A 288,358-nucleotide genomic window follows, 5' to 3' on the forward strand; every position below is an offset into this window, starting at 1 on the left:
ATATTTAGAGACAATGTTCATGTAAAGCTAAAATATGATAAATAAAAGTCAGATATTAAGCAATATTCAGTGTTTTGCAAGGAACAATTTTAACATTTTAGTCACCTTAACATTACACAGCTTCTGTAAATGAGAGGGGGGAAAACAGTAGATAAAATAATAAAATTTTTACTGAATTTCTGAATTGATTTCAGTTAACCCTTTGTTTTTAATACAAGTCTTTCTAGCATATTAGTGCCTCTCTTTTTCCTTCTATCAATGCCTTGTCTCCCCCCAGCAGCATGGAACTATTGAAAGAAAAGTTGCTGTTCTGTGATTGGTTGGATTTCAGGCCTGGTGCTCTGCCATTGGCTGGTTATGTCTTTGAGTATTTGCATACTGCAGGGAGGCCCTCTCCTGATGTACGGCAGGGGGAAGGAGTGAGTGCAAAGAAAGGAAAAAGGGAGGGACCGAGGGAAAAGAATAGAGGGAGAAGAGTTTTCATATTCGTGGGAGAAGCCGTGTCAGTTAATGGACTGGGAGTCTCAGAACTTGTTCCTTCACCAAAAGAAAACATTTGAAATCAGCTCTTCACAGCTGCCGTACTTTTTGAGGAAGATACAGTGGTGTCATCAATTGTAGATTCACAGATGGCTGCACTGCGCAAAGATGGGAGCAGACATGACAATGGATTTATATTGATAGCTTGTGATCAATAAGGACAATATCAGAGGGGTGACATTTAAGGGACGTAAAGCCAAGCTTGTGAGTAAGTCTTTCTTTGGACAAAGAGCTTGTATTGTTTTACATATGAAAATCTGACAGTGCAACATAAGCTCACTGGGGGGAAGTGAGTGGTGAAGCTGTGGATGAAATCAAAAATCATCCAGACTATCAGATGAAACAACGATTGTGCGTAATAATACGTCCACATTATGCCATCTGATTTAGTTACTGCTTCATACGAAAGAATTGTTTTGTTCTTTTGTCATTCTGTGATCATTATTTGATACTAATATGATTGATATGAATATAAATCTAGCTTCTAATTAATCAAAAACAGCATTTTTTCCATGAAAGATAAACAGATGGACATAAATAGATTGACCCGAGAAGCCTGGTAGACAATAACAATCGATCAAAGCTGTATTTCACCTGACAGCAATAGTGAATGGCTTTTACTATAGTATAAGTGTGACATTTAAAGGATAATCTGACATTCATATATCAGTTTAGTGCTAAAGCTAATCTGAGAGCAGATTCATGCTCTGTCCTTCATCCTTACCTCCCAGTGGTTTGATATGAGCTGACTCACGTGGGATGACCATTTTGAATCAAAGCTTTCCTGTTGGGCATTTTTTAACCTCAAGGCTATGTGTTTTACCAGAAAAGCTCGTTCTTTATCAGATCTGCTGTCTAATGCATTGATTAAATGTAGGAAGTGGAGAAGGATCTCATTGTACAAAGTGTCTGCGAAAAGAGCGGCCATGGAGAGTTAATATGTGTGGAGGTCCAGATGCCTCTGTCTTTGTGGCTGTGTCCAAGGTGATGCCTATGTTATTTATTTGAAAAGAGTCGCTGGGCCATTCATTGGGCCTGTGGTTCTTACCATGTGCTTTACTTTCGACCATTCAACATTGCTGCTTCTGTCGAAATGGGAGAGATGCTATTTGCCTTTGTCTATTCACTGGCTTCAGCCTGGTCTTGCCCCTGCCCTTCTTTCTAGTGAATAATTCAGGCAGATTGACCCGCAGCGGTAGGGTTATCTATCAGGAAACAAGATGGACAGAAACTCTTTACAAGTACTTTGTGAAGTTTTTAGTAGTAGTGCATCCAAAGTCAGTATTTGTTTCCTGGGATTCAAACTCCATGACCTTGGCATTATTAGTGCCAGACGTTATGGGAAGGAAGAGATCTGATGTGGTTAACAAATTGATGTATAATTTTATTATAAATACTGATTTATGTGACCAAACCTGTCCTGAGGTTTCTTTGTATCGCCCTCCAGTCATGCCTCTCGGTTGAGTTGTGTTGTTCTGACACATGCTGAGAGTCTTTCCCAGTAAATGTGGGAGGAGATTTTGTGCAAGGATTCAGCTGGTAAGGCAAGCCTGGATCTGCTACGCACTGTTGAGGAATTTAACATTTTCACCCTCTCTCCATTAGTAACCTGTCTATGAACAATATAAGAAAAACTTTAATTTCAGTGAAAGTCATATTTCATTGATATCCAGAGGTGTGGTGTTAGTTACGCTGAACTTTCAGGGCGTTTGTGTTTCACTAAAATATTTCAGGTGAAATATGTGTTCAGGGACATTGAATTGTTCATTTTAGAGTAAATGTGTTGACACAAAGGTCTTCTCTTTTACAGGAGTGCAGTTATGACTACATATTAACTTCATGGCATCTCCACAGTCTCTAAACCCTCCTGAAAAAGGTTAGTACATGGATCATGCTGCTCGTTGTTTTCTGGATGTATTAGATGATTAAAATAGAATTCATTTCTATTAATTCATTAAAAGAGAGTTATTCTTATATTATTTATATACTATTGTAGAATTTATGAATATTTTTGAAATAGCTTTTATTTGATATTTGTAGGTTTAATAACTTTCATAACTTTTTTAAGTTAATAACTAAATATTTTTAGATTTAAATATAATTGTTGTTTATTTTAGAAATTTTATTTTATTATTCAGTTACCAAAATACTTTATTAGTTTTAGTTAACAATTCAGCTGCAGGACTTTATGACCTTTTGTTACCGTTAATAACTCTTTTGGAATATGAGATTTCCAGATTTAATTCAAATTTTCGTTTGTTTTATTAATTTGTCATTTTTAGTTCTAGTAATTATTTTATTTTATTCAGTTACCAAAACACTTTATTAGTCTTAGGTAACAGTAACAGCTCAGCTGCAGGACTTTTTGACTTTTTGTTACCGTTAATAACTCTCTTGAAATATGAGATTTTTAGGTTCAATTATAATTTGCTTGTTTTAGGAATGTATCATTTTTAGTTCTAGTACATTTTATTGGTTTAACTTTACCAATTTTAGGGCCTTAATGTAAGATTATTTTATTTTATTTTATTTTACTTTACTTTACTTTATTTTATTTTTTAGCTACCAAAACACTATTAGTTTTAGTTAACAATTCAGCTGCAGGACTTTATGAATTTTTGTTACCGTTAATAACTCTCTTGAAATATGAGATTTTTAGATTTAATTTAAATTTTATGCTTGTTTTATTTTATTTTTAGTTCCAGTAATTTGATTGGTTTAACATTAAAAATGCCATGTGTTTTACATTTTTATTAATTATTAATTAATTATTATTAATTTTTATAAATATGTGTAAATTAACAAAATTGGACAAAATTTAAACACATTAAACATGTAAAAATACTTTTCTTTTCTTAAAAATGGCATATACATTTTTTTTTTTAAACCATAAGAAATCAACATGAATATACAAAAAAAATGCTGGGTTAAAAATCTGGACAAACCCAGTGATTAAGTTGTTTTCGTTTTATTTAACTCAACTATAGCTAAAAATTGCTATATAAAAAAATATATATTAATAAATAATATTTAATATAATACCACAAAATACTTTGGAAATTAATACATATTAATATGTTCAATAATAAACATTTATTAAGAAGTTGAATAAATAATAATTAAATAATAAACATTTTTAAAAATTGCTACATTTAAAAAAAAAAACTACTTTTGGTTCATTTTAAGCAAGCCATATAGTCATTTTTTAATGAATAGTTAAATAAAATAAAACTACCTATATGGTTGGGTTAAACATTTAACCCAACCGCTGGGTTTCTCCATATTTGACTCAGCGCTGGGTTGTATTTAACCCAGCAGTGTACATTAGGATACATTAGGAAGTTGACACATGTGTTTTAAACTAATTTGAGCAGATTTTCTTGATCACTGACACTCGTCATTAAACCCCACACTATGATTCAAATTGAGTTCTTCCGAGCCCAGTGGTGCTTAGTCATGATTTGCTAGTCCTGCCAAGATGTTTTAAGGAGGCACGTCATGTGACATCACACTGTTCACTGCACTCTCTGCTATAAACAAGGCCCAAACAAAGGGTATCTGTGCATGACACATTAGGGTGCGCACTTTTCAAACAAAGAGAAACCAAAATGACAGCATAAGAGCTGTTAATGACCCGTGCATGTCACCTGTACTGGTATAATATTACAAAACAGTACACTTTGTAAAACTCCGAATAAGTTACCTAGTTGAGGGAATACGGCATTACCCTCTTAATCTCCAGAGAGCTTGTGAAACCACTTGAGGGCTCGGCAGCGCTCAAGGTAACTGACCATATGCTCTGCAAAGCAATTCTTCCACCATATGCCACCTGCTCTTGACACACAACTATCCTGCAGCCATGGAGACTGCTTGCATGAGACAATCGCTTAAATTTCTAGCTTCACCCAAAATTCACCTGGCCGGGGCTAAGAGGTTCTCGTACTTTTGCTGGAGCGAGGGGGATGAGGACAAGAGGCACGGTAAACAAATGTTTTGTTGGTTTAGTCATTGTTGAAGGGAATATAGCCCCTGAGTGCTGCATGATTACCGACCTTTAGAGCCATTTTCAAGCCATGTGAGCTTATATTGACTTGAGTAACTGGTTTTATGAGATAAGGTATGCCTTGGAAAGATTGAAGGGAACTTTTTTTTTATTTTTCATTTGTTGTAACTGGTTGCTAAACTGCTGATTCAGTGCACATCCCACTTTCTTAGAGCAAGTGAAAACTTTTAGTAGTAACTAGTATGAAGTACTTTCAGTTGAGTATTCTCTATAGAGACCATATGGTCACATGTGTAATCCTGCTTGTCACATGGTCTGTTTTTCTCCGTCCAGTGCAGAAAAGTCTGTAATCTCTATTCCTGTTCTTTGGCTTCTTTGCTAAACATAACGTTCCAACAACCGCTCAGAAATTGCCAAAAAGTGATGTCATGTTTTGTTGCTTAACTTGACTTACAAGTAAAGTTATATGCTGTCATTACTCTCTTACTGCTAGATTCAGCTCACACTTTTGGTGCATGTAACAGATTGTTTTCATCTGTATTATTTTGTCCATCTGTTCAACGTTTTTTGGTATTTGTTATCAGAGGGAGGGAGTTTTGGCTTATAGCTTGTGAGTTTTGGGTGTTTTTCCGAACAAATCTGATGACTCATAAGGGTTTTGACTCCAGTGTTATGGTCAAAACATATTTTTGAGCCCCTTCTTTGACTGAGTCTGGCATCATAATGCAATACAAATGTAGCTGCTTAGATACAGAATGTGCACTGAATAATGAAGTCCTAATGTGTTTTTTTTGTTGTGTTTATGCTTTAATGTAAAATTGCATTATGCATACTAATTCAGAATGTTTCACTGTAATTAGTCCATAGCAGGCAGGTTCTAGGGCTTACACTGTGGCTTAGTGGTGGTTATGCTGATAAACACAATGCTCATAAAATAAAATTGATATACAGGATTTTTTTTTATTCTTACAAATCTATTTGAATAATATTTCCAAATCCAAATTTGTAATGTACAATGAGGCTTAGGGTTTGGCTTTTTGATAAACACCCAGAACAACCTAGGAACCACAGAGCAATGCTCAAACGATGACGTTGGTGACAGTTTGCCCGATTCATCATGTTGAATCAGCATTGGTGAGAGTGAGAACTCTGACTAGATGTTCGGTTTAGCAAACGAGTGCACAGGAAACAAAGCAAAAGTAATGAAAATGAGCAACTGAGTCAAGATGGCACATACAAGGCTAGTCTAATGTTACATAATCTTATCTGAGTATTCCATTACGTGAATATTGGCTTAAAAACATGAGCCACTCAAAATGTAGGAAGTTATCAGCATAACTATTCAAAATGCTAAGCAAGCACTGCTTGTTTGTTTTGTATATCTGCATATCCACAAGATAAAAATAAACGCTTCCTATAATTGCTGACCAGCTTTTTGCATGTCTTCACTGGTATTTTTGCCCACTCCTCTTTAGCGATGAGCTCCAACTCTGTCAGGTTGGAGGGTCTCCTTGCCATCACCCTTAATTGGATTTAGGTCAGGACTCTGGCTGGGCCACTGCAAAACGTTAATGTTTATGTCTGCTAACAATTTCTTCACCACTTTTGCTGTGTGTTTTGGGTCATTGTCGCGCTGAAATGTCCACTATTGCCCAAGGCCAAGTTTCTCTGCCGACTGCCTGATGTTGTTGTTGATGAGAATATTGATCACCCCCAAAACATTAGGTTACTAAACACTGGGTTTTCAAAAGTATGTCTGTTATTGTGGGGACATTCAAAGCGTTCAAGGCCTTCTGCTGTCAGTCTCTGAAGGTCTGGCTATGTAAGACTATTCTCACTACTCAGAAACCTTAGAATTGCTCAAACAACTACTCAAAACCGCGACTTCTTTGAATATTCATATTTTGGCATTGCACACAGTGAAATTATTGTGAATGAAAAATGACACAGAATAATGACTAACATTTAATACAGATAAATAAGGGTTAATTCTGATCTTATTCATCTGATCATCACCCAGTGGTAAAACAATTATATATGTTTAAAAGCTAATGTTCATCATTTTACATTGGATTAAAAGTAGGGGTGTGCGATCATCTGCAATAATATCATAATTTTAGTTTTAAGGAAAGGACGTGACGTGTGGCCAAGTATGGTGACCCATACTCAGAATTTGTGCTCTGCATTTAACCCATCCAAGTGCAAACACACAGTACTGAACACACCCCCGGAGCAGTGGGCAGCCATATTGCTATTGCTGCGGCACCCAGGGAGCAGTTGGGTGGTCTGTGCCTTGCTCAAGGGTTATTCACTCCCCCCACCGGCAATCCCTGAAGGACCTGAGACTCAAACCCACAACCTTTGGATTATAAATCGTGTCTCTAAATATTAGGTCATGACTGCCCCTGATGTGTGATTTTACTTTATTGAGTATGCAAACATAAAATACCTACAGAGTGCGTGCATACATTACATGATTAAGTCTATAAGTGAGGTGAAACTAGTGTATGTATGCTTTAGAGTCCGTTTTTTGACTGCATGATTCAGTCTATTAAAATGCATTTAGAATGATCACATAATTCAAAATATATATATATATAACTTTATATAGTTAAAAAACTTTTTAGTTTAGTTTAAAAAAAAAAACAGCATGGTTACAAATGTAATCAATCAGCTCAATAAACAAAAAGTTAATTAAGAGGCACACCATATTGCTTGTTTTTGCTTTATTTCCCCAACATAAATCTTTCCAAATGCAGACACTGCACTGTTTTGCGTCTTTGAGCAACATGACAGTGTTTCGTTTTGTCACAACAATGAATCAGTTCAGTTGCTCACTTGCTGTCACCTACTGGTGGTATTAATTTTATATTTAAAGTATGTTTTAAGTGTTAAATAATTTAAAATATCATTATTAAGCGTTTTATGTTTAAAATATCAAAACTGTGCATAACTACTTATGCATTTGTAACTGCAGTTTAAAGATGTCCTTCTAAATGCCACTTTAAATGCAACTTTGTCAAATATAAATTTTGTTTATACTGATTTTATTGGTATTATGACTGATTACATGTAAGAATTTGACTCAAAAGATGATGCACACTAAAAAAATTGCTTTATCAAGGTAAAATGCCCATAAAAAGGCAAAAATCTATTTAAACTTATTTGAAAATAATCATTTCTATCACTACAATTATGAATTTCTAGTATGAAGAATATCAAAAACCTTAGGAGTCAGCTGTCCACGTCCTCAAAATATCTGCACAATAACACACTTAGTACAATATAGTCTAATTATCGTTATTGATAAAATCCCAGAAAATATCAAGATATAATTTTTTGCCAATATCACAAACCCCTAATTAAAAGTTTTGTAGAGTTTGGAAAATTCTGCACACAGTAATTATCAGAATATCCCTTCTCCTATCTCTAAAAATGTCTGGATTTTTGAAATCATCCTGCGGACTCTCATTTTAATAGGCGTTTAAGGCAACTAGTTCACTGCACAAAATGTGTCATTCCCAGAGTTCAAATAACCAGCCGGCGAGTGACTGACCGTCAAGACTGAAACTTGGTCGAAATAATGCATATACTGAAGTTCATACTTCAATGTTAAAAATGTAAAAATGCTGAAAAAAGTTGTTGAAAATATTTAAACAACATTGAAACAACTTTTAATGATTGCTGTAAAAAGGTTAACAGAATACTTATAAATCAATGAAGTTTTATCCTTATAAATGTAAGATGTTAATACAAAGTTGCAATAACGCTGATTCCCTTTGCAAAGCAGAAATTCCACTGCACACTAATGCTCAAACACCCAGAACATCCTAGCAACTACCTAGCAACATAAAAAAAATAAAAAATCACAACACCCTTTTAATCCAACAAACACTTGTAAGCTCTAAATAAAACTGCACAATAGCACTGAAATAACCACCCTAAAACACCCAACTACCTCCTACCTAGCAACACTCAAACAACCACCCAAAGCAACTATAAATCTACTGTATATACACACATCCGCCATTTTGAACCAGTCAAATCTGGTCCTTGAACACTCCCTTTGGACTATGCATATGCAATTGAAGTTATAGACGTATGCAATCAGTTCATAGCTTTTATAGTTCATAGGTTTTTAAAGCCACAGGCGGTGCAATTTTGTGGCATCTTGAAAAACTTGATTTTTACTGTAAGACATGTTGACTTTGCCAAGAGAGCTTATGTGTCAACATGTCTGGACCAGTCAAATGTGGCATCTACGTATACATATACGCGTATAGAAATGCCATGGCCTCCACTTACAACATCCTAGCTTTATGTTGATGAGTTTTTTTTTTCCAGAAAATGTCAAAAATGTGTTTTTTTATCCTATTTTTATCAGTTAAAATGAACCTTTATGTGTTATTTCAGAGTCCGTGGTCACTTCTGTGACTCGGAAGGCCCAGGAGGAGGAAGAAGAGGATGATGAAGATGAGGAAACCGGTGAGATGTTTGAGTTTGATGACAGCGACGACGAGCAGAATACAGTGGAGAACTCTGTTGAGCATAAAGAGTCAGGAACTCTGCATGTGGAAGCTGAGCATTCAGAGAACACTGATGGTAGCACTGCCACAAATGCACTTTATTGTCAAGCTATGAAGCGTGTCACACACCAGAATCAGCAGGCGGTAAACGGAGGGACCCCTGCTGGCTTGGAGGACCAAAACATTCCCACACATCCTTGCAGAGCATACCAAGGTTAGTCTGCATTTTTTTTAACGTATGTTGTATATTAAATCACCTCACTGATTCTTGAAGCATGAGATAAATCTCATTTTTGTAACTTATTTTCTTCCAACACCTAAGAATCAGTGATCTGTGTGTTGAAAAATGAAACATACTTTCTGTTCTCTCCACAGAGATGGTGGCCAGAAAGTCTCCTGACGGGTGAGGATGTTTGTGTTAACACACACAGTTGATTTTTTGACAGATTTATGCCTCAAACATTTTCCACTTGAACATCTTGATCCTCATTATTCCCACAGGATGTCGTTCATAAAGACTATAAATCTTTTACTGTTTGAAGTGTTTGTCCCCCATAGGACTGTCTATTATCCATTGTGTCTTAGCTATATAGTTATATGTGGGCCCGCAAATAGCAGGGGCGGATTTAGCCATTTTGGGGCCCAAGGCAAACACAGACATGGGGCCCTCTACATCTTTTGTTCCTCCTTGTAAAACTGTAAAATCTTATTCTCATAATATATTACCTGTGCAATGATATTTATTGTCAAGCAGAATCTCCTAACTGTATCTGTTTGCTGCTGCCTAAATTGGAATAGTTGTTTATTGTCTTCTATGTTGTTTTACTAAAGCGAGAAGAAAGTTTCTTCAAGATAGAAGACAAGAAACACACGCCATAAATCATGTAAATGATCAATATGGACACATAAATGTAAAATGCTGTACTACAATCTTTGTCAAAAAAAATTTAGGAGCACCCAAATTCTTTTTAGTAATGCACCGATCTTGATTATTCATGGCTGATTCTGATTGCCGATGTTTTACAAGCAAATGGGCTAATTCTGAAAGCCTTTTTATATATATTTATTTTTTATGCCTTAAGCAAGGGACAAGAATGAATGAAAACATGAGTACATGAACAAGATGGTTATTTTCTCTATTATTGGTAGAGCCATTTAAATGAGAGGCAACCACTGCATTTTTAAACAATCTACAGTAGAAATGACAAAAAATAAACGACACAGTTCGTTCTTAGTTGTGTTGACAAATGCAGCCATAATCTGTTAATATTCAAAGTGCAAATAGAGACCGAATTTTTCAAGCATGACAGAGCTATAGACAACACAACTTATTATCTGCTGCTCACATACTAATAACAGCCTAGATATTTTATGTAGCCTAATTTGCGCGCATTGGGAAGTCGCTCTCTAAACGTGAGATATTAAAATTGCTTTTGAATGTGCGTGAGCGTTTTACTTGTTTTGGTTTCGTTTTAACAATCACGCGAAACACTTGTCATTTGATGTGGATGTATGCCACGTTTAACAGTATATTGAGACGGAGGCGCAAGAATGTATAGTATATTTCTTCAATAACTCCCGCAGTTCTGCAGCAGATGCACAGTGACGTGAAATAATGGAATAGTCCAACAGTGTGGTGTTCGAGGGAGGCGCCCGTGGCCGTAAAATATATTCTATATAAAAATATTCTGATGACTTTTCAGAGAATCTTTGACATTTGCCATAAAGTAAAAAAAAAAAAAAATGACCTCGACCAAATTTTTTTGAGGGGGCCCCCTTGCAGCTCGGGGCCCAAGGCAACTGCCTACCTTTGCCTAATGGCAAAGTCCGCCCCTGGCAAATAGGCATGGGCAAGGTGGGGCAATGCCCCCCTAAATGCTGTGACTGCCCCCCCCAAACGTGAAGGCATGCAAAATTCCGAATTTCATAAAAATTTAAAGTAAAATGGTCAGAGCACTCTCTGCTCGCTTTCAAACTAGCTACTGATTGGTAGATGCGTAGGGAGGGAGTGGCTACTCGCCGTCTCACTCGCACACACAGTCACGGCACGGCAGAGCTCAAAACTCAGACATCGTTCTTCTAAGTAACTTTTCTTTCGCAGTCTCTCACCGGAATTATTTGATTACTATAACTCTGTTCTTGTTCTCTCTCTCTTCTCTCTCTCTCTCTCTCTCTCTCTCTCTCTCTCTCTTTCTCTCTCTTTCTCCTCACTCATTTACAATTTGTTGAAGTGAATCAAGTAACGAGTCGAGAATGCGTAGATTTCTGGTTGCTAAAGCTAAACCTAGCAGTAGCAGCAGTGCACCGGCTCATCGGGTGGTAGTACAGAACTACACAAAAAAGAAATAAAAAAATATATAAATTAAATAAAAGACAAAAAAGAGAAAGGATAGACAGATTTGTGCCAGTCCCAAGCCCAGGTAAATGCAGAGAGTAGGTCATCAAACATAAAACCTATAAGACAAATCAAATGGATCAAAGGAGAAGATAGAGATATGGATAGGTGGACTGATATGATGACAGCATAGTTAGTATAGTTTTCTTTGCATAGATGATTAGAGAAGCTCACCCACACTCGCCCCCCAATATTCTACATGCACCCCCTACTGGGGCTGGCTAAATCCGGCCCTGGTTATATGGTTGAAGATTTACCGTTTATGTGACACATTTCTTACTGTATTAGTTATAAAGCAACTTGCTCTGACTCTAGTGACATCTAGTGGTAATGTGATGTGACCATTAGCACACAGTGACTGAGAAGAATAAACATGAAGAGACAGTGTTTCAGTACTTCTGCATTCTTGTTTTGTTTTAGGAGTTCTGCCTCAGCCGAGCTTCCAGTAGCCGAAGAACAAACAAGCTTTTGGAAAAGAAATAACATTTATGAAGGTATTATACTTAGAGGATATCTGTAGTGTTTGTGGTTATAAATGTTGTGAGATGAATCTATTTAAAGCAGTCTACTCGGACTGGACGTCCCAAAATGTGTCACTCCTAGAGTCTAAATACCCATCTGGCTAGTGACAGACCGTCAACACTGAAAAGTGTTGAAATAATGCAAGTTCTTGTTTCAATGTTGAAAATGTAGAAAGAAATATATTAGTGATGAAATTGTATGAAATTGATGTAATGTTGCAATATCAATGCTGATTTGGTTCATAAAACAGAAACAAAGTTCAGCAATGATCCAGCCTTTATCTACGGCATTGATTCTCTTGAGAATAAGCAACGTTGAGAATAAATGCTGGCTGGGAAAGCATTTCAGTGCTTAAATCTGACAAATTTGTTTGAAAATGTATCTTCAGGTTCATATTTTGGGCCAGAGGGCCTCTATACAGCTATCCAGAAGTCTCCCCACAAACATGCTCAGACAGGTTGGTGGCTCTGAGAAGGGGCTGTGCCTTGTCTGCATGTAAAGCCATATTAATGCACAAATCAGCATGGAAATCTGAAAAAATAGCAATGACTAATCCGATCCAGACCCACAGAAATCTCATGCGAAAGAAAACAACACACCCATGCCAAATGGCCACACTCCAGCCTAACATATCAGATTCTTTGGAGATTTTTCTTGCAATCTGATCAAACACAACAAACAAGTAATCGTGCCAACATGATCATACAATGAATGAATATTAAATCCTTTGTCAATATAATTAAGTTGCCTAAATTGTGAAATCTGCATTAGAAAAGAAAGTTTATGCATGTTTCAAATACTTCATGTAAACTAACAATATTACTAGGCATTATTTTGAGAAGTCAAAACAGTTCTACGGCCACATTCAAAGCTGTGTCCCTTGGCTGTTAAACAGTCTCTGCTATGTGTGTGCAGCCCCAGTTCACTCTCGGGAATGGTTCAGTGTGGTTTCAGAGCTCACTCTGTGACTGCATAAAGGTACAATCCCCACTCCCCAGGACGGTTGGAATAGCTGTGTGGTTTTTGTATTTGACTGTAATCATACATAGATCTCCTTTTTCTATTACACGGCTCTCTGGAATACTTGATTCTGATTGGTCAGTCCCCACCTTCAGTCGTCTGATATTTCCTAATATTCTGTGTTGCCCATGGCATACTGTATAATCTTTCTGCTCATACTGGTAACTTAAACCGCCGTGACTTTCATGTCTCTCGTATTACGGCAGATTTTTTCTCTTTTGCAAGATGCAACTGGCACCTTTTTCTCGGTTTTTGATTGCATTGATGATTACACTGCCATTCAACAATGCTGTTTGGGATCAGTAAGATTTTAATGTTTTTAAATTAGTTTCTTATGCTCATCACGACTGCGTTTATTTGATATAAAATACAAAAAATAAAATATTGTGTGAAATATTGTTACAATATAAAATAACTAGTTTCTATTTTTTTTAAATATACATTAAAATATAATTTATTCCTGTGATGCAAAGCTAAATTTACAGCATCATTACTCTGGTCTTCAGTGTCACATGATCCTTCAGAAATCATTATAATATGCTGATTTATTAATGTTGAAAACAGTTGTGCTGCTTAATATTTTTTTGAAACCTGTGATACTGTGATGCTGTGAGGATTATTTGATGAATAAAAAGTTAAAAATACCAGTACATTTTTATTCTTTCTTTTTTTGAAAGAGATGAATAATTTTATTCCACAAGGATGTGTTAAATTGATAAAAGGTGATAGTAAAAAAACTACTTTGAATAAATGCTGTTTATTAAATGCTTTATTACTTTTTATTCATCAAAGAGTCCTAAAAAATAATCACAGGTTACAAAATATTAAGCAGCATAACTGTTTCAATAATAGATCAGGATATCAGTATGATTTCTGAAAGATCTTGTGACACTGAAGAATGGAGTAATGATGCAGTTTTTTCTGGATTTTGATCAAATAAATGCAGCTTTGATGAGCCTAAGAGATTTCTCAAGAGTCTAAAAAGCATTTTAAAAAGCATAAAAAATCATACTGATCCCAAACTTTTATAAGGCAGTGTACCCCAGAGGATTTATGTTTTTATATTACTGAAATATTGTTGCAGTGTTCCTCTTGCTGCAAACAACTTAAATAAGAATTCCATGTCAAAGTACACTACCATTCAAAAGTTTGGGGGTTAATGGTTTTAAAAGAAGTCCCCATTTATTTAATAAAAATACAGTACAAGCCGTAATATTGTGAAATTTTATTACAATTTAACATAACTGCTTAATACTTTTTTAGAGTTCATTGATGAATAGAAAGTTTAAATATTTGAAATAGAACTATTTTTAACATTATAAATGTCTTTACTGTTACTTTTGACCAATTTAATGCATTCCTGATGAATAAAAGTATTAATTTCTTTAAAAAAAAATCGTACTGACCTCAGACTTTTGAATGGTACTATATTTATTTATTTGGTGAGTAGCCGTGTAATAATAAGCAGTCTATTTTGCTTGACTGTACATTATCCCTTACATAGAGCATAGTTATATCTTTCTGGATTCCTTTGAACCCTTTGTTTACATCATTCGGGAATAATTAGCCACCATGTCAAGTCTTTTTTGTTTCAGACTTTTGGAGTATTTTGACATTATAGTAACTAAGTTTTAGGCTATAGATAGATGTATTGTAGTGCACGGTATTAATACTGAAATACAGGCTCTTGCTGTGTTTGACTAATAGCGAGAACTGGCTTCGATATCCACTCCCTTCTGCTGTCATTTCTTTACACTTTTAGGTCTTTGTGTCTTTTCCTCAGTGCATAAACATTTACATATGTGCATCACACTGACAATTATTGCCATTTACACAGCCACATAAAAACATCCCGGTTTCAATACAAGTAAAGCTATATCAACAACATCTGTGACCTGATGTCAGTTACTGCAGAAAATCATTTTGAGCCGCAAATGTTGAGAGTAATGCACTTATGCAAGTGCGATGCCAGAAATGCAACTGTTTCCAAATAGATTTCACACATTTTTTTTCTGCGGTGAATAACATCATGTCATAGTTGGGTTAAACCTAGAATATTCCCAGGAAAGATATTTATATTGTACTCCTACACCTAATTAATGTGTTCTCAGAATTTTAAATGATCTCCCTCTGACATCGCAGACAGTAGTCTCGATATATCCTTCAGATATTCAGAGGCCTAAACAGTTTAAAGAACCTTTCACTTTGAGATATTTTGAGTTCCCGTGGGGGAGACTCAGCGGGCGACTTCATTAGGTAAAAAGAGGTTGTCAACAAATCTGCACACACTGTCACAGTACAGACAAGTGTATGTATTGTCGATCTGCTATTCGTGTAGGAGTATGTTTGTTATTTTGTAGTGCTGTTGTCAGAATGCAAGCTCAAATCTAAGTCAAAAGGATTGTTAATGTGCTTTTCTGTGCTAATCAGGGCTGAATGTCATTTGCACTATGTTTCTCAAACTGCACTGAGCTTAATACCTCGCTAAAGTTCGCATGAATGATTATCAAATGATGTTTGCAGTTACTTGTGCTTCAATGTCCAGACCACTTAAAGTAGTATCCTATCCTTTTTTGCTATTTGTGCTTAGAATATGCTCAAACAGTTCTGTTAGGAGTTTGTATTAGGAGTTTATGAAGTGTTCTTGTTGTAACTATATGAATGACATTCTAGGTCTCACTTCTCAAGGGAAAGCTGTTTCTGAATCAGCTGAAAATTCACCCTCTGAACAACTGAAGGAGAACTCAGTGCCTCCCGCTCACTCAGAAGTCATCTACGATGATGTGCCTTGTGAGAACATCATGCCACCAGATGCAGGTCAGTGTTTGACAGGGTTTCAATGGGCCCTCAAAAAGTCTTAGATTTAGTTGTATTAAATTTGAGGCCATAAAGAGTCTTAAGTGGTACAAGAAAATCTTATTTATGATTTCAAGAGGTCTTAAATTTGGGGATGGAAAAACAAGAATTGCGATATAGCTTAATTTGACGATTAAACTTTAAAAGATGACTATGATAACATTAAATAAATATGAGCGCTGCACGTTTTAAAGCCAGATGCATTATGTACTATACTGCAATAAATGGGGAAAACGCTATTTCTGCTGTTCTGAAAGTGCCACCTGCTGGCAGATGATGAATGTGCATTTCCAATTAGCCCGTCTGCTGTTTTTGTTTTTAAATTAATTTGATATTTGATACTTTTGAATTTATTTTTTAATCCCTTTTAAAAACTAAAGTGTGAAGTTTATCATTTTCTAAAAGTTTTGTGTGTGTGTGTGTGTGTGTGTGCGCGTGCGTGTGTGGAAACCTGTATCTGAACTGTAAATCATTTTTACAGTCATTTTACGGCTTAATATATTACCCCGCTCATATGGTATTAATTTTATTAGTGTAAATCTTAAAAAAAGTCTTAAAAGCCTTACATTTGATTTTTAAAAATCCTGCAGATAGGTCTGACTACGGGCATCATCTGTCCAGATTAGTAATTTCATCACCCATAGAAAAATTTCACTTGAAAGCTATTTAATGTCTCAAATGTTTCTTTAAGATAGCAATGAGGTGAAATAGAGAGCAGGCATGTATTTGTTTTAGGGCTGTCAGTTTAACGCGATAACTAGTTATGAAAAAATAACAAGATAGTGTTAGGAATAGTTTACCCCCCAAAAATTTTATTCTGTCATCATTTATTCATCCTCATGTCGTTTCAAACCTTTCTTTTGTGGAACATAAAAGAAAGTATTTTAAAGACTGTTGGTAACAAAGCTGGTTTGGTTACCACGACTTTCATTATATTAACAAAAAATACTAAGATGTTTCTCAAATAATCTTCTTTTATGTACCATAGTAGGCCGTTGCAGCCTAAATGTTTATGTGTAATAACTTTTATGCTGAAATAAATATTTATTTATTAAGCTACAGTTTGTATTGTCTACTTTCTACTTTCTCATTTAACACAAAAATAGCTTTAAATAATCTTTTGTGGGTATTTTCACAGTCAAATTTATTTTTCAATTAATATGCAATTAATTAGATTAATTAATCAGCACATCATATAATTAATTAGATTAAAAATTAGACTGACAGCCCTTATTTATTTATTTTCAGTTTTTCTCATAATCTCACATGTTTCTACTCTCTACTCTACCACTGTACTGTGGTAAAATGAATGAATTTTATTCATTGGTTTTTCTTTTGTAATAACTTAATAAGAAAAGGTACTGGTAATTTTCTGCCAGGACATTATCTGCTTTTCCACCGATTAGATGGATGATGTACAGTTTCAAAAGAGATCTTAAAAATGTTATCAACAGTGCACAGATTTACCAAGATATCAGTGTTTACAATCAAAAATCAGATTTCCTTAACAAAATGTCTAAAGTCAAACTATCTGGCCTGTTATATCTGCATTAAGGACTTCTAGAAGAAACATCTGACACATTCATATCCATGAATTCTTTAAAGGGATAGTTCACCCAAAAATGAAAATTTGATGTTTATCTGCTTACCCCCAATGCATCCAAGATGTAGGTGACTTAGTTTCCTCAGAAGAATACAAACGAAGATTTTTAATGAAAACCGGTGCTGTCTGCCAGCCTTATCATGGGTGTGGATGGGCACCAGACCTTTAAAAGTAAACAAAAACATGCACAGACAAATCCAAATTACACCCTGCGACTCGTGACGATACATTGATGTCTTAAGACACGAAACGATCGGTTTTTGAGAGAAACTGAACAGTATTTATATCATTTTTTACCTTTGATACACAGCCACGTCCATCTGTAATGTGCACGAGTTTGGCATTAGTCACGTCACATGAGCACGCAAAAAATCAGTGAAAAGTCCCGGATGAGTTTGCGCAAACTAATGTAATCTTTTAGCTTTAAATCGGTTTAAACAATCAGGATAAGCGCAAGTATTTACCATTTTGAATAGCCGCTATACCCACAATCTCTGTGCTCTGTGTAAACAATGAGTGTCGTATACATGCGACAGATCGCTTCCGGCGTTTGCGTATTCTACCACAGAGCGCGTGCTCATGTGACGTGACTGATGCCGAACGCTTACTCAGGAGAGATGGACGTGGCTGTGTATCAAAGGTAAAAAATGATATAAATACTGTTCAGTTTCTCACAAAAACCGATCGTTTCGTGTCTTAGGACATCAATGTATCATCACGAGCCGCAGGGTGCAATTTGGATTTGTCTGTGCATGTTTTTGTTTACTTTTAAAGGTCTGGTGCCCATTCACGTCCATGATAAGGCTGACAGACTGCACCGGTTTTCGTAAAAAATCTTCGTTTGTGTTTTTCTGAGGAAACAAAGTAACCTACATCTTGGATGCATTGGGGGTAAGCAGATAAACATCAAATTTTCATTTTTGGGTGAACTATCCCTTTAAGGCAACAGATCTTCACTGCAAAAAAAGGGCTTATTTGAGAGTTTTTGTCTTGTTTCTAGTCAAAATATCTAAAAAGATGCTAGATCTTTGCTAGATAAGCAAAATGATGTAAGATATTTAGTCTTGTTTCCTGGGGGGGAAAAAAATCTAAATTAAGTGAATTTTGCTTTAAACAAGTAAAATTATCTGCTAGTGGGGTAATAAAAATAATCTTGTTTTAATAGTATAATAATAGTATTTTCCTTTACCCCACTGGCAGATAATTTTACTTGTTTTAAACAAAATTCACTTAATTTAGTTGTTTTTCCCCCCAGGAAACAAGACAAAATATCTTAATTTTGCTTATTTAGCAAATGCATCTTGATTTAAGAATTTTTTCAATATTTTGACTTAAAACCAGACAAAATACATGAGACCCAACCAAAAAAAGTGCAACTGCTAATAAAGTGCGAACTCGGCAATACAATTTTACCTTAAGCAATAATTCTACAGTGACGGCATTCATATAGCATGGTTTATTTTCAACCTGTAGTATCTTGCCTGTACCAACCAACCCACCTATGTTTCCAGTTTAGATATATCTTATATGTATCTTGACTCAGATCTTACTTCCTCCTACTTCATTTTTTTTTTTTATTATGTTTCAGAGGATGATGTGATCTACGAGGAGGTGCAGAGGTCTGGTGAGTCCGGACTGATAGACAACGGCTGGGGCTCCAGTGAGTTTGAGAGTTACGATGAGCAGTCAGACAGCGAGACCAAGCAGCCCACCCGCAATAAGGTACAAATACACTGCCCATTTATTATCAACACTGTCTGAATAATTAATAAAATGAATGAATTAGTAGGTAGTAGTATACAATGACCAACGAAAGTCAAAAGCAATATCAAACAGTGCTCTGTTCAAGCTGTCCAGCATTAGCTCAGCCAATAGTGTGTGTTTAGGGGCGGGGCTATTGATTTGTGTGACCAGTGGCAAAGAGGAGCTTGTTTGAAATCATTAATTTTGTTGCTAATTCTGTTCAGTGATGCTAGTAGAGCAGAAATGACACACTTCAACTTTAAAAAAGGAAAGGTTTTTTTTCGGCACTCGGTTTGTTTTCAGTTCTCCTTCCTTGCTGGCTTTACCCTGTTCCTGTTCTTAGTTAATGTCTGTTGATGCATGCTGAGAGGATCAGGTCTTAATCCACAGATGTTGCACGTCTTGCATGAAAACAGGTACAGAAAGCCTTAACTAGACTAACCAGACGGCCTTATGCGGTCTGAACTTGGGTACTTCTGTTCAAGGAATAAATTGTGAGTAGTAGAGCTGTTTTAGTACCGTAAACCGAGACAGACACTATCTGAGGCTAATCTCTGGTCTTCTTCACGCTGTTATGTCTGTCTTCAGTTCCCTCTGTTGTTGGCCTTGATGTTATCACTGTCTGCCTTTGTTTGTCACTCCACCAATCTCATTATTTTCCTCCTTCTCCCCTCTATTTCTTCCATCTTTCTTTATGCACTGATTTATTTCAACCCCACACCCCTCTGTACCACCCGTGGACATGGCTTTGCGGTAATGGATATAGATTTCCCCAGATGTACGACGTCTGAAGCAACGCTGCGTCCAGACCAGGCGCGAGCTAGCCATGCGGTTAGGGGCTCGAGATGTCGGCCAACTCAAACAAAACTATGACATTAAGGTACATTTATACAGCGGTGGGTGTGTGGTTATCACTGATTCTTGAGACTTGGGACAAAACGTCAACTTATGAATGACTGCGCTTGTATTTTTTGTCACAACTATGATAAGTTACATTTATGAAGGAATTGTTATGGATTTGTATAGAATTTCCCTTATTTTAAATTTGTGTAATTAATAATTAATAACATGAGACAAACAAAATGGTTCTGGTATTTAATACATGTGTGGCATTAAAAATATATAAGTAATATTTCTTAATATACTGTTTTTTTTTAAGAAATTATTTTATTTAGCAGGGATGCTGCTGATCAAAACTGACAGAAATCTTTTAGTCTTTACATTTTTTAATAAATTACCTTTCTATTTATCAAAGAATCCTAAAATTCATTATGGTTTCTACTAAGATTTTAAGCTGCAAAGTTGTTTTCTATGGTAACCCGTTTCCGACCACTAAATAAAAAAAAAAGGTTATTGCGACTTATCTCACAATTCTGACTTGTTTTCTCAATTGCGAGTTAAGTCAGAATTGCGAGATATAAACTCACAATTCTGTGAACATATCAGTCAGACTTGAAAAAGTCAGAATTGCACATTCATATCCCGTAATTCTGATTTTATATCCAGCAATTCTGATTTTATAACTCACAAGTGTGCGTTTATATCTCACAGTTCTGAGAAAAAAAGTCAGAATTGCAAGTTTATATGATGCAATTCTGAGGAAAAAAGGTAAATTTTTTTATTCAGTGGCAGAAATTAATTAATAATAAAAAGCATTAATAATAAAAAGTATTTTTTGAGCACTTAATCAGCATATTAGAATGATTTCTGAAGGATCATGTGAGACTGAAGACTGGAGTAATGACGCTGAAAATTCAGGTTTGCCATTGCAGTAAAAAATTACATTTTAAAATATATTAAAAGAGAAAATTGTTATCTTAACTAATAAACTGTATTTTTTAACTTTGAGAATTGATGAAAATAGGAGAAAAAAGCACATGGAAGAAGCAGTAGAGCTCTGCAGCATGTTTTGTCTCAGTTTTAAGGGTCAGTGTTATATTACACATTAGACTAAATCTAGATCATGTAGAAGTAGTTGCAATTTCAACTGTTCACCAAAATTTATTTACAGCGATTAGTTATGTAGTCGTCCGCCATGTTAGTCATTGTACAATGGAGAGTCATTTTTTGTACATAGAAAATGAAACTGTGTGAATTCCACAACTGAGCAGAGAGTGACTTTGAGGGTTTGTCCTGGTGCTGCTGAACACACTGATCCACAAACAGGAATTTATCTCTTCTCTTTTATTTCTGCTGATTCATTTTGTTCCTTGCTGTCATCTTATGCACTCAACCGATCTCTCTTTCCTCCCACAGGTTCAACAGCTCATGAAAGCAGCTAGGAATGGCACAAAAGATGGACTGGAAAAGACCAAAATAGCCATGATGCGCAAAGTGTCCTTCCTGAGTAAAAAAGACTGCACAGGTTTGACTTTTTGACTCTCATTTCCTCTTGTTAGTTTCTGGTGTTTTTACTGACACCTGGTAAGTTACAGTACAGAAACAACACTAGAGACTAGATGCCACTTTAAATGTTGTGAGTGTTTGAGTTATTCTGAAATAGCAAGTGGCATGTGTTATTACAGAGATACAAAATAGTATTTACCTAGAGGGAGGAAGTAAGCCAAGATGGAAGGTATTAGAATAGCCAGTGAGAATGAGGCGGTTAAGTGTGGTTTTGACTGTCAATGTGCAGATGACACAGAGGAAGATTCTGGATATATGGATGTGACTGTATCTGAACTCAAACATCCTCCACCTCAACTTTCTCCAATGCCAGAAGGGCTTAGCAGCCAACAGGTATGTGTTTGTATGTACGTATGTGTAAATCGGTCTGCATTACTATCAGCATCATGCTTGCCCTGCTTATTTATGACATATGTACATAGACTACCTACTAAAATATTTGTGGACAGTAAGATTTTTTTATTTTTACTGTTATTATGTTATTCATTAAAATGATCAAAAGTGACATTAAAAACAGTAAAGGTCATTGCACACTCAGTGCAAAATTTTCGTGTGCGTTTTTTGGTTTTCTCTCATTCGTCATCCTATCAAAATGCTTGTTACGAATGCGAAAATGCAAAAAATCAAACCTGATCTGATTTTTTTTATGACGGACGAAAGTTTTGGAGGCAGTGTTAACTCGATTGACATAACATGAGGTTTATTTTTTAATGTGCGAAAATTTCAGACAAAAATTTCGTACTCAGTGTGCAATGGCTTTATTTAAAATAAAAGCTATTTTTATTTAAAAAATGTTTCTATTCATCAAAGAACCATGGGAAAAAAATATTTTTGCACAAATATTAAAGGGATAGTTCACCCAAAAATAAAAAAAAAATAATTACTCACCCTCATGTCGTTTCAAACCCGTAATACATTTGTTCATCTTTGGAACACAAATTAAGATATTTTTGATAAAATCCGAGAGCTTTCTAAGCCTGCATAGACAGCAAGGCAACTGACACGTTCAAGTCCCAGAAAGGTAGTAAGAACATAGTTACACAGAAGAAAAGAAATTGTTGAATAAAGTTATTTTTATTATCTTTGCGCACAAAAAGTATTTTCGTAGCTTCATAAAATTAAAGAAACCGTATGTAGGATTGTGGCCAAAACTGGTACTGCAATCACTTTCAAAATACTGTAGAACGTTCTATCCACTCTCCCTCCCCCCTGACTCGAGGTTGCCAGCTAAGCTGCAGGATCCAGCAGGAAAGTAGGCTGCTACAGGAGCTTCCAATGGCAAGTGACGAGTCCTACACAGTAATTTTTTTTCCTCTGTTAATTATGTTTATGCTTCACGAGAGATGTTTTGCGAAGTAATTATTAATCGCAAAAATTTGCTAATAGCGATTAGCCAAATATTTTGTAAAGATGTACTGTAATACCACATTTCAGTCGGAACATAGATTGTTTTCATACTCTGCTAGTGGTGCGATATAAAGCTTTTTATGAACACATTTAGCACGGGCGACCGTGGGAAATCCACTGTTTACGGAAGCAAAGTTAGCCAAACATAGATGAATCTTACCTGTCCTGTCCAGGAGAAAATCAGCAACGTTGGCGTCTGTCTTCAAATTCTTCTCCGTTTTCAGCCGTCTCCATCTTTCAAAGGCATCTCCTACACAAATACTTGTTTTATTTCGGACTTTGTCACGACGTATTTCGGATTCATAACGAGGTCTTTTAGGTTTCGTAACGTTATACATGTTATATCCGACACGTTCGTAGCTGCAGCTGTAACTAGAACAGAGCTGACCACCCGGATGATGAAACTCTACTGACTTCGTGATTGGTAGATAGCTGGAGGGTGGAGCCTCAGACCAAAACACAAAATGACAACATCAACATCAGTTGTGGGCTGCAACTTTCACTTTTAAATGACAATATCCTGGCCGGACCACTGTTGTCAGTGATATAAGTAATTGAAATGAACATGATTTCTTAATGTCTAGTGACATGTCAGGGCCATTTTATGATTAACTGAAATAAATTTCATACATACGGTTCCTTTAAGGTTGAACCACTGATGTCAAATGGGCTATTTTAAAGATGTCCTTACTACCTTTCTGGGCCTTGAATGTGGTAGTTGCATTGCTGTCTATGCAGGATCAGAAAGCTCTCAGATTTCATCAAAAATATCTTTAATTTGTGTTCTGAAGATGAACGATGAAGAAGGTCTTACAAGTTTAGAATGGCATGAAGGTGAGTATTTAATGACAGAATTTTAATTTTTGGGTGAACTATCATTTTAAGCAGCAAAACATTGATAATAATAACTAATTTTTCCACCAAATCAATGTGTTAGAATGATTTCTGAAGGATCATTAAAGACTGAAATAAGGGCTTTGCCATCCCAGGAATAAATGGCTTTTAAAAATATATTAAAATAGAAAACATATATTTTAAATTATAGTTATAATTGACTATATTACTGTTTTTACTGTATTTGTACTGCTGCCTTGGTAAGCATAGGACCATATTAAGTCTGCTTTGCTGTCAGTTAATCTAACTAAAGTCAAATTTCTATTTTGCATTATTTTGTGTGTCACAGGTTGTCAGGCGTCATATTCTTGGCTCTATCATCCAGAGCGAAAGAAGCTACCTAGACTCACTCAAGAGGATCCTACTGGTCAGTGACACTATCATGACATTATATATGACTGTAATACTAAATCGGGATTCCAAACCATCACTTTTCTAATAATGCAATAAACAGAAATATTTAGTGTAAAAGAGTGCACAGATAGGATTATAGCCAGGGGTACACCTACATTTTTTTTAGCCTGGTTCTCATAAGAGTACCTGGAGATTTGGTTTGGTCCTCACACTGCACATAGTGTGACACATTAAATATAACTCTAAATTTTTTTTATTAATAATCATGATATCATTGGACTTTATTATTATTTTTTTTTTAAATAAAGTAATAAAATAAAAAAGTGTGGTAATACTACTTAAAGATAGTATTAAATATTAAATAAAAATATAATTATTTTATAGTAAATTTAAAAATAAATGATAATATTTACTTTTTTTATATGAATTTTCATAATTTTCAAACCTAAAATCAGCAAGCTTTTATATGCGTCAGTGAATGAAATTGTGCTTTGAAAACGGCAGTAGATAGCCTAGATTTATGCTTTCAGTTTGGAGAGAAATCTTATACAGTATTACAGTTTGTCAATCTAAAAATTTCTTATTTTGGTCGCACATGTCGGACCTGTGTACCACTTATGTGCACCCTTGATTATAGCAAAAGGGAAATTATACCATGTTAAACTTAAACTTAAAATCTTAAGACTTAAAAGGTATTTTGCTGGTCTTACACAGTTTTTAAGCTGGTCTTCCCAGCTTGAGCAGCTGACAGGTGCCCAAAACCTTCTAAAACCATTAAAACTGACCATCCTAACCTTCTTGGGCAGGGTGGCTTAGACTTTTTTTCAGCAGGGTAAAGACAAAAACAAAATATATGAATACACTCTTATTTTATTGTGCTGTTAAAGCTGAGAGATTCATTACTTCTGTTGTGTTATTTTGTGTTAAAACAGATGCAATTTTTTTTTAATCAATAGAGAGATAAAACCCAAGCTGAACAATCTGATCAGATGCACTCATATCTACCATCTGAATTATGTTTTAGGAATATAAGAAGCCTTTGATTGAGGCGGAGCCCCGGATTCTGAGTTTGAAGAAGATCCAGCCTGTTTTTTATAGGCTGAAGGAGATCCTGCAGTGTCACTCCATGTTTCAGATTGCTCTGGCCTCCCGTGTAGCAGAATGGGATAATACTGAGAAAATCGGAGACCTTTTTGTTGCTTCAGTACGTCTCCTGTTGTTCTACTAAAACGTTCAATTTGTGGTGTGTTTCACAGCTTCTGGTTTTTTGTTCTTTTGTTTTTTGCTTTCCTTTTCATTTTCTCTCACACTTGTTTTTGATTTGAAACGCTGCACGGTTACATAGCATTGATCCAGCTGATTTACATCGGCACAAATATAACCTTTTGTATTTCACTTCACGTTAAGATAAACATTTTTGCATGAATAAGGGTTGTCAGATCTGCTTATTAAAGTCAGTTGGACTTTGTAATGCTCTGTATTTATATCCTAACATGACTCACTTTCTTTTGTTTCTGTGATGAGGGATCTTTGCAGATGGAAAAACAGAACATCCTATAGTCAGCAGTTCTATTTAAAGTGTGCTAATTTCCTCTGCATCATGTAGACTGTGCTCTGCAGCTGAGCACATAACATTTAAGACAGTTTGATCAGTAAAATGCGAAATACTCTTGCAAATAGTCTCTCCAAATTGACAGGAAAAGGAATACAAATTCAAGTACAGTACACTCAGAATAAAAATGTACAAGACTGTTACCTGAGTGGTAATAATACCTTTTAAAAGGTAATAATATGCACCTTTAAAGAAACTAATGTGTTCCATTTAGGGATAAATAAGGTGTAAACCTTTTAACTGCCCCAGTGTACAGATTACAGAGCATTAGGGCTTCTGTTTTGTCTGGACTGTGGATTGTTATGTCTGCCACTGAGTTGATTGTTGTTTTCGTGTCCTCTAGTTCTCCAAGTCAATGGTGCTAGATGTGTATAGCGACTATGTCAACAACTTCACCAATGCTATGGCTCTTATCAAGAAAGCTTGTATGTCCAAACCAGCATTCCTGGAGTTTCTCAAGGTGAACTTCTCAACCCGCTTCTAATTGTACACCATGTTGTATGGGCAAGCAGCACTTACATTTACACTTCCGAGTGTAAAAATCTTGTTTCTGTCATTTCTGACCTGTTTGTGTGTTCTTCTGGGTTGCAGAAGAAGCAGGCTTCCAGTACAGACAGAATCACTCTGTATGGCCTGATGGTCAAACCAATTCAGCGCTTTCCTCAGTTCATACTTTTATTGCAGGTTAGTACTCTGAAAACTCCTAACAGAAATAAACACAAAGCTGATGACGAATGACAAATAAGAAGTTTAACAATTTTATAATGGTGGAATTTCCTCAGACTGTTACGCATGGGGAAGTGAAAGACAGAGTGCTAGTGAAGCACATTAAATTTACACACAGCATGTGCTTACTATCAAAACTATGCTATAGTACTGTGCATATAATACCCAAAATAAACCCTGATGAAATCCCTTGTGTATACGTACATTAGACTTTATTATTTTAGTACAGAAGCAAAAGTCAAATTCTGCCAGTACTTCAGACTTAATTTGCATGTAGTCTCTGTGGTGCTGAGTCTTTTACCACAGGCTGTTTTTCAGGGACATTTGAGTTCATATAGAGGGTGTTGTATGACTATGAGTGTACTATAACTTGGTTATTTAAAATGTGTTTAAGACAGTTGAGCTGAAAATGAGCTGAAATAGCTAAACTGGAGGTGTTACAGAAAGGTTACCATGAAATAGCCTTAAAGGGAATGAAAATTACCCTATGATTTACTCACTCTCAAGCCATCCTAGGTGTATATGACTTTCTTCTTTCAGACGAATACAATCTGAGTTATATTACAAAATGTCCTGGATCTTCCAAGCTTTATAATGTCAGTGAATGGCTGTTGATTTTTTGAAGTTCAATAAAGTGCATCCGTCCATCATAAAAAGTGCTTCACACAGCTCCGGGGGGTTAATAAAGCCTTCTGCAGCGAATCCATCCATATTTAAACCTTTATAAATCGTAATTACTAGCTTCTGCTAACTTTTGTACGTGTGTTCACGAGAGAGTGGCGTTCCAGCGGATGACGGACGACGTAGGCGGACATGGTGACGAACGTGGAAGCGCAAAGGAGAGAGCAAAACAAAACACCAGTCATGAATTACAAGTGCAAAACGAGGATTTGTAAAGAAAAATGTCAGAGGATTTCGATATCAGCCTAAAGGAGACTGGTTTTCCAAAAACTTTGCTTTTTTTTGCTCCTGTAAACAAAACTTAGTTCTCAAAAATCTAGCATATTCTCACCAGAGCTTACGCTACGCCTACAACATCTGCTGGAACCGCACTTTCTTGTGTATACATGTACGAGATTTTAAATACAGATATTTTTCTTACAAAAACGCATCGATGCACTTCAGGAGGCCTTTGTTAAACACCTGGAGCCGTGTGGAGTACTTTTTATGATGGATGAATGGACTATTAAATCTCAATAGTCATTCACTGCCATTATAAAGACTGGAAGAGCCAGGACATTTTTTAATATAACTCTGATTGTATTTGTCTGAAAGAAGTCATATAAACCTAGGGTGGCTTGAGGGTGAGTAAATTAATGGGTTAGATTTATTTTTGTGTGCACTATCCCTTTAACAACCCTTTGACATATGACATATATCCAAGCAAAACAGGATACTCATTAAGGGTGGGACTCAATTTTATAAAGTAATTATGGTCGGTTTCCTTTTCATATGCATTCTGGCTGGAAATGTTAACTTCGTAAAGTAAAATTCTAAACCGTTAACTGGATTGTTATGTGTGTATATCCAACAATTCATGGTTTATTGTGGCTTTGAACATGCCACTTAGCATCATTTGCTTGAGAGGGACCGTCCTTGTAATAAGTGTGTTGTAGGTCACTTTGCACAGAAGCTGGCTAAATGACAAATTAGGTTGTAATTACTACATTTATGCAGACTCATCTGTCTGTGTTCTACAGGACATGCTGAAAAACACCCCTGTGGGGCATCAGGACAGGCTGCCACTGCAGCTGGCCCTCACTGAGCTCGAGACTCTCGCCGAGAAGCTGAACGAGCAGAAACGGCTGGCCGAGCAGCTCGCTGAAATCCAACAGCTCGCTCGTAGCGTCAGTGACCGTAACCTCAGTAAGGTCAGAGAGCACTGCACTACAAGCACACACGGGACACTTCAAAGCATTACCACCCCAACAACACAATGGTTTGGCTGTACAAGATAATTTAGCAGGCAGTGTGAAAGGACATGAGCTGTCAGTGTGATCAAACTGCTATTTTCCAAATTTCCTCTTTCTAGAAATAGCTTTGACAAAGATGTTTCCTTGCCAGGGTGGCGGGTTGTCAGCGAAAGTAATTTTAGTAGCAGCTATTAAAGCCCATTATATCAACATTTTTGGTGTTTTGTGGCTTTCAGTTCATGTCTGTTAAATTTAAGGTCATCTGTCTTATATTTTTAATGTATGAAGGCCCTTTTTCTACACTGTGTGAGAATAGCAAGTGTGCAACGGTAAAGACATCACATTGTTTATACTGTCATATACTGTCAAGTTAAAAGAAGTTATTAAATATTATCTGCTAATTATTTACTTTGTATTGAGTTAACAGCATATTTCTACTCAGTAGAAAGTAGAAATGTTGAAACATAAACTGGAAAGCAAACACTTTTCAATTGAAATTTATTTAGATTGTATTAACCTACAGTTGAGGTAAAACGTTTACATACGTCTTGCAGAATCTGCAAAATGTTAATTATTTTAGCAAAATAAGAGGGATCATACAAAATGCATGTTATTTTTTATTTAGTACTGACATGAATAAGATATTTCACATAAAATGTTTACATATAGTCCACAAGAGAAAATAATAGTTGAATTTATAAAAATTACCCCTTCAAAAGTTTACTTTTAATTAATTTTTACCACTGTGTTGTTACCTGAATGATCCACAGCTGTGTTTTTTTGTTTAGTGATAGTTGTTCATGAGTGCCTTGTTTGTCCTGAACAGTTAAACTGCCCGCTGTTCTTAAAGGTTCCTATAAAATCCTACAGGTTCCACAAATTCTTCAGTTTTTCAGCATTTTTGTGTATTTGAACCCTTTACAACAATGACTGTATGATTTTAAGATCCATCTTTTCACACTGAGGACAACTGATGGACTATTACAGAAGCTTCAAACGCCCACTGATGCTTCAGAAGGAAACACAATGCATTAAGAGCAATTTGAAGATCAGGGTAAATGTAACTTATTTTGTCTTCTGGGAAACATGTAACTGTCTTCTGTAGCTTTTGAATGGCAGTACTAAGTAAAAAAAAATATGATATTTAGGCAAAATAAGAAAAAATGTACACATCTTCATTCTGTTCAAAAGTTTTCACCCTCGGGCTCTTCATGCATCGTTTTTCCTTCTGGAGCATCAGTGAGCGTTTTAACCTTTTGTAATAGTTGCTTATGAGTCCTTCAGTTGTCGTCAGTGTGAAAAAAATTACATTCAGTTTATGTTTTTATTTAGCATTTCAATTAAGCAAGACTGATTTTATATATTAATATTAGTTATATTAATAATAACATAATAATTCAGATAATTAGGGCCCGAGCCCAAAAGGGCGAAGGCCCTATTGTTCTTCTAAGGATTCTTATTTGTTTTTTTTTTTTTTTTTTTTTTTTTTTTTTTTCAACCGTTGGGGCACTTTTGGGGGCCTTAACATACTCAAAAACTCTTGAAAATTTGCACACACGTCGGAATCTGCCGTCGTCCGGACGCCACAGAGGCTGGGACCCGGGCGTGGTTCAGGGCCTCTACAGCGCCCCCTGGAACACAGTTTGAAAACTTGATGTACTGCGCACACATACTTGCATATATTGATATGAAACTCGGTACACATATAGAACTCATCGAGCTGAACAACTTTTGTACTCTATGTCATGGGCTCCACGCAACAGGAAGTGAGATATTTAGGGCTGTTTAAAAAGCGCATGCTCTGGAATTTAACGTACTCCTCCCAGGAATTCCATGGGATTGTCACCAAACTCGGTCAGCATGATCTCAAGACATTGGGGACGCTAAATTGCGAGGAGATTTTTGATATCTCGAACGGTTTGGCCGTGGCAAGGCGACAAAGTTATGGCGAGAAATGAGAAACAGGAAGTGTCTAATAACTGTTGCACACATTGCCTGATTCTGATGAAACTTCACCAGTTTGTTTGTTGTATGATGCCGATTCCATAAATGTGACTATTATGAGTCAAAGTTATAGCGCCACCAACTGGCAGCAGGAAGCGTGTCATTTTCAAAATGCTTTGAAATCAGCCTCTTAATTTTACTTGATTTTCTTTAAACTTCATCAAAATCATGACAAAACACGGCCGATAAGAATATGTAAAGGGGTCGATGATAAATCAAATGCTGTTGCCATGGCAACGTCTCAAACTTTACAATTAGATTCCTGTCTTTTCGAGGCAGATAACATGCTTAGAATTTCATGAAACTCAACACACACATCAATATTAATGATAGTTAGACACTGGCAAAAGATCATAAATGGGCGTGGAGCAGGCACTCTATAGCGCCATCTTTTGACAAAAGTTGGGGGGTTAGTTTTTCCTACAGTCACCAAACTCTGTACATATATTGTTCTCATCAATCTGGACAACTTTCTAAATTAAACTAATTAGCTAACACCAACAGGAAGCCGGCTATTTTGATTTGAATGTGGATTTTTGGAAAAATCAGGCTGTAAACAAATTTATACTCCTCCTAAGAAGAACAAGCTGTTCACACCAAACTTTTTTAACATGAAGAGAAGATTCTGAAGATGTTAAATTGCGAGCGGTTTTGGGATATCTTGAACGGTGTTGACGTGGTGATTTTTTAAAGATGTATAACCGTCATTTTCTATATCTTTAAAGTGCAGCATCTTAACTATTTAAAACTTTTTTCACACAGAGATCTTATCATTCTGAGCAAGTGCTGTAAATATCAATTTAATTCAAGCTTCTACGAATTAAAGAAAATTAAAAAAATAAATCAGAAACCTGCTGTCACTCTGCCTTGAGTGTCTGTGTTCAGTCACCATTGAGTGACTGAAGAGAGACTGAAGGGGGAGGGGTGAAAGGGAGAGAGGGAGAGAGAGTAGAACATGCTGTCTTGCTAAAGACCATCTTTGAGGAAAAAATGCACATTGATGTTACATAAATATGTTTGATCTTTGAGAGTCTGATATTTTGAGAAAATATAAAGGGTCACTAAGTCTTTCATTGTTTGTATTTTGCAGTTGTTGTTTTTTTATTTATTTTTTACTGAACTGTACCATGAACTTGTCCTATTCAGTCACATAGCAAAAGATTAAGAAAAATACAACTTTTTAGCATGAGCGGTTTATCTTCATTGATAGACATTTATTTTCATAGTGTTATTTATTGAATATAACATTTTAATTAACAGTTTCAAGACAAACTTTGTCAACAAAACAAACTTTGCTGTTATCTGTTCAAAACATCTGAAAATTTTACCATTTTAAGATCAGTTATATATATATATATCGCCCCATTACAATACTCAACTTGATTTTTAAAGATATTTTCAAAGAATGAAGCGTTTATAGAGCACTTTATTGGGTATTGCTGTACGCCCACATGAACTGTGTTCATGTTCATGTTAATTCACAGTACATAAACTAATGTTAAAAGATACTAATTTACCTTTAAACAATATATGAATACTTTTTTAGCTTAATATTAATTAACATTAATAAATGCTATTTAATTATTGTTCATGTTAACTAATATAGTTAATGTTAACAAATGAAACTGGATGGCAACATTTTATATAGTATGTGTATGTGTCTCTGTGTTGATTTTAAAGTCTAACCCTTTCAATTCTGTAAACTTTAAATCCAAACTGGCTGAGGGTTACTGTGAATGCATGTGCCAACTGGGCACCGTTTTCCTAATTGATTCTTTCTTAGTTATAGCGCTTAAAAGTTATGTCTTATAACAGGAGTCACCTGCAAAGCAATATCCACACACAAAATGAACAGATAGGTAACGATGACATTGAAGCAGAAGTGGTGGACGTAAAGCAAGCAATAATAACATTTTGTTATCATCATGAATTACATGTTCTTATCATCATCATCAGAATATAGGGAAAATGTTCCCTATATTGTGAACGGCTTTGGGATATCTTGAACGGTGTTGATGTGGTGATTTATGAAAGTAACAATAAAAAAGATGGAGAGTTATTTTCATATATCTTTAAATTGCATTATTCTAACTCATCAAAACTTTTTACATATAAAGAACAAGAAATTCTTAGGAAATACGTATAGTTTCAAAATGTTATCATGCTCAGAGGCCCTAAAAACATTAAAGTGTCATTTAAATTTGTCAGATTAAAGCTCTAATACCAGGGATGAACACTAGAGGTCCTCATAAGATAAGGAATCGTTTGACCTCTAATGCTATTTAGCTCATTGTCAGTGTATAAGAATGACAATAATCCATAGAATCAGTTGATATATACTGTACTTTCAGTGTACTTTTACATAATTATTTTGTATAGGTGCTTAAAGAGCATTAAAATCTTTTTTTTATCTTTTAAGGAAAAATTATATGATTTAAATACATATATACACTCTCACTGGTAGAACAAAAAATCTTATAAGTATGACACTATACTGTACTGCTCAGTTCACTTAATTAGAATGAGAAACAAATACAAAAAGGCCAAAAAAAATCAACTAAGTTAATATGTATTTATTTTTAATATATTTGTTTATAATTATTTCACAGATGCTTATAGATTATTAAAATAATATTTAAAAATGCTTGTAGACCATAAAACATGGTAACTATTTAAAATAGTAACTATTTGGTAACAATGGTTAATGAACTTACAAACACGAACAAACAACGAACAATATATTTGTACTCGATTTTCTTCAAACTTCATCAGAATAATGTAAAAACACGGCCGATGAGAGTCTGTAAAGGCGTCCCTGATGCATCAAATGCTGTTGCCATGGCAAATAAATAAAAATAAAAAATAAATTCAAATATTTGTTTCCTGTGTTTTTGAGGCAGATAGCGTGCTTAGAATTTAATTTTCCATTTTCAATTTTCAATGATTTATTATATATTTAAAGTGCAGCATCCTAACTCTTTGAAACTTTTTTCAAACAAATAACTATTCATTCTGATCAAACACAGTTCATTTCATAATTATACAAAACTCCACGAATTAAAGAAAATAAAAAAAACATATCTGATCTCACTCTGCTCTGCACTCAATGTGTGTGTTTGTGTGGTAAGTGGTTGAGTGTAAGGAGGGGGGATGGGTGGTAAGAGAAAGAGTCAGAGAGGAGGAGAGACAGTTAGGGTTAGTCCAAAGGGTTACTGTGAATGCATGTGCCAACTGGGCACCGTTTTCCTGATGCTATCGGGATTGCGAATGCACAGACGGCGAGGGCCCGGTCATCGCTGCTTGCAGCTTTAATTTTAATTGATCCTTTGACCCCTAGTGGGCCCCGGCCCCCTGGTTAAGAACCACTGCACTAGAACGTTCCCACTTCCCCTCAGCAGCTGCAATGCACACATACAGTATATCACATTCATATGCAAATAACCAGTTTTTGATTCCCCAAAGCTTACATCACTCTAACCTCTGCAGATTTGTTCAACCACACAAGTGTTACGTTCAAGGATGTTAGAGTGAGAATAGGAATGAAATTAAGATGATCAAGATGAATAAAAAAAACATTACTTCAAAGTCAAGAGTCTAAACTAAAAAGCACAGACACACAGGTGATGCAAGTGTTCTGTCATGCTTTGGATGTATTCATTTACTTTGTACAACTGTATTTTTTTTTTATAACAGCTACTGAACTCGGATCAGAAGCAGTTGATTCTGTCTGAGACACTGATTGAGACCGTCTATGGCGAGAAGGGTCAAGTCCTCAAGTCTAAGGAACGCAAAGTCTTCCTTCTGAATGACATGCTCGTCTGTGCAAACATCAATATGAAGTAAGCGGTCCTCTTCATATGTGCACATCACAACTCTGATTTAAACAGATAGTTCACCCAAAAATGAAAATTCTGTCATTAATTACTCACCTTCATGTTGTTCCAAACCCATAAGACCTTTGTTCATCTTCAGAACACAAATTTAGATAGTTTTAATGAAATCTGAGAGCTTTCTGCTCTGCAAAAAATGTTTTTATTTAGATTTTTGTCTTGTTTCCAGCCAAAATATCTAAAAATTCTTAAATGAAGAAGGATTTTCTAGACGAGTAAAAAACATTCTTGTTTTCAGAAAAAACAAGTCAAAATTAAGTGAGTTTTTGCTTAGAACAAGCAAAATCAAGATTATTTTTCTTACCCCATTATTGGGGTAATTATTGGCAGATTATTTTGCTTGTTTTAAGCAAAAACGCACTTTATTTTGACTTGTTTTTTCTGAAAACAAGATAATTTTTACTTGTTTAGAATATCCTACTTGATTTAAGATATTTTTGGCTGGAAACAAGACAAAAAAATCTAAGAAAAGCATTTCAAGCAGTGTGATCCTGCATAGACAGCAACACAACTACCACGTTCAAGGCCCAGAGAGGAAATTGTTGAATAAAGTTGTTTTATTTTTTTTCTTTGTGCACAAAAAGTGTTCTCGTAGCTTCATAAAATTACTGTTGAATCACTGATGTCACATTACTATTTTAACAATGTCCTAGGTAGTAAACCTTTCTGGGCCTTAAACGTTTCAGTTGCGTTGCTGTCTATGCAGGGTCAGAAAGCTGTCAGATTTCATCAAAAATATCTTAATTTGTGTTCTAAAGATTGGAACGACACACCTAGAGCTGTCAAGCTTAGAAAATGATGACAAAAGGCACCATAAAAGTAATTCTTATGACTCATATGCTATATTCCAAATCATCTAAAGCCGTCTGATAGCTTTGCGCTGAGGAAAAGACAAATTAAAGTTATTTTTCACTGATAATGTCCTCCTCTGACACATTTTGCAAATTTCAAATCCGGCGTGTCAAAACACATCAGGTTTGGCATAATTTGAAGTCATAGGTCCTTTGCTGGTTACGTAACAGATTTCAAATGGCAGAATGCGTGCTCACATATGTACATGTTTAAATTTCACAAATGAGAATTTTCTGTGAATGATCATAAATTAAAAGCTATCGTCCTGCCTATCCTGCCTAAACTTTCCTTTAATGTTTAACAGAAGAGTGAAAGTCATAAAAAAAGTTTGGAATGACATGAGTGTGATTAAATGATGACAGACCTTTCATTTCTGGTCTAATTAGCGTTAAGTAATAAATGAATACAGTTAATTGCTAGAGAAAATTAGAATTGAGTTACTTGCTCATCATTTATGAATTAAGGCTGTTTCCTTTTTAACTCCCTCTCAACTGACACGTAGATACATTGAAACGGGCATTGATAACGTCGTTGAGGAGCCAAGGTAACGTTCTCCCATCTGCCAGGTTTTTTCATTAATGACCACTGGGTCATGCTGTTTTCAAAGACTTCGGATCAGAATGATTTTACACTGGCTTCAAAGTTCTGCTGCATTCTTCAATCTCATCGAACGGTTCTCAATGCAGATCATGCATAACAGAGGAATACATGAATAATAATCTCCTGAAATCACAGTAGGGGGTGTGAGGCTCTCTGGGAATCTTTCTGATCACAAAGCTCTAATTGCCTGTCTGATTCCTGGATCTTCGTCACTATCGCTCAGACGTCCTCTGATCATGTATTATTTGTAATTGTGAGTCAGACTTTGTTGTGCAGTCTTAAAGTAATGCTTTTGTGTTTAATCAGGGGCCCTCCAGATATCAGCAGCCTAGTCCCGATCGGTCCAAAATACGCAGTTAAGTGGAGTGCCCCCCTGCTGCAAGTGCAAGTGGTGGAGGTGGGCCAGGAGACCCCCCAGCGTAAAGACAGCGTCTACCAGCAGAGTGGAAGCAAGCGGCTGAGCTCCACCAGCTCTCAAGGTTGGTATTTTTAAAAAGTGCTCCTTTCATGTGGTTAGAGGAGCATGGGAAAAATAATGAACTTGGTTTTTTGATGTAGTCTGTAAAGCTGGATCATATAGAATAGAAAAGTTATTTGAAATTCTGGACAAACTTTTAAATATTACAGTTCATCTATCTATCTATGTATCTATGTATCTATGTATCTATGTATCTATCTATCTATCTATCTATCTATCTATCTATCTATCTATCTATCTATCTATCTATCCATCCATCCATCCATCTGCCTATCTATCTATATATATACACACACACACACACACACACACACACGTTTTAATATTTTAAAGATTAAATTCTTAATATTTTATATGTGACCCTGGACCACAAAACCAATCATAAGTAGCATGGGTATATTTGTAGCAATAGCCAAAAATACATTGTATATGTCCAAATAAACTTTTATGCCAAAAATCATTAGGATGTTTAGTAAAGATCATGTTCCATAAAGATGTTTTGTAAATTACCTCTCATAAATATGTCAAAACATAATTTTTGATTAGTAATATGCATTGCTAAGAACTTCATTTGGACTTTAAAGGCAATTTTCTCAGTATTTCGATTTTTTTACACCCTCAGGTACCAGATTTTCAAATAGTTGTATCTCGGCCAAATATTTTCCTATCCTAACAAATTATACATGATTAGATAGGTTCAGGTTATTCAGCTTTCAGGTGCTGTATGAATCTCAATTTAAAAAAAAATTGTTCCTTATGACTGATTTTGGAGTCCAGGGTCACATATAAATAAATTCTAAAATATTTTTTTATTTGTAATTAATTAAAATATCATTATTGCATTATTTGTAAGAAATATTATAAGTACTATAAATATTATAAATATTAAATAAGAATAGTATTATCTTTACCTACATGTTGTAATATAAACAACCTGTGAGAAATGAATGCTTCTTGGTTTGAGTTGAACATTATTGAAAGTAGTGGCTAAAACTAATAACTTTTTTAGTGTTTCACTAAAAGAACTTGCTCATAAGAGTCATTTATGAATTTTAAAGAAATGAAAAATGAGAAACTAGTGCACTAGTTGCATTGTTTGTATTATAGTGGAACAGGAAACATTGCCAAATAGTATTAAAGGAATAGTTCACCAAAAAAATTTAAATTCTGTCATTAATCACTCATCCTCATGTCATTCCAAACCTGTAACCTGGTTCATATAAGTTCATATTCTGGCACAAATTAAGATATTTTTGATAAAATTCAAGTTTTTTTTTAACCCTGCATAGACAGCAATGCAACTGACATGTTCATGGTCCAGACAGGTAGTAAAAACATTTTGTTAAAATAGTCCATCAGTGGTTCAACCGTAATTTTCTGAAGCTACAAGAACACTTTTTGTGCACAAAGGAAACAAAAATAGCAACTTTATTCAACAATTTCTTCTCTTCCGTCTCAGTCTTCAATGCACGTTCATGAGAGTACCACGGCGCATATGTGTGGTCAGTGGCGTAGCGCAAACTGCGTTGGCCCACCCGCAAGAGTGGAGGCGGGGCCCCTCACCGCATAATTAGATGGGGGATTCACCTTTTCATTCAAAATCGTGAATTAGTACTGTGGAATTTAATAGTATGTAATTATTTAGTATTTATTTATTAAGAACTTTTCACAAAAAAAAGGAATAAAAGAAACACCAACAATAAAACAGCAATTACATTAACTTGTTAAATGCAAGGGAGCACGTGACGTCAAAATATTTTTTCTATCTGCAGTACAACAAAGATTCATGACGTTTAACATTCAATGAAGGTAATATATATTACCTTTAAAATCCTCCAAAGCGCCCCTTTCTCCTAGCATTTTTCTGCGCAAAGTCCTTGGCAATGCCTGTTATGTCCATCTGACGCGCGTGCTTGCTTTCAATGCTGAGTATCGCAAGTTCAGAAAGTCTGTCGGTAGGCTGCAATTACGACCAAAATAAAAGTCCTATACGTTCACGTTATAAAAACGCTTTAATTATTTATTCGAGTCAATTTTTTGGGGGCCCCCCACAACGCGGGGCCCCCCCGCAGTGCGTGCCCTGCGGGCCCGTCCCCTACGCCACTGTGTGTGGTGCTGCTGACATAAGAGCCTGGGTTCTGACATCGAAGAAATTGCTGCATGAAGTCATCATTTTTGTTTTCTTTGCACACAAAAAGTCCTTACTACCTTTCTGAGTCTTAAACGTGAGTCTATGTAGGGTCAGAGAGCTCTTGGATTTCATTAAAAATATTTTTTAATCCATTTTAATTTTTTAAGATGAACAGATTTGGAACAACATGAGGGTGAGTAATTGTTAACAGAATTTAAATTTGTGGGTGAACTATGCCTTTAAGAATCAATCTCCTTATAAATTATTATATAGATTTTGACTATTCTCTAACACTGGTAAACACTTTAACAAATCACTGTCTTGGAACTAATATCAGTGCGCAGCCTTCCTGCTGCATTCATCTTGTTCGGAAAAACTTCAGGTTTCCTCAGGGCTCAATGTTAAACCCAGCTCATACTCTCCAGCAGAGGAAATATACACTGACAGTCAGAGGACACAACAGAGGGTCTAATTCCAGGATAAGATGAACCAAAAGTCCTTGGGTGACTTTTTTTTTCTTCTTTTCTTACATCAGAAAGTTCAACCTCTTCTCCACATCTTTCCTGCTGTGTTTGAGCTTTCAGCCTGATGCAAATACTGCACAGAATTACAATGTTAGTTGAGCGAAGCCGTTCCATTGCGAGAGTTTGCTGGGGGCGTATCGTTTCAGACCCAAAAGCCTTGATGTGAATATAATTACTGATTATCATGGAAATGTTATTTGTTCAGGAAAGCTGTTTCTGGGACCACCACGGCTGTACCATGAACTGCAGGAGTTACAGCATGATCTTTCTGTGGTGGAGGAAGTCACGTTGTTGGTGGGCACCCTGCAGGGATCGTACCAGGTAAAATCCTTAATCATCCGCAGCACACCTGATCAATTTCTGACTGCCAGTGAATAATTTCCTTCCTATTATGGATGTGCAAAATGACGTATTTACATAGTCGCCCATGTTATACATTATATAATTTGTGAAATACAAAAAAGAGCAAACAAAACACTTTTTAAAAAAAAAAGTCAATTTAAAAGTAAACAGAGTTTTTAGTTTTGGTTGAACTATCCCTTTAAGGAAGCCCTTAGGCTGCTTTAGAGATGCTGTAAACATTGTTTGAATCATGACATGAAAGTATATTTTATGAATTCAGATTTGTATTTAAACATTTATTTTGTGATATAATTTCTTGACTAGCTTTGCTAGTATACGATCATTCACATCCTTGCTTTATTTGATAAAACATTAAATAATTAACCTTTGATATGATTAAATATACAGTTGAGGCAAAAAGTTTATATTCCGCAAGAGCTGGGGTTTGAAAACTTTTTGAATTTGAAGATCAGGGTAAATTTAACTTATTTTGTCTTCTGGGAAACATGTAACTATCTTTTATAGCCTCTAAAGGGCAGTACTAAATGAAAAAATATGATATTTAGGCAAAATAAGAAAAATGTACACATTCTATTCAAAAGTTTTCACCCCGAGGCTCTTAATGCATTGCTTTTCCTTCTGGATCATTAGTGAGTGTTTAAACCTTCTGTAATAGTTGCATATGAGTCCCTCAGTTGTCTTCGGTGTGAAAAGGTGGATCTCAAAATCATGTTGGAAAGTCATTGCTGGAAAGGGTTCAAATACACAACAATGTTGGAAAACCAACAAATTTGTGGGACCTGAAGGATTTTTCTGAAGAACAGCAGGCAGTTTAACTGTTCAGGACAAACAAGGGTCTCATGAACAACTATCACTAAACAAACAAACAAACAAAAAAACACACAGCTGTGGATCATTCAAGTATCAATTTTTGAACAGGGTCACTATTTTTTTTTCTTGTGGACTATATGTAATCTTCTTTTATGTGAACTGAATCTTATTCAGGTCAGCACTAAATAAACAATAACATGCGTTTTGTAAGATCCCTCTTATTTTGGTAAAATAACATTTTGCAGATTCTAAAAGGGGGATGTAAACTTTTGACCCCCTGACTAAGACCCAAGTGTCACTGACAGCTATTTTAAATATATACACTCTAAACATCTGCAACCTTTTATTGCGCAAATCTTATTCACACAAAACGGATTATGCATACTAACAGAAACATTCCTCACAGCAGGCGATTTGAAGTCCGACAGTAATTGTCTTGAAATGTATTGTTGAAGACGGTGGATTTGTAACAAAAGCTTTGCTGTGATGGTTGTAGCAGCAGTGCTTTCAAGGGGATGAATTTTGAGAAACAAGTTTACCACGCTGACAGTCTAGCAGTACGCTAAGGCACAGCACGCTGTCAGCATGCTAACACTCTCCACGTGAAGTTTCCTCTGTAAATCCATTTCTTTTAAAGCACACCTGCTAAAAATATTGAAACCTATATTTCCAATAGTGTGCAACAAGCAGCGGCATTTATTTTCTCCATAGGGAAATTTTTTAACAACAATAGGTAAACGTGTTGTACTTTTTAGCTTTTTTTTTGTTTTTTTCAAAGTTTGCAATGTTGAGGTTCACCTCATAGCTGGTTGGTTTGTTTAATTACGTATAATGCTTTAACCAGGCCTTTTTAAAATCCCTGTGGGAAACATAAATAGAAAAAAAAAACACTTCCGGAACCAGTGTAGCTGAAAACCTAGGTGGGCACTAATGCACTCTATTGTGTTGCTATCTTGCTCTTTAACCTCTCCTTGCGCTAATTATGTTGCAAATGTCAAAAAGCAGGGTGCTAAGTGTGGTAACCGGTGCTTAGTCAGTCTGACAGCTGTCTCCTGTAAATGTGTCTGTGTACGTGTACAGAATCTCAACACTACGGTGGGGCAGGACTGGTGCATGGCTCTTCAGAGGCTCATCCGCATCAAAGAGGACGAGATCCAGTGTGCCAACAAGTGCCGTCTACGGCTGATGGTTCCTGGGAAGCCTGACAAGTGAGTGCCGACTACCCACTGATGCCAGTGGGCACGGGTTACACAAACTGGAGCTGCGCATTGAATTCCCCTCAAATGTGGGTGGATGTGACAGTTACACTCACTGAAACATATTCATCCATTGCAGCACACTTGTACCAGAAGGATTTGGCTTTCTTCGATTTGTCTTGGACAGGCTTTTTGGAGTTACTCTATCAGTCCACAGTGCCAAAAGACTTTTGCAGATCAGTTGGAAACACAGGCTGAAAAGCTTTTACGATTCAAGCTTTTCTTAAAGGATTAGTTTATTCCAGAATTAAAATCTCCTGATAATGTACTCACCCCCATGTCATCCAAGATGGTAATGTCTTTCTTTGTTCAGTCGAAAAGAAATTAAGGGTTTTGAGGAAAACATTCCAGGATTTTTCTCCATACTGTGGACTTCAATGAGGATCTCAGCCGAGGAATCTATCCTCATTAAAGTCCACTATATGGAGAAAAATCCTGAAATGTTTTCCTCAAAAATCGTAATTTCTTTTCGACTGAAGAAAGAAAGACACGAACATCTTGGATGACATAGGGCTGAGTAAATGATCTAGAAATTTTAATTCAGGAGTTAACTAATCCTTTAAACTCTAATGGAACATTATGGTTTAAGGCAGGGGTCTTTAACATTTTTCAGTCCAAAGATCCCCTTGGTGGATAATATGACGGAGCACGGACACAAAATCAGCACAAAATCAGCATATTAGAGTGATTTCTGAAGGATCATGTGACACTGAAGAGTGGAGTAAAGGCTGATGAAAATTCATCTTTGCCATCATAAGAATAAAGTACATTTAAAAAAAAATATTAAAATAAGAAAGTTATGTAAAAAGTATCATTTTTACTGTATTTTTACTTAAATAAATACATCATATTCACTTTATACACTGTTGCGTGGGAAACACAATAAAAGCTTCAGCTGAAATGAACTCATTATTGTTTAATGCATATTTGCATTTTTTTAAAACAATTATTTTGAGATCAAACAGTAATTGCCGGACCCCCTGCCGTACCGCTGTGGACCCCCTGTTGAAGACCCCTGCATAAAGCTGAATTGTGTTTTTTGTTGTTGCCATGTATTTTTTTTTTCTTTTTAGCAGACACAAATTCTTTTGACTCTTGGCACAAATAGAGCTGTACATACTAATTTTAGTCATGCGTGCAACTGAAAGAGGCTTTGTTTCACTTGGATTTTGATTGTGTTAAATCCCTCTTGGGTTTTCACAGTTTGTGCATATGTGTGTGCGTACATCCTTTGACAGGTCTGGCCGTCCAGTCAGTTTCACAGTGGTTTTCAGTACGCCCAGTCCAATTAGCAAAATCTCCTGGGTCAATCGTCTGCATCTGGCCAAAATCGCCCTCAGTAAGTGTGGCATCTCAAGCATGAGTAACATATTGTTGACATGAATCTTTCACTTATCATTTTCATGGATTCATTTTCTCATGTGTATAAAAGCTTTGAGTTTCAGTGACAGTATTGCGCCTCCGGCTAAGCTTATTACCGTTTGTGTAGGAGAGGAGAACTTGCCTGGCTGGGTGTGCGTAGAGGATGATGAAAAGACTAAGCCTCCATTCTGGTGCCCATTACTGGCCTGCCGGTTGCCTGTGTTTACCCCAAAAATGCAAGATCTGAAAGTAAGTGAGAGACAATCAACCAATTGTGTTTGTGTAAACTTAAGAAAGAACACTATTCACTAAACACAGAAGCCATTTTGTGTTGTTTTTGCCAAAAACAACTGAAAAATGAAAGTTCTGTTATCACTTAAATACCCTTATGTCTTGTAAGTGAAATTTTAATTCTTTTTTTGCATTTAGTTAGGTTTCTTGCATGTCTGACAGCTCACATAAACTGAAAAGAAAACATGCATCTATTTCATTATAGGGTGTCTGAGTCTAAAACCGTGTCATCCAGCGAGCTTTTTCAATTTGCTGCCGGTTTCTACATAGATAGCTAGCTATTTTAAAAATGACCACCTTTGAGCCATGTATGGATATATTCACGTGTCTTGAGTCGACATCTTATGACACTTTGTACTTGAAAATATACCTCTATTTTAAAAAAGGGGATCTCTCTAATAGGGGGGTCATATTTGGTGTCCCTTGACGTCCAAAAGGTTTGAAAAGCTTGAAAATCTCTCTCAGCAATGAGATTAAATGGAAAACAGATAGACTTTTGCTTAAGTCTAATGCTTTTCAAATTTTTCTTGAAATGTAACACTTAACTGTGAACTCTTGAAAGAGCAACCTGTGTGCAATGTTTTTCCTGGAGCTGGAGGAAAAACATTTCCTTTGGGTAGTCAGTGTTTGATCTCAGACAAGGCAGATTGTACTCAGATTTAGATTCAGACATTCATTGGTATGCATGTGGTAGACTATAAATCACTGTTATTGCTTGGCCAACATCCTAAACTTTTATCTGCCCTATCAGTGCTGCACAACATGGTGGATTGCCAATCTTTCTAACATAGTATTTGCAATCAGACATGGTGTCTGAATCAAACACATGTTGCCTTACATTTACATATAGCTTTGATCTTCTATTTTGTATGGCGTTGCTATTCTACACCTCCAGGTCGGTGTGCAGCTTCACAACATCTGGTCAGTACTTTCGATCCACGGGACTTCACATTTTTATTCAAGACCTTCTGCCAGTCCAGTTTTGATTTTATTTATTAGTGATGAGTTCCTGTTCAGCCACTGGATTTCATTGCTTTTATAGTACTGTTACGATTTGCTGTTGAACTACACTTGTTTGTGGATTCTTTGTTTTTGGAAATTCTGCTGATTTGTCACTCAGATGCTGTTATCTAGCTGGTTAACAGATGCGTTTTTGTCAAAAGTGCGATAATTAAAGCTACTAAGTCTGCGCATTTCAAAGCAAAGCGCACACTTAGTTCAGCTTGTGATCCAGACTTTTCCGTGTCTCAGAACGGCTCAGTTCACAGTGAATGCAGTGAACCCGTTTATTGCGTGTACTGTGAGTTTAGCACGCATTTAAGGACACATTGGCCACCAATTATGCTTTATTTTCGCGGGAGATGATTACAGCAGTTTACTAAATTTGTAGTGAGATGCATTTTTGTAAGCCTGTTTTCACTAAAGCTGGAGCTGTTTCCGTCAAAATAAAAGCTTAAAAGTGCAGTATGAATTCCTGACAGCTAGCTGTTTAAATGGGTAATGTTACTGCAGTCCAAATTTAAAACATTTCTTTCAAGTGTATTAGTTAGGAAGGAAGTATTTAATTTCCCTATAGTGTAAAGCAAAAATAATGAAAAAATAAAAATAATGGCTATTACCGTCATTGTTGTTATAATTATTATTATATTCTAATGGCTTGGCTTCCTAAAACACCAGTGTGAATGTAATTTAGACTGAGACAGTATATTGCAAATAAAAAATGGGTTGAGTCCCCTTTAAAGTTCAGGTAAAAGTCAATTCACTGACTTTTTTCTGACTTAGGTTTTCTTATTTAAGATCATGGGTTGAAGCTCTGATTTTTTTAACTCTCAAAGTGCATTAGATGGAATAATTTAACTTTAAAATGTACACATTTTTAGATTTTTTCCAATTCTTCATTGTTTGTATGCAAAACCAATAGCTCAAATGTAATATAGACACACATCAGTACATGTCTAGTCATTGTCCACAAAAAGTTCTAGTTCATTAGTTCATATGTGATATTTTGTGTGGCTCAAATGTCTTCCCAAATCCCTAATGTCCCATAACAAGTGTGTTCCATAGGAAGCAATATAACAAATGTTTCACAGCTCATTTGCTGCTGGTGCGTTCACTTTACTATTCTCAAAATGTGATGCAATCACTCTTTAATGATTGCTTTCCACACCGCTATCAACTCTGGATGAGTGGCTGATGCGTTTTCTGGCTGCTTTGGGTGTCGCTCTTACAGCTACAAACCTCACATGCTTATCTGATCCCGCACCTGATGTTTTTGATGTCTCTTGACGGTGGATGTTCTTTTTGCCTGGGATGTGTAGTACTTTGAAGTCATACGGTTGCAGCCTTAGGACCGATTGTCTAGAGCTGGTAGAAGATTTAGATTAAGGACTAAATATAGTCCCTAGTATTTTGGTCTGTGATCAAATCCAACATTCTCCCAAAAGCTAAGACTTCACTTTCTGTATGCCTATATTTGCATTCAGTCAGCCTGCGATTCACCAAGCGTGTATACATCTTTCCTCTTTGGTACTGAACAAACGCCCGTCTTAACCTACGAAATGTGCATCTGCTTTCATCTGCATTCTGTCATCATCCTGTTTGAAGTACACTTCAGTGCCAGCCTTGCCCAAAATGAGTTTGAATATATCGTTGTACTGTAGCTCACAAGTCCCAGGAAAAAATATCTTCATAGCTCATGTGCTCTTTGCACTTGATTTGATTCCTTACTTTTGCCGCGTTCCAGACAACCCGTAACTCGTGTTTTTCCGACCTTCTACCCGTGAAAGTGCACTGGAACGGCAGTCAAACCCGTGACTTCCCACTCGTGAACTCCTACTAGATCGATGTACTCCCAGTTCCGAGTTCTGACGTGACATAGCCCTAGAAACAACAATATCAGCCCTAATGGGTGCGGTGTTTATGCAAGTAGTACACGGTGGAAAAATAGCGCTTAGGACAATATAACGTTGCAATCAAATTAATAATAATATAAAAATAATAATAATTCATAAATGTGCCCAGGCAATTTGGCGTGACTTGCCTGGAACGCTACAAAGTCATGAATCGTGGTTTGAAGTGGTGATTTACCAGTTAAAAAACCTGCCTGGAACGCAGCATTTGTTAACAAAACTTTCATGAAGTTCAATATATTTGCTTACTTGAACAAAATACTTGGATTTGAAGTTTATTAATGAAACATTCCTAAACCGCAAAAAAATGCTAATGTCTGTTTTCTCATCAAAAATAATACAATTCTTAGATCAAGATGCATTTACTAGATAAGCAAAAAGATGCAAGATATTTAGTCTTGTTTCCTGGGGGGAAAAAAATTCAAAATTAAGTGCATTTTGTCTAAAAATAAAATTAGCTGCCAGTGGTGTAAGAAAAGCAGGGTGTTTTTTATCAATTAAATATACATTTTCACTGGCCCTGCCACAAAAAAATTAAATAGTTATTGTTATCATTGTTTTTGACCCGTATTATTTTGTATTCTAATAAATAAGCTTATATCATATCAAAATTTTAAATACCTGTTAAATTTTACAATTCTCCATTCCAGTTTCGACATCACGGCAAAAACTACTAGCCTAACAAATATAAAGTTCAAACATTATTAAAGACAAGTGAACAGTCGGTAAATAAGAGAAAATGAACAAATTACAAGGAACAGCATGAGTAAATAAACAGAACAAAGATACTAATTAAACAGTGTATTAGGTGTTCAGGTACAAAAATTCATAATCATGCTAGGGGTGGAGCCGAACCCGAATACGGTATTCGGAAAGGCACAAATAGCGTGTTTTTTACGAATATTTATTTCGAACAAATACTTAAAAATATTTGTATTCGGAAACAACAAGAAAAACTTTGTCAAAAAGCTGCGTTTCCTTATGAGACCGCAGTGCATGCCCGCATGAGTGAGTGAGTGAGTGACATTCAGGAGTCGTGGGGGGTAAAAGAGGTGACTGACACAGGCTGCTCCACACACAGCAACAGAGAAGGCTCGGCTGAGTGAAAAAAGACTTCACTGCATCACTATTTTTGTTGAATAGATTTTTGTACATTAACTGGGTTCTGGAGGCAGTTTATAACTTTCGGGAAGCGGAGTTTAATCGGGAGATTATTCCATTAGGGGCCGTTCACATGTAGCGTCTTTTTGCGCGCTCAAGTTCGTTATTTCAAATGTAGACGCGCGGTATGCACGCTCATAATGGAAGCGACGCGGTTGTTCTTTTCCAGGAGCGTCCGCGCCGCATCGAGATAAAAACATCTCAACTTTTCAGAATGCCGCGAGCGCACCGCGGGTCATGTGACAAGAACCAACGTATCAGCTTCTTCCTTTCACGAAAAACATTAAAAGCTTAGCCAAGATGGAGGAACAGCCGGTCATAGCTGTTACAGGGATAACAGTTTTTAGTAGCAGAGCGATTTTTAGTTTTGGAAATCCATTCATCCTTTGCTGAAACTTCCGCGTCTTCATGGAGAGCGCGGGTCATGGTTGCTTAGCAACGGCAGACGCCTGCAGAGCGTTTTGGAAAGAAGGAGAAAGCGGCACGCCTAGCGTTTTCCACGCGTTTTTAGGCGCGACATGTGAACCCTTATATGGTACGTTTAAGTTACACTTTCTTTTGCAGACAGCAAGATGTAGGCTATAGGCTAGTTAACCTTATCATAGCTTCCCGTCACTCATTATTTTTACACTTATTTTGAATTTTACTCGAATACAAATACAAATACTTTCCCCCCTCAACAAATACAAATACAGATACAAATACCGGCTGCTTTGCACACCACTAAATCATACGTAAAATAACATTGCATATTTTTCACTGCATAAATTAAATATAGCTTAAAGTTATTCAGTCAAGAGCAGTAAGTGTTTCTTTTTTTTTTTTACATTAACATCAAGGACACTGACAGCAGTTGGTAAATTAACCGAGGTCAGTTTAAGAGATGATGCATGGATCAAATATAATGATACATATCTGATTTCATTCTCAACTGTTTAAGTTCACTTAAAGACATAACCAGCTGGATAACCAGCAAGATACTCGCCAAGACTGGTATTTTGACATACTTTTGGATGTATTTGTCCAATCAAGCGCAAGAAGACATGAAAAGAAGCGTAATTATGACGCTCGCGGCTTGTGGGTTGACTGACACACAGTTCTTTGTGTGTGCGCTGTTCGTACTGAATAGAGTTGTTATTCGCATGTTCTTGTGCTTGAATGCTTTAAAATCTCTTGAATGTTCAAATTGGCAAGGAGTATTTCTCTGTTAAACAAAGACGGAAAAGAGAATTTGTCTTTTGTGCATTGTCAGAGATGTGGTTCTGTCAGGAAAGCCAGTAAGCTCAAAAATGCACCAATTTTAACACGTAAAGAGTGCATCAAGGATGCGTTGTTTGTGCAGTTTCTGTGTAGAATAGGTGTTGTTTGTGCATGAAAAATCGGTGTGTAATTGACGCACAAACAATGTGTAAACAACTCAATCTACGTGGAAACAATGCATCCTCAATGTGTTGCTTATGTGTTAAAATTTGCACATTTTTTAGCTTATTGGATTTCCATATCAAAGTGCGCACTGCATACACAGAACACAGCATGTGAGTAAACAACATGTCAAGGATGTGTTGTTTGCTTATTTTTTCCACTTAGAATATGTGTTGCTTACATGTGAAAAATCGGTGTGTAATTACTGTGCAAACAATGCGTAAACATATTCTACGTAAAAACACCTCATCCTCAATGTGTTGTTTACCAAGTAAAATTCACACGTTTTTGAGCTTCTTAGCTTTCCATATCAAAGTGCGCACTGTACACACAAAACACAGAACGTGAATACAGAACGTAGTTATATTTTTGTGTCTTCTTGCGCTTGAATGTTTTAAAATCCCTTGAATGTTCAAATTGGCAAGGAGTATTTGTTAAACTAGGATTAGAAACAGAATTCTGGGTTTGTGCGTTGTCAGAGATGTGGTTCTCTATGTATGGAAAGCTTGGAAGCTCAAAAACTTGTGAATTATAACACGTAAATCACACATTAAGGATCCATTGTTTGCACGTTGTTTTCACTTAGAATACGTTTTTTTACGCATGAAAAATTTGTGTGAAATTACAAAGCAAGCAACGTGTTAACAATATATATTATACACGGAAACATTTTATCTTCAACATCCATCCCTGTTAAAATTTGCCGTTTTGTGTGAGCTTATTGGCTTTCCATATTAAAGTGTGCACTGTACACATAGAACACAGCATGTGAGTACAGAATGTAGTTGTCTTTTTGCGCTTTAATGCTTCAAAAAATCGCTTGTATGTTTAAATTGGCAATGCTTAAAAACACATGCAAATGGTAAACTTTCGTGAGGACGCAGCAGTGGCCTGGTTAGGCCCGTGACAAATCCGTCAACTGTCCCGAGCGGTCTTTCACACTGGCCCCCGGATCATTGGGCAGTCTTTATTGTCGAGCCTTGCTGACCCCTTGCTTGCACAGTTTTCTCCTAGTGCGTGACAGACAAAGCTGTGAGCAAGCCAATTAAATCAGTGTTGAATAATGGAAAAGATCCTTCTTTCCAAGAAAAGTCCAAATCGGAACAAAGTGAATTGCTTGTCTTCTTCAAAAAAGGAAGCTTCTAGATGCTATATTAATAGAAGCATGCGTTTATATTTTTGAACATATACAAATGTGTGTTTGTGACAGAGTAGATCTGAAGTTGTTCTTTAATATTACTTACATAACTTAGGTACGAGAAACTCTTTTGTGGGAAATGTTTGATGTTTTAAAGAATGGGGGAAAATACCTTCGTTACTGCAGATTAAAGCGAGGCAGATCTGTGCCTGCTAGAGAATATGCAGGAATAGACAAGCGGTTGCCTATGTGATGTGAAGTATAGTCTGTGTTCAGGAGGAACACCCATGAGACAAATGTGGATGCGTCTTAAATCGGTCTTCTTACAACCCCTCTCCACCCCCATATTATCAGAACGCAAAAAAGTAATAATGAGCTTGAAAAGAATAAAGAACGAATGAGGACACTAAAAATCGTCAAGTCATTAAGATGTCTTAAGATAAATGCTACAGTAAAATACAGCAGCGTAAAAGCAGCACATTCTGAAGAAAATAGCAAGCCTGACACAGAACCTTGTATAAATAATTCCAGTGGGCTAATTCATGTACATATTAAATATTCTACCTGTTTTTTCCATGGAGGGGAAAATGTGAATAAAAGCCATGGCCCCAGTAGATTGCTTAAGATGAAAAGGGGCTTCATTCCCACTGTGCATACCCAGGAAGAGCGAGTTTGCAGCAAGTTTTGCACATCAGAGTGCTGAGAATCAGACTCACAGCAGGAGAAGGACAGCGGCAGCCTGCGATTCCCACGCAAGATCCTCCTCAAACACAATAAGGACTGTTTCATCTAAACAGGTCATCCTCTTGCCATGAAACTGTGCTATAGGCTAATTTGTCATGAAAATGTAATGGGTTCTCATTACATTACAGATAAAAGCAGTCTAGTAGTCCCTCATTTCTATATATTGTGAATTATATTCTGGTCCTATATATAGCCGTGTATACGGCTGTGAGTAATCACAACATTGCCAATATATAGCCATATTGCACGGCTACTCATGTGATATTGCATTTATACAACAGTTCAATGGCACAAGTGTGTAAATACACAAGAAACAACAATGGAGTGTCTTTAAAAACTGTCTTTTGTGCAAACTGCTTCCTTCTGCCATGGATTCAAATTTCAAGTTGACAGTTTAACAGCTGAGCCCAAGCCTCCGTTACTAATTTGAAAATGTCACTTTAGAACTAGCAAGAACTTTAGAACATTGCAAGCGTATTGTGGAGCAATATGACAGAGATGAACTGAGTGAGTGTGATTACCTGCATCTGATACAGGATTCATTCTTCAGCTTAATCTCATATTCACAATAAAACATTAGTTTGAATTTTCGCCGATGAAGCGATATATTTGTCGTACCATCCTTTCATCTGTTAATGGTGATTTCATAGGACAGCGCTGCTCAGTGCATTTGTTGGCTGCATCTTACAAGGTGGTAAAAATAATGTCCTTGTTTACAAAAATGCTTCCTTCTCTTTCAAAATAAGTCTTTACTGCCGACTCACTCATAAAAACAGTCTACAATGTAACTAATCACCATCAAAGACACAAACACAGTTCCCCTGTACTAAATACTATTAAATACTATGAACATTTATAAATATTTTTTTATTGAATAATAGTATTTAATAAACAGCCATCATACAAGTTGCTATGCAATTCAGTTAGAATAACAAAGGCAGCACTCTGATATATAGCACTGAAGTAACATAAAATATAACGTGATTTTGCCCTCAGTCAAAACTATTTGCTCTGGAACAAATAATAGATTAATGAGACCAAAGACTGCCTGTTAGATTTACCCAAAACTAATTATATCTCATGTTTAACCAGTAGAGACATCAGAGCCAGCAGTAAATTCTAGCAAATTTTTAAATATACATTATCTTTATAAACAAACTGCATATTTGAAGTCTAAATAAGTTCTCAACTAAAAAAAACTCTTAACACTACATTCCATGACACAAAAACAATATTATTTATAAAATTATAGTGGATTTGGGCATCCACTGTGACACACGCTGTGAGGAATATCACAAGCAGAGTGATATAAATGATGAATGTTGGAGTTACGATATCACTGGAATATCGCACTCCTTTCAGCCAATCAGATTTGAGGATCAGAGAGAATTTTCTATAAATTTGCATAAAATATAGCTTATATATAAAAAATATAGTTTTGCCCTCAGCCAAATCTATTTGCTCTGGAACAAAAAATAGATTAACGAGACCAAGGCTGCCCATTAGATTTACCCACAACAAATTATATCTCATGTTTAACCACTATAGAGACATCGGAGTCAGCGGTAAATTCCAGAAGATCTGGCCGAGGTGAGCCTGCTTTTGGTGGGTTCATGAGCACATCTCTAAAAGCAAATTTTCAAATAAATGTAATCTTTATTAACTGCATATTTGACGTCTAAACAAGTTCATTCTCGACTAAAAAAATTCTTAAAACTACATTCCCAGACAAAAACAATATTATTTATAAAATTATAGTGCATTTGGACGTCCACTATGACACTTGCTGTGAGAAATATCACAAGCGAAGTAATACAAATGGTGAACGTTGAACGTTGTAGTATCACTAGAATATCACACTCGTCTTAACCGATCAGATTTGAGGACCTGAAAGAACTGTATAAATTTACATAAAATATAGCGTGATGAGATATTGCCCTCAGCCAAATCTGTTTGCTCTGGAACAAACAAGAGATTAATGAGACTGAGACCTGTTAGATTTACCCAAAACAAATTATATCTCATGTTTAACCACTATAGAGACATCGGAGTCAGCGGTAAATTCCAGAAGATCTGGCAGAGGTGAGGCTGCTCTTAGTGGGTTCATGAGCACTGAACGCACACTGATGCCCTGGAGCTCACATCTCTGAAAACATCGTAGCAAATTTTTAAATAAACGTTATAATAATCATTAAATAAACAAGTACATTCTCACCTAAAAACTCTTAAAATTACATTCCGTGACACAAAAACACTATTATTTGTAAACGTAAAGTGGATTTGGGCATCTGCCATGCCACTTGCTGTGAGAAATACTGCAAGAGGAGTGATACAAATTATAAAACAGTTGGAGCTCTGTTATCACTAGAATATCACACTCATCTCAGCCAATCAGATTCAAGAATTGGTGTATAAAAACAGACAATTGTTATCAGTTTAGAAATCAATACTACTACAATAGTAATTTGTTACATTCATAACTTTTTTTAACCCTACATGTAATAAAAAAAGAACAGCTTTATGAAAGTTTTACAGCTTTGTCTGGGCTAAAAGTGGAAAAATTGATGTTGTCTGTGGCTGTACTTTACTGCCATCATTGAGGATAAATCTCTGTATTTTCTAATAGAAAGTTTGAAACGCAATCACAGGAAATGTCTTGAGTGTGTGTGCAAAAGGGTTTACAGAAAAACACTGCAATTACGGTCTTTTTAGGCTGCTAAAAAAGGAAAATTCTGTCATTATTTACTCACCTTAATGCCAGTCCAAACCTGTACAAACATCACAAAAGGAGACCTTTTCATAAGTGTCCTGCTTATTTTTTTTCAATGCGATTAGAAGAAATGGGAACTGGAGCTTTCAAAAAAGTTCAAAAAGCATCATGTACTTGCATCAAGTACCAGTGCCGCAAGTAACTTGGGGTGAAGCATTACTTTAATAGAAAGGCAGAAACAAGTTAGATTTATCTGTATTCTGTCATGTCACACTTAATTTGTTCTAAAAATTTTGACATGACGATACATTAATTATTATGTGCCATTATGTTAAAAAAACAAAACCCTTACAACCTTAGTTGTATACTTTCCACAAGCTGTAATTACAAGGTGCTATAGTTAATATTAAGTTACCACAATATGCGCTAAATGATGTGTTGTCTTGCTGTGGTAAACAGTGTACTCTTAATTAAGATTAACACAGTGTCAGCAGGGGTTGGTTTGTCACCAGACATGTGTGCCCTGATGATTAAACCTGGAATAATAGCTTGTCTGGCTTGTGCATAAATTATATGTGAATGGCAATGGGTGTTTAATAACCTTATGTCTGTCTAATTTGAGCCAAGCAGTCAATTAACTTCTTTTTAACGTCTCTTTCCAAGCCAAGCGTTGGCTGTGGCCACCAGCCTTTTTAGATGTGAACTAACTCAGCATGTATCGGATCCGCCACAGCTGCCAAAACATGGACAACAAAGTGTGTCAAATTAAGAGAGTCAATGTGTGCCATGCCTTTCCCACCCAGAAATGTTATAAACTGTAAAAACCTGAAGTGTAGGTCTGTCTGAAACAGGAAAATCAAAAGATGTGCATCATATTTATCATGCCCCATTTAAAGCCTTCAATCCAAAATAAATAAATAAAAGTGCAATTCTGTCCTCTAGTTTAGATAATCCTTTGGCTCTGAGTTGTGTTTTTGAACATGCAAAAAACTGTTTTTCTTCTTTGATCCCACTGTTGCAGTACTCTAATGATCATCTTTTAGAACAAAATTCATTCAACACAGTTAAAAGTCTCAACATGAGAATGTCCCTTCAAGGCAATTCAGTTCACTTGGCGGCCATCTTGGTGATACCCCGGGCAGCTACGTCTGTAATAAGCATGCAAGTACAGCTACTTCAATGATGAAAAACCAGAGTGTGTCAGGATTATGTTTAAATTACTTTCCCTTAGCATTGAGCAAACTGACATCTCTCTCAGCACAAGCTTAAGGTTTTTGAGTGACACTTTGCCATTTTGATTGATATCAAATATTCCTGTAGTCAAAAGCCGGCAGCTCTTAATGCTTGGCTTCTTGAAATCGAGCCTCAAGATGCTTACTTTGAGGGTAAAGAGAATAATATCCTGCTTTTTTGTTGATCGACATAAAATATTTGCTGACGACTTGTTAGTGTGCAGAATAAAATTGCAGTTGCACCAGAATAGTCCACTATACTTATCTGCATCCCACATTGCAGAAGCAGAATTATAGTGTTAGACATACAAAGTGACTGTAGAATTGCATGTCTGTCAGAAAATAGAAATAACACAAAAAGTGTGTGTGTAATATACAAAAATAAATTGTGAATTGTGTAATTATGTATTGATATATATTTGAAATTATTATTTTTTTCTGTAATGTCAACACTGAACTTTCAGCAACCATTACATTCTAATATGCTGAATTGGTGCTCAAGAATTTCATATTATTAGCACTTTTGAAAAAAAGTTTTTAATGCTTAACAGTTTTGTTGAAACCATGTTAGACTAATATTCATAAGTTTGGGATAAGTAAGATCTGAAAAGAAAAAATAATAATACTTAATACTTTTATTCAGCAATTAAATTGGCCAAAAAGACAGTATTTACAAAAATATTTAACGGCACAGTGGTTTTTAACATTGTTGATAATTAGAAATGTTTCTTGGGAAACAAATCAACATATTTGAACGATTTTTGAAGAATCATGTTCAACACTGAAGGCTGGAGTAATAATGCTGAAAATCCATCACTGGAATAAATTACGTTTTAAGAATTACATTCATATTTTCTTCAAAAACATAAGAAGTCTTAATGTAGTGTGTGTATATAGCAATTTAAATGTTTCTTAGTATTGTATTTTTCAGCTAATTTACAGAGGTGCATCTTTTAATGCTGATTTCCAAAAGTGATATCTTCATCTTTTTTTTTTATTGCAGTTGCAGGCTGCCCTGTATAACCCGGTCCACTGTTCTCTCCTTGGTTTTTCTGCGGCTAGCACATCCTTGCCTCAGGGCTACCTCTGGGTAGGTACACTTCGTACAATAAGAACATCTTTTCTTCTTTAGAAATCATCACCGCATTTGTACAGGAATATCATAATATCTCTGCACATCTGGTACCCTCCCCTCACCTCACCTCTGATGCACCTTAGGGCAAACAAATTACATACAAACATTTGCCCACCTCTAACCAAGTCAGTCATCAGGACAGTACAACTGAGAACATTCTGAGCCCCTTATTTAAACTTACTGACAATATGCCAATTTCCCAAACCACCAGTATCACTTTTTACTGAGTAGTCATTTAGCAGATGTTCTTTTATCCATGTACAGTACACTTGCTCAAAGGCACAATAAAAATAGCTCAATTTATCATTCCTCGCAGGGTTTGAACCTCCAGCCTTTTGAGTTCTGCTCCACATTATTCAGTTTATATTTAAGCAACATTTCATAAGCAAGAGTGCTGTTGTTCTGAAACTCATTACACTTTAAAGTACAAGTAAAATTAATAGGATATCACATATAACTTGAATTTTTACATCACCATGTTTTTTGATTCCCACTGGGTAATCAAAAGTTTTACGCACACTTGGGGTCTTTACGTAAATTTGAATACTTGAGCCAAATACTGGAAATGCTTCATGTAAGTAGAAAAGTGGTCAAGCGCCAGCGAAGACAGTGTTTGAATGAATCAGTTAAATAAATGATTCAGTTACTAATTTAGGGCTGATTCAGTTCGAGTACTCGTTTTAGAAAAATCCTCGATTGCATTTTGCCCGTGTCGAGTAACCGGCAAAATACCGGAAGTATCGTATTTCAAAAGACAAGAATCCTTGAAATGTATTATTAGACCGTCTTCCAGAGCTGCATGATATATTAAAACCATTTAAAAATCATAATAAGGCATTATGCTATTGTGAATGCTTTCATTATTTACATGCGTGTAGGTTACGGGCATCTCAGAGCTGCTCCGTTCACAGTAAATGCTGCTCCACACAAACAGTTAACAGTTACATGTGTGGAATACTTTATTTGAACTAATTATTATTGCCTCATTGCTATTATATATGTATTTTGGGCTGTTGTTCACTTAGGACTATTTTTATTACAAATTTTTTTTTTTTTTTTAATAATTATTCGATTACTCGATCAATAACCTGAATAATCAACCGATTACTTGATTACCAAAATGATCGTTAGTGACAGCCCTAGACTCATTCATAGTATGTTATGTATCTTAACAGTTTTGTTCAAGTAAACCATATGATTACTTGCTTTTGATACTTTATTTGAACTAAATATTATTGCCTCATTGCTATTATATATGTATTTTAAGTAATTTTGAAGGCTGTTGTTCAATTAGGTCTATTTTTATTACTACAAAAAATATATATATATATTTTTTTTTTGTAGTAATAAAAAAAAAATTATATATATATATATTTTTTTTATTATATATATATATTTTTTTTATTACTACAAAAAAAAAAAAAAAATATATATATATATATATATATATATATATATATTTTTTTTTTTTTTTGGTAGTAATAAAAAAAATATATATATATATATATATATATATATATATATATTTTTATTACTACAAAAAAAATAAAAAAAATAAATAAAATATATATATATATATATAATTATTAGATTACTCGATTAATAGTCAAAATAATCAACCGATTACTCGATTACCAAAATAATCGTTAGTGACAGCTCTAGACTCATTCATACCTGTTGCTACTTGGAAACAAACTGTGTTTGTTCCCAGTGGTGTTGGACCAATTTGTTTGGAGGATTGCAACTAACTCGTATAATTTCCAGTCTAAAAGTTTCCAGGTCATGAATCAGTTCACAAATCTTACTGAATCACAACTTGTACACTGAAATGCACTTTTCTGTGATATTTTTCTTTTGACTCACAGAGCTTCACCTGAAGTAAGTGATGGTAGCAGGAGCTCCTCAAAAAAAAAACACTGTTGGAATAGTTTGATCGACATTTAAAAGAAAGAGGGAAGCAGGATTAAAAGTTTCTCGAAAGGCAGCTCTAGAAACAAACATCAAGTATTCCACATCAAAAGACATTCTATAAATCATTTATCTCATGGCTGTGTTTCCACGTCCCCCCCCGGGCCATGTCAGTGAGTTCAAGCACTGGATGTCCTCCTTCTCATGTTTGTTTTCTTTTTGTTGTGTCTTCGGCTGCGCAGGTGGCTAGCGGGGGTGACGACTCCCACGGGCAGGTGGAGATTTTCTCCCTTAACCGACCCACTCCACGCTCAGTTAAGAGTTTCTCTCTAGGTTCTCCAGTACTCTGTCTGGAGTATATCACAGAACCCAGCACTGATGAAGAACTGGAAACACAATCCTCTGAAGTTCTTTCCAAGATCGGCAACACCATCTGTGTAGGATTACTGGATGGCAAGTAAGTCTGAATACATACCTGTATTGGTCTGGAATAATTTGAGTCATTACATTGCTAATTTTATGCAGTCAGCCAGAACTAATTTGCTTCTTGTCTGTGTATGTGTGTGTGTGTGTTTTTCTGAAGCATCCTGGTTTATGGAAGCGTGGACACCGCTGCTCAGTGTCTGCTAACATTTTGTAACCCTGAGGGCTGCCCGGTTCTGTGCCTAAAGCACTCTGCCAGCTTTCTCTTCGCTGGACTGAGTAACGGAAAGGTTGCGGTTTATAACCGAAAAAGTGGAGGTAGAAAAACTGCAGTGCAATTTTCAGTGTAAATATAGATTAAAGGGATAGTGCACTCAAAAATTAAAATTCAGTTACCATTTCACCCTTCTGTCATTACAAAACACAACTTTCTTTTTTCTATGGAAAAGAAACTGTTTGGTTACCATGTCAAAATAACTTCTTTTGTGTTCCACAGAATAAAGTCAAACAGATTTTGACATAAGGGAGAGTAAACAATAACAGAATTTTCATTTTTGAGTAAACTATTCCTTTCATTAAATCTACAATATTATATTTTATAAATTCAGTTGGTTTTTTCCCATTAACTTTGGGTTTACATTTGCAGGAAACAATATGTGAACTCTTGGATTTCTGCATAAATTGGTCATAAAATTTCAACAAAAGACAAACACAATCTGTTTAAACAAATAACACAAAAACAGTGACGCATTTGCATGTCTTTATTGGGCACGCCATGTAAACAGTCACAGGGCAGGGTGGGAAAAAAACTCTTTTTCTCTTTACAAAATCATCTCAGTTCAGCAGTATTCCTGGGATGTCTGCTGTGAATCATTCTTTTGTGGTCAAGCCAATGCATGTCAGTCAGGTTGAGGTCAAGACTGGGCCACATCAGATGGGGTATTTTATTGTTGATTTAGTTCTGGGCTTGGGATCACTGATCCTGTTGAACTGCTCAACTTCTGAGTTGCAGTTGGCAAAACAGTTGAACTTACATCCTGCTGCAAAATGACCTGATAAACCTGGGAAGTGGTTTTTCTGTCAGCGATAGTAAGCTGCCCAGACCCTGAGGCTGCAAAGCCCCATGATGTCCCTCCATCCTAGTTTTTCTAAAGAGCTGCTAACTACTTTCAAACACCTTTGGCTTCATCTATCCACAGAATATTTCGCCAGTAGCACTGGCCAGGTGCTCTTTTGCTAAGGTTTTTTTTTTCATATGCACCTCCAGGCCCATCTAAATGTTAGAATTTCAGTTTAGCCAACTCACTCTCATGTCAATTCAGTACCATTTTACGTTTTAGAAAAGTGAAGGCTAATTCATATGAATTTGTACAATCTGCTTACGCCCTATTTGCAGTTAAGTTTAGGGGTGGACATTCATGCTCACGTTTTTAATATATAAAAAAAAATGTTCAAATCACATCATATGAATTTATACAAAAACAGCACTTTGTTAAATAGTTATGGTATGTAGAATGGGTTGGGTTGGCTGACTCCAGTTAAAAGATGAAAAACATTAAAGGCACAATATGTAGGATTTTTTGATTGAAATATCTAAAAACCGCTAGAACAGTGTTATATATTTTGCTGACTTGTGTACTTACATTATCCCAAATGTTTCGAAGAATGTTTAAATCCAGAAAAATAAGCAGTTTTAACTAGTGTAATGGACAGTGTCATCATACATCCTAAATTTTCTGGTTTTATTTTGTAGAAAAACATGGAAACCCCAAAGACACTTTAATATATTATGCATTTTATTAGGTGACGAACGCACAGAGTAGCATTATAACAGAATTTTCAACATGCTAAAATGCATCTAGTTTGATAAAACAGCACTGCTTTTTCCTACATACGCATGACTGGAAGATGCGGAAGTGGTCGACTGTGGCTCTGCTGCTCTTAAGGTGTGTATCATGTTCATCCTTTATTAGCAATAGCTCCAGCGGCCTCGTTTCGCTTCCACAACTTTCAGCCCCACACTGCTTTATACTACAGAGAAAAAGGTGCGAAACTTTAGTATATTAGCTCATTCATGGACATGAATACAACAACTCCCATGATTTCAAACTCAATCACGGCGTCATCAAACTACGCCTTTGTTTCTTTATTTGTTTTGAATATGCCCTCTTTATTGGCGAAAACGTACATATTACCTTACATATTAAATTTACCTTTAAAGTCCCAATGACATCAAAATTGAAGTTTTTTGGATTTTAGTATGAATTTGTTAGCCTTAAGCTAGTGTGTTTCAAAACATTGGCAAAATTCACATTTACAGGATATTCGCATTCAAACCTCCGCCAATATGGATCAACGAATTTGATGACATCACTCTGCACTTTAGCCTCTCATCAAACTTTCCGTTCACTCAAAAGCTCTTTAGAATCTGAATTGTCCCGCCCTCTTCACTATAAGTAGGTGCAGAAGCTGTCGCTGAAATCGGTCACTGTATGGTAAATGACACGTAGTGCACCATATAGGGAATAGGGAACGATTCAGACAGTGTAAATATGTTTTCCAATAGGCAAAAGAAGTCTGGTTTTGCACCGTTTCACACAAATTGCCAGATTCTGCTCCAGTCCACTCCAGAGACAAAATAGCGAAGAGCAGATCATATGTGCAAGTCGGTGCAGACCATAAATTGTATCGAACTCATTTGAATTCTATAGAGAATGCTATATTTTATAGCGATATAGATCAGATTGTGTCGGTCTTACGCTGTCTAATGCAGCTATCGGCCATTTAAAAAAGGGGTCAGGACTGCATATTTCCGGCCCTGTCTTCCTGTTTCAGTCGAAATTATGTCAACACATAAATCAACACTGCATGTTTCAATGCACTTCAGTTGACCTTTAAAGGCACTGCATATAATATTCACCACTAAAGGGTGCATATTCAAAAGAAACAAATGGGGTAGTAGGTGTTGATGACTTGGTTGATGAAGTGTGGAATCATGGGAGTTGTCATCATCTCCATAGCAGATGCAATCCGATGGGACTTGGGCAGAATCGTGTTCATGGATAAGCTGATGTATAAAAGGTTTTTTAACGTCATTGTAGTATGAAGCAGGGTGAGTCTGAAAGACGTGGAAGATAAACAAGGCCGCTGGAGCGATTGTGAATAAGAGTTGAAAGCGACACATGGCTCGAAAGCAGCTGAGATTTTATTATGCCACATTCGACCGCTTCCATGCTTTCTGGTCAGGCGTATTTGGGGAAAAGCAGTGTTGTTTTATTAAACTAGATTCATTTGAGTGTGCTGAGAATTCTGATATAATGGTTGCGTTGATTACCTGTCTGATAAAACGCATAACATATTAAAGCGTCTTTGGTGTTTCCATGTTTTTACACAGTAAAACTTGAAATCGAGGATGTATGATGTCACTGGCAGAGAAATTCTTTATTTCTCTGAATTTAAACATTCTTGGAAATATTTGGGATAATGTAAGTACACAAGTCATCAAAATATATAACACTGTTCTAGAGTTTTTTAGTTATTTTAAATCAAAAAATCTTACACACTGTGCCTATAAAAGGGATAGTTCATCTAAAAATGAAAATTCAGTTATCATTTACTTGCTTTGTGACTTTCCAAATCAGTATGACTTTATTTCTTCAGTGGAAAACAAAAGATACAATGCAATGAAATTCAATGGGGTTTGTCTAAAACTCCAGGTACATATTTTTCCTGCAACTGTATACACCACAAACACCTCTTTTATGATATTGCTTTGTGCTCATGACAATATAGTATAGTATTTTTTTTCATTTACTTGTTTTATAGGAACACATAATAAATAAATTCTCTTCAATTTGAATTGATCCTCTTTGAACCTCCTGCTACATTGTTAAAGATGTGTAAATATTTGCCATTTCCAGTAGCATCTCTAAATCCATCATGCATTTTGTGGTTACAGAGGGCTTGTGGGATCCAGATTCCTGCAGACATGTGGTTATTGGATGCGCGCCCATCCTCAAACTCCTCCAAATAGACGAGTGTGTGTGGGCCAGCTGTGCCAACCAGGTCTCTGTGATTGAAGGCTCTTCTCTCAGCACTCAGGTAGAGATTTGGATTTCATTGGATATCTGAGAAATGCGTTGGTGAAATTAAAATGTGTTGAATGTGATTCCACCACCTTTACAATGAAGACGCAACGCTCAACTGCTTTTCATAAGACCGTATAAGTCAAAAGAGTGAACCGCCGCATCACCTAACAAAGCTTGAGATCTGTTTGATAACAAAGGTTGGTTTAGGAAAGCTTGAAATTATTCTTTTATTTCAGAGTTTTACATTTTATTCCTCTGTTAAGAAGGCTTCCTGTGCTAGATGCATTATGAGAGAGCATCTTAAGCCACACATAAAAGGTATCCTCCCTGTAGAAGCCCAACAGCATGTTAGGGTGCTAGCCTTTGATCACTTCTGACAGCTGAGCCAACCTCTCTATTTTGCCGCAAGGAGTGCACCCTCCCTCTGCCTTCCTGATGCTTAATATCAGGATTAAATTCAGCTCTGGAAGTTGGAAGTTACGCATATGGACATGTCTTCCTAATTACATTTGAAGGTCAATATTTATCTGTTGTAAAACAGAAGCAAAGTCCAGAAAGTACAACAAGAAGTACAGCCAATTATATGCTGCCATTAGTATGTAACAGGGCAACAGTAATATTGTGAAATGTTATTACAATTTAAAAGAACTATTTTTAATATATTTAAAAATCTAAATTATTCATACAATATATATATATGTTGTAATTGCCTCTTACTGCTATTACAACTATGTTGTTTTCTTTTGACTTTGAAAAAAATAAATATAATTGTATTATAAACCAAATAATATTCCCCAAACATTCTTAGTGGGTTTAAGTGGATTATTTAGTAATTTAATCTTTTATGGTTTTCCTGTACAGTTGGCATTATGGACTGTAATGTAATATGCCTAGCTATATATGCCAAAACAGACTTTTATTAGGCAGTATATACTCTGACATCGAATTATACTTGCTCTTGAGCACTACAGTCCACAATGTTGGCCTAAACTTTGATGTTTAGCTTTGATTTTTTTTGTCTCTTTCCCTCTAAATTTTAGATTCCTCTTGCTCGCTCTTGTTTTTCTGCATTTTCATCATTATTTTGTATCTTTTATGATTCCCAGAGTTTTGAAGTTCATCCTGACCCCATGGTTAGCGTGACCCACATGGTGCGTGCTGGAGGAGGGGTGTGGATGGCATTTTCAGAGGGATCATCCCTACGTCTGTTTCACACAGAAACATTGGAACACCTCCAAGAGATCAACATTTCAACACCCTCTGCATATTTGAGCCCTGGCAAGTCCAACATGTGATTATGGCGCAGGATAATGCTCTAGCATTGAGTGTCAAGTAGATCCATAAAAATGTTTGAAACTGAGCAGGAGTTAATAAACAAAAATATAGCTGCAAGCAGCGATTACCAGGGTTCAAGTGCATTTAAGCATATAAAGAAAAAGACGTTACATATTATTTAGCCAAGCTGTACCCATCTAAATCAATGATTAAACAAAGCGTTTTTGGCAAATCCAGGTAATTTACTATAGAAATATGATGTTTTTCAACATTTATGACTGTTATAGCACCAGCTGTGGTCCGATCCCCTTAAAACTTTGTATGCTTGTTTAGAATCAGCTGTTGCATGTGCTCAGCAGGTTTTGTGAAGTTTTGAGTTTTCCTTTAGGCTTTATAGGATTTTGGGTAAATTTGGACAGACCACTTTTCTAAACAACCCCGTTTTAGCTTCCCAAAGGGTAAATTTCCATTATTTTTTTGATAATTATTGGCCTAGAGAGTCTAGAGAATTGTACTGCAGTGTTGTTTTTTTCGGAATGTGTGAAAAACCTAGAAGAACCTAGTTCGCAAAAGTATTTTATTTTATTTTTTACATCTCGATTTGATTGACAGCAGTGGTTCTAGAGGAAAAGTTGTCTGGAACGAGGAGTACTGTCGTATGATACAAATATCGTGCGTATGTGCGGAAATCCATGTGACGTACAATCATTTACACCCTTGAAAAATGTGATATCACCTGCTGATTTCTTTCAAATTTCTCTCAGACCTTTGGGGCCATGAGTCAAACAGGCCCACGAGTTTGGTTCCGATCGGCCCCTGTTAACCTTGTCTTAACAGGTGCTCAAATTTTGTCGCCCAATGGGATACACAAATTACCTTGTTGCACACTGATTTTCATGTTGATAGGAAAAATAGTTGCACAGTTATAGCCATTTTTATGTTTTCCCCCACTTTTACCAAGTGGCCAAGCTCCATGATTTTTTCCCCCCGATGACCTCAGATTGAGCTCTTACAAAAGTGTTCTGAGCTGGGCAGGAATATTTCATTCTGTTCAGGATTTATATGCATTTTACTAAAAGTGGCTCTGCCCCTTTTGAATGTTTTTGATAATTATTGATATTCACTTTCCAGAGAATCTCTCTGCACTGGTTTGGTTCTGATCAGGGTGAAAAAACTTAAGACTAGTTCACAAAAGTAGGTTTTCCAAAAATGCGAAATACCTGAAAATTTCACTCACAATCGAATCTGATGCATGTTTTGTCTGTCGTGAACCAAGGATTCCAACAACATAAGACACTTTAGTCTACGACTGGTGGTTTAGGAGTTATGAGCGATTTCGTACTTTTTGATCGCTGTAGCGCCCCTGTCAGGCCGATTGGGGCGAGCCTTGGTGACATTGTAGATGGTGTGAGTACAACCATCGCTCCAAGTTTCAAGTCTCTACGACTTACGGTTTGGTCTGCAATCATTTTTGCGTGGAGATTGCTGATTTGTCACCATTCTAACAATTACAATAGGGTTTGAACTTCTACTAAAATAAATAAAAAAAAAAATGACATTTTATTATATTTTCTTCATAGGTCAAAAAACTGTTTGTGTAACCAGCCTGCTTATCTGCCAAGGATTGCTATGGGTGGGCACAGATCAGGGCATTATTGTCACCCTGCCAGTGCCCAGACTGGAGGGCATTCCCAAAATAACAGGTGAAATACAATTTTAACAAACACAGCATTGCATCTAAGCCTTTTTTTGTGTTACCAAACACTAACCCTCTATCTTTCCCATCAGGAAAAGGGATGACGTCACTTAATGCTCACAGCGGCCCTGTTGAATTCTTGGTTGCCACCTCCAGCGTTTTGTCCCAAGATTTTCTGAAGCGAGATTCTGCCACGGAGGGTGCGGATTCAAGCAGTGGGGGTGAAGATAAGGAGGTGACAAATTCCTCTCAGGAGTCCCTCCAGCAGGCGGATGGCTCTCCGCAGGTAGAAGCCAAAGCTAAAGGAGTGCTACTGCAGTACCACCTCCGATCTACCTCTCAGCTCCCAGGAAAGCTCCTGACGGCCCGGTCTGAAGAATCATCCGACTCGGCCCAGAGCTCCCTTGCGCACACCCTAGAGGACGGTTCCATCTATGAGCTGAGCGATGATCCTGAGGTTTGGGTCAAAGGGCCTGGGCCATCTTCTAAGGAAGCACCACGTAGGGAGAAAGTGACTTCAGCTGCCGTTATATCCGGCGGAAAAGGGTTTCGTCAGCTTACTAATTCCTCCAACTCCTCTGACTCCAGTGAGAACACGCTCATGGTCTGGCAGCTGCCCATTACAGTTTGAGGCAGTAATGAAATCTCCTTCCTTTGGCTTTCAGCAGGTGTTTTTTGCAGCGATGGAGGACTGTTGGATCATTGAAGGACAAACAGACTATAAGCCTGTATGGCTTATAAGGATTATTTATTCCACTTCTCCTCCAGAAGGGTTTGAAGGAATATTCCAGGTTCAGTATAAATTAAGCTATGGCAGCATTTGTGGCATAATGTTGATTTGCACGAAAAAATGTCCTTCTTTTTAAAAAAAGGTTACAGTGAGGCCCTTACAATGGAAATGAAAGTGACCAATCTGTAAATAATTTAAAATGCTCACTATTTCAATAGCATAGTCACAGGATGTAAAACAACTTTAAAGGCGATTTTCTCAATGTTTTGATTTTTTTGCACCCTCAGATTCCAGATTTTGAAATAGTTGTATCTCCGCCAAATATTGTCCTACCCTTACAAACCATACATCAATGGAAAGCTTATTTATTCACCTAATGAGTATTTATTGGTCCAGGGTCACATATATGTGTTATCATGATTTTAATGTGAAAAAGTAAAACAATGCAGCGTCATAAACTAAAGTTGGGCTGGCAGACGATGCCACTATCGCCAATGGCTGACAGACATCACAAACTAAAATCCAAATACTGTGTTTGGGAAGAAAATGCCATGTACTAAGGATCCCCTAAAGCAGGGGTTCTCAACCTTTTTTACGCTGGGGCCCCCCTCCTTCTCGGGTCAATTTTGCAAGGCCCCCCTATGCCTGACATTTCCTATAAATGTTTATTTTTAAACCTTTTTTATTAACCAAAACATTTGTTTTGCCTTTTTATTCTTCTGCTGCATGTTATAAAAAACCCACACAATTCAAACAAACTTTAAATTAAAGCTATACTTTTGAATTTAAAAGAAAACCCTCTGCTCAGTTCTTACTTTTTAACATATATATACATATACAGATGTAAAGCTCCTGAATTCTTTAATTCTTTATAACTTCAGAGTACTTTTTCTTAAGTAAGTAAACCTGCCAAACAGGACATCAGGGAGATGCCAAAATAGCACTCACTAAACTTGTCCATTTGAACTGGACTGACGGAATATTAGGGCTGCAGGATATTGGGGAAAATATGGGATATGCGATATTGTTGTTGAATTGCGATAACGATATTTCTTGCGATATAACGTTTCCCTAGAGAAATGCTTTTTATTATCATTATTATTAGCTATTTTTTTTAAATCATTTATATATGTAATGGGGGCGGGCGCGGCACTAAAAAATTCATCCCTTGCAGGTCTAAGATGAAGTTTGCGTGCAGCTGTTGGAAGTTTTGAGCCGCCGTTCAGTCTGTATTTAACAGGGCGATGAGGCTTGCTGCGCCGAGTCCAAAGTAATCAATAACAGAACACGTTATTACAAAAATAAAATTAAACAGAATTTAATTTTATTTTAATATTTAAATTAATTTTAAGCTATCTCGCGGCCCACCGGTTGAGAATCCCTGACCTAAAGGGAATAAATATGAGATGGAAGGAAAAAAAAATTCAATACTTTCTTTCACAATTATATTTTTGGGTAATTACACGGTTTACAAATTGTGGTCAGCAGGGAGCCGCTATTAATATGCAGGGCATTGACATCGCTTCTGAATGCATGCTCGCTTTTTACTTTCACTTTCAAGATTCGCAAGATTCACAAATACTCTGTGTATACTACAGAGCGGCGGTACTTACCACACATTTTAAAAGATCAAGGACCAGTTTTACTAACAGCTTGCACCAGTGCAACCGTCTTTTGGTGTTAAAATTGTACTTTATCAGGTTTTATTAAAGATGCGCAGTGAAGAATTAACGCTAGAGTGGCCAGTTATTTTTGCACCTGACCTCATTGAATATGCATTTGTAGGAGTTTTCCTTTCAGACGCAAAATTTATGGAGAAAGTATTCAAATTAATCAGGCAACGCATTTTACTAATGTTTGCGCTTATCAAATTACTGGCATTTGCGCCATTATTTAATGCCCAAAAAAAGCATGTTTAAACTAACCCGATTTGATTTTTTTTATGACGAATGAAAGTTTTGGAGGCAGTGTGTAAACATGATTAACACAACGTGGGGTCACAGTTATTTTTTAACGTGCAAACATTTCATACTGAGTATGAAATAAGAATTTCATACTCAGTATGCAAGGACCTTAAGCCCCTAATCCACCTACAGTTTCCTATCATATTTAGCTTTTAGATATTGTATAAATGTCAATTTCAAAATTAGGGTAAATTTTGAAATTTAGATTTATACACCATCTAAAAGCTAAATAGACTAGGACAATATTGACTGGTTTTGTGGTCCAGGGTCACAAATCCTAAATTGGCCCTATTCACTTCCATTGTAAATGCCTCAGAGTAACCACCATTTTTGCTTTTTTAAAGAAAACGAGGGACAAGTTAAAATAATTGTTTTACTATTTTGGTGGTAATACCCATAATGTCACAAATGCTTTTAAGGAAGCCAGAATATTCCTTTATGTTAATAAACAGCCGCGCCATTCAATGTTCGTCTGTCGTAATAATAGCATGTGCTCCGTATATAATGCACAACAACTGAATACTAAACAATCTCACCTTTTCAAATTTCACTAAAAGACTGATACCACCAAATGATTGTATTTGATTATATCCCATCTGCATGCGAGGAATCAGGGTAAGTGTTGTTGTTGTTTTTTCCAGATGTAATACAAAAAGTAATCCTTAGTGTGTATCTGAGTATTGGCTGTGACCCAGTTCTTTCTTGTTTAAATGATAAAAGATATTTTTTTATGCAGCACCACCAAAGCGGTGTGCACAGAAACGTAAGGTAGCTGAGTATTCGGAGTCAGTCTATTTAAATGTGTTTTAATGTTATTTTAGTGTGAAATGTGATAAGGAGAAGCAAAGTCTTCGGTGTAGGTACTTGTGTCTGATGGTTCTCGTTGTTCGCAGTGTCACTTTGTTAAAAAAAATTAAATCATATTTACAATGATTGAAGCTTTTGCAATTTTTCCATTACAATTTCATTTCATTTAAACTGATTCAACATTAAATGGTTTTGAAATAAGACCAGCTGTAAATTAATAGTGCAGAGTAATATTTTATGTTGAATCTCAGCATATTTCCAGCCTTTTATCTCTGGGCAGCCACTGCCAGCTCTCACAGTAAACATATCAGCAAACGCAGTATGGCGCAGCTCAGGCAGCGGTTAATATATGCACGTTGTGACACCATTGCTACGTGAAGAGGATGCCAAATCACGTCTCTGACAGACACCGAGTAAAACTGACCTGTCAGGATTCAAGGGAGCCGTCTAACAGTCACTCATTGTTCTGATAGTCGATGTTTTTTGCTAATAATTTAAATCTAATAATTTTATGCTATTCCTGTTGTGCTGTTCAAGTCAATGACATGATGCATTTATTTCATTCTCAAACGCATCACGCCAGGCTGTTATTGAATATAAAAGCCACTGTGTTTGCAGAAGAGAACGTTGGTTTACTTTGACGATGGTGTTTTTCTCTATGACAGTAAGTTTCTTTTGTGTTGTGATTGGAAAGGAGCCTCATTTACTGTAGTTTGAGGAGCTGTTAACTATGCTTACATCAAAGGCTTCTAATTAGAGATGTTTGATTGCTTTGTGTCTAGTGGGAAATCAAGAATCTCATTATTGCTAATTGAAGGACTTGATCAAGATAATGACCCTCCTTTTTAAAACTTAAATAGAAGCACAATGTTCACACCTCTGTGACTATGGAGAATGTGCAAATAACTGTACTTACAATACAACAGTGTGTGTTGATTTGAGATGCTCTGTTAAAAAGAACACCTATGGTAAAAAATAGAAAGTACACTATATTGCCAAAAGTATTGGGACACCCCCTTCTAATGAACAGGTTTGACTAATTTAGTCATTTCCATGAGTACAAATCTTTATGTTTAAGCATATAATGATATTCTAGGCGATTGACAATGCCTTTGTGTATAAGGCAAAGTTCAAAAATAAATGAAGAATTCAGTCAGTGTGGAAAAACTTGACTGGTCTGCAGAAAGCAAAGTCCCAATCTCTGCTGAAAACCTCTGGTGACTTTAAATGTAGACCTTGAGCCAAAAACTCAAATGACTTGTACATACACTATATGGACAAAAGTATTGGGACACCCCTTCTTTAGAACAGAAAAAGGCACTTCCAAAACTGTGGCAACAAAGATGGAAACAATTCCTGTATTTATAAATTTAATTTCCATCTCCGTTGCAACCGTTTTGGAAGTGTCAAAAATGACTGTACCCATAGTTACAAGTCATTGGTGTTTGTTGATGAGTTTTTGGCTCAAAGTCTGCATTTAAAGTCACTCCAGAGATGTTCAGCTGGGATTAGGACTTTGCTTTCTGCAGACCAGTCAAGTTCTTCCACACTGACTGAATCAATCATTTCTTTTTGAAACATTGTCATGCCTCTGTGTATAAAACACAAGCCCCTAGAATATCATCATTACATGCTTAAACATTAGGATTTGTACCCATCTACAGTAGTCAAACCTGTTCATTAGAATAGGGCGTTCCAATACTGTTGGCAATATAGTATATTTACCCATTCATTTTTGATATAATGATAATATATAAACCTGAACTAAACATCATAGAGTGTAACATGTACATAACTAATAAAAATGTTTTTTTTACCCACAAAAAAATATTTCATATAGTTTAAAATTATAGACCTAAGTCGTAAGAGCGGGCTCAGCCATTTGTACATTTTATAGGTCTGGCTTCCAGTCTGTGTCCAACTATTTTTAACTGTACAAAACAGCTGCTTGATATCGCAGATTAGTGTGTTTTACCATATTATTTTAATGTGTTTTACCGTTTACTGCTCGTTGTTATTCTTCTCGTATTTTCCCTATAGCCGCTAATAACCAGGAAGTCTCGCCCATACTTTTGCGTTTAAGAATAAGTAGCATTTTTACATTATAGTGCTAATATAACAAAGAAAAGGAAAGAAACTGCTGAGAGAGCGATGAAACAATAAACCAATTTCGCTGAAAAAACACATGACCTGATCCTCTATGATCACAATACACTAAGGGGAATCTAAATGTCATGTACCCTTTTATGTTGTGTGTTTGTGTGAGTGCCAAAAACTGACAATCCATCCATTTGGCTTTCTATAGTTCTGTGCATTACTAATCCTTATAGGCTACATTAGTAAACCACATCATATTTTTACATTAAAAAAATATGTCTATTAATAAAATACATCAATTACGACAATAAACATACAAGCGTTTCCATACTAACCCTAATACGTAAATAACATCATTAAGCGTTTTTCCCGGCAGTCATTTTGTTAGATTGCTCGAGGTTATAGAGCGAGTAGATGTGTGTAAAAGAGCGAGTGTGAGTATGAGAGTTAATGACTGCGCGCTCCCGGGGCAGGGGGCGCGCGCACGAGAGAATGAATTCATTCAAATCTGTTGCTTTGGTGAATCTCCGCCCGACGGAGCCCACAGAGATGCTGCTGCCGCCGCTGCTGCTGCTCCCTTAGAAGAACACCATGAGAAATCACAGGGAGAATCGCGACGAGTTACTCAGTATTTCAGCTTTGTACGGAGGATGACATTAACATAATATTAAGATGGAATTCTGACACTCTTACGGCACTGACTGATATTGAAACAAGATAAAAGAGATGAGTATAATTACTTTATCTTTGCTCCTGTGTGCTGACCTACTGGATTTCGTTATAGGTAAGTTTTACCTCAATTATGTATGATATAAGCAGTCAGCTGTTTAACAGCTGTAAAAGTCAGCAAATTGATATTTTTCTGCACTTTAAGAGTCTCGCTTTGGACTGACTGAATGTATATCTGTCTTTAACTTTACTGTACAGTTTTAGTAGGCTATCAATACATCAATACTAAACCGCCTAAAGCACATCTGCACTATGTACCGCCTCAAGTTATTCTGTTCCACGCTATATGAATGCTGCACTGATTGAATTGGCTTGTCCTTTAAACTCAGGTGCACTTGTTTAATGATTTTGATGGGTGGTTATTTTGAGAATAAAGCTTAATCTTTTGTCCTGACCCAGTTTTATGCGGTGTTATCTGCACTCTGAAATAATTAAAGGTCATTGATTACAGAACAATAGTGCAGGTATACCTACAGTTAAGAGCAGGCACATATGTAACCCTGGACTGCAAAACCAGCCATAATGGTCAATTGCTTGAAAGATCATCTGAAAGATAAATAATTGAGCTTTCCATTGATGTATGGTTTGTTAGGATAGGACAATATTTGGCTGAGATACAACTATTTGAAAATCTGAGGGTGCAATAAAAATCTAAATATTGACAAATGAAGTTCTTAGCAATGCATATTACTAATCAAAAATTAAGTTTTGATATATTTATAACAGGAAATGTACAAAATATCGTTACTTAATATCCAATGATTTTTCGCATAAAAGAAAAATCTATAATTTTTATCCCATACAATTTATTGTTGGCTACTGATACAAATATACTCGTGCTGCTTAAGACTGGTTTTGTGGTCCAGGGTCACATATATAATATTACGTAATGAACATTTTTCATTTGAAGGCGAGTACAGTTCATTTTTTCCTTCATGCCTATGCATGCATAAGAAAGACACAGAGTGCTTGTTCTTTACACGAATCTGTAATTGCAGCCATCAAACTCTTTACTGTAACTCAATAATGCTGGCTAGCAAAATGTCACGTCTTATTCCCTTCAGTCAGGCACTTAATGTCACTGGTCAGATCATATTAGAGGTACAAAAGCTTTGAGAAGTCTATCATTGGCTGTGTTTCTTTATTTATAATCAGGAATGTGATTTAAGCCTTATGTGTTTAGCTTTGCAACAGATAACATATTTAAGTTTTATGATGCATAGAATAATTTTAGGGCTTAGCTATTGTTCAATAAGGTTTGGAGTGAAAGGTAACAGAATTGCGAGTTACACTGAGGTAAAATTGATTGATACTCACTGCAGTTTAGTAAAGGTTATGACTTTACAGTAAAGATGGGAGCAAACCAAGTGTAAAGGTTTAAGAATAAGTCATTAAAAACCAATATTGACTGGATGTTAATTAGGGTTGGGTATCGTTTGAATTTTATCAATTTCGATTCCGATTCCGATTCCACTTATCGATTCCGATTCTTTTCGATTCCCAGTTTCGATTCCAGTTTAGTTAAAAAAAAACAACAACAAACACAAAAGCCAAACATTAATATATCAAACATGTTTATTTTCAGTGCTAGCTTGCAACATATTATTTTATTACAGGGGTTCTCAACCTTTTTTATATCAGGGCCCCCTTCTTCTTGGGTCAATTTTGCAAGGCCCCCCTATGCCTGACATTTCCTCTAAAGGTGTTTATTTTTGAATATACATATACAGATTTAAAGCACCTAAATTATTTAATTCAGAAATTCTTCACAACTTCAGAGTACTCTTTCTTAAGTGACTGAATATCTACTGTTTGTATTTATTATAAAATAAACATATAAATTAAAAATACAGTAAATACATAGTAAATCTGTTTATGCTGGTGCTCATATGTGCATAAACACCACTTACCCTTACGATCCACCTCTATGGGTAAGCATTCATTATAAAAAACTCACAGGACATTTATTTTGAAAACTATGCAAATATTTCGAAATTTCACGCAAAAATACTATGGATCAGAGTCCCGAAAGCATGAATAGTTTGTGAATCACCAGCGGACTTATGCGTGCCTAATGTACGACTCCGATTTACAAGAATGAATACATTAGGCTCGCGCGACTTCAATCAAATTCGTTACTATTACTCTGGTCATCTTTGCCTTTACATTACCGGGAGGGTTTGTTTCATGCAGCCAAGAGATGAAGTAGATACCTGTCTTCCCACGGGGGTAGAAGTTACTTTTATGTGGGCTTTTGCGGAATGAAATAACATATATTCCTTCTGGAGCGGGCGGGCGCAGGACTAAAATCCGTCCCTTGAAGATCTCTAAGATGAAGTTTGCGTGCAGCGGTAGATTTGTCTTCGGTTTTTACAAAGCGTAGACACACTTTTAAACGCTTACCGCGATCCATCTTATCAACTGATGTTTACATTACCACATAAGGTCCTGGCAGGTTGTACGCGCGGAAGGTCCTGGCAGATCGCTAGATGAAAAAATGCACCCAGGAATCGAAACAAGGAATCGAAATTTTAATTTTATAACAAGTATCCGATTCTTTATCTTAAGTATCCGATTCCAGAATCGGAATCGATTTTCGATTCCCAACCCTAATGTTAATGTGAACCCTGGGTGTAAAAAAGAATATCAGTTATAATATAATAACTGATAACTCCACTGTTTCAGACTGTATAATTAATTTCTGACATTCACAGATAACAAATGCCTTTCTGTGAGCACACTAGACATCTTTAATACACTCCAACCTTTGATATGCTTTTATGCATGTTTACTTAATCAAATAGATTACTAAAATCATCACAGCAGCCCAACTAATCCTTACACATCGCCATTAAAATTTCTAACCAACTCTGACATTTGACCAGAGATTGATTTTCTGTGATTATTTCAGTCTATAAAAGGTGCTTATGTGGTGTGGGACCTTCATAAACCATCGAAATTGACATGGACTTTACTCACTAAGCCTCCTAAAGGACACTGTAGCATTTGCTCAGAAGTGTGTGCCTGAGGGTCACAAGACATTCCCAGTGTCCTGTGCCGCATATGGGACAGCCTACAGAATCACTTGGTTGATGGAGAAAATACCATGGATTAGGAGAAGAAGAAAAAAAACACACATTGAAAAAAAATAATCCATTGGCTGACGTCAAAGTTAAAAAAGCCAATACGGTGGAGCAGTGGGATTTTGTAGGTCAGTGAATTTGTGACAGATTATAGGCCGATTGCCTCCCACTCTGATGCCTGCGCGCCGTACATGGTGACTGTTTCAATGGAACTGCAGCACTCAGCAAGACAGGGCTGCTTTTCACGGTTGTTTGAGATACGAAGGCATTTCTTGCTTTCTGTCTGATGTTGATAAAAATTTGAGTAACAATTGTAAACTAAGCCCTTTTACTTTATTAGGGCAGGGACACGACTCTGGCAGCACTGATGGCTGGAAGACTTTGAAGACAGAGATGAAATATAGCTTTAGATCTTGAAGCATCAAACTACACAAAAGAATCCATCTTTGTGACAGCCATTATGTAATTCTGTAATGCGCTGAACAATGTGCGTGTGTGTGTGTGCATTACATCTTTGCAATCCATTCCAAACAGATGGGTCTTTGATTTGTAGATTTACATTTAAAGTGTATTTAGCTTTGTTTTGTTTTGTGTTTTATTTTACTTCGTTTCTTTTCATTTTACTTTTTGTTTCTTTACATTTTGTTTAATTTTGTGGTGTTTAGTGGATTTTGAATTGCTTTGTTTTTTGTTGTTTAGTTTTTTGTTCAGCTTTGTTTCACTTAGCTTCTTACAATTTATTTTGTTTAGCATTGGTTTTTTTTTTTTATTATTGTGTTTTGATTCATTTTGCTTTATGTTTCTTTACATTTTGTTTAATTTTGTGGTGTTTAGTGGATTTTGAATTGCTTTGTTTTTTGTTGTTTTTTTGGCTTTGTTTCACTTCGCAGCTTTCAATTTGATTTTTTGCTACTTTGTAATTTCTTATATTGCTTAGTTACTGTTTTTATTGTTTAGTTTTGTGTTTTGTTTGACTTTATTTTACCAAGATTTGTTTCTTGTGTAGCATTTTTAGCGTGTATTGCTTTGCTTTTTTGTTTAATTTTGCTTCTTGCTCTTTTTTACTTTTATTTTGTTATTTTTCTTTACTTTGAGTTTTGTTGCGTTTAGTTTTGTTGTTTTGTTTCACTTTGCTTCATTTGATTTTACTTTGTTTCTTTACATTTAGTTTGATTGTATAGTATTTGTAGTGGATTTTGCATTGCTTTGTTTTTTGTTGTGTTTAGTTTTTGCTCAGCTTTGTTTCACTTGCTTCTTTTAATTTTACTTTGTTTTTTGCAATTTATTTGGCTTAAAGCTATGGTCTACAATTTCAAAGATTGTTCATTATTAATAACCTCGTTTAGATGCTGGTTATGGTTCTACAGTACAATCCTAATAATATAAAGAGAAAAAAGAATGAAAAAAATCCATTCACTCTATTGGGTGTACACCCGCAGAGAAATTGACCAATGTAAGGTGTCCGGCCGGACAGCTTACATTGGTTAACTGCTCTCATCCAATCCCCTGCTACACTCGCGTCTCCACCCCGCCCCCTCCTGCGACATGAAATTTCGCGCGAAATTAGGCAGCATCAACTTAGCAATGGAGAAAAACCAACAAACAGACAGCAGCAAGCGGCCCCAGCTCGCCCCAAACGTCAAGGTTGGAAGAGAAAGTCAATTGAGGAAAGAGCAGAGATTTAAAAAAAAAAAAAAAAAAAAGTGAAAAACGCCGGACTCAAAGCCGAATCAATATAGGGTCCACCATTGCCCGTTGGTGGAAGCTTCAGAGAAACCTTGGACTTAAAACCGACGCTGACATGGCTGACTTTTTGTTTAGCAGGTAACTTAAGCATTTATTTATACTTTTATGGTGTGGTGTATTACATAAATAGCTTTTTATCAGTCTGACAACATGATCATGCTACCGGTCTGCATTGGAATGTTAGCCGTTCAGCATCGCCTATCGCGGGTCAAAGTAATTATATTTCTTGAAGTGCTTGACTATTTCAGTATGCCTAACGTCAGCGGTTTTCTGTTCGAGCCGATAGATAGAACATTGCATGTGTTGCTAATCTTGCATGTGCGTGAACTCAAACGTGTACCTCTGAGTTATTTTGTTAGGACAATGGTGACATTGCATTGTTGATGAAGCAACTACGTTCAAGTGTCGAAAGTTAACTTTACATATGATGTGTCATTAGCGAGGTCATTAGATTGAAGCGACTAAGCAATCCGACATCGCACATGGTACATCTCTGTTCCATGTTTACTCCTTCTTGACTGAGTGACGTTGTTCAGGTCGTTTCCCGGTGGGAGGGGGTAGCACAGAGGGGAGGGGTGTGCGTGTGGAGGGGCGGGATGAGTTTTTTAAAAATTCAGGCTTTCTCGACTGATTTTCAACATCGTAGACTACAGCTTTAAGGCTTGTTTTTTGTTGCTGTTTTTTGTGATTTGTTTTGCTTCTCTCCATTTTGTTTAATTGTGTAGCATTTTAGTGGATTTTGCATTGCTTAGTTTTTTTATTGTTTATTTTTTGGCTTGGTTTAACTTTGTTTTACCTTTGTTACTTTATAGTTTATTTTGGTTACTGGTTAGCTTTGTTTTATTGATTGTTTTGTTTCTTTATATTTTCTTTAATTGTGTAGCATTTTAGTGGATTTTGCATTGCTTAGTTTTTTATTTATTTATTTTTGGCTTGGTTTAACTTTGTTTTACTTTTTTGTGGCTTTATAGTTTATTTTGGTTAGCTTTGTTTTTATTGATTGTTTTGTTTCTTTATATTATGTCTTTTTGTTACATCTTTTACTTATTTTTTTTCTTTATATTTTATTTTGCTTTGTGTTTTTTGTTTCGTTTTACTTTCATTTTACTTTGTTTCTTTACATTTAGTTTGATTGTGTAGTATTTAAGTGGATTTTGTGTTTATAGTTTCTTATTTTGCTTAGTTTCTTAATTGTGTTTTTATTGAAAAGTTTTGTGTTTTGTTGCACTTTGCTTCTCTTCATTTTACTTTTTGTTTCTTTATATTTTGTTTAATTGTGTAGTAATAGCGGATTACACTTTGCTTGGTGTTTTGTTTATTTTTTTGCAGTGTTTCACTTGGCTTCTTTCAACTGTACTTTTTGGTTACTTTAGAGTTTCTTATTTTGCTTAGCTTTGGTTTTATTGTTTAGTTTTGTGTTTGTTTCACTTCGTATTTTATTTTACTTTCCTTTTTTTACATTTAGTTTTATTGTGTAGCATTTTTAGCGTGTTTTACTTTACTTTTTGTGTTTAGTTGTTTGCTTGGTTTTAATTTGTTTTACTTTGCTTTGATTCGTTTTTTTTGACATTTTGTTATTTTGCTTTGCATTTCCATTGTGCTTAGTTTTGTGTTGTGTTTCACTTTGCTTCATTTGATTTTGCTTTTTGTTTCTTTACATTGTTTAATTGTGTAGTATTTTGGTGGATTTTGCATTGGTTTTTTGGTTAGGTTTTGTTTTGTTTCACGTTGTTTACTTTTATTTTACTTAGTTTTGGTTCTTTACATTTTGTTTTATTGTGTAGCATTTTTAACGGGTTTTGCTTTGCTTTTTTGCTTCTTTTTTGCTTAGTTGTGTTTTACTTTGCTTCATTTTATTTGACTTTGTTTCTTTAACTTACCTTTTTTATTTAGTTTCTTTACATTTAATTGAATTTTGTTTTGATTTGTTTTCATTTTATCAGAGAGGTACAATACATTACAATATAAGCAAACCAGACTGGCATGCACTGATGAGAGTCTCTTGTTTTAAAGCTATTTTTTATAGTATATTTTGCTTTGCTTAATTTTTTTAATCATAGAAGTGAAAGTAAATCAATGCAAAAACATTATCTGCAATATAGACATTGTTTTTAGGTCATTTTTTTAAAGTCTATAATTTATTTTAAAAGTTTATTTTTAAAGAGTAATTTACTTTAGGTTTGGTTTTTATTTTGCCATAGGTGAGAGCTAAAAATTATTTAATACTAACATGTCTATAATACGGAAAAAATTTTCTGGATCAATGTCATTACAAGCAGTGTTTGTTGAATAATGGATAATCAGGTATACCTGTCAGGTATGTGCTGATGAAAGTCTGTTATTTCTTGCCGGGAGGAGATAAAAAATTAATGAAACATAGCACTGAGATGTCTTTTTGCAGACTTCTCACAACACAAATTAATATTGGTTTTTGCAATCATGCTTTTTGATCTGAAATATTCACACTTGGATCAAGAGCTCATTATATGCTATAATTTTACTGTCATTGCAGTATGACCTCTCTAGGGGGAGGTTTATATTGCGTTCTTCAAAAGCACTCAGTTTTGCTAACTTACGACTTAATGATTTCAGAAATGAGGAGAGCACTGTAATTTTGCCGGGACTCATTGCTGGTAATTTGAATGGGATTTTAAAGGAGGGCTGTGCAATTTGAAGATGTAATAATGCATTCAGTAAAAGTGACACTGCTATCTTTTTCCAGGTTATTTAACAGTCACCATTGAGCCTCTCCCTCCTGTGGTTATGGGGGACACAGTGACTTTGAAGTGCAATTTCAGGACGGATGGCAACTTACGAGAGATTGTATGGTTTCGGGTAAGTGGGGTCCGAGCTTCATCTTTGCATGATACGCTTTTTATTTCAGCATCCTGGAAAAAACATAATCACTTGTTTTTCAGTGTGCTAGTTTTGGTGCCTTTTCAAACTCTTTTAGGTTGTTGTTCTCTTGGCAAACTGACGTGGTGAGAACAGAAGCTGTCAAAAATATGAAAATATATTCAGGATTAAGAGTGAACGCCTCAGTGATTTTAGGACAAGCTGTTTTCATTTTGTCGTCACACAGAGACATAAATGTGGCAGGATTGATGAGCCAATGGATAAAACATTGAATTAAACACATCAGTATGCCAATATATTTCTGTGACATTTTCAAAAAGACTCTGCCACATCATTTGCAATATATCATATGTTTATTTAATTTTTAAGAAGATCGTAAATAATCATCTTTTCTGTATCTCTTCAACTCCACTCCATGTCATTGATTTGATTCCTAGTTAAAGCAAGAACTGATACTGAATCTTAAAAGCAATGGAAGTTGCTTTGAATCAAAATATCTGCCAAGTGCATAAATGTAAATGTGGTTGTCAGATGTTAATGGATCATGCAATTAAGAAAATGGCTCAGAAAAAAAAACTGAAGCTTTTTCTGAACTTACAATAACTTGCACCACAGATGTCAGTTGTTTTAATGCTTGAGTTTATCTTTTACAATGAAATTCACACAGTTTAAAGGACGATTTTAGTCCAGATGACAGCTAGACATTTAAAGTGAATTACTGCTAATAAGAAAGCATTTACTCTAAGTAGGAAACATTTGTAAATGCAAAATTATTTCTCCTAAAGTAGATAGTTCACCTACAAATGAAAATTACCCCATGATTTACTCATCCTCAAGCCATAGGTGTATATGACTTTCTTCTTTCAGACGAATACAATACAAGCTTTTAGTGGCAGTAAATGGCTAGGGGTGTGCGATATATGTGACCCTGGACCACAAAACCAGTCTTAAGTCGCTGGGGTATATTTGTAGCAATAGCCAAAAATACATTGTATGGGTCAAAATTATTGATTTTTCTTTTATGCCAAAAATCATTAGGAAATTAAGTAAAGATCATGTTCCTTGAAGATTTTTTGTAAAATTCCTACTATAAACATATCAAAATGTAATTTTTGATTAGTAATATGCATTGTTAAGAACTTAATTTGGACAACTTTAAAGGTGATTTTCTCAGTGTTTGGATTTTTTTGCACCCTCAGATTCCAGATTTTCAAATAGACATATCTCGGCCAAATATTGTCCTATCCTAACAAACCATATATCAATAGAAAGCTTATTTATTGAGCTTTCATATGATGTATACATCTCAGTTTTGTAAAATTTAACCTTATGACTGGTTTTGTGGTCCAGGGTCACATATGTGGTCTGCGATAATATCATAATTGTTGTTTTAACGATGTGCGATTTGACATTTTGACATATATTGCCAAAAAACAAATCAAAACACACCTACAGAGTGCACACATAACGTTAAATTACGTGATAAAGTCTAGTAAGTACGCAGTTATAGTGCGTACTTACTAGAGTTTATAGTTATTTAGAATAATAACATAATTCAAGATATGGGGGCAGAAAATGTATATATTTATTTTATTTCATATAGCTAATATCACATGACAAAATCAGCATGACTACAAATATGATATTGATTTTACACAACAGTTCAATAAACAAGAAGTTAATATTAAAAGACTTATGTTTTAGACAGCATATTTCCTGTTTTTGCTCAATTTCGCAAACAAAAATCATTCCAAACACAGCCACAGCACTGTTTTGCATCTCTGAGCAACATGACAGATTTCATTCCTGAATGAATCAACTGTTTAAATGATTCGGTTCAAATTGCAATGACTCACTTATTAACAGCGACTTGCTGACACCTACTGGTGGTTTTAATTTCACAAAGTATCTTTTCACTTATAAAATAATATTAAATATAGCTGCATTAACATGTAAATACATCTAGATGCCACTTCATATGCAACTTCTGCAAAGATACATTTTCTTGATACTGATTTAATTGGTTTGGTAACAGCCTAAATGTATTATTATAATTGACTGATTAAATGTAAGAATTTGACTCAAAGGATGATTAGACTTTTAGAAAAAAAATGGCTTTATAAAAGGTAAAAATGACCATAAAGGTAAAAATCAATTTAAACTTACTGGAAAAGAATAATTTCTATCACTGCTGTGAACTGGCCACACAGATTATTAAGAATATCAAAAACTTTAGGAGTCAGCACGGTATTCCTTAAGCACAATAACACACACAGCAAAATATTATCGAATTATAGTTATCGATAAAATCCCAGAAAATATAGAGATACTATTTTTTGTCAATATTGCACACCCCTATGAATGGCTGTTGAGGTTTTGAAGCCCAAAAAGTGCATCCATCCTTCATAAAAAGTGCTCCACACGACTAACAAAGTTAACAAAAGTTAACAAAGGCCTTCTGAAATGAAGTGAAGCATTTGTGTAAAAAAACCCCCATATTTAAACCACAATCTCTAGCTTCTGCTAACTGTCACAGGATAGTGGCATTCCAGTGGACATAGGATGTGGGCGTAGCATAAGCTCTGGTGAGAATCTCTTCTTTACAGCAAAGGAAAACCAGTCTCCTCTTGGCTTATACTGAAATCCTCTGACATTTTTCTTTACAAATCCTTATTTCCTTATTTTAATTCATGACTGGTGTTTTGTTTTGCTCTCCTCTGTGCTCTTGTGTTCGCCTATGTCCTACGTCTCCCACTGGAACGCTACTCTTTTGCGAACCCGAGTACCACAGTTAGCGGAAGCTAGAGATCAGTTTATAAAGTTTTAAATATGGATATTTTTCTTACACAAATGCATTGATTCACTTCAGAAGGCCTTTATTAACCCTCCAGAGCCATATGGAGTACTATTTATGATGGATGGATGCACTTTATTGGACTTCAAATCAATCTTAACAGCTATTCACTGCCATTATAAAGCTTGGAAGAGCCAGGACATTTTTTTTTTTATATATATATATATATAACTCTGATTGTTTTTGTCTGAAAGAAGAAAGCCATATTCACCAAAGATAGCTTGAGGGTAAGTAAATCATAGGGCAATTTTCATTTTTGGGTAAAGTATCCATTTAACTCACCTTTACCCAGTATATGATAGTATATTGTCATTGTTTTCAAAGGTGACGGAAGGTGGAACATCAAAACAGAAAATTTTCACCTACGATGCCATGTACAACACCAATTTTTCTCACATGGAGGACTTTCGCAGACGAGAGGACCTTGTTTACCAGTCAACTGTCAGGTTATAGTTATATCCAGCAGAGCACAGTTTATAGTGGATATTACTTGGCTTTCCTCTCAGCACGTACACTGCTATTTTTATGACTGCCGTTATGTGTTTAGACAGATTGTTCCTCACTGTTCTCAGGCTCCCTGAAGTTCAGATGGAAGATGATGGACCATATGAATGCCATGTGGGGATCTACGACAGGGCGTCTAGAGAGAAGGTGGTCTTGGCATCTGGGAGCATCACACTTAATGTCATGTGTAGGTTCTAGTTATAAACAGTCACGCACAATTTCTAGTTTGCGGCATTGTAGGTTATAGTTTCAAAAACTAAAGTGATGTGCTTCAGTATCTGGTTCATGCAAAAATGAAATGATTCTGTCATTAATTACTCACCCTTATGTCGTTCCAAACCTGTAAGTCCTTCAATCATCTTCGCAACACAAATTAAGATATTTTTGATGAAAGCTTCAAGCTTTCAATGTAATTACCACGTTAAAAGGTCAGATTGGTATTAAGGAAATTCTCATCTGTGCATTCACTAGAGTATTCTGTATAGTATTCTTGTAGCTTCATACAATTACGGTTGAACCACTGATGCCACATGAACTATTTTAATAATGTCTATATCTATAACTTTCTGTGCCTTGACTGTGGTAGTTCCCTTGCTGTCTATAGACGGTCAGAAAGCTCTCAGATTTCATCAAAAAAATATCTTAATTTGTGTTCTGAAAATGAGCGAAGGTCTTACAGGATCAGAACAACATGAGGTTCGGTAATTAATAACTGAATTTAATTTTTTGGGTGAAACATAAAACATAAAATCCATTATAAATGTTAGTAACTGCCTTAGACTTTAAAATGAATAGTTCATCCAAAAATTTAAATTCTGTCATCATTTACTTACCCTCATGTTCTTTCAAACCTGTATGAACCTGTGTTCCTCACAAGAAAGATGTTTAGAACAAAGGAAAGAGAATAAAAGATGACAGAATTCTCATTTTTATGTGAACTACGGTATATCTTTACCCTCAATCATTGAAACAAAAATCCAGTGAGCACTTTTCCCTTATTTGAAAAGATTCTGTAAATGTAATAATGATCATGGAAAATTCACAAGTAACTTCTTAATAGAGATGCTTATTTTAGCTGAACATTGTGTAAATCTTTTTGGTGTCAAAACCAGAACAAGATTTTAAATTCCCAGTCTTTCTTTTTTAATTGCTTGTGCAAGTACCTACATGCCCATAAAATCTGTGAATATTCATAAGGGTATTCATTCAATTTCCCTCTCCATGCACTTGTAAATAAGTTCCGGATGTAATATGCTGTGATGTAAGTGAGATACGAGCTACAGTTCATTCAATCGCAGCTAAGAAATCATCAGAAAGTTTTACCATGAATTACTGACTTAGAACAAGAGATTTTTCTATTTATGATATAAATCTTGCATACTAATGCACTTTGCTTATAAACTGAAAGCTCATTAAATGAGGATCTCCTGGCTTGCGGTCTGAAGCACAAAAGTGCCCTTGAGGGAAAGATACTAATAATTACTTTGAATGCCGCACTGTCATCTCTGCTTATCTCTTTGAATGGCTGTAGTGAAGCTATCGATTTATAATGAGTTTTCAATGTCTCTGTTTTTCTAAGCTCCACCAAAATCAATATCTGTAGAGGCAGCAAATCAGCCAGCTCGATTCAGTCGCTACGAGGCTCAAAACTTCACGCTTGTTTGCATTGTGACTGGAGGAAAACCAGCCCCCGTGGTTCGTAGAAGAAGCTCTAAAATAATTAAAACCTAAATAAAGACGGACATGTACAAAGAAAAGGTTATTTAAATGGAAATGTGTTTCACTGCCATTTAGTTGTAACTTCTTGTAATTATTTCTTCACCAAACTTAGGTGTACTTCAAGAGGGATGGAGAACTTATTGAAGTCCATCCTTTCATGCCCACCGACAAAGTGGAAAACAGAGGCTTGCTCGCCGCCATAGATAACCAGCCGCTTATCAGTCGAGAACTGGATGATACTAAAGTACAGAAGTCTCTTTCTTTCCTGGGCCCTTACAGCGAGCCGGTGCGTCTGGATAAGGACAGGCCCCAGCGCAGCTACACGTCTGGAGCCCCTACTCAGGAGGAGCCAAGTCCCACCACAGAGGTCATCCCAGAGACTGTGATCAGCCGAGAGTTTCCCCGCTGGGTGCTGAGCTCAAGCCCGCTGTACTATTTCAACAGTTCTCAGTCTGAGCTTCATGACGGTACTATGGAAGTCCAAGCTATGCTGACCTGGCACTTGAACCCACAACTGGACAATGAGGCTCTGTTCACCTGTGAAGTCAAGCACCCGGCTCTCTCCATGCCCATGAAGGCAGAGGTTACACTCTGTGAGTGTCATTTTATATACGTCTGTTTATCTATCGATCTATCTATCTGTTGTGTGTGGTGGTGTTCTGTACGACGGCGTTTTAGTGCCACGTTAAAAAAAAAAAAAAAAAAAAAAAAATCAAAGATTACGAGATTCAATTTGTAATATTTCGAGAAAAAAGTAAAAATTCAGAGAATACAGTTTAAATATTACAAGAAAGTTGAATAAAGTTGAATTATTTCGAGAATAAAGTCAAAATTATGACGAGCTGAAATTACGAGATATATTCCAAAATCTCAGCTTTCAAAATCTTTCAGTTTTAAAACAATACAAACCACATGCAGCGTTGCCAACTCAGCGACTTTGTCACTAGATTTAGCAACTTTTCAAAAAAAGCACCTAGCGACAAGCCGAAATCACAGCACAGCCATTGTCTTAATCATATGTGTATTTGCAGTGTATTCGATTTCATTAGACAATGTCGTAATTATGAACAAGGCTTTCAGTGTAGATTAATATCTTTCATTAATTTACTATTGTCTCACTGTAATCGAGAAGACGACTGATTCACATAAATTACCACATTAAAGAGTGTAAAAAACACATTATTGCAAGACACATTGTTTGTATTTCGCTATAAAACTGACAGATTTTAAAATCTGATCTTTGTTTTATATTAAAAGTACCAAAAGCACAAAGCTTATTGCTATTATTGGGTGGCTGGCGTACTACAAATAGGCCTAATGAATGCAATCAAAGCGATGAAATATTATTTCCAAGCACACTGTCCCTGTAAGTATAACACTTGGTATAATTTTGCTAATAATCCCACATATATGCAAATAAATTCCAGTGGCCTGGCAACTTCTCCCGGTGCTTCCATTCTGGGCCATTTGCATGCAGGCATGCATTTGCATTTGCAGGCTATAGTCTCAAAATATTCTAACTTTAATTGCTACGATTTCATTCTCGAAGCATTTCGACTTTATTCTCTAAACATTTCAACTTTAATCTCGTAATTTTAGTTTGTTTGCTTTTTTTTACGTGGCATTAAAACACAGTTGTAGTTCTGAATTTTTTTTTTTTTTTTTTTTAATCAAATGTAAATTCATGTTCCAGTCACATTTTCTTAGTCAAATAAACATTAATTACACTACCAGAAAAAGAAAAAAATTATTTTTTAACTTATGTTTATCTATTCTTTTTAATAGTCAACTTTGAACAATTTTTTAATTTTTCAAATCATCAGTCATGAAAGCTCAGTAAATATTGGTCACAGACAGATTTACTTTAAATTTGGTCAAGATTACTCACCAAAAACTCCCACAGATCATGTTTTCATGCCATTTTAGTCTTATCTAAGTGTGTGAGTTGTTTACTTTCATAAATTAGTCTTCATTAATGCCATTATATTGTTCACTCACACTGATTTGCAAACTCCGAACGCTCACAAGCACAAGAAGCGGGATTTATCACATGAACCAATGACAGCTGAACATAACCAGTCACATCCAATCATATCGCGATGGAGGCATCTCATGTGACTTTCCCCCATTCATTCTCAATTACCCCCCACCAAACTCACTGCATGCTTTAGGGGGTCTGTTAAAACTCAATGGGCTCAGGGGAGGCGAGAGAGACACAGACTCCTGATGTAAATTTACCTGCTTGTGTCACTGTTGGACAGTGTTTCTTTAGAAAAACAAGTGATTTACACACTTTTTAAATGAAGTTTCAAACAGGTTTAGGAGGAGCCTAATTATTGAGGCCAGTAAATCATTATTACAAGCCTATATAAGCAGCACTCTTTGGACTCATCATCTCAGCGTCAATTTTTCCAGCATCCCTCCACCTCCTCTTTTTCTGTTATTCCCCTTTGTTTTAACCATCAGGACTGGATGGGCAGGTGAACATGTGAAAATCATATTTTGTAATATTGGCGTTGTTTAATTTTTGTATGTTTTTAATGCAACATTTTGGGGAGGTCCCTGATATATAATTAACATATAAATAAATTGTATATCAATATATAGATTTTTTTTTCTTGAAAATGCTGTTACTGTTATCACGTTGGACTAAACCTTAGTGACTTTGCTTTTATTTCTCACTGTTTACAAGCTGCTCCAAAAGGCCCGAAACTCTCTGTGGTGCCAAGCAGAGCGCAGGTGGGAGACACGGTTCGCATCAAAGTGGAGGGATTCCAAATGGGGCCTAAAGCGGTACAGTCATGAAAGAAGAAATATTTCTAGTATATGAAGTGGTGCAAAGTAATTATTTGTAAACAATGCAGCTTAGCAGCAGTGATTCATGTTTTTGTCTCTGCCACTCTAATTTGAATGCATGGCGACAGCAACAGCTAATGTTTTATTATAATGTCTACCAATGTCTTTGGAAATGTTGAACTAAATAATTAAGTTGCTATCGATGATTTATAGCAGACTGTAAATGACTTTGAGAGCTTCTTTTGAAAACTGTTTAATATTCTCTTCAAGTCTAAAATATATGAGCAAATGAATACTGCCAGTGGTGTTTAGCAAATGTATATAAATGATTAAAAAGACTCTCCCAAGCAGCTTCTCATAAATATTTTAGCTTTGTTTGTAATATTTCACACTTGAATGCGGAGAAATATAAACTATATACTCTGCATGTTATGCTGGGTATAACCATACTCAATGTTTTAAACGTCTGAAGGGTTTAATCAATATTTTGTTTTTCCTTGTGCTACAGAATAAAGTGTTTCCAGAGCCTCTGTTCACATGGACACGTGTGGGAGGACCTCTGCTGGATGGAAGTGAAGAGAGATTTGGGAAAGTACTGGTTCTGGAGAGAGTCCCAGCTGAGCTCAATGGCTCCATGTACCGCTGCACGGTCCAAAACCCATTGGGATCTACCAACACACACACCCGCCTCATAGTATTTGGTCAGTATACTAGATGCATTATGCATAATTCAAGAGGTCTGTAGCCAACATTCAGATGCCTCATACTGTTCGGTTTCTACCTAAGATTTGTCTGCTTCACAATGCTGGATCCACATCTGACACTCGGTGTGTTTTGTCTTAATCCAGCACTCGCACCCATTAAAATGTTCAGACAATTCCCAAACATCCTTATTTCTCACAGTACCCAGTTTGTTTGTACACAGTAATTAAATGCCCCATACTGTTTAGTGAGATAAAATCGCAGTAAGCTGCTGTTTATTTTCAGAAGACATCACAGTGTTTAATCAGTAAAAAAAATAAATAAAATCTTGCGTAACCATTTACGGACTTAAAGTTCACTCAGTCATGTTGTTTCTCATTAAGTAGTTTTATATTTAAAAAATATGTTTTTTAATGTTTGATGTTTTGAAGATGATGATTCCAGTCATATTAGTAGTTTAGCAAAAGCGGTTTTATTTTACATAAAGCACGTAGTCTCATTGTGGTTGCCATGTTAAGATCACATGATCACATTTTGGACATTTTTGTTAAAATTTTAACTGGAAGCAAGCATCATACTGGTTCTCTTGGCAAAAACCCAATAGGATCAGGGCCGTAGCCAGCTATGAGGTCACCGAGGTCCGGACCTCGGTCATTTTTTTATATTCAAATATAAAATATCAAGCTCTCTGAATGATTATTTAGCCATTTAAACCACCTAATATCACATGAGTGTTTGCAATTCACGTTGCTGCGAGAAGCTAGCGCAGTGAACTGGGCTTGAGAGCGCGTTGAGTCAGAGCACGGGTGAGCCTCCGTTTGTTGCCAGATCCACCTATTATACGTGTTTTTTTACTTGTTTTTCCAATTTAGTGTGACACTTTGGGACGTTTATAAAGTGGAAAGTTGAACGTTAGTGTTAGTGATATATTAATCGTATTTACAAAACACAAGCTTTGAACTTATTTCGGATATCTTTTTCTTTCTTTTTGTAACTGCTTGTTTTTCATAGCAATATCTGGCAACATTATACATTCATAAAAAAAGCGTTGCGTCTCATTTCTGAGGCTCATGTCTTGATGACATATACAGCCTGAATGGTCATGTGACATGCATTTTTTAGTTGTATAGTGTAGACAGTGTTGCCAGACGTACGATAATTATCGTATTTGTACCATAATTTTGACCTCTGTACGATGTACGATCAATAATACCACAATGTATGATAATTTCAGAATTTTGTGACACCATGGTCGTTGTAATTATAGAGCTTCTATTCTCAAAGATCTAGCTGTGTGGATCCTACGTCTATGTCTTTCATCCAATCTTACGTCTTCTCAACCAATCATCGTGGAGAATGGCTCTCTCTCACGAGCACAAGTTAACGTTCCTGTCGCACTTAGGTCAGTTGTTTCAAAACTGAGGTTGTTAGTTTAACAATAAAGTATAGAAAATGAGTGCTGAAAAGGATAAATAGCTGTAACATCTAGATTAATAGCTGTATTTTGAAAGTTTGACTCGGGTAAGATAATTAGTTTAGCATTGCAATAAGGTATAGAAAATGAGTGCTGAAAAGGAGAAATAGCTGTAACATCTAGATAAATATCTTTATTTTGAACGTTTGACTGAAATACGACAATTTTCTCCCAAATACGATAATTTTGAGCTTCTGGTACGATACTTGGACATTTCCAATCTGGCAACACTGAGTGTAGACAGAGATCATTTCTGAAACGCAGTGAAAACTCCAGTGTTGACAAAGATCGTTTTCATTTTAAAGCGCACTAGTGTAAACAGGGTCTTGTTTAGATTACATTTTCTAGTTAAACTATCTGTTATCTGTGATTCCAAAGTAAAGCCCTGTTTACCCTAGTGTGTTTTCATTTTAAAACAACGTCATTTTAAATCCTTGTCTACACTGGCATTTCAGAAACATTAATCTCCGTCCACACTTACAAAACGCCCATCACATGACAGTTCATAATAAGCATGATGTTACTGTTTATATGGTCGTCAAGTATACGCAGAGCAAATGTGTCCAGCCACGCCACCGTTTTCAAAAGTCTCCATTTTGGTGTGTTTACACTGAAATGCAACCCCAGAGTTTTCAAACGAAAACGGGGTCTGCGGCGTTTAGAAAGTTTCCGTTTTCTAGGGTCAAAAACGACAGAGAAGTGTAAACGACTTAACTTTAACAATTTGAGAACAAAGTATAACTAATAATAATTTGCATGGTTTGACGTGATCTGAGCTAACTTTGCGATCTTAGATTTATTCAGCATTGGTAGCGCAATTTACTGTAAAGTTGTTGTTTTTTTCAGTTGGTCAGAACAAAACTGCCAGACATGTTACTTGTTTATTTAGATTAAATTTTTCTTATTTTAGACATACTTCCAAGACATAGTATCTGTAATTCCGAAATTAAGCCATTTATACTAGTGCTTTTTTGTTTTAAAACAGCGTTTTAGACAAATTATAATGAGCATGATGTAATTGTTTATAAGGATATGTAGAGCGAATGTGGCCAGCCACATCATCATTTTTTAACAGTCTCTATTTTGGTCTGTTTACACTGAAACGCTACCCCAGAGTTTTCAAACTAAAACGGGGTCTACTGCATTTTCGAAAGTGTCCATTTTCGGGAGTCGAAAACGCCGGAGAAGTGTAAATGACAGGCGTAACCTTAATACACACTAAAATACATGTAGTCACGAAATGCTAATGTTGTTAACATTAACAATTTGACAACAAAGTATAACTAATAGTAATTTGCATTGCTTGGCGTGATCTGACCTAACTTTGCGATCGTTAGATTTAAATCACCATTGGTAGCACGATTTATTGTAAAACTTCTTTTTTCATTTGGTCAGAACAAAACTGGCAGACATGTTGCTTATTTGTTCAGATTAAATTTCCAGTTAAACTTGTTATTTTAGAAATACTTCCAAGATGTATTATCTGTTATTCAGCCACGCTATAGTTTTCAAAAGTCTGTTTTGATCTGTTTACACTGAAAATTACACACTAAATACACATAGTCACGCAATGCTGATGTTGATATCAACAATTTGAGAACAAAGTATAACTAATAAGAATTTGCAAGGTTTGATGTAATCTGAGCTAACTTTGCACCATTGGTAGTGCAATTTATTGTAAAAACTTTTTTTCTGTTGGTTAGAACAAAACTGGCAGGCATGTTGCTTAAGCCTGGAATACACTACGCGATTTTTGCCCCAATATACCACCGATTTACAGTCTGGAGAAGTTGAGACTAGTTGCTGAAAGTCAGAGTGAGTCTGCAGATTTGAGTTGACAGATTCCACTACAGCTTTAGCCAAAACTCATTCAAAAATCCTATTGATCTAAGGACACTAGAACAAAAAATCTCTGCAGCACTAATAATCATGGCTGAATTCAAGTAGAGCATATCTACAATCACTTTTCCGTGATGGTGCATCCGCACCACTAGGTGTCTGTATAGGTCCATGATGACCAGAATATCAGCAAGTTCAACATAACCAAAATACTCAGTGCTTTAATGTTTTTCTTTTTTTTAATTAATAGCTTGTACAGTTTAACTAAACCCAATTTTTTTTTTTTACAGAAAACCCCAGGATCAAGAAGGAGACTATAAAAATGAACTGTAAGGCGCACAAACTTCCTACACATGAAATATCCAACAGTATTCTAGATAAACTCTGACCATGACTTTTAAATTATTTTCAGTTGGCAATTCTGCTGGAGACACGCTTGGACCCTCGCTGATTCTGCTGCTGTTGTCACTGACTCTGGAGTTAACATGAGCACTATGGGATGCGCTTTCCATTAGTACCCTCTCTGATACTCTGTCAGCTCCTCTGCCATCTCTCTCGCTGTCCAGCAGCTACGCTATAATCCAGGACTGAGATTGCAGCAGAGAAATATGTGCTCAGAATGAGAACGATAAGCTCAACCCTCCCTGTCCACCCCAACCATGTGACTACGGTTCAGCTCAGTTTGTTCCGCACCTGTTTGTCACAATACAGTGACATATTCATGCTTTGACTTCATTTTCTACATTGTATTTGTGCACAGCTGTGTTGCAGAAAAGGATTAGAGTGAAACGGAATGGGACGGCCCACATACAGATAATCCTGGACATACATTACAGCTTTCATCATTCTAAACAGCTTATTGTAATGTCATTTCATTAATGTTGTTCCATATATCTGAGCTGTTGAGTACAAAATCACTTGATTTCATGGCTGAAGCTTTTGAAAGTTGAGGATCAGGTTCACCTACTGCATATGACCTCTAGATGACAGTATAGATCTTCAGACCAAATACATTTTTTATGCATTAAAATGTCCATAGACCCTTGGTTGGCGTGCACTGAGAAGTTCCTCAAACAGTTGTGTAATGCATTATAGTGCAATGTCATTATCTCTGCAGTCAACAAGGTTGCTACATGTGATAAAGAATAATTAAAGGCAAGTTTTAAAACTCATTTAAATTCTTAAGTTTTTTGTACAGAAATTTGTATAAAATGTAAATGATGGTGTGACAGTTTACAGTGTTTTCCTTGTTCAAAAAACAGTCCAACTGTGACCCTGGACCACAAAACTAGCCATAAGTAGCACGGGTATATTTGTAGCAATAGCCAAAAATACATTGTATGGGTCAAAATGATCCATTTTTTCTTTTGCCAAAAATTATTAAGATATTAAGATCACGTTCCATGAAGACATTTTGTAAATTTCTTACCTTATATATATTAAAACTAAATTTTAATATATAAACAAGCATGGATTGCACGTTAATGTACTACTGAATATGTTGTTCTGTTCATTTATGCTGTCTAAACCGTGGGAAAAAAAACGTGTGGAAGCTTCTAAATCATATAGGGAAGGACTTAGTCAGCAGGAAAGGGCGCAATAGTTTGACAAACTAAAGTTAATGGGTGGTAAAGATACATACAAGCAGTATTAATTAAGATATTAGCCTAATATTTCACCTACCTGACCGGAAATGATAAAAACAAACACATGTTGTCAATATTCTTGCCCAGGAGATCCTGGTTCAGTTTGGCCAACCACAAACACCTTTTGTTCCTCAGACAGTTTTGGCACTCGGTTCTGTGGCATTGTTTACAGTGGTGCCAATATGGCCAATTGATGACGCATCATGAAAACACTCTATACCAGGGCTATTCAATTAGATTCATTTGAGGGCCGGATTATTGAGCTGAAAATTTGAAGGGGGCCAAGGGGGTGGGGGCCGTCCCGATCTCTTTCTAGGGGGGGCTATACAATTAAATTGAAATGCACTAAAATCAACTAATATTACAACACCAAAATCTAGGTTAACATTAGTGCTGTCTGTCAATCAATTAAAAAAAATTACGCATTTTTCTGTAATTAATCATGATTAATCGCATATTTCTATAGTCAAAATTTCACACTGGACCTCCAAATTAAGGTAGAAACAACATAAAGTATATTTTAAATGTGTGTTTAATGGCATATATATATATATATATATATATTTATTAATGAAGTATTGATATCAATACTGGTACTGGTGTCTTTATTAAATGAATTTTCTCTCAGTGTTACATATTAATTATGTCCATTCAACATTAGTTATAATTGAAAGCCAATATTGTCAACATTTAATAGGCTCTGAAATATATAACAACTTTTAATTTAGGTGATTTTCTTTTTTTTATTTTAATATCTTCACATGAACTATAAATTGTTTATGCGTAAACTACACAGATTATTATTGCAATATACTGGTTATAATTGTGATTTGATGTATTTTAAATTTTTTACATTAGTGTTTGTTTACCACAAAGTATATTTTGGCCATCCAAATAACATTGGATCATAAGATGTTTAACGTGCTGGATAAGGTTGTGCAAAATGCTTGGAAGTCATTGAAAAGTGCTTGAATTTCTCTTTCAAAAGGTTGTACAAACCCTTAAGTGAATACTGTAATTCGACTATGCTTAAGTTGGCGTTACTTCTGGTTTTCTGACATACCTAACTGAGCAGAATTCGATTGATTCTCAATAGATCTCACAGCAACCTTAATTCATTCTGTGCGAATTCAAACACTTCTCACTGGATCTCGCAGCACAGTGCAGTTACAGTGTTGCGAAATCAACTTTGGTTCCCGGCTGTTCTGAGCTCGGACAAGCGTGTTTGCGTTGCAGTCCGAGCTGATAAACGGTCCGCGCTGCGCAGCTCAAACGTGGCGCGCTTTGGTTTCTCTTTCGTTTCGTTTGCCGTTTTATGTTTCTCATATGAAACAGAAATAGCAGCGCTTATGGGTTGAACAACGCGGTGGTCGCGCCAGTACGACCGCTCACAAAATTTAGTCGCACCGGCAGAAAAATGTGACCATTTGGTCGCAGTCTGGAGCCCAACAAGTGCTTGTTAAATCTGCCGTCTATTGATGTTGCGGTCTCCGGTAGATTGTTGTTGTTCTTGGCTCTCTTGCTTTTCTTTTTTAGCTGGCCCGGGCCAGCGTTGCCGCCTAGTGGACAAACTAATTAGTGCCAAAACAATTCAAGCCACTTGCGCGTACTTCTCCCTCGGGCCGGACCAGTCTATGGGCCGGACGAAGATGATTGGCGGGCCGCCAATTGAATAGCCCTGCTCTATACACTGACAACCATAAATGTTTAATTTAGTTACGTTAACCATAAATGGTTATAGATAATGATCCAGATAACCAAAATACATCATAAGAACGTTTTGCTAATGTTCCCATTAAGTTATAAAAACATTAATTTTGAACATTCAAAACTCGGTTTTTCCAAGTTTACTTGAAGGCTGCGTCTTGCTAGTGAGATATTGCTCAATTAACATTTTTGAATCACTAAATGATTTTATTAAGTCCACTGCAATCACGTTAAGTTGAAGAACAGCATTCACATGGCAGAGATATTGTAAACAGCCTAAATGAAAACGTCAAAACATGTTTGGAGGAGTTATGACAAAATAGATGCACATTACTAATGAGTCTCCCAGCAGTGCACACGATGACACCCTTTAAGTCTTTAACAGTGATCAGCATGACTTCACGTATAATGAGAAGATAACGCTGCAGCATAAATTATGAATAAATGTTTTACTAATTATCTCTCAATCTTCGTACGACACTTGCAAGAGTCCCGTCCCGCCTCTTGAGATAAGCGCGGAGACTCGCTGTTCTTATAGCCTACCGTTCTCCACGCGTCATGAGTGTTATGAGTGAGAGAGATTGAGAGTGAGAGAGAGAGAGAGAGAGAGAGAGAGAGAGAGAGAGAGAGAGAGAGAGAGAGAGAGAGAGAGAGAGAGAGAGAGAGAACTCTCACATGTGACAGTTCTTCATTCGTAGATAGGTAAGACACTTGGCACACTGATGGACCTCCTCTGTTAGACCTGCTCGCACTTTAAGGAACTAGGACTTTCTTCTTACAGACCAAGAGAGCAGGACGCACTTCTGACATCTGATAAGTTACAAACACACTCGCTTCTTGAATTTTGCGAGCTTGTTTTATTTCACAAACTCGACAGAAAGCTTGGACTATCTTAAAGTCATGATGGAGATGAAGGTGCTGGGATGCGCGTTGCTTTTTCCTCTCCAGATCTTCTTTTGCTTATTGAGGGCTATCGTGCGCTTCTTCACGCGCCAGAAGCGCAGAGATCTGGGCACTGATGTGGTCCTCATCACTGGAGGTGGAAGAGGAATCGGCCGTCACCTGGCTAAGGAGTTTGCCAAACAAGGAGCAAGAAAGGTAGGACTGCTTTAGTGTGTTTATCCGGTGTAATGCAATTCTTTACGATGTTATCTACTCACATGCCTTTTGTAATTAATGACTTTGTAAAATATGTTTGATGCGGTCCATTTCAAGTCTTGATTAATGACTGTCTACTTCAAAGGAATTTGAGCGTTTTAAGTGATCAAAGTGTAAAAGTATTGCATAATTTCTAACGTGCAATTAGAGGTTAATCTCGCAAAGCAAATTGTAATTTGGCGCCACTAATACGATGAAAGTAGTTTTCTACTAAACGTTTTAACAGAACACTAACGTTCTGTCATATATTTGTGATCTTTAGAAATGTGATGAAACTAAACACAATAAGGCTACTTGTCATATTTTATCAAAGTAACCTCTTAAAGAAAACGCGTTAGCGGCATACTGTTGTTATGGTTACCTCCTCTGGCAAACGCGACGTCTGTTCGTTAGCGTATACAGGTATTTGACGACAGGTGAAAATATAACTATAATCTAAAATGCTCAGTTTGATTTGGATTAAATAAGATATAAAAAACCGACAGCACTCACACATAAATTAAAAGTAAGAAGCACGGATCAATGCGCCTGTAAGAAAGTTCACTCACAATGCAAGTAAGGTAAAGACAGATTTTTCTGTTACATAACTGATCGGTTTGTTTATTATTTCAGCATTACTGACAACCAAATAGAACTAGTAAGGGCTGTGTTTACCTGATGTATTCACGTTGCAGTAAACACACCTTTCTTGGCTTTGTAAATACACTGAAATAGTCCAGTTTGACCGTTTGGTTTTCCAGTCATAGCAGTCAACAGAAGGTCTAACTTTAGTGACCTGTTGCTGCCCTCATCTAAAGCCTTGAGTTCTGTTTCATATTCCTCCTGCACACAAACACAGGTGTTTCCTAAGCCTTTATGTCTTTACAAATGCCCAACAATGGGCTGCTGACAGGCATGGCTGTTTTGTTGAACTCAAATCATGTGTGACTCTTTAACCTTCCAGCGAAGTTCATACTCGCCGGTACTGAGTGAGGAAAAACCGCATAGGATGAACTGTCACTGATTATCTTATTTATTATGATTATTATTAACTGATTGGAACTTATTATATCACTTCTCTCAAGAATAGAGTAAAACCTCAGTATATTAAAGCGCAAGCATCAAGTGTCAGGAATAGCTGCACTACTTTAATAGTGTGTGACTGTGCGTGTGAGGGAGTCTAGTGAATGTGTATGTGCTGCATTCATGTGTGCTCAACATGTGTAGGTGTGTGAATGGATCAATTGCAAAGGGGTGTAGTAGTCAGAGAAGCACCTTGCAGATTGGTTACCACAACCAAGTTCATTGGCAGGTCAGCCAGCTTTTGCAGAGCGGGGCTGATGATGTCATTTGTGTTATTGTGTGGGCTGCTTACGGCTGAATCCCAGAGGAGCAGAATCAAACGGAAAGCAAACGGAGCTGAGGATTCAAGTTGAGCAGACACCTCAATTAAATATTTATCAAATATGTGTTTTATTTCCCTGAGAGGGATTTAAAATAGGATGGAAATCTCTTACATCTTTTCCTACTGCATTACTCTGAGTTAGAAACATTAAACAGCATCAGAAATATCGCAAAACATATAATTATGAAGTTCTACAAAGTTTATGGGGTATAAAAGTGGTAAAGGTAGGTAAAGGTGAATAGAGGCTGGCACTCCCATACTCCCAGCTGGGCTTTGGCCCATGCCTGACCTCTCTGGGCCAGCACTAATGAGGGGGCGTTAGGCTGCCCCTGCCCATGTCTCCTGGTGGCTCTGTTGCTTGAACTTTTCCTGATAATGGGACACTCACCATGTGCGGTTTGTGACATTGGTGGGACATGAGTCAGGCAGTGTGTCACATAAGAAAGGACATCTGTTGCATGCTTGCCCTATTTCACTCTGTCCCTTTCAAAATTATATTTGTTATAAAGACAATAAGCCAAATTTAGGACGATTAACTCTTTTTATTTTTTAATTGCACCGTGACTATTTATTGTCCTAAGTAAGGGTTGTGGGGATAACTGAGCCTCTCCCAGAATCTCAGGTTGTAGGCAAAGAAACAACCTGGATGGATTATTTTATTTTACTTTATTTTATTTTATTTAAACACTGTAATACAATTCAAATGTGCAGAAATACTTTATTTTTCAGTGAGACGTAGTGGGGAATGTTATGGAAGCCCATTTCTGCCACTGAATAAAAAAATAAAAATGGTAATTGCAAGTTTATGTCTCGCAAAAAAAAAAAAAAAAAAAACTTTTTCCTCACAATTCCAAGTTTATATCTTGCAATTAAAATTTTTTAATCAGAATTCTGACTTCTGACATTTTTTCTAAGAATTGTGAGATATAAACTCGCAACTGCCAGATATAGTTAGAATAGCGAGATATGAACTTCTCGGAATTGCATGATATAAACTTGCAATTGCAATTTCGAAAAATAAAGTGTCAAAATAAAAAAAAATTCTTGCAATTCCGAGTTTAAATCTCACAATTCTGACATTTTTACTCAGGATTCAGTGTTTACATCTTGTAATTCTGACTTTTTTCTCGCAATTTTGACTTTATCAGAATTGTATGATATAAACTTGCAATTGCGAGAAATAAAATCAAAATGGCAAATTTTCTTGCAATTCCAAGTTTATACTGTATCTCACAATTTAGATTTTTTTTCTCACAATTCTGAGTTTATATCTTGCAATTCAGAGTTTTGTGATTTAAACTTAAAATTGCAAGTTAGTCAGAATAACGGTAAATAAAGTTGCAATTGTGAGAAATAAAGTCAAAATTGAGAATTTTCTTACAATTCTGAATTTATATCTCCCAATTCTGACATTTTTCTTGTAATTCTGACTTTTTTCTCAAAACACCGAGATATAAACTCACAATTGCGAGTTATAAAGTCCAATTCTCTGTGTGTTATAAAGGTGAATTCTTGGGGGAAAAAGACTAATACTGTATGTTCTCAGAATTGCACATTTATATAACTTGCAATTGCATGTTATAAAGTCAGAATTGCGAGATATAAACTTTTATATCTCACAATTTTGTGAAAAAAAGTCAGAATTGCAAGTTTGTATCAAACAATTGTGAGAAAAAAAAGTCAGAATTGTGATATGTCGCAACTACCCTTTTTATTTTTTTTATTCAGTGGCGGAAACAGGCTTCCATAGAATGTACTGTCAAATGCAAAAAAAAAAAAAAAAAAAAAAATGGGGTGACCTGCACATGTTCTTGACAGGTTTTGTGAGATTCCCCCACACATAATGCTCTCCCTTGAAAAGCCTTAAATACTAAAGGGTTCCTCAGAAGGTCAGAACATGTGACCGTTTTATGTGTGTATGTTTGTTTATGAGGTGAATTGAGATTGACAGGAAGGGGAGGGAATGGACTCATCCTTGTGTTCATTACCTCTCGCTGACCCTGCTGAGTGATGGATCTAATAGCCAGAGAGTTAACCGACCTACACAGCCTGACCCTGTCCTCTATCACTCTCACTTGCTCTCCCTAAACCTCATGTACAATGATAAGGAAATACTTAATTCAGTAACTCCTTAGAGAACTCAACCTATACATCAATGTGTAGCAATCATGCACAATACATCATCATGTTGTCCCTCAACTCACAATGTAAAAATTCCTCCTGTTGTCTTGAAAAGCGTACACGATGTTCTGGATTTACTTCGCACATTAATCATGACTTTTCTCCCTCAGGTGATTTTGTGGGGCCGCACAGAGAAATGTTTAAAAGAGACATGTGAGGAGATCTCCATGACCGGAACAGAGTGCCATTACTTTGTGTGCGACGTGGGCAACAGAGAGGAGGTGTACCAGCAAGCCAAAAAGCTCAGGGAAAAGGTATACTTACACTCTACATGCCTTGTCTCAAGATATGTAAAAAGATATTGTAGCCAAAAGGACTTCACAGAGAGTGACCCCATCTCAAACAGCTAGTCTTGTAGCTTTTGCTTGGGTTCATCCGTCTACAAGACTGTAGGGTGTCTCATTTGTCATTTTAAGTTTCAGATGGGTGCTCTCTAGCTCCCCCTTTGTGGCCGCTAGGGTCTAAACTAGGGATTTTAATACCGAAGAATCCTATATATAGTGCTTTCCTGTCAGGGACCCCTGTTCATGTTATTTTTCTTATTAAATTTTTTTATTATTTATATTATTTTATTTTATTTAGATTATATTGCTATTATTTATATTATTTTCTCTACTTTGGTATCTATTCTGGTATCATGTTGTCTCCTACATTAAACATTGTATATTATTATTTAACAATTTATAATTATATTAACATAGTGTTCTGAAATTGAAGTTTTTAAAAAAAATAATTTTAAATCAAATGTAAAATTCATGTCCCAGTGACATTTTCTTGGTTAAATAAATATTACTTCTATCAGAAAAATAAAAAAAAATAATGTTTAACTTTTCTTTTTAATAGTTAACTTTGAACTATTTTTGAATTTTTTAGATCATCAGTCATCAAAGCTCAGTAAATATTGGACACAAACAGATTTACTTTAAATTTTTTCAAGATTATAGAATTATTATATTTCAAGATCATATTTTTATGCCATTTTAAGTCTTAAGTGTGTAAGTGGTTTACTTTTATAAATTACTCATTAACGCCATTATATTGTTCTCTCACACTGATTTGCAAATGGCGAATGCTCATGAATACAAGAGGCGGGATTTAATGCATGAACCAATCACAGCCGAACATAAGTCATATCCAATCATATCTTGATGGAGGCTCCTCTCATGACTTACCCCATTCATTCTCAATTACCCCCCATCAAACCCACTGCATGCTTTAGGAAGTCTAGTAAAACTCAATGGACTCAGGGGAGGCAAGAGAGATACGGACACCTGTTGTAACTTTACCTGCTGGTGTCACTGTAGGATAATGTTTTGAGGGATTTATACACTTTTTAATGTTGCATTTTGTAATATTAGCATTGTTTTTATTTTTGTACTACAATTTTTTCCTCATCCAATATTCCAAAATTTTCAGGCGGCACTGCCTTCCTTGCCTCCTCAGAGGTAATGCCCCTGATCTATTATTGTATCTTTTCTTTTCCATGGAACCAAAATAAACAAAGTTGAATAATCCGCAAAGTTAATTTGACTCTAAATGGATGCGATGTGGTTTTATGCAGGTTGGGGATGTAACCATTCTTGTCAATAATGCAGCTGTTGTCCATGGAAAAAGTCTTATGGACAGCGACGATGACGCACTCCTGAAAACCCAGCACATAAACACACTTGGACAGTTCTGGGTAAGAGACCAATCAATATCTTAACTTCTCTGCTTGCATGACTGTCAATTTATTATAGTGCAGTAACCGTGCTTTGAACTTAACATGAACTGTTGATACTCCTTTGTGTTTTGCAGAACATTTTTCAGTTACTTAACGTTAAGTCACTTGGCATGCTGTAATTCTTGGAAGCGTTCCTCATCATTTAAGCATGTTTTTGCCAAGAGAGAAAAAGTAACACCACATTCCTCACATGGAACAGTCAGAGACAAAAATACAAGAGAGATTCACAAACAAAAGCGAATGGCCCTAAAAGATGAACTGCTAATGCTTTTTAGGCCACATTCATAGTCAATGAGAACAAGAGCTGATCATCTGAGACTTTAGCTGCGGTAGTAGCTCACGCTGAGGATTGCTGTAATATATTGTTGCTCTAATTTCAAACACATGGCGTTTTCTGAATGCCAGTTTTATATAGAGTTTTGCAGAGGAGCCATCATCTGACTTGAGATCAAAAACTGAATGTGGGCTCATATTTCTGCTGAGCCGGTCAAATATGCTTGTTGACTTTCACCAAAGGTAGTCTAGAGAATACTAGACAATTAACACATTCTCGACCCCGAACTTCTGAAGCTTTCATTGTTATTGTTGGATTTTCCAGAAGATGGTTGAGGGAACAGAACAATGTGTAATTGTGTCTGTCTCCCCCACAGACCACGAAAGCATTTCTGCCTCGCATGCTGGAGCTCTGCAACGGCCACGTGGTGTGCATTAACTCCATTCTCTCCCTCTCCTCCATCCCCGGAGCCATCGACTACTGCACGTCCAAGGCCTCGTCTTATGCCTTCATGGAAAGCCTGACGCTAGGCCTGCTGGACTGTCCAGGTGTGGGCTGCACAACGGTGCTTCCCTTTCACACTGACACAGAGATGTTCCAGGGCATGAGAGTTAGGTAATGAGCTACTCGATGCATTTGTAAAAGAAAAATATTCATATATAATACTTTATAAACTGTAATCTCTAGTTTCTGTTAACTGTGGTACGTGCGTTCATGAGAAAGTGGCGTTTCAGCGGATGACGTAGGTGTAATGTAAGCTCTGGTGAGAAGTGAAAAATATGCAAGCGCAGAGTAGAGAGAGCAAAACAAAACACCAGTTGCGAATTAGAAGTACAAAATGAGAATTTGTCTAGAAAAATGTTAGAGGATTTCAATATAAGCCAAGAGGAGACTGGTTTTCCTTTGCTATAAACAAAACCTGGTTCTCAAGAAACTTGTGCATTCTCACTGGAGCTTATGCTACGCCTATGTCCTACGTCATTTGCTGGAACGCCACTCTATCATGGACATGAGTATGACAGTTAGCCAAGGCTAGAGATTATGGTTTTGATGAAGTTAAAGGAGAAGTTCACTTCCAGAACAATACTTTACAATACTTTACCCCTTGTTATCCAAGATATTAATGTCTTTCTTTCCTCAGTCGTAAAGAAATTATGTTTTTTGAGGAAAACATTTCAGGATTTTTCTCTGTATAGTGGACTTCAATGGTCCCCCGAGTTTGAACTTCCAAAATGCAGTTTAAATGCAGCTTTAAACAATCCCAAATGCGGTTGTAAACGATCCTAGCTGAGGAAGAAGGGTCTTATCTAGCGAAACAATCAGTATTTTTTTTAATTACAATATATATACTTTTAACCTCAAATGCTCGTCTAGTCTTGCTCTGTCTGAACTCTGTGTTTTTTCCAGTTCAAGTTAGGGTATGTAAAAAAACTCCCATCTCATTTTCTCCCTCAACTTCAAAATCGCCCTACATCGCTGTTTTACCTTTTTTGTTAAGGTTTGCATGCATGTTCACTTCGCAAACACTGGGTCAGTACTTCTGCAGCGATGTAGGATTATTTTGAAATTATTTTTAAAGATGAGGGAGACAACTAGATGGGAGTTTTCCAACATACCCTAACTGTCTTGAACCGGAAATAAAAAAACAGAGTTGAGGCAGAACAAGACAAGATGAGCATTTGAGGTTAAAAAGTATATAAATTGTATTTAAAACAAAAAAAAGCGGATTGTTTCACTAGATAAGACCCTTCTTCGTCGCCTCATTGAAACTGCATTTTTTAAGTTCAAACTTGTGGGCACTATATGGAGAAAAATCCTGAAATGTTTTCCTTAAAAAACAATTTCTTTACAACTGAAAAAAGAAAGACATGAACATCTTGGATGACAAGGGGGTGAGTACATTATCTGTAATTTTTGTTCTGGAAGTGGACTTCTCTTTTAAAGACCTAGTTGAAATTTTAAAAAGAGGTCCATCATTCAGTGAATTCATCTTTTAGGTTCCCTAAGCTGTTTCCTCCTCTGAATCCTGAGATGGTGGCCGAACGCACTGTGGATGCTGTAAGGACCAACACTGCCTTCGTTGTCCTGCCATGGACTATGCACTTTCTTGTCATCCTTAAGGGGTGAGATTATCGCTGATGTAGGAATCAAAGCAGAATACATATTTACATCCAGAATTACTTATAACGTCTTGATTTCTTTACAGCCTTTTGCCTCAGTCCGCCCTGGAAGAGATCCATAAGTTTTCAGGAAGCTACACCTGCATGAACACATTCAAAGGACGGACTTAAAGTCAGAAACAGCTTGACTGTGAAAAATCCTCAAAACCAATTTTAAAGCAAAGTAAGCACTACGTCCAGGAACATCAATCTGTGACTTTGTGGACGCAAAAAAAAAAAAAAACTGTGAAAGGGTCATTGGGAACAACGTATCAAGAAGGCTTGTTTTCCCAGGAACTGTTATGTCTGCGAGTTTTACGTGGATCAATTTGGATTTGTTGCCCTGGACTGCACACAGGCATACTGTATACTGTAGGTGATCGTGGGATATTGTGTAGTAAGGAGCACAGACTGTTACAGTAAAAGGGATAGATCAAAAATGAATTTCCTTACTTTTAAGCTATCCTAGGTGTATATGACTTTCTTCTTGCAGACGAATACCATCGGACTTATATTAAAAAATGTCCTGGCTTCTCCAAGCTGTTGGCAGTGAATGGCTGTTGCGATTCTGAAGCAAGATAAAGTGCATCCATCCATCATAAAAAGTGCTCCACACTGCTCAGAGTGGTTAATAAAGGCCTTTTGAAGTGAGTCGATGTATTTGTGTAAGAAAAATATACATATCTAAAACTTTACCAAGCACAATCTCTAGCTTCCGCTAAGTATTATAAATGCATTGCATAAGCTCCTGTGAGAAGTGGCGAACGCGGAAGTGCAGAGGAGAGAAGAAAACAAAACAAAAAACTGTCTATAAGCTAAGAGGAGACTGGTTTTCCTTTGCTGTAAACAAAACTTGGTTCTCACAAGACAAGCATATTCTTGTATATTCATATTCATCCGAAACATCACGGTTTATAAAGTTGGTTATTAGTTAAAAATGGCTATTTTTTTACACAAACGCTATGATTGACTTTAAGAGGCCTTTATAAATTTTTAAATATAACTCTGATTGTATTTGTTTGAAAGGGAAAAGTCTTGTACACAGATGGCTTGAGAGTGAGTAAATCATGGGGCAATTCTCATTTTTGGGTTAACTATCTCTTTAACAAAGGGTAACAAAATGATTCTTAGAATGGTTTTCATTAGGGCCTGTTTGCCCTTGTAAGGTGTGACTTGGGACTTTTACAGATTTTCATTGATTTTAAGAACTTTTTGTAACAAAATTCAAAGTCAAGTCTTCAACCACATACGGCAAATGTATATATATTTTTCAAATATTTATATTTTTAAAGTCGCTAATATAGATGTTAAAATCTATTTACATGAACATTAAATTTCAATACGTTTTAGTTATTTTCTCATTTATCTTTTGGCCATTTTTTTTATATTTCAATCCAATATACTGTCCAAAAGTAAATGTACATTTTTGCATTTACTCAAAATTGATTTTAAAATTGGAAGTGTATGTTCTTTCTCCTTGAAGTATATTTTGTAATATATTTACTTAAGCAGTACTGTGTACCACATATATTTGAAATATATTTTGGCCAGAAAAAAAAAAAAAGAAAGAATTTTTTTTTTGCCGTATGGGACTTGTTTCAAGTAATTCCAGCATGTCTATCTTCATATTACTGTCAACTTCAAATAAACAGTATTTGAGCTTAAAAAAACCCTGGTGAGTGTTATTTTGTGGGTGTTCATGTTGGTTTGAAAACAGGGAAGTGTCGGTCCCTGGCAGTGTACTTGTTCTGTCTCTGCCAAAACTCACAGGCATTTCATGGTCAGCATTCCACCGCCGCGGGCCAGCCAATCGTGAGCTCATTGTACACTAGGCAGGGTTGTCATAACACTAACTCCGCTAAACAGGAAAGCACACTGGAGAGGGGTCAGCCACTGGAAGGCTAATAGACGAATCTAAAACTTGTCATTTTATTCAGCTTTGTCACTCACACCTAGCTGAATGGCTGACGTGCGCTGTCGACGCAGCTGTATCGCACCAAACAGATGGGTAGGTAATGCAGTGCCTGTTGACAATTTTCTCCTACGCCTCGATTTGCCAAATTGGATGCGTGATCTAAGACTGTGTAACCTCATAAAATCAAATCTACAGGCAGATGTTCTTTTCTTTCGGCATCTCTCCCTCAAATTCTTTCCATGCGGTGCATCCCTGCTGCAGTATTAGAAGACAATAGAGTGTTATCAAAGCACACTGGGGACTGAAACTGACATACAACAGGCACGAAGCAGCTATTGCAATTATGTGATTACCAATTCACATCACATTCTTCATTCTACACTCAGCTGTTATTCTGTGGCTGAAAGGAAAAGTTCCTTTCTGATAAACTGTATAAAATAAATAATATGCACTGTGGGGCTGGGGGAATAATCACCCAAAATGTTGTATAACACAAATGACAAAAACTGACGAATGAGTCTTGGCATGTCTAACGGCAATGATGGACACTGTTGAGAGTGGGATCAGGACATGAAACTGTGTCATGGAGTGCATGTGTGTTGGAGAAGTCAGCTCAAATCTCAGGGGGTGAGTTCAGAGCAAGGTTAGCCAAATAGTAGATAAATCTGAGTAGGTTGTTGGACAGACAGCTCACCCTGTGATGAACCCTTTGCCCAGGAAAAAGAACTGCTTAATGTGACCCAGCACAGGTGGAAAAGAAGTAGAAATGGGTACTAGGAGAATTGGTAGGGCATTGTTTGTAACAAATAACTTAAGTGATGTTGAACATATGTCATTAGCGTTCACAGGTTTGTGTGCAAGATCATATTTGAACCAGATTTGTCAGACTGGACTGTGTTAACACATATTGTACTTGTTTGTTTGAACCCATGTGTTTCTTATGACAGCATCTCATTAAAGAAAGCACGCTTGTTTGTATGCAGTGCGTGAATGCTAAAAGTTAGCACTAGCATCGTCATTTTCAATGTTATTCGTTCAAAAATGCAAGGTTGTGTGGTCTGCACATCCATCTTTAACTAATGAGTGTGTCGCCCTAAAGGGAGGGACCTTTGATCTGACACCACACTGTCAGTCAAGAAAAAGGATGTAGACATTTGAAAACACAACCCTGTTTAACTAAAAGAAACTTATTTGAAATTATAAACTTAAAAATTACCGACAAACTTGTGTATTTACCTTTTTCCTGAGTAACCGATGAGGGCCGCCATGATGAATTCCTCCATTTGGATGGTCACCTTCCATTCTCCATAATAATCCATGTTAAAATGAGTTAAAAACGTCGTCCTAATTAATTAAATTAAATTGAAACTTTATAAGATATAACTAAATGTAAAAATGTGTACAGGGTTAAGCTGTGCGTTAATCTGACTAGAAACACCAGGGACCAGAAATGAAAAAGCACCTTTCAGTTATGAGGAGTACGAGACTTCTGCGTTCAGGAAAAAGGTGGATAGAGGTGATAATTTTAACGTTATCTCGTATTACATACATTTTGATATCGGACCTCACCGGTACATTTTTCATGTTCAAAAAAAAAAAAATTGTCTGAATGACTAATTTGCGGGTTAAAACTCCTCATATGAGGGTCTACATATCCCTCTGGGCCTCCTCATTAAGGGGTCACACTTGGCTCCCTCGCGGTCAAAAGTGACCGAAGCCTTAAAAAGTAACTTTTTTTTTTCTTCAGGAAAATCAATTAAATATATTTTTGTTCAATAATATTTTGTAATTATTATTTAGAATTTTGAGCATTTTTTATGAATCTATGCAATATTTATACAGTTTTAATGAGCATTTTTTTCCCAGTAGAATTATATTTTATATTATATTTTTTAATTAATTATGTATTTATTATTTTTCAATAAATACAACATTTCACATTAAAATAGAGTAAAAGCATTTAAAATCCATTTTTTTAAAGTGAAAATTGCACCATCTAGTGGCATAAAAAATAAAAACTTGTGTAATGCCATGTAAACTCCTGTGTCTCCCTATATACATATATACAGGGGCTTTGGGATTCCTATTGTTTTTTTTCTTTTTACTGTTTCTTCATTTTATTAGGCTTTGCATTTAGAAATATATTCAGACATTCTAAAAGATAAATTTTGGCAAGGTTTAGATATTTTTTTGATTGGATAAATATCAGGTTTTGCATTTTTCTGCTTATTTCTGTGTGTCTGTGTGTGTGTGTGTGTGTGCGCGTGTGTGTGCGTGTGTGTGTCAGTTCTGTACTTTTGTTATTTTAGAGTGTCAGTCCTTGCTTGCTGAACACTTCTTTTCAGCACAGTTGCTCATTTGTAGCTTGTATTACCAAAAGATTATCTGAATTATCACATTTTTTCGTATTTCCCATTCATTTCCTATGTCGGTCATTTCTGACCGCGAAGGAGCCAAGTGTGACTATTTTTTTTTTGACCCTTTAACATATCCGAATCATGTCACTGATTTTTTTTTGTACTCACATAGCTAATGCAACAAAAGTCACCAAGCGTCATCTCATTCTGATGAAGCTACGATTTTTAAAAATTCAAAACATAAAATTTTTCGGTCAAAAATGACCGAAGAGGCCCAGAGGGATATATAACAAATTAGCCACTTTACAAGAATGATCGCTGCGACGCTAGCTGAGTGAACGAGGCTTGAGGAAGTTGTGATTGAGTCGTGTTGCCAGATCCACTTATTGTAAGCGTCTTTGGATTTGTCTTTTCCACTTAATTTGACACTTTAAAAAGTTAATAAAGTAAAGGGAAGCTTCAGTTTTGGGATAGCGATATCTTATATTATTTGCATAAGATTCGAACTAATTTCGGGTTATTTTTATTTTTATTATATTTATTTATTTGTTGGTTTTTATTTGTTTTCATAGAAGGCACTTAAACTGACAGTAATTATTGCTGAGAGGATACCACATTCGGTAAGGCATACGCAAAAAAACATAATGATATTATTCATCAGAAACATTAGGAACGCTATCAAAAACTGTGTATATAATGAGTTGTATTTGTAGGGGTTATTATAGCACAATTATAACCATCAGACCACACTAATTTTTAAACCCTGGTTACGGCCATGAAAGCAAATGATCGTTTTTTAGATTTTGCGCAAACACGGTGCGTCAACTTAACAATATAGTTCGCGCGGTTGTTGTACTTGGCGCGAATTAACCGTTAATTAGCTGGCAACAGCATATGTGACCGCACAAAGGAAGACTTTAATAATGAGGGTTGAACAAAAATAGCTAAAGACTGGATGATAAAAACGATTTTAAAGTTAAACTATCCTCTATTACCCACGATTTTGATGTAGCCCACAAACATGGAGGTTCATCCATCTCACAACAGACGGTAGGCAGAAATAATTGTGCTTATTTTTTGTGAGTAAAATGTTGATATATTTTCTGAAACACAAAGCACATGAAAAAAAGAACTACCCACCTATTTTTTCCCTAAGAGCAAGCGCGTCAATTTGTAAATTTTATTGGTCTGGCTTCCAGGCTCATCTGCGTCCAGCTATTTTTAGCTGTACAAAATTGGTGTCTTACCATATTATTTGAATGTATTAGTTTTATTATGAACACACACACAGACCAAAATATAACAAATTATCAGAAAAACACAGCAATTACAAATAGTGTTAAACCATAACTTTTATTTTGCTTTATACATTTGCATATTAAACCAAAATAAATTTACACACTATATTTACTTTGCATATTTGTGCAGTTATAGAGGAAACCAGTTTTGTAGGGTTGTATTCAACATTATCAGTATTTAAATAATAGACAACTTAGAAAACACATTAGGTGTACTATTCATATGATCCTCAATTATATTGACCAGTGTATTCAGAGGCACTGTCACACAAGTTAAAAATCTACATTTGTTCTGATAGACCAGTATATGTACACAGTTAAGATAAGCGAGGAAGGTAAATCTCTAAAAGAGAAAACATTAATAGTGTCTGATCTTTGGTAGCAACTTGTAACAACTTAAAATCAACAGCTTCATTCAGTAATGAATTGCTTAATACCCTTCAATTTAAAACAGTGAGTAAAATAACTTTGAGATGGGGAAAAATTAAATACAAGAGATTATTTTTCTTTGTGATGGGAAATAGCAAATGAGCACATCCATAAAAAGCAGAGAATCATCATTTTATGTGCTACAGAATACCATTATTTTATGTTCAAATATGTTAAATGATGATCTTAGGAGAAACTAGAAAAATGAAGAAACATTACATTTTTCATTCGTATTTTTCACTACCTTCCTTAAATTTGATATAGAAAAGACAGGAAAAAAAAAAAGAAACTGGGAGAAGAAAAACACCAGACAGATGTTTTTGCGGGTGGACTGCATGTGGAGAGGTGAAAAATGCAATGACAGTATTTACAACACTCATTTTCTGTGTTGTGTTTGTGTTAATGTTGGCTCACCAGGGAACGGTGAGAGCAGCTTAAGTTTCCTACATTTGTATCAGTGCAATTCAATCATTTAATGAACCTCCAATCATTCACATATTCAGAGCAAAACGAACTTTCTTTTAAAGGCAGTTTTGTACAGCAATCCAAGATTAATTTCATACCATATTCTTATTTTCAACATTATATAATATATACATGGCAGATAGTCCTATCAGTGTGTGCCTATATATGTACATAGAGGATCTATACACAAACATATACAGTGTCAGAATAGCTGTGTACATCTAGCGACAAACACCAGTTATTTTACCAATCGTAAAACAAACAAAATGAATTATACTTCTAAGGTTTGCAAGGAACTTATAATACTTGCATATATTCAAGTTAAATCTGTGCTTGCCAGAGCTTACAGCAACCCCTCTAGACTAGTTTGCATCACTGAACAAACCACACGCTGGGAGCATGTCCCGTACACTGGCTTAAGTGGGTGATCACGCTCTGCTGATTTATTACTGTCTTTCCACAGAAACAGAAAAAAGGAAGTGGCTGTTGAAAAATGAGCGAGAAACACCTTCTACCCTGCGGGTCAGTAGTTAAGAGTCTAATAATAAGCTATCCTCATTCTCACTGGGAGGCAGCATCAGCTGCTGTTCATAGTAAAGGCTCTTGGCGTAATTGATTTCTTGTGAAATCTTGATGGCAAGGCTCTCACTTTTCACATGGACCTATGGAGAAACAACAAATGACATTCGGAGTTGGACATTTGGAATGGAGTTAACAAAGCAATGACAAGTGGTTGGTATAATGCAATAATGATATATCATCAGCATTGATGGAAATTCAGTCCCCAAATGTAAGTACTGCACCATTTCTTAAAGAATAAGTTCACTTCCAGAATAAAAATTTCCTGAAAATGTACTCACCCCCATGTCATTCAAAATGTTCATGTATTTCTTTCTTCAGTTGAAAGTAAATTAAGGTTTTTAAGGAAAACATTCCAGGACTTTCTCCATATAGTGGACTTCAACGGGTTGAAGGTCCAAACTGCAGTTTCAATGCAGCTTCAAAGGGTTCTACACAATTCCAGCCAAATATAAGATCTTGTCTAGTGACCCAAATCGCTATCACTAGTCAAAGGGTGAAATTAAACCTTTTTTGATAATTATTGATCTAGAGAATCCAGAGAATTGTGCTGCATTGGTTTTATTGAGTTTGAGCGAAGAACCTAGGACTAGTTCGCAAAGGTAGTTTTTTTTTTTTTTTACATAATTGAGAATATTTAATGAATGATTTAATTGACAGAAGTGGTTCTTGAGGCAAAGTTGCTCAGTATGAGGAGATCTATCAAATGTGACCCTGGACCACAAAACCAGTCATAAGTCATAAGGCTGGTGATATTCTCAATATTTCAATATCGAAATATTGAGAATATCACCTTTTAAGTTGTCCAAATGAAGTTCTTAGCAATGGATATTACTAATCAAAAATTAAGTTTTGATATATTTATGGTAGGAAATATACAAAATATCTTCATGGAACATGATCTTTACTTAATATTCTAATAATTTTTGGCATAAAAGAAAAATAGATAATTTTGACCCATACAATGTATTGTTGGCTATTGCTACAAATATACCCGTGTTACTTACGACTGTTTTTGTGATCCAGGGAGACAAATGATATGAATATATGCTGCGTCCCAATTCACATACTTATACTATGCCCTAAAAGTATGTACTCTTTTTGTGAAGAAAAAGTACATACTTTTGAGTATGTAGCAGAATAGTAGGCAGATTTTGGGACATACTACTTCGTCTTTAACTGCCGCTCTGTTGCTTAGTTACCTGAATCCTGTCACTGAAAACTGCCCTGTCAGTTAACATCATCTACATTTCGTTTAATTTGATTTCCTACCGTATTAGAGAGAAATGAAGAGGCACTTTCTTTCGGGAGTCTTTAATGCCAAGAAATCTGCTCGTGTTTGCATAATGATGCATTTAAAAAGTTAATGACCAAACCTATCATTATAAAATTTCATAATGTTGCTGAACATGAAATATAACACAGATAACATTAAATAAATATTTTTTATTAGGTTACACATTGATTATTTATCACTTAAACCCCTTTCTCTACCTGTTTGTTGGTCGCGCATATCCGCCATGTTTGTAGTTTAACACTTTTTATGCGTGTTTGTAGTTCTAATCGAAACCTCGTTCACCGCGCAATGCGATGTGGGCAATATTAGCGGTTAAAGTGCGCATCGATCCGCACTTCAAATTCTGAAGTTAAGTAGTAGACCATCCGGGAAACTTTGGAATACTTTTTTAAACATACTACGATTTGGGATATACTAATACTATTTAGGACGGATAGTATGCGAATTGGGACGCAGCAATAGTGTGGATGTCTGAAACACCACGCTATTACAGAGGCATAAAACTAGTGGCTGATTTCTTTCATAATTCTTACAGATATTTAGGGCCATGAGTTGACCATGCTCACCAAATTTCGTTCCAATCAGCTTCCATTAACCATGTCTAAAAGGTGCTTAAACTTGATTTGGCAATGGCGGCCATGTTTTTTAGATACATGAATGTCCTCATAGACACTTGTGGCACATTGGACAAAAACACTACACACCAATTTTCAGGTCGATTGGACTAACAGCCAAGTATATATACACGTTTTAGCCGCTTTTATGTTTTTTTCTTATAGCATTACCAAGTGGCCAAGCTCCGAAATGTTCTTAATTTGACCAAAGATTGAGCTCTTACACACATGTACACAGTACACAGAGTACACATATCTCATTCTGTTCAAAAGTTACAGATATTTTATTAAAAGTGCCCAATGTCTTTCGAACGTTTTGGTGCACCTTTGCAACCGTGAGTCGAAAATTCTTGTCTAGTATTTTTCTAAAAAAAAAAAAAAATCTAAACTTATTCACTCTTTAACCAAAAATGCTTGTCTTGAACTAGCTCGACCTCAGGCATTACATAGTCACGGTGGAAAGGTCATGCGTGAGGTACAAAGCAAAGGTGGAGGTACAAGGCGAACGTGCAAAGAAAGTCAAATGCCCTTTACAACAACGATGGACAATTTTGAAGTTGAAGGAGAAAATGAGATGGAGTTTTTCACCCTACTCTACCTGTTTGAACCGAGTACACAGACAAAGAACTAAACCACGCGTGATCTTTCCAAAGTGAAAGCTGTGGGTGTGCATTGCAGAGCTAGTGCAAGACGAGCATTTGTGGTTAAAAAGTATATACATTTGACCAATTGTTTTGCTCATTTTTAGAAAATGACTGATTGTTTTGCTAGTTAAGACCCTTATTCCTTGGCTGGGATCATGTAGAGCCCTTTAAAGCTGCATTGAAACTGCAATTTGGACCTTCCACCCATTGATTTCGGCTGTATCCGAAATCGCCCCCTATACCCACAAATAGTGCACTACTTGAGGGGACAGCCATTTTAAGTGGTGTTCGAAACCATAGTGGACGTTCTCGAGTGCACTCATTCAATCCCACAATGCACCGCAAAAACGAGTGTACAACCGATGTACGCTCAACAGCTAGAGATAACCCATAATGCACTGAGAGAGTCGCGCGCCGACTGAATTCCCGCGTATCGCCAGACAATGGCGCCCGCAGCTGAATCATCCATCCGTTCATTTTACAATGCGCTGGTTCATGGCGTAATACAGCGTACAACACAGGTACCAATTCGTTGTAAATAGATTATTATTTTTTTTAACCAGGGTTTATACGTAAATTTCTTGACATAGTTCAAGATAAATCCTTTAATCTTACTACTCAAACTGTCTGTTTTAAATGATTGTTAAACAGTAATAGTATGCAAAAGCGGCAGTCCTTACGGTGCACTTAGTGTCCGAATTCACTCACTCGTTTTCATTCACTCCTTCAAGTGAACTGTACGAGTGGACTAATGTAGGGAATAGTGAATGAAGGTATAGGGGGCGATTTCGGATACAGCCCTCGATTAAAGTCCACTACATGGAGAAAAATCCTGGAATGTTTTCCTCAAAAGCGTTAATTTCTTTTTTTTAAGAAAGAAAGACATGGACATCTTGGATGATGTGGTGGTGAGTCAATTATCAGGATATTTTTTATTTTGAAAGTGAACTAATCCTTTAATGTCTCTTACCATAGGTTTCTGGTGTGATGGACCTGGAATGGCCACTCCACTACTGGTGCTTTCTGCTTTCTTGGTAAGCTGAACATATACTTTCCCATGGTCCTTGGACACCAGACAATGATAAAGATCATCATATTTGACCTCTAAAAAGATTGCCTCACGGTCCGCAAATTCTCCAGGCTTGAGGAAATATACCACTTTGGAGGAGATCAGCACACAGTATGTGTCTATGGGCTCCACTGCAATGAAACTACAGAATAAAACAGGCATATGATTGTTACATCATCACTTTACAAAGAACAGAAATGGTTATGCCCTGGGTTAATTCAATTTAAATTGCATAATAGCAAAGCAGATGTACTACGATTTAATTCAGACCAAAGTCGCTCACGGATTCTGATGCAAATCTAAAAATTATTAACTCTGCAATGAATTAAAAAGGATTAAGGCAAGCGTGCTATTTGATGCATGGACTATGTTCGGCGAAGTCAAGATTAGTACATCACATTAAACAGTCAACGCTAAGGGAGTTCCAATGTGTGAGAGGGAAGAAAGAACGAAAGTGTGCAGGCTGCAGCTGAGAAGACTAATGGCCTGTGTGGCACCTCTGAGGAGAGAGGTCATGTGGGCCAACAGGGGGTCTGCTGATCTGGATGGATTAGCCTCTTTGGTGATAAATGTCTTTTCTGTCTCACTTTGAACAGAGAAACAAGCCCTGATGCTTACAACTAGAGACTAAAAATCATCTAGAAAATGTGATTCACATTTTTAGTTTGTTTTAAATCCAACAAAGAAAGCAATAGCACAACTTATCTTAGCATTAACATCAGACAAGGTACTCACTATTCAGAGTGGATATTGTCCGTTAAGTGAAAGAGCTGCTCTTGTCCATCTGCTTGTAGGGAGGAGAATCGAGGCAGCAGCCCCTGAGGGCCCTTACAGCAGCGCGGCTTCCTTACTCGCAGCACGCTCAGCCTGAAACACGCACACAAAACACACAAGGATCATTACTTACAAAACCAACAGCCTTAAGAGGGTTAATGTAGGGGAATCCAAGTTGGAATGAAGCACCTTTTTACTGGAAAGTCTGGACCTTTCTTGTCTTCCCCCCCCCCATTTCCCGTTAAAGAATACAACTGAGTCTCTTGAAATAACACCTGTTGTGGCACAATCCAAGAAACCCTCATACTCAGATTCCTGCTATGCCTTTTAAGGTGTTATAACTCTTGTTTCACAATCAAGCACACATAGGTGTGCAGTTCAATCGATGGTCAAGGGCACGATAGCTCCAGAGTTTTGGTGGTCCTGGCCAAAGATGATGGGACTAGCCAGCAGCTTCCAGTGCCAATGCAAAGCTTGGGTCTCGCTTCTCCTGCAAACAACCCTTCTCTTCTTTTCGGCTGCCACTGGTGGGCCAAGTGGAATTCCTACATCTGGCTTGAATCTGGGCCAGCAGGCATTTGATTAGAGCTGATGGTTTCCAGTTGATTCACAAAGACGGCAGTGTACTGCATTTCTCTGTTCTGTTTAAACTGAAGCCCGGGCTGAATGCAGCTGCCTCTGTTCATCAAGAACTTAGAATGCAAAGGACAACCAAGGATGGACAAACCAAAGTCTTGAAATGGGTCACATTTGCAACCCCTTTTGCATTGCACAAAAAAACGAAAACAAAAACGAAGTGACTCATTGAACTTGCTATAAACTCTGCTGATGTCATGCAAAGAAAAACAGCAGCACCCTGGCAAATTTTAGCATGAGCAACTAAATCAAATATTCCAAAGCCACCGGTTACTTCATTATGACATATTAAGGCGAACACAGTGTTGTTTTTCCTTGGAAATGCCAGAACTTCCACATGGACTTGGCTCTCTTTTTGACAGCAAGCCACGGTTCATAATCATAACCGTAAGTCATGAGATCTGGCCCTGTACATGACAGGACTGTAACAGACCCACGGAGACTCTTAACCTCTCTTTCTCTCTCTCTCCAGCCTCTCCCACTGCTCTGGAGGCGATCAAGCACAATGCCCCGCACCCGATTGTGGGATTGGAACAATAGGGTTCAACTCTAGGTCAGGCACAGGGCTTGGAGCCCAGCCAGTCAGCCGTCAATGGGTGCAAACAAACAGCTCTTGCTTCTTGCTCCTTTCCGAGAAAGATCATGAGCAAAATGGGTTGAGGGTGGGCGTGATGTGGAAGGCTGCTGTATGTAGGTGTTTAACTTGGTTCTCCACTGACATAGCCACTAAAAGCATGCCTGCTGGCGTCCCAAAGAAAGGTCTGTCACGTGCAGTTATAATCAAGCTACAGCACGTTTATGCATAGTTGAGTTACAGTTTTCATTTGTCTGCAAGTGCACAATGGCAGAGACAACTGTAGCCTGATTAAAACTGCGGTGGCAAAGTCTAATCTAGGAGGGTCACTATCCTCAATAGAGTTTCAATCAATAGGGCTGGGTATCGAATTTGATACTTTTTAGACATTGAACGAATTGCCTCAATACCATCAATTATCTGTACCAAGGAGTTAATCTCATCAACGTCAGTGAGCCATTAAGAATGCAGCATGCTTGATGTTCCTAAAGCAAGTGCTGGTGATTGGGTCTGGTGATGCATCAAGAAAAACACTAGAGGCTTGTTCGAGATGCACTGGCGCTGTGACCCTGGACCACAAAACCAGTTTTAAGTAACATGGGTATGTATGGGCCAAAATTATTAGGATATGAAGTAAAGATCATGTTCCATGAAGATATTTTGTAAATTCTCCACCATAAATACATCAAAACTTAATTTTTGATTAGTAATATGCATTGGTAAGAATTTCATTTGGACAACTTCAAAGGCGATTTTCTCAATATTTCGTTTTTTTTTGCACCCTTAAGATTATAGATCTCGGTCAAATATTGTCCTATCCTAACAAACCATACATCAATGGAGTTTATTCCATTTATTCAGCTTTCAGATGATGACTTCTATATAAATACAAAAAAACCCATTAAAATCTTACTGTTCAAAAACTTTCGACTTGTAATCCTGTTAAAATGTATTTCATAAAATTGGTATTGAAAAAAAGTATCTATCAATGTCTTCAAGAAATTTCCAGAAAAGTATGTTGGGTAAGGATGGAGCTAAAGTCTGTAAAACATTGGCTGTCTAGGAACAGATTAAAGTGTGTACGTGCTGGCCGAAGCCGATTTACAATCAAATTATCAAGGTTTGTTAGTTTCAGTATGCAGTCTGAAATATACACACTTGACTTGTGGTGAGACATCAGATTTTCTCATCTGGTATGTTTCAGGCTTGGCTGACTAATATTGCTTGTCTTTCTAATCTTATCTTTGGTTTACTGGGTCAACTGTAGGTCAACTGTGTAATCGAATCTTATTTATAGTTAGAATTAGCAGGTACAGTAAGATTATCAGAAATGCACGTTCCTTTGTATACTACAGAGAGAAAAAAAACATATGTATTAATTCCATTGCCTCGATTAAATGCCACAGAGCAAGTACTGTCATTCTTTACAGAGGAGGAATTTGAGGTTTACCAAAATTTGGTGAAGGCAGAAAAGTTTTTCCTTGATGCGTCTGCCAAAGGTGACATTCAAATGCACATCAAGAGGCAAACCACACGAGGGACTTTCTTTAATAAAGCTCAGGGTAATAGAAAATGCATGCTTTTCCAAACTGAACTGACAGCTAAAGGTGGGGAACAGGGTGCTTATTCAGTCAAAGTCTGAGCCCCTACTGCTGCCCCAGGCCAACCCCCAGCACTTCTTTGCCTTTGTTTTGAAATTGTAATTGAGCTGCCTCTGGAAGCCTGCCTGGATTGCATAGTGCAGTTGGGAATGGTGTATGTTATGTGTGTGTGTGTGTGTGTGTGTGAGAGAGAGAGAGGGTGGGGGGGGGGGGTCTGGGGTCCGGGGAGCTGATGTGGGAGGCTGAGTTCACTAGCAGGGCAGGAGAGCAAAAAGAATGGTGTGGACACTTCCACTATTCCTGACCTTGCTACAGTCTGCTTCTCATTTACTTGTTTATTTCCTGTTTGTGGTCTTGGAGGGCATGTATAATACATATTCCTGATCAGCAGGAGACAAGCATCATAATCTACACTGACATTACTGACATTGTTTAGAGGAGAACGTGCAAAATGTGGGAAATATCCTGAACGTTTCAGACAGGAAGGGAAGAAACTCAACTGGGAATCACCATGGTTGATGCATAGAAATGGATCCTTCAGGACAGAGCACATGTGAAGTTCTGGTGCAGAAGTGCTACCTGCGAATGTGTTATTGAGAACATGTAATAGCTGGGTCAGACTTGTGTCCGCAGAGACCCACGAATCCTGCACATTTTCTGTGTGAACTCTGGCTGAACTCTTGGCCGCACTGTGGCAGGCACGCTCCGAATGCCTCTCCCTTAAACTCCCCCAGCTCTTCACTGCACAGTTCACCAGCAGGTCCCTTTTCCACACACACACACACACACACACAGACACACACGGCCTCTCCATTCAAGGGGAATTGGTGAGAGGACCGGAAACTCATTCCTCCTCCAGTTGGAGCAGTAAAACCACAAACACTCCCCGCTGCACATATACATAGGCAAATGAAGAACAAATGGCTTTACATACCAGACAGCCTGTGTAATATGACCAGCTTTTGGGCCCCCTCATAAAACCTCAGGTAGAGCCGCTGGCTTTAGAGGATGAAGTGAAGGTGAGACCCTGAAGGCTGCTCTTAAAACAGTAGGCAAGTTCTTCGGACCAGTTTTGGACTGTGCTTTGGATCATTAGCAGGTGTTCATTAGTGGAGAGTTTGGATTGCCACAAGGTAAACTCATCAAAAGACAGGTGGGATTTATGGGCACATCAACAGAGAGGTCACGAAGGCTCTGCGAAGTTGTAAGAGCTATAAACATTGAACCACAGATACCCCTTATCCGCTGAAATGATGGTTCTCGTTGCCAGAATCAGTGTTTAACTAGATTTACTCCACCGATGTCCAGCTGAACAATGATGTATCTGATTGCATGACTACAACATGCTGCATTATGGTTTTTGTTCACAATGTTTAAAGGACAAGTTTACTTCCAGAACAAAAATTTACAGATAATTTACTCACCCCCATGTCATCCAAGATGTTGATGTCTTTCTTCAGTCGATAAGAAATTATGTTTCTTGAGGAAAACATTTCAGGAATTATCTCCTTATAGTGGACTTCAATGATGCCCCCAAGTTTGAACTTCCAAAATGCAGTTTAATGCAGCTTCAAAGGGCTCGAAAGGATCCCAGCTGAGGAAGAAGGGTCTTATCTAGCGAAACGATTGGTTATATTACTAAAAAAAATTGACAATTCATATACTTTTTAACCACAAACGCTCATCTTGTATATGTCTGTGTGACCTCTGTTTTTTTGGTTCAAGGGAGTTAGGGTATGTCCAAAAACTCTGATCTCAACTTCAAAATCAAATGCCCTTTTTAGAAAAAAAAGGTAAAACAGCGACGAAGGACAATTTTGACGTTGAAGAAAAAAATTTGATTTCGTTTTTCGACATACCCTAACTGTATTGACCTGGATTAGACTACGCATGCGCATTGTAGAGATGAGACAAGATGAGCATTTGAGGTTAAAAAGTATATAAATTGTCAATTTGTTTCGAAAATAGCAGATTGTTTCGCTAGATAAGACCATTCTTCCTCGGCTGGGATCGTTTACAGCCATTTGAAGCTGCATTTGAACTGCATTTTGAAAGTTCAAACTCACGGGCACCATTGAAGTCCACTATATGGAGATAATTCCTGAAATGTTTTCCTCAAGAAACATAATTTCTTTACGACTGAAGAAAGAAAGACATGAACATCTTGAATTACAAAGGGGTGAGTAAATTACCTGTAAATTTTTGTTCTAGAAGTGAACTTCTCTTTTAATCTTAGTTAAAGGGAGAGTTCACCCAAAAATGAAAATTCTGTCATTAATTACTTACCCTCATGTCGTTCCAAATCCATAAGACCTTTGTTCATCTTCAGAACACAAATTAAGATATTTTTGATTAAGACCAAGAGATTTTTGACCCTGCACAGCAAAGTAACTGAAATGTTCCCAGAAATGTAGCAAGGACATTGGTAAAACAGTCCATGTGACATCAGTGACTCAATCGTAATTTTATGACCAAGGTCTATGGCCTACGTGCTTTTTGCACACACAAAAAAAATCAAAAATAACTTTATTCAAAAATTCTTCTCTTCCAAGTCACGTCCACTGCCATTAATGAGAGTACTGGATCTGGGAACATTTTAGTACGTTGCTGTCTAGGCAGGGTCAGAAAGCTCTCATATTTAATCAAAAATCGTATAATTTGTGTTGCGAAGATAAATTAAGGTCTTATGGGTTTGGAACGACATGAGGGTCAGTAATTAATGACAGAATTTTCATTTTTGGGTAAACTAACCCTTAAAGAATTTTAAAAAAGTAATTTGTTGCATTCACAAGCTGCATGTGATGCAATGTTCTAAAATAAATTGTAATAATTTTAGACAGACATTGAAAATGACTGGAGTCGCTGTGCAATGTGACATTACTGCATCATTTCCAAAGTCTTGTTTTTCATTAACCTTGCCAGACTGATTTGCTGCTTTTGTTTCTAATATTTTTTTCTCTGTTTTGCATTCCAGCTTGGGCACTGGCTCTGGCACCCTGTGGTTGGAAAAGGCCCATGCAGATGGCCAAGAAAAAGTCATTCATCTAAATATTTCTGTCACCCTGTTCCATAATCATAATCATAATCATAATCAAAATAACCTGAATAATAGGTGGGAATCTTTCGGTACCTGAAGATTTGGTTCATATTGATTCTTGGGGTCATGATTCAATTAAAAATAGTTTTTTCCATCAAACGCACCAGTGTTTAAATATAAAAACACGCCAGTCTATAGTATGGGTGTGACTGTGACTAATCAGAAACTATTACCTTGCTAATAAATCTAAAATGTTTTACAGTTCCCATTAGGGATGTGCCCTAATCCGAATACCGTGTTTAGAAAGGAAATGACGTGTACCACGGAACCCCTAAAGAGAATAAATATTATATTGGAGGAAAAATATATTTCAATGCTTTCTTTCTTTCAATTATATTGTTGGGTAATCATACTATATATAAATTGCGGACATCAGGGAGCCATTAATATGTGGGCCATTAAAAACGCAACCCCGCCCCCCCAAACCCCTAATGAACACATAGTTGAGCAGAAAATACCTGTTGCTAAGGCTGGCCATGTCTCTGACAGTTTGTGCTGTTTCTGAGGCAAAATCCAAGGCTCCTGCCACAGGTTTTGTCACTGTGCCAACCAATCCCTTCCCCAGACCAGAGAAAAATCCACTGACACCCCCCTCAGTCTTGACTCCCTCCACTGTTGACGTTATCACACTGGTCAGACCGCCAATGATGCCTACACAGATACCAATTTGGAAGTGAAATAGCAAGTTGGGTTTGATGTGTAGACAAATCATGGTACAATAAAGAGCACTTATAGAGCATTTCAAATGCAAATATTCTGATGTACCATGAGCAAGTCCATGAATCCCTGCCACAAGGTGCTCTCCACTGGTTGCTCCATGATAGCGAATGCACTCTCGTTCAGTCTGATGGCGATTGTCCATTGTCTTGCCCAATCCATCTGATAAGGTACCTGCAAACTGCACAGACAGATAAACATATGAAAAGCAACAAAAGACAAGAATACTAGCTTCTGTGCCTTGACTGTGGTAGAACCCTTGCTGCCTATAGAGGGTCAGAAATCTCTCGAATTTCATCAAAATTATCTTAATTTGTGTTCCGAAGATGTATGGGATTGGAACGACATGAGGGTGAGTAATTAATGACAGAATTTTCATTTTTGGGTCAACTATCCCTTTAAGTTTATTGTACCAAAAAGCAAACAATTCAGCGCAAACCATATGTAGCCTGAAAAACATTCATAGAATATGTAATTTAAATGCCGGGACATCTGTCGGGCTAGGTTATGGGGCGTTTCACATGTCTACTCTTGTCAGGCTCACACTGGCAGCAGTTTGCCCAATTCAGCGTGTAGAATTGCCATCATTACTGTCGTTGAGAGTGAGAATTCTGACTGGATGTTCAGTTTAGCGAAGGATTCGCAATATGTGAATATTCTCAAAACAACATGAGCTCCTTAAAATTAAACTAGTTATTAATATGACGTTCAAAATGGTAAGCAAGTGCTGCTTTGTTTATGTTTAATATATCTGGCTATATGTTGTATATTCTTGTTTTGGTTTCTTTTGAATGACAAATATAGACTATTGATACGTGCTGATATAGAAAGTTAATTCCAACATGTAGGCACAGAATGCACAAGCTAGTTTGCAGTCTGACATAGTCTGTACATGTTCAAGCACAGATTTTTGGTCCAGACGTTGGCTTTTGTCACCACTAGATCTTTGAAGTTGGCTTGGTGTGTCCTGGGCTTATAAAGTCAGCCACTGGAACTGTTGCTGACACTGGCCTTTTCAGTTAGTGAAAACCCCCCACAGTGACTCTGAGGAGTAAACTGCCTGCAGTGACCTTAAGGAGTAAACTGTCTACTTTAGGACACGTTCATGACTTATTGTGGTTCCCATTTCATTTTCAGCAAAAGTTCATGTAGTCCTTTACTTGTTTATACTGTAGACTACAGCCAAACTAAATCATGAAAATCAAGTTGTCGAGTTGTTTCTAATGTGTTACAGTCATTGAAAATGGAAACATTATTTGCATTTGGTGCCATATTCTGGGCAAGCACCATGATTCTCAAACCCGTCCGTTGCTGAACTATGAGGATACACATCGATTTTACAGATAATTGATTTTACACACCATCTCATCCAGCTGTCAAATATATCAGGCTGTAATTTGTCTAATGGGGTGGGCGCTTCCCCCTCTTGGCACAGTTGACCTGACTTTGCCCAGAGTGGCCCCCCTCAGGTCCCCAGGAGGTGCCTCCTGGAAGGGAGTTTGTGTTACAGGCCCAGCGAGCTCCCTACTGCAGCCGGAGCACTTTATAAACACAGGCACATTCTGCAGAACTCAAGCGAAAGCCAGGCATGAACTTGGAATGACCCCTCCAAGCAAAGTCCCTGGTGAGTTCATCTAAAGGCCAGCTCAGATTCTCTGCTCCTCCTCCTCCTCCTCCTCCCTCTCCTCACTCTCTTCCTTTTTTTTAACAAAAAAAAAAAAGCTTGGCTGTGAAATTATACCAATACATTTACCAGATATGAGTTTGCAGGAGGGAGAGGAGGATCAGAACACTTTCAAGTTTATGGCCCCTCACACCACCCCTGCTTGAGCCATTAGACCATCCTATCTCAAAGCAGGGCCCCTAGAGGTGTGCAAGAATGTGTTTCAATGTGTCTACATGTGAGAAAGAAGATGTAGAGGAATGAAAACCATGGTGTGATCGTCATAAAGTGGGTGAGTCTGATAGAGATGAGAAAAACGGTACAAACTGATAATGAAGGTAAATTACGTTTTACAGCTGGAGAGTTTAAAGGGTTAGTTCACCCAAAAATGAAAATTCTGTCATTAATTACTCACCCTCATGTTGTTCCAAACTCGTAAGACTTTCGTTCATCTTCAGGACACAAATTAAGATATTTTTGATAAAATACCTTCCATAGACAGCAAAGGTCCTACCATAGTCAAGGCACAGAAACATAGTAAGGACATTGTTAAATGGTCCATGTGATATCAGTGGTTCAATCATAAGCTACAAGCTACAAGCTAAGAAGCTACGAGAATACTTTTTGTGCACAAAGAAAACAAAAATAACAACTTTACTGAACAATTTCTTCTCTCCTGGGAGAGTTTGCCGCCATTAACAAGAGTACCACAAATGCATATTTTTTTTTTCTTTGTACATAAAAAGTATTCTCGTAGCTTTATAAAATTGAACCACTAATGTCACATGGACTATTTTGTCGATACATGGATAGTAACGGGACAATTGGATCATTTTACTGAGCCGGATCTTTGCGAAAACACTTTGCGAAAACACAAAAAAAATCGAACCTGATCCGAACTTTTTTATAATGGACGAAAGTTTCTGAGGATTTCAGTCCTTCACAGCGTAGTTTGTTACCAATTGTTTTTTTTTTTGTTGACTATGGGGCCAGCTGCCTTGATATCATTGACAAGATCCTCCTGTGTAGTTCTGGGCTAATTCCTCACTTTTCTTATGATCATTGAAACTCCACGAGGTGATATTTTGCATGGAGCCCCAGACCGAGGAAGATTGACAGTTTTTTTTGTGTTTCTTCCATTTGCGAATAATCGCACAAACTGTTGTCACCTTCTCACCAAGCAACTTGGCGATGGTCTTGTAGCCCATTCCAGCCTTGTGTAGGTCTACAAATCTGACATCCTTGGACAGCTCTTTGGTCTTGGTCATGGTGGAGAGTTTGGAATCTGATTGATTGATTGCTTCTTCTCCCAGGTATCTTTTATATAGGTAACAAGCTAAGGTTATGAGCACTCCCTTTAAGAGAGAATTAAAATTATAGACTGATCATTTCTTTGTAAACAAAATCAGCAGGGGATCAAATAATCTTTCCCTCACTGTGGGTATCTTTGCTTTATCAAAGTGATTTTTCCTCATCATATGGATAGATAGATGTTGGAAGTTTAAATTGTGAAAACATAAAAGCTACAATTTGAGACCAGAAACGCATCATTGTAAATGTGTTTGTAAGGAAGGTTGGGAATTTCTAACTCATTTATGTATCCAATACTGCCGTCACGTGACAAAAAAACGAACGACTCATCAGACAGGAAGACTTGAGAGGTGAAATAATAATTTCTACTACTGGTACATACTGCATAGCATCTATAGGTCTGTCACAGGATGAGCGAACGACCCAAACCCAAAGACTCAAGAGGTGAACTAATCATTTCTGTTTTCTGTAAAGAACCAATAGAATGGTGCACATGCGATGCGGTCAAGATGAAATCAACGAATCCCTCGCTGAGATAACTCGTCGTTCCTAAATCATATTAAAGATTATTTTAAATTGAACTAATCTCTTTTCAAATTGAATCGTTCTTGAACAATATCACTACATTCAGATTATCAAAAGTATCTTAATTTGTGTTCCGAAGATGAACGAAGGTCTAACGGGTTTGGAACGACATTAGGGGGGAGTAATTAATGACAGAATTTTCATTCTTGTGTGAACAATCCCAATTTCTTGTGGTTGAGACATGGAAATAGTGATGGAAAAATAAACTTTGCTGAAGGCATTGCTGAATATGAATTCAAATGCATTTTAAATGATAGGCATTATTTTAAAAATCACTGGAAAATATTGAGAGCACAGACAACAGTCAACAGAGTGTGCTTTAGCTATAATGCCTATTAAGAAAGGTCCGGGCCCCCATAAAGGTAAAACTAACAACAGAGAATTCTTGAGGACGGCACATGTTCCAAAATAAATTCTGGGTGGCCACTGACATAAGTTACAAAAACTAATGGTAATCTTTGCAAATACAATAAACCTCAAGCTTTCTAGGCACTTGATCAAACCAAAGCTCTCAAATGCCTTTTATATCTTTCATTAAAGTTTTTCCACCCCAAGCAGCATGACATGGAGCCTTATACAGTTGGTGGATGATTTTGGCAAAACATTTTTATTCAAGCTGCTGGAAGTTCTCCAGGGGGAGTAATAATTTGTTTATACTTTTGAAATTGAGTTAGTGGCAAAAAAAGCAGCCAACAGAGAGAGATTTTTTTTTCTTCAGCAGTTCAGTGGATTATTTGCAAAGACCTTAAAAGATACTGCAGCCAAAGATGAACTGAAGTCAAAGAAATGCATTTAAACCAATTCGCCTTGGCTAAAAAAGCAGCAAAGTGAAATTAGAGCGGGTCAAGTGTGAATGTGAAAGATTGCTGATTGAGATCTAGAGTTGTCCCGTTCAATGAGTACTTTTGGCATGAGCTTGGCCAGTGTTGCTGGAAGGAAAGTAAATGAGAGCACAGAGGGAGCGGACAGAGGGAAAAGCACACAAAGCCCTGTCTGACAGTGAGCTGGCTGCCAATGAAGGACGTGGTGCAATGGCCTGTTAGACAGACATGCTGAGAGCTGGCTGCAGGACAGTGTGTAGGCTCAGGTCTGACCACACACAACTGCAGCCACATATGAGTATACACACTCATACACTAGTGCCATGAGCAAATTAGCTTTTTAAAGCTCATTAATCAGAGTCCATCTGCTCAAGCTCAACACTAAGAGCATCACAGACTTACAAAGGCTACAGAGCTAATTTTCAACTTCGATAATGACGAAAGAATTAAATGCTGGTGTTCCATGATTCTGTAAACATGCCCGTTTACACAAGACCAAAACTAATAAACTTACTGAACCCTCACCTCGCCATTGCATATTAGGATGAAAATCAGGTCAGATTGCTTTGCTGGTGAACAAGATGTGCATCTGACCTTTCAATGCTGTTCCTATTCTTTTCCTGGAAATCATCAAATGACAACATGTGGCTTGTTCTAGTGTTCCTGCTCAGGCAGACTGCTTGGACGGTTCTTCAAAAACATATTCAATAAGAAGTCTGAGAAATAAACAACGTCAGCTTCTAATTTACATTTGAACTGCGGAGGACAATTCGTTCTCTTGTTTTTTCTCATTATGACTTGGCCTTGCACCCAGCGAATCCCTGTCTTGTGGTTACTGCTCTGGTACTTTGCAGCTGAACAGATGGACTTTATCATATATCAAACATTTGGTAATAATTGGTAAAATAACACTGAAATACTTCAGTGATTGAGAATCACGCATTGTCAGATGGACCGGTGAAGATGACAGTAAGAATGTGAACTTTTGCTACCTTGGCAGCTGAGTTGGAAACACCATGTGTAACACTGCGGATGAGTCCTCCGACGTTGCCGTACTTGATAAGTTCATTCATACCCTCAGTAACGTCGTTCAGTAGGCCCATGGGGTTACCAAGGAAGTCCACTGAGCCCAGGATCTGAGCTGCCTGACTGATAAGCTCCTACAAGACAAAGAAAGAGCAAATGAAATCACACAGTGGTGGTGCAAACAATGAAAATGTCTACCACAACAATGAAGAATGTTTCTGACCTCTTTGAAGTGTTTGAAAATGTCATTGATGATAATATCCTGCGTCTCATAGGGATGGACTCGAGTGTAGGGGTACATGTTAATGATTGCATCTTCAAACCGAATGAGTGGGAATCCAAGACTTCCCTTCAAAGCCTGTGCAGAACAATTCTTGGTTATGCTACAGACCACCACATCATAATATAAAGTAACTTCGGCTGTTTCTTGTTGTACCTTGAGGTCAAGGGGCAACTTGTGAGAAGTGAAGACACTCAGCTTGACCTGAGGAAGACTGATTTTCAAGTTCTCAAAATAATAGCGCTTTGGAGTTCCTGCATCTTCATTGGTTTTCTCATAAAGGTTCTCATCTAGCTTCTCCACCTCTGAAACACAAAATCAACACTTGTTTGCAGGGCATAATGAGGTACATTCCCGATACTGCACACTTGAGGGATACACACTACACACCTCCCTCTGTCTGACCGTAGCCAAAGAATATGAGCAGTTTCATTAAGAGCTTTTCCTCAATGATGACAGTATAGCGGCGGGCTGTGACCATCAGATGCTGTAGGGCAGAGAGTAAATCTATAATTTAAACTCCTGTAGTCAAAAGAAGATCTACAAAAAGGCCTAAAGCATTTTTGGAGAGAAAGTCAGTGAGTTTGTTTCACCTTATAAAGATCTGTGAGCATGAGACTGCTGGGAACTTTAACAGAGTTGACCTGCAAAGCAGGGCCTGAGTCCACTGCTGAACTTTCAATGGGGCCTGGAGTCACACACAGCATGACAGGATGAGTGGTGCCCAGAAGCTGGTTGTCCACCTGAAATAGATGAGAGAATAAAGACATGTTTGTCAGGAATGTTTTAGCTTGAGAATAAGCTCCTTTGGCAGCTGTCATGCCTGACTACAGGATTAAACTTTTAGGTTTATTTATTGAAAGTTGCTAGGTCAGCACACCCACAATCCATCTCTGTATATAGTGCCAGTATATGAGGCACAGCAGTATAAAGACATGGATTGAATTTTAAATATATACATAAATGTCAATGAATGTTAGATTTGGTAGGGTCTGTACTAACTGAGATCCGTAAAAGTGTTTTCTGTGACCTGGTATGGAGTTTTCTTGGTATCTCTGATGATGTTTGTACTGGCAGTAGGGTTGTCTCTAACGATTATTTTGGTAATTGAGTAATCAGTTGTTTCAAGCACATAGTGCTGAAACCCTATTGTAATTAGAATGGTCACGGACCAGCGATCTCTACATAAAACTGATCATGCAAACTAAACCGTAAGACATAGAAACTTGAAACTTGGAGGGATGGTAGTACTCAAACTGCCTACAACGTGACCTAGGCTCACCCCAAACGGGTGGACGGAGGTGTTACAGCGAACAAAAGTACGAAAACGCTCATTAACAGGTATTTCACATTTAAAAAAAAAAACTTTTGCGAACTAGTCTTAGGTTTTTCACTCAGTCAGAACCAAACCAGTGGAGAAAGATTCTCTGGAGAGTGAATGTCAATAATTATCAAAAAAAAAATTACCTTTTAACTCATTGCAGCAAAGGGACACCAAAAAATTAGAAAGGGGACTTTTAGTAAAATACCTATACAGCGCCGGCGCTCCGCACACACACACCACGCACTGCGCTTAGGGCACCAAAAAATCTGGGTCGCGAAAAATCATCACAACAGGCTACTAGTATAAATAACAAATAAAATATGTCTAAAGCATGTTGATATACAAAAGTAAGTTCAGGTATAAAACAATGTTAATTTCAACATTGAAATGAACATTATTTTATACTTTAACTCTTTTAGGCCTAGATCTATATTTATTTTAGGCAAGTCGTGATTATCTGAGAAGGCAAAATTGATCAAACACAATATGATCAACTCATTTTCTGCCGCTGGCCGCTTGGTCGTTACTTTAAAAATCAAAAACTTATTTAACGAACAAAAAATGCTCCAAACGTTTTTTTCTAAATTAACTTAATAAAAACGAAACGAAATATAATCACTTTGCGTTACATACAAAACTGGACTATTTTAATAGCTGAAACAATTAATAGTGCAGGGCTCTTATGTGTGTGACAGCAATGCTCACCGTAAATAATACTAATAATTGTAATTGTTATAATTATTATTTTAATTTGTAGACTAAATAAATGGGTGCACTTAAGACAGTAAACTGTTTATAATGACTGCTTTATTTTTAAATAACCTTTTACAGCTTTGGCAATTCATTCTTAACACGTAGACAAATTTTGGCGATTTTATTATAAGCTTTTCACCCAGAGTTAGATGCATGCTTCACTGTTAATGTTATTATTAAATAAGGCCTCTTATTACATTGCATTCAGTTTGAGAGCAAAGGAATGACAACATAACCTGTAAATTGTTTGTTTTGTATTGCTTTTTACCTTTTCCTCTCCAAACTCTATAGTTTTTTTACAAAATTCAGGCGATTATATATTTTGAAAAATAAGACAAAGCCGTTTGAACCGCGCTCTTCAATTATTATTTTATTTTAGTGCGTTAAAGTCATAGACTGTAAAAAAATATGGACGCAGTGTCCGTGACGTCATCCTAAGAGAACCTAACTAAGAAATTCTGAAATTCTGGGGTGGGGGGGCTGGTGGGGGCACCACCAAGCATTTGTGCTTAGGGCACCCAAATGGCTAGCGCCGGCCCTGTGCCTATAACTCCTAAACGGAATGAGATAAGCCAAACTTTGCCAAACTCAGAACACTTATGTAAGAACTCAATCTGAGGTCACAAGGAAAAAAAAAACTGCGGAGCTTGGTCACCTGGTGGCTCTATTAGAGGGCAAAAACAAAAATGGATAGCTTTGCCTCTAGAACCACTGCTGCTAATCAAATCGTTTGTTAAATGATTGAGAAGACAGCCACTCTAATTTCTTGAATATGTAGACATCAAAACTTAGAGCGAGGGTTTGAGCTTTTATTCTGAAACTGTGATGAACAGTTAGCATATTTAGAAAGATAATGAGGTATTCTCCTATGTTTGTGTAGTTTTATAAATGATTTGCCTTAAATATCTGATGAAATGGCACATGTTGCGTTCCCAGATGAATGCTATAATAAACCCAAACTCACAGCAATTTGCAGAGATGGAGTTTGAGACACTCCATACGTTAATGAAAACAGTTTGTGTGGAGCAGCATTTACTATGAACGGAGCCGCTCTGGAGATGCACATACATATCCCTACACACATGTAAATAATTAAAAACACATATATTAAACCTGTATCGCATATGTTTATTTATTTGAATTGTAGCGTTTGTAAAATCACAATAGCATTATGCTTAATTATGATTTTTAAATGGGTTTAACACATCATGCAGCCTTGGAAAACAGTCTAATTAGGGATGCACCGATCATGATTTTTCATGGCCGATTCCGATACCGATTTTTTACAAGCAAGCTGGCCGATTCCGATACCGATTTCCATTTTTTTTCAAAAACAAGAAGTTATGAAAGTAAACAACATAAACAACATGTTTATTTAGTATTTAACAGGCCAAACTGGCTTTGGCTATTGAAACAATAGCATCTGACATCTGAAATTAAATAAATATAAAAAATTTAAAAAATATTAAATTAAATACAGTTTAATAAGTAAAACATGTGCTTTTAGTAAAGTAAAACAGTAAGCCAACAGGCATTTAAATGTAAAATAATAATAATCATTCTTAACAGAACAGACTTTTATTTTTGGCTTTTCAAAAGTAGATGCTTGTTTTGTTTTTTTTACAAAAAGAAGCATCTCAGCTTTGTCACAAGTGAGTCTGTTTCTTTTTTCGTCTATCACGTGAGAAGCTGAGCTGAACAAGCGTTCGCTGTCCACGCTTGTGCAGGGCGTGTGCAGGGCGTGGACAGGTACGCTCACGCAACTTCAGCGAGCACAGGAAAGCGGCTTTTATTTGTGCACCAGTACAACAACGGCTGGTCGCTTCTTCATCGTGTTTTTTTAGGTGGTGAACTTTAAAATGTCGGATCAAGTTTGTGGTGCCGAATGTCTTTGCTGTTGTCCCTCCGCGATTGACCTGTCCTTTGCAGACATTGCAGATTGCAATCTTCACGCCCTGCTCACAGATTTCGAAAAACCTCCACACAAGTGACATGTTTCTGAATGAATCGAATGCCGCGGCCCGCATGCACACTTCCGAAAAAAAAAAACGGCCGGGATAAAAATCGAAAACGGTTTCGATTTATGGCCGGTCAACCGGTGCATCCCTAAGTCTAATAATGTGTTTCATGGATTCTCGTTCGTGGAATGCACCACTTCCAGTATTTTGTCAGTTACTCGACATGAGCAAAATGCAATCAAGGATTTTTTTTAAATTGAGTACTCGAATTGAACCAAGGAATTGTGAAAGCCCAAATTAATAGCCATTACAGCTGATGGTCATGAATATGGTGGAAAGTTGAAGACATTTAACCGGTCAACCATCTTGAGCCATCCCTAATCCCAAGTGAGAAATTCCCACACATTGGAGAAGTATGTTTTGGTCTGCGGCTGCTTACCTGAATGTCTTTCACTGTAAGTTCCAGAACCTGGCTGGCAGCGGTGCGGGTGAAATGCACATCAATGCCAGACAGGGTGGCAAAAACTAGCTCTTCAGGGAGCTTATTCACCAGTGACAGGCCCACTCCTTCCTCTAGGTTCACCAACACCTAAACACAAGGGCATATTTGTTAACCCTGTGCTGGGAAACACAATCAATGTAAAATTCTACATCAATCCATTTGCTGGACAAACAGAAACATGGTTTTTACCTCAAGCTCCTCCTCAGGAACTTTCTTCTGAACGCTCTCTTTATTCTGGTCTTCCTCTGTGCTGGGAGAGGGTCTATTCATGCGTCGTTGGTTGAAGTCACTGATCTGAAATAAGGTATGCAGCTTATTATATTAGAAAGTGTGAAAGAAAGACAGGAACCGATTCAATTTCATATGGTTTCAGATGGCATGCTACCCCAACCATGTCTTTCAATAACAATGAGAGTGCCTTACCCTAATAACAACGGGGTGTCTTACCTGCAGTACTCGCGTTGGCCCATCAGGCAGGACCTGGACAGACAGAACCCCTGAGCCAGGTCTCATTTTCTGGTTGATAAACTGCTGCTCTGGTAATGCTTCCAAAACACCAGAGTCTGGTCCCAGCACCACCTCAGCACCATCAAAGAGCCCAGGCACTCCCCCTCTTACCTAAAACGCCACATATAGATTGTTTAATACTGAAAATATCCATTTAGGAGCAAAAAATTCAGATGAAAGACTGAGAGACCTGGACAACTAGTCTGGGTAAACCACAGGTCAACATGCCAGAGCTAAAGTGCCATGTCTGGGTGGTGCTGCGGCGGTTGTCTGGCCGCCTCAACATCAGAGGCTCATAGCTAAAAAAGAAATACTAGATACATGAGAAATTACACCTGTGCACCATGATAATGTTTACTCTCTACAGGGACAAGAACAAGCTTAAAATAGACAGCACAAGTTGCTCTTTGTTAACCTGTTGTCTGTCACTGCAGCCAGTCCAGCAATGTCAAGCACTAAAGATGAACTGAGGGGCCGAGGCTGAGAAGGTTTGCTCTGTGGAGGAGATGAGCCCTCATGACAGAGCATTCCTGTTCCTGTCATCCGCCAAAGCTGGGAGCGCTTTCCAGGCTCCTGAACAGATAAAGAAATGTGAGAACCTTTGAGAACAAACTATGATGGCAAACTGGCGGGGGAAGAACATAAACAGACCTTTTTCTTCAGGATGACTCTCTGTGTTTTCGTCTCCACGTCCAGCACCAATTCAGCACAGCTGACCACCCGTTTCTTCCCCACTGGCCTCTTTCCTGCATCTCTGTTATCAAATCAAGTGAATATTTACTTATATTTACAAACACCAGTTTGAAGATGTAATACGCAAGTGCGACAGCCAGTGGAAAGTTTTCTTCTCGAAATTGGTCAGACTGCCAATTTCAAGGATTAATGAGCTATTTGGAAGTTTTGAGGTTGAGAACTCACTCTGAAAATGTGAAGGACGCAGCAATGTAGATGAAGTTCTCATAGTAGAGCTTGTTGTATTCTCTGAAGAAGTTCATATCAGCAGTAACCTCAGAGGATCCAGCTCCCTTCACAGTGAGGGTGATGTAGGGTTGAAGAATGGGTTCATCGCAGGCGTAGTCCAGAACTGCCCCAGCTTTTACCTCTGTGTGTAGCCTGATATCAGCAACTCCATGTTGCCAGAACTGGATAGGAACCTGAAGTAAAAAGAACGTGTTACTGAGAAGTCTGTAGAGAAAATGTGCAAATGCTACATCTACACTGCCATCACAAGATACCAGAGGTAAAAATTCTTAAAGCTATCCACCCACGCTGACAATGGACCTGGGAAAACAACTGAATTTCTCTCAACGTGTTGGCAAGACCTTGGCAGAGACAACAAAGAAGATGCTGGCAGAACATAGGCTTTTAGAGTAGGCCTACAAGTGGAGAGGCACATATTGTTAGTGACAGCAAAGCAAGATGTTTGCTGCTAGATGTGGGATATTTTTATCCTCTGGATGTAGGCTCTGAAGTGGATTGGTATTACATTGGTTTGATCATCCTAAACTGGATTGATGTTTGATGATGAAAGATCTGAAACACCCAAAGTCTCCAAGATAAATCACTGAGAATGTGTCTAATCCCAGCACCAGCAGATATTTTGTTGTTTTATATCACGACCTACACCAAAGGAGCAGCTAAATGTCAACCCAAAATAAGCATTAGCAGATCAAAAAAAAGATTTGTTTTTGATGTAAGAGCACCAATGAAACAGAGAAACCACCGGACGCAGTGCTGTCAGGTTGTGAATTCAATGCTTTGACGGATGAAATGATTGCTTAAGTCATGCCAGAGGGAGTAAAAGAGCTATTTTGTGCGACAAAAGCTTTATATCCACCTTTTGTAATGGCTAGAATGGTGTCTCGCTCAGTAAATTTAAAACCACCAACAGATCATATGACGGGAAAACTGGCTAAGGGGTCGGAGGAAGGTGACGGAAAATGCGCACACCTGCAGATACCCAATTAAATCCCAAATACCAGGCTTGTATTGATTACAGGAACACTTTTTAAGCAGAATGTGATTTGTCTTGTTATGCCTACTCTTTTGTGAATGTTATGGCGTCCAGAATTGAACACTAAAAGAAAAACAATTTCTTGATAATAGTTATTTTAAAAAGTCAGAAGCACAAACAGGCCAACACCGTAATTTCTGAAACAAAAAAGAGCCACACCACAATTTCTTACATGATTTAGGTTTAAGATTGTGGTTAGCACTGTATTCTTAGTTGATTTTGATGCTTGTGGGTGACCTGGGTTCAAATCCTGGCCAGGTCATCTTAGTGATACTCTTTAGTCTGAAATCTTCTGAACCGTTTTACAGTCTTACAATACTTGATAATATGTAACCTCTAAGGACTTACCTCAGAAATGTTATCTATACGGAAAGGTGGGGGTAGTTGGTCAGTGTCACTGAATGAGATTTGATACGTTGCCCCTTTCAAAGCAATCTCAGCTCGGAGGAAGAAGCAGTTTCCCAAAGTGTCCCTACGAAACGCATAATGAGAGGAAAAATGTCTATGAAATTGAAAACTCCTCTCTTAGTCATTTTCTGTTCTGTTCAGCCATCTCTAGAGCATATTTGGTGGCATTGGGTACCTCATGTTAATGTGAAAGGATTTCGGCTTGTTGACCTCAAAACCTCCAGACCAGGTGCAGTTGGTAACATCCATGAGACGGACACAGAGAAGCTGATCATAGTCATTTCTGGGCCAGTGGAACACAACACTAGAGCCTGGCAGGGTGGAGATATATCCCTCTGGATTTATAGTACCCTACAAGCAAACAACAGGTTGTCATAACAAATAAAACATTATTGGCTGGTATTGGCTGCACCTTTAGATTTGTTATAGCACAAAGACATGAAACACAATAAAAACATGCATTCCCACCTTTCCTCTGACAAATTCTCGCTGAGAGAAGGCCAACTTGTGAGATGATCGGTTGTCAAGCAGGTATCGTGGAGCAAAGGTCACAATGTGTGTGTCACGATAACGCCCTTTCCCTTTTCTCACATTTATTCCTATAATGAGACATTAGATTATTACATCAACTTGCACATCAATGCAAAAGATGCTTTTCTTAAAGGGGACATTGGATGCAAAATTACTTTTACATACTGTTTGCATATAAATGTGTGTTAGCAGTGTGTGGGCACAACCATCCTACAATGATAAAAATCAATTCACTCTTTTTTTTTTTAAATTCCAGAAAAACCTAAAAAGTCTCAATTATCAAGCTGTTTTGATTATCTGAGCAGTATGACATCACACTGCGCAGGCCCAGCCCACGGCCTCTGCCAGGCTGTCCCGTATTAGGATATTTTAACCCCCTCAGCCAGTTGTCCACCATTTTCTTTGCGCTCGAGCAGCTGTAGTGACAATGTCTCGTAAGCAATGCAGGGGTTTTGTATTAGGATGCAAAAGCCACTGAGGACGCAGTGGATTAGTTTTGTTTTTGATGGAAATGCGCCAAAGAATACACAAAAAAACAGAAGAAAAGGTGGAGTGAGCAATAGCTCGTTATCATTTAACGAAACATGCACTGAAACGACTGTGAACAGAGCTGTTTTTGATGAGGTAAAATGGTGTTGTTTTATAGAGTCATTGAGGAATTTTAACCAAAATATGTTGCAGACATTTAATGAAGACCCTAAAGAATCATACCAACTTATGGAAAATGAGCACCAATGGGCAATGGCCCCCGTGATCTTCATATTGAAATGCGTCACAGAAATCAACTGAAACTCAGCGAATACTTGAGACACAGACATGAGAGGTATATCTATAGAAAGCTACTTTTAAACAAAGTCATGTTGATAAAAAATATTCTGTGATGGAGTAATCCGTATAAAAAAGTCTTTCCCGTCTGACTAAACTATCGCTAATATAATAAGACGCGCTGAGAGGAATACGCTGTGGATTTACCTCAGATGAAGGAGATGCGACGCACGGCTTGAGCCAGTGGAGATCATTTATGAGTATGTCTGTCTTTTATAAGCCTACTTGCGTTAGTTGTTACTGTGTTACTGTGACATAACTTGTACAAATTTTAGTTAGACTTTTTCCAAACAATAATTTCTGACTAAATGTATAATCAAGTGAAATATTAACAAGTACGTTTCATTTCATTGCATCTAAATACGATAGGCATTCCTTATTACCTATATTGTAGATGAGTCCGGGTCTGTTACCATGCTGGATGACTTTGACCGCTCTTACTCCACTCCCCCCATCCAGAGAGAAACCCTGGCACCATCCTGGAACACCATCTGGGTGGATCCCTTTACCGATCCGCATGGTGCACCTGTTCAAAGAGGACACGAATTTAGAGAGCTTTAAAGAATAAAGGGTAATTATGTAGTTAAATTACATTTCTGCTGTGTTGGGTAATGAATAAACGATTCTGGCGGTGGAATTTATGCTGGCTAATTAAATAAGATATACAAAAGCATTTGATGGGTGGGGACACACAATGAGAATTCTTTGGATTTTCCCCTGCTCTTGCACTCACATATTGGGTTGCTCTTTGTCAGTGTAGCAAAAGAGCAATGGGCTCAAACTCCTGGCTAACTCATGCTCCTCAAACTGCCCAGCGGCATCTGTTTTCCCATTGTCCTGGCGGAAGATCAGAGGCAGCCCTGAAGATACAAAATTAATTAAAATATTACAGATGTGGTGCAGTACAGCTGTATTTGGTTAAGGTTTTAAATTCAAATGTGACCCAGGACCACAAAACCAGTCATAAGGGTCATTTAAATCTGAAAAATTTGGCCGAGATACAACTGAAAATCTGGAATGTGAGGGTGCAAAATATCCAAATATTGAGAAAATCGCTGTTAAAGTTGTCCAAATGAAGTTCTTAGCAATGCATATTACTTATCAAAATTTACGTTTTGATATATTTACGGTAGGAAATTTACAAAATATCTTTATGGAACATGATCTTTACTTAATATTTTTGGCATAAAAGAAAAAAAATCTATAATTTTGACTATTGCTACAAATAAAATGGTCCTGGGTCACATATAGTCAATGCATAGATATGAAAGCATACCAGTCTTGTTGACAAGCCAATAGGATGCAGAGATGAGGATTTTTAATGCGCCTTGTGCTCTGAAGACAATCCGTATGGTGAGGCAGAGCAGCCGTTTGTTGGCATCATATAACCGCATGCGCACCACATAGTTTTGTGTACCGGGAGGGATGAGCAGCTCCTTACACATAGGAAAGTTCTCCAGGAGCACACCTGAGACCAAATAGCAAACTCATGAAGCCTTATGTTAACAGAAATGTGGATTAATAAAGCAAATAAGGTCAACTTTTGCATTCACCTAATTCTATGTTTTGTGACGTGTCTGCTGCATGCAGCACTGCCTCTTTGCCTGGTTTCATGGTTCCCTTGATTGAGGTTCCTTTGATGTAGTAGTTAAGGTCACAGGGAAGAAGGTTGGCCAGCACTAGGGTGGGCAGCAGATAGATGGTATGACCTGGTTGGCGGTAGATTTGCTTCGTACCTCCTGCCACAGTTTTAGCAGGCTGCTGATCAGGGTAGTTCTCTTTCTTGGTGACAACACAAAACCTAAAAAAGTACAAAAGTGTTTACATCTCATTCATTCATGTTTGATATTTTCTTCTCCACTCAGCCTTTTTTTACCTAAAGTTGCGCTTGAGTTGTTCATCAAAGTCTGCTGACTGGCACTCTCTCTTACTGCTGCTAACCTCTCCAGGCCGCTCCACAGAGGTCCAATGGATGGGCATTTTACAAAAGAACAACCCCATGCCTTTAGGTCTCGCCTGAAGCCTCCAAGAGGTCAGATGGAGAGGGATGGCCAAAGCCTCTCCAGGCAGGATTGGTGGCAGGACAACAGGTTCTATAGAAGGTAAACAGTTAGATTCATTGAAGATAAAAACAGGTAGATCATAAACAATAAGGTATACGCTTACTGTCTGGAGCCGAAGGGCTGTCCAGTCGCACTTCCATGGGAACCTCAAGGCGATTCTTCACTGTGAGTGCTGACTGCACCGTAATGACCTTGCGTGCACTGCCCTCCATAGTGATTGAGAAAACCACTCGAACAGGCGGCAAAGCTGAGAACTAAACAGAGATTATAGACTGTGTACACACTCTAGAATATTTTAGTGTAATGTTATGAGAAACAAAGACTTACATATACATGAGGGTGTATGATGTTGGTTCTGCTAATTGGGCTGCCAACCTAGAAAAGCCGTATTATTACATTTTTATGAAGCATTTTCATTTTTCATGAAGTGCTAAAAGATTTTGTATTTCAAAATGATGAAATGACAGAACAGAAAAAACATTCAAACATTTCAAAGACCCATGAGAGAAGCGAGAAAGACTTCAAAATTCATGTAGAGAATGATTAATATAATGCATTTATGAATTACTAATGAGTTTAGTGATTCAAATGAATGTTGAGAACTTCTTTCTCCACATATTGACCCATTAAAACTCACAGTGCTGGAGGGGTTGTTTCGATCAGGAGCGGCGTAGCGGAAGAACACTCCAACCTTGTCCACTGACACTGGCTTCACCTGCTCCCAGCCTACAACACGCACCAGCAGCTGGTGGAGTTTCAGCTCATGCGTGTGTCTGTGGTCAGAGCGCAATATTAGCAAAGAGATGGAAAGCACAATCAATGAGGTATTAAAGGGCAAACAGTACAGCAAATAAATCAAAATGAAAACTTAAAGGGATAGTTCACCCCAAAATGGATTTCTGTCATTAATTACTCACCATCATGTCGTTCCAAACTTGTAAGACCTTTAATCATCTTCGGAACACATATTAAGATGTTTTTCATTAAATCAAGAGCTTTTGGACCCTGCATTGACAGCAATGCAACTGAGATGTTCCCAGGCCAAGAATTGTAGTAAGGACATCGGTAAAAAACAGCGACTTAACTGTAATTTTACGAAGCTAGAAAAATACTAAGAAAAATAATGAATACTGCTGTCCTGCTGATGCAGAACATGCAGAGAACACATAGAACTGCGCCTTGTTTACCAGCGGAGGAATGTACACGTCTGCGTCGTGGTACTCTCGATAATGGCGAAGAACGGTGATATAATATTTGGTAGTATTTCTAAAATAAAGTCAAGATTACGAGAATAAAGTCAAAATTTACAAGCATAAAGTTGTAATATTTTTAGAATAAAGTCTTTATTGTCAAAAATATTTGACTTCATCTTTGTAACTTCAACTTTATTCTTGTAATTTTGACTTCATTCTCAAAACATTCCAACTTTATTCTCAAAACACTCAGACTTTATTCTCATAATTTTGACTTTATTCTCAAAAAATTACAACTTTAATCTTGTAATCTAAAATTATTTTATGTTTTAACGTAGTACTAAATCGCTGTCATAAGAAACCTCTCGGATTTCATCAAAAATATCTTAATTTGTGTTTGGAAGATGAACGGGTTTGGAACGACTTGAGGGTGAGTAATTATTGACAGAATTTCATTTTTTGGTAAACTACTCCTTTATTCGGTTATTCATTTTTTTCCTCAATATCTTGCCTACAGGCTAACATGGCTCATCCAAAACGACAGTACACAAAATTCAGGGCATCCTGGGATGATTGCCTTGCTCAGGGGAAAAATGTAGATGGAGCAGAACTGTGATCTCTATAACTTCCTAGCTGTTCCATCATCCCTGCCTGGGATCAAGTCATCATATCCTCTAGGCCAGGGGTCTTTAACTAAAACGGCTCGAGGTCCAATAATGAACCCTGCTCACCAGCCGAGGTCTGGACAATTATATATAAAAAACTATTTATGTTTTTTGTGAGACCAGGGTATCTGCAGCATATTTTATCTTAAATTCATAAAGACGTTTAAATACCTTTTTAGAGACCTGAACAAAAAATGAATAAATAAATAAATAAATAAATAAAATGACTGTAAAAAGCATGATTTACAATTCAGATGCAGGTTTCACAAAACAAAAAAGATTTCTTCTAAATTTGTATAACACATTGTCTTGTCGATCCATCAGTTCACATTTACCACTCTACGTGTTTGCTGCTTAAAACCATGGATTGATTTTTTTACATTGGTCTTTTTGACAACAGCAGACGAACAAGCTGATTAAAAATGGCAGACAATTCTCTTCCAGCAGGAGGCGGTATCAGAATGGCACACAAAGCAGCGCCGCAGCTGACTTTGAAACGTGCAGCGCTCATATTTATTCAATGCATAGCCGTAGTTTCATCGCAATTCTTGCCTTTTAGTCCCCAATTTAATTATTAAATCATATTTAAGACTTTCCTAACCCCTAATAATAGTCATCAATGAAAATTAAGAGCTTTATTTTAAACACAGACTTTAAAAAACAAAAACAGGTTTAAAAAACCCTTGCCTACACAAAATACGTTTCTTTTTATTTTTTCCCCACTGTGTTTGGCGCACAAGATAAATATTAGGGAAGTAAATTAATATCAGCATATGAAGTATATTCGTCTATCATTGTCTCTGAGAGAATGTGCACGTCAGATGCTGAAAGCGCCGTTTTTACTTTCGCTTTAACATATTGCGCTGTTTTCACTTTGCTTGTGTGATATCCATTGGCTCACCTTCATGATTTAAAACATAAATATGTATAAAAATACAGTATAAAAAGATACATTTACAATATTTTGTGACATAACCCCAACATAATGCGTTTTCCATCAACGTTTTTCACTCACTGAAAGCTACATCTGTCTGTACAATGCGCCGATCTCTGCTCTCATCACAGCACAGAAGATTGCACCCAAACGCTGACCCTGGTGTGCTTGATAATCATTTATTTTTTAGAAATTAGCATTTGGCATTTTTTTTATTTAATTATGTCAAAAGCTTTCACGGACCGCATGGACGCATCTTGGGGTCAGGATCCGGACCGCGGTCCGCCAGGCTATGAACAATCCCAGAGTTGGAGAACCGCTGTAGTTACAATCCATTTCTATCATAACTCTGCCCCTGAGCATGGCACTAAAGCCAGGATTTCTCCTGAAAGTTTGTCATGAAGCTATTGCCTGTAAGCTGCTTTTTCGTATTAGGAAAAATGCCTGAAATTCTCATGACATGAGAATGCAAGTATGGACAATGCTGTCCAACAGTAGCACATTCAAAGCCAATTGTGTAAATGAAAGAGACACCCTATGCTACCTGTGTCTTAGTTTCTCCCGGGCCTCAAACTCAAACGGTATCTCCTCCCCTGGCAGCACCTCTCTCCACTGGCTGATGTTGTGCGTATCATCTGTCCCAGGCCCATGCACATCAGAGATAGAGTCGGCACTACTGCTGTGAGACAGCGCCACTCTGTGGACACAGCAGAACCACTATGTATTTTCACAAACTATTAAAAGCAGCAGAATATTGTAGGAATAATACATGTGCTCTTCTGACCTGGTTGGTGTAGTAGTGAGAGTAGCAAACCACATTGTGCAGCCAGTATGGTTGAGTAAGGCATAGGGCACGAACGGCTGCCTCCTCTTGGACAGCTTCATATCCGCTGAAACATGGCATGAATATATAATCAGACACAGGCTTTCATTAAGACTGTGAACAATGCCAGCGATCAGGTATTATGCAGCAAATGCTGATTTGAAAATGCTTTGTCTGGCAATGAACATGAAATGTTCCTCCTTGAAGTACAGGCCAAATCATATTTCTCATATATAAATGAAGATTGCACAGAAAGGAAAGGCTATATATGACATCAGTGACAATTTCACAACACATTCATTAACTCTGCAATAAGAAAGCATGATTTAAAGAAATGCTATCATTTAACACAAAACAGGTTTAATATACATGGTTGTGGGTTAAGGGACAGGGGTAAATGAAGGGTTAGGATAGAACAAAAGCCTTTAACTCAGAGAACAAGGCTATCCAAAGCACTATGACACCAAACACGATCTTCTGACTTCTCTGAAGTTGGCTACGCATCTATGAACTGTACCTCGGGCATGAATCTGCTGCTCGAGACAAGTCAAGCTGGTAGAGCTTCTAGTTCTAAGGTAGGCGAGAGGAAGACCTGACAGCAGAGAGAAAGGGTTAGGGAAAAGAGAAGAGAGAGACACATGCTAGGAGGCTGTGGGAAGAGGAGGGGAGACGCATACGGTCACAGAGAAGGGTAGAATGAGACGCACACATCATGATAGTATATGCTGTGATCTTATCTAAAAACACTTTAAAGGGATAGTTTAATCCAAAGATTTAAATTTTGACATCAATTACCCATCTTCAGGTCGTTCCAAACCAGTAAGACCTTCGTTTATCTTTGGAACACAAATTAAGATATATTTGATGTAATCTGAGAGCTTTCTGATCCTGCGTACAGTAGGCAGCAACACAACTGAAACGTTTAAGCTTCAGAAAGAGAGTAAGGACATTGGTAAAACAGTCCATGTGACATCAGTGGTTGAAACGTAATGCTATGAAGCTACGAAAATACTTTTTGTGTGCAAAGAAAACAAAAATAACAACTTTATTCAACAATTTCTTCTGTGTTCAATCACTTATGTCACATAGACTATTTTAATGATATCCTTACTACCTTTCTGGGCCTTGAAGGTTATCAGTTGTGTTGCTATCTATGCAGGGTAGGAAAGCTCTCGGATTTCATCAAAAATAGTTTTTTAAAATTTATGTTCTGAAGATGAATGAAGTTCTTACAGGTTTAGAACGACATGAGGGTCAGTAATTAATGACAGAATGTTTATTTTTGGGTGAACTATCCCTTTAAATAGAGCTCACTGTTAGCCACTAATTCAACATGATATTAAGATTTGTGTTTATATCTGTTGTTAATGGATATTTTCTGGATTTCAAAAGTAACTGACCTGATTTATACTGATACTTAGGTTTCAAACCATTCAACATGAACTTGTCTTAAGCTGAAGTGTGTGATTGTAAAGTGTTTTGATGTTAAAATACTATCCTACCATCCTAGCTTTGTTCTATCTTAGCTTAAAATGCAGAAACAACTAAGTAAATGTAGGTTAATTTCTCACTTGCCTGAGCGGTGGCAAACAGAGTGTTTGGGACACTGTTAGATAATCAGTATTTTTGCAATTACACTACCGTTCAAAAGTTTGAGGTCAGTCATTTTTTAAAATAAAAAGTTATACTTTTATTTAGTGAGGATGCATTGAATTGATCAAAAATTAGTGAGGATGCATTGAATTGATCAAAAATGACAGTAAAGACATTTATGTTACAAAAGATTTCAATTACAAATAAACCCTGTTCATTTGAACTCTCTATTCATCAAAGAATCAGTATATTAGAATGATTTCTGAATGATGTCACATCCCAGAAATAAATCAAACTGTAAAATATATTAAAATAGACAAGTTATTTTAAATTGTAATATTAGTTCACAATATTACTATTTTACTGTGTTATTAATCAAATTAATGCAACTGTCGTAAGCATAAGAGATATCTTTCATAAACATAAACAAAAAAATAAATAAAAAAATCTTACTGACCCCAAACTTTTGAACAATAATGTACACATGGTGACACATCATGCAAAAAATACACACTTCAGCTTTAAAAATTATGTCTAAAGTATATAGGGCCCTATGAAATCCCTTTTATTTTTCCGTTTTAATTTTTTTTCAAATTCCATTTTTTCCGTTTTACATTTCTAGACTCTATTTGAAATAAAAAATATCAAATAAAAAAGCATGTCTAATTAATTGAAATCATCAAAATTACAATTTTTTTTTTTTTTTAAAGATTTATTTTTGGCATTTTTTGCCTTTATTGAGATAGAACAGATCAGAAGTGACAGGAAACGAAGTGGGAGAGAGATGGGGGCAGGATCGGGAAAGGTCCTCAAGTCAGGATTCGAACACGGGACGCTCGGAGCGCAACAGCGCTTTATGTCGGCGTGCTGCCCACAAGGCTATCGGCGCCGACAAAATTACACAATTTAACAGCAATTTAATAAATGTTTAGCAAAAATTAAATTTTTTTCTTAAATTCAGTGTTTTCCATTTAATTTTCTGTATTCCATTTACACAAAATTTTAATAATCAAAAGCATCTCTAATAAATCAATTTTATATTAAACAAATATAATAATTTATAATTATTTAATTGTATTTATTTATTTCAGAAATACTGTGTTTTGTATTTCAATTTTTCTGATAAAAAAAATAAGGTTAATAATCCTTAGAAAATAATGTTTTAATAATAATTTTATTATTGCAGTAGCAATTACATTAAGTAGTATATTTCTGTCACAGTTTCATCAAGTTAAACCAAAGTTTTATTTTGACGAGTTGCTGTGAAGACCTATCTGTTTGTATGATATGACTATAGATTTTTCTCAAAAGAAACAGTAAAATGCTCATGAAGTGACTCTCAGAGCAGTTCTAAAGATTATGTTTATTTGCTCATGTACTCATATACTGAGGCAACAGAGGCTGTAGTAAACGAAATAGCGCATCTGCACCATTCATTCACACAGACACAGAATATGCAGGATTTGTATTTAAATAGCATTTTTGCGGCTTAATATTCACAGATACTAGTCCATATTGCATTTTGATTTAAGTGTACTGACCTACTTTTGATTTATTCATTCAAAATTTGGCAAACATTCTGTGTTATACAGTAAATTCTATGTTTTATGGTTGGATTCCACGATTATGTCGATTTCTGCATTGGGAAATCATAGGGCCCTAGGGTATATTAAGCACTGATGTAGGCAAGTATGTAACACACAGAGTTGCAGTGCAGTTCATCGTTTTTTATGAGCTGAAAGAAAGTGCAGGTTAAGCAAACGGCTGCTACTCACTCTGGCCAAAGGAGGGGGGATCCACTGATGATCCCATCCAAGACAGGGCGGCGGAGGACTGTGGCGACTGCTCGTCTTCCTTGCAGTAATCTGCTAACCACGAAGTCTTGGTGGTGCTGTACTGCTCTGTGTGTCAGAACGACAGGCCCACAGTAGAGTGTCAGAATTAACATACCACTCATAAATATGGAAGCAAACAGTTAGAGAAAAGCATGGAGGGCTATGAGTGTGTTTGACCCAGACTATGTACCCAGTAAGACAGAGGTGATGTTGACATCCAGCCTCTGCTTGGCTCGAACGCCGATCTTCAGGCGAGGAGGATGGAGCCGGCCTGCCGCCTGTCGCTGCCAATCCAGGAAACATGGCCAAGGCTCGATGAATGGCTCCCAGCCTATAGACCGACAGATACAAATGTGTGTGCTTACGAATATACACAGAAATACATAGCGAACAGTGTACACTCAGTTCACAATTAGTTCACAACTCAATACTTGAAAATGACCCATATGGTCTTCAATGGAAATGTGACATTAGTTAAAATGTGTCAAACAGAAAATGGTAAATGTGATGTGTCAAATGGAAAATTGTCTTAATATTTATTATATTCGTCATTTTTCATACTGTATATAATAATGTAATACCTAATCTTATTTTAGCTTATATATACACTATCAGTTTTGAACAGTAAGATTTTTATTATTTTTTAAAGAAGTCTCTTCTGCTCACCAAGCCTGCATTTATTTGATCCAAAGTACAGCGAAAACAGTAAAATTTTGAAATATTTTTACTATTTAAAATAACTTTTCTATTTGAATATATTTAAAAATGTAATTTATTCTTGTGATTTTGTTGAATTTGTTGAGTTGAATATTTTAGCATCATTACTCCAGTCACATGACCCTTCAGAAATATTCTAATATTGTGATTTGCTGCTCAAAAACATTTAATACTGTATTATTATTGTTGTTGAAAACAGCTAAGTAGAATTTTTCAGGTTTCTTTGATGAATAGAAAGTTTAGAAGAACAGCATTTATCTAAAATAGAACATTGTAACATTATCAATGTCTTTATCATCACTTTTGATCAATTTAAAGTATCCTTGCTAAATAAAAGTATTAATTTCTACAATTTCTTTTCTGAAGGATCATGTGACAGAAGACTGGCGTAATGATGCTGAAAATGTAGCTTTGATCACTGGAATAAAATTTATTTTACAATACATTCAAATAGAAAGCAGTGATTTTAAATAGTAAAAATATTTCACAATTGTAATGCTTTTGCTGTGTTTTAAAACAAATACATGCAGGCTTGGTGAGCAAAAGAGATATTAAAAGTCCTAAAAATGTTTCACTGGTATAACAACAAAATGTATTAATTTGGACAAATTAGTATTTAATTTTAATATTATGTATTGGTTATCATCCATAGCATAAAATAATTATTAGGCAGAATTTTAATAGCAGTGCATCCATACTTTCCAGGTATAAATTAGCTTTAGCATCCCAGACATCCCAGTCTTAGACTTTTAAATTCAAACTCCATAGCTCTATAAAATTACTCTAATCCATCAAGATAAATGTTATTTGAACTGTAGAAAGACTGACTTTTGAGAAGGTAATGAGATTCAGGCTGGCACACAATGCTGAGATCTCACCTGAGAGTTCTCTGTTGTAATAATCTCCAGACAAAGTGAAACAAGCCTTGCCCTCCTGCATAGACCCAATCCTCTGGAGAACATAAAGACCTGTGATGGCAAAGAAAAGCTGCTAAAGAACTTCCTGCCAACAGTATATTTGACATATGTGACCCTGGACCACAAAACCAGTCATAAGGTTAAATTTTACAAAACTGAGATGTACACATAATATGAAAGCTCAATAAATAAGCTTTCTATTGATATATGGTTTGTTAGGACAGGACAATATTTGGCCGAGATACATCTATTTGAAAATCTGGAATCTGAGGGTGCAAAAAAATCTAAATACTGAGAAAATCACCTTTAAAGTTCCCCAAATTAAGTTCTTAACAATGCATATTACTAATCAAAAATTACATTTTGATATATTTATAGTAGGAATTTTGCAAAATATCTTTATGGAACATGATCTTTACTTAATTTCCTAATGATTTTTGGCATAAAAGAAAAATCAATAATTTTGACCCATACAATGTATTTTTGGCTATTGCTACAAATATACCCCAGCGACTTAAGACTGGTTTTGTGGTCCAGGGTCACATATGGAGTATCACAGTGTGCGGTCATCCTCACGTGAGAAGGTGAGCTCTGCCAGAGGGACGTCACAGTCCAGGCAGTCATCGATGAAGCAGATACACACGCTCTCGGCCTTCACTTCCACTCCAGATAGAGGAGGAGCTGAGTGGCTACTGGACTCAGAGTCAGTTCGGCTTCGGCCAGACATGCTCTCTGCGTTCTCCAACAGCCATGTGGCAGCTTGGTCCAACTGACCTGCAATTCAACACAAACATGGACAATGAATCACAATTCCCAAGTCTGTTTTCTTTCATTTTTGATGAAAAAGTGCACTGATGTGTACCTTTACAGTGAATGAGTGCCCGTCTGCAGTCTTCCCTTCTGAACCCAAGATCCTGTAACCGTATAAGCTGACCCTCTAAAATGAAATATTTTAAGAAACTTTAGCAAGTCTGTTTTCTAATGACTTCACATATTTAGTTAAAGGGATAGTTCACCCAAAAATAAACAAATCTTCACAGATTAAATTAGTGTTCATGCTTTAGACAATGCCAATTCTCTATAGTGAATGTCAATATTTTCTCACCCTTATCTTCAGAACACAAATTAAGATATGTTTGATAAAATTTGAGAGTTTTGCATAGACAGCTACACAACAGATTCAAGGCCCAGAAAGGTAGTGAAGACATCATTAAAATAGTCTGTGACATCGATGGTTCAACCTTAATTTTATGATTTTTTTGTTTTCTTTGCACACAAAAAGTATTCCAATAGCTTTATAACATTACGGTTGAACCAGTGATGTCTCATGGACTATTTTATCAATGTCCTTACTACCTTTGAACGTGGGAATACCATTGCTGTCTATGCAGGGTTTGAAAACTCTCGGATTTCATTAAAAAAATATATTAATTTGTGTTTTGAAGATGAACGAAAGTCTTACAGATTTGTAAAGACATGAGGGTGAGTAATTAATGACACAATTTTCATTTTGGGGTAAACTATTCCTACTCAAAGTTTAAAATATATAGATATATATTTTATCAGTGAACAAACCCAGTAAAGCCTCAGTTTTGTGCCTGAAGCTGTCCTTTGATTTGGAAGGGGTGTCTGTGCTGGCAGTGGATGCTGAGCTCTCAGCTTCTGTGGCAGTGTCTGAAGGGCCGGCGGATCCTGTGGTTGGAAGGGATTTAGCTATTGCCAGGAAAAGCTGCACATCATTGTAGGAAAGACGAATGTCTAGAGCTGGAAACTGGATCTGTGGGGGAAATGAAATCTTAAATTGTGCACCTATAGTTCATCCTAATCTGTGGTTCAATTTAACTCAATACTGACCTCCAAGAGAGGTGGAAAGTCCTCTATGTTAAAGGCATCAAGGAGTCCTGAACTGCTCTGGTAGGTTGGGCTGCCACAGAGCTCCATTTGTACATTGACAGGATCAATGATAGACAAAGCGGTTTCCTGTTCGCTTCCCAGTCGACAGGAGAATACCTAAGCAGGGGAGAAACAAAAAACAAAAAAAATTTAAATCGCACCATCAAACCAATCAAAACAATGCTTTCTTTCGGATGAGATGTTAAACCGAGGTCCTGACTCTCTGTGGTCATTAAAAATCCCAGGATGTCTTTCGGAAAGAGTAGAGGTGTGACCTCGGCATCCTGGCCAAATTTGCCTATTGGTCTCTGACCATCATGGCCTTCTAATAATCCCCATATCTACTGATTGGCTTCATCACTCTGTCTCCTCTCCACCAGTAAGCTGGTGTGTGGTGGGCGTTCTGGCGCACTATGGCTGCCGTCGCATCATCCAGGTGGATGCTGCACACTGGTGGTGGATGAGGAGATACCCCTGACACTGTAAAACACTTTGAGTGTCTAGAAAAGCGCTATATAAATGTAACAAATTATTATTATTATAATGGATATTGCAAAAGCATAGATGTCCAGGGCATTACCTCAATCCCTGCTAAGCTGCCAGAGAAAGGCCTGTCCAGAAGTCGAGGCTTGTATGTGAGAACAGTAGTGCCTTTCAGAATGATAGCATTGGTATCCAAACATGAAGAATCTTCAACGACCACAAACTCTGTCCCTGAAAAAAACAAAAACAATAGAAAGGTTCCATTGCTGTCCATTTAAGGTCAGAAATCTCTCGGATTTCATCAAAAATATCTTCACTTGTGTTCTGAGGATGAACAAAGGTCTTACGTGTTTGAAATGACAAGAGGGCAAGTAATTAATGACAGAAATTTCATATTTGGGTGAACTATAAAGTGGATGCAGTGTTAGAAAGTAACAATATTGTTAAGCTGTTACCTGTCACATTGATTTTGACCTCCAGGTATTTATCTTTATCTATGACTGGCACAGTGGATCGTTTAGTGACAACTCCGCTCTTGACCGTTTTGGGCATGACGGCCCCCGTACTGCCTTGGTCGCTGCTGCCACTAGGCCAGCGCTGGTGGGTAGGCGCCGTTCCTTTTTCTGCTGGCATGTGCAGAAAGTCTCTCACCAGTTGTAGCCAATCAAAAATGAGGAAAACTCTCAGATTGTTTAAAACCACAGTGAAGCACGAGGAGTCCCGTGTAGATCTGTGAGACAGAGAGAATATGCAGTAGAACAAACATTTACTCTTTAGATGCATTTAATGCTTTTAGTAGTGGCCCCAGACCTGTAATGTAGCTCCAGCTGCAGTGAGGCTCGGTTGGTGCCAGTCCTGGATGGCTGCAAAATGCAATCAAACACATTGTGTTTCCCTTCTGTGGGTCCACTGCTCCCAGTGATTCGCGTGTCATGTGCCAGGAGTGAATGAGACACCAGATTCACAGACATGGAGCTGTTAGAGAAACTCTCAAACAGGAGCTTTGATTTCATAAAGTCAAACCTTTAGGAGTGAAAGAATACATTAGTTATCTTTATCTCTATTAAAAAAAAGTGTTAAGAAATGAAACATTTTGAACAAAGAAGTACCTGGCTAAGGATCGGTTATGACCTGTGGATTTAGGGCCTTCCAGTAACTCCAGACTGACATCCTTCATGTCCACCAGAAGAGACAGCGTTGTGTACACATCACCACTTAACACGGTCTGCAAGATAACACTTGTATTAATACATTGTGAATAGCCTGCAAACAGAGCTCGATTACGTAATCAGATTCCAAAATTAAGTACTTGTAATTAGAGTAAGTTACATTTTAAAATACTCGTAATCATCATTTTTAAGCCTGTTGTATTTACAATGACGCATCCATTTATACATTGTTACAATTTCTTTTTCTTTATATACAAATAAGTCATACTTCATTTCTATCAGTGGTCAGAAATATATTTTTCAATTAAGAGCAACTTTTTTAAAGGAGAAATTCACTTCCAGAATAAAAATTTCCAGATAATTTACTCACCCCCATGTCATGCAAGATGTTCATGTCTTTCTTTCTTCAGTCGCAAAGAAATTACGTTTTTTGAGGAAAACATTCCAGGATTGTACTCCATATAGTGGACTTCAAAGGTAGCCAATGGTTTGAAGATCCAAATTGCAGTTTCAATGCAGCTTCAAAGGGCTCAATACGATCCCAGCCGAGAAATAAGGGTCTTATCTAGCGAAACGATCAGTCATTTTCTTACAAAAAAAACTTTTTAACCACAAATGCTCATCTTGCACTAGCTCAGCGATTAAGCATGCACGTCTTTACACATTATGTAATCATGTTGGAAAAGTCACGCATGGTTAGTTTTTCGTCTGTGTACTTCGGTTCAAAAAGGTAGGGTAGGATGAAAAACTCCATCTAATTTTCTCCTCCAACTTCAGAATCAACTGATATTATAGTTTTAAATTATTTTTTAAGGGACTTTGACCTTGTTCGCACAAGCGCTTTGTAAACACTGGGTCCGTACTTCCGCCTACGTCACGCGTAACCTTTTAAACATAAATACGTAATGCATGAGGGCCATTTTTATTGTTTTAATAAAATGACCAATCATTTTACTAGATAAGAACCTTATTCCTTGTCTAGAATTGTGTAGAGCCCTTTGAAGCTGCATTGAAACTGCAAATTGGACCTTCAAACCATTGGCCACCATTGAAGCCCACTTTATGGAAAAACCTTAATTTTCTTTGCAACAGAAGAAAGAAAGATATGAACATTTTGGATGACAGTAAATTATCAGGAAATTTTTATTCTGGAAGTGAACTTCTCATTTAAATTTAAAAATTACATAATAAACAAATGCCTGTTATAACTGTGAACCACAAAAGGGTTCCCATTTCAAAAACAGTATGAGCAAAGCTGCTGTAGTAAGCTTACATAGATACTGGGGTCTTGGAGATTGTAAGGTCTGAGGAACTCCTCAAAAGGCTCTCCCAGGTTGTGCTCCAAGAGTCCACGGATCAGCTGATACCTCTCCAGGTCTAAAGAGCAGTGGACAGAAGACAGGCTGCCATGGATGGACATGTCCGGGACAGCATGACTTATTTCCCTAAAAAGGAAATGAAACGCGTTCAAAACCTAAACTGGTAGCATGTTTGAATAAGGCAGAAAATAAGGACATGTGACTGACTTGTCAAGGTTGCGCTCCACTTTCAGCTTTAGATGGCAGCGCTCCTTTAGCAGCCTCTCTCCACTCCTACGTACTGCATAAGATGGGAAGATCAAGTCTGTTTCCAGATGCTTTCCAACACCATCCCATGGCTCACAGGGCAACCGCTCTGCTGCAAATATGTCCATCTCTTGAAGATCCAGAGCTATACAGTCTAGCAGACACACATGGTCTTCTGTAACACAAGAACATGTCAGTTACCACAAAAGTTTGGGCAAATATAAACATACAGAAGGATCCAAAGAACGAGTCCACCAGTAAAAATGCTTTTAGCATTGAGGTTAGGGTTGACTTCAAGATTACAACACTTTGGTGGTGCTAATCTGCTTCGAGATCAGTTGCACCCTATTTGTTTTCCACAATAAAGTGCATGTCAGATTCTGAGTGCTGACCTGGACTCAATGGCACATCTGCTTCTGGGATGGTTCCAAGGCCAGGCTGGGGTCTGCCCAGTGTAAATCCAGAAGTTGTGCTGGAACTTGAAGACTTTTTATTACTAGTCTTCCCAGAATCAGAGGCAGACTGGGCATCCTTCACTCGATCCTTAAGGAATGAATATTATGTTAATAAACAACCAAAGAGAGTTTAAAAAAATGTTAGTTACAAAAGCAGTACAGAAACGTAATTGAAAATAAGACTGAGATTTAGAAGATACTAACAAAAGTGTGAGCTTAGTTTAGTGTGAAATCCAGCCAAAATACTGATACAGAAAACATTGTAGGCATCAATTCTGTTTCATTTATGTAGGATAATTACTTAAAATTCCCAAATGCTTTACTAATCCTCAAAGACATGCATGGCTCAATTTTAATATATTGTTTTTGAACACTAAGATTTATAATGTTTTTAAAGACGTCTCTTCTGGTCACCAAGCCTGCATTTATTTGATTCAAAATACAGCAAAAGCAGTAATATAGTGAAATATTTTTACTATTTAAAATAACTGCATTCTATTTGAATACATTTCACATCTTCCTGTGATCAAAGCTAAATTTTCAGCATCATTACTCCAGTCTTCACTGTCACATGATCCTTCAGAAATCATAGTATGCTGATTTGCTATTCAAGAAACATTTTTTTATTATTATTACCAATATTTAAAACAGCTGAGTAAATTTTTTTTCAGGATTCTTTGATAATAGAAAGATCCAAAGATCAGCATTTATCTGAAATGAGGGGGATGGTATATAAATAATACTTTAATTTAGCAAGGATGCGTTAAATTCAAACGTGATGATAAAGACATTTATAATGTATAATGTTACAAAAGATTCCTTTTTCAGATAAATGCTTTTCTTCTGAACTTTCTATTCATCAAAGAAACCTGAAAAAATAATACTCAGCCGATTTCAACATAATAAAAATAAACGTTTCTTGAGCAGCAAATCAGAATATTAGATTTAGAAGGATCATGTGACTGGAGTAATGATGCAAAAAAAAATTCAGCTTTGAAATCACAGAAATAAATAACATTTTAAATTAGATTCAAATAGAAAACAGTTATTTTAAATTGTAAAAATATTTCAAAATTTTACTGTTTTTGCTGTACTTTGGATCAAATAAATGCATGCTTGGTAAAGAGACTTCTTTAAATAACATTAAAAATCTTAGTGTTCAAAAACTTTTGACTGGTAGTTTAGTTCACCCAGAAATGAAAATACATTATTTACTTCATGTCAACATCATAGAAAACATTTTAAATAATCTTTACATAGATCATTACCATAAAAATGCAAAATAATAATAATAATAATAATAATAATAGTAATAAAAAGAACATCATAGAGCAAGTAAATAATGCAGTGTCATTTTTGGGTGCCAATTACATTACATTTCATTGAATTGGAAAATCACTCAATGTGAAACTCAAAAAAGCAAAGAGAGAAAAGAGCAACCATCATATTACCAAATAAAAAAGCACACATCTGATTAGCATTCCCTGATACCTTATAATGTGACGGATCCTTGTATGAATTAGCATGCAAAATCAAATTCTTCAAACACAAATAATAAGATGAATGTTAATGTTCATGAACTTATATAATTAATTTGGGTCTCATATTCACACAAACTGCAGACAACCACACAGGTATGGTTAATTAAAGGTGAATCCATACTAACATATTTTTACCATGCAGAATACAGAATGGGACTACATCCATGAAGCACTTTCCTCAATGTTTGTTTGAGAAATTCACTTTAAGCTATCAACCCTCAATGCGTTTTCCCCTCCCAAGTCTTTTCACATTATGATCATTCTCAGAGCAAACCGACAAAAAAATGCTCCTTAAATGCATCCCACAGGTGCAGCGTGTATATGGTGATGGCAGGACTCACCAGAGAAGGGAAAAAGGTATGAGCCATTGTAAGTTTCTCTACCTTATCTCTGAGAGAGAAGGTGCCACGAGCGCCAGCAGGCAGAAAGCGGTTACGCACTCGGAGTTGGCCCAGGTTGGCCACTATGAGGCGTTTAGAGCGGGAGCTCTCTGGGATCAAGAGAACAGGAGCACCTGCCTCAATGTCCAGCAACACACGAGCAGCTCGCTGTGGACGCTCACGCACCTGTAGGGTAGAAAGTGAATTAAAACAATCTCCTTTAAAGATCACTACAATGTCATAGGCCTAGAATTAAATAACATCTCACTCCATGTCCGAATGAAGTCATCTATTTTTAAATGTTAAGCCAATTTAAAGCGATTATATGAAGGTATACAACATGACATAGTATTTTATATTTTCTTTCATCATGTTTAAACAATCTCAGTATGAAGTTGTTCATTTCGCTACAAAATAGTAATCATTAAATATGAGAATTATTTCACATTATATAAAAAGATGCAAATATTGCTGCTTTTGCTAATGAAAAGCATACGAAGGACAAAGGACTGAGAGCAAGACACGAGACTGCTCTAATGGGTAACTGCTGATCTCTAGTCTGTGGTATGTAAGAGGGGATTAGAGCCAGGATGGACAGCTCAGTGTCCGGCCTCATCACCAGTGTGTCCAGTTTGAAGGAAATGGGTGTTGACAACTTGTATAGCTCTATTTTGTCTCTGCAGGGAAGGAATGAGGACAGCTAGCTGATTACCCAAATTATCTGAGCAGCAATAGCTGGTCAGTTTTCCCAGAGATACATGCATCATTTATACTAGGCTGTACAAAGAAGACACAAGGATGGGCCAAATAAAGATTTAAGGATGTTATCTCAACATTTAAATTGAATTTAAAGGTTACCAATGAACAAACAGAATTAAAATGGGCCCTTACAGCCTGACCCTCAACGGCTGCTCTCTGCCTGCCCAGGACGTCCTGTAGCTGTGTGAAGTGCTGGATGAAGGCCACAACCTCTGCCTGAAATCGCTGGGTATGGACATACTGTACTGAGGCCATCTGAAGAGACACTTTCATATCATATTCCCGCTGCAAAAATGGGTCAGGTTCACCATACCTGGAGATAGAGGCAATGTCAAAATTAAATCATGGACATACAATATTTAAATGTAAATGTAATATGTATGAATAAAATAAAAGAGGGAGAAAATACTTGTGTATGTCATAGACAAGAGCCTCTCCGCCATGTGTTGTGAATCGCTCTCTGTATAGATCCCCGTGGGGTGTCAAATCACTCAGCGACAAACTTCCCAGACTTCCTTGCAATGCCAGATCTCCATCTAAAAGTGGGATGCACATACATTTAGCATGAATGATTTTCAGAAAAAAAGCCTTTTTCTGATTTAAACTAATTTTAGTATAATTATACACACCAATCATTTCCATATGCGTAAGCAGTTTAGAAACACTAGCTTTGGCAAGCTCATTTGACTTCTTCCTTAGTACCAGTGATAAAGCGTGAACCTGTGGAGAAAGTAGACAAGTCATTTCTTTATAGTTTATACTGTCCATATTTTTTAATGTAAGAAAACATGTTTATTATATATTATAGGGCCCTATGATCTGATGATGACAGAGATGAATAAATGAATAAATCAAAAGTAGATCAGTATACTTAACTCAAAATGTGATATGGACTAGTGTCTGTGAATATTAAATCGCAAAAAAGCTATTTAAATATGAATCCTGCATGTTCTACTCTGTGTGAATTACTGTATGAATATGTGAATATTTGATTACATGAATACAAAAACAATCTCTAGAACTGCTCTGAGATTCACTTCATGAGTATTTCACCATTTCTTTTGAGTAAAACTATTGTCAGATCATATACAAACAGAAACTAAAGGTCTTCACAGCAGCCCATCAAAATAAAAGTTAGGTTTAACTTGAAGAAATTGTGACATAAATATATTACTCAGTGTAATGATATAAAATAATATAAAATAAAAATATATATTTTTAAGGACTATTTACCAGAATAAATTATTTACCAGAATTAATTTAATTTATTTTTTATTTAAAAAAAAGACACAAATAACATAATAATAAATAAAATATAAAATATAATATAATATAATAAAACATAATTAATAAATTTATTAACTAGAGATGCTTTTGATTATTAAAATCTTTATGAAAATGTAAAATGTAAAAAATGTAAAAAAAAAAAAACAAAAAAAAAAACTGAATTTGGTAAAAACAACACAGAATTTCATAAGGCTATAAAACTGTAATTTTTGTTAATAAATTGCTGTTATATTGTGTAAGTTTCATGATTTTCAAATAATTAGACATACTTTTTGATTAATATTTGTGACCCTGGACCACAAAACGAGTCGTAAGTAGCACGGGTATATTTGTAGCAATAGCCAACAATATGTCAAAATTATCTATTTTTCTTTTATGCCAAAAATCATTAAGGATTTTAAGTAAAGATCATGTTCCATGAAGATATTTTGTAAATTTTCTAGCAAAAATATATCAAAACTTAATTTTTGATTAGTAATATGCATTGCTAAGAACTTCATTTGGACAACTTTAAAGGTGATATTAGATTTAATATTTAGATTTTTTTGCACCATCAGATTCCAGATTTTCCAAATACATAGATACATCAATGGAAATTAAAAAAAAAAAATTACCCTTATGACTGTTTTTGAGGCCCAGGGTCACATTTTTTTAAAAACATTATTTAACCATTAAAAAAGAGACCACAAAATTTTAAATTGGGAAAAAACTGAATCCAAGTTACAATGGAGAAAAAAAAAATTAAAAAACAAATTTGGGGAAAAAACTGAATTTGGGAAAAAATAAAACAGATTTCATAGGGCCCTAAAGTTTAAAAAAAAAAAAATTATTAATTGATATAATTTTTATAATTTCTTGCATTATTTCTACTGTACCTTTAAATCTAGCTTTGTATTGACCCTTTCCTCAATCTCTATATACAAGTCTCCCAGATCATTGAGGGCACTATTTTCCAGTAAGTGTTCATGTATAGGCTGAGGTGTGGTAGGCACTTTCACAGCATGATTATTAGCAGTAGAGCCGATGCCAAAGAAGTCTAGAATCATGACCCAGGTTTGAAGTGTGATGAGAATATCAAGGCAGTTGAAGTCCACATCCACACTACGGCCGATGCTGCCATATCTTGTCTTAAACTCTGGGTGTCGCCTATCAACCATTAGCACGTTGATATGTACCAAAGAATCATCAAAGTCTGGTCGTGGGTGTGGAGACGGAGTATGGCGGGATGGGGATGGAGGAGGGGTGCTGGGACACTCTGCATCCTTCTTGCTCTTCCGACTGGATGCAGATGGCGTACTGGGGTGCCTCTGATAGAATTGGAAAACATTTTGTGCCTCTTCAAATTGTGCTGGAAGAGAACGTGGCATTTCGGGGTACAGAACATTGGACGCTGTTGGGCAAGACTGTGAGAGGTATTCCTTTGGACTGAAGGTGGAGGCCTTTGGAGCACCTCTAGAGACCATGAGGTGTTTGTACTTTGATTCAGGGTTTGGCTCTAGCAGGTCTTCCATTAATAAAGAGTGAAGGGCTAGTTGGATGGAGACTGAATGGGGATGATCTTTAGTGAAGTCGCCCTCCAGGTCTTGAAAGCGCAGACTGACCAACCCTTGACATCCTTGGCTAAGATCTCCGCTCAACTGCACTTCCAGCTCGGAGAGCCGAAAGATGGCCCTCACTTGGGTAAAAGAGGGAGGCTGGAGAGGGGGGCTCTCGTTTTGCAGCGGAAGTGTTGCTGAAAGGGATGACGACAATGAGGAGTACGATAGGCCAACGTGAGGAGGGTCACGAGCAAAGAGTCCACCTTGCAGATCAGGGAAGCGATGTGGTTTAGAAGAGGAAGGCGTGGGAGGTGGTGGTGTGGGGAGATGACTGGGTGTTACTCTCTGGTCTTCAATGAAGGAGAGATTATCGAGAGTCTGAAGGACCTGCTCATATACAGGCTTGCACAGACACACCTGACAGAAAAGATGAAAAAGATGAAATCTGGAATTTATATACAGTATGATAAAGAGACAACTGTTATGTTTAGCATTTTAGCAAGTGCTTTACCTGGACAGAATCAACAAATCTGCCTTCCACTTTCATTAGCCCAGTGCTCTGGTAAGGTTCTTCACATGAAAAGGTAAAGTGTAAGTTTTCATCAATAGGGACTTTCTCAACAGTGAGCAGGATGGTGGCGTCTTTTAGAATATGAAATGCTGAAAGCAGAAGACATAGAGATTTAGATGTTCAAAAGTGCCTTGAAAATGCTTTCATGAAAGCGTCCCAAAATTTTATTGATGACCTACCTTTTCCCCGGCTTAAGTACTCAAAGAAGTCATATCGCGTAAATTGCGGCTCATTCATATTAATATTCCCGCCATGAGAAGGTGAAGGTCCAGATGTGGAGCTGCTGTTGAGTTGTGCTCCTTTTCCTAAAACCAAGTTGCTTGTGTTGAGTGAATAGAGTCTTATATCTTTTATTTCAACCTGAAGTTTCTCCCCTTCTGAGTCATGCCCTGTAACAAAGTTCTGAATTCGCATGCTCCCCAAATGTCCAACAAGCAATTCAGGGTGACCAGGTTTTCTAGGAATAGACACAACTGGGGATTCTATACTGACATCTAGAGTCAGCTTGACCAGGAAAGAATCCAAGCCTGGTTCCTTTTCGGGAACACAGAAATCATCTTCCTCAGAAGGGTCAAGTGTCCAGTTGCACTGACTCTGCCTCCTAGATCTTCTGTGTGGGTTCTCAAAGAGAGACACCATACCACTGTACTCTGCTGTTTTTGTTGCCAATACAGTAGAAACCTTTGTGGCTGCAGTCTTCAACATAGACCGGAAGTTGTCCTCTACTTCGTTTGCTGATAAACTGAGCTCCTTCAGGAACTTTGCTGAGTGGTTATAGTGTAAAGATGCCATCTGAAGTTTGAGGGAACATTCTCCCTGAGATTTTTCCATGAAGCGGAAACTCAAAGCTTCAGAGGGAGCCATGCCGGCAATGGAAAAGAATGCCACACCATCTGTGCTGTCTTCTACACTTCCAAGACTGACCACAAACTGACTTCTGCCACCTTCGTGAGTCAGGTCTACAAGCTGAATGCATCCTAGAGAACCATTGACATCTATTCGACTTCCCATTGAAACGTTGACTTTTGTCCCATTTATACTGGCCGTGGCAATTTTCATGCCTTTCTTCTCACCTCCCAAAACAGTCCCGGTAGTAACAGTTCGCAAAAGCAGCAAGTTCAACCTGTGAATTTCAACAGTTAACTCCTTATTCTGGTCATAAGTGGACTGAAAGTTCTCCTCGTTCTCTTCTCCATTAGTCAGTGGTGTTAGCTGTTGTGTTGGAGAGTTTTCATCCTTGGGGAAAGACTGTTGAAGGAATTTTAAAAGCTCTACTATGGTTTCAGGGTTAAGGATGATGTCCAGGTTGTTGACCTGCATGGAGGTTACCTGAAGAGAGCTGTCCAAGTTCATAGAGGGGCAGTCTGAGCTGACAAACTGATATTCCAACTTAATGAGTGCCTCTTGGTCTCTCAGGGGAGAGCCTCGTGGAGATGCCTTGTCAAAATCAAGATCTGAGAAGTTCCTGTGCAAACCTGGGAGTTCTGGAGATTTTCCATCTGTTGAAACAGGTGATGTGGGCTGGCTCTCTCGCAGACTTCCAGTAGGTACATCAAAACTTAGGTGTTTATGAGATGCAACAAGAAGGTCAAAGTCAGATCCATATGTCTGCAATGTGTCCACAAGATAGAGTCCATGGACTGTGAGGGAAACCATAGCATCATAAGGTCGCTTTACAAAATGTGTGTTTGTTCCAAATACTTTGAGAACAGAAATATACCGGCCTCCACTTTCAATGCCAAGTTGCATGTAATTGATGTTAAACTCTACAAGGAGAAGTCTAGATTCCACAAGCACCTCTCGAGTATGTTGCTCAAGTGTCATCACACTCTTGGTAAGATTTTTTTCAGAACCCTGAAGCTTCCAATCACTGTCTTCACTCTGGAAGATCTTCTCATGACGAAGTGTAAGAGGGTCAGGGGATTTGAGATTCTCACCCTGTTTGTCACCTCCATCTGCCCCTGAATTACCAAGTCTAGCTAGGCAGCTTTTCAAGGCAGTCATCTTCTCCAGGTTAATGTGCACTTTGAGGTCTGGTAGTGTTCCTGAGAGAATAGCCCCTGGAAACTGAGGGTCTGATGTGTACCGCAGTCTTTGCTCTAGCTGGAGTAGGACATTGAATTTCTCCACCACATGAGTGGGGCCCACTTCACTGTCCTGTAGATGCTTCCAGTTATCTTTATAGTGACCAACCATGATCTGGAGGTCATTGAAAGATAAGGAGTACTTCTCATATAGGTTCTTGTTGACAATTTGGGCACCTTCTGTTGACTTAAGGCTGGTGATATCACAGGGCCTCTCCTGACCTTTGACATCCACCTCTTTCTCTGGAGGTGGAGTCCCAGGAGGTGTTGCTAATGGTGTCTGGAATTCTTCATCACTTTCTCCTTCTGTCTGAGAGGTCTTAGGAATTGTTTTATGATCTTCTGTGGGAGGAAAATAAAAGTGTCACAAGTTGCCATCAACTGCAGTAAATTCAGAATGTATGGAAAGGCTACAGCAGAAAATTAGATTTGACTAGAACTAGTTACCTTGGGAATTAGTAAGAAGAATACGCCCAAGGTCTACCACAACTAGCATGGGGTCTTCAGACTGAAAATCATCTGGAAAGATGACTTGAGGGGCACATATATCTAATTTCATAGTCCAATGCTTACTGTTCTCCTGTGAAAGTAAAACCACAGCAGAATTATTACAATATCTAATTGAGACTGATGAACTGACTGCAATTAAATAAAGTGTCTTCTCTTACAATGAACTCTCCAACCAGTAGCTGATCAATGGTTTGTCTGATTTCTGCCTTGGTTTGCATCTTCAGCTTGTTGTATTGCCTTCTGGCTGCTTCGGCCACTCTCAGCTCTAACTCAGACTGATATCCAAATCCTGGAAAATGTCATATAAACCATGTAATGATATTTCACAAAACCAATTCAAACTAATTTAAGAGGGATGCTTATGCTCAATGCGCACCCGAGGTGTGGACTCTTCCTTTGTAGAAAAACTCAGCCACTTTCTTGATAGCCTGAGGGTTATAAATGATATTGAGAGGACTGGTATTGACCTCCAGTCTCCTCTCAAATGTACTCCTTATTGGATTACGTTCATAAATCATCTCAAAGACAGGAGATAATTCTACATCAGAGGCTGAAAAAAGACAAAATAAGATCTTAATCAGCCTTCATAGATATTTATTTACATATGTGTATTTTCATACAATAGATATATGTTTTTAATTGATTACTCACATAGATTGTTCTTTTCTGTGCAGTTAGTCTGGCCAAAAGGTTGACTGATAGCAACAGCAACTTTGTCCTTAAAATATAAGGAAGTTATTTGAAATATTTTATTACAGTTACATATATTTTAAGCACATGCAGATTACTGTTTTATGGCAACAAGTAAGTTTAAATGTAAGAAAAAAAAAACTAACTGGTTTTGGTGAAACAAGGACAGGAAAAATGGAGCCCTGGGTAGTGAGATCACGCAGAAACAGCCCACCAAGTTTCACTGTTAGTAATGAAGACTCTGAGCGAGGAAGAGACTCAACTCCGATCTTCACACCTGTGAAACAAAATTAAAAATGTAAAATCAACATTCAAAATTGATTCTAAGCCACTGAGTCTTGTTATTGCAATAATAAGTAAATATATGTGTATACATATATAAAAAAACCTGAAAACTCCAGCTGAATGACTCCGCTCTCATTTAAAAGAGGTTTCATTTTGTCTTGATGGTACAGGGTGACAGCTGCTTTCTCAAGGATAAAGTCCAACCGTGCAAAGAGATGATCCCTTCTTGTAAAGGTATTCAGTGTTTGTGAATCCTCCAAAGGATCAAAGAGATCATCTGTCTCAGCTGTTTGAAAGAGAGAGGGGACTCGATACATGGTGCATAATACTATGGAGGTCATATACAAACAAAACTTTGCACAATAAATTACTACATTTAGAAATAATTTAATAATCATATTTATAAACCTATTTTCCAGTTAGCATAAATGGAAAGCTCACCAAGAATTTCCCATTGGGCAGTGCCTGGTAAAAGGTCATCTGAAACTGGTTGTCCATCTGGCCCGCTTTCGCTTCCCCCATACCAGCCACCCCAACCTGGGAACCAAGACTGCAGATACTGGATCATGCCAGAACTCCCACTTTTAGGTATAGAGCCTGAGGGAGAGGTGTCTGGGGTCTCGTTTATCATAGGCTCTCGTAGATTCTAAACGGATATGAGGGATGAATAAAATACATGATTAAGTAGTGTTATGAGGGATTCGATTTAACAAAATGTATGGACAGAAATTATGTTGATACTATCAATTATGCAATGTTTTTTTTTGGATATCTTCAACATTAGGCTACACCATATAACCCGTGACTTTCTACTGTGACATTTTCAAGACCCACAACTGTGCCACTAAAGTAAGTCAGCTCAGCTTGCCTCTGCAATTTCCTCATGTTTGCGGAAAGAGACATAAACAGTTTCCCGGAGAATCTGCAACTCCTCCAGTGTCTGTTCGTCTGTTCATCTTCAATCCTCTCTAACTCACTCTGTCGATGTGGGAGACACAGATTACAGATTATGTAAGATTTCAAACTCAAGAACCATTAATGCAAAGGTGAAAACCAAGACATTGTGGCAATCGAACTCTTCAGTCCTGGAAGTCTATAATTCTTACCTCCTCATGTGGACTCAAAGTAACTCCCTTAAGCCACTGGATATACAGGCTAGTGTAGAGTTTGGCATCACGCGCCCTGTGCAGAGCAAAGTCCCAGCTTCTCTGTCTGCGCTGTTCTCTGATCTCATTCAGGTTGGCATTAATGGCAAACATCCACCACTGCCGACAGCTTCAACATTAAAGCAGACATTATTCTAGTAAACAATACCATGGTGAAACTAAATATTTTGAGGTTTTAATCAACATGGCCTTTTAAGAGATTTTTAAAGCTTATTTCAAAACATATTTAGGATTGTTTGAAAGTGAAAAGAAAAAAATCTCATTACTTTCCAGAAATGGGAAATTTTGGTCTCCACTTTCGAAAAAGCATCTCCCTTTCTCGCCGGCCCAGTTCTTTGAGGAATGCCATCATCTGTTGATACTGAACCTGTAATCAAGCACCAAAATATATAAATAACTGTAACTGAAGCACATTTAAAAGGTGACATCATCACACAAATCAATCAAACAACAAAAAGTTTTCAGGTTTACAAGCTATTTCAGCCAAATATTACTTGGAGTGCTCATATTAGCTAAAAGAAAACAGCCTATAGGAAAGGTCCACATATGAGATCTGAAATTTTCAGAAAAAATAGTACCTGTGACAGACGAAGTGAGAGGGGTTCCAGTTGCACTTGGCCCTCAATGCGAGGCGTATTACGAGATCGTAGTGGTTCTTTAGAGGCATTCCTCCTTAACAGCACTGAGGCACATACTGGCTCAAATATATACTGATGCTCACGGCTCTGCATACATTTACTCATCATCTCCTGTAATTGATCGTGAAACTGTTTAGAAGAAGCACTAGCCATTGCGCTATTGAGTGACCTGATATTATCAAAAACCTACCTGTACTTCTGTTGAGGGAAGATCTCCAAGCATGGTGCACTCTGTGTCCCAGTACACACTGAATTCACCGATTTCCAGCTCCTTCTGCCGAATAAGCTTCTGAGCCTGTGAGTGAAGAGTTTACCTTTTATGTTCCAGACAGAGACACAGCCACTTCATGAAGATACCAAATAATACGGATAACTCACTGGTTCTTTAGAGCAGTTCTGTGCAGATACATTCTTGATACAAACACCAAAGGCATAAGGTTTCTCAGGGTCGGAGAAATCATCTTCGAATCGTAAGTGGACACCTTGAATTTTCAACTAAGGACATATAGAGAATAGCATAATCAATGTATATTTCTGAAATTAAACTATAAGAACAGCAGAATGCAAGGAAAAAAAACTATGACAATAGTAAAAATTACCTCTATGTTTTCAACTATTCTAGTCACAACAGACGCTGTGGCAGAGTACCAGTAAGATTCTCCTTTCTGCTCACATTCACTCTGATAAAATACAAAACGGTTATTAAACACATTAAATTGCAAATTTCATATATAAAAAGTTTAAAGTGATTCACAGATCATAGTACAGAAAAGCAAACTTTAAGGCATTAACAGTGCAATATTAATAGAAATATATAAAAGTATATTAAATAAATAAATAAAATATATAAAAATAGATATTTAACAGAAGTTTCAGTAAAAAGCTATATTTTCAGAAGTTTAAATGCTTGGAGCATTTCTCATTTTTGACTAATTTTTCTAGCAAAATGGCTTAAAGCAAAAAAATAATTAAAAATGTACAAATTTTAATCACTTATAGTGAAAAAACAACATCAGTATTTCAATATTTTCTAACAACCTGTACCTTCCACTTGTCCTCTAGTGCTTTGAGCAGCTGTTTCTTCTGCTCTCTCTCAGCTTCTCTTTCTCGCACCTCATCATATTCCTGTGGGGGGGCAGGGCCAATAATCAGGTTCAGCTGGGACATGCAGATGACCCATGGGTCACTGTGCGGTCGATAAAAAGGGATCTGGAGGGTGATCTTCCCAATAACACCTGGAAAAAAATACACACAATATCTATTAAATATATATAAAATTTTACATTTACAGCAGTTTTCAAAAGTTAATGTTTTTGAAAAACATATCTTCTGCTCACCAAAGCTGCATTTATTTGATTAAAACTACAGTAAAAACAGTAATATTGTGAAATATTATTACACTTGGAAGTAACTGAATTTTCGATTTGAATACAGTTTAAAATATTATTTATTCCTTTGATGGCAAAGCTGAATTTTCAGCATCATTACTCCAGTCTTGTATGTCACATGATCCTTAAGAAATCATTCTAATATGCTGACTTGGTGCTTAAGAAACATTTATTATTATCAACATTGAAAACAGTTCTATTTATTATTTTTGTGTAACATTTTATCATTATCATCAATTATCATTTGTGTACAATTGGGATTTTTGATGAAGAAAGTAAAAAAAAAAACAGCATTTAGCTGAAATTGAAAGCTTCTGTAACAAGGTAAAGGTATTTATTGTCACTTTTGATCAATTAATGCATCCTTACTGATGAAAAGTATTAATTTAATTCCTTTCAAAAAAAATTACTGACCCTAAACTTTGCAACAGTTGTGTATAATGTTACAAAATGTTACTATTTAAGATAAATGCTGTTCTTTTCAACATTTCTTAAGCAGCAAATCAGCATATTAAAATTATTTCTGAAGGATCATGTGACACTGAAGACTGGAGTAACGATGCTGAAAATGTAGCTTTGCCAACAACACAGAAATAAATTGTATTTTAAGATATATTCAAATAGAAAACACTTATTTTAAATTGTAGAAACATTTCACAATTTACCTGTTTTTGCTGTATTTTGGATAAGAGTCTTCTTATCGTAACAATCAACAACGTTTGAACGGTAGTGTATATGAGGAAGAATATCCAGATAATCCTGTTCTCACATACTTCTGCTGTGCAAGAGTTTCCTTAATTCTTACAATTAAGATCACAAGATACAAATACCTAACCCTTAGTAAGAATAAATAACATTTCACTTGATGTTTGTGCAAAGGCAGCCAGTAAATGCTTAATGAAAATCAAAATACATTAATTTTAAAGTTTAAAGATGCATTTAGTTTTATACTGAAAACATAAATATTACTTCTGACAACTATGCTTAAAGTGGCATACAAACACAACATTAATACTCCACTCATCTCTGGCCTAAGAAAAGCTGATTTACTCAAAATAAAGTTCCCATGCTGGGATAGCATGACCAGCCAAATACTACTCATATCATCTTGAAAAGCCTCTCTATAAACTTTTTTTGGTTTGATAAATGAATGTAATCAGCAGATTATTTCCATAAGGGCATACCGACATGTATAGTATAAAGTCCAAGGTGATTGTCATATCAGCCAGCAAAACAAACAAATTACTTACTGAATGTCTAACTAGTTACAGCTCAAACGCTGGACTAATACTAACCTGCTTTGACCTCAAAGGGCAGATCAAATCCTCGGAGAGCATCTTTTCTTAGTGGGAGGTTCTCCAACTCCACTGCCCCTGGATCAACACAAAAAGTAAACTTCACAAAAAGATACACAACACAGACAGAAGCCTTGATAAGTACAGACTAAAACAAATGCATTTAAATACCTTTGAGAAGAGCTATAGAGAGCTGGTCAGTGTTTAGGTTGCTCACATATTTGCCCAGATATGTGTTGAGCACCCAGGCAACAAGTCCCTCCAACATTATAGGAAGGGAAGAGTGCACTGAGATCAGTCAGTTAAAGTAAATCCTAGCAGCTGGTGAACTTCACAGTTAGCGTTCACTCCAGTCATCTGAAGTCTGAGAACACAAAGAAAATGCAAAGTTTGTAGCAGTGTTCCAGAGTCAGTGGATCTCAGCCTTTTTGACTTCAAAGCAAACTACTGTCTACAACAATATTTAAAGGCCTCTTGAATTCTTTAGTTATTTGTGATTTATTGGATAAAGATTAAGGACTTGCTATCTGATAAAATATTTTAGAACTTCAAATGGAATTTGAATTTTTCCAGGTCTAGGACATTTTCACTTAAGATCAGGCTACATCATATATTCAGGTTTTTCAGGATTGTGAGAACTGTGGTTCCTTAAAGAAAAAAAAGTTGCTTAAGGAAGCAGGGAAATATATATATATATATATATATATATATATATATAAAAATAAAAATGAAATAATATAAAATACCTTTTTTTTTACCTTTATTTAAAATGAGAAAAAAATCATCTGAAAAAATTGTGGACTATATAAAGTTTTTGAAAAGTAAGATTTTTAATACATATAATTATATATATATTAAAATGTAACTTATTCCTGTGATTTCAAAGCTGATTTTTTTAGCATCATTACTCCAGTCTTCAGTGCCACATGATCCTTCAGAAATCATTCTAATATTCTGATTTGCTGCTCAAAAAACATTTATTATGTCGAAAACAGCTGAGTAGAATTTCTTTGCTTCTTTGATGAATAGTAAGTTCAGAAGAACAGAACTGATCTGAAATAGAAATATTTTGTAACATTATAAATGTCTTTATCATCACTTTTGATCAATTTAAAGCATCCTTAAAAGAATCCTGAAAAAATGTACTCAACTCTTTTAAATATTGATAATAATTATCATAAATGTTTCCTGAACAGCTAATCTAATATCAGAATGTTTTCTGAAGGATCATGTGACACTGAAAACTGGTGTAATGTTGCTGAAAATGTAGCTTTGATCACAGGAATAAATTACATTTTAAAATATATTTAAATAGAAAACAGTTATTTTAAATAGTTAAACATAGTTTTAAAATCGTACCTTTTTTTAAGTGTACTTTGGATCAAATAAATGCTGGCTTGGTGAGCAGAAGAGACTTATTTAAAAAAAAAATGTAAATCTTACTGTTCAAAAACTTTTGACTGGTAGTGTACATGCTACATAATGAATATTATGTAGTATCCTGAAATCCCATCAAAAGACAAAATATTAAAGAATAAATATTATTAAACCAAAACATAATGGCTGGTTTCATAGACAAGGCTTAGCCTAAAAAGGATTAGGCCATAGTTCAATTAGGATATTTAAGTAATTTTCAAAAACGTGTCTTAGAAAAATGCATTACTGGTGTGCATCTTGAGACAAAAAGATGAGTCTGTGCAAGTTTCTTTCAGTTGAAACAGCTCAGACTTACATTTTAGTCTAGGACTAGGCTTAAACCTTGTCTGTGAAACCGGGGCAATATATTTGGTTCATTATAAAAAATCCATGCTTATTGTCTTTGGTTTGTTTTGAACACATAGAATCACAACTCTGACCCCTAAGTGAATAATATCAGGAGTTCAATGCTTGTTCTGTCTAATTTGAAATCATCTCAAGGCCTGGACGCTTCGTGAGTCCCCCTAGTGGGCCCTGGCTCCCTAGCTGAGACCCACTGACTTAAACAATTATTTTCCAAACTAAAACAAACAGACAAAACCATTACAAGTGATTTTCTGAATATACACTAGACAATTTCTACAGTTTGTACAGTAGAACCTTAGGGGCTGACAGCCTCAGTCACTTTACCTGCATCTTTTTCCATACAGTGAAAGTGAAAGTGGGTCTCTCATTTTGCAACTCATGATGGTGAATGAATACAGACAGAATAAACATTTTAACTACGTAGTGAATTACCATGGTTATGAGACCGTCTGATCCTCGGTCAACCGCAGTCTATAATCATTTCAGTCCAAATAAAGTTAAGATCTCCACTGTCCAAGCCAAGCAAAGTCCTCCTTGCTGGAGAGAAGCTGTCCTTGCTGGCTAAAAAGAAAGTAAAATATCTCCTTTCTTATTAAAGACCCTTACATAACACGGCGCAGCTGACAACCACAAACGAAAACAAACTAGTGCTTGTGACGAACAAGACAGCACAGATCTCTGTGACTCAGAGGCAGTGACACAGGGGCAGCGCTAGCATGTGCGCTCGTCCTTTAGCATTGCGCGACAACTGCCTGCCAACTTTAAAACATGACAAACAACTGAACAGAGCGACCGGTCACAGTCCGTAGTTTAGTTCTGCACTGACCCGAGTCCCTTGCGAAATACGCCCTGACCTGTAGACACAATTAGTCGTAGGTCCTCTGCGCCCATCTCTCAACTTCCAACATGTCAAACTGACTGAATTCATGAAGCGCTTCCTGGAACCAGCGACGCTTCCGGTCACATGCCAAAACAAAGCGCTTTCTACCTACGTCATTGGGGTAAATGGTCGTCATGTGACATCTAGCGTTTGGGGGGCAATCTGATAGTACATTAATTACTGCTGGGCTGTTCAGTGATGACGCAAATATGGGGTCTTGAGTAATTAGATACAGTAATAAAGCGCCAGACGATATCAGATTGATCTATTTTTGTGCGCAGTCATATCGTTTTCGATGGTGCAGTTCCGGTTTCATACATGCGGGGGCGGAAGAGACGCGTACAGTGGCGGCAAGTGATGTTCAACTTCAACAAGGTGGCCAAATGATAACATTTCGAGGTAAGAATGCTTTGTAAACGACGACTACTATTTATATATATATAACCGGGTTACTGTGTAGTATAATATTTGTTTATTACACAAACTAATTTCCAACAAGCGGGAAATTCAGACAACATACAGTTTAACTTAAGACTAAAGTAACATTGTTTAAAAAATTACGTAAAACTGATTTTAATATATCACAAAACAGTAGCAAATAAAAACAGTAGCAAATGCGTTTAAAAAAATATTTATTTACAGTTGAGGTCAAAAGTTTTCATACACCTTGCAGAATGTGCAAAATGTAAATTATTTTACCAAAATAAGAAGGATCATATACAATGCATGTTATTTTTATGTAGTACTTACCTGAATAAGATATTTCATATATATATATATATATATATATATATATATATATATATATATATATATATATATATATATATAGTCCACAAGAGAAAATAATAGTTGAATTTATACATTTTTGAATTTATAAAAATGAATTTATAAAAATTGAGAATTCAGAAGTTTAAACACAAAATATTAATAATACTGTGTTGTTACCTGATTTTTTGTTGTTGTTGTTGTTGTTGTTGTTGTTTTTTGTTTTTGTGATAGTTGTTCATGAGTCCCTTGTTTGTCCTGAACAGTTAAAAAAAATCTTTCCGGTCCCACAAATTCTTTGGGGTTTTCATCATTTTTCCAACAATGACTTATGACTTTGAGTGAGCATTTGAACTTTCTGTAATAGTTGCATATGAATCCCTCAGTTGTGCTCAGTGTGAAAATATGGATCTCAAAATCAAAGGGTTCGAATACGCAAAAATGCTGAAAAACCAAAGAATTTGTGGATTTTTCGGAAGAACAGCGGGCAGTTTAATGGTTTAGGACAAACAAGGGACTCATGAACAACTATCACTAAACAAAAACAAAAAACACAGCTGTGGATCATTCAGGTAACAACATAGAATTAAGAATAAAGCGTATGTAAACTTTTGAACTGGGTAATTTTTATAAATACAACTATTATTTTCTCTTGTGGACTAGATGTAAAAGTCTTTTATGTGAAATAACTTATTCAGGTCAGTACTAAATAAAAAATAACATGCATTTTGTATGATCCCTCTCATTTTGGTAAAATAACATTTTGCAGATTCTGCAAGGTGTATGTAAACTTTTGACCTTAACTACATAATGTATTTAATATTATAAAAAAATATGAATAATGATTTAATAGAATACACACACACACACACACACACACACACACACACATGTTGGGTTTACATGTTTTATGGGGACATTCCATAGGCGTAATGGTTTTTATACTGTACAAACCGTACTTTCTATCGCCCTACACCTACCCTACACCTAAACCTAGCCCTCACAGGAGATTGTGCATACTTTTACTTCATCCAAAAAACTCATTGTGCATGATTTATAAGCCTGTTTCCTCATGGGGACCTAAGAAATGTCCCCACAATGTCAAAATCTACTGGTATTCCTATCCTTGTGGGGACATTTGGTCCCCACAACGTGATGAATACCAGGTACACACATACACACACACACACACACACACACACACACACACACACACACACAGTATATTATATATAATATAGTACAGTAATATTTTTTTTGTATGATGTAAAATGATGATGTAATGTAAGCTTCATTAAACAATTTACATTATTATTCAAGTTAAGTTAGTTCAAGAAATTTTTATTACACTCCAATCATTTATATTCTTTATTAACCTCTCAGCCATACTGCTTATAGTAATACCCACACACAATTATGTATACAAATGTTTCTCTGGACCACAAAACCAGTCTTAAATAGCACAGGTATATTTGTAGCAATAGCCAAAAATACATTGTATGGGTCAAAATTATCAATGTTTCTTTTAAGTGAAAGATCATGTTCCATGAAGATATTTTGTAAATTTTCCACCGTAAATATATCAAAACTTAAATATTGATTAGTAATATGCATTGCTAAGAACTTCATTTGGACAAACTTAAAGGCGATTTTCTCAGTATTTAAAATTCTTGCACCCTCAGATTCCTGATTTTCAAATATTTGTATCTCGACCAAATATTGTCCTATCTTAAACCATACCATCAATAGAAAGCTTTTTTATTCAGTTTTCAGATTATGTATAAATCTTAGTTTCAAAAAATGGACCCTTATGACTGGTTTTGTGGTCCAGGGTCACAAATGTATTATTAAATTCACTGTGCAGGGTATCATATTTAATAATCATTAAATTTATCTCATTTATCTCTTCTGTTAAGCAGCAGCGTGTTCATGCATCTCTAATTACTAAACCTCACTACAGCAATTCCATGAATTCATTAGATCTGACAAAATGCACTAAGCGGTGTAATCCATGCAGACCATATATCTAGTGTAATCCCCCAGCTATACCAGGCTTTAGGGTTAGGAACAACCGTAGGGGTTGTTGTTCCATCCTCCCTTCATGCATTTCAGGGGCAAGTATAAGGACTGTTTGCCATATATCTTGAGATGAAATGCACCACTCTTCTGAGCACATAAAATAACAATAATCCCAGCACATGTGGAGCTCTGCACCCCCCTGGCTGGTCGTGTGCATTCACATAATCCCAGCCTGCCTACAATAGCATAGAAGGCCATCTGTTCAGCTCATAGCCCTTTAAAACCTCACATCTGGATAGTGGAGTGGGGCCAGTGGTCTTTCTCTCTCTTTTAGTCTATATCTCTTTTTTTCCCCTCCCATATGAAGTTCACAATTGCGATGACATATTCTGTCACTTTGTGTTCAATCATGCATTATAGAGATTCTTGATATCACATATGTCTGTCTCTTTCGAAGGTAATGTTCTACAGAATAAACAAGTGTATAATCTAACCTGAATATAACTGTATGTAACATACCTTTATCAGACAGTGCTTCTCAACTAGTTTTGCTTCAGAATAGATTTTACATTGGACATCAAATGGTAGTTTTTACAAAACCTGTATGAAAAAAACTAAATTCAAATTATAATACACTACAAGTTGTGAACAGTAAGATTTTTAATGTGTTTTTTTTTTTTTTTTTTTGAAGAAGAAGAAGTCTCTTCTGCTCACCAAGCCTGCATTTATTTGATCCAAAGTACAGCAAAAACAGTACAATTTTCAAATATTTTTTTTTACAATTTAAACCAACAGTTTTCTATTTGAATATATTTTAAAATGTAATTTATTCCTGTGATTTCAAAACTGAATTTTTAGCATCATTACTCCAGTCACATGATCCTTCAGAAATCATTCTAATATGCTGATTTGCTATTATTATAAATTTTTAAAACATTTTTTTCAGGATTCTTTGATGAACAGAAAGATCTAAAGATCAGTCTGTTTTTGGGGAAAGAAGTTATAGAAATTAATACTTTTATTTAGCATAGATACTTTAAATAAAATGATGATAAAGACATTTATAATGTTAAAAAAAAATTATATTTCAGATGAATGCTGTTCTTCTGAACTTTCTATTCATCAAAGAAACCTGAAAAAATTCTGCTTAGCTGTTTTCAACATAATAATAATGTTTTTGAGCAGCAAATCAGAATATTAGAACGGTTTCGGATCATGTGACTGGAGTAATGATGCTAAAAATCAAGAGGCAAGAAAGTACATTTTTTATTTCATAATACATTTTGGGTAAATGCAAATTTTTTCTCAAATGTATTTGTATAATTATATATAAATTATATATAAGAAAATATAGGCAACTAAAATTTCTAAAAATATATATATTTCTGAAAATAAATTTTAAATCTATTTTAGACATTTTCCCCTTTTTTTGTATATTTTTAATCAATTTAAAATATATCTGAAAATATATCTGCTTTTTGGAAAATAAATATAATTTTCCAAAAAAAACAACCACTTAAGTTTTTAAAATTACAATGAAATTAGGCAACAGCGAGGATTCGAATGCAAGTTGTTCTTGTTGGGAGGTTCATTTGTCTATTATACCAAGTCATATGTAGACAAATTGACTAACTTGTCTAGTTAGTTCATTTGTCTATGCTAGTTGTATTTATTATTTGCATTTTGCATTGTCTATTTTCTCTGATTTGAACAGCTACTGCTCCAAACCATTATAACGTGGCAAATATATTTTATACTTAGCAATGCTTTTTGAAACCTCTACAACGAACACAATGTGTTTTCCCTTTTAACCACCATTGACAGGCTTTCATACTGTAATCACACTCACCACTGTAAACTAACCAGCATCGGTGTCAGACACAGGATGCAGGGTCATGCTGTTCTTGTTTTCAGGGATCTTGGTTTCGTTCTCAGGTCTTAGTCCACCACTGGATAATGAGTGGACAGTTGGAGGATCAGTTTCATTTGCCCTGAATGTAAAACAATCTTGCCCCCTGTCCAAGTAAACAAGCCTCGACACATACCGTCATACCAGACACATGCCTTCATGCTGTTGTAACTTTTTACCCTCACCATTTACTCACCTTGAAAACTTAAGTGATAGGAAATTATTTATTGAAGTTCTAGTGTTTCACAACGTTAAAATGTTTTCAAAGGCACAGTATGTAACTTTTGCTGCTAGAAGGGCACATATTGAAAACAAACATAGGCATAGTATGCGATGCTGACGTCATGATTGAGTGTGGAATCATGGGAGTTATCGTCTACATCCCCACAGCTGATGCGATCCAACTGGACTCTGGAAGAAATCATGTTAATGGATGAGTTAACGTATTAAAAATTTATTAATGTCACTTTAGTATAAAGCATGGTGGTGCTGAAATCCGTTGAAGCGAAACTGCCCGCTGAAACGATTGCTAATGAGAGATGAGCGTGACATGATTGTAAAACAAAAAAACTTTTATTATGCCATAGTCGACCACTTCTGCACCTTCCCTTTATTGCATATATGGGGTAAAACAGTGCTGTTTTATCATACTGAACACATATGAGTGTGTTAAAAGTTCTAATGCTACTCTAGTTCTAGTGCGTTTGTCACCTGTCTAATAAAACACTTAAACATATTAAAACGTCCTGTGTTTTCTACAAAAATGGAAATCGAGGGTGCATGACGTCACTGGCAGGTGACGCACTGACAAGGGATAAAAAAAAAAAAACATTAGTTAAAATTGCTTATTTCTCTGGATTTAAACAGTCTTGGGAAAATTTGGGATACTGTACAGTTGAGGTCAAAAGTTTACACCCCCCTTTCAGAATCTCCAAAATGTTAATTATTTTACCAAAATAAGAGGGATCATACAAAACGCATGTTATTGTTTATTTATTTAGAACTGACCTGAATAAGATATTTCACAAAAAAATATGTTTACATGTAGTCCACAAGAGAAAATGGTAGTTAAATTTATAAAAATGATCCCGTTCAAAAGTTTACATCCCCTTCATTCCTAACACTGTGTTGTTACCTGAATGGTCCACAGCTGTGCTTTTTTGTTTAGTGATAGTTGTTCATGAGTCCCTTGTTTGTCCTGAACAGTTAAACTGCCAGCTGTTCTTCAGAAAAATTCTTCAGGTCCCACAAATTCTTTGGTTTTCCAATAACTATGATTTTGAGATCCATCTTTTTACACTGAGGACAACTGAGAAACTCATTTGCAACTATTACAGAAGGTTCAAACGCCCACTGACGCTTCAGAAGCAAAAAAACGTGCTTTAAGATTTGGGGGGTAAAAACTTTTTAAATATAAAGATCAGGGTAAATTTAATTTATTTTCTCTCCTGGGAAGCACGTAATTATCTTCTGTAGCTTCTGATGGGCAGTACTACATGAAAAAAATATATATTTAGGCAAAATAAGAAAAATGGAAAAATGTACATCCATCTCCATACTGTTCAAAAGTTTTCATCCATGACTCTGAATGCATAGTTTTTCTTTCTGGATTGTCAGTGAGCATTTGAACCTTCTGTAATAGTTGCATATGAGTCCCTTAGTTGTCCTCAGTGTGAAAAGATAAATCTCAAAATCATACGGTCATTGCTGGAAAGGGAAAGCCAAGGAATTTGTGGGACCCGATCATTCAGGTAATAACACAGTATTAGAATCAAGTGTATGAAATTTTTGAACAAGGTAATTTTTATAAGTTAAACTATTATTTTCTCTTATGGACTATATGTAAACATATTTTATGTAAAATATCTTATTCAGTTCAGTACTAAATAAAAAATAATAGCATTTTGTATGAACCCTCTTATTTTGGTAAAATAATGAACATTTTTCAAATTCTGGAAAGGGGGATGTAAACTTTTGACCTCAACTGTTTTAGTGGTTTTTGTATATTTTATTAAAAAATGTCTTTAATCTTACATATTATGCCTTTAAAACATATAATGTCTTATGACTTTGCATTAATATTTAATGTTCTTATTTATTTTCTAGAAAACGTACATCCAAATCATACTAAGGAAAGGAGTGAATGGTAAGGAAAGAAGCAGAAATGTTAGTTTCAAAACATGCTATAAATCAAGTCAATTTAAAGGATAGAAAAGTCAGTGAGAAACGGCAAGAGACGGAGAAACTTGATTAGTCAAATATTTCAAACCCATCCTCAGTAGTGGTGTCTGAATTCAACTCAACTGGCCCACAGACACGTAACCATAGCAACAACAAGATCTGAATGCTGAAGAATCGTAGCCTTATTTTTGCCAAATTCTTACCTCTGTCTCATTCAACTTTTCACCTAGAAAATGAGCTGGCAAAATGAGCACAAATAAGCATTGTGTGCTTTCCATCTTCTCTCATCTGCATCTAACGGGATTGTTTGTGGAATCCACAACCCTCTGTCACATGTTTTCATCTGTCGTCTGTTAAATTTATGACCCTGAGTAAAACGCAAACAACACTGTTGCTAAGTCATGGATATCTCCCAACCATATATTAAGCTCAATTTTAAAAGCTTTCATCAAGACAAAAACCTCCTCCAGCATCAACCTAAAACACTGAATTCTATGTGCAGTAGAAGCAAAATGAAGTTACATAAAGGCACTGCATTTGCTCTATTGTTTGTTTTGCACTTTGAGAGCTTTCAGGGCTTTCCAGGTCAAAGGAAAAGAAGGAATGATACAGCATGTCACTGCCTGCACCTGCAGGAACCTACTGTTATTTTCATGAGATCGTGGCAGAAAGCAAAACCGCTTCATCTGGTTACAATATGGTCTAAGATAATGTGACCAGTTTTCTTGTTTAGAGATAAATGTAATAATTATTTGAGTAAAACATGAAATAAAATGAAAAGTGTAGTTAAATAATATAATATAATATAATATAATATAATATAATATTATAACAATTAATATATAAAATGTTTAAGAAATGATAGGGTCAGAAATTACCTTTTCCATTAAGGGGCAATATTCCCCCTGGAATTGAGTTCCAGAGTATTTTTTTTTTTACATTTGTGAGGCAATTTTTTTCAAATTTTATCAAATACTTTGTCACAGCTCTGTCTGTCATTGGTTTCACCCATTGTCTTCCCCTGCCATTCTGTTGTCATTTGGTTTAGCCCTCATCACCGTCATCTGTTACACCTGTCCTTGTAATGATTGGTCATCTGTGTCACCTGTGTTTGATAATTAGTTTGCCTTTATAAGTCTGTCTTTGAGTTTAGTCTTTTGTCGGTCTTTAACGTTTTGATGTGTGTGAAAGCTCTTCGTGTTCCTGCCTTGTTCCTCTTGGAGAATTATATTAAATATATTGTATTAGTGAATATCGTCTATCGTCTCGTCTAGTCCTGCATACACCCGTGACAGGAAGACCGACCCAGAACAGTTTACCCGGCACCTTTCCCTGCGTTTCTTTTCCGTTTTTTTTGTATCAGTGTTTAGTTTATTTTTTATTTTATTTTTTCCCCCGTCATGGATGATCCCGCCGTCCTCATCCTCCTCCTGAAGCAGGGGAACCGCTCTCTCGAGGACCACACCAGAGACTTCATATTCCTCGCCCCGTTAACGCACTACCCGGACAGTTGCCTATGCACGTTCTTCCGCGTTGGACTTAATGATAACATCAAGAGGCAGCTGTCCGGGGAGGGTCCTCGAGAGAGCATCGCCGGATACATCGAGTGGGTGCTGGCGTCCAGTGGATCTCCCTGGACTGTCGGCTTCGTCGAGGAGGACGTCAGCCCCACTCATGACCCAGAACCCAGCCAAACATCACCCCGACATGCGGAGTTACAGCCCGAGCCCACCGCAGATGGAGTGCCAGAGCCAAGAGCGACAGAGCCTAACCCATCTGACCAGGTGCGAGAGCCGGCATCAACATCCGTGACGGTGGATTGTCTCGTGGAGCAAGAGAGGGCGATAGAGAGCCCTGCCCACTGCACCACCGCTGAGGGTGAGCTTGGATCTAATTCTGGGGATTTAATAGACTTCTTCTCGGATCTTGCCCAAGATAACTCATGTGACTTAATAGACCTTTTCTCTGAGCCACTGACCTGCATAGACTTCCCTCCCACCCGCCCTTGTCTGTCTGAATCTGCCTGGTCCCCGCTGGTTCCGCCCAGCCGTCCTGAGTCCCTGCTGGTTCCGCCCAGCCGTCCTGAGTCCCCGCTGGTTCCGCCCAGCTACCCAAAGTCTCCCAGGTCAGCAGTCAGTCCCCCAGCTCACCCTCAGCCCACCACCTGTGCAGTGGGCTCGCCGTGGGACTGCCAGCTTCCATCGGCGTCTTGGCTGGAGGATCCCTCAGCTCCGCCTCCAGCCTCCGAGTCCAGGACTCCGCCTCGGCCCTTCGACCCCGCGGTTCCACCACGGCTCTCGACGCCCTCCTCTTCACCGTCGCCCGTCGATCCACCAGCTCCACCGGGCTCCATCGTCTTTCCGGCTCCGCCCTGGTCAGTCGTCACCCCATCGGCTCCTCAGGACTCTGCTCCTCCGGCTGTGCCTCGTCGCGCCGTCCCACCGGCTCCTTGGGACTCCTCCTTCCTGCGGGCACAGCCTCCATCCTCTGTCGCTCCGGCTCCGCCGCGGATCTCCGGGACTCCGCCTCCGCCTCGGGCGCCAGAGCCTGTTCCACCTTGGCCCTCCGGATCCTCGGCGTCACCCTGGATCATCGGCTCTCCGTCTTCGCCTCGGGCTCCTTCTCCATCTGCTCCGCCTCTGTCGGTCGGCCCCATGGAGTCGGCACGCCTTCGTCCACCATGGTTCCTCCCTCCGTCAGCTCCACAGTGGGCCGTCATCATGGCTGTGGTCTGGGTCTGTTCCTCCTGCTTCAGGTCCCTCCTGTTTCCTCCCTGGCTCCTCCCACCTTCGTCGCCCCCCTGGACTCTGACTTTGTTTGTTGTCCCCCTCCAGGGGTGCCGTCCTCCGCCCAAGCCTCCTCCCTCATGGACTCTGTTTTTCCGCCCCTCTCGTTTTTTCCACGGCGCGAGGACGCGCCTTTCCGGAGGGGGGCGTAATGTCACAGCTCTGTCTGTCATTGGTTTCACCCATTGTCTTCCCCTGCCATTCTGTTGTCATTTGGTTTAGCCCTCATCACCGTCATCTGTTACACCTGTCCTTGTAATGATTGGTCATCTGTGTCACCTGTGTTTGATAATTAGTTTGCCTTTATAAGTCTGTCTTTGAGTTTAGTCTTTTGTCGGTCTTTAACGTTTTGATGTGTGTGAAAGCTCTTCGTGTTCCTGCCTTGTTCCTCTTGGAGAATTATATTAAATATATTGTATTAGTGAATATCGTCTCGTCTAGTCCTGCATACACCCGTGACATACTTAACTGTACCCAATTACTTTAATCTATATTATAAATTGTTGTCAATAACAACAGATTGTTTAAAACTGTATATAAATTATACATGTAAAAAACAGGAGCTCACAGGGCTGCAAAATTATTATTGTAGATTATTGGTCTTTATATTTTAATAATGATTATTTATATCGATATAGAAAACAATATAAAAACGTATTTGTTTTGTGTCTGCGTTTTAGAGACAAATATGTCGGTTCATGACGCTGGCCTAGCGCAAGTTATGCATAAACTACCATTATAATCACTTAAGCTACAAAATTAATCTTTCATTTACGTCGTATCTCTACTGTTTTGTTTATGATAAGGGAATTCGCGATCGCGTATCACGAGAACGCGCAATGAATCAACACAGCTTTCACCGCCCAATAAACACACAACGTTGCCTCAACGTAGCCAACCTTTTAGCAACGTTGTAACAACATGGCCAAAAGGTTGTTGGTTCTACGTTGTGTTGTCAGGTTGTTACTACGTTGTCACAATGTTGCCATTCTACTACGGTTCAGGGCCATCTCTGAAAGTTGTGCTTAGGCTGTCTGGACCATAGATATATATACGTAGATACCCCATTGGACCGCTCCAAGCACGTAGATGCGTCCGCCATTTTGGAACGGTCCACTTGACGTCATTCACCATACTGTAGGTTCGCAGACCAACGGCTGTTCAGGACTGTGGCATTTCAAATATTCAGTGGTTACTATGGTGATTTACATAGATCTATGGGTGAATGACGTCAAGTGGACCGCTGCAAAATGACGGACGGCTTACGTATAAAGGCCCATAGAAACAGTCACTAATGAGGCATCTACGTATATATATCTATGGTCTGGACAGAGCCATATAAAAAGAGAGTTGCGACACGCTTTGATCTCGCCGCCGCACGGTCACGTGGTTCATGGAGCTCTCAATAGTTCCAAATAGCTCCGCGCTGTCAATGTGTTTGAATGGAGTTAAATAGGATAGACAGCAGTTTTACTATATTTGCAGCAATTTCGAGTAATTATTAACACATAATGTGCATTGACTGTGTATTGATAACTTCTCTGAATACGCTTTACAATCGCATTTTATTCTGGGGAGTGATAAAGAGACATAATTAATATGTTCTCATACTCTTTGGCAGTCAAATGTGACCAAACAGCTTAAGTGTAACTTTTATTCAATTAAATAACTGTAATATAAATAGTTAAGTTCTATTTAGTAAATATTTTGAGGAGTTTTTTTTTTTGTACTTAATATGTGCAATAATGATCCTGACCATTTAAAAGATAACATTTTCTAATATAGTATTTAGATTACAGTTAGTGTAATATTTAAGGTTAAATACATCTGCATGTGTATTTGGACATGATCAAACACTCTTTTTTTATACAGTATGTTTCGATTTAATGATTTAATGTTAAATTTAAAAAAAAAGGAATTTACTCTTGTTTTATGATATTCAAATATACAACATAAGTGAATATTATAAAAGGCAAGCAAAAATGGCATTTAACATAATAGAAAAGATGAAAATAATGTTTAAAAAAACACAAGGCAACGAATTGCATTCAGCATACATTTTTATCGTGTTTCTTGAATGCAGTCTTTACTGAAACTCATTCAACCTCCTACAGGGAGAGAAAGATTGCAGAAAGACTAAAACCATAAAAATATGACAACTAGTATCTGGTTATGGTCGCTATTACGGTGTTTCTCACGTTATCCAGCTGCATTTACAGTTTAACTGTTTATTTTTTAACGATAAACATTAACTATAACACACTTCATAAAACACCACTATTGGCCAGTTTTTCGAGAGGTCAACTGATGCGTTAAAATGTAAAGAAATGCAGTAATTTCTTTAATATACTTGCGACTGTGCTTGAGAAGCGCTGAAATGAATGGGCTTCAATGGAGGAGCTATTGGTTGTTTGGAACTATTGACCGCTCCATCACACGCTTTACTTCCGCATTCCTCAGTTCCTATGGAAGCCTATGGGAGTGTCGCAACTCTCTTTTTATATGGCTCTGGGTCTGGACAACCACTGTACGACATTTACTCGTCACTGTTCCGAAGCGCTTTTTAAATTTTAACAGACCGTTGGGCCGTTATTATTCTTCAAGCCAGGATAACGTCATGTGAGTATTGCTTTTTGATTTCTCTCAGATAAATATAAATATCCAAACAAATCCTTTAATTTTCGTGTCCAATGAGACATTTATTTATTTATTTTCTGTTAATGGAACAGAATATCTGATAATTCACATACCGAGTGTGAGTTTGCGGTCGGGAGTTAATGCGATCTATATTTCTTTCAGTATTCAGATGTCCTTCCTGGTGTTTGGTGTTGACCTGTGCCTGTCTACTGGATTCTGCGTTTGCCTCTGCCCTCTGGATTTGTTCATCTTTCTCGCACTCTTTTCTCCCTACCGCCTGCCTTTGACGATCACCTGGCCTCCGTATTCTCCATCCAGAGTCCGCCTCATCGGCCGGTGACCGCTGTTTTGTTGTTTTACTTTTGTTTAATAAACGTTCTCAGATGCCTTTGCTTTTTATTTGTAATTTAATATAATTGAACTAACTGACTTAATATATTTACATACGTAAAATATAATCTATATTGCATTTTCCTCCAAATACCTAACGTACTTATCCTTGATATGTATGAAATGTTTGGTTTGAAATAAAGTTTGATTATATGAATTTGTATGGCATTTTTACTCAAAGTTTTATTCAAAGTTTATTCAAAGATGTTAAGTCAAAAAGAACAATATTATTGGACGATTTTTAATATTAAACCGTATTTAAAAGATTTATAAACCTATCCCGTGCCTGATATAACACGCAGAATAGGCAATATTTATAATCTGGCATGAAAAAATACATGTAGTAAAAACGTCGCCTCCTGGTTGATGAATGTCGCCCAACAACGTTGCCACAGCCTTTTCGAGTTACATTTCCACGTTGTTACAACGTTGCGAGCACGTAGACGGCGACGTTGCCATTATAAAAATGGAACGTTGCACAGACGTCGCCACAACGTAAATGTGTTTGCTGGGCGTGTCCTAACCACACGCGACGCGACAAGATTCCAGCGACAAGCAATTTACATTTACATACATTTATTCACTTAGCAGACGCTTTTATCCAAAGCGACTTACAATTGGGAATACAATAAGTGATTCATCCTAAAACAGATCAACATAGGAAGTGCTCAAAAATACCATATATCAGGCGTTGTTTGACTGTACATACCAGACGCGACGCGACAGCGCGACGTGACAGAATCACAGCCATTCAGAAGTGCACTCAACGAAATGGACAGATTATCTAATTCCTAAATATTAAACCTTTTTTAGATTATTAAAACTACATACTGTGACTGATACCATCTTTGACATGGAAAACACCTGCTGGTTCGTACTGAGTTCGCCGTTTTAACGTATATGTTTGCTTAAATATATTTTTAAAATCTGAGTCTGTTGTTGCTTTCAGTATGGCTATAAATATCACACAATATGATGTTCAAACTCACATTAGACACTTTTAACATTGAATAAAGCACATAATCAGTACCTGAGATTATCACTGTCATAGGTTTTAATGTAGTTGACTCAGCCGGCTAGGCAGGACAAAAACTCATAATTTCATGGAAAAAATACCTTTAATCGCGTGTCGCGGCGTCGCGTCGTGTGTGCGTTATCAGCGCTGACTAATCTAAGAACCTGTGATTGGTACGTTTTCAGTGCTGACTAATGTAAGCGTCTCTAATTGGCTAAAGCATTCCTAAGTTCAACGGAAACGCGTTTGATTGGTTATAAGGCTCAACGCTGCACAAAACAGAGTGTAAACTTAATCTGATGCAGTGTAAGCGAACCAAATGTAATTCCGCGAATTGACACTACTTTAATCGAGATAGATGCAATACATTGTTTAATTTTGTTTTGTCTTGAATTTATAGGGAATTTTAGTTCAGTTTGGTGGCATTTTTGCCACAAGAATTGGGCTCAGGTACAATATTTGTGGAAAAAATAAGATTAAGACATAATAATTGATGTTTTTAAACACTTTGGCGTCAATGTTTATTTAGTCATAACATATAGTAAAAAGGAAATAATGTTACGAGACAGAATTGACATAAAATGAAGGACAAAAAGTTCCCTTTTAATTTACCCTTTAAAATACCTTGTTTGAGTACTTGATATACAGTATATAATTGCGATCCTTCTGAAACTACAGCAAGCGTATTAAGAGTATGCATAACATTTATGAAGTTGTCGATAACCAAACACCTCATGATATTTATAACAAAACCAAATTGATTGGTGTTTTGAAACGTTTACATGAAAAACATGTACAGTATGTCACAATGTATACTCACTTTATGTTAATTCTTTGGTGATATGTGCCATTATGATTTATGAAAAATGGCTTACAGTATGGCTCACTGGGATTGTGTGCAATATGTCGTCTGTACTTTAAAGTGCAAGTAGCTAAACCTTAATAAAACCGAGCAAGATTTGTGTACACAATACCAAAAATAACTTATGTAGAAAATACTAATTAACTTGCACATTTCCATAAAAAGACTAGTGTTGCTATTTGATGTCAAAATATAATGCTGATCGCTTTTGAATACGGGGCATGAGATCTGCATTTTCAGGAACAGTTTTAGTCTTAAGGCTCAATTCGATCATTGGTGTTCAAGTATAAAAACACGATGCTCTATTGAAGCATCAAGGATGAACATTGTGTTACAATGGGCCTAATTCAGGGTTCTTTTGTCATGGAAATAAGGTTTTTCACCTCTTTATCAAACCCTTTGGCTTCCACTGTGTGGTGCATTATGGGTAATTTGTAATCTCCTCTATTCTGTCCAATAAGTCCCCTCAGTCCTCTGCCTCCTCTTCATCTGTCCTTTTGGATTTGAGACGCTGGAAACAGTGGATAGTGGAGGCCAGAAAGAAACTGGCGATAATGGCTGCCACTGAAATACAAATCCCAGAAAAAATCACTATAAGGTAATCAGTGAGCGTCAGCAGTCCCCGACACTCACGGAAACTGTCCTCAGAAAGCACGCTAAGGGGCACCTGCCGCCCGTCTCCTGGAAGAGAGCACTCCATACCCTCTAACCCTAGAATAGAGAAAGACAGAGAAGGGAACAGTTATTATTAAACATATATACAGAATAGAAGATTGGACTCAGAATAGACCTTGTGGTGTATAGAAATTTTAATTCTGTCATTACTTACTCAGCCTAATGTCGTTACAAAACCGTAAGACCTTCGTTCATCTTCAGAACACAAATTTAAATAATTTTGATGAAATCCAAGAGCTTTCTGACCCTGCATAGACAGCAATGCAACTGACACGTTCAAGGGCCAGAAAGGTAGTAAGGACATTGTTAAAATAGTCCATGTGACATCAGTGGTTCAACCGCAATGATACAAAGCTACAAGAATACTTTTTGAGCGCAAGGGAAAAAACTGACTTTATTCAATAGTTTCTTCTCTTCTGTGTCAGTCTTTGATGTAGAACATCCATCTCTCTTAGTTCATCATCTGTATATTCTGGTTTGAATAAGTAAGGCTAGGCAAAAAAATTGCAAGTCATCCTCTGTTGAAATCTTCAAACATCCTTTGAAGACTGTTTTATGTACAGTGTGCATCTTCATCTGCTTCGATTGACACGTAAGAGAAGACATTTTTGAATCAAGTCATTATTTTAGTTTTCTCTGCGCATAAAAAGTATTCTCATAACATCACTGATGTCACATGGACTATTTTAATGATGTCCTTTTTACCTTTCTAGGCCTTGAACGTGTCAGTTATGTTGCTGTCTATGTAAGGTCAGAAGGCTCTCAGATTTCATCAAAAATATCTTAATTTGTGTTCTGAAGGTCTTACAGGTTTGAATGACCTGAAGGTGAGTACAGTAACTAATGACAAAATTTTCATTTTTAGGTGAACTATTCTTTTAACTTCACTGTGTTTTTGGACTACAGTTTGAGTTCTAAAAAGATAAAGTATATTTTCATAGTACATCGAACTTTTATGTAAAAAAAAAAAAAAAACTTTAAAAATGTGATTTCTCATTATCTGAGCTCTTAGAAATGCCTTGATAAAGAGGGCAGTGAATCTTTTGGTGAAGAGTCCATGGAACATTCAGTTTAGTCTCTCATGACCAGTGTCCAGTTACCGGACTTGTATGAGTTTCCGAACCAGCTCACATGTCAGGTCACTAATGTCACAACCATCCTCAGCTGCACAATATCATGAACATTTAAACAAAGTACCCTCTTTCAGCTTTTTTTTTTAAAGTAGCAACAAATTAAGCATATTACACATTATATGATAAAATATGACACTGGACCACAAAACCAGTCTTAAGTGGATATATTTGTAGCAATAGCCAAAAATACTTCACTGTATGGGTGAAAATTATCGATTTTTCTTTTATGCCAAAAATCATTAGGATATTAAGTAAAAGTTATGTTCCATTAAGATATTTTGTACATTTCCTACCATAAATATATCAAAACTTATTTTTTGATTAGTAATATCCATTGCTAAGAACTTCATTTGGACAACTTTAAAGGTGATTTTCTCAATATTTAGATGTTTTTGCACCCTCAAATTCCATACAGTTGTATGTCTGCCAAATATTGTCCTATCCTAACAAACCATACATCAATGGAAAGCTCAATTATTCAGCTTTTAACTCTAAACCAATATGACTGGTCAAGAGGTCCAGGCTACAAATGATAAACCAATCTGCACAAAAACGCACAAAAGTATGTATACATATGGGCTAAATTATGAAACATTTCAGGTACATGGTGCCGTTCAATAAAGCACAGATACTACAGTACTTCAAAGTGTAAATATACTACTGTTACTCAAATTAATCAAAAATGCAGTAAAAATAGTATCTTTGTTTCCACAAAAAAAATCAAGCAGAACAATTGTTTTGAACAATGATAATTAATGTTTCTTGAACAGCAAATCAGCACATTAGAATAATTTCAGAAAGTTCACGTGATGCTAAAGAGTAATAACTGCTAAAAATTCACAGGAATAAATTACATTTTAAAATATATTTAAATAGAACAGTTATTTTAGACGATTTTATCTATTTTTGCTGTATTTTAATAAAATAAATACTGTGCATACTTTTGTAAGTACACATAACTACTTAAATTGAAAGTTCAACTGTTTTTTCCCCCCTATTAGGCCTATGTATTTTTTATTTCACTGTCTGTTCCAGTTTATATTTCCCATTTAATTTCTTTGTGTCCAGCTCTTTAAAGGCCATTTGATGGTCACACATCCAGACAGCGTATCGCTTCAAAGGATAATAAATGAGCAAGCGGACTTCATTAACACACACAAAACTAAAGGCTATACACTCCAACTGAACATGTGCACTAGCACTCAGTGCCATTACATTCAAGTGCCTTTCTGATGGCGGAGCTACACCTATAAGCTTGTTTTCCAAATTCAAGCTTGATTCACGCTGAAAAACAAAATGAGTAGGAATTATTATTAAATAAAATTTTACAGAATTACAGAAATAACCATATTAGAATCAGTATACAGAAATATGCCTTAATACAGCATAGTGGTATTATCAAATATTCGTATGTAGCAATAAAACCAAGCTGCAGCTATGACTCAGAAAACTCATGTTACATAACAGGAAGATAAGATGTGAGATGGGATGCTTTCCAATTTTGATAGTTTTTTTTCTCTTTCTCTTTATGGGAAAACATTTGTGAAATATTCCTCGTCGGTGTGTATTTTGATTTTCACAGAGGGAGGTTTAATCTCCTTTCAGCCGTGTGATCAGTGGACACCAGATGACAGATTTGAAGCGGAACATCGCCTACGTAATACAGCCACGCTGACAGACAGACACAACAGAGCGGCAGAGCTCCAGAGCCCCATCTCTTCTCTAATTGCATTCACGCTCAAAACCCCTAGTGATTTCGTCTAGCCTTTGTGCTTTAGTAAAGAGAAACTAGTATTTTTGAGTGAAAATAATAAGAAACTACATTCTCATAAATATTCTCACGCTCATAATGTCATAACACAATGCCACCATGTTTCTTCATGTCATTGGCCAAAGTCAGTTGACATCATCATCAAACGTGTGAGGCAGTAAGTGCGAGTGAGTCACTCCATCCAGAAGGGGTTTTCCACATGCAGGGGATTCAGTGACCTCAGCCTCCTTTGTTGGGTCTGTCACGTGGCTGTTCCCTCATCTAATGTTTTACCACGCAAGAACGATCCCCCCCAGAGCAAAAAACGCAAATCGCCAACACGCGCGCACATGCTTTTACCCATTTAGAAAATTCTCACAGTGGCCACAAGCTCAGTGTCGTCTAGCCTGCTGTCGCCACATATGTGTAACACGAGGAAGACACTGTCATGTTCTTATGTTTGCATCAGTGAATTGAATCAGAGCTGCGCCATTGTAGTGTAACACAGCTGAAAATATGAATGTCATTACCATATTCAGATTACGCTGAATTCATTCAATACATTTGAATACAATTCATCCTGTTACAGAGCACATGTATTATCTTGTGGTGAATATGTGGCTTGTTGGCATTAATCGTGATTTGACGCGGTAACCTCTCGGGCTCTGTCTGTTGACCTTTGAGGGTTGTTTAAATAGTGGTGTGTGCGGCTGTCACATATACATACGTCACTTCACATGCTTTGCTTACGTACTCAACATTGTATTTGGTGGAAATCCTGGTTCTTGCCCTTGAAAGACTCGATATCCAATTACCGGGCAACTGAAAGTGTGCCAAAAGTGTGCTATCATCAGTATCAGATTCAATGTTGGGTTGAATAATGGATGTAACGTGTTCATCCATACCCAAGTGCCAGAATTACAACGCCGTAAGAGAGTTTAAACTAGTGGCCTTTGGACTATCTAAATTAAAGACTACATTATTGTGGATTTTAATACAGTATTTAAAATACTGTGTGTCGTTTTCATTTCTTGAGTTGGAATTAAAACAATCCAGGGCTCTATGCTTACTTTTCTTTTTAAGAGCACTTGTGCTCCTAACTTAAAAAGTTTAGGAGCACAGGCAAAATTTCTGGAGCACCTTCTAGTCACTAATCAAAAATTTACCAAAGGTTTTTACCTTTGTAATGGCATTGTTTCGCAACTTTATTAAAGGAACACTCCACTTTTTTTGGAAATAGGTTAATTCTCCAACTCCCCCCCGAGTTAATAAGTTGATTTTTTACCGTTTTGAAATCCATTCAGCCGTTCTCCTGTTCTGGCGATATCACTTTTAGCATAGCTTAGCATAGATCATTGAATCCTATTAGACCAATAGCACAATATAACTGCAGAAGAGTCAAGTTTTAAATAGGACAAATACTGAAATTCATTGATTATTTTTGAACGTGATGCTATTGGTCTAATAGGATTCAATGATCTATGCTAAGCTATGCTAAAAGTGATATCGCCAGAACAGGAGAACGGCTGAATGGATTTCAAAACGGTAAAACTCAACTTATTAACTCGGGGGGGAGTTGGAGAATGAGCCTATTTCCAAAAAAAGTGGAGTGTTCCTTTAAAAGTCATCCTTTATGTTAATTTTTTAAGCTTTTTAAAATTTCTAATTAAAACAACAGAATAAGAACAAGTAGAATAAGAATAAGTTACCAATCAAATAAAATCAGTATGGACAAATTTGTACTACAGAGGTGGCACAGAAGAACACAAAAGTGGCTTGTGGTGTATTTTCATATGTATATTTTCATATTCATAAATTCAGATTAATGTTGAGATTAATGTTTTAAAGATAAAATTTTAAATACAGAAATTTTAAATGGTAAAAAATATACTTTAAAAATGAAACTAAATCTGCCAGTAGGTGGTGGCATTTCACTGATTGAATTACTGATTCATATGCTTCATTTGATTCGTTTGAACGGCTCATTCAGGAATAAAGCAAGTGACTGTCTTTATGAATGAGAAATTGAGTCATTGACTCACTAGATTAGTTTAAAAAAGCACGTTCATTCAACGAAACAACGCTGTGTTTGAATGGAGATGCGCAGCAGCTCAACTGTGACTTGTTTCAGACTATTTTTGACAACGAAATAGAGCAAAATCAGGCAATAGTGTTATAGTCAGAAAACATAAGTCAACTTTGTTTATTTAACTGTATTAAATCAATATCTCATTTACAAACTCCCTTGAAAATCATTAAAGCCGTCACTCGTCTTAGTTCATCGCGATCTCACAAAGTTCCATCATAATCAACAAAGCTCTCTACACTGCTCAATGAATCTCTTATTTGCGCTCTCTCTACATTTTGTGTTATAAAAGGTGTTATAACGATTTTTTATCACAGTTCTGACTTCAAATGTCTGTTAAGTGGCGCTATAACTGTAATGCTTTGTGATGTTTTAAAATAACGTACCATCTGCACTACACCTAAACCTACCCAATAATATGAACAAATACGAATGTGATGTAAAAACACAATCGTAAGTGCAAACATGCTGCTTAAGCTTGTTTTTCCATCTCTCATCTTTCAGCTCTTTCATTGTGAGTCATATTTTGCTTGGGATTTGTACTAGGGGTGTGCAATATATATCGTCTGTGATAATATAGTAATTGTGTTGTTTTAACGATGCATAAATGGATTGCATAAATACTAGATATCTGAAATGTCTAAAACATTTTGACACATTCTAAACAATTTGGACTGATTTGGTTCTTCTCTGCATTTGTTCATCAAAACTAAATGTAATTATATTGAATTTAAATGAACATAAATGTATTATATAATTATCTTCAAGATTTAATAGTAAACTCAATTTATATCTTCTTAATGATCCACAATTAAACATAAGAAGTAATGTTCATAAAAGACTGTGCAAGGTCTATAGGCTGCAAACATTTGTAAATGGGTGAAAGGGTGTTGTTTACAAATACAGCTGACCTTCTTTGTCTCTGTTGACGGAGGAACAAACATCCTGTTCATGTTAAATGAATGGGTACAGTTAACATTATTACACTGAAAACAGACTGTAATTAAATTATGATGTGATTTAGAAGTTACAATGGAAAAAATACAATACAGTCAGATATGATCTCAGTCTCTTGCCTCAAATCATAAGCTACAAAAATAGTCAAACTTCAAATGTCTGAGGATTAGGCAAACCTTTCGCTTAATATGAAGTTTCATCCAATCAGGAAGATTCACACCTATGACGATGACTATGATAAGGAATGTTTCTCATATTCTGTTAAAAATATGTGAAGTATATATATCAGGTTTCAAAATCATAGTATTTGGTTGGGGTTTTAACAGTAAAAATGTTACATTTTACATGTTTGGTACTGCACAAACAAAGAGAATTTGTTTAAAGGTATATAAATGTGCAACCAAAATCAAAACTCATTTTTTTTTATATTCCTAACTTGCAAGTTGCAACCTAATGTTACATTAGTCTCTCAAACAGACACATTGAGAGAAAAGTGACTGTGCTTCTAAAGGACAGTGAGGACCATGCATATATTTTTGATGTAGCAACTTGACCTTAACCTTGAACTAGTGGTAAGTGACCTAATGACCAGCGGATACTGTATCCAGGAGAGCATATTTACTTCAGTTCCTTCCTTTAGTTACCACTCAAATTAATGTCAACAAAGAGGACAAGACATGAAACAAAATTAGGGAACATGTTGTGTGGCATATGTTTCATGAATTATGCACAAGAATATTTTGCATATTCCAGTGACCACCTACAGAGTGTCGACATCTTTGTCTTGGTTTGAAAATAATCTCATGCATTATTTAGCTAAACACAAGATGCATCTTCAGATAACATCATGCTAATGTAATGAGTCAGAATAGTTCAGTCTTAGTTGTAAGCGACCAATGGGTTTTTTAGCACCTGTATCCCCAAATAATCAGTCCACCCTTATGAAAGTAGATCTTAAGCAACAACACTTCTCACCCCAGTGTTACTGACCCTTTGGATCTTTCACAGGTGAACCACCACAGACTGTGAGGGATTCAAAAGGTTTGAAAAAAATTATGACATCTTTTAATGCAGATCAGGAAAGCAAGATTTAAGCAGCTTACCAGTTGGGAGCTTGTGACGATTCTCCAATAGCCACAGAAAGAGTTTGGCAAAGTTGCAATTGCACACCCAGGGGTTCCCTTCAAGGCGTATCACCCGCAAAGAAGGTAACTCACTCAACACCTCGACGTCCAGGCCTGAGAGGGCATTCCTCTCCAGCTCGACCTCTCTCAAGGAGGTGAGGCCCGCAAAGGCATCCTTGCTGACCATATTCAGATACGGATTGTTCCCCAGTCGTAGCTTGATCAAACTCCGGGACTCCCCGAAAGTTCCTGAGGGGATCTCAGTCAAGTTGTTGCTCCCCAGATCCAGATAGACCAGTCTGGAGGAAGTGCTCAGAGTTCCAGGCTCCAGCCTTGTTAGGGAGTTATTCCTCAGATCCAGGTAGACCAAATCACTGTAGAGAACCAGGAAATCAGAAGGGATCCAGGGAATCCAGTTGTTAGACAGAAGGAGTCTCCGTACGTCCAAAGGGATGGAGTCTGGAAGATGGGTGAGTCCTTGACCTGTGCAGTCCACGGTGTGATGGTCTGGACACAAGCAGTTGGATGGGCAGTTGTACCCCCAAGTTAACAAGGTAGAGGACAGCAAGGCAAGGAAAGGCTGAAGCCAGCGAACACATGAGAACATTGTCAAGAGGATGCGAGGTGAAGGGGAGATTGGGGGGATTACGAGAGGGAGGTTTGGAGAGGGGTAGAGGAGAGGGGATGGGGTACAGGGTCAGGGGGCGAGATACTAGGAAAGGGGACAGGGGTGCATCTGGAGATGACAGGAGTCAGGGTTGTCGCGAAGGCATCTTTCCTTGTCTCCTAGATTGCAATCTACAAAGGCTCGAGCAGCAGCAAGCGGCTACAAAGACACGGAGCTCTGTTTTCCACGAGATCATGTAGCAGGCAGTGTGGGTCGTGTGGCAGCCCGCTGGCTCTGAGCATGAAAGGGGAGGAGAGACAGCGATCGAGAGAATGTGGGGAAGAGAGAGAGAGTACCCAATGCAAGGGATTAGCAGAGAGGTAAACAGAGACGAGTGAACCAGAGACTGGGAAGCGCTGGGGGCATGGAGAGGAGAGGGGAGGGGAGTGTGACGACGGAAGGGGAGGTGTAGCCCACTCGGTTTACCCACAGTCGAAAGGGAATTCTGATTCTTTAATTCAAATGTACACTATGTGCTAATCAGTAGCTTGGTCCAAACGCTTCTGCCCTTGATTGTGTGCCAGCTGAATCGTGCCCATATCACATTTGACCCAAGACTGTTGTTGCAAGTTTTCTTCCATGCCGAATAAACGGCTAATGACTTGTTGGCAATGGTTCTCACATTTGGCTTCTTTTCCTTTGTCCTCCGATTCAGTCGGCGTAGTCTCTGATTTTATATTCTGGCTCCATTGCCATGGTGATGGATGTGACGATTAACATGGGGCTGTGTGCATACAGATTACTGCCCTGAAAGTGAGAGATGGTGACTGTGAATAACTGTGTGAACCTCAGCGGAGAAGATACAAATCAGAAATTGCATGCAAAACCTTCCGAACTCGTCACAGCTGCACAACTCAATCAACCCTTTCAAAAAGTCCACATTTCATACAAATCGAGAGGAATATGAAAAGATTTTAACAGTACCTCTTCTCCAGTGTGCTCACGAAAGCGGCCATTACTCATCGCTCTTCCAGCTGTTGTTGTTTATTTTCATCGCTCTGTGTTCTGAATTCATGTTTACTCCTGTGCTGCTGTAAATCTCTAGGCAAGTAGAACACATGCTGTGACCACAGACAGCTTTCCTCTTACATCACACGCACTGGAGAATAGCATGTCACTGACCAATGGAATTACACAATACTCCCATAGGTCATATTGTAACCTTGACCTTTCTGGCAGGCATCAACAGACTTGCCTTTGACCTTTTTCGTGTGGCACATCTTTGAAAAATACCAACTTGAAATGTTACTTCCTCCGGTGTCCCTGTAAAAGAAACAAATGTCAGCTTCATTAGTGCAAACGAGGGTAGGTACAGGATATCTTCTCAGTAGGGCATTTGGCAGTGTCAGAAAAGCCGTGCAGATTTTCCATTCACAATTAAAGTCTGGTGCATGAATAAATGATAAATATCATGAGCAACATACTGCTTGACACAGTTGGGTTGTGGATGGGACACAACAGGAAAGGACACTAACAAAAGCTACTTGCGTGGCGTGCAAAACAAAGAAACAACGATAACTTTGTGTGCCTTGCTTTGGCAGGGTTTAGTTGGTTCTTTTACAGAGCCAAACTATTCATCGTCGAGGAGTGTGCATGACAGGGCTTAGTAGAGAAGATCATCCAGCTCGGATTTTCTCACCAGGGTCTTTAAAGAGAAACATGAGATAATCCCACATACACATTCAGACATGGCAAGAAGACCATGTGCCAGCACCCCTAAAAAAGAACACCTGTCAGCCTCGGCTGAGGACATGGTGACACACTTTCCTTCCAGGTGCATTCTGCGCCCTCACTCTGGATGATCCTCACCAACACACCCGAGAGCAAGATACTGTCACCCTACTGAACCTTTGCGATGTTGAGACAACTGGCCATAAAAAGCACTGATAGTCACAAAATATGAATGTCTCGGAAACTAGGACACCCACTTGAATGCACAGCATCAAAGTCCTAACTACAAGGGATCAACGAAACTGGGTCAAGTCATCAAACCACTTTCAATCACAACAGTACTGACAAATTTAATTCATGCGGACGGTATATGTAGAATTATTGTACAGTACATGCCCACATATTCAGTAGAGTTTGCAGGATTTCCAGATTAATATTTCATTGTGCTTTTGGTGTGGTTTGTTGTGACGGCTAATTCGACTGGGATTAAACACTGTTGTCCACTGCAGCCAACGAGGTGATACTACAGTTATCAGATGGGCATGATACAGTTTGATCATGTTTCAAAGATTAGCCATTGATGCGACTTTACTTGACCCCTATTTGTCAAGGCTTTGAGGTGTCCAGCAAGCTACCTACAACAGAGGTCTTCAGCCCTGCTCCTGGGGACCCACTCTCCTGTAAAGTTTATTTCCAACCTGCTTCAGCATACCTACCTGCAATTTTCAAGCAGTCTTGAGGAGTCAGGTGTGATTAGGGTTGTAGCTAAACTCTTGAGGATGGTGGGTCCCCAGGTACAGGATTGAAGACCTCTGACCTACAAGACTTAAAGGATTAGTTCACTTCAAGAACAAAAATTTTCAGATAATGTACTCATCATCCAAGATGTTCATGTCTGTCTTTCTTCAGTCGTAAAGAGATTTTTTTTTTGAGGAAAACATTTCAGGATTTCTCTCCTTATAATGGATATGTATTGTCCCCCCAAGTTTGAACTTCCAAAATGCAGGTTAAAGCTTCAAAGGGCTCTAAATGGTCCCAGCCGAGGAAGAAGGGTCTTATCTAGCGAAACGATCGGTTATTTCAAAACAGATTGACAATTTATATACTTTTTAACCTCAAATGCTCGTCTTGTCTCGTCTCTGCAATGCACATGCATAGTCTGTGTAATCTGGGTCAATACAGTTAGGGTATGTCGTTTTCGTCTTCAACTTCAAAATCGCCCTACAATGCTGTTTTACCCTTTTTTGTAAAGGGTGTTTGATCTTCTTTGTATGTTCACTCTGTAAACACTGGGTCGGTACTTCTGCAGCGGTGTAGGACGATTTTAAAGTTGGGGAAGAAAACAATATGGGAGTATATAAAATTGTATATAAATTGTATGTACATTTATTTTGATAATAACCAGTCGTTTCGCTAGATAAGACCCTTCTTCCTCAGCTGGGATCGTTTAGAGCCCTTTGAAGCAGCGTTTAAACTGCATTTTGGAAGTTCAAACTTGGGGCACCATACATTTCCATTATATGGAGAGAAATCCTAAAATGTTTTCCTCAAAAAACAATTTTTTCACGACTGAAGAAAGACAGACATGAACATCTTGGATGACAAGGGGTTGAGTACATTATCTGTAAATTTTTGTTCTGGAAGTGAGCTACTCCTTTAACAACACTTCCCAAATCTGCCATTGGTGGGAAAGTCGCATATTACCTGGAAAACAGAATTATTAAACACCAGTTAAGAAGAAACAACTACTGTGAAAGAACAGATGGCCTAAATTCAGACTAGATCTAGATCACAGCCAAAAGTTTTCTAATCTTTCTAATACTACAGCTTGAGAAGCTTATTCCCCATCTCTTTTTCATTCACTCACACATGGAGTATTGACAGCTCCCTAATTTGTTTGCTATCTGGGTGACAGTAGAGGATGTCATCAAAACAAGACTGGGCTGAATAGATGGCAGAAGGCGTAAGTCTTCAGTTCCACTGGCAGAGCAGGTCAAATGCCAACGACTTTCAAGGGATGAGTTTACATGCCAGGAGAAAACATTTTCCAAATGAACTGCAAGAATACAAAAGGTAACTGATTAGTGGCAATTCAAGAAAGCTTGCAAAAAACAGATACATTATGGGTAACATTTGCAAAATATTGAGACAAAAGACAATACAGCACAGCATGCAGAAACACATTCATCCAAGAAAAAAAATACCAAAAAAATAATCATTGAAAGCATAAAATCAAACATTACAAATGTATACATTCTGATGAAACAATACTAACATTTACATTTGTGCTGCTAGATATGCCTCCAAAAAACTTATAAGCATATCAACAAACCTAGATCTCATTTTGCAGCCTACAGCTCCCCCTGGTGGTCTGGAGCAATACAACAACACAAAATAACCATTTCAGACTTCAGAATCATTCTGTAAAAATAAATATTTAAATAAATAAAAAACACACTTCTCACATGACCCATGACACTGACCCTTGCTCCATATTTTATTGAAGAAAAACATAACGGGCCACAAATGTTCTTTCATAGAAAATAAACCAATAGCAATACTACAAATTATTCAACTGTAACATCATTCACAGGGTTACAGTAAATGTACATTTATACAAAATCCAGAGCCTCCTGCTTCACTCACAGTGGTCATGGTGGACAGTACAGTGTGTGTGTGCGTGTATGACGAGTTAATACAGATGAAAGTGTGTGCATACTATTGTATGCGTGCGTGTACATGGCCTAATCCACAGTCGTATATTTTTCACAAAAAATGGATCTTTTATCGAATAGAGGGTGAAACGGGAAAAAATGGCCACATTACAATAAAAAAGGTAACAAAAAAGGTATTTTCTAATATATTAACATATGTACATTCTTTTCATACAACCTTTTTACTACTGTTCTGTTGTCATAAAAAATTAAATCACAATGATAGTTCACTGAGCCTGAAATTGTTTTTATTCCCTTTATGAAGTTGATTCCTGGTAGTTGCGCAAATTGCTAAAATTACAATTAAAAGGGGAAGATGAAATGGTTTTGTAATAGTAAATGATGTTGCTTACAAAACATTGGACTTTCAGTTTAACATTTTATATATAGAAAGTTGCCCAGCACTCTGAAAAAATTTGTTTAATGTAAAATGAAAGCATGGAATATACACAAGGGCGTATTTACCTAAATATTGCAGCACATAACCATTACCAGTTATGAGTTCATCAGGCAAAGCTTACAAAGGACACAGCAGCCTGTCTCACATTAGAAGTCAGTATGCCTATACGCAGGAAAACAAGCGAAGGTCGGTAAAAGAGGTGTTAGTGATGAGAGAGCGATTGAAACAAAAAATGTGAGATTCAGACCTAAGAAAGTGAACAAGAGTTTTTCTATACAAGTGTAAAGTGTTTAGACGTGGAAGACCGGTCAACAAGTTGATAGGAAGCACATTCACTTTAAGAGAGACGGTGTCACAGTGTCAAAGTGTCAACTTAACAATTATTTTGGGTTACAAATGTGCCGTGCTCCAGGAAGAGCAATGGACTTGAACTGTAACTGCGTATTAACCAACAGGGTATATATTGAAAACAACAAACAAGCAAGCATGTATTTTGCAAAGTACTTTACAATAATGAATATGTCATGGAGTTTAATGTGTAAAACATGTCGAAGCTTAAAAAGAAAATATATGTCCAAGCATGGTCAGTGAAGTCTTTTCTACTTAGTCCAAGTTCGTACTGTCAAAATGACCTTTGCCAAACCACTAAAATGCAGGTACACCGCACAAAACTATACCAATAAGGGAGCATATTAATGTTAAAATTCATAATTTGTTATTATAAAACATAGCTTTTAATAAAAGCAGACTTTTCTGTGTGTTTTTGTCACATTCTTCAATTTCATAAGCTGCTTTTTGTGTGTGCAACGCTTCATTTGTGGCAAGAACTTAATATTTCATGTGGACAACAAAACCTTTACAAACAGGGTACAAAATAAGGCCAAACTAAATTTCAAGGAAGAGGCAGGGACATTTAAAGTGTTTAAAACTAGCTACTTTCATGCTAGTTTGTCAAACATCTACCGATTTTTACAACAAAAAAAACGTGCTTAGTGCTTTTAAAAACATTGAACAACAAATCGTACCCTATTTGCGAAGTGCCAGTATGCATGTATACACACATAATTATATACAGTGCTTTGCGAAAGTATTCATACCCCTTCATTTTTTTTCCACGTTTTATATTGCGGTCTTATGTTAAACTGCTTTAAATAACTGCTTTTTTCCCACATCAATCTACACTCTATACACCATTATGACAAACAAAAAACAGGTTTGTATCAACTTTGCAAATGTATTAAAAAAACCTGTAAATGTATTAAAAAATACCAAATGTATTAAAGGAAACCTGCGCAGTAGCTTCCCGACAGTAAAGTGTAGTGGTAGCAGCCTCATGGGCTGTTTTTCAGTGGTAGGCACTGAGGAACTTGTCAGATTAGAAGGAAAGCTCAACACAGCAAAATATAGAGATAGCCTTAATGGAAATTCAGAACCTCAGACTGGGCAGACAGTTCGTTCTCCAACAGGACAATGACCCTAAGCACACAGCAAGAATGTCTTATAGACAACTCTGTGAATGTCCTTGAGATGCCCAGCCATAATCTGGGCTTGAACCCAATTAAATATTTCTGGAGAAACTTAAAAATGTCATGCCAGACCCCATCCAAGCCAACGAAGCTTGAGAGGTGAAGAGGTGAGGAGAAGAAAGACAGATAATAGGCTTTATGCCGAACGTCACATGACCAACCCCGGAAAACAGGTCTCATTGCTTCCGCTTGTCGGAGAACGTGTTAATAGCCGTAATAAATAATGGCGATATCGACGGACTTTTAAGGTAATCAGTTAAACAAGCCAGCTGTTTATTGTGGACGTTTCATTCGATATTTATTTATAAATGTTAGTGAAAAGAATAAAAATTTAAAACTTTTATATATCAATCCACATATGTGATGGACATTGGTTATGATCATTTTTAGTGTCTACTTTGAATGAATCTTGAGTAAATCATGTTCATATTTAAAGAGGGATATGCAAAACGCATGAACCGGAAGCAACGAGACCTGTTTAGCAGAAAACGGAAGCCTGTTGGGCATAACCCCTATTGCCAAATACAGATGTGCAAAGCTTGTCGCATCATACCTTGAGGCTGACTTGACTTGAGGCTGTAAAGGTGCTTCAACCAAGTACTGAGTTAAGGGTATGAATACGTATGACTTATTTCATTTTTTCAAAAATCAGTTTGCCGTGTCATTATGATGTATGAAGTGTAGATTGCTGCAGAGAAAACAAAGATATTTAAAGTAGTTTAACATTAGGCTACAACATAACAAAATGCGAAAAAAAAAATGAAGGGGTATGAATACTTTCGCAAGGCACTGTATGTGATGCATGTATACATAAATACAAGAAACTGTCAAAATATCGAAAGGAAAAATGTGAGGAGAAACATGAAGATCTGATGAAAAATGAACTACGGAACACATACTATTGGGATAGAAAGTAAACATCAAATTAAATCCGGCATGCACCTCTATTAAATTCTGTCAGCAGGCTCTGTGAGGAAACCAGCACGTGAAGTGCTTTCGATATGTGACAAGAACATCTGTAGTACAACACTGGTGCGTGATTATATGGTTAATTGGAAAGTAATAGTGTTAAAACGTATAAAACAAATAAATAAAACCCATGAAGAACATAAAAAATATTCATCACATTACTTTGTACCAAAAAAGAAACGAAACATACTGAACCAGTACTGGTTGCTTTTGCCTACTATTCACATAGTTGAATTTCTATAATAGTCCTCATATTGGCAAATTCTGCCAGCACAAGATCCATCACATGGATCATTCCTCATCATACATGAGCACCACACATGTATAATTGTTTCTCCTTTTGTCTTGCTATTAGTCCATAGTCCATTTCAGATGCACACCAAGACAGCATTTTTAAATTTGAATATATCCTGTCAATACATTTCTGGTGAAATATGGTTGAGAACCAAATTATATCAAAGAGTAAACGGGCCATATATAATCAAAATCTGATTTGATCTCATTTAATGAGATGGCAGATTTACCGAAAACAGCCAAAATAATCTTTATAAAATAAGATGTAATAGTGGCTACATTTACATGCACAAACAACCTTTTCAACCCTTTATATTCTGCATATGGAAACGCTCTGAATAAATGTATACCCAATATAAGACTATCATGATAAAGAGGACTGCATTTTATTCTTGCTGATTTCAGTACTAATGAACTTTAGCAAAAATATTCACTCAGCGGATAATCGATAGCACATTTCATGGTGTAACAATAGAGAAAGCTGCTTACAGGCTATTATTTTTATGCAAAGGGTATATTTGGCAAGGCCGCTGTTTTGAATTAGAAATGTACTTTTTTAAATGTCTATTAAATAACACATATACCTAACTTTTACAAAGACACAAGAGGCTTTTTTGTGGTTTCTTTGAAATACTGCAAAGTCAGAGCTAATACTGAAACATAAACTTGCATGTAAATGCAGCCATTTCGGGATCATTTTGGCCATTGCAAAGACTACAGCTTGCCTTCGGTGTGCTGGTGCTGTATCAAGACCATAGTGGTCTTGTGGGGATCTTGATCATCCCCAGAGGAAGTGACTACTGCTGGGCTCTGGACACGGGGGGGACGTCTTTCTGTGAGGAGGTCCACAGGGGTCTGGTGTGCACAGGGCTGGTCCCATCCTCCCCTCTTAAGAATCAAACCTCCACTGACTGGATCTGGTTCATCTGGGCTCGCATCATCTGCACACTGTTGAGAATTTTCTTCTGGTGGCCTGCTAGTGTGACTCCCACCCTTAGAATGTCACTGTGAGGACAGGAAGATGGCGTCAGAGATGCAACTCATGTCACAGTCAAAGAATGATCTAAGCAGACAAGACTATCAATCAAATTTGCGATAATACGTTTCTGGTGGCTATAGTATTTGGTTCTGTAACTTAGTAATGAAAACGATCGATGTGTATGTTGAGCTGTACGGAAGATAGCGAAAACATACTCCATTGTTATCTGAGACACGGCTTCAAAGGTAGTGAGGTCTTCATTGGCAAAGTTCTCCTTGTACTGGCCCATTTTGATGGCATCCAGCCATTCATCCACTGTGCTGAAGCTGGAGAAGTCTGGGGTGCTGCGGTCCAGCAGAGGTAGATGTATGCTGTAAAACACACACACAATCAAAATCACTATATGGGACTTAAATCTTATATATCTTGTATATCCACCATTTTTTTTCTGTACAAACGGGCATTGGCATTTGTAAATTTTATAGGTCTGGCTTCTGGACTCATCCACGTCTAGCTATTTTTAGCTGTAGGAAAAGGCTTGTTTGGCTGCTTGACATTGCAAATTGAAAGTTTAAAAAGAACATTTATTTGAAATACGATTTTAACATTATAAATGTCTTTATTGTAACTTTTATTGTAACTACCGATTATCACAGGTCAGGTAGACCGATAACCGATATACATGTCTGGTGTAAAAATGGAAATTAATGTCAAAATTAAGAATAGCAAGGGCTCTGACAAAAACTTTCTTTAAATGCTTTAAAATTATTTTATCAGCAAATCGGTTTTGAAAATGGCCGATACCGATAACCATAAAAATTCTTAATATTGGTGTGGATAATCAGGCAACCCCTAATTTACAAACTGAAAAAAACTAATCTTATTAACCCCCAAACATGTGAATGGTAGTGTACATTATGAATTGTTTATGCTTTGGAATAATATAACTTTATTTGCTCATTGACCATTTTAGTTGTTTTTTGATACTTTTTTGTGTTTGTGTATTATATACTTATTCTGTAATTTAATTTAATTTTAATAAATTATGATAAAATTATAATTTTTATATAAACAATATACACTACCAGTCAAAAGTCTTTGAAAAGTAAGGTTTTTAAAGAAGTCTTTTTTTGCTCACCAAGCCTGCATTTATTTGATCCAAAATACAGCAAAAGCAGTAATATTGTGAAATATTTTTTACTATTTAAAATAACTGCTTTCTATTTGAATATATTTGAAAATGTAATTTATTCTTGTGATTCAAGCTAAATTTTCAGCATCATTACTCCAGTCTTCAGTGTCACATGATCCTTTAGAAATTATTCTAATAATTTTTATTATTATTATTATTATTATTATCATCAATATTTAAAATACAGTACATTTTTTTCAGGATATCCAAAGATCAGCATTTATCTGAAATAAAAAGCTTTTGTAACATTATACACTATACCATTCAAAAGCTTGGAGTCAGTATAATTTTTATCTATTTATTTTTTAGCGGAAAGAAATGATAGAAATGATTACTTTTATTTATCAAGAATGCTTTAAATTGATCAGAAGTGATGATAAAGACATTTATAATATTATTGTATATTGTTCTTCTGAACTTTTTATTCATCAAAGAAGCCTGAAAAAAATATACTCAGCTGTTTTCAACATAATAATAATAATATGTTTTTTAAGCAGCAAATCAGCATATTAGAATGATTTCTGAAGGATCATGTGACATTAAAGTAATGATGTTAAATATTCAGCTTTGAAATCACAGGAATAAACTACATTTTAAAATATATTCAAAAAGAAAACAGTTATTTTAAATAGTAAAAATATTTTAAAACTGTACTGTTTTTGCTGTACTTTGGATCAAATAAATGCAGGCTTAGTGAGCAGAAGAGACTTCTTAGTGTATCTAAACTTAAAACAAATTTTAATTAATTTACAAACTTAAATGATAAAATCATCATTTTAAAATGCAAATTAGACATTATTCACTTTAAAAGTAGATTGCAATTTAAAACATGGACATTTTAATGCATTCTAATTATACAGTTCAGACAAATGCCAGTGCTAAGAAGACTGAATTCTAATGATATAGATTGTTTTAATTGTGTCTGCAATAACAATTTACAATTTTGTCTTGTTTTTTATTTTTATTTTAGACTAATGAACTGAATACACACATATATGCTCAGTGCTTGCTGCCCCTTCTAGTCTGTGCTGACCCAGAATAAAATCTCTTACCCTGAAGAGAGAGGGGTGGTGGCCTTCAGGCTGCCAGGATTACGGATCATCTTATCCAGAGTGTTAACAATCTGATTGAATTTTGGACGGTTGTTTCTGTCCTTCTGCCAGCAGTCCAGCATTAGTTGGTGCAGTGCATTTGGACAGTCCATAGGAGGAGGTAACCTATAATCCTGCTCGATTGCATTTATTACCTGGATTGACAGAAAGATAAATTAATATATTTCATACACATGTTCTGGTATGCACTTTCAGATGGTGTTTAATGACATTGTTTGTCCACTAGGGGACATCCTTATCCAGCTCTTCATGAAAGAAGCTTGTAAATATCAATATGACTGTGTTTAAGAATTGAAATCCTACATCTTGATTGCTCATGTCCCAGTATGGTCGCTCTCCATAGGACATGACCTCCCACATTACGATCCCATAGCTCCACACATCACTCGAGGATGTGAACTTCCTGTATTGAATGGCTTCGGGAGCAGTCCATCGTATTGGAATTTTTCCTCCCTTTGTGGACATTGAATTTAGTTAGAAATGTTCATTAGCATGAAGTATAGTAACCCATTAAACACACACTCACCAGGGCGCTTGTGTATGTAGGATCTGATGTGTCATCTTCCAGAAAGCGAGAAAGCCCAAAATCGGATACTTTGCAGACTAGATTGCTGTTAACCAGGATGTTGCGGGCAGCCAGATCCCGATGTACGTAGTTCATGTCACAGAGGTACTTCATCCCAGCTGCAATGCCACGCAGCATGCCAACCAACTGAATGACAGTGAACTGGCCATCGTTTTGCTAGAAGGACATTTCGGAGAATACAAAAATATGAAATATATTAAAATATAATCAAATTATGTGCTTATGACAGAGGATACACATATGTTTCTTTTCTACACTAGGAAAGAAAAGCATTTTTAACATTTTAAAATCAGCCTTTCAAACAAAACATCTTTGTTCTGTGAGCTTGTGTCACAATCTTGTGGCGGAACATCTGGACTCCAGTCCAGCTGTGCCTCTCGGCAGACACATCTGGGCCCTGCCCAATGGGATTCTGGGTTGAAAGCTGCACAAGGACAAGTGCCATTGCACACCGTGAGAAAAAAGCTTAACTGAATTGGTTTTAGGGAAATGTGTGGGCAAGAATATTTTTTATATTACGGTAGATGCCAGAAATCTAAATTTAAACCCAAGTTTAAACCTAAAGTAGCATGTAAAACAATTTATATGAGGGGGAAAAAGTCTAGAAATGTTGTGCGGTTACTGACACTGAAGACTAGAGTAATGATGCTGAAAATTTAGCTTTGCCATCACAGGAATAAATTACATTGGAGAATATATCAAAATAGAAATTTAAAATAATGTTGAGAATTATTATTTAAAAAAAAAAAGAAAAAATTTGAAGAATTGAATTTAAAAAAAATTATATGATATATAATAATTTTACAATTATTTTAAATAATAAATGATAATAACAATATTAATATTAAGAATAATAGTAATCATTTAAAATAATTGTAAAAAAAAATAATTTAATAATTTAATGTGAAATTATTATTATTTACAATGTTTTCATTTTTATATATTTTACAATTATTTTTAATAATAATAATAATAATAATAATAATAATAATTATTATTATTATTTAAAATAATTAAAATAATTGAATAATCAAATTTAAAATAATAATTATTATTTCAAATTTCTATTTTGATATATTTTACAATTATTTTAAATAATAATCATTTTAAAAAAAGAATAATTGAATTCAAAATAATTATCACTTACATGTTCAATTTTGACATTTTACAATTATAATTTAATTTATAATTGAATTATTATTATTTAAAATTTCCATTTTGGTATATTTTACAATTATTTTAAATAATAATAATAATAATAATAATAATAATAATAATAATAGTACTAATTTAAAATAATTAAAAAAATAATTAAATATTCAAATTTAAAATTAGTATTATTTACATTTTTTATTTTGATATATTTTACAATTATTTTAAATAATAAATGATAATAACAATATTAATATTAAGAATAATAGTAATCATTTAAAATAATTGTAAAAAAAATAATTTAATAATTTAATGTGAAATTATTATTATTTACAATGTTTTTATTTTTATATATTTTACAATTATTTTTAATAATAATAATAAAAATAATTATTATTATTATTTAAAATAATTAAAATAATTGAATAATCAAATTTAAAATAATAATTATTATTTCAAATTTCTATTTTGGTATATTTTACAATTATTTTAAATAATAATAATCATTTAAAAAAAAGAATAATTTAATTCAAAATAATTATTACTTACATGTTCAATTTTGACATTTTACAATTATAATTTAATTTATAATTTAATTATTATTATTTAAAATTTCCATTTTGGTATATTTTACAATTATTTTAAATAATAATAATAATAATAATAATAATAATAATAATAGTACTAATTTAAAATAATTAAAAAAATAATTAAATATTCAAATTTAAAATTAGTATTATTTACATTTTTCATTTTGATATATTTTACAATTATTTTAAATAATAATAATAATTATAATAACAATAATTTAAATAATTTAAAAAAATAATAAAAAAATAATTGAACAACTGAATTTAAAATAATTAAAATTTTCAATTTTTATATATTGCAGTTATTTTAAATAATAATAACAAATATTTTATGTTTTTATTATTTAAAACAAAAACATAACAGTAATTATTATTATTTACATTTTCTATTTTGATATAATTTACAATTATTTTAAATAATAATAATAATTATTGTTATTATTATTATTATTTTCATAGCATTACCGTTTTACTGTGTTTTGTAAATATACATTTAGAAAAAATGTGTAGTGCAGTGTAGTGTAAATATTGTAAAAAAAAAAAAAAAGTCAATCATGTTCTCTTTTTTTGGAAATAGGCTCATTCTCCAACTCCCCCCCGAGTTAATAAGTTTTTACCGTTTTGAAATCCATTCAGCCGTTCTCCTGTTCTGGCGATATCACTTTTAGCATAGCTTAGCATAGATCATTGAATCCTATTAGACCAATAGCATCGCGTTCAAAAATGACCAACGAGTTTCCATATTTGTCCTATTTAAAACTTGACTCTTCTGTAGTTATATCGTGTACTAAGACCGGTGGAAATGCAAAGCTGCGAGTTTCTAGGCTGATAAGATTAGGAACTACACTCCCATTCCGGCGTAATAGTCAAGGAAGTTTGCTGCCGTAATATGGCTGAAGCAGGAGCAGTAATACCACGCAGCACATGTGCAAATGCTAAACTAGCTGGGAACTCATTTCTGATAATACTCCGCCTGCTTCGGCCATATTACGGCAGCAAACTTCCTTGACTATTACGCCGGAATGGAAGTGTAGTTCCTAATCCTATCGGCCTAGAAACTCGCAGCTTTGCATTTCCACCGGTCTTAGTACACAATATAACTACAGAAGAGTCAAGTTTTAAATAGGACAAATATGGAAACTCGTTGGTCATTTTTGAACGTGATGCTATTGGTCTAATAGGATTCAATGATCTATGCTAAGCTATGCTAAAAGTGATATCGCCAGAACAGGAAAATGGCTAAATGGATTTCAAAATGGTAAAAATCAACTTATCAACTAGGGGGGAGTTGGAGAATGAGCCTATTTCCAAAAAGAGTGGAGTGTTCCTTTAAGCCAGCCATAACATTGTCCTATTGAAATGTATTATATTCTACATAGATCAGGTCACCTCTTGGCGGCAGCCACGTTGAGATCACATGAAAAGCCACATTTTACTGCCACTGGACAATTTTACTTGTGAAACAAATAATTGATGGTTAACTGTGCATAGAGCATTTCTAAAATGGCATCAGTAGCTGTTTTGCATGATATTGCTCCACACCACTAGGTGTCACTAAGTCCAAGACAACTTAAGTGTACTTTAAATGTTGCTGTTGCTATTTTCTTGCAGCGACACCTAAACTTACCCGGAGGAAGGAATCCAGTGATCCGTTCTCCATAAATTCAGTGATGATCATTACCGGAGTGCTCTTGGTCACCACTCCTTCCAGGTGGATGATATTAGGATGGTCAAACTGCCCCATGATGCTGGCTTCGCTCAGGAAGTCCCGCCGCTGCTTTTCCGTGTAGCCTGATTTCAGAGTCTTAATGGCCACCAGGATCTCCCTCTTCCCAGGAAGCCTGAGATTGCCGCTGCACACCTCTCCAAACTCACCTAAGAAGTTCAACCATTAAGACCAGTTGATCACATCTCAGGAAATGTAATTTATAATTCAATTAGCTGAAAATAATTAAATTAGCAGCTTGGTTTACTAAAACTTTGTTGCTCCTTTAACAATAATTAAAGGTGTGAACACATTAAAAGCTTCAGGCTTTTGCTAGATTGCAGCTGCTTTCTAATTAACGCTTGATTTGCTTATATGCACTCGACTAACTAGATGAGATGCAAAGACGGCGCTTAGACTACAAATCAGCACTCTATGCAATTTTAAATCTATGCATATTAAAATATTCCCAATTTATGTGAACAGTGGCATTCACCTGCACCAATGACTTGCTCGATTTTCACACAGGTCACGTCTATTTCCTTGGCGAACTCGCGCACTGCCTCGTTGGGATCCTCATATGTGAAAGGATCAATGTAGATCTTCATTCCTGGAGACACTTGGAAAGAGAAACAGGAGCTGCAGTGTATGCAACAGAAATATATTTGCCTATACTGTAATAATTACATATTACTGATCATTAATTATGGTATGGGAAAAAATACAATTTTTAAAAGTTAACACAACACAAATGCACGAGCTCATTTTATTGACTTATTTTAGCGAAATTCTTATATATTACATTATATTATACAGTATTATATTATATTGGCTGCAAAACGATTAATCACGTTCAAAATAAAAGTTTGTGTTTACATAATATGTGTGTGTACTGTGCATATTTATTATGTATATAAATAAACACATACATTTATTTTCTTAAGGAAAAACGTTAGATTTATATATATATATACATATATATATGAGTTTACATAATATGTGTGTGTACTGTGCATATTTATTATGTATATAAATAAACACATACATGTATTTCTTAAGGAAAAACGTTAGATTTATATTTATTTATATTTATATATATATATATATATATATATTATATTATAATGAAGTGTTTTTTCTAAGGTTTTGTCCCATATCACAGGAATCAGTGATCTATATTTAAATGATTTATCTAATTAAATTAGCTGTCAGCATTATAATCCCAATCAATGAGACAGAATCATACAGCAAACAAAATAAATAATAAAGTGGGAGTATTCAGAACACGGAAATGAAGTAAAAATGAATTATGATTTCTGCGTGTTCAGTACATGCTGAGTCAACTAGCACATTTTATCAATACCATACTGTGTGGTGAAGATCTTCAGATTGTAAGTAAAGCTGTGCTGTGGTACAATGTTATGTTTATGTGTGTTCTGCAGCAGTCTGCTGTTTTCATTTATTGACTTGAGTCTTGTTTAAAAAATCAAGTAAATATTAGAAGCACAAATGAAATATTATAAAGTCGCTGAATGGTTTACTCACTGTGGCCACTTGTGTAATGCTGAAGCTTGTCAGTGTATTCAGACTCTGTCCTGTCACTGCCTCTCCTGATCCCAACAGGAAAAGATGAACAAAGGGGGGCATTTTGAAACACTTTCTTAGTTTATAAGAGAAAGGGGAAATCAAACATCTGTTTGGTTTAATCAATTCCAGATCATGGCAACCAACAGACTCACCGATTGCAGACGATAATGAGCACAACCACAGCGATGAGAAAAACAACACCAGCAGCAGCAGAGCCGATTATGAGGGGCAGTTTCTCCTGCAGGCTGGAGTTATACTCCTCTATACATGTACACATGGTAGACACAAAATCAGATCAGCTTTTGTGATTTTTAAAGTTCATTAATTCAGAAGTCTCTTTGCATACTGTCTGAACTAATACATACTTGTAGATTTCGTAGACCTGCAGGAAATACTATAAAACTTGCTGCTTTTGCCAAAAACATTTCAGATTTTCCAATAGAACAACAAGCTTGAAATATGAAGGTTGTCATTTGAAATTCACAGAGGCATTCATCAATCCAAATGTTGGCAGAAAGACAAGATACACTTAGACAAGGTAATACAATTTTGTGGTTTATCTATTTTTTGTTTTTGACAGAAGCCTCTTTATTTGATAACAAATCCAGCAAAATCAGTGATATTGGGAAAAATATATATAATATACGTCAAAAGTTTTTGAACAGATTTTAAATGCTTTTTAAAGTCTCTTCTGCTCACCAAACCTATATATATTTGATCCAAAGTACAGCAAAAACAATACCATTTTAAAATATTTGTACTATTTAAAATCAATTTTCAGCATCATTACTCCAGTCATCAGTGTCCTTCAGAAACTATTCTCATATGCTGATTTGCTGTTCAAGAAAACATTTATTATTATTATTATTTAAAACAGTTTTGTACATTTTTTGAGGATGTTTTTATAAATAGAAAGATCCAAAGATCAGCATTTGTCTGAAATAAAAAGCTTTTGTAATTATACCATTCAAAAGCTTGGAGTCAGTATAATTTTTATTCTAAATAAAATATTATTATTTTTTTAGCAAGGATGTTTTCAATTGATCAAAAGTGATGATAAAGACATTTATAATGTTACAAAGGATTTCTATTTCAGATAAATGCTGTTCTTCTGAACCTTCTATTCATCAAAGAAACCTGAAAAATTTCTACTGAGCTGTTTTCAACATAATAATAATAATAACAATAATGTTTTTCGAGCAGCAAATCAGAATATTGGAATGAGGGATCATGTAAATGAAATAATTATGACAAAAATTCTGCTTTGAAATCACAAGAATAAATTACTTTTTAAAATATATTAAAATAGTTTTTCTGCTTAATATTTTTGTGGAGTGTGATACATTTTGTCCTAGTGTTCTGCAGTGAATAGAAGTTCCAAAAAACAGCATTTATTTGAAACAGGAATCTTTTGTAACATTATAAAATGTCTTTACTGTCATTTTTGATCAATTTAATGCATCTTTCTTTCAAAAACTTTACTAACCTCAAACTTTTGATTGGTAGTGTACGCAGAAAATTGACTCAATCTGTCTCAAATATTTTTGTTGCCACATTTTATATTACAGTATTGTTAAAATCTTGATTCTGATTGCCTGACAAACTTTCTTAGGCTGTTCATTCATCTTCAGCGATTGACTGTCAACACTTTTTACATGTCTGACATTTTAATCATAATTTGTCAACTGTCATTTTCTAGATTTTGTCAGACATGCAGCAGAATATTCTAATGCCTGCTAAACACAAATAAATGTGTTTCCAAGAAGCAAATTGCTCCCTGTTGTCAAATGTTTCCATTTTCATCAAAGTGAACATGGCTACATGTCTCAGATTAGTATTGAGAACAAGCAGCATGCTGCGATGGCTTGGCCACTGGCTCATGTTTCTGGCCCTTGGCACACTAATCAAAAATTGTGGTCCAACAGACTGAGGTTACAGCCATTTCAGAGACCAAAAAGCAGTTTTTGCCAGACTGTGGCACCTGACTTGTAAAGAAACAATCAGACTATTTATTGGGAAAGCAGAAAAGCACTGTACCTTCAGTCATTGTTTGGAAGTACATCTTCCCACTTAAACGTCCAAAGCCCGCCACTGTTCTGGCCCGCACCTGGAACACGTAGATGGTCCCCGACTTCAGACCCCGGATAACTGCTGTATTAGTCTGACTCCGCAGTAAAGAGGAGTTTGACTCTGCCATATTCTAGATTTAAACCAAAGATCAGAAATCACGCAACAAAATCCATACAGAAGCAATTAAAGTCATGTTTAGAATAATAAAATGGTCCACATTTTAGAAGAAATGTCAATGATTCAGTTTCACTTCCTTGGGTTTTGCTGCTTGACTAATTTAGTTAATTAAAATTATGCTAATGCAACACAATTTTTGAGCTTTTTTAAGCTTAATTTAATTTTTAATAGTTAAAGGATTAGTTCATTTCCAGAATGAAAATTCACTGATAATTTACTTACCCCCATGTCATCCAAGATGTTCATGTCTTTCTTTCTTCAGTCAAAAAGAAATAAAGATTTTTGAAGAAAACATTTCATTCATTTTTCTCCATATAGTGGACTTCAATGGTGGCCAGTGGGTTGAAGGTCCAAACTGGTGCAAGATGAGCATTTGTGGTTAAAAAGTTTTTTTTTTTTAAGAAAATGACAGATCGTTTCTCTAAATAAGACTCTTCATCCTCGGCTGGGATCGTGTAGAGCGTTTCGAAGCTGCAATGAAACTGCAATTTGGACCTTCAACCTGTTGGACACCATTGAAGTCCACTATATGGAGAAAAATCCTGAAATGCTTTCCTCAAAAGCCTTAATTTCTTTTCAACTGAAGAAAGAAAGAAAGAAACATCCTGGATGTATTTGGGGTGAGTAAACTCTGAGGAATTTTTTATTTTGGAAGTAAACTAATCCTTTCATTTAAATTAGCAGGATATACAGAAATCCAGAACTTCACAGACACATTGGAAATAGATTTGAGTGTTATATGTTAAACCAACTTCATCTATTCATGTAGGCCCGGTTTCGCAGACAGGGCTTAGAATAAGCCAGGATTAGGCCATAGTTCAATTAGGACATTTAAGTATTTTTTTTTTAAACTTGCTTAGAAAAAAACATTACCGATGTGCATCCTGAGACAAAGCAAAGGCACTGATATATTTTAAGATCAGTCAGTGCAAGCTTCTTTCAGTTGAAACAGCTCAGATTTACATTTTAGTCTAGGATTAGGCTTAAGCCTTGTCTGTGAAACCGGGGGGTAGTGTATTTAATTTAGTTCTTGATTAAATTACATAACAGGCACTTAATGTGGCCTGAGCTCAAATTTCCTTCTTAATTAAATTAATCTTGATTTAAGCTTGTATAAGAGCATAACTCATTTAAAATATTATGATTGTTTTTTATTAAAAGGGCTTTTTTTTTTTAAGTTCACCTCAACTGAACTTCATTTAACGTTTCTATTTTTTGATTGAATAGCTGGATAATTTTCAGTATACTCATATTCGATGATTCATTACCTTCTCATAATATTGCAGCTCATAGTCCAAAATGACTCCATTGGGCTGGTCTGGCTGGGACCAGGACAATGTGATGCTGTCCACGGCCCGGCTGACCTGATGCATGATTGACACAGCAGATGGAGCTGTAGAGAGGGAGATAAAAAATGGAAATTAAAAGAGAAATACTGTAAATATAGCTGTAAGAGTCCACATGAGAATCTTTTCATGAAAAATAAGTACATAATAAAGATTACATTACAGGGTTTTTCAATCCTGACTGAGCTCAGATCACCACAAAAAAATCTCAGCCAAGCCAAGGCCCCTCAGTAAAAAATGTTTTCATTAAGAACATTCAAATTAATGCATAATCCTTAATAGATCATTAAAGTTAGAAACATGAAAATCATCTTTTTATTTAGCAAAAATGTATTTAATTAGTCAAAATTGACAGTAAAGACTGTTCTAATGTTCCAAAAAAATGTCCATTTCAAATAAATTGTTCTTTTGAATTTTATTCATCATTTAGTCCCGAAAAAAAAAGTTTTCACAAAAATATCAATCAGCACAACTGTTTTTAACATTGGCAATAATAAAAAAGAAATCTGCATATACAGTATGAATGATTTCTGAAGGATCATGTGATACTGAACACTGGAGTAAAGTTGCTGAAAAATCAGCTTTGCATCACAGAAATAAACTGCATTTTAAAATATATTAAAATAGAAAAAAAAACGTCATTTTAAATTGTAATGATATTTCATAGTATTACCGCTTTTATTGTATTTTGGATCAAATAAATGTTGCCTTGGTGCGTATATGAGTGGATTCTTTCAAAGAAACATTTGAATGGTAGTATAGGGACCTTTTAGTTGAAGACCCATGGTTTAGATAATGAATCTAGAGAGTTCACTGTTTTTGACATCTGAAAAATACTGCAACAGCATATAAATTTCTCCCTAAGCACAACAGCATTTCCGACAAAGCTACAGCTATAATGTCTACAGTTCTGGAGCTCCCATGCTAACTGGCCACTGCGTTGCACTCAGTCCTCTGGCACCAGTGCAGTTTTGGATATAGAGGAGCCATTATATCAAGTGCAGCTTCAGGCTGACTACTAAAAGAAAGACTCTGGAAGCCCATGTAACACTTCATTATCATTTACAAGCTTAAAGAAGTAAAAAGACAAGCGTGAAAGCTGGCAAACACGATGGCTGCTGGTAAAACTGCACTTGTGGTTTAAAGATCAAACAAATCATGTTGCCTTAAAGCCAATCGATGCCTTGAACAGGGTTCAGCTGTAGCAGCAGGGTGGTGTAGTGTATGAGGTTTGCTCCTGGCATGCTTGCTTGGGTTTGTAGGGAGGAAAGTGATGCTGTTTATATGCCAAATGCTGGTTCCCTAGACATGCGTGATAAAATATAATGGGTAAGACAATATCTGAGTATTTTAAGACCATTTGAATCTTTTTTTTCAAAACGAAATGGTCAAATAAACGACACTGATACTCTTTCACGTGTGCCATCTCTGTATAATTAAGGTTGTTAAGCTCAAAGACAGACTTTTATACATTGCATTTATAGTTGGCATAAAGTTGATGGTTGATCGCTCAGAGAGTTCAGGCCTCGGGTTGTTATGCTTTCTCTGTTGCCGATCAGAGCTCAGGAATATTAAGCACACAATGTTGTGTAAAAAATATGTCTTGTGCTATTTAGTTTCTCTGTAAACTTCGATCCCGTGCTTTGATTAAGTGTTTTTCCATGCGCTAGTTTCAATGGGTAGAACAGGCCCTGTGTCCTGATTTACTGCCCTGAATGATGGGATGGTGTGCGAGGAGGATGGGATTGTTGAGAAGTTGAGCGTGCCATTGTGTATGTTGGAGAGATTCATCCAAACAACACTAGGAAAGACAGATGTGATTAGACTCGCACTCCAAATAGGAAGACCAGCCATTTCAAACAATCACAAAATTCGATTCCTCAGACGCATGTAACTTTTTAACCCCCATAATTTGTCAATGATGACAGGACTACACTCTGGGAAAATATTAAAGACAAACCCAAGTCAAATTCTTCCATCATTTACTTATACTTGTGTCTTTTGAAACCTGTATGACTGACTTTCTTCAACGAAACAAAAAAACAGTTTTATGGAATGTTCAAGCTGCTCTCTTCCCATAAAGACCTAAATTAACGGTGACCAGCAAGATTCTTTCCCTCACAAAAACCATCATATGGCTTAAAGAGATGGTTCCCCCAAAAATGAAAATTTTGTCAATTATTACTCCCCCTCATGTCGTTCCAAACCTGTAAGACCTTCACTGATCTTCAGAACACAAATTAAGCTTTATTACCCTTCATAGACAGTGTGTCTGACACGTTCAATGCCCAAAAAGGTAGTAAGGACTAAAATAGTTGTGGTCCTCTTGTGAACTCGCAGCGAAGACTGACACAGAAGCTGTTATTTTTGTTTTATTTGCACACAAAAAGTATTCTCATAGCTTCATATAATTACGGTTGAAGCACTGATGTCACATGGACTATTTTAGCGATGTCCTTACTACCTTTCTGGGCCTTGAACATGTCAGTTGTGTTGCTGTCTATGCAGGGTCAGAGATAGGGCTGGGCGATTTGGCCTAAAATCAAAATCCCGATTAATTGAACATTTTAACCCGATTACGATTAATGAACGATTATTTTATTCATTAATAAAACTATATTTAATTATATTTAAACAATATTTACTTTTTTGCCCTCATAGTTCAATGACAAGTTTTGTACAGTAAATATGCGCACATATTACAAGTGAGAGAATTTTGAATGAAGGGTGCACGCACTATCTACTATCTATGATTATTTATTGAACATCAGTGTTGAACAACTGAAATTAGAGCACACATTGCTTAAAAGGAAAAGTCACATTTTTCTTAAATTAGTGAAAATAAATAACTTGCACTTTTGGAAACAAATAAATTATTTATAAAATAATAATAAATGTTAAAAGTAGAAAATAAGCAGTATCTCTTCTAAATAAAATTACTCTTGTATATCCTGTAAATACTTTTTACTGTATAAATACTGCTTAAGCTCTCCATCGACATGTCGGCGGAATAATGTAACGTAATGGAGCGGGGTCACCTGACTCCACACGCAGTAATGGTTTTAAAGGGAAAGTAATTGAAATAATTGACCTGGAAAAATTTGATCGATTATAGGTTCTGAATGTCGATTTCGATTACTTTTCGATTCATAGCCCAGCCCTAGTCAGAGAGCTCTCGGATTTCATCAAAAATATCTTAATTTGTGTTCTAAAGATGAACAAAGGTCTTACAGGTTTGGAACAACATGAGGGTGAGTAATTAATGACAGAATTTTAATTTTTGGGTGAATTAACCCTTTAAGAAGACTTGACATGTAGTGCACGACTTGTATGGACCACCTTTACGGTTATTTTTTGGTTCTTTCTGAAGCCTTTTAGTTCTATAAAGGCAAAGCTAAATTTTCAGTCTTCAGTGTTGCACAATACTTCAGAAATCATTCTACTATGGTAATCTGGTGCTCAAGAAACATTTCTCATTATCATCAATGAAAACAGTTGTCCTGTATTTATTTATTTGAAATAGAAATCTTTTGTAACACTATAAGTATCTTTACCTCACTTTTGATCAATTGAATGTGTCCTTGCTAAAATAAAATATTAATTTCTACCAAAAAAAAAACATACTATGTATAACTAGTAGTGTATGGTTTCATAGTTCGATTCAATTTCTATTTACAAGCTTGAAATTTGATTCCGATTCAATATTGATTATTTTGGATATACAGAACAGATGGCAAATGGCAAATTTTCAAGGAAAAAAAAATCTCTCAACTAATGATGTAAAATACATAGCTGGCACTACATTGAAGGTTAAAATTAATTGATATGTATACAAATTGAAAAATGAGAAAACTATTTTTACCCAGCCCTAGTTCACAGTCAGTTTTTGGGACTGACAACCGCATTTAGTTACGAGTGTGAGTTTTGAAATGTCCCACTCAAACATCAACATACTGTAAAGTAGCGTCTCAATACTGAGTGGCATCGCTAGGAATTCTGGGCCATGCAATACATCATAGAAACGCGTTTATACTCTATAGGATGCAACAGACCACTAATTGTCCATTCCGGTTCCGTTCACACAGTGCAGGTTTTCAGAGAATGTGGTTGTTTGAGTCCTGAAAATTTATGGGTGTGAGTTCAGTTACAGAATGTGGTAACCGTACTGTGTGTGTGTGTGTGTGTGTGTGTGTGTGTGTGTGTGTATGTGTACCTGGTATTCATCACGTTCATCACGACCAAATGTCCCCACAAGGATAGGAATACCAGTAGATTTTGACCTTGTGGGGACATTTCTCAGGTCCCCATGAGGAAACAGGCTTATAAATCATGCACAATGAGTTTTTTTTGATGAAGTAAAAGTGTGCACAATCTCCTGTGAGGGCTAGGTTTAGGTGTAGGGTAGGTGTAGGGCAATAGAAAGTACGGTTTGTACAGTATAAAAACCATTACGCCTATGGAATGTCCCCATAAAACATGTAAACCCAACATGTGTGTGTGTGTGTGTGTGTGTGTGTGTGTGTGTGTGTGAACATAACCGTATTAAGGACTCAAATACAGGACTCACAATGGTATTCTGCTGCTGTGTGAGCATGGCCTATATAAAACTAATGGAATGGAATGGCAACAGCAAAAATGCTGTTAGCCTTTGACTCTTGTTTATTCAAAGCAGCCATGTTTTCTTTAACACACCGCAATGTTGTCAAGGAAATGCAGTTTTCTAAAGTTCAACAAACTCCACAAGGTCTGGAGAGAATCCACCACAGGTATGCATCTATAAAATAGAGCAAGTCATTACATATGAAAATAAGTTTTGATGAGGTGATCGGTTTTCCAAAGAGTCTGCAGTAAATGGTACTTCATCATTCCGCTGCTCTCTTTGACTGCAATTTATGAGAAATACAAGTAGTACTCTCTCAGTGAAAAACATAAATTCATACGTCCTTGCGGTATTCTGGAGGAGAATAAGAGGAACAGATTACGAGCATTTCCATCTGAAATGAATCTCAGAATCATTCCTTTCTCCACAAAAATTTCCACTGCGGCAAATGACAAAATAATTTCCTGGTTGATCGCCGCTTAAAACAAAGTATTAAAGACTTGAAAACATTAATGGGAATACCTATAGGCCTAATGTCTTTAAAACGGAATTATGGTATTAAGAAACATGTTTTTATTTTAACTCTTCCCTGATGCTGAATTTCCATTTCTAACAACAGCAATAATAAAAAGCTTATTTTCCTATACTGTTTTTGCTTATTTGATGCACACATCAAACATTAGCTAGTTTCTCAAAGCAACATTATTAATAAATCCCAGAGTGTGGGAGGACGTTTATAGTTCCTGAGCGCTGTGTAAACCCATAGCTGTTGAGCTCACGCTTGGACTCTGGCTGAGCAGCCGGTCCTGGCATTGTCCCTCTCTTAGTGTTTGGGGGGATGCGGGCGGTGTGAGGTGGATTTTTGTCTTTTAATGGCAGCAGTGAAGCGGTAATGTGGACTGACAGGCACACCGGTGGAGCCCCAGCCTCCAGTGATAGGGCCAGCGAGTTCACTGCAGCACAGCCGGGGGCACGGCTCTCATTAAAATGCTCTATTAAACACTATTATGTTCCTTTTGAACTGGCTCTTTTTGACTGGCATTTAAAATCCCTGTACAGAGCAATATGACGAGTGTTGTGGACTAGCTTTCAGTTCTCGGGTAAAAATTGAGGGAACGTGAGAAACCTGATCAGGTGAAGATAAAAAGATGCAAACATCAATTTCATGATGGTGTCCTATAAAGCTGAAGACACGCAAAGCAGCTTTCAAACAGGGGGGAAAAAAACTTGGCAACATGAACAGTGAGACTCACAGAGATACTATAAAAATAACAATTAATTAAATAACATTAATTAAAATAACAACAATAACAATAATAATAATAATAATAATAATAATAAATGTTTAATTAATATCTGATTATATTACAAAGTTTCCAGATAAATTCCAGAAATTCCAAAAAATATAAAAACACTTTCCTTTTATTATATATATATATATCTATCTCTGGAAACTTTGTAATATAATTAGATATTAATTAAACATTTATTATTATTATTATTATTATTATTATTGTTATTTTAATTAATAGAAAATATTTTTTAAATATTATATTTATAATAATTTATAATTCGAATAGAAAATATAGTTTATTTTATAATTTTACTGCTATGGTATTATAATATGCATTTATATATTTACATTTCTTATTTATTAATTAATTTATTAATTAAAAATATTATATTATTATATATTTAAAATAATTTAAAATATTTAAAATAAACTACAATATGTTCTACAGTTTCCAGATCAATTTCAGAAATTGCAGATTTTATTATTAAAATAATAATAATAATAATAATAATAATAATAATAATAATAATAATAATAATAAATTTTTAATCAATTAATTTATTTGTAATATCTATTTTTAGAAAATATATAAAATTATAAATATAAAAAATATTTTTATGAATTAATTTATTATAAATATATAATGTATAGTATAATACCATAGCATTTAAAAATAACATTAAATTAAACTGTAATATAACTGAAAATATTTCACATTATATAATAATATTTTCCATTAATTAAACTATTAGTAATAATAACATATTTTAATTAATGAATTAATAATGAATTACGTTATGATATCCATTTTTAGAAAATGCATACAATTATTATGAATATAAAAAATAACAATATATTTTTTATTATCTATTTTACTTATTCTTTTTAATAAACATATAGGCCGGTTTCACAGACAGGGCTTAGACTAAGCCAGGATTAGCAGATAGTTCCATTAGGATATTTCAGTAATTTTTATAAACATGCTTAGAAAAAAACATTACTGGTGTGCATCTTGAGACAAAACAAAGACACCGATATATTTTAGATTAGTCAGTGCAAGTTTCTTTCAGTTCAAACAGCTCAGACTTACATTTTAGTCTAGGACTAGGCTTAAGCCATGTCTGTGAAACCGGGCCATAATGTGTATAGTATAATACCATAGCAATATAATTAAAAATAAACTAATATATTGTATTATAATTAGAATTACATAGTTTCCAGAAAAAAATGTTTGGAGGCCTATAACATCAAAACGTTTGTAAACCCCTGAGCTAGTCTTGTACTAAATATAATTTATCCTTATACTAAATTCTAGAAATGTTGCCAGGTAACACAAAAGCTCATGTAACTCAAGGTTGAATCCAGCCCCCGGCATGTTAAAATTATTTCAAGTATGAACATCATCTGCGATGTCTCAAACGGTAACCTGTGTTTACTGTTGTCTTACCGGCCTGATTTGTGGTGATGTTGACAGCGGTGAACTGAGGAGAGTAGGGACTCTGGTCTGACACTCCATTCACAGCCTGGATCTCAAACGTGTACTGCGTGTGGGCCAGCAGGTCACTGATATGGACCCGAGAATCAGTCAAGCCCAGTTGGCGGGGCGCGAACTGCACGTTGTCACCGCAGCGAGTACAGACCCCTCGACCTGAACCGCAGCTCTTGCAGATAATGTTATAGACTACATCCTCCCGGCCTCCGCTCTCCTTAGGCGAATCCCACTCCAGCCGCAGGGACGTCTCGTTCACACTAGAAATCACTCTCAGGGGTGCTGACGGAACCGCTGTGGAAAGACAAACCACACTGCCTCATCAGCAAGTCCAGGTCTTATCGGGACAGGAGTTTAATTAAAAACAGCCTAGGAATAGATTCTTGGATTATATAGTGTAAAGTTGCAAAAGTATGTGAACGCTTTGATTTAGTCATAAAGTCACGACGGCAACTGTAAATTGTCTCTAAATTAGTCCTATGTGATGTTAAAGGAACACTCCACTTTTTTTGGAAATAGGCTCATTCTCCAACTCCCCCCCTAGTTAATAAGTTGAGTTTTACCGTTTTGAAATCCATTCAGATGTTCTCCTGTTCTGGCGATATCACTTTTAGCATAGCTTAGCATAGATAATTGAATCCTATGAGACCAATAGCATCGCGTTCAAAAATGACCAACGAGTTTCCATATTTGTTGTATTTAAAACTTGACTCTTCTGTAGTTATATCGTGTACTAAGACCGGTGGAAATGCAAAGCTGCGAGTTTCTAGGCTGATAAAATTAGGAACTACACTCCCATTCCGGCGTAATAGTCAAGGAAGTTTGCTGCCGTAATATGGCCGAAGCAGGCGGAGTATTATCAGAAATGAGTTCCCAGCTAGTTTAGCATTTGCACATGTGCTGCGTGGTGTTACTGCTCCTGCTTCAGCCTTATTACGGCAGCAAACTTCCTTGACTATTACGCCGGAATGGGAGTGTAGTTCCTAATCTTATCAGCCTAGAAAATTGAAGCTTTGCATTTCCACTGGTCTTAGTACACGATATAACTACAGAAGAGTCAAGTTTTAAATCGGACAAATATGGAAACTCGTTGGTCATTTTTGAACGTGATGCTATTGGTCTAATAGGATTCAATGATCTATGCTAAGCTATGCTAAAAGTGATATCGCCAGAACAGGAGAACGGCTGAATGGATTTCAAATCGGTAAAAATCAACTTATTAACTCGGGGGGAGTTGGAGAATGAGCCTATTTCCAAAAAAAGTGGAGTGTTCCTTTAAACAACTTTACGCATCCCGTCCCATGGCTTTTTCCCCCTCACAGTCTGCTGACTCGAGCACATTGTAACTGCTCCATCTTGTGTCTTTATGATCTGATTCTCACTTATTCATTAGCCTATTATCACTGTTCTTTTAAAAAAAAGATACTGGATCAAAGTAATCTCTGCTTTCTAGCAAGCCACATTAAAGTACTAATTTCATAATGGGTAATGACAAGAGATGAAAAGAGAAGAGGTTCATTGTAATGTAAAACAAGAGTGAAAGGGAAGAATGTTGTCCTCCCTCTATTCTGGACCGAGAGCAGCAGTTCAGAGCAGTACTCCAGCATTCAACCGCCCCAGAAGACCAGAGCATTATGCAAATCCCGTCGGGGCAATCTTGCTGCTCACTGAGTTACAGCACTGAATGAATGTTCAGTGAGTTACACACTCGTTTTCTTTTTTGCTGCACTTAACTGAGGCTCTAAAAAGGGCAACCCCATGGAAAAATGAAAAGACAATAGACTTCAAGAATATGTGCAATACAAGTCTCCAGTGCTGAAGTAGTTGATGTTTCTAAGTAGGGGTGTCAAATTGACCTGTAGTTTGTGATTAAAGCTGACAGTACATTAAAGCAGTTAACTGCAACAGCAGTCTTTTACAGTCTCTACTAAATTCTGGCTGACAGATTACTTCTTTTAATTGTGGTGTGTGTATTTAAACTTGACCATTACAGAATGCCTTGCAGTGTAAATTGTAGCTTAATAAACTGCTGAGGTCTATTATGTCATGATACATTATTATTTATTTGTTGATATTTTAATAACAACAATAACATTATTGTTATTGTTATTATTATTCCCTAAATATTTAAATATAATTCATAATAGTAATAATATCAGTGTTAAAATGATTATTGTTATTATTTAATTTTTATTCTTATTCATATTATTATTACTAAATAATAATAATAATAATAATAATAATAATAATAATAATAATAATAATAATAAATATTCAATAAAATAATTAAAATAGTAATTTATTAAATTAAACTTATTATTATTAAATTATTATAATTATTAAATTCTATAATTAATAATAATAATAATAATATCAGTGTTAAAATTGCAGTGTATTGCTATTTTATTATTATTATTGTATTTTTCTTATTATAACAATATTATTTTTACTAAATAATACTTATTTAATAGTACTAATAATAATTATTATTAAATAATAATAGTAATTATTACTAAATAATAAAATATTACTAATAAAAAAAATAATAATAGTATCAGTGTTAACATAGCATTGTTATAATTGCTATTTTCATTCATATTATTGTTATTATTGCCATTATTATTATTATTACTAAATAATAACAATTATTATTTAATAGTAATAATTATTAAATAATAATAAAACAGTATTAATAAATTATAATATCAGTGTTAAAATTAATGATTGTTATTATTGCTATTTTATTATTATTATTATTATTATTATTATTACTATTATTACAAAGTATTTAATAATAATAATTAAACAATAATAATAATAATAAATTATGACAGCAGTGTTAAAATTAATATTATTGTTATTATTGCTATTTTATTATAATAATAATTATTATTATTAACAATAACAATAATACTATATTATAATTTATTATTATAATAATAAATTATAATTATTACTGATTATAATGATAATAAGTATTCTTATTCTTATTTAATAGTAATAATAATACTTATCAAATAATACAAAACATTAATATAATTATTATTAACATCAGTGCTTTAAATTAATATTATTATTATTACTTTTATTGCTAAATTAGTATTAAAATAATAATAATAATAATATTATTAAATAAAACATTATTCTAATAATAAATAAATAACAATAATAATAAATTATGATAGTGTTAAAATTAATATTCTTATTATTCTTATTACTATTACTACTACTAATATATATGTATTATATTTTATAATAATAATTATAATAACAAATTATAATTATTCTTATTTAAAAGCTATAATAATAATTATTATTATTATTAAATATTAATAAAATAAAAATATAACATTGTTATTATTTTCATTATTATTACAAAAGTAATAATAATAATAATAATAATAATAATAATAAACATTTTATTCTTTATTAATAAATATTATTTATTACATATTTTTATAATTTTATATTAGTAGTAATTATTATTATTATTAAATAGTAATAATATAAATAAATATTATTAATAATAATAATAATAATCATTATTATTATTATTGTTATTATTATTATTATTAAATTATAATAATAAATATTCTCTGACTTTTTTCATTACTAGAAGTGCACCAATAATTAACTATTTTCATACTATAATCAATACATTTTGGTTATCAAAATTCTATATTATATTATTATGTAAAACAAACGATTTAAATGCTACAGTTGAATCACAACATACCATATGAATAATAAACATTTTGAGATCTACAATTAGCATAAATTGAGTGTTAGATAATGGCAAAAAACTAAAATGTAACTAAACTACATGTAAAAAATATAGTAAATGAGCAGCACAATTAAATATTAATAGAGAATTTTTTTTTAAACATCTAATTATCAGCAAGCACACATAATTAAAATAAAACTAATAACATCAGCCGTGAACCAATATGGAACATCATGCATCCTTATTTCTTACCATCTGTACTGAGAAACTCCTATTTCTGAGTGCTTTGATGATAATCTAAATTGACTAGATGCTTGCGTGGACCACATCAAAGGCTGTCTGGTTTTCAAAAAGGAGAGTGAACACCACTGTAAATGACATAAAATAGCATAAGAGAATGACATACTGGTACAGGGCATCTGTAGAGGGTCAGAGTCCGCGCGGTAGTATCCACTGCGGCACACACAGTTGGTTGCACCCTCAGTGGTGGTGCGGCTGTTGATGGGACACTGGAGACATTGCTGGTCTCCTTGAGATGCTTTGAAGGACCCAGATGGACATGCTGCATTAAAAAAAAAGACTATAGTCAATGGTAAATCAGACATTCATTTAGGAATTGATTTGATAAGATGTATCACACTTATGTACAGTAAATCTCAAATCTCAAATCTCATTATTGTCTCCGCACATTAGGCACATTTTCTTATTCCTTATATTTCTGTTTGGAATCAAAAGGAAACGTAGGAAGCCCTCATAATGCCTTCTGATGGGCCTCCAGAGCAGTTTTGAAGCTTGGTCTCGCACTGATAATCTTTTGTTTGGCATACAAAGAGCCGAATGGCACTCAGATATATCTGTGGAATAAACTAACAAAGACCTTGTTAAATCACAGCACAGTTTTTCCCTGCTGCCTAGTTTTACTGAAAACAATATGCAAATGTGCTTGTGCTATTCAGACTATTCTTTTTAAACGAAGAATTTAATTACTTTTTGAGAGCTTCATTTTAATAAGGTCTGAACTGGATATTCAGGCATTGATTATGATTTATCATCTGTCTTGGCCAAAAAAGATGTTTACATGATAATGTATGCAATTTGTAAATAGACTAACTTTCAAATCAGGAAATACCACCCACCCTTAAAATGAAAGAAGAGGGAAAACTCAGCAGTAGACGAATAAAAGCAAAGATAAATAAAAGATGTTCTTAAAATGTAAGTAAATGCCTTACAAGGTATTATATGTTAAATTAGTATTATGCCTAGTGTTTTAGTCAGCTTCTGTAATCTCTGTCACAAGATTTTTTGTTTTTAAAGAATTCTCTTATGCTCATCAAGGCTGTATTTACTTGATCAAAAATACAGAAATCAATACTGTGAAATATTATTACAGTTTAAAATAATGGTTTTCTATTTTAATATATTTTAAAAAAATATTACTTATTCCTGTGATGCAAAGCTGAATTTTCATCAGCTATTACTCCAGTCTTCAGTGTAACGTGATCCTTCAGAAATCATTCTAATATGCTGATTTATTACTTTTATTATCAATGTTGGAAACAGTTGTGCTGCTTGATATTTTTTTGGATTCTTTGATGAATTAAAGGTTAAAAAGAACAGCATTTATTCAAAATAGAAATATTTTCTAACAATATACACTTGCCGTCCAAAAGTTTGGAATCAGTAAGACTTTTAATGGTTTTTAAATACGTTTCTAAATGCTTATTCTTTCTGTTTTTGAAAGAAATTAATACTTTTATTCACCAAGGATGTGTTAATTGATAAAAAGTGATAGCAAAGACTTATATTGTTAGAAAATATTCATATATTGAATAAATAAACCTTTTATTCATCAAGAATCCTAAAAAAAAAAATCACATAGGTATTTACAGTAACAACTTATTCACATTTATTTCATTAAATCTTTTATTTTTTAATTCTAAATAACAAATTAATCACCACACTAAAATTAAAAATCATAAAATGTAATTCCATGTGTTTTTGGGCATTACTCCAGCTTGCTAGCTAACCTGACAATCTGCCTGCAATGAGAGTATGACGGGAGCAGCAGCTAGTGCGTGAAATTACTGTTATGACAACCGTTCTTGCAAACTGATTTGCTGAAAGTATTAAAACAGAAAACACTGTCTATTATACTGTCTAAGCAACTTTGAAACAATACATACTATGAGTGCTAAAGTGCTATTTAAAGGGAACAGTAGATGCCCATTTTCCACAAGCTGGTATTATTCTTTAGGGTCTTCATGAAACTTCTGCAACATACTTTGGTTAAAATTCCACAATTATTGTGTAAAACAACAAACAAAAACAGCACTGTTCACAGTCTCATTCAAATAGCTAGCTATTTACATAGAAACCGGCTGCAAATTTAAACAGCTTACTGGATGTTTCAGTTTCAGACTCAGATAGCCTAAAACTAAAGATAAACTGGCTGTGTGTTTTTATTTCAGCTTTTATGAGCTGGAAGACACAACAGAAACCTAACTAAATGCCAAAAAAAAAAAAAGTGAAAATTCCATCTGATGTCCCCTGTAAATAAACTTTTTTTCCTCTTCAGTTTCACCCTGTTGAGAATCACAAACAATATCAGAGAAGGTAGCTAGAATGATCATTTGAATCACGTTTCAGCTGTTTTTGTCAATAGTCCATAACTTTCAAGCTCTAAAAAGAACAAAGAATTCACAAAACAAATCTATATTACTGATATATCAAACAACATCTAATGTCTGGCCTCATTGATTCTCATGTTACATGCACAAAAACATGATGTTAGCGTCACCATTTAATGGTCCATGTACACTACCAATCAAAAGTCAGTAAGATTTAAACATGTAATTCATTCCTGTGCTGGCAAAGCTGAATTTCAGCATCATTACTCCAGTCTTCAGTGTCACATGATCCTTCAGAAATCATTCTGATATACTGATTTGCTGCTCAAGAAGCATCTATCATTGTTGAAGAGTTTTGCTGCTTAGTATTTTTTGGAAACCACACCTGAACATTTTGTTCAGCATATCATCAGCATGTATAATTTTTCGATGACCTTTATAGGGTTAGTTTACTCAAAAATGAAAATTGAATTGAATAAAGGCCTCCTGTAGCAATTCTATGAAAATACAGTCAAGCCCAAAATTATTCCTACCCCTGGCAAATTCTGACTTAAAGTTACTTTTATTCAACCAGCAAGTTTTTTTTTTTGACCGGAAATGACACAGGCTTCTCCCAAAAGATAATAAGACGATGTACAAGTGGCATTATTGTGGAAAAAAAAATATTTCTCAGCTTTTATTTACATTTGAACAAAAAGCGGCATGTCCAAAATTATTCATACCCTTTGCAAACTGTCACAGTCTATGGGAAAATCCAAAGTTCTATACCATTCCAAATAGTCCAAGCTGTTCTAGAGCATCCTAATTACCCTGATTCATTGGGAACAGCTGTTTTAATCAACTCAACAGATGAAAAACAGAAGCTCTCTGCTGTTGGTTTGTGGACAGTCATGGCTAAGACAAAGGAGCTCAATGAGGACCTGTGGCTACACATTGTTGCTGCTCACAAGTCAGGAAAGGGCTATAAGACCATATCTAAATGTTTTGAAGTTCCAGTGGCTACAGTGCAAAGTATTATTAAAAAATACAAGACGTACTGCACTGTGAAAAATCTCAGAGGACGTGGTCGAAAGCCAAAAGTGACACCTGTGCTGGCCAGGAGGATAGTGAGAGAGGTCAAAAAGAATCCAAGGATCACCACCAAGGCCATCCTGATGAATCTGGGCTCTGCTGGTGGCAACATCTCAAGGCATACAGTCCAACGAACACTGCACACCGCTGGGTTCCATGGACGCAGACCAAGGAGGACACCACTTCTCCAGGCACACAAAAGCCCGCTTGGCTTGGGTGATGGCAAGGAGACCCTCCAGCCTGAAAGAGTTGGAGCTCATCGCTAAAGATGAATGGGCAAAAATACCAGTGGAGACTGGAGCTGGTCAGCAATTATAGGAAGCGTTTGATTGCTGTCATAGCCAATAAAGGCTTTTCTATTGATTATTGAGAAGGGAATGAATAATTTTGGACATGCCATTTTTTGTTCAAATGTAAATAAAAAATGAGTAATAATTTTTTCCACAATGATGACTCTTGTACATCGTCTTATCTTCTGGGAGACGTCTGTGTCATTTCTAATGAAAAAAAAAACTTGCCAGAATTTGCCAGTGGTATGAATAATTTCGGGCTTGACTGTATATATATTTTAAATGTAATAATCACTTTAATTTTGCTTGCGCAAATTGTTGTACACGGAAGCTGTTCCGGGCGCATGATGTAGGACGTTGGTGCTGCACATGCGCCGCTCAGAAGTGACGAATGTGGACGCACAGTGAAGAAAGCAAAACAACGGTGACAAACTAGATGTACAAAATGAGAACTTGTAAAGCTAAGTGTTGGAGGATTTCGGTATAAGCAAAGAGGATGGATATTTTTCCAACAAAAACGCATTGATTCGCTAAAGGAGACCTTTATTCACCCCCGGAGCCATTTTATTATGAATTTTATGGATGCACTTTATTGGACTTGTTCTGGACTAAACACTAAACACACCCTTTAATTGTAAGTTATTGGTCCTAGTAGCCAAAACTGTGACACATTTACATTTTCAGGTAATAGACGGGGCATACGTCATGAAACCGGAACTGTACCATATTTATCATCTCAAATCTAGAATATACTTAAAAAAACAAAGGCTACACCATCCAGTCATGCGACTGCACAATGAAATGTTAAATTCACGCAGCGTTTTGACAAAACCAAAACTCACAGACTGCAAGACAGACAGCATCCTTTATTTGCTCACACCAAATCGGTCAACAGCTGCCACGTCTGCCCATCGGCCAAAATAACCTCAACGCTCATAATAATACAATCGTTTGTCCCACACAGAAATAGCCCTGACTCCGCCTGGAAATTAATCATAGATGGAGGGTAAATGTAATACGTGTCACATATCATCTGCAGGTGCAAAGCAATCAACACTTACCAAGAGCAAAGTGTGTTCTAGGAAGTACAATGAAACTCATTCTATTAGCCTAATACCCCAAATGGCTTTGACAGTAAAACATTACTCTTGGCTGGCGCTCTCAGCCTATGATTGATGACAGAACATTCTCTTTCTGCCAGAAGGAATATAAGGCTTCCACGCTCACACATCAGAGTGAGTTAGAGCGCTGGACGTGGTGAATGAGGTGTTGGTTACAGCTGAATGAGGCAGAGTGGGTGTGAGTGACAGTGTACAGGAGTGGAATTAAATCTGTGGTACCACAGGCCTCCACAATAGAGACGGTGCTGTGTAAGAGGGAGAACGACAGCCGAACAATATCCCTGCGACATATTAGATGTGTGCGCCGTGTACTGTACATGACTGGAGTATTTAAGTAGGTGCTAATGGAATTCTGGGAGAAATTGATTAAAGACCTTTGTGGCACCGCACATTTTTTTATAATCTTACCGATCTGTTTATCTTCATTCCAGTGAGCAGTTGTGCTTTTTTACGAGGCACGTTTTACAACAGGGAAATCACAGTAAACACTTTATTGCCTCAGTATAACAGTTTATCCTTTGGTGAAAGACATTTTCTTGCCTCTTAAACACAAACTTACTAATTTAAAGGTGTGTCATTTTTTCAATGTTAAAACACTTTCACTTACAACCTTTCATATCTTCTTAAAACTGTGGGTCTGTTTGTTTGAGAATTTAGACCAGCCCAATATACCTCATCCAATGGCACGAGTTTGCGGGTGGAAATATCTGTTTGGCTGACCAATGGATCAAGGGAGTGTTTGGAAAACCTGTTTGAAACTAGTGATTTTTGCAATTCCGTTTATAGAGAGTGGTGGTGATTTTGGCATTACTTACTCTCCCTCATGTCGTTCCAAACCTGTAAGACCTTCATTTATCTTTGGAACATAAATTAAGATATTTTTGAAGAAATCCAAGAGCTTTCTGACCATGCATAGACGGCAACGGTACTACCACTTTCAAGGCCCAGAAAGGTAGTAAGGACATTGTTAAAAAAGTCCATGTGACATAAGTGGTTCAACCGTAATGTTACAAAGCTATGATAATACTTTTTGTGCACAAAAAAACCCCTAAAATAATGACTTTGCTCAACATTTCTTTTCTTCCGTGTCAGTTTTCGAGGCACGTTCACAAGAGTACCACAACACGTGTGGTGCTGCTGACGCAGGAGCTGGAGTTCTGACGTAAAAAGTCCATCTCTCTTAGTTCATCATCTGTATATTCTGGTTCAAATAAGTAAGGCTGCACAAATTTAGCATGAAATCTCCAGACATTTATAAAGAGTGGGTATTGTTTGAGTTTTATTGATTCCGATTCTGCTTATTGATTCCTAGTTTCGATTCCAATAAGATTAAAATTTTAAGTGAAACCTTCAGATGTCAAACACAATTATTCTGTCTTATTACAAAGTGTTCTGTTCTGAATAACACAAGCAAGCAGCTTACAGAACATCTAGGCACTTTTACACTTCTTTTACATCTTTTACACTTTGTGGAACTTTTGCTACAGCGAAAACAACTAGACTAATACATTTCAAACATTAAATTGTTAAAGACAAGTAAACAATCAGTAATAAAATAGGAGCAAACTAAACAATTAGCAATAGTATAAATTAATACATCTGAACAATTATAAGATTATTATAAGATTTCTAAAAGAGGCAGTCAGGTTTTGATTTTTTATCTGCTGGTATTTGATAGAATCCATAAAGCCATGTATCTAAACAACATGTCCAGGACCTCCGACAGAAAAATAGGTCCACAACATTAAAGACCCAGCAGTATTTTTAACCGTGGGCATGGGGTACTTTTTTTATCCCTGTCTGCACCAAAACCATCTGGAGGGTTAGCTGCCAAAAAGCTAATTTTTAGTTTCATCTGACCATAGAAGCCAGTCCTGTTTGAAGTTCCAATCATGTCTGATAAGTGAATATGCTGAAGTTTGCTTTTGGGTGAGCCAGGAGGATTTTTTCTTGAAACCCTCTGGAACAACATGTGGTGATGTAGGGGCTGTTTGATTATTTTATTTTAGGCTTTCTGACCCCAAGACTCAACAATTCTCTGAAATTCTCCAACTGTGATCCTTGGAGAGTCTTTGGCCACTCAAACTCTCCTCCTTATCATGCATTAGGATGATATAGACTCACGTCCTCTTTTAGGCAGATTTGTAACGTCTTTAGTTGATTGAAACTTCTTAATTATTGCCCTGATGGTGGGAATGGGGATTTTCAATGCTTTAGCTCTTTTCTTACAGCCACTTTCTATTTTGTGAAGCTCAACAAACTTGTTCTGCACATCAGAACTACATTCTTTAGTTTTACTTCTTGTGATGGATGATTAAGGGAATTTGGCTTTTGTGTTCCTCATATGTATAATCCTGTGGAACAGAAAGTCACGACTGGACAATTTTATACCCCTAGCCACCCTGGTGTGCTAAAACAATTTTAATATTAATGGGAATATACTTTAGAGATATTTTACTTCATTTTTAGGGGTGCCAATAATTGTGGCCAATGTGAACTAGAGAAAAACATTTATTTCATAATGAGATACCCCCCCCATTTTCCATCGTTTTACTTCAATGAAAGGTTAGAATTTTGTGAATTTTTCAAATGAAAGATCTAAAGGATAATCAATGCAGATTTATTTTCACAGTCACCTTTGCTCATATTTACTAAGGGTGCCAATATTAGTGGAGGGCACTGTGCTTGCAAAATCTTATCAAATAACCTCAGTCTTGAGTGTGTCAGTTGCATTGTGGTCTATGCAGGGTCAGAAATCTCTCCGATTTCACGAATAATATCTTCATTTGTGTTCGAAGGATGAACGAAGGTCTTACAGGTTTGGAACAACATGAGGGTGAGAAATTAATGACTGAATTTTCACAACTTTAAGGTGCAGTCACATTTTTAGTTGCTTGGTGAAATCCAGTCATTTTCAAAAGGTACCCACAGAATCAGAAATCTAGTGTAAGCACAAATGCAGATTTCACAGCCAGGTTTCATGTAAATTTGCAGCATTAACCAGCAGAATATCGTTTGGTTTGAAAGTGATTTCTGTGTGAGAGGTGCTTCATACATCACTACATTATTAACAGTGGAATTTTGTGACCGCTCCTTTAGATTACATCATTACCAATAGGTGGTGACTTATTGAGTCTTATTGGCTCAAAAAATAAATAACTGACTTAACAGAATCGTTCAAAAACGCAGAATGATTCACATTAGGGTGTCTTATACTTTATTAAAAGGATGGTTATATAGATGTATCAAGCAATAGAAACAGAAAAAAAATCCTTGAATAAATGAATCATTTAATTTGTGTATCAATCATTTTTACAATTTTCCATTGATTCATATTTTGCACTAAACAAACAATATGCCGTCCTTTCATTCAGCAGATTCTTATCCACGAAAGACACGTCTCAGTTCGAGTCTTGTTTAAACTCGAAAACGCCAACTCATTCACTGACAACACGTCCTAATTTGTTAATTTCGCATACTAACGAGATGCCCTAGTTTGTTCAGTGGTTCCACTCAGTCTCGTTCAGACTTGAAACACGGTGCATTCGTTCAATAGGTCCAACCAATGAAATGGTCTTTCACAGTCCACACTCGAATACTACTGGCTCATGCTACAGTCAGTCTTTGAGGGTAGAAAAAACCACCAAAGTAGTCACATTTAAAAAGGAGAAACCTATGAGTCAGTGCACGATGACTAAATGAGAACGATTCGTTTACTTAAAATGATTCATTCAAAAAAGACAGAAACATCAATCGTTCTGTAACTCAATGGACAATAAATGTCTTCAAAACATGACAACTAAATGCCAGTGACTAACCTGCAAGTAAGCTGTATTTTGAAGCTTTCGTGGTAAAAGCTTTTTGCATCTCCATCAATCAATAGGATGAATTAGGTTTACACTATACGACTCCATCTGCACACACTTTGTCGCTTCATAAACAAGCTTCTCTGCTCGAAAAACCACCCTGAGATCACAGCAGTTGACAGTGAGGAAATTAAATCTGCAGGAAAGAAAAAGGTCTATTCTTCCTCAGACAATGCCGAGACTGACATCACGGGCCTTTTTCGTTGACAGACATAATTTCATGCAGTATAAGATATGGATGCAGTCTTTTGTAAGCCCTCTCCAACAATTTTCTTGGCCAACTTGAGGCCACAGATGTGTCTGTAACCCTCCTTGGCAAAGCAGGCGGTTGGAGAGACATTAATATCCATTAGAGGTGCCGCGTCAACCTGCTGAACTCATCTCAGGATTCACACAGGGGAGTTCACTTGTTTAATGGGGGTGAAGGACTGAACTCATCTGTGCTGTACTGCCTGTCATCTCCATATCAAGGTGAATGAAGAATTTAAGTTGTTACTAAGGTAATGAGCTTTTTCTTTGAGCATCAACGTTTCAAAAAGCCTTCAAAAGAAGTGGCATAATTTGTGTATAAGGAGTTTACGCTCCAGTGAAACACAAATTTTCTATTATATACAATCAACAGATATCTTTCAAACTTGCTAAGGACCCCCAAATATGATCTCCCACTTGTAGGGGACCCCCTTTCTAAAATAAATTACTACTGTTAAAAAGTTCATGATTGGTTTGGCTATTCTATATTTCAAAATATAATTTATAAGACGATTTGCTGGCTAGAAATAGGGCTGGGCAAAAAAAGATATTGATTCTCATTTTTACAAAACAATGTTGATTCTTAAATCCTAAGAATCGATTAGTCTTAGTGTTTTCAGATAATGATCTGAATATTGTGCCTACATCCAATAAATCGCAATAAACTTTGTGATGTGTTACTTTTGACGTGAAAAAAAGTTTTAGATTTTGAATACTGTTCATTTTATTTCAGTATTCAAACAATAAATGCTTTTTGGGACCATTTAATGTGGAGTGACAGGTCGCTGTAGCACCTCAGTTCAAGAGAAGCAGCCATGAACTGATCATCTCCTTCGCTTTAACCAGTTTCAGCATGAAATTAACGTGAATCAGTGTTTCAATCACGCAAATGTGTCAAATATAACAGTTAGTTTATAAATCTAGAGAGGAGCAATTTGCTAAATATATGTAGCACATAACATATTCATTATAATTTTACTGTTCTTCAGTGTTTATGTTTAAATAAATCCGTAAAGTTTTTATGACAGCCGCTACTTACAGTCGAAAGTTTACATACACCTTGCAAAATCTGCAAAATGTTAATTATAATGATATTTAGGCAAAATAAGAAATGTTCACATCCTCATTCTGTTTTAAAGTTTTCGCCCCCAGCTCTTAATGCATCGTGTTTCCTTCTGAAGCATCAGTAAGCATTTAAACCTTCTGAAATAGTTGCATTTGAGCCCCTCAGTTGTCCACAGTGTGAAAAGATGGATCTCCAAAACATTCAGTCATTGTTGGAAAGGGTTCAAAAACACAAAAATGCTGAAAAACCAAAGAATTTGTGGGACCTGAAGGATTTTTCTGAAGAACAGCAGGCAGTTTAACTGTTCAGGACAAACAAGGGACTCATGAACAACTATCACTAAACCAAAAAAAAAAAACACAGCTGTGGAACATTCAGATAATAACACAGTATTAAGAATCAAGTGTATGTAAACTTTTTTATAAATTCAACTATTATTTTCTCTTGTGGACTATATGTAAAAATCTTTTATGTGAAATATCTTATTCAGGTCAGTACTAAATAAAAAATAACATGCATTTTGTATGATCCCTTTTATTTTGGTAAAATAATTACCATTTTGCAAGGTGTATGTAAACTTTTGACTTCAACTGTAAATGTTTATATTTAAAAAAAACACGAATTGAAGTAGAAATATAATTATGTAATTGTAACTTCATTATAAACACCTTAATTGAGTGTATAGTGTTCGTATATGAATTATTTGAGAGAATTGAGAGACCTTAAGAAAATTTGGCATGTACTGTAATATATATATCCAAAATAATCGACTTTGATATTGAATCAGAAATTGAATCGCAAGCTTGTGAACCAGAAAAAAACCTACCTAGAAAAAAATATTATTATAATTTTTTTAATATTGAAAACAGTTTATTTTGATGAATAAAAAGTTTAAAGGAACAATATTTATTTGATAATGAATTTTTTTAACACCGTAAATGTACTTACTGTCACATTTGATCAATTTAAAGGAGAAAAATTTAAAAATTTACAGATAATTTACTCACCCCCTTGTCATCCAAGATGTTCATGTCTTTCTTTCTTCAGTCGTAAAGATTTTTTTTTTTTTTTTGAGGAAAACATTTCTGCAGAAGTACCGACCCAGTGTTAACAAAGTGAGCGCGCAAAGAAGATAAAAAGCACCCTTTACAAAAAAGGTTAAATGTAGGACGATTTTGAAGTTCCTCAAAAAACAATTTCTTTAGGACTGAAGAAAGAAAGACAAGAACATCTTGGATGACAAGGGGGTGAGTAAATTATCTGTAAAATTTTGTTCTGAAAGTGAACTTCTCCTTTAATGTGTCATTCCTGAATAATACTCCTAATTTCCTTTTAAAAATCTTACTGAGCCCAAACTTTTGAGTTGTACACTGTTAAAAAGATTAAAAAGAAAGGTTTTTTTAAAGACATTGATGACTGCAGGAAGAATCTTTCTATCATTCAAAAGTAACTTTATAGCAAAAAAATATTTTCAGTGCCTCTATAGCAACCTCCGCACTGTTACACTACAGGAACCTGAAATATTGTGGCAGTGAAGGTATGGTCACAAGCAGCCAGCCAGCATGTGATGAGCTGCAGTGGAACGGCTACCCAGAGCAGAAGTGTCAGTAAACACAACTATGAAGAGCTCATCTCAAGAATGTATAAACAATCTCCACAGTGAGCTTCCACTGAAGCCTCTAGAAGCTTGTTAACACAGCAGGAAGTCCACCAAAAATCAATTACACCCACTAACAGAATCTTTTATTTGCACATGCGGTTTGCATTGCACCCAAAACAGTAAATTAATTATGAAAAATAGCATGGCAAACATACCCAAAAAAACATTTTCTACTGTATGTCAAAACACCACACTTTGCAGACAGCTCTGAGTGCTGAGTTGCAAAAATACCTCAACCGGCTCTTAAAACGTCAAAATTTGCTAGGTCTACACTTCATGTCTGGATACATGCCCAGATATGATGCTCTTCTAATGATCATCATTAAATAAATGAATACTGTCCAGATGAATAGGAACTGCACAAACATTTTTTTAAAACAAAATGCTGTGGTTGAATTAGTGAGACACTAATTTAACCAGGCAAGTTATTTTTATGACTAAGGCAATTGTTATGATGTTTTTATCAACTATTTGGACTCTCATTCTGACGGCACCCATTCACTGCAGAAGATTCATTGGTGAGCAAGTGATGCAATGCTAAATTTTTCTAAATCTGTTCAGATGACGAAACAAACTCTACACCTTGAATGGCCTGAGGGTGAGAAAATTTTCTGCTCTGATTCTTTAAAGTAGAGATGCATTTTTAAATCTTATTTTGTCACAAAAAATATCAAAACAAAAATAATAGATCGTAAATATATATATATATATATTTTTTTTTTTTAACAAACTTTTAACAACTGCTACTTTTAACAAAAGACAATTCGGTATTTTGTTCTCTTTCTTCCCAAGGTAATTTGTCATGTTTTACAGCGTAATCTGCTATGTTTGGTCTAGAAATTCGCAAGCGCATACAGTATGTCTAACATATGTCCAACAGCATATGTCTTCATAAAACATCAAGACGCAACAGCTTGAGCAAGTTGAACACTAATGCACTTAGAGCTCCTTATACCACTGAAGTCACTGAAGTCTCGTACTGTACATTCTTACAGAGCAATGACAACAGCTGTAGCATGTATTAGCTCACACCAACATCTTGTTTTCATCCTCAGACAAGGTCATTAATTCCCACCGTTGTGTGAGGGAACTCTCCCATACTTTCATCACCACGGCTGATCGCAACAGAAGATTGAGATTAATCTTGAGTTCTTATGAGACGGCCGGGATTACCCAGCAGGACAGGACGGAGCCTGGGAGGCACCAAGACAGGAATCTGGCCCCTCCGTTTCCAGAGAGCCAACATGGCCAAACAGTGCCCAAACTAGTCGTGTAATCCGAGGGGCGACTGGCCAAGACACATGCTTGAGAGATCTGAACATAAACCACAAGAAAAAAGCGAAGGAAGCTCTAGAGAGTCGAGTCATTAACAGTCTCTTTCATGCCTTTATCATCACTAATGTCTGGAATCTGAATAATTATGGGCCACAGCCAGACTGAGTTGAAGGACATTTAGGGTGTACAGTCCAGGGAGAAGAAAACAACTCCTTAAAATACTGACAGGCTCATTTAAATAACAAAAACTGATCTTTTTTGTTGTGTCTATGGAAAATGTGTTCTGGCCACAACATGCAACACTCACTTGTCTGTGTTGGATTTAAATGAGAAGGGGTCTTACACATTTTAAGGAGTGACAAATGCCAACATAATCTTATAAGTAAAAAATATATAGTATAGTACACATACATTTTCCGTTTCCACCACAGAATAAAAAAAAATAAAAAAAAGGTTACTGCGATTTTTTTTCTCAGAATTGCGTTATAAACGCGTAATTGCAAGTTATAAAGTCTGAACTGCGAGATATAAACTCACAATTCTGCCTTTTTTCTCAGAATTGCATTATAAACTTGCAATTGCAAGTTCTAAAGTCAGATTTTTGTGATACAAACTCACAATTCTGATTTTTTTTCTCAGAATTGTGATATAAACTCGCAATTACAAGTTATAAAGTCAGAATTGCAAGATATAAACTCACAATTCTGAGAAAAAGAAAGTCACATTGCAACATTTGCAATTATGAAAAAAGTCTGACTTTATGCAGTTTATATCTCACCCTTTTTAATTTTTATCTCAGAGTTTATTTCTCAGAATTGTGAGTTTATATCTCTCAATTCTGAGAAAAAAGTTAGAACTGCGAGACGCAAACTCGCATTGCGAGAAAAAAAAGTAAAAAAAACATTGACTTTTTTCTCAGAATTTCATTATAAACTCACAATTGCAAGTAATAAAGTAAGAATTGCAAGATATAAACTCCCAATTTCAAATTACAAAGTCAGAATTGCAAGATATAAACTCAAAATTCTGACCTTTATTTTCAGAATTGCCTGATATAAACTCGCAATTGCAAATGATAAAGTCAGAATTGCGAGATATAAACTCACATTTTTTTAAGGATTCTGTCGGTTTGACAGTTTATCATGTCTTTTCCCCCTCAGAATCAGAATGCATGAAACAAACATGCTACGTACATATACAGTATATACGTACATATTCATTGGTTATTGGTGTAAACAAAGCAACTGTCACGAACTCTGTTCGTGGTCTTCCGTCCGCTCGCCACCAGAGGTCGCCTTCTATTTATACTGTTTGTGATTGGCTTTTACTGTGTGCGTAATGAGTAAGGTGGAGCATGGAAAGTGTAGTCCAGGGTGACATGTAACAGTCTGTGTAGTGAGTCAATGTAATTGGACAGCGCCCTTTGGTGGCGAGTGGACGGAAGACCACAGACAGAGTTTGTGACAGCAACGCTGCGCTTTTAAATTCTACTTTAAAATGCAAATAATACATTAATATGCATTATACAGAGATAAGATAAAAAGATAATACTATCCAAACTTTTCTGAAGACAGTCAGTTCCCATCAGAGACACATTCATATAAACCCACACCCCCAATTCAATATTTTCTTTCAATCTTTTGCGCATCGTGAACAAAGAGTAATTGGAAGCCTGTTTTTCCTACCGAATAAAAAAAATTAAAAAGTTTATTTAGCTATTTTATTGTGACTTTTTATGTTACAATTCCGACTTTTTTTTTTTTTTTTTCAGAATTGTGTGATACAATTCTGACTTTCTTTCTTAAAATTGTGATATGTGACCCTGGACCACAAAACCAGTCTTAAGTCGCTGGGGTATATTTGTAGCAATAGTCAAAAATACATTGTATGGGTCAAAATTATTGATTTTTCTTTTATGCCAAAAATCATTAGGAAATTAAGTAAAGATCATGTTCCATGTAGATTTTTTGTAAAATTCCTACTATAAACATATCAAAATGTAATTTTTGATTAGTAATATGCATTGTTAAGAACTTAATTTGGAGAACTTTAAAGGTGATTTTCTCAGTATTTTGATTTTTTTGCACCCTCAGATTCCAGATTTTCAAATAGATGTATCTCGGCCAAATAGTGTCATATCCTAACAAACCATATATCAATAGAAAGCTATTTATTGAGCTTTCATTTGATGTATATATCTCAGTTTTGTAAAATTTAACCTTATGACTGGTTTTGTGGTCCAGGGTCACATATATAAACTGTCGAGATTTAAACTCACAGTTCTGACTTTTTTTCTCAAAATTGCATGATATAAACTCACAGTACTTTTTTTTTTTTTACAGTTATACTGTAAAGACAGAATTGCGAATTCTAAAGTCAGAATTGCATGATAAAAACTCGCAATTCAGATTTTTTTCTCCCAGTTCTGACTTTTTTTCTCATAATTGTGAAATATAAACAAAAAATAAATAAAGTCCAATTTTGAGGGGGGGGGGGGGAATTGCAACTTTATATCTCACAATTCTGAGAAAGAAAGTCAGAATTGTGAGATGTAAACTCTGAAATCTGAATTGCGTGATATAAATTGATATAAAAAAGTAAAAATTGCAAGTTTACACCTCACAATTCTGACTTTATAACTTGCAATTACAAGTTTATATCTCTTATTCTGAGAAAAAAAGTCAGAATTGCGAGATATAAACTCACAATTGTGAGTTTTTTTCTCAGAATTGCGTGATATAAACAGAATATAAAACAGATATAGAGAATTGTGTGATACAAAATTGCAAGTTATACTGTAAAGTGAGACTTGCGAATTATAAAGTCTTTTAAAAAGATTTTTTTCTCCCAATTCTGACTTCTTTTCTCAGAATTGTGAAATATAAACTAAAAAAATTAAGTCCAATTTTGAGGAATTGCGAGTTTATCTCTCACAATTCTGAGAAAAAAAGTCTGAATTGCGAGATGTAAACTCAATTGTGAGAAAAAAAATCCAAATTGCATGACATTAATTCACAATTGAGAGAAACTGTCACAACTGCGAGAAATACAATTTTGACTTTACAAATTGTGTGATACAAACTCACAATTGCAACTTATAAAGTCAGAATTGCGTGAAATAAATGTGCAATTGTGAGTCAGAATTGCATGATATAAACTCAAAACTGAGAGAAATAAAGTCAAAATTGCAATTCTTACTTTTTTCCTTCCAGTTCTTATTTCACAATTCTTTTTAGAATTGTGAAATATAAACTCGCAATTGCGAGTCATAAAGTTCAATTTTGAGGGAAAAAAAAGACTGATATGACTTAATAACTCGCAATTGCTAGTTTATATCTCACAATTTTGAGAAAAAAAGTCAGAATTGTTAGATGTAAAATCATACCTGTGAGGAAAAAAAGTCAGAATTGTAAGGAAAAAGTCACAATTACCTTCTTTTTTTTCTCTAGTGGCAGAAACAGCCTTCCATAGTGAACTAATCTGCCTGCTCCAGTATTTTCTCCTCCTTGCTGTAGTATGACAGCAAAAAGCAAACAACCATATTCCATTTAATAAAGCATTTTCTGTCAGTGCTTTTCTAAGCATCATGACAGGACTCTCCAAACCAGCACCTGATACCCACAGACAAAAGCACACCTCAATTGCTTCATCGTGACTGCAATACAGGAGCGCTCAGAAGGGCCAGCACAGATTGATTTTCTTTGTGAGCTTTATTTCTTGATCCAATTTATGCAATTTTGTGCACATCAGCTCTTTGAATGTGTCACTGATAAATGTGGGAAGTAGAGAGAGACACAAAAAGCTTTTAGGCTGCCTCTGAGGTTTGTTACCTCCACTAATATTGATTTTAGTCACACTATTCCTGCACAGAGCTCCACTATATGACAAATGCAAAAACATATTTACATTTTCAAGGCTCAGTGCGTCAGTACTACCGAAAAGGGCAGAAAACCCTTAACACTCCCAGTTTACCTGCAAAGCTCCCTCCGAGAGTGATTTTGTTTTATTCATTCATAGTATTTGGTGTTAATATTTCAGTGCTCACAGACGTCTCAGCCTCGGCTCTCCAGGGAGCTTTTTTCTGCTGACTGCCTCCATTGTGCAGTGACTGACAGTCCAAATGTATTCATTTCATTTAGAGTTGTAAATATTAATGGTGTCAGCTCCATCTGCTAACCTCTACCTGAGACAAAGACCCCCATATTCATAGAACAAGCTCTTTTATGTGACGTTATGACACCCGGACCAGATCTTACTGTGTGGTGTCAACATCATGCATCTAAGATGCTCTATGTTCCTTTTGTGAGCTTGTCAACCGTATCTGAATGTGTCACTCAGCGGCACTGCTGGGGACAGAGCGAGCAGAAAACGCACGGCAGCGGCGAACAATGAGGCTGATCCGACAGTGATGAGTGTTTCAGATGAGGCATTTCAGTCGTGGATCTTCAGTATGGATTGTGTAAGCGCTCAGACCATGATCCAGAGGTTTGATAAATAATGACAAAGGTAAATACGCTTCACACAAGTAAACAGCTTTATCTAAACAACGGTCCAGAGTAATTAATCAATTCAGGGTGGCTGCTTGCTAACCTCTTAATTGTTTGCAACAAGTCAATAATGCTAATGTTGTCCTTTGCCTATACAGAAAGACATTAAGCGGTTAAATATGCATTAATCAGAGCACTGTGTTTCCCCTTGGGTCAGCATGCAAAGTCAAAGCTGATGGTTCTTGTGTCAAACTAGATAATAGGAAATTGATAAAATGCTAAATTAATATACTGTTGGAGAGTTTGTTATTACAGAAATGGTAAACAGAGAAGATTAGCAGCATAGTGTAGAAAAAAAAATTCATTTAAAATGGCTACTAATGCAAGTTTGTTGCTAGTGTTTTGTCTCGGCCATAACAGCGTAAAATTAAAGAGATAGTTCACCCAGAAATTAAAGGTCTGTCATCATTTGCTCACCCTCATGTTGTTCTAAACATTTTTTTCTTTCTCTTTTTATTAGAAAAAGAGGTCCAAATAACACTCAACAACACTGAACACTGAGTTAGGGAAGGATGGATAGATGAATTAATAAATGTGATCGTTGTTTATAATATTTTACATTTAAATAGTGTAATTTGAATATAATATCATAATAACAAGAACAACAATATTTACAAATGTAATTATTAAAACAAATTAATAATAATTATAAATGCAAAATATTTAATTCTAAATAATAATAATAATAATAATAAATAATAATAATTATAATTATTATTATTATGCAGTTGTTTATTATTTAATTGGTAACACTTTACAATAAGGTTCATTAGTTAAACATTAGTTAATGTATTAACTAACATGAACTAACCATGAGCAATACATTTGTTACTGTATTTACTAATCTTCATTAACATTAGTTAACGTAAATACAGTTGTTCATTGTTTGTTCATGTTAGTTCACACTGCATTAACTAATGTTAACAAAAATTTAATAATGTATTAGTAAATGTTGAAATTAACATTAACAAAGATTAATAAATGCTGTATAAGTGCAGTTCATTATTAGTTCATGTTAACTAATGTGGTTAACTAATGTTAACTAATGAACCTTATTGTAAAGTGTTACCATTTAATTTAATTAAATAATTTTAAATCCTAATAACCATAATATTTTTTATTAAAAATATTAACAACTACTACTACTACTAATAATAATAATAATAAAAAATGCAAAATATTTCATTTTAAAACAAAAACAATTAATAATAATAATAATAATAATAATAATAATAATAATAATAATAATAATAATTAATGCTAAATATGTAATTCTAAGACAAAAAATTATTATTATTATATTTTTAGTTGGTAATATTTTACAAATATTTAGTAATTGTAATTTAATAATAATTCCAAGAATAACAATACTATTTTAATTAAAAATATTTATATATATATACATAAATAAATTACAAATTATTTAATTACAAATACTACTACTACTACTAATAATAATAAATGCATAAAAATAAAATTTAAAACAAAAACAATTAACAAAAACAATAATAAAGGCAAAATATTAAAATATTTAGTTAAATGTTTAGCAAAAGAACTATTAATAATTACTCATAATAATAATTAATAACAATTAATTGTTAAACAATTAATAATAACAATTATTATTATTATTATTATTATTATTATTATTATTAAGTTGTTTATGATATTGAGTCTTAAATTGAGTATTAAATTTAAATTAAATATTAAATCCTAATAACCATAATATTTTAATTAAATTGTAATTATAAAATTCTTTAAAATAAATGTAAATGAATTATAAAAGATTTAATTACAAATACTACTACTACTACCACTACTACTACTAATAATAATAATAAATGCAAAATATTTAATATTAAAACAAAAACAAATAACAACAACAAAAATAATAACTGCAAAATATTTTGTTCTAAAACAAAACAATTAATAATAATATTAATAATAATAATGTTATTATTTTGTTGCTAATATTACAAATATTGAGTAATTTAAATGCAATAATAATCCTAATAATAACAATAATATTTTATTTAAAAATAAAATAAATTCAAATTCAAAATAATAAATAAATTTAATAAATAAATGCAAAATAACTGCAAAATAAATGAATGCAAAATAAATGCTAAATAAATAAATGCTAAATAAATAAATGCAAAAAATAAATACAGACATATAAATAAATAAATAAATGACAAATAATAATAATAATAATAATAATAATGAAATATATTTAATTCTAAAACAAATTAATAATAATAATAATGCTCAATCCTAATCCTTGTATTATTTTATGCAATATGAATGCAATATAAGTTGCTTTGAATAAAATCATTTGCAAAGGCATAAAAATATTGAGGATTATGCATAGTACACCAATGTTAGGTTAAACTGATTTAGCCCAAAAATACAAAATAAAACCTGATGTGACACCATATTTTTGTGATTTGTATATATTTCTTTTATGGCAAAGCAGTCCTTGCTCAGCCAGGAAGAACAGATAACATCTCTGAAGGACGTTGGAAGCGAAGAGGAGACTTTTGCCTTGTAACTTTTTCATGACACTGTCTATTTTTAGAGCTTCAGATCTTTGGTCAGTCTTGTTCACGCACGAATATGCATGAATGTTTATGGTCAACGTTATATTAAAAGCAGTGTTGCCATGTGCATTGTGTATGCTACAAGTATGCTATGTATGCTAACTGTATGTAACACATATTGCAATAAGTCTCTTGGTGCACGTCAATCATTAAAACCATAACCACCAGACACTTGAGAGGACATGTGCGTCCTCAATATTGAGAATGATGGAAAACTAATAAGGGCTTTTAATAGCCGATTCCTACAATGCAGACCTTAGTTCCCTAATAACATATTAGCTATTTTTTGGCATGTCCATCAAAAAGTTAGTTGTTACTAATATCCTGCTGTGTTAAAACAAGCTTTGTTCGTTTAAAAACTGAAAAAGTCCAATTATCACACTTTTCAAAGTATCCACGGGTATGTGCAAACTATATAATTTTCTTGTCCTGTTCTCTACATTCCCTCCCTAAATAATCATCCCGAAATGTCAACCACCCACATACTACATAAGGCTCATTTTTTTAATGCTAAAGTCTTTACTAAATTGGTTCAGTAAGCTGAAGTTTGATTTTATAACAAATCCTTTTTTTTGGACTTTTATATTTCTGGTTGAGAAGACAGATGAAAAAGAAAGAGGAAAAATGGATGAAATCCCATTTCAACAGCAGCTCGTTCCAATCAGACGGCCGTTGGCTGAGTTTGGGATTCAGCCCCATTTCACAGCTGCACAACAGAGACCTCACTTGCCCTATTTCTCTGTGCCCCCCACATGGGCCTTTTGTCACTCATTTAAGCAGGTGTGCCAATGTGTGAACACGAACGATGATGGCCAGCCTGTTTTAATCACCATTTACAACCCCATGTAGGTCAGTTAGCTAGGGTTTGATACGCTGGAAGCCTTTGCCTTTTCCAAATTGTGTCTGTGACACCACGCAACATATCCAAATCATGTCCACATGTATAATCACCATTCTTATTAGGGCTTCATGATATATAAAAAAAAACTGACATTGCGTTATTTAGATTTTCTGCAATATATACTGTAGTATGACAAAACTATAGGAATTTTCACTATATGACTTGAATAGCCTTATCTAGAAATAGTGGATGTTAGTGGGTAATTTCCCAGCAGGCACATAAGACATTGATATTTGGATATTTTAGAACTTTCAGTTGTGATGTTGGGTGACCAAAATTCAATGTCAATTCAATGTCTTTTGTATGGCTGCAATGTTTCCTCGACTCTATTCAAGTACTTCATTTTAAAAATCATTGATTGCATTTTGCCCATGTGGCGCATTCCACATACAGTCGTGTGAAAAAGTGTTGGCCCCCTTCCTGATTTATTATTATTTTTTTTTTGCATGTTTGTCACACTTTAATGTTTCAGATCATCAAACAAATTTAAATATTAATCGAAGATAACGCAAGTAAACACAACATGCAGTTTTTGAACGAAGTTGTTTTTATTATGAAGGGAAAACAAAATCCAAACCCACATGGCCCTGTGAAAAAGTGTCTGCCCCCTAAACTTAACTGGTTGGGCCACCAGTAGCAGCAACAACTGCAATCAAGTTTTTGTGATAACTGTGAGATAACAATGAGTCTGTTACAGTGCTGTGCAGGAATTTTGGCCCACTCATCTTGGCAGAATTGTTGTAATTCAGCCACATTGGAGGGTTTGAGCATGAACCGCCTTTTTAAGGTCATGCCACAGCATCTCAATAGGATTCAGGTCAGGACTTTGACTAGGCCACTCCAAAGTCTTCATTTTGTTTTTCTTCAGCCATTCAGAGGTGGATTTGCTGATGTATTTTGGATCATTGTCCTGCTGCAGAACCCAAGTTCGCTTCAGCTTGAGGTCACGAACAGATGGCCGGACATTGTCCTTCAGGATTTTTTGGTAGACAGCTGAATTCATGGTTCTATTTATCACAGCAAGTCTTCCAGGTCCAGAAGCATCAAAACAGCCCCAGACCATCACACTACCACCACCAGATTTTATTTTTGATGTTCTTTTTCTGAAATGCTGTGTTATTTTTACGCCAGATGTAATGGGACACACACCTCCCAAAAAGTTCAACTTTTGTCTCCTCAGTCCACAGAGTATTTTTCCAAAAGTCTTGCAGGATCATCAAGATGTGTTCTGGCAAAACTGAGACAAGCCTTTATGTTCTTTTTGCTCAGCAGCGGTTTTCGTCTTTCGTCTCTTTCTTATGGTGGAGTCATGAACACTGACCTTAATTGAGGCAAGAGAGGCCTGCAGTTCTTTAAATGTTGATATGGGGTCTTTTGTGACCTCTTGGATGAGTCGTTGCTGCGCTCTTGGGGTAATTTTGGTCGGCCAGCCACTCGTGAGAAGGTTCACCACTGTTCCATGTTTTCGCCATTTGTGGATAATGGCTCTCACTGTGGTTCGCTGGAGTCCCAAAGCTTTAGAAATGGCTTTATAACCTTTTCCAGACCTTTTCTCAATTACCTTCTTTCTCATTTGTTCCTGAATTACTTTTGATCTCAATATGTTGACTGTTACACATGTTTTCTTTCTCAGCTGTTTGCTTTCACTTAACACCTAAATTACTGTGTTTACAAGGATACTTGCAAAGATGGGAATTTGACACATACAAGTGTATGTATTTAACCTTCAAGGCCTATAAAGTGGCAAAAATAACTGTTTAATACTCCTAGTCTTCACATGCGCATGCCTCTGTGACAGCACACACATATGTGACCCTGGACCACAAAACCAGTCATAAGGTTAAATTTTACAAAACTGAGATGTATACATCATATGAAAGCTCAATAAATAAGCTTTCTATTGATGTATGGTTTGTTAGGATAGGACGATATTTGGCCGAGATACAACTATTTGAAAATCTGGAATCTGAGGGTGCAAAAAAATCAAAATACTGAGAAAATCACCTTTAAAGTTGTCCAAATTGAGCTCTTAACAATGCATATTACTAATCAAAAATTACATTTTGAAATGTTTGCAGTAGGAATTTTACAAAAAAATCTTCATGGAACATGATCTTTACTTAATTTCCTAATGATTTTTGGCATAAAAGAAAAATCAATAATTTTGACCCATACTATGTATTTTTGGCTATTACTACAAATATACCCCAGCGACTTAAGACTGGTTTTGTGGTCCAGGGTCACATATAGCAGAATGAGTTCCCTTTCGCTGCTGATTGTGTTTCAGCGGCTGACAATCACTTGTTTTTAAACCACAATACTTAAAAACACGTCCAAGATAAGTTTTTGTGTAACCACAATAGACACAATAGTTGAAAATCTCTACCATCTGACAAATTTCTACTGGTTAATCGTGTCTACCCTGTATCGCCCACAGCTACTAAGGCATTTTGTAATATCAAATTTATTTCAATACATCACGCAGCCCTAATTCCAACTCTACAAGTAGCATTTTGTACTAAAAGAAACAAGGTCTGTGTATGGGCCTACATAGAAAAAGGGAACAAAAAAGCCCTCCTACTTGACTTTTTTGCCTGGCCAGTGAAGCGTTTTCTTTCATGGTGATGTGCGAGGAAGAGAGGCACTGACAGTCCTGGTTTCCGTGACATTGCCTGGCCGCCGGAGTCTGATGGATGAGCACTGGACTCCTGAAGGGCCTTTGATCAATGAGCCCCTCATCGATGACAACAGGACACCTGCTTCCCATCAAAGAGACGAGGGCCAGGCAGCTCTGGTGTGGACATCCAACTCTCAGCATTGATTAACCCCGTGCTCCACTGAAGCCTCATCTTTTATCTCTATGCAGGTTTTCATGTCTCTCAGAAGGAACGGGAACTGATTGTGGACAATTTGTACTCGCTTTTAACGGCAAGTTTAGTATTTGTACCGACTGGTATAGACCATAAAAAAAGCTGTTGTCAAGAAATTACATTTTTTATGACAACGTTTTGACTTTAATGCAGCAAGCAACACACTCGGAGAGCTAAAACTCTGACTTGCCCTTATCGTAAGCCTAACATCTTTAGACACAAAGGTCAGCTGAAAAACAGTGCGCTTCAATGCACAGTCCAATACATTACACGCAAAGCACTTCTGCCTTGAAAGCCTTTTAAACAAACCACGCTGAATGCTGTCATAAGCATAAGACATTTTCATTCAGTTGCATCATAAAAATCTTACAACATTTATAATCCCAATAAGCCCAGATATATATGGAATGATTATCTGTTATGTATTTGAACTCTGAAACATAATTCAATACAGCGCTGTTAATTTCAAATGTCTAAGCAAAGGTTCAACTAATAAATAATAACTTAAACGAACAGAAACAGACATGCTCGTACTGAACCCTTTTATGTAAATTCTGAGTCAATAATAATAATATTATCATAATATTTCGAGATGGTACAGTATATGGCACTTATACCTTAAAACCTTTAAGATGAACTATTATGCCTCTATTTACAATATGTAAAATAAGTATCATGTGTCCTCAGAATGTGTCTGTAAAGTTTCAGCTTAAAATACTCCACAGATCATTTAATATTAATAATAATAATTAAGAAAATGTTTTCGCGCTTTCGTGCATGTCTCTTTAAATGCAAATGAGCTGCTGCTCTCTTTTCCAAAATAGAGCTGTGCCTTTACAGCTCCTACCTTAGATATTCTGGTAAAAAAAAAACATCTGTTTGATCAAACTGAAATTATGTGTTTTACACCAAATTAGTTTAAACTTCTGATATAGGGTTCTCTGAGTGCACACATCCGATGCACACTCACAGAAAGCTGCTGTCACACAGCATGTGAGTACTAAACTAAGTTCTCTTTCATGTCGTATTGCGCTTGAACTGTCAAATACACACAAGTTTATGTTAAAAACACACATAAGTTACAAAAACAGTGGGTTATGTCTGTGAACGTAAACAGCTGGGAAAGAAATTACATGTTTATATTTGATCTGTTTGGCAACAGTGTAATATACAGTAAATAAATCCACTGCTCTTTTGTCTCCTCTGAGGCTGGTACTCTAAATAGTGTTCTGTGCTCAACTGTGCAGCCAGAAATGGTACAGCGTCATCACTTGTGAAAACAAAATAACGGTGTCGTCGGTGGAAACGTGCAGATTAAGGGGTGGTAATATTATAATAAGATTCCCTGTCTACATCACTGGGGGGAGCGAAATCTGACACATGTTTTTTTCACATGCTTGCAGAAATAGGCTTACCAAAAGAAAGTCACATTTTCTGGGTTGGTAGATTCACCGGGGCACTGATTATAGCACTTAAACACAAAAAAGTCAGATTTTCATGATACTTTAACTGTCCCGAAATGTGAGCGAATGTCTTGTATCGCAGCACGCAATAGCTCTTGTAGTGCAGACGGGATGCGCCGATGTGAAGCCAAATTGAGAGAGAGAAAGAGAGAAGACGTAGAACAGCTGAATCACTCACATGGTTTCAAATGACTGATTTAATCTGACAGTCTGTGTGGATTTATTTACTCATCTAACCTACATGTTATATTGAATAAATGTGTGCAGAAATTTCCCTTATTTTAAACTCCAAAGCTGCGGGAATGAGTAAAATTATATGCGAACAATAGTAAATGCACAATCCCACACCGAAATTCAAGAGTACACATAATTCTATTATATAGACATTTGGGAATTAAATTTCCATAACTTTTCCCAAACATTTTTGGGTTTATTTATTTTTCCATAACTTTTCCAGGCCTGGAAATAGCTTTTTTAAAATTCCATGTTTTTCATGACTGTATGAACCCTGTTCCTTACAGATGCACACACACAGAAACATACACTACTAGTCAAAAGTTTTTAAACAGTAAGATTTTCAATGTTTTTAAAGAATTCTCTTCTGTTCACCAAGCCTGCATTCATTTGATCCAAAATACAGCAAAAGCAGTAATATTTTAAAATAACTGTTTTCTATTTGAATATATTTTAAAAATGTGATTCATTCCTGTGATCAAAGCGAAATTTTCAGCATCATTACATCAGTGTCACATGATCCTTCAGAAATAATTCTAATATGCTGATTTGCTGTTCAAGACAAATTTTATGATTATTATTATCATCAGTATTTAAAACAGTTGACTGAATCTTTTTTTCAGGATTCTTTGATGAATAGAAAGATCAGCATATATCTGAAATAAAAAGCTTTTGTAACATTATACACTAAACCTTTCAAAAGTTTGGAGTCAGTATAATTTTTTTTATATTTTTTATTAATTTCTATTTTAAGAACTAGAAATGAGTACTTTTATTTAGCAGGCACTGATGAAAAGTGATGATAAATAAATTTTTAACATTACAAAACATTTCTATTCCAGATAAATGCTGTTTTTCTGAACTTTCTTTTGATCATAGAAACTTGAGAAAAAAAATCTACTCACCCGTTTTCAACATAATAATAAATGTTTTTTGAGCAGCGAATCATAATATTGTGACTGGAGTAATGACGCTAAAAATTTAGCTTTAAATCACAGGAATAAATGTCATTTAGAAAACAGTCATTTTAAATAGTAAAAAGTGTTCAAAATTTGACTGTTTTTGGTGTACTTTGGATCAAATAAATGCAGACTAAAATCAATAAAAATCTTAAAGTTCAAAAACTTTTGACTGGTAGTGTACACACACCCAGAAACGTCAGCTTCAACGATTTTATCAGTAAACAGTTAACCAGCTTAAAAACAACGTCATTTCTCACTAGCTAGGTAATAACGGCACTGTTCTTGAAGCAGATAAACTTAAACTTTCGCTATTAGTAGATCCGTTGTTCGTTGCTGCCAAATACTGTTGAGAGACAAATGATTCACAAATGCTTAATCTCTCTCTCTTTCTGTGTTCATTATTAACTGCATTAGAGTGCTATCAATTATCCGTTACTAGCTCTAAAATGACATTTTGGAATTAGCAATGGAAGCGTAGGACAAGATCTTGAAAGTCTTGAAATACATCATCTGAGCAATGTCTTAAGGTGTGGTATCAATGGAATAATTGACTCCAGTCCATTGAATTATTAAAAAATAAGTCACACCCGAGGTGTAACGGCCACGGCATCTCGGGTGCGCATTATGTTTTAATAACTCAACGGACTGGAGTCAATTTTTTTTCCTTACATATAAATATAAATAATGGAATATTAGAGTGGATTAGGACACATGGAAGTTTTTCACAGCAAGGAGAAACATCAAAGAGCTAATACAAGTCTGGCCTAGTAGGGCAATCAACAACAATCATCATCATCATTTGCATAACTATTCATCCAGCTCTAGTTACAAGTCAGTTTCTAGTGAAGCATCTGTATCTCAGCAGCTGCACCGCACAATAAAACCATCCTATTATCATCATCTGCATTCTTAGCTAAACAAAAACGGCAGTGAAGAAATGGTCAGTTCTTATCAGTGAACTAATATTCATGTTTTGTGAGATACAAAATGAGGAAGCAATCCAAACAAATCCTTAATAATCCACTACTGTACATGACAAACAAAAGCTGTGGATTAATGGCGTGGCCTCGCACGACCACTTACACTTCTTCAAAAGAATAGGATATATTTTTTAAGGCTAAAGCTGATTTATTATCTAGGTTCTGTAACATAACCCTGCAATCCAAGGGCGAGAGGAACGTCTATAGCGTCTGTCAGTGTGCGACTAAAATATGCAGATATTGTATGTGTGGTTTTCCTCTGCATGGACAAATACCAGTCTGATTTGCTTTCTGTATAGTGTAGCTCAACTGCAGTCCCTTTACATCCAGTGCTGCGGTGAAACAAATTGAAATACATCCTGTGTCACAGGAACAAATAAGGTAGCAGACGACCTCCCTGCAGCAATGTGCTGCTGAGATTGGATTAGAAAGCTGTACCTGATAAAGTCAGCTCAGGAGACAAGCTCCAGCACCCTTCTTTACTGCCATGCCGAATAACACGCTTCATCTTGGGACTTTCCAGACCCCACTTCCACAGCACAGTCTCACTGCCATATATAATTACATTCAGACATATGCAATACCCTGTGTCACGGTGAATGTGTCAGATGCCTGATATTCTAGAACCATTTCAAATGTGATGACAATGAAGAAGCCTAAGTGATCTATTGTGCTGTTATCTGGATATCCATACTTATTCTTATTCGATTCAGTCTTGTTAAAGTCTGTGTAAAGTAATATTAACCCTCAAAGACCGAGACACCCGCCGGCGGCTAAAAATAACTATTGGTCTTAAATGTTTAATAACTTTTGAACCGCTAATCCAATTTGAATGCTTTAAAAAGTCTCGTAAAGTACAGAGTCTGCTCTTTTCAGTGATATCGCATTTGTCTCATTTGGATATTCAGAGGCTCCGTAGTAAGCGTGATTACGTCATCACATTTCCTCAGCACTGATTCGTCAGATGAAATCAACACGTTTTGGTCCTCTGAGCCAAACAGGAACGATTGTTGATGCTTAGTCCCACCCCTGTGCCCCGATTGGTTCAAACTGTCATCTATTCAACCAATAAACATAGGTTTTGGTCTTTTGAACCACCGATTAGTATGTTTCTTTGCAGATCTGAACAGACGCAAAGTGAAAGCAAAGTGTGTCTTGCGTGCATGAAAACAAACGCAAAATAACACATTTGCATGACAGCATTCTTTGAAAATGTACAGAAATACTCACGACAGAGCCCTTTGACATAAAACAAACCAAAAACAAGGATGAAACAACAGTAGATATCGGATAAAGCACTGGAATGTGGGTTTTCGGTCACTAGGCGATGTCCCGGTAAAATAGATTCCGACGCAGACTACAGCCAGCAGATCCATCTATTTGGTTGTTATATTATGTAACTAATTATTATATAGTTTTTAAAGATTATTTGTACTATTTTTTCGGTTGCACTCTGTATATTTCTCTCTCATTTTGTGTGTAGTTTGTGAATAATTTGGATTGTTTATTTATTTTTTTGTTGCACAAGACAGTTTGTGCATTTTTTCTTGTGCTACTTTCTACACTATTTGTGTTTATTGTTCATCTTTTGGATTAAGAATATATTTATGAAATAGTAAATTATTTTTTACTGTGTTTTGCTATTATTTAACACTGTTTCTGCAATGACTTTACTCCTGAAACGTTTTTGGACAGATCTATATTGTCAATAAACGAAATGGGCCTGTTTTTCACTGAAAAGCACCTAAATAATATTGTAATAATTGGCTATAACTTGCTTGGGGAATGTTATATATAGACAAAATTTTATTTGGAAGTGTAAAACACCTAAATACAAATTTTTAAAGAAAAAAATCTAAACTTCAGGAGTTTTTGTTTGAGTACACAGTAAAAAACACCCAATTGTTGGTAGCGTTTTTTCCTAAAATTCTGGAAATTCACTAATTTTTAGAGAAAACAAAAGGAAATTTGTAATTTTAAATTAGCTAGACATAAAGTTCAAGTTCTTATGTTTATAATGATATATGACAATTGATGCTGACTGCTAGAATAGGTCTGAAAAAACAAAAAAATATACAGGTGCCTCAGGTGCCCCAAAAATGTTCTAGGTCTTTAAGGGTTAAATATGTGTTCGGAGTTTGTCGCACCACAAAAAAAGGGCCCGTGCTCAGTGGCTCCAGTGCGTCAGAGACACGATTTCACGCCCACCCAAAAAATCCTAAACACAAAAATAGTGAAAAACTGTTTAACATTCTACAATTACTACATACTTTACAGCCTTTGTAACATGTTTTCAGTAATGCATTTCTAACATTTATAATGTGTTTAGAAACAACTCTCTGAATTGCCTTTACACAGACATTAACTAAAACTAAAAGCATTTTTTAAATAGAAATAATGGTGAAATAAAAAAATATATTAGATGAAAAAAATGTAATGCAAATTTAAAATGCTCCCCTGAATTCAAATGTTTAAGTTGAAGTACTACAATATAAAAGTAAATAAATGAAATATAAAAGTAAATAAATGAAAATATATTTCAATAATGACAAAAGTACATAAAATTGCTAAAACAAACTAAACTTATATTGGAAAATAAAATGGAAAGAAAAATATGAATAAATATTAATACTATAAAAGTACAAAATATTTATTAATGCTATAAGTTTTTTTTGGTCTGGTTCTCATCCTGGAGATTTGGTTTGGTGCTCACACTGCACATAGTGTGACATTAAATATAACTATACAAATAAAATAATTAATAATAGTAATAACAGTATAATTGCACTTTAATTCAATTTTTTTTTAATAAAATAATAAAATTAAAAATTAAGTTTAACAATACAACTATATTTACAAAATAAAACAATGGTTTTAAAAAAAAGACAATAATTTTACAGTACATTTAAAAAAAATACTATTAAATAAATATTTAATTTTTTTATTTTTTCTAAAATAATAGAATTGCTAATACAAGCAAGTAAGTCTATGCACATAGCCTAGATTTAATGTTTTTAGTTTGGAAATCTTATACAATATTACAGTTAGTCGATCTAAAATGGTGATTGTGCATTAACACATTAACAGATGCCAACCATGTTGATATGCAAGTGAGTGATCTGAACTTCTACCAAGTGCATTTTTTATTTTGATCACGCAAGTGCACCACTTATGTGCACCCCTGACTATAACAGTATATAAATAATACTAAAATATCACTGGTTCAATTCAGAGCATATTGCTGTTAAAATGTCTATTTAGACTGTTTAAAATGGTATCTAAATTATACATGTAAAAAAAACTCATAGGGCTGTAATATTACGACAAAAAGTCATTATTGTAGATTATTGTTCCTCATATTGTAATGATGATTATTAATCACTATAAAAAAAAGAAACGTTTTTGTTTCATTTTGGGCACATCACATTCTGGCGTCATAAACAAACATGCCGGTCTGTGGCGTTAACCAAGTCTAAAGACAAGTTATGAAAAAAAAACAGCCCTTATAATTTATTGAAGCCACAAAATGAATCTTTTATTTCCATATTATCTGCACTGTGTTGTTTAAGATTAGGAAATTCGCGAGCGTGCACACTCTACACAGCTCTGGCGTTTTCAGCACTGACTAATCTAAGCACCTCTGATTGGCCAATGTATTCCTAAGTTCAACAGAAATGCATTTGATTGGTTATAAGGCTCAATGCTGCACAAAACAGTATGCAAAAGCAATCTGATGCAGATGAGGGAATTTGCGAGTGTACACACTCCACACAGCTCTGGCGTTTTCAGCACTGACTAATCTAAGCACCTCTGATTGGCCAATGTATTCCTAAGTTCAACAGAAATGCATTTGATTGGTTATAAGGCTCAATGCTGCACAAAACAGTATGCAAAAGCAATCTGATGCAGATGAGGGAATTCGCGAGCATGCACACTCCACACAGCTCTGTTGTTTTCAGCACTGACTAATCTAAGCGCTGCTGATTGGCCAACGCATTCCTAAGTTCAACAGAAACATGTTTAATTGGTTATAAGGTTCAACGCTCCACTAAACATAGTGTAAAAGCAATCTGATGCAGTATGAGCGGATCTAATTGTAATTCCACGAACCGAGACTTTTCATTCACCTTTACCTTTTATTTTAATCATGACATTGTTTAATTTTGCAGGAGCATTTTTTGCCACTTTGTCTTGAACTTATGGGAAATTTCTGTCGCATTTTTGCCACAAGCCCTCATTAATTTTTGCCCCTGCTACACAATAAAAAGAACCGACTCTTAAGAGTAATTTGTGAATTGGTCCCTCAGCATTTCTTTAATTCACAGAAAAAGTATCAGCTCATATTTTGCTACACTGGTTGCATTGTATGCCTTTAATTCATAAAAACAACTGGCTCATAAGAGCGATTTGTTCATGAATCAGACTCAAACAAATATCAAAAATAATCGCCGTATGCTGCTGATCCTCTACAATGAACCAGCTCATAATAGTCATTTATTAGTGAACCAGGCGACACTGGTCCGGCACTGTTTTCAATTCACTAAAAAGAACTGGTTAATGAATCAAACAGCTAATCTGCCTCCACTGCTCCCCAGTATGTTTCAAATTAATTAGCAGGAACTAGTTTATAAGAGTTATTTGTTTCCAAAATCACAATGAATCAGAAAAAAAAAATGTTTATACAAACCCATAGCTCTTTATATGTCAGGAAAAACATCTACAGTCATGAAGGTTGAAGTAAAATTGAGACTGTGACCCCAATGTACTGAAAACAGAGAGTGTTGGTACATTATGATCTATCGTGCCCATCCGAACACATTATCCAGCGTAAATACATGAAACTAGAGCTTTTAAACAGCGGCAGCATTGCACAAAGGTCATTGAATGGCCCTCAACAGTGACAGTGAAAGATTAAAAGACAGAGAGCACATTCCAGTGGACATTTGCCAAATGCAACACTCCAGATACACTGCATTTACATAATTAAGAATACACAGCCTTGATTTACTGTAAGCTTTTAGCTTTGAGGTTACTCTAACAAATCAAAAAAGTTGAGGTTTAGGTCTAAGGTACTCCCTAGATAATAAAATATCATATTCAAAGATAACAAGATAACAAAGCCATTACTTCTAATTGAAAGGTCAACATACTGAAACAAACAGACATTTCAGCTGTCCGTAGAGGAATGTATTGATTGGCCATAACACAATATAAGCAAAACCAGCCGACATTTATCTTGTTTGGAGACACAGGCGGGCTTGAGGGATTGGCCACAGTCCAGCTTCATACAGTGGAGGTAATTCATCTGCGGCCAACACCGTCCGGTTGAATTTCGCTATTTATAATCATTAAACGTTAAAACAAGCAGAGACTGTACTTGAAGGTCTATGTAATTACTTATGAAATGCAATCTAGGAGGCCAGTCAATAATATCCATCCCAAAACCACATGGAGAGGACTGAAGAAGATCTCCAGAGAAGAACAGAGAGGGTCAGAATGTCAGCTGGATTAACTGAATTAGTGCTACCACTATAATTACTTGAGGTGTGGGTGAGTTTCAGCTCTTGGCTATGGAGAGGAGAGGCGTTCCTGGCACAAAACACGTATAAATGCTATTTCGCAAGCTGTTCCCGTACTTCCTTTCATAAGGATGGTTAGTCATGTTTCAATAGGCTAAATATTTGACAGGGCTCAACAATAAGAACGGCCTGATGGCCCACGGCCAGTGTTACAGAGTTTTGGGTCAGTGTAATTTATAGCCATTGTTGCTCGAAAACCTAATAAACTATTGAATGTTGATGCTTTTTGTTTAAAAAAAGTAAACTTAATTAAAAAATATATATAAAAAAAAATGAATAAACAATACATTTATATACTGGGGCCAGCATTAGATACATACAATTCAGTAAAAAAACCAAAAGGATAAAAAAAAAAACAGCAAACTTAAGTGCAATAAAATAAATGATAAAATATATATTTTTAAAAACATGTTAATTATTTATATATTTAGAAAAAAATGCAAAAAATGTGTTTGTCTGGGTTCAACAATAAGAATGGCCTGAAGGCCAAACTATTGCATGTTGATGCTTTTTGAAGTAAAAAAAAGGGCAAATTTAACAAATGCAATAAAAACATAATAAAATATTTTTTTAAAACATAATAAAATATTTTAAAAACATAATAAAATATTTTAGAAAACAATAAAATATTTTTTACAACATAAAATATTTTAGAAAATAATAAAGTATTTTTAAAAAAACAATAAAATATTTTTTTAAAAACATAATAAAATATTTTTAAAAAACGTAATAAAATATTTTTAAAAAACATAATAAAATATTTTTAAAAACATAATAAAATATGTTTAATAATATGTTTATTTATTTATTTAGAAAAAAAAATACAAAAACTGTTTTTGACAGGGCTCAACAATAACAACAGCCCAATGGCCCAACTATTGAATGTCAATGCTTTCTGTAGTTAAAAAAACACCTTTATATGTCAATATATATAAATTATTTCATTTTTATTAAATGTATTAAAGAACACATTTAAAAAATAATAATAATAATTTAATTTAATTATTGTCGCCATCATTACATACAGGTCTACAAACCAAAAAAACATTTAACAAATGCAATAAAAAAAAAAATCAATAACAGTTTTAACTACTGGCTTAACTTACAAATGTCAAAACAAAAGCCAAACGTCCTTATTGTTAAAAACATAATTAGAATATAATTAAAAGTTATCATTTTATGAGTTGGAGCCATTAGAAATTTGGCCAAGGCAAATACAACACTATTAGGCTGAATCCAACTAAGCCAGCAGACAAAATCCTTATTGTTGAGCACTGGAAGGCCTTAAAAAACACACTGAGCCACTGAGATGAAACCACTCACGTAGGGCTTTTGAAGTTACATTGACCTGAAGCATGCAGCGCTGTGCCATTGTTCCAGTAACATTACAGTATAAGAGAATTACACGTCAAGCTCGCTATCAATTAGACCATTATGTCTCTACTTGGCTTTAATGAGTACCGCTACTGCATATTTTCTTTAGAGACAGAAAATGGAACTCATAAATCCATTTGTCTACTTGCAGCCCTTGGTTAACAACCACAGGGGGATTCATTAGTTGTGCTTGATTTCTGAATGGACTCGCCAGGGAGAGCCGCGTCGAAGCGTCCACCCAGCTCCCCCTGCGCACTCCAAATTAGTCAATTAGGAGTGTCATTAAAGTGGTGGCAGCGAGGAGGATTAACACCAGGGGAAATAAAAGAGACGCTCTGCCTTGTGTTCGCCCAGGATATTGCCGATTTCCATCCATCAGCTGCTCCAGATGGGGGGATATTAGTAATTTAGATTCTGTCAACAGTACCCAGGAGAACCCTGCCAAAATCGTTCCCTCATCGCTGCCCTGCTCTCCTTGAATGTAATCATATCTGCCGAGTGCTGAGCGAGGGCGAAAAAAAAAACACCTTTTTATACCCAAATCCCTCTATTCATTCCAACCTATCAACGCAGCGTTACAACTGACTGGAGGATTTCTATTCATTACGGCTCCTTTGTTCTCAGACACAGAGAGCTGCTTCCTTGTCGAGTAATGCAAGAATAACGGCCAAATCTCATGTTATAAAAACAGTTTTAAGGGTCAGTGCTCGTGTGCATGCGCGTGTGCACATTTCGTTTGAAATAACACTGTAAGGAAACCGCTGCACATGGACGGACACAGGCTGGAGGACACAATGGCCTGATGTCTTTCAACTGGCTTTCATAAGGATAAGGCCAGTGAATGTTTTGTACCTGCAGGGCAGCTCTCAATAGTAAGACGTATGCGTGTGTGCATTCACGAAGGACATTAAGGAGAAGTTAAAAAATTGACAGATAATTGACTTACCCCCTTGTCATCCAAGATGTTCTTTCTTTCTTTAGTCGATAAGAAAGTATGTTTCTTGAGGAAAACATTTCAGGAATTATCTCTAGATAGTGGATTTCAATGGTGCCCGCGAGTTTGAACTTCCAAAATGCATGGCTCTAAATGATCCCAGGCGAGGAAGAAGAGTCCTATCTAGCAAAACGATCGGTTATTTTCTAAACAAACTGACAATTTAAATACTTTTTAACCTCAAATGCTCATCTTGTCTTTTCTCTGCGATGCGCATGCGTAGTTTGTATAATCCGGGTCAAGACAGTCAGGGTATGTCGAAAAACTCCCATCTCGTTTTCTCACCTCATTTCCCTACATCGCTGTTTTACCTTTTTTTGTAAAGGGCATTTTGATCTTCTTTGCATGGTCACTTTGTAAACACTGGGTCGGTTCTTCTGCAGCAATGTAGGATGATTTTGAAGTTAGGGAAGAAAATAAGATGGGTCTAACTGTCTTGAACCGGAAAAAAACGGTTCACACAGAGCTAGAAAAAGACGAGTGTTTGAGGTTAAAAATAAATCAACTGTCAATTTGTTTCGAAAATGGCCGACCGTTTCGCTAGATAAGACCTTTCTTCCTCGGCTGGGATTGTTTTGAGCAGAGGTGGGCAAACATGTTAAAAAAATGTTAATGAAAAATGTTAAACCTATTCAAATGTTTTTAAAAAGCACATGGCTCTATAGCGCCATCACTCTGCAATGTCGCAATGACCGTCATTGTGTGCCTCAATGCGTGTGTAAATGACACGAAGCTGCCTCCGTTAGCGACATTAAAACAGATGGACGCTATTTGAATGGGTTCCTATGGAGACCGGAACAGAAGATCATCCAATCTGACGTTAGAATTCGTAATGGTGGCGCTCATTGTTTACTCAGGAAAAAGGTCTATAGGTCATCCTGCTAATTGACACTGTACTTTTGTGGGGAAAACAAGGAAATAATTGGTCATTTTATCTTGCAAATAGGCTATTATGCTTTCTTCTTCTGTTTTCCACACACATTTTCATGAAAATTAATATAGTACTTTTTTTTGGATTATAAATTGTGTTTTTTTATCATCTGAAATGTGCTGCGATTTATATAAAGCAATTAAGGTCAAGTTCAAAGCATGCACATTTGGATTGGTGATGAACAAGAAAGGCAAGTGAGTTGGTATTGTGAATTTTCCAGCAACCACGTCACTAGTTTCAATTTAAATATTTAGGCTGGGTGTTTATAATAAATGTTTATAGTGAATGCCACTAATTTGTGTTTGTTTTTTACTTACACTACCAGTCCAATGTTTTTAAACAGTAATATTTTTTTTTGTTTTTAAAAAAAAAAAGAAATCTTTTCTGCTCACCAAGCATGCATTTAATTGATACAAAATACAGCAAAAGCTAAAAATTCAGCTTTGAAATCACAGGAATAAATTGCATTTATAAACTTATTTTTATTTTAATTAGTAAAAATATATATATTTTTTTTAAATTGACTTTTTTTTCTGTACTTTGGATCAAATGAATACAGGTTTGGTAAGCAGAAGAGACTTCTTTAAAGAACAAAAAACTCTTACTGTTCAAAAACTTTTGACTGGTAGTGTATGTTTTGAGTCCAAAAGTTTGCCCACCCCTGGTTTAGAGCTGCATTTAAACTGCATTTTGAAAGTTCAAACATGCTTGAATGTTTTCCTCGAAAATACTTATCAACTGAAGAAAGAAAGACATGAACATGTGGGATGACAAGGGAAGTAAATTATCTGTAAATTTTTGTTCTGGAACTGAACTTCTCCTTTAAGTCGTCCTTTTCTGTCACTGCGTAAAAAAACACAATCAAATGACTGTAAATCTGCACGCAGGCTTTTTCTTAATTTGGCGATGTGTCTCTTTTTCATTGTGCTTTAGGTGGGTGCAGAAATCTGAGGCTATTCATTATTAATTTATCATTGCTGGCATCCGGCACTGTAAAAAATGTTTTGTCAGGCTACCTAAAAATGCGCTTCATGTGATAACGTCTAAATCAATCTGACAACATCCTATGAACGTCCTTTTAAAGGGTCAGATCTGCTAGAAATTGCTCTGTAAGTAGCAACAACAGTTTCACTTTTTAGTGAGTCGTTAAAACCAGACCAGACAAGGATGAGATTGGCAGACTTTAAAGAAGTTCATCCAAAAATGAAATTGATATTGAATTATTAATTACTCGGCTTAATGTGGTTTCAGACTCTCATTTTGATACTCTCTTCATTAGACACAAAAATAGCTTTTAAAGATAGAGATAATGTGCTGCTGTCTAGCTCCAAAAAGGATGTTAAAGCACTTTAAAGCACTATAAAGTCTATATGACTTAATATTTCATATTTTCTGAGATGGATAAACAAAAATTCTTAATAAGATTCTGCTATTTTCTGCTACGAATAAGTTAGCAAAACTTAAGAATAAGTCAGGAATATTACATTTCTTAAATATGCTTTCTTTTTTTCTTTCCTTATTATTATCTATTCTAACTTAATAAGAATCAGAATTTCTGAAAAGAATATAAAAAAAAGATATCTCTTAACTACTTCTTTAAAGGGACAGCCCACCCAAAAATTTAATTCTGGTCATTAATTACTTACCCTTGTGTTGTTCTAAACCTGTAAGACCTTCATTCACCTCCAGAACACAAATTAAGATATTTTTGATGAAATCCGAATGCTTTCTGACCCTACATAGACAGCAATAAAACTGAAACATTTTTGTGGCCCATAAAAATAGTGAGGACATTGATAAAATAGTCCATGTGACATCAGTGGTTCAACCATAATGCTATGAAGCTATGAGAAGCTATTTTTGTGCACAAAAATAACATCTTTATTCAACAATTTTTTTCTCTTCTGTATCAGTCTTTGTCGCTCATTCATGAGAAAAGACGTTATTTTTTCTTTCTTTGTGCACTAAAACTACTTGTAGCTTCATAACATTTGGTTGAACTACTGATATTTTAACAATGTCCTTACTACCTTTCTGAGCTTTCAATGTGTCAGTCGTGTTGCTGTCTATGCAGGGTTAGAAAGTTCTTGGATTTCATCAAAAATGTATTCATTTGTGTTCTGAAGATGAAGGTCTTGGACATTTGAAAAGACATGAGGGTGAGTAATTAATGACAGAATTTTCAATTTTGGGTGAACTACCCCTGAAGCCACACAATAGCTTTTTGCGATGAACAAACCAAAATTTCAAAGTCTTGATAGACACGGATGATCTTCAACCGCAGCTCTCAAATATGATACCTATGATAGAGGTTTGAAGTCACGATGAATTTTGATGTTATTGACATCCAAAATGCATTATATATGCCATATTTGCTTTGAGAAGAAATAATAATGAATAAATAATGATTTATATTGTGGTCTAACAGAAATTATACAGCTTCAGAAGACACAGAATACAGTGTATGATTACATGAAGTACTTTGCCCTTTTTGGAGTCTTACAGCCTCAAAAAAATAACAGAATATGGGTTTGTAACATCATGACGGTGAACAAATAAGACAGCATTTTCAGTTTTTGGTGGACCAGTCAAAAGTTTTTGAACAGTAAACTTTTCTAAAGAAGTCTCTTCTGCTCACCAAGCCTGCATTTATTTGATTCAAAGGAAGATTTTTAAATATTTTTACTAATTACAAACAGTTTTCTATTTGAATTTATTTTAAAATGCAATTTATTTCTGTGATTTCAAAGCTAAATGTTTAGTACATTACTCCAGTCACATGATCCTTAAAAAAACCATTCTGATTTGCTGCTCAAAAAACATTTATTATGTATAGTTCAGTCATGAAACTCTTCTGAGCAGTTGACTGGTTTACTTAAAGCTGGTTGCTTCATCCAGTCATTTGTTTGTTTCTATCAATCTATCTATGCAACCTATTTATTCCTAATTTGTATCAAATCAGTTCATTGCAGCATGCTATGGTATTTTGCCAACCCTCCACCTTCCCCAGCACCACCTGCCTAGATCTGCTCGGGGGTTCTCCCCATTTTCCTTACAGCAGTTTTAAATCAAGTCACTGTTTCATGTGCATTTACTTACTCCTTATGCAGCACCAGCAGCATAGCATCTACTCTGCCAAGACCAAGTTAAAATTATTATGCTAAAAACAGCCGCACAGAATTTTCAGGTTTCTTTGATGAGTAGAAAGTTCAAAAGAACAGCATTTATCTAAAAATAGAAATCTCTCATAACATTATAAATGTCTTTATCATCACTTTTGATAAATGTAAAGCATCCTTGCTCAATAAAAGTATTAATTTCTACTGACTCCAAGCTTTTAAATGGTATAGTGTATAATGTTACAAAAGCGTTTTATTTCAGATAAATGCTGATCTATGGAACAACTGTTTTAAATATTGATAATAATAATAATAAAACATGTTTCTTGAACAGCAAATCAGCATATTAGAATGATTTCTGATGGATCATGTGACACTGAAGACTGGAGTAATGATACTGAAAATGTAGATTTGATTACAGAAATAAATTACATTATAAAATTTATTCAAAAAGAAAACAGTTATTTTAAATAGTAAAAATATTTTACATTTTTACGGTACTTAAAAAAAAATGCAGGCTTGGTGAGCAGAAGAGACTTCTTTAAAAAAACATTAAAAATCCTACTGTTCAATAACTTTTGACTGATAGTGTACATTTAAGTGCAGATTTAAGTATTCAAAATACTCAACAAGTAAGCAACACAGAATAAGAACCAAAACTCACCTCTACAAATGGTCCCGTTGTCCACAGACTCATACCCGGCCTTGCACACGCAGCGTCCGATAGGTACCAGCCACTCCCCATCTCCATTGCAGTACAGTTTAATGGGAACATCCACTTCCTCTCCATTAGGTACACAAGTGCCCCGGGCGGACACCAGAGAGGTGCTCTCCGCACCCGACAATGTTTCCTCAAAGATGGCCCCATTCCGAATAACTCGGGGGCATTTGCGATAGAAAACCTTCACGGCAATGAGCGACATGCATGCTCCGTAATCCTGAAAGGCCAAGTAGAAGCCTTTACGGGACACCGGCCCGAAGCTGCGTACTTCCGTGTTGATCTTCATCACACGGCCGCCCAGGTCCACCTGGGAGAAACTCTCATCAGCTGCAATGGTGTCCACCTTGATCCAAGGGTTCTCCATCCAGGCGGGAAACACCTTGGTGGCTACATCCTTGTCATACTCGAAGTAGTACAGATTAAAAGTCTCCTTACAAGAGCCGGTGACGTTCGGGATGCTGCTGCAGTCTCGCACGGAGAACTTCATCTCCACGTGGATCCGCTGGGCTCCCCGCCGCTGGATGTATTTGGTACGCACCCAGTTGTTCTGGTTGGCGTTGAAGACATTGCACACCTGGTAGGTGCGGATGGTGTTCATGTTCTCATCGTAGCCACTCACTTCTTCCCACTGGGATGAAGCACAGATAATAATGGTTGAATAAGCAATATGTGCTTCTAATAATAAAAGCATGTTTGTCGTGCTATTTGCATATTTATGGACCATTCGTTCATGGTTTCGCACCATTACAGACACATTCTGACATCTAAGGTAAAAATGTGCAGAAATGAGACAAATGGCATGGATTGCATTAAAAATAATCTAATTTGGAATTCATTCAACTTCTATTTCTGCACCACATGAGTCACACTGAATTTGTGCGCTGAATTATTCATTTATGCTCCGTCTGATCATCTAAATTATTTGAATGAGGCTCACCCCCAATGATGGATATATCGTCCAGCCCAGCTCTGCCGTCGCCGTCGTCGAGTCCATCAACACATCTGAAAAGAAACGCATGTCAAAAACCTGTAAGTTTTAAACGCTGCCCAACGCTAAGAGCCTTTTACCGCACGTTTGAGCATTTGTGAGGTCATTGTTCTTCAAGTCTCTTAACAGTAATTATGATGCATAATGGATAGCTTTTCTGAATGTTAAATGAAGGATGACTCACGCCGAGATGCAGAATAACAGTTGGCCATTTCACAGCGGTAATAGCTCGCTATTTTTGACTCTTATTGTTAATCAAATGTTACAAATGGCCATTACTGGATTGGAAGTGTTATCCATCACAGATGATAGATCACACCATGTTCTAACATCTGCTTCCCGTCACATCTAGTTCGTAATTGCCCCGGATGACAGAGGGTGCCATTCTGTTCAATATGGCAAACAGAACAAAATAGTTCAGAAATATGACTCTGATCTGACATTTTCAATTATTTAGCCAGGTACAAATGGTTTCTGCATACTGCCAAAATCAGTATAATGAGACTCTAGAGAGGTTTTTAGTGGAAAAGATTTGTTGTAGTGCTTTGAAGCTGGCCTAAGGAAGCAAAATACAAATGAACAAATTAGGAATGCACTGATATTAAACGTCTGGCTGAAACCACCAAGCAGATGATTATTTTCCCCTTATGTGCAACATACAATTCTAAAATAGTTTGTCTAAATAAATAAATATGAAAAATTAAATGCAATATTCATTTTGAAATTGCCTCAAGATTACATTTAAGTGTTATTTAATTATGTGTTTTAAAAGACGAACTTTACCTTTTACTGTTTTAATTTAAATATAAAAATAAGGGAAATGAAAATACACAATTAAATATCCAACTAGAGGTGGGCAATATACTGGTAAGCATGACTAGCCAATAGAAATTTCCACTGTCATCTCTATTACGGTTATATATTCACATGATGTTGCTGTGCTACGTGGTCACAAAAACTTTTTGCCGCTTTATAGGCCTTGAATGGTTATATCCACACACTTGCATGTGTCAAAATGCCTCTCTTTGCAAGTATCCGTGTAAACACAGTAATTTTGATCTTAAGTGAAAGCAAACAGCTGAGAAAGGAAACACACGTGTAAGAGTATATTGGATCCAGGGAGCTCTTAAAGTGACAGCAGTCTAATATTACTGCTGTCTGTCATTCATGTTAATCGAACAACAAAAGAGAGAAAATCTCACTGCTCTTGACTGAATCACTTTTGTAACTTTAATAAGAAGAAATATATAGAGTGAAGAAGAATATGCAGTGTTTTCGGACATTTTATTAATTTATACGATGTATTTGTTCCACGGTAGATTAGTTTTTTTGTCATACTGACATTGGTGACAAGAATTATGAAATTTCAATGGTATCATATATTTTTATATCATAAGACCTTATTTAAAGCAAAAATAACTATAATGTATATTGCTACCGTGAAATAAAATTATATATGATTTTGGTCATATCATCCTCTCCATCCACCAATATATTTCCCAATATTTAATTCAATTCAAGTTTATTTGTATAGCGCTTTTCACAATACAATCGTTGCAAAGCAGCTGTACAAAATTTAGGCTACTACAATATATTTAGTAGCTTACAAGTGGTGACTACTGTATGTCAAGTCGATGTACATATGGTATAAATGTTAAAATCAGTAATGGTGTAATCAAACAGATGATGAACACTAATAGTAATGATTATGTGTTGCAATCAAACTTGTAGAAAAATTATCAAATTATCCAGTATCAATGGGAAAAACACTTCTTGACAAGCCAAGTTTCCTTAATGTTGATGCATTTTATTCTAAAGCTTTTATCCTTAAAGCTTCTTGACAATGGATTTACAAAAAATGTTTATTACAAATTTGGAAAGATGGTTGATGTTGCATTTTTAAATGCACATTAGAAGCAACCTAAACTCACAGCTCTTGCAGAGATAGAGTTCACATGGGGAGTCATTTACTCTGAACTGAGCCATTTCAAGACACTAAAAACAGTGGATCATGAGCTGCTTGTGTGTAAAAGAACACCGCGCCATGTCAAGCTATGCAACTCACAACACATCAGATATTTATTTAATCACATTACAGACTTTGTGATTTGATAAGCAATAATGTGTTTTCACAACCCTGATTTGTTAGAATTCATAAAAAGTGAATGCCTAATTGGCGAGAAACACTGTTTCACATAGGAACTTGCCAATGAATGTGATTTTTAATCATTTGGCACTTTTGGACTGTGAGATGGTAAGGGTGTCCCGTATTTGTTTAGTAATCATTTAAAGGTCCCATATCGTACACATTTCTGGAGGTTTATTTTATTTGTTGATGTCCTTAAGAATATATATTTGCGGTATAAGTGCCAAAATCCATCTCAATATATTTTTACAGCTCCTTTTTTAGGAGCTCTGTCAAAAACATGTCGATTTTGGCCCATCTAATTAATATTCATGAGCCTCTCTTCTGATTGGCCTGTTGTTTTCTGAGTGACGCACAACCAGGCCAATCACAGGTAACTACGGTCATGTATGCTGTAAGCGTAAGCGAGCTCAGAGCAATAGAGAGAGCTGATACTCAACAGGATATTTTAGAATGATCATTAATGTTTTTTCTTTTACAAACACCGAATGCAGTAGGCTACATAACTGTTGCTTTAGTAAAGCCCCTTTCACAATGCGCGCTGATTCTGGAAAATTACGGGAACTGTGTGAACCAAAGCCAGAACCTAAAGGCAGTGTTGTAGTAATGATGCACGTTATCAAGCGACTCTTCACAACGAAAAATAACGTTACGTGCAAAGTGGAATGAAGCAGCGATCATCAGGCAGAGCCAGCTCCTCACTATCAGCGCTGAAGCACAGTTTGTTCAGGTTAGTTTCAGTTTAGTGAAACGTACGCGTCGCATTACATCTCACATCCAAACGTCACATGTCTTTATGGGTTGTGTGTAAAGCACGCACAGATTCCGGAAAACAACTGTGAATGAACCAAATTAAACAATTCCGGAACAAATCGTGGGACACATTATCCGTGTATTTACCAGAATCGCTGTGTGAAAGAGGGAAAGTTGACGTGCCGCTGGTCTCTTATATTAACGTTGTTCTGAAGCCTGTGTAATGATCGTAGCTTGACATCTATCGACTGAACAGGGTTTTCTCCACTTGTTTTCCTGTTGTTGTTGCTCAATGGAATGGATGCGTTGTTGTCTGGGGGTTTGACAAAAGGAGGGTGGGACGTTGTTTTGTGACTGAAGGCGGTGACTTGAGTCGATCGGACGTCACATCGTTACGGAAGTCACAGCTGCTCGTGAAAATGAACAGCTACTTTAAGCAGGCTGTGTGCAGTTTACTGTGGATTGACTGTTTTGAAACTCATATGGTAGTTAGATAGCCCCTAGACCTTATCATGAAAAAAGCCAGGAAATTTTGATTTTGACGATATGGGACCTTTAAGGCCATTTCACAATTTTGATCTTCATACGGATATCCCACCCACCCCCTGCCCACATAAATGTGACCCAGGACCTCAAAACCAGTCTTAAGTAGCACAGGTATATTTATAGCAATAGCCAAAAATACAGTACATGGGTCAAAATTACGATTTGTCTTTTATGGCAAAAATCAGTATGATATTAAGTAAAGATCTGTTCCATGAAGACATTTAGTAAATTTCTTACTGTAAATATCAAAACAATTTTTGATTAGTAATATGCAGTGTTAAGAACTTAATTTGGACAACTTTAAAGGTGATTTTCCCAATATTTTGATTTTTTTGCACCCTTGGATAGATTGTATCTCGACCAAATATTGTCCTATCCTAATAAACCAAACATCAATGCTTATTTATTCAGCTTTCAAGTGATGTATAAATCTCTATTCCAAAAAATTGACCCTTATGACTGGTTTTGTGGTCCAGGGTCACAAATATGACATAAATCCATACTATATATATTATATCATTAGGGGGTGGGACATTCTCATTCCTGAAGGACAAAAATCTATGCAGCGCAGAATGATTCTTTAGTATTTCTGGTATGTTTTCCCAGAAATTTTAAATCTGTACTGTGTATCTGCCAAAAAACTAAAATTTTCTGTCATTAATAACTCACCCTCATGTCGTCCCCAAAAAATATATTTTTGATAAAATCTGAGAGCTTTTTGACCCTGCATAAACAGCAATGCAACTACCACATTCAAGGCCCAGAAATGTAGTAAGAAAATTGTTCAAATAGTCAATGTTACATCAGTGGTTCAACCGTAATGTTATGAAGCTCAAGAATACTTTTAGTGCACAAAGAAAACAAAAATAATGACTTTTCTCGAAGGAGAAGAAAGGAAATTGTTGAGTAAAGACATTATCACTGATATTATCAGTGGTTCAACCTTAATTTTCCACCAAAAATATTTAATTAAAATATCAATATTATTTAATTTCATCAAAAATATCTTAATTTGAGTTCCAAAGATAAACGAAGGTCTTACAAGTTTGGAACAACCTCAGGGTGAGTAATTAATGACAGAATTTTCATTTTTGAGTGAGGTATCCCTTTAAGGAGTACAGTTATAAACAGCCTCAAAACAAACTTAATCTTTAAGTCACAAAACCTCACAAATTTTGATTTTATAGGATCTTAATCTGAAAATCCCATAAGCCACTTGTGTGAAACATTCAGAATAGAGAAGGGAAACTTTTTTCCCAAATATTTAGAAAAGTTAGAGTACAACCATCTGTCCAAAGCTGTAGTTCGCTGTATAGCCGTTTATTTTCATGTATATAAGAAAAGTGACTGAGCATTTTTCACGTCTTGAGGGATGATCACATGTGGGGTCCTGCCAGGGCATATGGGCCTCAGTCAAGGCTCCATAAACACATCCAGTGTAACACACAGACTCCCCGTGGCATTTATGAATCGGGATTTGGCAAGTGGCAAGAGGACTTCCTGAGATCGAAGCCAGAAGCCCCGTGACACACAATCCTGGGATCCCTGTAAACACAGGCTCGATACAGCCTCAGCCATTAAGTGTCTCATTTATATTTCAGCAGCTTCTGCAGCTCAGGGGCAACCAAAGATATTTCTCTCAGGAAAAGCACCATCGCTGTGTGTTTAGTGCTGTGAATGTGAGAATGTGATGAGGAAAATACAAGAGGAAACAAACAATCCTCTTACACTTTATAAGCCCCCGGGTCAAACAAAAAAGCACAAAACACGATTACTAATACAGCCTCGTGCATTCAAGTAAAACATCCGCGCAACAATATAATGAAAACCAACACATTTACAACTGTCTGCGCATTGAAAAAGAAAGTTGTAGCATTTCCCAGTACTTGGTGCACTGTTTAATCAAACCCCCACTCCATCTGTCCACGCATTCATGCAATCCCTCTCTCCCGCGCTCTCTCTCTCTCTATATTTTAATGAAAAGTAGGGCAGCGGGAGCCCAAGTCCAGTACATATAATCCTTACAGGCTGCGCTACACTCTGTATGCCACACTGGATTAATCCCACGGGAAACATGGCGAGTCTTCACTAGATTTTAGGTCAGCGTGCCAAGGCACAACTTTCAGTCCCACATTTTTTATTTATTCACTTCATCACCAAGTTTTTCACGTGCTGAGCTGGCAAGCACAAGCACGCACCCTAAATGCATCCTCATACTTAAATTACTCTCTTTGGGACCTTATGTTATCTATAAATTATGTATTTTTATGTGCATCATAGCATGGCATTTAAACGGAGACGAATAAATCTCAAAATACCCATAAATAATGCCACAACACCACAGCAAGCAGGGAGGATTAGGCAATGTTGATTTTTCTGTCAAACACACTAACATGATAAACACAGAATCCTCACTCTTGGCGTTATTATGAGTGAGAAAAGATCAACAGTGAAACTTTAAGTGGAGAAACTGGTAAACACTATCGGTAACAAATCTGAACAGGCTCAGTAAACACCACTGAGAAGCTGAATACTTGAAGTCTAATTTGCTCTTGTGATGGTGCTCTTGAGAATCTACTGTATGAGCTACGCTTAATGTTTTTATGGCCGCACTGTTCCTTCGCGTTTCCATGCTATGGAACATATGAGATTTTATTAAAAACAACTTGGTTGAGATATATCTAAAACTAACTGATACACAGAGCTCCAGACTGCAACTAAAAAGACAAAACAAAAAAACTAAACAGGAAGGCTTTGTGTGCGTCAATATGTGGTTTTGTCAAAATTATGACCTAGTTACACTGCGCACCGAATGTAACAACGAACACCGAATGAGCTGTGATGTCTGATTCACTAACACATGACTTTTACATACCAATTCAAGTCAAAAAGATTCACAAAACAGTTAAGGTACAGTCACATTATTGTAGTTTTGGCAATCAATTTTTGTTAGCAAAAAATTCCTTTGTCTATAATTCCTTTGCTGTTAAACAAAACAGCCGCAGCAAGCCAATCTCATTTGCCAAATTTTGGCCAATTTCTGCAGGCAAAAAAGTTCTATTGTCAACAGAGCTGTGATGCATAAAGCATTGTTCACACTGAAATCATTTTCATACCCAACAGCTTTCTTTGGTTAACAATTTGCAGGCGAATTTGCATGACAAGCTTAAACCTGATGCAGAATCTGCATAGAGAAATATTTTACCCTCACAGGAAATTTTGGCAAAAAATGGTAAATGTGACCACACCTTTAGCAGTTTGAATCATACTCACAGAATCTTGTTTTTGCCCATCTCCAATTTAAAACGAACCAGTACCTGTTATTTACAATGGGATTTACAGTGCCTTGTGAAAAGTATTCATCCCACATAATTTTTTGTTAAACTACTTTACTTTACTTACTTTTTTCACATCAATCTACACTCCATACATATAATGTCAAAGCAAAAAAATAATAATAATAATTAAAAACCCGAAATAAGTACATTGCACAAATAAATGAAGGGGTATGAATACTTTTACAAGGCACTGTAGACTACATTTTCGATAGATGATAAATAAAGATACATTTTAAATTACCTAATTTTAACAAGGTCTGGGTAAAAAAACATTTTAAATGATTCCCATTTTTACGAAACATTATTGATTCTTAAATCCCAAGAAACGATTAGTCTAGCCTGTTTTGTAGCGCGACTCCCATCCAATAAATTGCAATAAGCTTTGTGCTTTATTACTTTTGACATGAAACAAAGTCTCAGATTTCAAATTTTGTCTATTTTATTACAATATTCAAACAATAAATGTTGCTTGGCGCAGTTTAATGTGGAGTTACAGATTATTTTAGCACCTCATTTAAGAAAAGAGGCGCATGTGAACTGATCATCTCTTCCGCTTTAGCACCAGTTTCAGCACGAAATAAACGAAGTGTTTAAATCGTGCAAAAACATCAGTTTGTAACAGCTTGTAAAAAATGTCCATAAAGTCACATTTACCTCAGAAAAAAACATATTTGGTGACCATAAAGTCATCTAGTCAGCTAGAAAAATTTACTCTAGAGAGGAGCATTTTGCTAAATATAGTCAAACCAAAAATTATTCAGACACCAGATATCTTTTTTATGTATTATTTTATTTTTTTACTAGTGGGTGCAGGACACTACAGTTCATTTATGAGTGAGGACAGCAAAATCAAGTAAACTGTGACATATTATACCCAAAAATTCTTCATACAATGGACTACCAGTGAAATTTATAAAAAAAAATTGAGACTAAAAATTTGATTTGACACTTTGAACTGACCATGTTTTGTTACATAACTTTCGATCAAAGTTTTCTGACATTATCAAGATTAATTTGTTCTGACATAGCTTAACTCCTGAGTTCACATTGTATTACCATTTTCTAAACTATAGCGAATAAACTGTGATAATGTGAGAAATGCTGAAGTTCTCTGAATATATTTTGGTTTGACTATATGCATTTGAAAAAAATCCATCTAGTTTTATTATTATAAAAACTTAATTGAGTGTAATTTAAGTGTTTGTATACAAATCAGTTCATTTGAACCTTAAATATTATATTAATGTAGTACCAGCTAACTCTCGTGGAAAATTTGGCATGTACTATACCTGATATATATCCAAAATAAACAATACAGAATCTAATAGAAATCAAATCTCAAGCTTGTGATTTAAATCAAATTGTGAAATTTGTGTCAAAACCCAGCCCTAGTTTTAACATAAATGTAAATGCTGTGGATGTAAATATATGTTTATGAGCCATGCCATTCTCATATGTGACCCTGGACCACAAAATCAGTCTTAAGTCGCTGGGATATATTTGTAGCAATAGCCAAAAATACATTGTATGGGTCAAAATGATTGATTTTCCTTTTATGCCAAAAATCATCAGGATATTAAGTAAAGATCATGTTCCATGAAGATTTTTTGTAAAATTCCTACTATAAATATATCAAAATGTAATTTTTGATTAGTAATATGCATTGTTAAGAACTTAATTTGGACAACTTTAAAGGTGATTTTCTCAGTATTTAGATTTTTTTGCACCCTCAGATTCCAGATTTTCAAACAAATGTATCTCGGCCAAATATTGTCCTATCCTTACAAACCATACATCAATAGAAAGCTTATTTATTGAGCTTTCATGTGATGTATGCATCCCAGTTTTGTAAAATTTAACCTTATGACTGGTTTTGTGGTCCAGGGTCACATATAACAAAATATTATTGATTATATTTTGCATAATGAGGTCCATTTGTAAAAACAAACTGACTATAATTTAATTTGGTTACATGTTGGAAAAATAATCACCACAAATCAAAACAGGCAGAAAGTGTCTAATTTTCTTATTCTTCTTATGTATTTATGTATTCATTTATTTTTTTCTTAAGAGCCTTGATATTCAATACATTCTTATTTCATTATGCTTTTACTGTCCTGATCTCCAATGTTGGTTTTGTCTGTTTTATTCAGATAGAACAAGCACACACATTACCCTTGAAACATACAACATACTGAAAAATTAATGTAGAGTTAATTAAATCAAGCTTTGATCATACACGACACAGCCCCTCACAAACTATGCAGATCCCTACAGACTTACATTCCATTATAACAAATGCCGCCAACACACGCACACATAAACACACGCAACGCTGATATTATACACTGCTTATGTTACCGACGTTGGGATCCAAAAGTCTGAGACCACTTTGAAAAATCTCGGATTCAAAATTTAATTTCATCCCGGAAATAAATGGAAAAAAGAAATGTTTTCAAAATGAATCTAGCTTGATTACTAATCAAATAAATGTGATATTGACCATGTGACTCCTTTGCACAGATGGTACCGAACATCTGACCGAACTTGTGTAATTCACGACATAGCTTGAGTGCTGTTGATGTTATTCAAAAAGGAAAAAAGCATCCGTAAACGTGATTATGCAACAGAAACAGCATGTGCCCAGTACACGCTGGATTCAAACAGTGCTGATTGTAACAGATATTCTAAACTGATCAATAGCTTCCATGTCCTACAGTGAGCAGCTATGACACACCGTGAACGTGTGAACTAGTGTGAGGACATGCTCAGAATTCCGCATCCAGAAACAGGACAGAGTGCATTGATCCTCTGTGCTCCAGATCTGTCAGTCAACCTGTGGGTGGGATGCTAAAACATTCACTAGACCACGGGGACTGCCGCAGTGTGTCTGAGTGTGTAAATTCACAATCAGTCCTCAAAAGAACAACAGCACCAGTCTGCAACCGATGACAAGTCTGACATATAAAAGGAAGGAAATGGTTGTGTAGTTCCACAATAAACTTAAAGCGACAGTTCAGCCAAAAATAAACATTTGGTCATCTATTACTCATCCTCTCTCATGTGGTTTCTTAAAGAAAAGAACAGTGTTTGACAGTGTTATTTTAGTATTATTTATATGCAATTATAGAACCATATTATTTAGATTTTTTTGTATTATTCTTTATATATGAAATATATGCTGAATTTAAATTGATGCTTAATTTATGTGCTTTTGTAATTTCTTTAAGCTTTGTTTATTACATATTTTTAATTACTAATTTTTCATTTAGTTTTAGCTTTAGTACTTAAACATTTAGTTGACAATGCAACAATTGGGATTCACTTTGAGATTTTGACCATAAACCCATTAGGCAGCAAGAAAAAATAACTCTAGAGAGGAGCATTTTGCTAAATATAAGCACATATGTGACCCTGGACCACAAAACCAGTCATAAGGTTAAATTTTACAAAACTGAGATATATACATCATATGAAAGCTCAATAAATAAGCTTTCTATTGATGTATGGTTTGTTAGGATAGGACAATATTTGGCCGAGATACATCTATTTGAAAATCTGGAATCTAAGGGTGCAAAAAAATCAAAATACTGAGAAAATCACCTTTAAAGTTGTCCAAATTAAGTCCAAATTACATGGTATGGGTCAAAATTATTGATTTTTCTTTTATGCCAAAGATCATTAGGAAATTAAGAAAAGATCATGTTCCATGAAGATTTTTTGTAAAATTCCTACTATAAATATATCAAAATGTAATTTTTGATTAGTAATATGCATTGTTAAGAACTTAATTTGGACAACTTTAAAGGTGATTTTCTCAGTATTTTGATTTTTTTGCACCCTCAGATTCCAGATTTTCAAATAGATGTATCTCGGCCAAATACTGTCCTATCCTAACAAACCATATGTGACCCTGGACCACAAAACCAGTCTTAAGTCGCTGGGGTATGTTTGTAGCAATAGCCAAAAACACATTGCATGGGTCAAAATTATTGATTTTTCTTTTATGCCAAAAATCATTAGGAAATTAAGTAAAGATCATGTTCCATGAAGATTTTTTGTAAAATTCCTACTGTAAATATATCAAAATGTAATTTTTGATTAGTAAAATGCATTGTTAAGAACTTAATTTGGACAACTTTAAAGGTGATTTTCTCAGTATTTAGATTTTTTTGCACTCTCAGATTCCAGATATTTAAATAGATGTATCTCGGCCAAATATTGTCATATCCTAATAAACCATATATCAAAAGAAAGCTTATTTATTGAGCTTTCATATGATGTATACATCTCAGTTTTGTAAAATTTAACCTTATGACTGGTTTTGTGGTCCAGGGTCACATATAACATTCAGTATAATTTTTTACTGATTTTTTTTCTCAGAATTGCATGACATAAACTCACAATTGCGAGAAATAATGTCAGAACCGTGTAAAAAAAACTCACAATTGCAGTTTCTTAAATTTTACTCCCAAATCTTGCAATTCTGACTTTTAAAATAAAATCTCCAATTGCAATTTATAAAGTACAATTTTGAAGGGGGAAGAAAAGACTGATATCTCACAATTCTTGCAATTCTGAGGAAAAAATATTCACAACTACAAGAATAAACTCGCAATTCTGAGAAAAATGTTTTGAGTTTATATCTCACAATTCCGACTTCATTTCTTAAAATTGCGACTTTATTTCTCAGAATTGTGAGTTTATATAAATAAGAACTTACACCTTATTGTAAAGTGTTAACAAAAAGCTTTAAATTTAAAATTGTATTTAAATTGATGCTTAATTTATGTGCTTTTATAATTTCTTTAGGCTTTGTTTTTTATAGATTTTAAATTACAAATTTTTCATTCAGTTTTAGCTTTAGCACTTTTTTTGCTTAAACATTTAGTTGACAATGCAACAATTGTGATTTTCTTCGAGATTTTGACCATAAACTCATTAGTCAGCAAGAAAAAAATAACTCTAGAGATGAGTATTTTGCTCAAATAAGCACCATATAACATTCATTATCATTTTTACTGTTATTTATGTTTAATTCATGTTTAATAAATTAGCCAAGTTTTTGTCAAAAATGAATTTAAACATGAAACTTACTAATACTTAAACATTTAGTTGACAATGCAACAATTCAGATTTTCTTCTGGGTTTTCTCAGCTAATATTCATATCTTAATTTTTTTTTTTTTTCATTTCAATTACTTTTTATAATTTACTTTTTTTTAATCAATTACTGAAAATGATTTTAATCGTTTTTAACAATAACAACACTTGTTTGGAAGACCTTTCCATTTGTTTTTGTCCATACAATGAAAGCCAATGGGGACCAAAACAACACTGGACTTTCTTAAAAAAAAAAAAAAAAAAATTGAAATAAATCAACTGTAATAAACTTACAATTCTTACAATTCTCAGAAATGTGTGATATGAACTCACAACTGCGAGAAATAATATCAGAATCATGTGATATAAACTTGCAATTGTGAGTTATAAAGTCAGAATTGCAAGATATAAACTCACAATTGCGACTTTTTTCTTAGAATTGCATGATATAAACTCACAATTGCAAGAAATACTGTCAGAATCGTGTGATATAAACTTGCAATTGTGAGTTATAAAGTCAGAATTGCGAGATATAAACTCACAATTCAGACTTTTTCTCAGAATTGCGTGAAATAAACTCACAATTGCAAGAAATACTGTCAGAATTGTGAAATAAACTCACAATTGCGATTATTTTTTTCTCCCAAATGCAAGTTTATACACAGTAAAAAGTTTTCACCAGTTTCAACTTAAAAACTTAAGCTTAGCAGCTGCCTTAAAATTTTAAGTTAAATCAACTTAAGTCATTTCAACTCACAAGTTAAATCAACTAATTTTTATTGTAATAAGTTAAAATAACTTGTAGTTTTAAGCTGATTTAACTTAAACAATTTGAGGCAGCTGCTAAGCTTAGGTTTTTAAGTTGAATCTGGTGAAAACTTTTTACAGTGTATCTTGCAATTCTGACATTTCCCTCGCAATTCAGACTTTTTCTCAGAATTGTGAGATGATAACTTGCAATTGCAAGTTATAAAGTCCAGTTCTGGAGGGAAAAAAAGACTGATATGTTCTCTGAATTACAAGTTTATATCTCACAATTCTGACTTACAATTCTGAGGAAAATATATTCACAACTGCAAGAATAAATTCTGAGAAGAATGTCTGAATTTTGAGTTTATATCTCATAATTCTGACCTCATTTCTCAAAATTGTGACTTTATTTCTCAGAATTTTGAGTTTATATTTATAAGAAATGACACGTTATTGTAAAGTGTTATCAAAAACACTGTGACTTCTGTGTTGCACACAGAAAAGAACCTCAAAAAGGTTCAACAAAATATTCATTTTTGGGAAAGAACTAGTGTTGGGCGATATGCTAAATTTTCATATCGCCCTATCGTCAGCCTGAGAGATCGCCGATACACGATACTATCGTGCTAATTTAATTAATTATCTATGTACTTAATTCCTTATTCGTTTTGTAAAGGTAGACTTGCTATTGGCATATGATTAAGTTGTGCGTGTACAGCGCTGACTGTAGTTCTGCCGGAGTTGTTCAAGTTACTTTCGGTTTCATTCTCTGCTATCGTCAGTGAGTGAGTTGTAAATGCGTGCATAAATGTAAATGAATGAATCTTTCTTTACCCGTCATATTGCGATAATGTTACCGCTGTATGTCTGACCTTTGTCATCAGGTGATGTTGTAGTTCAGTTCATATTGAATGTGGAGAAGTGATGCGCGTGTAATACACGTGCATATGTTTAGCGCCATTTGAATACATCGTAATTGATTCAGCCTGAACCACGTTTTACTACCTCTGTTATCCTAATGACTGCAATGCTAATATAATATAACACTCCCGTTAGTATCAGTTAATCTATCACCTTACTGTATGATGAAAATCTCCCATTTTCACTGCACGCGGTGTGTTAAGGCGACGTGGCCTTTCTATGCTTGTGTTTATACCGCGGCAAGTTTCTGAAGCATCCTAGAACAGACTCTCTGTGCTGCATTGCTAAAGTTAAGTTCTTTGTTGACGGATAATAATAATAATCGTCTAACTATCGTCAAAGGCATTAGCAACAGGCGATATCTCTGACTATCGTCGATACACGATACTATCGTCTATCGGCACAACCCTAGAAAGAACTATGCCTATAAGAAATCAAACAAGCATTTTCCTCCTAAATCCATTGTTGGATACAGAATTGGGATTTACTGACCTACAAAAGCTATCGATGAAACATGCTTGTGGTACAGTGGCAGTAAAGCATTCGCTGCAGTCCAACAAGAGATTTGTCTCACTCTGTTATGTCAGGATTTTGAGCAGACGTCATGGGGAATGTTTTGCATATAAACCCCTGAATATCTCTGCTATGTGACTGTCTAACATTTGCAGACGGGAGCCAAATGTGATGGCGCTGAATGAGCAGTGGGTCAGTGGAGCAGCCTGCTCACAGTTTACAGACCCAACACTAATCCCCTACTTTCCCAATTTACAACTCTCATCTCCATGGCGATGTGGGCCAGGAGCCGAAAAACACCCTGAAGCAGGCCACTTGCATTCAAAGGCTTAAATTAACCACACCTGCCAATGGTGGGTGCATTGGGGAAATTTATAGGCCATTGAAGTGCATTTTGCATTATTGATTTTTAGCCCTGCAACAATGGGATTATTTGGGACAAACAGCGCAGGTCGTTGCGTCACTTGAGATGAGCCCATCTCCGTCTTTCTGTGATTTTTATCTGCATTTTTTAATTTTGTTTGCTTATTCATTGTACATTACACCCATTTGTTGTCACGCAGTTCTGGAAAAATAAAAACCTCATAGATTTCCACTGAAGAGTTCCACTGAGTTCACAGAGGTTGTGACAGATGTTTTAGTAGACTGTTAGTCTTTCACTTAAATCGCTTGCGTCACTTACATCAGTGAGGGTCAGATTATCATTCGTTCAATCCGGCCCACGCAATTTTGCAGTTTCCAATAAAGTTACAGGCCAACTGCTGAGTTTTATTTACAGGCTAAACACAATCACATTTCAAGCTTTCTGATTGTTAATTTTGACCCTACTTGCATACACTACAATCATTTAGGCTTAGTAAGATTTTCTCATGTTTTTGTATGCTAAAATAGTAAAAATATGAATCTAATTTAAAATATTTGTAATCTATTTAAATACATTTTAAAATGTAATTTATTTCTGCGACACATAGCTGAGTTATTACTTCAGCCTTCGGTGTCACATGATCCTTTAGAAATCTTTCTAGCTTGATGCTCAAGAAACATTTCTTAATATGATCAATTTGGAAAATGGTTGTGCTGCTTAATACTTTTGTGGAAAACATGATACACCTTTATTTAAGATTCTTGGATGAAAAGAAACTTACATAAAGAACATAATTTGAAATGGAAATCTTTTGTAACTTTATAAATGTGTTTATTATGGAAGGCCATTTCCGCTACTGAATAAAAAAAAGATTTAGTTAATTCTTTTCTTTTCTTTTTTCTCAGAACGGCGTGATCGCAATTCTGACTTTTTTCTCAAAATTGTGAAATTTAAACTTGTAATTGCAAATTATAAAATCAGAAAACTCACATTTAAGACTATTTTGGTCCGTGTACCTATGTATAATTGGTTTTCTCATTTTCGTTTTCAGAACAAACAAACAAATAAATGATTGGTTTATGCAATATTTACATTTTCTGGGGAACACAAAAACGAATTTCATTCATATTTTAAATTTTGTTTTCATTACACGTCGTTCAAATGCAGATATTAAAAAGTCAAACAAATCGAAAAATTAAAGTTTTTTTTTAACAAAGCGCGTTTTAGTACACCGGAAGCTCTCTGCTGCCGCTGAAGGTTTTCACTTGAGACGGGCGTAAACATATAGAGCCCACAGCTTCACCTGCAGGAGAAAAATAATCAATCCGTGGCGACGGTTTTGCAATTCGTCCCCTCAGGTTATAAACCGTACTCACGAATTCTTAAACTGTTCCCTCGGTTTAATAAATCGTGCCCACGGATTAACAAACTGTACCCACGAATTTCCAATCCGTACGCTCAGATTTTGTCAACCGTGCCTTCGGATTTTGAATCTGTACCCACAAATTCATAATCTGTGCGCACGCTTTCGCAATCCGTTCCCACGGGTTTGTAAACTGTACTCACGGATTTGTGGCCCCGCCCCCAGATTCAACCAGGCTACCTGTTTATAGGTGCTGGATGCATTGTATTGCCTTTATTAAACTTTATTTTTCATAGTAGGCTATATGAGACCATGCAACTGACAAAACAATGTTTTTAGCCTTTGTTTTACATCAATAACCAATAGAATAGCTGCTAAAACACCACATCTGTGTTTTGGTTATTAATGTAAAATAAATGCTAAAAAGAAGACTGTTTTGTAAGTGCGGATCATGTACTTTAACGCACCAAAATAAAATAACGGTTCAAAGGGCTTTGCCTCTTTTTTTTACATATAAAATTGCCGGAATTTTCTGAAAAATGATAGAGTTTGGAGAGGAGAAGGTAAAAAGCAATATAAAACAAATAATGTACAGATTATGTTCTAATTATTTTGCTTTCAAACGGAATGCAATGCAATGAAATAATATATATTTAATAATAACATTAACAGCATGCATCTAACTCTGGGTGAAAAGCTTAATAAAATCACCAAAATATGTCTTCTCTTCATGTTAAGAATGAATAGTTCGCAAACACAGGTTATTTAAAAACAAAACATTCATGAATTATTGTATTAGAAACATTTTACTGTCTTAAGTGCACTCATTTATTTAGACTATAAATTAAATAATAATAATAATAATTACTATTATTAGTATTATTTACGGTGACGCAAACAGCTTCTACTGTTTCAGCTATTAAAATAGTTCAGCAAAGTGGTTGTTTCGTTTTGTTTTTTTATTAAGTTAATTTAGAAAAAACGTTTAGAGCATGTTTTTGTTTGTTCAATATAAGTTTTTGTTTTTTTAAAGTAACGACCAAGCAGCCAGTGGCGGACAGTGAGTTTTGCCTTCTCAAATCATCGGGACTTGCCTACAATAAAATCTATAGGCCTAAAAGAGTTCAAGTATAAAACAATGTTAATTTCAACATTAAACTAATATAAAAGTGTTTATATTCACCGCCTGTGTTTTATCCTATTGGTAATTATTGTAAAATAAACGCTAAAACGCTTGTGTTTTCTGAGTCAGAGTCTAGCAAGGATGAAGTTGCCGATCGCCATTTCCTCTTTTGACACGCTTTTAGAGAGAAATTAATCTTTACAGACTACATAATGAAATAGTTTTTGTTTTTGATTTGTTCTATTTTGTTAAGTAATAATTTAAAGCTTTTACATGTATCTTGTCTGTGAGTTATGTATTTGCTGAGTTTTGCTGAGAAGCACTCTTATTGAGATGAAGGGATCATGTTTGTTTTCAACGTTTCAAGCACCGTTTGCAATGTTTTGTTGATATTGTGAGTGCACACCCTTGACAGTTTCGAATAATGTATTACTTGTACCTTTATGAGCAAAAATGAGGAATATTTTCAATTGATTGTAGGCATTTGTGCCTAATACTGTACATTTATATTATTTTAACGTTGAAATGAACATTGTTTTATACTTTAACTCTTTTAGGCCTAGATCTATATTTATTTTAGGCAAGTCGTGATTATCTGAGAAGGCAAAATTGATCAAACACAATATGATCAACTCATTCTCTGCCGCTGGCCGCTTGGTCGTTACTTTAAAACGTACTTTAATGAACAAAAAATGCTCTAAACGTTTTTTTTTTCTTCTAAATTAACAAAATAAAATCGATTAATAAAAACAAAACGAAATATAATCACTTTGCGTTACATACAAAACTGGACTATTTTAATAGCTGAAACAATAGTATACGCTGTTTTGTGAGAAGAGGGGAAAAAAAGATGGGTTTGGTTCGGATTGGGGCCCATATTACTGAATTCTGAGCATCTAGGGCCAGGGCCTAGATTTGAGGCCCGTGCAGGGCTCTTATGTGTGTGACAGCAATGCTCACCGTAAATAGGCTAATACTAATAGTTGTAATTATTATTTTAATTTGTAGACTAAACAAATGGGTGCACTTAAAACAGTAAACTGTTTATTATAATGAATGCTTTTTTTTTTTTAAATAACCTTTTACAGCTTTGGAAATGTGTTATACTATTCATTCTTAACACGTAGACGAATTTTGGCGATTTTATTATAAGCTTTTCACCCAGAGTTAGATGCATGCTTCACTATGTTATTATTAAATAAGGCCTCTTATTACATTGCATTCAGTTTGAGAGCAAAGGATTGACAACATAACCTGTAAATTGTTTGTTTTGTATTGCTTTTTAACTTTTCCACTCCAAACTCTATCGTTTTTTACAAAATTCAGGCGATTTTATATTTTGAAAAATAAGGCAAAGCCGTTTGAACCGTGCTCTTCAATTATTATTTTATTGTGGTGCGTTAAAGTACCATGATTCGCACTTACAAAATAGTCTTCTTTTTAGCGTTTATTTTACATTAATCATCATTAGGATATAACACAGATGTGGTGTTTTAGCAGCTACTCTATTGGCTATTAATATAAAATAAACACTAAAAACATTGTTTTGTCAGTTGCATGGTCTCATATAGCCTATTATGAAAAATAAAGTTTAATAAAGGCAATACAATGCATCCAGCACCTATAAACAGGTAGCCTGGTTGAATCTGGGGGCGGGGCCACAAATCCGTGAGTACAGTTTACAAACCCGTGGGAACGGATTGCGAAAGCGTGCGCACGGATTATGAATTTGTGGGTACGGATTCAAAATCCGAAGGCACGGATTTGTAAACTGTACTCACGGATTTGTGGCCTGGATGTTTACGCCCGTCTCAAGTGAAAACCTTCAGCGGCAGCAGAGAGCTTCCGGTGTACTAAAACGCGCTTTGTTCAAAAAAACTTTCATTTTTCGATTTGGTTTTGTTGACTTTTTAATATCTGCATTTGAACGACGTGTAATGAAAACAAAATTGAAAATATGAATGAAATTCGTTTTTGTGTTCCCCAAGAAAATGTAAATATTGCATTTAACCAATCATTTATTTGTTTGTTTGTTTTGAAAACAAAAACGAGAAAACCAATTATACGTACACGGACCCATTTTACTCAGAATTGCGTCATATGAACTCAGAATTGCGAGAAATAGCCAGAATTGTGAGACAAAAGATGGCAATTATGACTTTTTCCTCAGAATTGTGATATCAATTCAAAATTGTGAAAAAAGTCAAATTGCATGATATACTCACAATTATGACTTTTTTCTCAGAATTATGATATAAACTCGCAACTGCGAGTTATAAAAGTCAGAATTGCAAGATATAAACTCACAATTCTGACTTTTCTTTCCAGAATTGTGATATAAACTCGCAATTGCAAGTTATAAATTCAGACTCCCGAGATATAAACTCACAATTGTGAAAAAGTCAGAATTGTGATATAAACTCACAATTGTGAAAAAGTCAGAATTGCGAGATATAAACTTGCAATTGAGAGTTATAAAGTCATATTTGCGAGATATAAATTATTATATCACAATTATGACTTTTTTTTCAGAATTGCGTAATATAAATTCACAATTGTGACTTTTTTTCTCAGAATTACGTGATATAAACTCACAAATGAGAGTTATAAAGTCAGATTTGCGAGATATAAACTCACGATTATGACTTTTTCTCAGAATCGTATGATATAAACTTAAAATTGTGAAAAAAGTCAGAATTGCATGATTTAAACTCGCAACTGTGAGTTATAGTCAAATGTGCGACATATAAACTCACAATTATGACTTTTTTTTCTCAGAATTGCGTGACAAACATGCGAGAAATAGTCAGAATTGTGAGTTTGACCTTTTCTCACAAATGCGAGTTTATATATCGCAATTCTGACATTTCTCACAATTGTGACTTTTTTCCTTTAAATTGTGAGATATAAACTCGCGACTGCGAACTATGAAATTAGAATTGCAAGATATAAACTCACAAATCTGGCCTTTTCAGTCAAAATTTGCATGATATAAACTCACAACTGCAAGAAATAAAGTCAGAATTGTGAGACAAAAACTTGCAATTCTAATTTTTTTCTCAGACTTGTGATATAAACTCACAATTACGACTTTTTTTCTCCAAAATTGTGGGATATAAACTCACAATTGCAAGTTATAAAGTCCAAAAGATCGATATGTTCACAGAATTGTGAGTTTATATCCCACAGTTCTGAATTCTGAGGAAAACGTGTCACAACTGCAAGATAAAAAATTGCAATTCTGAGAAAAAAAGTCGCAGTTGTGAGTTCAGTGGCGGAAACAGTTTACTGTAACTTTTAATCAATTTAATGTACACTTGCAGAACAACAGTATTAATTTCTTTTTTTTTCTTTTTTTTAAATCTTATTGACTTAACTTTTGAACAGAAGTGCATATTCACTTCAGACATTCAATGATTAAGTTAAAGGTGCATAAATGAGCCCAAATGGAGATGCAGAAAGAGTACATTCATAAATTACTAATGGGAAATGCATTAATTTAAAAATAATCTACTTCATAGCTGAATGTAAATAAAGTCTGCATGACTAATGTATGAGGAGGTGGATGTTACATGAAGCATCACAAGACTATGACTATACATGTTTTCCATCGAGGTGGTAATCATTAAAAAGACTACAGTAATTTATACACAGTAATCAAATGACATTAAACCAAACATGTACCCTTGTGTTTTTTGGGGTGTTTTTTTTTTTTTTTTCTTTCAGAAAATCATAGTTTGAAAATCGAGGATAGTGGAGAAGTAGGTCATGAGCTTTTTGAAGTTCAATATTTTATGTCAGCTCTCTGTGGAATAAGAGCGCTTCTGCTCTGAAGGCAAAACCACTGTGTATTGACTGCATCTGCGTCTGTTACTATTGAGGATATGATTATGCAATATCAAATTATTATCTTGGATGTCCATTCAAAATCATTTCAATACCTGAAAATAATGAAGATCACATAATGAAGCTTACACAGAAGAAAATTATACACTGAACACGGAAGGCATGTCCTGAGGCAAATTCAATCCATTTAAAAAGATTACAGAGTAGATGAATATCTATAATCTTAAAATCAAGTAACAAATACAGAACATGGTTCAAAATGATTTCAAATGGTTCCAGTTGAGAAGGTTTTGACTGAAAACTGACGATCACTCAACAACAATCCATTTGCAATTCATATCCTTGGTGGATATCGCAGTAAATTAGTAGCTTCAGGCTATGGGAGCAAATTAACTTTTCATCTGATTTTTAATCACTCTGAATAGAGATTCTTTAGCTCAGGGATCTCTCTTCTCTTTTCATTTAGTTCACTTTGGAATGTAAAGCTTCTGGGTCAATGACTACAATTTATATCCACATTTGTTTCAAGAAAAAAATCAGTTTAGCACACAGTCCATTAGACACCTGTGAGTATAGTGACTGAGCCAGGTTTGAACCCTTGCATTGCACTTCTTGTACTGCACTGATATAAGAACATTTTCTTTTTCTGTAGTAACAAGATGAACATCTTTCTAGCTTGGGTAGCATGCAGATCTGACTGGTGTGAAATGCTTAATGTACCATATGATCCAATATATCTTAATCAAATAAGCACAAGCACAATAATGCCATGTGCTCAAATAAATCTTCATCAAATAAACAACAACACAATAATGCAGAATAAAGCCACATGCTCAAATAAATCTTCATCAGAGATTCAAAGAAACCACGGGACTCAATTTATCAGCATTTTTCTTCATTAAGATATCAGGACAGCTGTATCACCCTGCCATTTTATACATTTATTTTTCCCATAGGGATTTTAAAATCACCTTCATTAAAGTGGTAAAAAGTCATGAACAAGCCAACCAGCTATGGTGTGAATCACAACTTTGATTTGAAAAAAAGACAAAGGTACAAAACTGTGTACTTAAAAGGATAGTTCACCCAAAAATTTAAATTCTGTCATTAATTCCTCACCCTTATGTTGTTACAAACACGTAAGTCCTTCGTTTATCTTCAAAAAACAAATTACCCTGCATAGACAGCAAAGACTGAAATGCTAGAGAAGAAATTGTTGAATAAAGTCATTTCTTTGCGCACAAAAATTATTTTTGTAGCTTCACAGAATTACAGTTGAACCACTGATGTCATATGGACTATTTTATCGATGTCCTTACTACCTTTCTGGGCCAGTTGCATTGCCGTCTACGACATGAGGGTAATTAATAACAGAATTTTCATTTTTTGGTGAACTATCCCTTTAAAGGGTTAAGTTATTGTTAAAAATCTATTTCCCCATGGAGAAAACGAACAACATTTTACTTCTGGAACCCAAATGTTGCACTCAAGGACTTTCTGAAATGCTTGATTCTGATTGGTAAGTGGCGTCATTCTGAAGTCTGTTTTTATTTCTCTGATAATGACCATCATTATTGGCGAAGTTGAATAACATCCAGGTATCTGAGGGTGAGCGCTTCTTTCGTGCGCTTGTATTGCAATGTGGGTGCGCTCTTGTTTCATAAATGCAAATCTTACTTCTTAAAGGAGAAGTTCACTTCCAGAATAAAAATTTCCTGATAATTTACTCACCCCAGTGTCATCCAAGATGTTCATGTCATTCTTTCTTCAGTTAAAAAGAAATTAAGCTTTTCAGGATTTTTTGCCATATAGCAGATTTCATTGGTGAACAATGGGTAGAAGGTCCAAACTGCAGTTTCAATGCAGCTTCAAAGGACTCTACACGATCCCAGCCGAGAAATAAGGGTCTTATCTAACAAAACAATCCATTATTTTCTAAGAAAAATACAAATTTATATGCTTTTTAACCACAAATGCTCATCTTGCACTAGCTCAACCTCATGCATTACATAATCACACATGCATAGTGTAGGCAGAAGTACCGACCCAGTGTTTACAAAGCGACTGTGCAATGAAAGTCAAACACCCTTCACAAAAAATAGGTAAAACAACGTCAGACAATTTTGTAGTTGGAGGTGAAAATGATTGGAGATCTTCAGCGTTCTTCAACCTACCCTACCTTTTTGAACTGAAGAACACAGATGAAGAACCAAGCGTGCATGACTTTTCCAACGTGATTAAAAAGTATGTCGGTTAAAAGTATGTTAAAAAGTATACATATATGGAGAAAAATCCTGAAATGTTTCCTCAAACACCTTAATTTCTAGGGATGCACCAAATGTTAGGCAACCAAATAAGCGAAAAGGCAGAATAAATTATACCAAACAATGATGCGATCAAATAGGGCACTAATGCAGCAAACATGTTGGCAGTGTGGAAGCATTTAAAACTGTCAGAGAAAGACACAAAAATCATTACAAGCACTGACAGCACGAGACTGTTTAGTATCGCATCGCTTGTCTACCATGAGAAGAGAAAGCGGTGGTTGTTGCTGGTTACTGTATGATGACTGAAATCGTGAAATGGCCTTAAACCATTAGTAAATAAACTACAGAACTTTATGTTGTCTAATACACGCACAAATTGTATTTATTCTGACAGCGCTGCACAAGCTCATTAGCCAGGGGTCAAAGTCCAAAGCGTGAGGGAAATCTATGCTGAAATTATGAGAATCATTTATAAATCTGCTGCTGTCACCAAAAAGTAGTACTGAGGTCTTCTTGTCTTCTCCGCCAAAAAAAAAAGTCAACATTCATAAATGTTAGTATTGTCATTTGACTGTTGTTCTAAAAAGAAACACAAAAATAATAACAATCATTACAACAGCTCTATTAATATTAATAATGTTATTTATTATAACATTCTCCTTTGCTCAGCAAGGCTGCATTTATTTGTACATTAAAAACACATGCCTAATTCAAGAAGGGGGTCTTAAAAATGGCTAAAGAATGTTATTTTACTAACTTATAATTTTAAGTTAAATTGTGTTTTGTTGGTAGACTAGAATGTTAAAAATGTTCAGTGTTAAATACATATTTTTAAATTGTTGTTTTGTAATTTATGTTTTACTTTGAAAACCAAGACAAAACTGTAAAAAGCAAATTGGCTATTTAATTTATGCAATGGTGAAAAAAACCTGGCAAAATACATGGGGGGAAAACACGAAAAACTGTGTTCGGTAA

General features: G+C 35.9%; 6 protein-coding genes across 9 annotated transcripts; 3 read left to right on the plus strand and 3 right to left on the minus strand.

Moving 5' to 3' along the window:
- Positions 1 to 463: 463 nt before the first annotated feature.
- Positions 464 to 68,549, plus strand: arhgef10lb (Rho guanine nucleotide exchange factor (GEF) 10-like b). 4 transcript variants are annotated; one of them, XM_073823011.1, is made up of 29 exons: positions 464 to 748; positions 2,351 to 2,416; positions 8,957 to 9,283; positions 9,445 to 9,472; positions 11,885 to 11,958; positions 15,680 to 15,823; positions 19,054 to 19,187; positions 19,975 to 20,088; positions 21,465 to 21,573; positions 21,844 to 21,947; positions 24,205 to 24,282; positions 25,294 to 25,473; positions 26,225 to 26,341; positions 26,473 to 26,565; positions 28,308 to 28,478; positions 34,218 to 34,363; positions 35,769 to 35,810; positions 36,173 to 36,345; positions 39,205 to 39,320; positions 41,253 to 41,380; positions 42,667 to 42,767; positions 42,918 to 43,039; positions 55,401 to 55,487; positions 57,683 to 57,897; positions 58,024 to 58,181; positions 61,822 to 61,964; positions 63,058 to 63,229; positions 64,807 to 64,929; positions 65,015 to 68,549. In XM_073823011.1, the coding sequence occupies exons 2-29, from the start codon at positions 2,380 to 2,382 to the stop codon at positions 65,551 to 65,553; spliced, it is 3,975 nt and encodes a 1,324-aa protein (XP_073679112.1). In that variant the 5' UTR covers positions 464 to 748; positions 2,351 to 2,379; the 3' UTR covers positions 65,554 to 68,549. The 4 variants fall into 4 exon arrangements, with proteins under 4 accessions (XP_073679112.1, XP_073679113.1, XP_073679114.1 ...); XM_073823012.1 differs by having other exon boundaries at positions 464 to 744; XM_073823013.1 differs by lacking the exon at positions 35,769 to 35,810.
- A 2,513-nt stretch (positions 68,550 to 71,062) lies between these two features.
- Positions 71,063 to 91,994, plus strand: igsf21b (immunoglobin superfamily, member 21b). Its single transcript, XM_073823509.1, has 10 exons — positions 71,063 to 71,304; positions 78,801 to 78,913; positions 82,113 to 82,234; positions 82,361 to 82,479; positions 83,872 to 83,987; positions 84,124 to 84,604; positions 86,704 to 86,804; positions 87,316 to 87,508; positions 91,113 to 91,151; positions 91,235 to 91,994. Exons 1-10 carry the CDS (start codon positions 71,247 to 71,249, stop codon positions 91,309 to 91,311), a joined length of 1,419 nt encoding a protein of 472 aa, XP_073679610.1. The 5' UTR covers positions 71,063 to 71,246; the 3' UTR covers positions 91,312 to 91,994.
- Positions 91,995 to 94,841: 2,847 nt separating this feature from the next.
- On the plus strand, positions 94,842 to 104,704 carry dhrs3a (dehydrogenase/reductase (SDR family) member 3a). The gene is made up of 6 exons (XM_073823441.1): positions 94,842 to 95,273; positions 99,009 to 99,152; positions 100,460 to 100,579; positions 101,272 to 101,510; positions 102,893 to 103,018; positions 103,102 to 104,704. Exons 1-6 carry the CDS (start codon positions 95,076 to 95,078, stop codon positions 103,184 to 103,186), a joined length of 912 nt encoding a protein of 303 aa, XP_073679542.1. The 5' UTR covers positions 94,842 to 95,075; the 3' UTR covers positions 103,187 to 104,704.
- A 3,956-nt stretch (positions 104,705 to 108,660) lies between these two features.
- vps13d (vacuolar protein sorting 13 homolog D) lies at positions 108,661 to 166,333 on the minus strand. Its single transcript, XM_073822610.1, is given in 70 exon segments — positions 108,661 to 110,180; positions 113,623 to 113,863; positions 114,457 to 114,588; positions 120,862 to 121,054; positions 121,169 to 121,301; positions 126,493 to 126,660; positions 126,750 to 126,884; positions 126,963 to 127,111; positions 127,197 to 127,293; positions 127,400 to 127,549; positions 131,281 to 131,430; positions 131,533 to 131,637; positions 131,791 to 131,961; positions 132,041 to 132,149; positions 132,266 to 132,423; positions 132,502 to 132,604; positions 132,769 to 133,004; positions 134,213 to 134,336; positions 134,448 to 134,623; positions 134,741 to 134,871; positions 136,012 to 136,154; positions 136,362 to 136,488; positions 136,905 to 137,096; positions 137,182 to 137,429; positions 137,505 to 137,721; positions 137,795 to 137,945; positions 138,019 to 138,066; positions 138,329 to 138,464; positions 141,028 to 141,180; positions 141,268 to 141,373; positions 141,824 to 141,898; positions 144,675 to 144,800; positions 144,925 to 145,065; positions 146,330 to 146,419; positions 146,945 to 147,142; positions 147,231 to 147,305; positions 147,944 to 148,145; positions 148,223 to 148,378; positions 148,842 to 148,975; positions 149,200 to 149,474; positions 149,555 to 149,767; positions 149,854 to 149,969; positions 151,187 to 151,358; positions 151,440 to 151,653; positions 151,871 to 152,021; positions 153,816 to 154,040; positions 154,746 to 154,926; positions 155,023 to 155,149; positions 155,243 to 155,333; positions 156,776 to 157,855; positions 157,950 to 158,098; positions 158,189 to 160,435; positions 160,541 to 160,673; positions 160,762 to 160,892; positions 160,980 to 161,153; positions 161,255 to 161,321; positions 161,440 to 161,570; positions 161,682 to 161,864; positions 162,020 to 162,224; positions 162,447 to 162,527; positions 162,530 to 162,556; positions 162,685 to 162,853; positions 163,011 to 163,111; positions 163,323 to 163,493; positions 163,573 to 163,677; positions 163,761 to 163,877; positions 163,982 to 164,062; positions 164,427 to 164,617; positions 166,066 to 166,143; positions 166,237 to 166,333. Coding segments are annotated over 70 exon segments (13,194 nt in total). The 3' UTR covers positions 108,661 to 110,048.
- A 16,670-nt stretch (positions 166,334 to 183,003) lies between these two features.
- Positions 183,004 to 192,932, minus strand: lrrc38a (leucine rich repeat containing 38a). Its single transcript, XM_073823577.1, has 3 exons — positions 192,611 to 192,932; positions 190,999 to 192,433; positions 183,004 to 184,005 (listed from the first exon to the last, which is right to left on the minus strand). The coding sequence occupies exons 2-3, from the start codon at positions 191,624 to 191,626 to the stop codon at positions 183,761 to 183,763; spliced, it is 873 nt and encodes a 290-aa protein (XP_073679678.1). The 5' UTR covers positions 191,627 to 192,433; positions 192,611 to 192,932; the 3' UTR covers positions 183,004 to 183,760.
- Positions 192,933 to 195,833: 2,901 nt separating this feature from the next.
- On the minus strand, positions 195,834 to 264,366 carry ephb2a (eph receptor B2a). Its single transcript, XM_073823538.1, has 15 exons — positions 264,301 to 264,366; positions 263,307 to 263,991; positions 223,270 to 223,425; positions 219,098 to 219,433; positions 211,679 to 211,803; positions 210,201 to 210,363; positions 208,316 to 208,424; positions 208,122 to 208,186; positions 207,073 to 207,195; positions 206,499 to 206,746; positions 203,070 to 203,285; positions 202,847 to 202,996; positions 202,484 to 202,677; positions 200,455 to 200,610; positions 195,834 to 200,265 (listed from the first exon to the last, which is right to left on the minus strand). The coding sequence occupies exons 1-15, from the start codon at positions 264,355 to 264,357 to the stop codon at positions 200,157 to 200,159; spliced, it is 2,892 nt and encodes a 963-aa protein (XP_073679639.1). The 5' UTR covers positions 264,358 to 264,366; the 3' UTR covers positions 195,834 to 200,156.
- Positions 264,367 to 288,358: the final 23,992 nt, after the last annotated feature.

This window comes from Garra rufa, chromosome 18, assembly GCF_049309525.1.
Source record: "Garra rufa chromosome 18, GarRuf1.0, whole genome shotgun sequence".
Lineage (NCBI taxonomy): Eukaryota > Metazoa > Chordata > Actinopteri > Cypriniformes > Cyprinidae > Garra > Garra rufa.

Bases quoted from the DNA above. Each gene is read 5' to 3' on its own strand.
- arhgef10lb (XM_073823011.1), top strand. From the start codon at position 2,380: ATGGCATCTCCACAGTCTCTAAACCCTCCTGAAAAAG. The intron at 15,824-19,053 runs GTCAGTGTTTGA...ATTATGTTTCAG, and splicing joins CATCATGCCACCAGATGCAG to AGGATGATGTGATCTACGAG. The intron at 25,474-26,224 runs GTACGTCTCCTG...CGTGTCCTCTAG, and splicing joins GAGACCTTTTTGTTGCTTCA to TTCTCCAAGTCAATGGTGCT.
- igsf21b (XM_073823509.1), top strand. From the start codon at position 71,247: ATGAGTATAATTACTTTATCTTTGCTCCTGTGTGCTGACCTACTGGAT. The intron at 83,988-84,123 runs GTTCGTAGAAGA...CACCAAACTTAG, and splicing joins GAGGAAAACCAGCCCCCGTG to GTGTACTTCAAGAGGGATGG. The intron at 86,805-87,315 runs GTACAGTCATGA...CTTGTGCTACAG, and splicing joins TCCAAATGGGGCCTAAAGCG to AATAAAGTGTTTCCAGAGCC.
- dhrs3a (XM_073823441.1), top strand. From the start codon at position 95,076: ATGATGGAGATGAAGGTGCTGGGATGCGCGTTGCTTTTTCCTCTCCAG. The intron at 95,274-99,008 runs GTAGGACTGCTT...TTTCTCCCTCAG, and splicing joins CCAAACAAGGAGCAAGAAAG to GTGATTTTGTGGGGCCGCAC. The intron at 101,511-102,892 runs GTAATGAGCTAC...TTCATCTTTTAG, and splicing joins TTCCAGGGCATGAGAGTTAG to GTTCCCTAAGCTGTTTCCTC.
- lrrc38a (XM_073823577.1), bottom strand. From the start codon at position 191,626: ATGTTCTCATGTGTTCGCTGGCTTCAGCCTTTCCTTGCCTTGCTGTCC. The intron at 184,006-190,998 runs GTAAGCTGCTTA...TCTCTATTCTAG, and splicing joins TCGTCACAAGCTCCCAACTG to GGTTAGAGGGTATGGAGTGC.
- ephb2a (XM_073823538.1), bottom strand. From the start codon at position 264,357: ATGGACTCGACGACGGCGACGGCAGAGCTGGGCTGGACGATATATCCA. The intron at 208,425-210,200 runs GTACAGTGCTTT...GTACATGTATAG, and splicing joins CTTCCAAACAATGACTGAAG to AGGAGTATAACTCCAGCCTG. The intron at 206,747-207,072 runs GTGAATGCCACT...TGAACTTCTTAG, and splicing joins CGAGCAAGTCATTGGTGCAG to GTGAGTTTGGAGAGGTGTGC.